Below are 288,358 nucleotides of genomic sequence, written 5' to 3'. Positions count from 1 at the left end.
TTTTAGTCGGGAATGAGTACAGTCTTGAGCCTCATGGAATTGTGCACAATTGGTGCATCGAGGGCTTGTAGCTCTACAATATTCCTGGTATGCCCGTATTGTTGACATTTTCTGCATATAGTTGATTGAGAAACAAAGGGTTCTACCAGGGATCTAACCCTAAACAGTGCAACAGTGAGGCAGGATCTTGATCGTACCTGTAGTAATTTAAGCGACCTTGCCATCGTGCATTGAACGCCTGTTTGTACGCAGAGCTGCCACTATTGCTACTGGAAATTCAGCGTATTTTCCAATTTCAGCCTTTGTCAATTCCCCGTCAGCTCGTCTGGTCACTCCCACTTTATAAATACAAACAGACGAGATAAAAGCTTTGCGTTGCTTTTCCTTTAAAATTGTATTTGACAGGAAAAATTAGCCTTTATTCTGGAATGGAATTCAATTCGTACCCTATTCCTACCCTGTCTGGAAATTTGATTAATCCCCATAAATTTCCTTTCAAAAATAGTTTTCCAAGGGCCATTGGTGAATACTACCCACTTTTCATTTTCGGCACTGGATTCAACGAAGACCATATACGGTCCGGTATGACGTTCATCATATAAATTGGGTTCCCGAGACACAGTCGAAGAAACGTTCTCGTTGTGTGTAATAGGATTAGAAACGGATGGGAAGTTATCATGAATCACCAGTCTCCTCCAGAGGGATATCTCTGCTGTCTACTAAGACGGTCTCCACCTCAACATTAGTTCCCCCACTTGACTCCGCCGTTAGACAGGAGTGTTGATGAAATTCAACAAATATACCAGTGACTATTCTCTCTCACCAAGACACCAAATCCAAAAAGTACAAAGGAAAATACACAACACCAAAATACACTGATTGAACAAAACACACAGAACACGCTAGAACCGCGACAAACTACTACCCGTAGGTCTTGTTATTCTGTTCTTGCGTTCTTGTCTTTCACTTCGAGCAACAATGAGCTAACTTCCAACTGAGCGCGCGAGTCAACACAGTGCCATCTCATAAAAGAGTATGCGTGTGACGTCACATATTTTGTACAAATTTTGCCTTGCTTTAAAGCGCTATTTCATGAAACGACGTTTCATATTTTCCTCTTTTTGTTTGTTGTTGTTGCAAGAGGTAGTTAACACCACTTTTATCTGTTAAATGGGACATTAAACATAGTCATAAATTAAATACTCTCTACAAACGCCCTCTGCAACTACACAGCTTCTTCCTCAACTTGGGAAATCTTAGAGCAAGTTTTGTGACTGTACCCTCTGGTTGTTTCTCATTTTCGTATGTTTCTATGTCCTTTTCATCAAAGTGTTGGACACAAACAGCATGTGGTGGAGTTGGATGCCAGTCCTTTCGTGGAATGGCACGAACCCATGCCTGCCTTCTTATCTGTTCTTTAGGGAAGGAAAACGTGGACACGGTGCAATTTAATTTTGCAGTGCTGTCATAATTTGACTTGCAGCCGGGCACACAGCACTTTCTAGGCATCTGAAATATTTCAAGTAAGTTATATTTGACACATAAATCGGCGAAAGTTGCCTCCAGGCAAAATGTTATGTAACAACAGATGAGAAGTATTTACCTCTACCGGCTTTAAGCAGGTCATTATAACATTAATAATTTCACAAAAGATAAAGGAAGGGACACAATTTGATTTCAGTACGGTACGCGTCTGAATCGAGTACACTACAATAATTTAAAACAAAATATTAGCAAATGGCCTAACCGTGTTTACATTCCATACAGCCAAAGTACACAGTTGCCAATTCTCACAACCTCACGGCTAGTAGTTACAGAGGACGTTGGTTCTACCCAAACACTAAAAGCGTTTTAATTCTTTCTTTCCATATTCCCGTTGTCGAGGAACGTAAGAGTATGTTAAAATGGCTGGAGATCGTGTTCGCCTTTTTGTACGTTCTACAATTAGGCTGAAATGCATCAGGTTTATTAGAAAAATACCCAGAATTTCCAGTCTAATTGAGTAATCGACTTTTTCTACAAAAAGTCTGAAGTTACAATTATCCTGCGACACATACTCTACCAATCTCTACATCGGGTCATTAAAATTGCTCCATAAATTGTAAAAGTTGTTTCAGTAGACCCCTCTATGGCAGTGAAGAAAATACCTAATGTGGAACGTTCTGTCTTTTATAAAAGTGGAGAAACTTTACAATTGGCTTTACGTCGCACCAACATAGGTGGTCCTATGGTGACTATGAAATAGAATGATGATGATGCTTGTTGTTTAAAGGGGCCTAACATCGAAGGTCATCGGCCCCTAATGAAATAGGAAAGGGCTAGGAGTGGGAAGGAATCGGCCGTGGCCTTAATTAAGGCACAGCCCCATCATTTGCCTGATGTGAAAATGGGAAACTACGGAAAACCATTTTCAGGGCTCCGACAGTGGGGTTCGAACCTAATATCTCCCGAATGCAAGCTCACAGATGCGCGCTTCCAACCGCACGGCCAACTCGTTCGGTGTGGAGAAACTTATGCTGAAGTTAAAATAGACAAATTCATGGCAGTAGTATGTGCTATACGGGTTCAGAGCCATGGCGTCAGCATTCTTTTTTGCTGAGTCAGCACCCGAAGTCATTGACCCCGGCCAAGTCCATTGACCTCATGACGTCATGACCACGTGCTATTGCTTGTAAACAAAGCCACGTGCTTAGCCACGTGCTTTTTGACAGCTGTCATCTTGACGGGCCCTAACCTCATTTTTGAGGACAAGTTTACAACGCTAACCTCACTGCTGCCATTTTGACAGGGCCTAACCTCATTGTTGCCACCTTAAGCACGTAGAGGCGCGGAATTTAAAATCCACGTGCTTTTGACAGCTGTTATTTTGACAGGTCCTAACCACGTGGGCGTGGATTTTTAACAAGTGAACGTGGCTAACCTCAGTGCTGCCATCTTAACAGGGCCTAACCTTATTGTTGCCATCTTAACCACTTGGAGGGCGCGGAATTTAAAATCCACGTGCTTTTGACAGCTGTCAACATAACAGGTCCTCACCACGTGGGCGCGGATTTTTGAACAAGTCAACGTCGCTAATCTCACTGCTGCCATCTTGACAGACCCTAAACTCACTGTTGCCATCTTAAGGACGTAGAGGGTGCGGAATTTAAAATCCACGTGCTTTTTGACAGCTGCCATCATGCCAGGTCATAACCACGTGGGCGCCCGAGCCGAGAGAAAGGTTACTTTAGAAAATTGATAACAACTTTATTTCTTGGAAACTAAGAATTCTAAAATTTATAAAATATATTTAAAATATCCCAATGTATATTGTGGTAAAATTGGGATTCGATCAGATAACGGGTTTTGGAAAAACGATGTCTTAAAGTTGACGCTTGGTTGAAACACGCTTGAAAACGGGCACTTTTTGCGTTCCACTTGTGATAAAAATTATTAGAATACAAATTAAAAATTCCAAACCTAAATGACCTAATGTGAAATGAAATGAGAAAAGTGATGGTGTTATTGGATTTTCAGTGGGCCTATTGGTTATTTCATAAACAACCTCCAAACTCGAGTGCACATAATATTTTGGTCGACAGTAGTCTTAAGGCCCTGGTAGATAATAAGTAATGTATAATGTTAAATATTGTTGTCAGATGTGTCTACATCATAGCGGTTGAAACGACAGCAAGATATGACTTTCGTTAACAAACTGCAAAGTTAAAATCATTTGTCATTACCTTTCTTTTAATTTTCCCGAAAAGAGTCTGGTATTCATTTATGAGAACAATTTCGACAATTTAATTTCATTTTAATGGGAATTAGGTTTAATACACTGACTGACAGAGCAAATGCAACACCAAGAAGGAGTGGTCAGAACTTTATGCCAATTGCAGGGTAGACTGACGTCACTGAGTTATGCTCATGATGTGAAATGCGCCGCTGTGCTGCGCACGTAGCGAACGATAAATGGGACACGGCGTTGGCGAATGGCCCACTTCGTACCGTGATTTCTCAGCCGACAGTCATTGTAGAACGTGTTGTCGTGTGCCACAGGACACGTGTATAGCTAAGAATGCCAGGCCGCCGTCAACGGAGGCATTTCCAGCAGACAGACGACTTTACGAGGGGTATGGTGATCGGGCTGAGAAGGGCAGGTTGGTCGCTTCGTCAAATCGCAGCCGATACCCATAGGGATGTGTCCACGGTGCCGCGCCTGTGGCGAAGATGGTTGGCGCAGGGACATGTGGCACGTGCGAGGGGTCCAGGCGCAGCCCGAGTGACGTCAGCACGCGAGGATCGGCGCATCCGCCGCCAAGCGGTGGCAGCCCCGCACGCCACGTCAACCGCCATTCTTGGCTGTTCCAATATCGACCAGAACAATTTCCCCTCGATTGGTTGAAGGAGGCCTGCACTCCCGGCGTCCGCTCAGAAGACTACCATTGACTCCACAGCATAGACGTGCACGCCTGGCATAGTGCCGGGCTAGAGCGACTTGGATGAGGGAATGGCGGAACGTCGTGTTCTACGATGAGTCACGCTTCTGTTCTGTCAGTGATAGTCACCGCAGACGAGTGTGGCGTCGGCGTGGAGAAAGGTCAAATCCGGCAGTAACTGTGGAGCGCCCTACCGCTAGACAACGCGGCATCATGGTTTGGGGCGCTATTGCGTATGATTCCACGTCACCTCTAGTGCGTATTCAAGGCACGTTAAATGCCCACCGCTACGTGCAGCATGTGCTGCGGCCGGTGGCACTCCCGTACCTTCAGGGGCTGCCCAATGCTCTGTTTCAGCAGGATAATGCCCGCCCACACACTGCTCGCATCTCCCAACAGGCTCTACGAGGTGTACAGATGCTTCCGTGGCCAGCGTACTCTCCGGATCTCTCACCAATCGAACACGTGTGGGATCTCATTGGACGCCGTTTGCAAACTCTGCCCCAGCCTCGTACGGACGACCAACTGTGGCAAATGGTTGACAGAGAATGGAGAACCATCCCTCAGGACACCATCCGCACTCTTATTGACTCTGTACCTCGACGTGTTTCTGCGTGCATCGCCGCTCGCGGTGGTCCTACATCCTACTGAGTCGATGCCGTGCGCATTGTGTAACCTGCATATCGGTTTGAAATAAACATCAATTATTCATCCGTGCCGTCTCTGTTTTTTCCCCAACTTTCATCCCTTTCGAACCACTCCTCCTTGGTGTTGCATTGTCACTGTCAGTCTGTGTATATAAGATTAGTTAATGTATTTAACTACATATTTGTTGTAGAAAATCTGGTGCAGCCCATGTAAGAGTGGGCGGCGTCTGCCGTACATAGGAAACTGAGTGTTAGTGTGGCGGTGGAGGATAGTGTAGTGTGTGATATATGCGTTGCAGGAATGTTGGGTACAGCAAAATGACCAATTCCCCGAAACAAGGAAATTAACCTTTACGATTCAAATCCCCTGACCTTGGCAGAAATCGAAGCCGGAGGACCGAAGTCCAGGACGCTGACTATGCAGCCGGACAATTTATTTAATCAAATTTACTAATAAATAAATTTCTCTCCATTTTATACATATATGATTAACTTTATTATCCCTTTTTAGTTTAACAATCTTATGATAATTAGTATGTAGGGTTAGTGTGATGGATAATAGTTTTGTGTATAGTACATCAAATGTAGAAAATTATCGTTATTGACTTTGTAATTATCTTATTTATACACAGGCCTACTGTACATATTTTTTGTTGTGTATGGTATTATGTGGACGTGCACATACTCATATACTGTAAATACTTCTGAATCGTTCACAATGTTATTCTTTTATATAATATATGCCTTTATAAAACTATTTCAGTACTTTTAGCTATATCTTTCATGCGTTTGGGCTAAATAGCCTATAATTTGATACAATACTAGGCTACTTACTGCGATTTAAAAAGTGCTCTGGACTGTGGAGTACATATCATTACTATTAAGATGCTATTCTATTGCGTAAAATTGGTAAAAATAAGACGAAGTAACAAATATAAAATACCTCTAAATGACCTATTCTCATAGGAATAAACTGGCACTGGTGATCTTGCCAATATGTCGATGCGCTCAAAACTCAGCATGAGCGAACGAGCATATTTGCAGTACACATCGCCAGCTCTAGCGTAGTCTGTGCTCGTTGCAACATTCTGAGAAGACAGCACACATCTCAAAAACTTAACGTTATAGGCGTGAAAATTAGTATTTTTAATCTTTTAAAAATAAGGGAACATGTATTTTTTCGTTTCCGGAAAAAACACTTAAGGGGTTAAGAAAGTACTGAAAAGCGGGTTGAATTATTTTTATTAGGATACTGATATCTCAAAAACTGAAGATGTTACAGACGTGAAAATTGGTAATTTGGAGTCCCTTTAAAAAAAAAAAAGACCGGGCGAGTTGGCATCCGGGAAATAGTGGATTCGAACCCCACTGTCGGCAGCCCTGAAGATGGTTTTCCGTGTTTTCCCATTTTCACACCAGGCAAATTCTGTACGGCCACTTCCTTCCCATTCCTAGGCATTTCCTGTCCCATCGTCGCCATAAGACCTGTCTGTGTCGGTGCGACGTAAAGCAAGCAGCAAAAAAAAAAAAAGTACATATTTTTTATTTTCGAAAAATTCACTTAAGCGAGTGAAAGAATTCAAAAATTAATTGAATACTTTGTATGAGGATAGCCTACGTATATCTAAAAATAACTAAGGATGTCCCAGACGTGAAAATTGGTATTTGGAATCTCCTTTTAAACACACGCATTCTGGGGGGAAAATCAATTTGGGAGACGGGAGATGGTGAAAAATGAATTGGATTCCTTTTATGAGGATACATATATCTAAAAAACTGAAGATGTTACAGACGTGGTATTTGGTATTTCGAAGCTCCTTTATAAATAAACACGTATCTTTTGTTTTCGGAAAATATTTAATGGGGGAGGGTGAAAGGAAGTGAAAAAATGAATTCGTTTTATGGGGATACTTTTTAACTCAAAAACTGAAGGTTACAGACGAGAAAATTGGGATCTCCTTTAAAAAACAATTTTCAAAAATCTACTTAAGAGAGGTGAAAATATTGAAAAATTAGTTGAATTATTTGTATGAGGATACTTATATCTAAAAAATCCTAAGGATGTTACAGACGTCAAAATTGGTATTAGGAATTCCTTTAAAAATAAAGAAACACGTCTTTTTTGTTTTCGAAGAGTCCACTTAAATGGGAAGGGGGTGGAAAGAAGTGAAGAAGAAGTTTTTTTATGAGGATACTTTATCTCAAAAACTTAATAAGTTACAGGCATGGAAACTCGTATTTGGAATCTCCTTTAAAAATAAAGAAACACGTATTATTTGTTTTCGGAAAATCCACTTAAGGGGCTGAAAAGAATTGAGAAAGCGGGTGAATTTTTAAAATGAGTACAGGTATATTGCAGTATATGTTAAACTTAACATGTTACAGACATGAAACAGGGTATTCGGAAAGTCTTTTAAAAATACAGGAACGCGTATTTTTTTTGTTTTCGGAAAAGCCACTTAACGGGGATGTAAAGAAGTGAAAAAAAGAGTTTAATTATTTTTATGTATATACTTATAACTCAAAACTGAAGATGTTACCGACGTGAAAATAAGTATTTGGAATCTTTTTTGAAAATAAAGGAACATACTTTTTTTTTTAGGGAAGACTGTTTCTCACAAGTACAGTTCTACTACGTCGCATGGTCCTCTTAGCCCCAAAAGGCAATATTACAAACGTGCTTTTTCAGAGAGTTTCTGGGGTAAATGAAACTCAGTTTTTCGGTGAGTTTTTAGGGACTTTTAGATAATGTCTTAGTACAGTACCGAGGAACGATTACTTTTATCAAATTACGAAATCCACGCGAGCGAAGCCGTGGGTAACTGCCAGTCAGATCATATGAAAACAATACTCCGTAGAAGCTACACTTCTTCTTACTAAGCTAAAACCTAAGTCTGAGATTAACACATTTTCAACCGATCTTTGTAAAGCTTTGGTATGTAGGCCTAGCAATATTCCATTATATTAATTTATACCGGTAATCAAGCTTTACGTTAATTTCTGGAAAAAGACTGTATAAGTCAGACGGTACCAGATGAAGCGACACGTAGGAAAAACTATCTACCGTCACTGTATAACTCAACTAATATTCATTTCGAAGTGACATTGGAGAAATCTACGTATATCTATATATTAGCGGATGAAAGAAATTATACATGTCGTCGAAGCATAGCAAACCTCATAGTTGGTAAACTCTACCTAGACAAACCTGGAAAACCTCATCTTTTAGCATGCAAAGTTCTTACTAATTATAGTACAAAAGCAAGATTCATTAACGATTTCCTGCAACTACTGTAGCCAACCGAGGCCGAGAATAATTAATTGTTCTAAGGTACTTGGGATTGTCATAGATGCAGCTCTATATATGTTGAAAGCAACTAAGGTCCTTCAAGTATTTAATCCTAATTTAATTCATATTAGTTACTTGACCTACGGACTACATCGTATTACAGAAGAAATACGGACACTTTTATGAACTATTATCGGTTTAATTTCAGTGTCAAACAAATGTTCGTGTCCTGTTCTACAAAGATCACCTACTCAAGGTACCTCTGCCACTAGAACCTCTCCTTACTAAGTGGGGGACGTGACTATCTGCAGTTTCCTTCTATAAAAGTAATTTCGAAAAACTAAAACAAGTGGTTACAGATCTAGAAGCTAGTCAGACCGCGTGAGTACATGAAGCAGAGTTGAGATTTGAAAATGATACAGCCTGTTAAGGTATTTATTTCATTCATGTGCATATTTCGACAATATTATTGAAACAATCAAGTGTTTGGAGACTCTAGTGCACCCCTCTATGAGTCACTCGAACTTATTAAGAAAACAACTTCTTCCTTAAATACTGCCTCATGTGAAACTGGTAAAAGGGTTAAAAGTTACTCAGCTAAGACCTAAGTCTGAGATTAACACATTTTCAACCGATCTTTGTAAAGCTTTGGTATGTAGGCCTAGCAATATTCCATTATATACATTTATACCGGTAATCAAGCTTTACGTTCACTCAATAAAGTGCTTACATCAAATCTAGGATTAGGAAAGATCGAGTCTATCAACCAGTATATGACAATATAGGCCTACTTTAATGAATACTAGTGTCAATAATCTTTGGCAGATGGGTGTTCCAAATTGTCTATGCCAACGTGCAAAATATTGTCCGTCAGTTGATGTTGAAATATCATTTTTGATTTAGATGAAGTTTGACACCAGAAAACCTTGTAGTATTGTACCGAAATGAAGATCCACAACCTGTTTCCAGTCATTCAACCGGGTCAGGAATGAAATGAATGAAGCCCCCATCTAACGGCGGGGATAGGAAGTGTGTCGGCTGCCGAAGCCTGTCCCACTCCTCTGGGGCAATGATTAATGAATGACAGATGAAATGAAATGGTAATGGAGAGTGTTGCTGGAATGAAAGATGACATTCTCTGGAGTACCCGGAGAAAAACCTATCCCGCCTCCGCTTTGTCCAGCGCAAATAACACATGGAGTGGCCGGGTGTTTGAACCACGGAACCCAGCGCTGAAAGGCCGGCGCGCAGCCGCCTGAGTCGCGGAGGCTCTGTAGTAATGTACTGCACTCAGTAAACAAATGGATCTGTAATAAATTAGCTTTTCTAACCTTTACCTGCATATTTGCATGTATATTTTCAGTCTTTTTAGTGGATATAATTCCGTGCCCTAGTTATAAGCCTAAAAATTTCTGACAATTATTTGTCTTTAGTTTTTTATACGTAAGTTTTCTGTTCATGTGGATCATATTTCAAATAAATAATAAAAGTCTGAAATAATAAAAAAGAGATTTTTTCCATAGCCTATAGAACGAATTCACACACCTATTCATTTTTTAAATGAAATTTGTAGTCTCCAATATTTCAGAATTTGTCCGGAATAGCTATCGCATTCATGTTTATACTATAAAAGAAAATTAATAATTTTTCAATAATTGATATTATTTCAACATTTTGAATTTTCTTTTCAGTAATTGCCGAGTCAGCCGATCAACAAAAGGCTAAACATGGTCTTAGAAGCACAAAAATACGGCTCGCAAACAGTAGCTCTAGCGAGAGGAAAACTCAATAGACTATGTACGCAATCGGAGGCACAGATAATTTGAGGGAAAACCCAACAGATGAGAAGCAACTTTTTCCTATCATATTAATTTTAGTTCAATTTGTTTACCCTGCCTAAAGTGCAGTGGCGTATGCTGGTATCAAGACGTGGGCTACCACTAGACTTAGGCTACCCCTTTTCGATAGTTGGTTTAGGGAACATCAAGCCTTAAGCATTTTGAGCTGCAGCCAACAGCCAACGGAGTTGCCCGCTGTGTTGTCAAGGCTGCTTCACAAGCTACTGCCCAGGCCTCTGCCACCGTCAATACTCAACACCTGATCAATCGAGTTGGTAGCCTAAGGTTTAGCAACTTGAAGTCCAGCTTTGAGGCTAAATGGAGAGAATGCTTGTCTTTGGTCCGACGGCCCCGGTTCAATTTTCAGAATCGACCCCCTCATAGTGTTAATTCCCCTAACTTGGGAACTGGGTGTTTATGACGTCTTCGCCATTCATTTATCCTTATTAGGTCACCATCAAGCCTATGTAGATGCCATGCATTATTATTATTATTATTATTATTATTATTATTATTATTATTATTATTATTATTATTATTATTATTATTATTATTATTATTATCGTTAAATAACATTGTTGAATTTTACAGCGGTCGTACCCATCGTTCAATGGTTAATTATCTTCCTCGGAAGATCAGTGGTGGTGTCCGACCCATGATCACGGGTTCGATTCCAAACAACAAAAGAGAACACTAAACCTGAAAGATTGCGTTTCTACCAATAAAAAGAAAACTATATTACTCCTATAACAGCAGCCCTGCAGTGTCTTCCTACAAGGGTGTAGAAGTAAACGGGAGTGAAATACCATCACTCCGTTATCTATATATTTAAGGCAGAAGGATGATGTGAGGAAGTATATACGATGAGTAACGCATGGTTGATAGTAGTGGCGATCTGACGGACCGAAGCCTAGCACAGCTATCCTCCGCCGGTCCCCGCGCCTGTAGGCAGACAGCAGCAAGCCGCATGAGGCGAGTCGATGGGAAGGGGCGAGAGTCTGGGTTGCAATAGCAGTCTCCGAAGCCTTGTTCTCAGAAATACGTGCGACGTGTTTTCTCATTGCTTTCAAGTTTTGCAAATGGAACAATGTGTCAGGTGCTTACAATATAATGTGCTTTAGATTTCCATCGCTCGCATTTGAGGTTTGGGCTTCACTGATAGCCTTGGTAGCCCTCAGTATACGCCACTGCTAAAGTGTTATCTTTGTAGTAACTAAATGGAGAAATGAAGCCAAGTTAGTTAGTTGAAAATCATAGGCCTATTCGGTCATCACAAGTCTCACCATAGCATCGTTTCGACTACCAGTTAACAATTATTAGTAGTGTTGATAGTTTGAACGTGATCTTGCGAGTTACTTATTACAACATGACAACATTTCCACAAGTTGTATTTTTAAAAATTTATTTATTTATATGTTTATTTATTAATCAATTAATTTATTTATTTTAGTTAGTTAGTTAGTAGGTGTATGGCTTTTAGTTCCGGGAGTGCCCGATGACATGTTCGGCTAGCCTGGGAGAGGTCTTTCTACTTGACTCATATGGGTGGCCTGCGCGCCTGGGTGTGAGTTGTTGTTGTTGTTGTTGATGATGATTATGATGATGATGATTAGAATGAGGTAGAGGGCGGGGGGTGAAATCCCATGTCGGCACATAGCCTACTCCCGTCTGCTCAAGGATTAACGTCACCATGCGACGAACGAATCAACAGCGTCATATGCCCTCACTCCATATAAAAACCGCGAAGAGGTTTGGAATTGAATCTAGGCTAACTACGTATTGGTCACCTTCAAATATCACCGGACTGAGCCAGGATGTTGTACATATTATGGAGGGATGTATTTGCTATTACATGTTTCTCGGTTGGTTGGTTGGTTGGTTGGTTGGTTGGTTGGTTGGTTGGTTGGTTGGTTGGTTGGTTGGTTGGTTGGTTGGTTGGTTGGTTGGTTGGTTGGTTGGTTGGTTGGTTGGTTGGTTGGTTGGTTGGTTGGTTGGTTGGTTGGTCGGTCGGTTGGTTGGTTGGTTGGTTGGTTGGTTGGTTGGTTGGTTGGTTGGTTGGTTGGTTGGTTGGTTGGTTGGTTGGTTGGTTGGTTGGTTGGTTGGTTGGTTGGTTGGTTGTGAAGAGCAGTGTGTTGGGACGAACACAAAAACCAAGATCCCTCGTCCGTGAATCAACCAGACCTGGCGAAGAATCGAAGCCGGGACTCTATGAACCGAAGAGTTGCGACGCTGACCTTTGAACATAATGACTTATGATGATAATTAATCAGAATCATGCAAGTGCATTTATTTTTACTTTTGTAGTTTGAGATTTACTATGCATAACAAAAATGTAACAATATGAGCAGTACCCTTACATAGTATTTTCTGCTAAGAATTGGGAGCTGAAAACGTTTATTTTCTTCCTTACATCCTCAACCGTAATCTCCTTCAATTTCATTCGCTATCCCGCTGAATGTCCTTAATCGCAAATATTTACAAACGCATAAACATTTATGTTTAATCCAAGTTATTTTATCAAGGATTATCACATTTCTTTGATCGAAGTTATTTGAATCATAGTTCTTTAACAGTGTGATACAGGCCTGTGCCTTGGAGGCAGATACCCCTCCCTAAGCATTAAAAATGATTATCAAACATGAGTGTTTTTGTGTTTCATACTTCATTAATTTTTTAAATACTCGATATATTGTGCTCTATATATATTTAATTTCATCAGTACTTTAGTAATTTACCCTCCCCTTTTTCTCACGAATCTACAAACAACAAAACAGCACATGATAATACAAAATACACGCCGAACGGTTTGCTTACATGTCAGATTGCTGCCCATGAAGTGTTCCAACACGATCACGTTTTTTCCCTGCTTCCCCACTTTTTTTCACGGTTTGCATTTTTTTATTTTTTCAATCGTTCCTAACTTACAAATTACACATCATATTACAAATTTCAAATCAATCAAACAAGGAAAACCAACATGACAGTTTAAAGAAATGTAGTGAGCTGAAAAATATAAGCACATCTGTATAACTGTTTATAAGAGTGTTGAGATTATTATAAAACAAAAACTGCACGTTATAATTTAAAGAAAGAAATACATAGCTTAGAATTATAACATTTAAAAAAATAGAAAATGAAAGCCATCTCAGAGTTGTCGATTCTCATTACATCACCATGTAAAATACATAAATAAATAAGAACATTATTTAAAAATGAAATAAATGTTTCGCAAATTCTTCTATAGGATTGAGTTTTTTTTACCATTTCCCAACGAGCAGTCTTGATTGAGTTTATAAAGTCCAGTAACGTCCATCCACTCCTATAGTATGACGTTAAATTCCAATGCATTGCCGCCACTATCAACCAAGTTACAGCATTCACTCTTGATTTTTCCGCCAGTTGAAATTCTTCAGCCATTAACTTCTCATTCGATAACGAAGATAGACCTCCATGTTTTTTTCCGCACTGTATTAACAGTTCATGTCCATGTTACTCGGTGCACTGTGGTATCGAGCACGCCGCAGTGTCCACCCATATTATCTTCAGACAAGATGTGACGAAAGCGCTTTGTTGCTGTTGGAACGATGTCGTTAATTACTGAGTAGACTGATGATCTCCATTGTGTTGGTAGGCCTACTTGTTTGTTGTTAGCATTTGACCACACCATTTTCTATTTTCTTTGAGGGAATTTTTGTTCACTCGGTATTGGTTTCTGTAATCCTTTGAGCAGGTAAGTGTAGAAATTGTTCGTCGAGTGAAATTCTTTTCTTTCTTTCCGGTCCTGTGGGAGGCTGTCAACTATACCAATGATGGTACGGAAAGCAGGATGTACAGTATATGCCTATGTCGACCACTTCTTACATCAGGCTCAGGAGGTTGAAGAAACGTCACTTCTGTTCGAGTTTGCAAACCTGATAGTGATTTAAGCATCGTCCTTCCCAGTAGAGGCTTACATTTCAGGTCTACACAAAATAGGTTTAGTCCTCCATATGTAGTCGGCAAGTACAGCTGATCACGTCTCACCCTATACATAGAACCTCTCCATGAATAGTGGCCTATACAAACTTCTATGCGCTGTGTTATTTGTTTTGTTTCAGGTAGAACTTGAGCAAAGTACCATATTTTGGATAAAACAAACACATTATTATGCCATACTTTTTGGATGAAATTCAGAAATGCTGCTACATTAAGGATTTTCTAACCTTATTAGTTATCGACGTCTAATTCTCGGTTAGCATATCTTTAAAATTTTGTTTGAAAACAATTCCTAAGATCTTCAATTTAGTTACAATGGGCAGTGACCTATTAGGCTCAGATAATTGATGTCGGCCAAGAAGCAGTAGTCCGGACCTTTTCTTATTTACCTTCGATCTTGAATCTTCCTCAAATTCGTGGGTTATATTAAGAGTTCGCTCTTCATCGGATGGTTCTGTTAGGATAATACACACGTCGTCACCATACGCTCGTACTGTCACTTTTTGTGCATTGAGTGTCAGGCCAGTTATACACTGATTTATTCGGTGAAGAAATGGTTCCAGCGCTACGATGAACAGAAGCATAAAGAGGGGACATCCTTGACGAACTGATTTCCGTATAGGTATTTTCACAGTGATTCACAGTGATTTTCACAATGATTCTTGAGGTGGCTGTTCTATACAGTCCTTTAATGCACTCGATCAATTTAGATGGAAAGGCGAAAGTTTGCATTGTGGACCATAGCTACGGATGTTTTATTCTGTCGAAGGCCTTATGGAAGTCCAAACTTACGAGGGTCGTTGGAGGAAGGTTCGATGAGGCTTTGTCGTGTAAGAGAATTATGTTTCTTAGCACTAACAGACTGGAGATATTTTGACCTGATGTCCCACACGATTGCCGTTGTCCGATGATCTGTTGCAACTGCAGTTGTATTCTAGATGCTATTATTTTAGTGAATATCTTGTAATCTGTATTTAGCAAGGTGATCGGCCTGAAGGCTTCCATTCCTAGAGGTCTTGTGGTTTTGGGAATTACACTTTCAACAGGTCTTCCCTTATTATTTCCCACATTATTTTGTAGAATTCATAAATTATCCTATATGGTCCTGGAGAGCGATGACGCTGTGCTGGGAAAGTGCAGCGAGTATTTCCGCCGAGGTAATATCTGCAATCAAGCTTGGCCCGTCGTCTTTATTCGATGTTGGGAGACCTTTCTGTAGGATGTTATAAAAGTGCTGATTAATGTGCGAGTCATCATTGAAGAGTGTTGTGAAGTAGTCTGCAACAATTTGGAGAACGTCCTTCCTATCCGACTTTATGTGACCATTCTCATACCGGAGTTTAGTAATTGCTTTCCTCTTCCCTTTACGTCTTTCAGTCAAAATGTGAAATAGTGATGGTCGCTCTTCTTCAACTACTGAGGGTACTTTTGCACGGATGAATGCCCCTTTCAGATGATTCTCTTGAATATTAATGATAGTGTGTTTGATTTCTTTCATTTCAGTAGTGACATTCTCTCCGCTGACTTGCTGTCGTTGAAGCTGGTATAACACAATCATAGGTTATAAACTTCATGGTTCTGATCCGTATTGAATTGCAAGTACAATGTAATTATTAAATTAATGTAGTAATGGTCCACCTTTCAATACTATAATATGTAATATTCTAAATTACATTAATTAGGGACTAGTTTCGGCCTGGGCTGGCCATCTTCAGCCTTAATGTAAAACACCTAATAACTAAACAAATGTACATGCACACAATTGACATAAAAACAAATGAAAACAAATATATACAAAGTGACATTAAAAACTGGGATGGAATATGAATAAATTTGAAAATGAACTAGGTTCTAACATCTTGAGTATGTTCATCATTGAGAATAATTTCAAGTATTAAGTATTAATTTATATACACAGAACTGTTAGTTCTAATACTGCTGATCATTTCAATAGGTAAATGTTGATCCTGTAGTTTGTCATCAACTCTATATGTGTGGTGTTAGCTATATGTAATCCATTGGACACTGCTGTAAATAACAACTAGCTGACAGGGAACTGTTAGATGTTGTTTCATCTTCAATCAAAAATAATAAATGAGATGCTCTCATGGTGCTTGTTAAATGTTGTTGGACATTGTCAGGACAGCACATGAAGATGTGGTTAACACAGATCATTGTGTCTGGTATAAAATTTTTGCGATTCATTGCGGTGCCCATGAAGTTAACCTGATAAATTAGATAAAATTAAATTAATGAATTGAATGAGAGAATGTGTTAAATGAGAGAATGAAGAATCCTCTCATTCAATTCATTAATTTAATTTTATCTAATTTATCAGGTTAACTTCATGGGCACCGCAATGAATCGCAAAAATTTTATACCAGACACAATGATCTGTGTTAACCACATCTTCATGTGCTGTCCTGACAATGTCCAACAACATTTAACAAGCACCATGAGAGCATCTCATTTATTATTTTTGATTGAAGATGAAACAACATCTAACAGTTCCCTGTCAGCTAGTTGTTATTTACAGCAGTGTCCAATGGATTACATATAGCTAACACCACACATATAGAGTTGATGACAAACTACAGGATCAACATTTACCTATTGAAATGATCAGCAGTATTAGAACTAACAGTTCTGTGTATATAAATTAATACTTAATACTTGAAATTATTCTCAATGATGAACATACTCAAGATGTTAGAACCTAGTTCATTTTCAAATTTATTCATATTCCATCCCAGTTTTTAATGTCACTTTGTATATATTTGTTTTCATTTGTTTTTATGTCAATTGTGTGCATGTACATTTGTTTAGTTATTAGGTGTTTTACATTAAGGTTGAAGATGGCCAGCCCAGGCCGAAACTAGTCCCTAATTAATGTAATTTAGAATATTACATATTATAGTATTGAAAGGTGGACCATTACTACATTAATTTAATAATTACTGGTATAACACTTCAAAATTTCAAAATAAAAGTTCAGTCTATTTCTCTTTTCCTTTTCCCGTTGTTTGGGAATCTTTTGGAAAAATCGTTTAATTTCTGGTTTAAGAGTATCAGTCCACCGTGTCACGTGGTGATGGTATTTTGATCGTTTAATACGCAATTTCATCCATAGTATTCAAAAATCATTTTGGACATCCTGGTCGTACAAGAGGGACGCATTAAGTTTCCAGTATCCACACCCATGTAGAGGTGGTCGTACTATTGTTGAGTAACGAAAGATGAAATCACGATGGTCACTGAATGACACCGATATAACCTCAGAACTGTGTAGCCTATTTATAATCTCTATAGATGGATATGCCTTATCGATTCTGGAAGCTGACCCGGCCTGGTAGAAAAATTGGACGTCTGTTCCATGTTTAAGTCCCCATACATCATGTAAGTGTAATCCCTCAACAAGGATTTCTAGGCTGCGACAGTTACTGAAATGTCCACTTTGATCACGCGGATTTAATACACATTCCTGATCCTGTAATTGAATTTTCTGAATTTGTAAACTCCGTGACTTCATTGAGCAAAGAAGCAGACTTCGTTTGTTTGTTGTCTGTGATAGGATGGTTTTAAAAATCTGGGTTTGTATTCTGTTTTGTTAACTGAGTGTCTCCTGTTGTTAAACGGGTGTCTTCCTGAATTTCTATTTCCTCAGACCACGTTTTTCGTATCATCGTTGTATTGACTGTTTGTTTCATTCTAACTGGGTTCTCTTCGGTTGCCGCCTGATCTACAGTCTCCTGTAGTGTATGAAAGTTTTCCCCCTTCTCAAAGTTTTCACTGCAAAGTGCCATGATTGCTTCTCCCGTACTACGAGGTATAGATGTGCCCTCTATGCTGTCAGATGGTTTGGAGGTTTCTTCAAAGTCGTGTAGTTATTGCTTATCCGGAGTGTGAGTAATACTCTCTAATACGGTTGGGTATTCAGGTGAGAGAGAGCTCCGACTTCTGCATCTGTTGCGTTACTTAGTGTATTGCTCCCATCAAACTCGGCCACTGCAGAGCTGTATGTTTGTTTTCCACTCAGCGCAGGGCGGGCTTTCCTATTGGGACATCTATTTGGAAGTGTGTTATCTCTTTGCAATAGAAGCATGATTTTGATTGTCCTTCGTATGATAGTAGAATTCTACAATCGTTTACCATGAACTGAGACATGATAGGGTATTTCATTTCTATTTTTACAATTCGTATGCCATTACTTACAGCGACGAATTCGTAGGCGTCATTCCACCGTTCTTCATGGATGGCCTTGACTACTCTATACGAAGAGAGAACACGTGCAAGGCGATCGTTTCTTATTTCTGTAGGGAGGTTGAACGCGCGTACTCTGTTAGTTAAAGCGTCCACTGCCGTAATCGCTAATTTAGTGGTAGCACCATTAGCTAAACGAAAAGGTTTCACTCTTTAGTGACGTGCTGGAAGGTTTTCATAAAGAACCACAGATACTAGTTTTATGTACACAACATTTTCCCCGTTATTTAACTGTATTGCAATCACTTGGTCTAAGTTTGAGTTCGTTACTCATCCAACGATGGATTTCTTAAGGCGAAGGCCTATTATTCCCGTCTTCGAAAATACATTTCATGGTGGTTTTTCTGATACTTGCCGTGATATTACGTACAATTTTCCAAAGACTACACAAATTATATATTAGAAACACACACTCGCATTACGCGACAACCCCACAGTACTACATACCGCTTGCCGTGTTATCTCGGCCGTGATTTCGCACGAACTCGATTCAACTGACCGAGGCCTGCCAAACGTTTGGGACCAGCCGCTTACCGATCCCAAACCGGCGCATGCGCAGAAGGCGATGCATGAATCCGCTCGCAACCGTCAGAAACCCGTACCTGACTGGGCGTGAGTTAGTAATTAGGGTCTCCAGGAAATGCTGCACCCTGACGTTAGGCAGTGGTGGTGAAAGATCTTCGGTCTGTGTACAGGTTTCCTACACCACCCACTGCAACTCACAAAGCTTCATACGCAGAAACCTATCGCAACATAGTCTTGTCTCCAAATGTCCTTAACGAGAATGGGTACACTGCTCTCCGCTAGCAGTTTTGGTTCCGCAAACTCAAAGGACCACTCGCATAATGCAGATATTGCGATTCAGCCAGGAAACATGCTCCTGAGAGGTGACAAAGGCAGTGGAGATAGCGCGTGCGAACTGAAAACATATTTTACAAGATCGGAAAATTGTATTTTCTTGAATATTCTTCACTTTAAAATAAATCCCATCCACGTTAATTCATTCGGGTGTGCACTTGCGAGTATGTGAATAGCCAGGAGCCACCACTGATCGCCAAGCCACGCTCCGAACATGAGAGTCCCCGGGATCCATTTTAAGTCGCCTCTTGCAATAGGCAGGGGATACTGTGGATGTATTCTAGAAAAGTTTTTGTGTGAGAGCGAGCAAGGGAAGACAGACTGACAAGGAACCCTCATGAGTGCGATGTCGCAAAGGGCCAATGGTATTGAATGCATTCGAAGCCCCATCTATCGTTTACCCCACATGCGCAGTATTGATTGCTAATGGCAAGAGGGGGCGGAACTGTATGTATCCAAAAATGAATAGAGCTTGAGGCTATGAGACGCAGTTAAACGGCAAATTCGACACGTATATCACAACACTGCTATACTTGCTAGTAGTATCGATATAAACCAGTGCAATGGCAACCATAAACAAGCAAACATTGCCTTATATCTACACCAACGGTTGCGGACGTTGACATTCCGTCAGAAAGGAACGTAAGACATTTCGCAGAGCGAGAAGGAAGTGGTAGATATCATATTAGCGTTTTTGCAAGATGAGTCAGTGGAATGTGTAGTGTCGTATACTCTCAACTATGTGGACACTGCACTGATGGCCATACGGGTGAAGTGATATAGATGATATAGATGTCCAGTTCATCGTCCATGTCGAAGCCACAACTCCCGGCTCCAGTGAAGCGAGTAAAGAACAATCGTTGTCCAGCAAGCGGATGCCAGACATAATTACGCACACGAATGACCACAACATAGTAAGAAACAATTACTAACAGATTTCGTGAATAAGAAAAACTATGGTACTTCAAGGAAGGACAAGGCGAACGTGTTAAAAAAGATTGTTGTTTGCGCGATTCAAGAACTCTTGAGACAAGTTGCACGATGTACTACTGTGCGTTGTGTGTATCAAATTGCGCAGCACATAGGTTACAGTGCCTTCAGGGGGTGCAGTGGATGGTTACACAACTTCAAACGAAGCGACAGCATTGGACGACACAAAATAAAGAGATTCTAATCAAAGCGGCAACTTGACGAAGCACAGCAAACTGCAGTATCGGCTCGAGAATTTGTAGATGAGGTAAACAACCTTATAGCATCGTTTAGTGCAGAATTCGTTTTCAACACCGACCAATCGGGATTTGACGAGGAAATGCATACGAAAGGCACCCTTTCAGCTAGAGGTACCAACAGAGTTATAGTACGAGCAACGAACATCAATGTCCTACTGTAATGCATTCGTATAAAATTATGCCTACTGTTTAGTCTGGGTGGCAAATTAGCTGGGAAGTAATTTATTATGCTGCGAAAAGTTGGTGCAAGCAAGCAAGAGTGGAAAAGTCTGCGGCTTACCAGAAATACAGCTAGGGTATGAACACTGCTTTCGGCGCATAGCTTGTGAAATAGCTTGCTGTTGCTTGACTCCTGGTCAGCCTATACAAATCATACTGTATTAGAACATCCCTCCTGGAAAATGTGTGACATTGCTATTAATACCACCTGAAACGACGGGACAAATTCATTCTCTGGATGTCTGTTTTATTTGTGTCTACAAAACATAATAACGCACCATCTGCAGCTATGCCATAAAGCATAGCCAGTTTCACAATAAACTTCACGACAGACTAGTTCGCATTCGGTTGTATGCCATCACTTTCCATCAGTTCTCGTCACCTCGTTATATCAATAGAATTATCTATGCATTCTGTAAGAGTGACCTAGCTGATTGTCCTGAACAATTTATAACCCCCAAGGCGTTCGCCTTTGATCTGCCTGGCGTTAACGATTGTGATCACTGTGATGTGTCATTTTTCATCTAGTGCTCATGGTGCAAGTCAAATGTTTGTTTAGGAAATTTTGTGAAAGTCGATGAAATCCATTTTTTGAAGCGTAACACATAAATTCCATAGAAGTTCATCTCTGCCCCTCCCGGACACTCTTTTGCTGTCGCCCTCACTGGTCGCCCTCCTATGCACACGGTGCGTCATTAGCAACTAATGTTGTTTCCTGTCTCAGTTGTTAATACAGCACTTTCAAATGCCCCTTACTAGACATCGCATCTACGACCTCGCACTCGTGAGGGTTCCTTGTGAGAGAGAAGTGATGTGGAGAGGTGGTGGTGGTAATTATTGTTCTAAGGAGAAATACAAGGTAACCATTCCCTCTTAACACTAATCAGGGAAAAAAGATGGAAGAATTCCGAACCTTCTGAAATCGAGGGTATCGGCAAGAGAAAAGGAAGGGCCACGAAAGACGTGAAAATGAGACATGGTGATGTTGGTAGTGGTGGCAATGATTGTTTAGAGGAGAAGTGGTGGTGGTGACTGTTAACAACTAGAAATCATCCCTTCTTAACTGTGTTCAGAAGAGAAGAAAAGGAAAATTTCACCACTTCAAAGAATGAAGGTATCGGCAAAAGAAATCAAACGGAAGTGGAAGCAAGGGGAATAGTGATCGCTACCTCACACTCTCAAGATGTGGGCCCCCTGGGGATCTCTAGCCCCTGCAAACCCAATACCGTCAGAGCTATAAATTAATAGAGTTGAGTTTCTTCTTCTTTTTCTTCTCCTCATCCTCTTTCTCCTTAGCTTTTATCCATCTATTGCTGAATGTAGGGAAGGCCTCTTCCATTGTTTTCCTCTCTCTTCGATCTTGAGCCGTCTGGTTCCACTGGGCTTAATCCACATTAGTTACGACCCCATAAGATTAGGAAAAGTCTGGTAAGGAAAGAAAGGAAAAAGTATCAGGGTTTCATGATAGCGAAGAACTAAACAGTTATTGTGATTTCTTGTATTTGATTTGGTACCGTATTATTAAATACAGGCAAAATGTAATCTATAAAGGCTTATTTTGTAAATAAATGATGTAAACTTGCTCCAAGAGGTCCAAGGAAGAATATATTTTATTAATAAAGCGTGTATTTCGAATTATGAATTTCCATATTTCCATATTTGTGAAAAAAGTCGTCATAATGTGCCTGCCATTAAATCAGTTTAACAAACAATACAATCAAGGTTACAGGCCTACGAAGGAAGAAAAAGAATTCCATCTCCACTAAGAAAGAAGATACCGGGTAAGGACAGGAAAGGCTTTGAAAGAGGAAGTTTCAAGGGCGTATCTAACAGAGTACTATCGAGATTGTAAAAGAAAACGTGATCAATGTAGTGGTGGTGATTATTGTTTTAAGCAAGCAAGCTTGTAATTTTATGTGACTGTTGATACCGGGATCATAGCCAGAGGCCTCCAGTTTTGCGAGTAATCCGAACCATAGGGGCCTAACGTTTCATTACAAAAAATCACACCTGCATTGGCCAGGATTCGAACAGTGACCACCTTGTTGAGAAGATAGTGACTGGCACTAGGCTATCACTCTTTTTGAGTAGTGCTTTAAGGTCATATGAAGGTTTTAGGAGTAGAAAGGAAAAGGCCACGAAGGCGTGAAAACGAAGAACTGTCTTGACGTTGCAAAACTAATACCGTTGGTGTCAGATAAAAACAACAGATGTTCACGAAAGAGCGCGATAGCTGAGTGGCATGTACTGTAGTAACTGGCTTCTCACCAAGACGGCTACGGTTTGAATCCTAACCAACACATGTGGTATTTTGAAATGGAAAATCGCGTCCCTGCGAATCGAATTCCACTTAAAACTAGAGATCCCCAGTCTAAAATGTGGATATCAACATTCATGTAAAAGTACAATCTTGCTATTTCTTTTTTAGGTCGGGTAGGAAATACGGAATTCAGTAGACTTGTGTACATGGCAGTAAATAAGTCTGCTGAATCCCTTGTATCATATCATTCTATCGAAAATTTCACACACTTTTATTCCTATCAAATCTAAATTAGCAGTGAAAAACATGACTATAAGATACGTTCATTTTATTGCATTCTATCGCAATGAAATATGACTCATTCAATAGAATTATCCCTATCAATCAATACAGTTATTCGCTATGCTTTGTTCATTGATAATATCGGTCACATGTAATATATGTATATGCAGTATATATAGCATGAATATTTCACTACATTTTTGAAGACAGGTCACCATGGTCATGTACACCACTTATTCCAATCAGTATTATTATCAGCAGTTTGGTAGAAAGAATGAACATGTATATCGTGATCTACATCAATTTTGGCTTTTTAGGGTCATCACGGTGTTTCACCTATCTCTAATCACCTCTCATGGTCGTCTTCTGAACTACTGGAATCGCTTGCGATTGAGCACTTTCTATTGCCTTTCCTTGTCGATTTCTTAACGTATTGTCTTCTTCTTCGATATTTGATATGGCCTTTTCTTCCAGAAGATGGTACTCCTCTTTTTGCATTCCTTCTCATTGTCACGCTTGAGTCTTTCTTCCTAGTAGAGGATTTTCGAGTATTGAGCACCTTCCTTTTATCTATGTTAGCTGTCTGAACTGATTGCTTAGGATCATTTGTCGAAGTAGAACTCCTACTACTATCTGATGAATTCACCTGTACATCCTCATCAGTTTCTCCTCCTTCAGCAATCATTTTCCATATTCGCGGGAGAACGATTCTTGGTCCTATTTTGGGAAGAATATGATGACAACTAAAGTTACGCTCTTCTCCCTCGGTTTCATTATCATCTTTTTCTTGACAAAAAATACAGGATGGAAGTACTGTTTCACTTTCTCCTATGCTATCAGCTATGGCTTTTCTGTGAGGGCAGGCTCGAGCGAATGTTTCATTTTCTTCTAACGAATAGGCCATGGTATTTCATTGGTGGACAGCAAGCATCGGCAATATGTTAAGTAGTTTAATATTGTTTGGGTTCATAATAACTATGTTCGGTTAATTAGGTTTCCCCTCTTAAAATGTTCCTCAAAGTACAGTGTTATTGTGTTTATTATCAGATGTATTAATTTAAATGTGCCAGTTTCTTCAACTTCACCACACTTTATTTGAACATGTTTCAGGTTATTAACGTTACAGCTGTGAATTTTCATCATATGATCATTGCATTTGCTTGCGTGTAACATATATAAATACCATTCTCGACACCTTTACAAGTACTCACTACGTAACCCATTTCCTAAATTATTGTCCTTACTTGAAACATCAACGTTCTTTTTCTTCTCCTCCTCCGCATCGACATTATCAGGAAGATTTGGTACCGGGACGTAACAACAATAGAATGATAAAATTCATTGATAGATTTTGTAAATCATACCGATAAAAATATTGACCTCAGATGGAGCACTCGAGAAAAGATTTTGGTCGCGAGCGGGAAATTACATCGAAACAATGAAGTACTTCCAGATCATCAATGAACATAAATATGACAGCAAATGTAAATTTCATATTGAAGTTTACGCAATATCATCAGAAAAACGCGAAGCACTCATCAATAAATTTGGAAAGAAAGCCCATTGTATGCAACAAAAAATAAACTACCAAAAACCGGTCGGTTCACTTAACAGTTCACTAATATCCAATGTAACATGAATGTTCTAAACAAGAGTAATTTAATTCTACCTATATTATATACAAAGTGCAAGATGTGAACGTGTGAATAATCCTCTGTGTTACTCGGCTGAATAAATTCAATTGCTTTGTTAAAATTACTTCAAGTGAAAGTTAATATTTACGTAGTTATCGACACATGTAACAGAAATTTTAGCTAAAAGGGAAGGATTTCGTTCTAAATTTAGCCGCAAGAGGGGTTGGTTGGCTTACCTACTTCCGGTTGCTAATGCTGTGACGTCCCATATTGCTGGAGGCTGCTCATTAGGGCTCTTGTAAGGTAACATTTTGCCGCTAGGTGCGCGTTTCTACGACATAACATTCAAGGTCTGTCTAGGGAGGTCAAGTCACGAATGCTACTTATAGAGACGCCACATTGGGTCTTTAAGCGAGCGTAACCAAAGGCAAGTGCATTCGAATTTAGAGGATTTCGGTGCCGTACATTGAAATAAAAACAAAATACCAACTATTTTTCATAAATAATTTAATTGGGCATCTACTGTTCATGTATATATAACTGTATAACACTTAAATGATATTAATACATTCACAGCTATTTGAATAGGAAGATAATTAACGGAGCCTGATTTTTTTTTTTTTGAGAAACAAGAATCAACAGAAAAGCTCATGTCCTACTCATTTACTTCCTTACAACTTTGTCTTACTGTGTTTCTTATTAATATAATCTGTCAAATACGTAATCTTATTGACAGAAACATAGAAATCTGTGCAGTACCTGTGTCATATTGATTACCGGTACATGAAATACTGAACTTGAAGTACTGCACTTAAAGTACTAAAATACAGTTGTAATAAACTACCTTTAGCGTTTTCTTTATTAAGAAAGTAATTACCGATACTGCGTTTCTAAAAGGTTATCCCAGTATGTTGACAAACACTGAATGCCTCTTGAGTTGAGTGCATTAAATTATGTATGGTAACTGTTGTTATACATTCATGTGATATTTCTTTGGGTTCGAAGGCAAAAATACTCTGCACATGTGCAACAAGAGTGATGTTCTTAGCTACCCTTAACTAGTTTATTGATAACCTTTGATAAGCTTTATAGTACCAAGTGTTGATGGTGATTATTGTTTTAAGAGGAAGTACAACTGGGCAACCATCCTCTATAAACACTAATCAGAAGAAAACAAATGGAAGGGGTCCAACACTTCGAAAAATGAAGGTATCGGCAAAATAAAGATGAAGGCCACAAAGTGCGTGGAAATGAAAAACTTCATAGGCCTTGAATACACTAATGCCGTCGCGGTCGGAAAAGAACAAGTGTTTACCAGGAGAGGTCGGATGGGTTAGAATAGGTGAGAGCCTAACACAAGTAAGTGAAAGCAATGTAAAGACTCAGCTAAGGGCCTCGTAGTCACAACCCAAATTGATTTCCCCCTGTGGGTGGGGGCAATAGAATAACACCCACGGTATCCCCTGCCTGTCATAAGAGGTGACTGAAAGGGGCGTCAGGAGCTCCTAACTAGGGAGCGTGGGTTGGCGACCACGGGGCTCTTAACTGAGTCCTAACATCCATGCATATAATAATAATAATAATAATAATAATAATAATAATAATAATGGTTAAGAAATTAAAAGCCATTGGTAGACACGATTCCTTAAGAAATAGAAATTCAATCACTATTAAGTTGAGTTAACCTAGGTTAGGATATGGCTACGGTACGTTAAATTACAGTAGTTGGTTAGTGCGAGTGTTGTGATTTAAGTATTTGTCCAGCCATATAATGTATTCTATAGAGCATTTAAGATGAAATGAGGCTATTGGTATCAAAAAGAGCAATCTCCACCTTCCCGCACTTTACAGGGGGAGTGATTTTTTATCTAATGCATTTCTATTCACTCTGTCTGGGTGATTTTTGTCTTATATACATAACAAACAGGCTGTATGCGGGTAATCAAAGAAAACCTACCATATAATTAATGGGTAATTAGGTATTTTAAATTGTATTTCGGAAATTGTCCCTTTTGATACTAACTTTCAGATTTTCGTGGATATTGCTCTTTTTGATACCAACATGTAAGGAGATTGCTCTTTTTGCTAATAACTTACAGAATTCTGATACCTACACTATTTTTCTTTACACTAGATTGAAACGTCAAGAATGTCACTATAATGTACTGTACCGGTACATTCATTTAAGAGTTACAAAAGTGATGAATAATATTACCTAGACTAAAAAACGGAAGACCACCAGCAAGAAAAGGCTAGGAAAACAATAGATAGGGAATCTGCCACCTGGGCGACTGCCCTAAATGCAGATCATTATTGATTGATTGATTGAGAAACACATCAGTTTAGATTTGCCAGTTTCGATTGCAAACAATCTTATTACCATAGATTAGATTAGATTAGATTTAGATTTATTATTTTTCTTTGGATCTACAGTAATAATACCCATTTGATCCGTTATAAAGAAAAATAACAATGTCCAGCCTAAGCCAAATTACATACTACTAACTTGGTGGACCCTACACAGGCGGAATACCGGACAACCATGCAAGGTTCCACCCCTAGCTAAATCTGTTAAGCTGCCTCTAACATGGACGGATGACCGGCTCACATGCTAGGGCACCCCCTATCTCTAAATTAAGCCTATAACTAATTACAACATTAAATCTATACTAATCTATCTTAAGCTGCCTCTAACATGGACGGATGACCAGCTCACATGCTAGGGCACCCCCTACGTCTAAATTGAGCCTATAACTAATTACAACATTAAATCTATACTAGTTCTAAATCTATACTAATCTATCCTAAGCTGCCTCTAACATGGACGGATGACCAGCTCACATGCTAGGGCACCCCCTACATCTGAATTAAGCCTATAACTAATTACAACATTAAATCTATACTAATTCTATCCTAGTACCTCTTATCATTAACTAATAAATCAAAACCAATACTGTCTCAATACACATAAATACACCTTCACTTGAATAAATACCCTCTAAACTTCGCTATCTTTCCTAATATCCATAAATACACCTTCACTTGAAAAAATACCCTCTAAACTTCGCTATCTCTCTTAATATCCATCCATCGAACTCAACAATCATTCACTTCATTTCCATGCCACATATCATTACATATCTACCTCTTATCATAAAGACACCTTTACTAGAATAAATACCCACTAAACTTCGCTATCTTTCTTATCATCCATTCGCCACCATGCCCCTGCTGAACATACACACAAACCTTTGCACATTCCATTCCTCCTACATTTCCTCTACTTGTCTCTCTCAGGGTTGCTGATTCCATGCTTCAGCGGTATTATGAATGTCACAGACCCCATACACGCTAACCTTAGCACATTCCATTCCTACTACATTTCCTCTACTTGACTCCCTCGTGGTTGCTGATTCCATACTTCCGTTGTACTCACATTCTGCTAATACGTATTCTACTCATGTTGTAACTTTATCACTGCACTACCTATCTATTCCTGCTCATCTTATTCAACCATGCTTAATCTAATTAAATAATCATCTAAAACCAACTTTGCTTGCCGATTTACCATTAACTAATAAATCACTTACCAATACCATTCAAACTTCGCTACCTCTCTTAACCTTCATCCATCATCGTCATACTTAACACTTCAATTCCAGTCCTCATTCACTTTACGATTATAATACACATTAAGACATCTTTACTTGAATAAATACCATCTAGACTTCGCTACCCCTCTTCTCATCCATCCATCGAATTCAACAATCTATCCATCTTATATCTCAAGTCTCATTACTTGAATAAGTACCATACAATTACAGTACACTTAAAAACACCTTATCACCTCGCTACCTCTCTTATCATTCATCCATCATACCATACACATGCAGATACCATCACTTCTTTACTTTAACCATTACAATGCCCTTCGAACTCAACAATCTATCCATCTTATATCTCAAGACACCATTATATGAATAAGTGCCATACAATTACAGTACACTTAAAAACACCTTATCACCTCGCTACCTCTCTTATCGTTAATCCATCATATATCTATTATCATCACCTTTCATATTTAACACTTCAATTCCAGTAGTTACCATCCAACCTCCTTTATATCTCCAAACTCGTAACAATTACACTACACATATAGACATCATTACTTGAGAAAGTACCATCTAAACTTCGCTACCTCTCTTATCATCCATCCATCTAAACTCTGATCCAACTTCTAAACATCAATACATATCTACCTCTTATCATTCTTCACTTGAATAAATACCCTCTAAGCTTCACTACCTCTCTTATCATCCATCCATCATCACTTCAATTACAATTATACTACACATACAGGCACCATTACTTGAGTAAATACACACATACAAACACCACCATAACTACGCTTCTGTCCTCCATCATAGGCAAACTATGCTACTTACTACTGTTACTTGACTTTTTACTTCTCGTAATTATTCCTTCCATTTTTCCTTTTTTGTCCCATAGGTCCTTCAAACTCAAGCTTCTCCCTTTGATCACGGCACTTCTTACTTCTGCTTCCTCCCTCAAACCATTATTCTCGCTCCGATTCTGTCCGCTTGTCTTCCCCTGTGGTTCTTTTTCTTCCCTCGCGCAGACTTCCGACACTAATTCGTCCATTAAATTCCTGACTACTTCCATCCTTCTTGCATTTACTTTTTCTTCAGCTCTTTTCATGATCTCTTCCCAGGAACCCCATCTACTCAGTGTTCCTTCATTTACAGTATGTACATCAGCCCTGGTAGTTTCTTCTTGCCTCAAACTCTCATCCATTAATTTCAGTTTTGATATTGTCCACTTTCGGGTCCAATTCCTGTCGCTCACCACGAGTATCTGACCACTAATATACGCTTTCAATCCCTGTATTTTTGCTTTCACAAGATGTTTCTTAAGAATTTTAAAATTTCTACTCTCTTCTCTTCCGAAATCTCTCTTAATTCTAATGTTCTCACACTGTAGATTACCAGCGTTCCTTATCACTATGTCTGCCATCAATGAAGATAGCAGCGACACTTTTATGGGCCTGTGCCCTCCCACCTTGCCAACTCTCTCCACATTGTCTATATCTACCTCACTGAAATTTATTTTCATTTTTTTTTGTATAACATCTACCACTTTGTAAATAATGTCCACTTTAGATTCTGCCTTGTCTTCCTCCACCCCATAAATAAATATGGATTTCTTCTTGCGCTCCTGTCTGCAGAATTCGATTTCTTTCTTCAGGTTTACCATCTCTTCATCCATATTTTTTATTTTCTCTCTTAGTGACACCAGTTCTTTCTCGCTGCCTTCTATCATCGCCTTCGTATTCTTCATATAATCCTGGATCCACTGTCTCGTCTTTTCTTGCTCCTGGCCTTGTTCTTGAAGCATTTTCTTTAATTGTTCAAACGGGCATACCTCCTGTATTACTTCTCTTACTACTTTCCTCATAAACTCTACGTCTACCCAATTCATCGTATCTATCTCCTTGCCGACCGCTTGACCTTACCGCTTCCTCACTCTTAATCCACTCCACTCAGCAGGCGCACGCCACACGACACATCCGTCCTCCTCACTGGCTTAAGCTAGACTGTTATTACCATAAATTCAATATAGGGTACAATAAAATTTAAAAATTAACATTATCCTTCAGATAGTCAGTAAAAAGAAGGAAGAGAAGTCTGTAAAGTAAGGATAGCTGTTATATTTTTTGCTAGTTGCTTTACGTCGCACTGACACAGATAGCTATTATGGCGACGGTGGGACAGGGAAGGGCTAGGAGTGGGAAGGAAGTGGCCATGGCCTTAATTAAGGTACAGCCCCAGCATTTGCCTGGTGTGAAAATGGGACACCACGGAAAACCATCTTCAGGACTGCCGACAGTTGGGTTCGAATCTACTGTCTCCCGAATACTGGATACTGGCCACACTTAAGCGACAGCGGCGGATAGCTGTTATAATAAAGCGCCCTGAGGTTATGATCAGTTCATATGGATATTGACTTACAAGAGTATATAAGTCCATTTCCCAATTGAATTTCTACCTGGTAAGAAAATATTTACTGACTGAATCTTATTGCCACTTTTTGGCAACAACTGATTTCCATTTCCTATGATCGTGAGTCTATTCCCTCACTTTTGTGGGTGACACAGGTGACACGTTTTGGGGTAGCATGTCCATCACAGAACACACTGAAGAAAGCTACAGTTTATTTTGGTAATATAATATGTTCGTGCACGGTCATATACCTTCAAAACTCCGAAAATACCTCCAGTATTACTCTAAAACTGAAAAATAGGCATGCATAAGCAAGACAGTCTCAATTTATAACTCAGTTGAACCAATATGGCGGCACTCACATGGCGTGAGCAGAAAGAGCTGATTGGTAGTTCTGGAGATTGTCCCTTTTGATACCAACCGTTGGCGGAGATTGTTCTGTTTGAAAGTCACACTGTACTTTCGTGCTTTGAAACGATGGTATTTTGTTCTTTTTGAAAAAGACAAACAACATAGTTTTATAGACAGCTATTTATACAATATAACGGTATCAGTAACTCATTTTCAACGAAAAGTGGAGATTGCTCCTTTTGATACCAATAGCCTCAAATATAGCTGTAAATAATAACTACAGTACCGTATAAGCCAGGGGCTTTACGTCGCACCGACACAGATAGGTCTTATAGCGACGATGGGATAGGAAAGGCCTAGGAGTTGGACGGAAGCGGCCGTGGCCTTAATTAAGGTACAGCCCCAACATTTGCCTGGTGTGAAAATGGGTAACCACGGAAAACCATCTTCAGGGCTGCCGATAGTCGGACTCGAACCTACTATCTCCCGGATGCAAGCTCACAGCCGCACGCCTCTACGCGCACGGTCAACTCGCCCGGTGTACCGTATAAGACTGCTATTAACAATTATTGTTGTAATGATGGCAAGCTGGACACAAATTGTTGGTTTGAAGAGATAGGCCAGCGAAATTAACCACTTACGGTTAAAATTCCTGACCTTGCTGGGAATCAAACCCGGGACCCCTATGACCAAAGGCCAGCACGCTAACTATTTAGTCATGGAGCCGGACACATGAAAAGGAATTTTTCATAAACATCAATACTACTGTTACTTTTCTTGTTTGTTTTGAAAGACAATTCCCTTTCTTTAGGGAGGTTTCCTATCATATGTCAAAGACTTGGGTGGATTAGGGACATTGAAAATTGTTGGGATGGAATTCCACATGAGTAGTTTCCGTCCATCTGCCCGCTTTAGTTTAAATTGCGATTCTTCAAAATTATGCAAGAAGAAAATACATAATAAGACCTATAGATATAAAACATCGTTCATATAAACATGTTATTATTCAGGAATAATACGAGTGTATAACTTCACTAACCGCGCACAATACGGAATTATCTGTAGATTGCCATTTGTCACGCCTACAGTTTTGTACCCACTGCGCTCTCCTTTGCTTATCGCTCGGGAAGCGAAACACTCTAATTCCGTCAGGTGTCTTATTTTGACAATTTGGCACGGCACAGTATCCCATTTTCCTTCAAAATACAAGCAATAACTCACATCATTACATCGAGCACGCCCACATAACAACGATATTTAAGACCCAATATGGCCGCCACCGCAAATGATTGTGGTAGCGTGACCAGACCTCACTAGACAGACCTTGATAACATTGTGCGGGCGGAGTAGTCAGTATATACCATCTGGATTGTATAAAGAAGTATTTTTGTGATTTACGAGCTAGTACAGGTGATTAGTAAGTCTGTGAATCAACTGAATGATCGAAATTTGGCCCTACGTATTGTGAAAATTAAAAGTGGTTTATTGTTATGCTCCTTTTAGCAAATAAAACGCCACGAAGGGATGCTGAGTCTCATTTCATAAATTTAAGAAAGATGATGACGCCTCTGTGGTGTAGTGGTTAGCGTGATTAGCTGCCACCCTCGGAGGCCCGGGTTCGATTCCCGGCTCTGCCACGAAATTTGAAACGTGGTACGAGGGCTGGAACGGGGTCCACTCAGCCTCGGGAGGTCAACTGAGTAGAGGTGGGTTCGATTCCCACCTCAGCCATCCTGGAAGTGGTTTTCCGTGGTTTCCCACTTCTCCTCCAGGCGAATGCCGGGATGGTACCTAACATAAGGCCACGGCCGCTTCCTTCCCTCTTCCTTGCCTATCTCTTCCAATCTTCCCATCCCTCCACAAGGCCCCTGTTCAGCATAGCAGGTGAGGCCGCCTGGGCGAGGTACTGGTCATACTCCCCAGTTGTATCCCCCGACCAAGAGTCTGAAGCTCCAGGACACTGCCCTTGAGGCGGTAGAGGTGGAATCCCTCGCTAAGTCCGAGGGAAAAACCGAACCTGGAGGGTAAACAGATGATGATGATGATGATGATGATGATGATGATGATGATGATGATGAACTTAAAAAAATTAATGTAGTTTAGAAATTGTTCGATAATGTGGTATCTATTTAACCTCAGGTGTAAGTTTTGAAACGATTTGTCATTGTTGCAGGTGATTTAACGTCGTACTAACCCAGATAGAAATTCGGTGACGATGGGATAGGAAGGAAGGAAGGAAGGAAGGAAGGAAGGAAGGAAGGAAGGAAGGAAGGAAGGAAGGAAGGAAGGAAGGAACGAACGAACGAACGAACGAAGGTTGTCACTGTGGCTTTAATTAAGGCACAGTCCCAGCATTTGTGATAAAAGAGTAAACAAATCTTACAACGGATATTATGCTAGACACGATGATAAAGGAGAGTTTCACTCTAATAAATAATCCTAACCTAAAAACTTGCATAGCAACAAATAGTTTCAGTTTCATAGACTTCACCATTTTTAGAGAGGAAGGAATGATAAACCAAACAACAACAACAACAACAACAACAACAACAAAAAAGACTTTAACATCAGAGATAACATCTATACGAAAGCATATTCCAATTGCAACGATAATAGGACCTACAAGACTCTACAAAATGCCGGCCTGAGTGGCTTAGACGGTTGAGGCGCTGGCCTTCTGACCCCAACTTGGCACGTTCAATCCTGGCTCAGTCCGGTGGTATTTGAAGATGCTCAAATACGTCAGCCTCGTGTCGGTAGATTTACTGGCACGTAAAAGAACTCCTGAGGGACAAAATTCCGGCACCTCGGCGTCTTCAAAAACCGTAAAAGTAGTTAGTGGGACGTAAAACAAATAATATTAATTATTAACACTCTACAACACCGACACTGACAGATCTCCAGGTAACTAGTTGTTGGCAAACTTAGTGAAAACCAAGGAAAAATTAAGAAGCGAATCTACTTCTCCGGCAAAATGAACTAGGGAAAGCATTTGAACTCTGTACAGAAATTCTACAGTCATGCAGTATGAATATGAAGAAAAGAAGTGCACAACCCCGGTTCGACATAGAATACTACAGTAGACAAAATGAAATACTCGCATCTTTAAATTGAACCAGAATCAGTATTCAGTCAGCAGTTGGTAACAAGGAAAATGTCCAGATAGAAGACGTGGCTAATATCAACGAAGAACTGAAATTTACCAACGATAACAAAGACATTTATAATAAGATACAAAAGTTGAAAACTAGATTTCTGGGGATATACTAAGTCGAAACTGAAATAACATGGCTTCCATTATAACAAAATGATGCTTGTTGTTTAAAGGGGCCTAACATCGAAGGTCATCGGCCCTTATAACAAAATAATATCTAATTTATCATGTATACGGTCTCATCAGACGGCATCTTGTCGGATATTGGATTTTATTGGTGGAAACCCTTCCCATACACACTAAAGTATATACATAAATTCATAAAATCATCTTCAAGCATTAGTCAGTATCAAATGGTTATCCAAAAGGGAAGTCCATTGCACTACGGATGACCAAGCTCGATCTCACGTGTCCTTGGTCAGAGGTCGTATATGACATCATAAGCCTCCACTTGGTTCTCGTAATCCATACGACCTCGATTAGGATATTTTATCTAACAGAACACTCCGTCATGAGGCGATAATGTTAAACGTTCGCAGGCAACCGAGACGCCTCATACTTTACAAGAGTTCGTATCTTTAGTATTTGTCTATACATAGCTCGCTACATCAAATTTCGGGACAAGAAATTAATTTTGCTGACAGAAAGTAAACCTTCGATGTCAGTGTGACGTTAAACCACTAGCAAGAAAAAAAGGTACACAAAAAGTCCCGAAGTGGCTTCGAATGCAAAGGGAAACGAAAAGGATGAATGCCACCTCGCCTTCCTGACAACACACTTAGAGGAATTTGGGGAAAATGAGGAATATAGGGAAACAGCGGATTTTATTACACTTTCTCTCACTTGGAAGCTTGGAAGGTAATATATACACACTTGAAAATGGTCCAGCTGTCAAAGACATTTAAGAGAAATTGGATGGTTCAGAGATTCTTAAAGATGAGTTGGAGAAAATCTTCGGCCAAGTAAAATCTGTCAAAGAAATAAAATGTTGGAATATTTCGCGTTACGTAAGGAATTCCTACAGTTTTCTTTGACACGGCAAAAACCCAAGAAAATATCATTTCTAAAATTAATTCCAGGTGAATCAGCTGCCCCTACCAAAATTATTTTCTGTAAACCGCAGTTTACGTCCTGAAATCATTTGTCCGTCCGGTAAGCACAGTAAACACCGTAAAGCAGACATCTTTGTATTTACGACCTACACTAAAATAGGAAGGTGTTATGCCATAATATTATTAAATAATAGAAGTAATAGAATGATAGAATAATATAAAGCCTGTTTCTACATGAACTGACATGTAAATTAAACGTGTATGAAACATGAAATGGACATTGTGACCGCGTTAAAACCATGACGTGAGTTGCAACCAACCGGCGAGTTGGCCGTTAGGGGCGCAGCTTGCATCCGGGAGATAGTGGGTTCGAGCCACCACCCTCCATTTTTCAAACATACGAGAGTGTAATGAACTCTCAATTTGTTAATATTGTCCGTGTTTTTAATTGTGATTTAATATATATTGTAGTGAGTAAGTTAATATACGAATATAGATGCTTATAAAATGCATTACGTGACTTTTTTTCCTATTCCACAAAACAACGATGACAAAAAAGTTAAACTGTCCGATACCTCCCGATATTCCCCTACACAACTACCCCGAGACCACGCCGATTGCTTGTTTTCAGCACTACAGAGTAGCAGATTATTGTTATTGGTTATGTTAGTACCCAGAGTAGAATGATACAGTAACTTATATTATGTTTGTGCAAATATGGAGCTACGAAACGTAATTTTGTCTACCCATAGGTTAACAGTCGTAACTGATTATAATCACTTTCTATGTTCTGCGTATGTCAGATTCTGTACGTACCAATCAGTCATGCGTAAAAAGTAGACTACATTTCTATATATAGTAATAGCTTGATGATGTTGCTTTGACCGGGCGAGTTGGCCGTGTGGTTAAGAGCGCACAGCTGTGAGCTCACATCCGAGAAATAGTGGGTTCGAACCCCACTGTGGGAAGCCCTGAAGATGGTTTTCAGTGGTTTCCCATTTTCACACCAGGCAAATCCTGGGGCTGTACCTTAATTAAGGCCACGGCTACTTCCTTCCTACTCGTAGGCCTTTCCTATCCTATCGTCGCCATAAGACCTATCTGTGTCGGTGCGACGTAAAGCCAACTGTAAAAAAAAATTGTAATCTACAGAAAAGACGCTGTGGTGCAGTATAGTGCAGATAACAAGACCTAGCCGAACGCTACAGTACGCCAGGCTGAATGTGATAGGTTCGAATCCGAATTCGAATATTTTAGTTAGTTTTCCTTTCTTTCTTAATCTGTTTACCCTCCATGGTCGGTTTTTCCCTCGGACTCAGCGAGAGATCCCACCTCTACCGCCTCAATGGCAGTGTCCTGGAGCTTCAGATTTTGGGTCGGGGATACAACTGGGGAGAAAGGCCAGTACCTCGCCCAGGCGGCCTCACCTGCTATGCTGAACAGGCGCCTTGTGAGGGGATGGGAAGACTGGAAGGGATAGACAAGGAAGAGGGAAGGAAGCGGCCGTGGCCTTAAGTTAGGTACCATCCCGGCATTTGCCTGGAGGAGAAGTGGGAAACCACGCAAAACCACTTCCAGGATGGCTGAGGTGGGAATCGAACCCACCTCTACTCAGTTGACCTCCCGAGGCTGAGTGGACCCCGTTCCAGACCTCGTACCACTTTTCAAATTTCGTGGCAGAGCCGGGAATTGAACCCGGGCCCCTGGGGGTGGCAGCTAATCACGCTAACCACTACACCACAGAGGCGGACTAGTTAGTTTTTACCTTCTCTTAATGTACGTGAAATATCCTCTTTTATACATATTTTCAATGAAAGAAAATGTATGTTTCCCTAAGAAGTGCCGATATGTCATCAGGGTCGGATGAGGACGGGATAGGTAGTGGGGGAAACCAAACTGCACTCTACAGTAGATTGCGTGCCAAAAGCCTGGATTAAATTACAAACCTCTCCACAGTTTTCATGTGTAGGGAGGGCATATGACGCTATTGATGGCGATTCGTCCGTCGGATGGAGACGCTAAGCCTTCGGCAGTTCTCTTGGTGTTATTCGACAGCAGTAGGCTATTTGCCGGCAAAGGATTTTACCCTCTCCCTTCCTACTATCATATATCAAGTCATTTATTTCATCTCATTAACTCCTCCGGTGAAGTTGACGTCAGGGCATTCAGTCGTAAAACCTCGCTACGAAGATTAATCTTACTTCATACCCGACCCCGTATAGACTCGGGACAAGGGTTGGAGACACACACGTGACATAAAGGACTATACTCATTATCTTGAATAACGTATGTGACAAGTGTAAAGTTAGCCTACATTTAAACAAAAACTTTTCAACACTACCATATTCTTGGTTACATGGTTTTACTAATCAGAATAAACAAAGCAATATATATACTTTTTGCTAGTTGCTTTACGTCGCACCAACACAGATAGGTTTTATGCGACGGTAAGATAGGAAAGGCCTAGGAATGGGAAGGAAGCGGCCGTGGCCTTAATTAAAGTACAGCCCCAGTATTTGCCTGGTGCGAAAATGGGAAACCACTGAAAACCATCTTCAGGGCTGCAGACAGTGGGGTTCGAACCCACTATTTTCCGGATGTGAGCTCACAGCCGTGCGCTCCTAACCACACGGCCAACTCGCCCGGTCAAAGCAATATCATCAAGTTATTACAATATATAGAAATGTAGTCTACTTTTTACGTATGACTGATTGGTACGTACAGAATCTGACATACGGAAAACATAGAAAGTGATTATAATCAGTTACGACTATTAACCTATGGGTAGACAAAATTACGTTTCGTAGCTCCATATTTGCATAAACATAATATAAGTTACTGTATCATTCTACTCTGGGTACTAGCATAACCAATAACAATAACCTGCTACTCTGTAGTGGTGAAAACAAGCAATTGGCGTGGTCTCGGGGTAGTTGTGTAGGAGAATATCGGGAGGTATCGAACAGTTTAACTTTTTTGTCATCGTTGTTTTATGGAATAGGAAAAAAGTCATGTAATGCATTTTATAAACATCTATATTCTTATATTAACTTACTCTCTACAATATATATTAAATCACAATTAAAAACACGGGCAATATTAATAAACGGAGAGTTCATTACACTCTCGTATGTTTGAAAAATGGAGGGTGGTATCGGACAGTCTTTATCTTTTTAACAAAAAGTTATTTTTCACATTGAAAACACAAACAAATTAACTTTTAGCCATTCTGCAAATATCACACTCATTAGCGTTGAAGATTCTTGATGGACTAAACAAATATTTTGTCATAAGGCATTTAATGTATCAAAACATTTGTCCACTTGCTCCTTGTTGAAGCCTACTGCTCGCTGCAAGCTAGTAGACTGAGCCGTCCTCAAACGGAGGTCCAGGTGCCTCTTCATAAAATCATAATAAAAGTCCTTTCGTGCCATCATTTTAGTTTTATTAAACTTATGTTCAACTCTCAATTCCTCAGTAAACTGATACACACATTTTGAAAATTCTGTTTTGTTGAGTGGCATGAGCTGGTTGTCTGGGATCTTGATATACATGCACAGGTCATTCTCTTCCTCATCTGAAAATGTTCTCTTGATAAGTCCCACTGTTAAGGAATCTCTTTACCAGCTCCAAGAGCTTTAATTCTATCACCTATCGCAGTTTTTGGAACAGAGTAACCTTGGCTGATCTTTCTAATACTCATTTTATTGTCCCTGACACTATTCACGGCTAATATCACATTGCCTTCTTGCCATTGTCCTCGTATCTTCCCCATGTTTAGGCCTACCTAAAACAAAGCATAGTACCCTGACGGAACTGCAACCTATGATGTCCGATACCACACGCCAGTTTCGTGTCCGATACCGCCCGAATGATTCCCTTAAGAAACAACAGGAACCGAACGAGAACGTTGGAAAAGAAACTGATTCTAAACCCACGATATTACAGAGTAAGGAATTCTGTTTTTGCTAATGTACTTAAAATTCAATACAACTTATCCTTGTTCCTGCTACATCTTGTTAAAAATAAATCCGTGCCGGCCTAAAATCACACAAAGGACAAAAGTACACCACAACTCGTAAACGACCCTGCCTCTCGATTGAATAGGATGTACCCACCCTTCAAACATGCAGGCGGACCTGTGAGTAACTAAACAGGTTCTATTCCACCTGCTGCTAACAAAGACATCTGTGATTGTCCGACATCAGCCGCCGTCCGATACCTCCCGATCCTGCATTAATGACGGCTACGGTTCGATCCCCGCGATTAGCAATTTATTATTGGTATCACTATACAGTATAGTTTGAGAAAATACTACTGTACTTGTTTCGAGGCGAAAACAAGGCATTCAATCACTACTGATCTGCGTTTAGGGCAGTCGTCCTGGTGGCAGATACCCTATCTGTTGTTTTCCTAGCTTTTTCTTAAATGATCGCAAAGAAATTGGAAATTTATTGAACATCTCCCTTGGTAAGTTATTACAGTCCCTAACTCCCCTGCCTATAAACGAATATTTTCCCCAATTCGTCCTCTTGAATTCCAGCTTTATCTTCATATTGCGATATTTCCTACTTTTAAAGACATCACTCAAACATATTCGTATACTGATGTCATTCCACGCCATCTCTCCACTGACAGCTCGGAACATACCACTTATCGTTAGTCGAGCAGCTCGTCTCCTTTCTCCAAAGTCTTCCCAGCCCAAACATTCCAACATTTTTGTAACGCTACTCTTTTGTCGGAAATCACCCAGAATAAATCGAGCTGCTTTTCTTTGGATTTTTTCCAGTTCTTGAATCAAGTAATCCTGGTGAGGGTCCCATACACTGGAACCATACTCTAGTTGGGATCTTATCAGAGACTTATATGCCTTCTCCTTTACATCCTTACTAAAACCCCTAAATACCCTCATAACCATGTGCAGAGATCTGTACCCTTTATTAACAATCATATTTATGTGATCGCCCCAATGAAGATCTTTCCTTATATTAACACCTATGTACTTACAATGATCCCCAAAAGGAACTTTCACCCCATCAACGCAGTAATTAAAACTGAGAGGACTTTTCCTATTTGTGAAACTCACAACCTGACTTTTAACCCCGTTTATCATCATACCATTGCCCACCGTCCATCTCACAACACTATCGAGGTCACCCTGCAGCCGCTCACAATCTTGTAACTTATTTATTACTCTGTACAGAATAACATCATCTGCAAACAGCCTTATCTCTGATTCCACTTCTTTACACATATCATTGATATAAGGTATATAATAAAACATAAAGGTCCAATAATATTGCCTTGAGGAATTCCCCTCTTAATTTACAGGGTCAGATAAAGCTTCGCTAACTCTAATTCTCTAAGATCTATTTTCTAGAAATATAGCCACCCATTCAGTCACCCTTTTTTTCTAGTCCAATAGCACTCATTTTTGCCAGTAGTCTCCCATGATCTATCCTATCAACTGGTCCCGAGGTACATGTGTCCAGAACTCAATTACCCATCACCCATGGTTCGATCCCTGCGATGTGCGAATTCTCTCGGCCGTTATTCTTGGCTTCTAGATTGGGGCTCCTGTCTCACCATCAGATAGCTCCTCAATTGTTCTAAGGTTGAGCGGACCTCGATGCAGCCCTCAGATCCAAGTAAAAATCCCTGACCTAGCAGCAGATAGCTCCTCAATTGTTCCAAGGTTGAGCGGACCTCGATGCAGCCCTCAGATCCAAGTAAAAATCCCTGACCTAGCAGAGAATCCCAATAAGAGGCAGGCGTGTTACCTCTAGACCGTGGAGCCGGCATACGTATCATCAAATCACCAGTACTGTGTTGAAATGTGACTAAATGTTGGTAAATGAAATTTTGTTAACTAGGTCCATTTGAACTCCTCTATTGTTGAGTGATAAAAAGTATACAGTAATTTTTACATAATGACATTTTATAAACATTTTAGTACGAACTACTAAACAAGTAGACTTAACATTCTTAGTTTATTCTTCCAGATTATCTCTGTCGTAAATAACGTATTATATTTCGTATAATTGTTTGTACTAGCAAAAAAAAAAAAAAAAAAAGAAAACAAAACAGTAATTGCGAAATCTCTACAGGAGAATGTAACAAAAATGAAATGTTTCTATGCGCGTCTTCTCTGAAATGGCTCGAATCCAAAACTGAATTATGCATTATGTTGATTATCATGTCTCTCCTGTATTAAATTATTCATTTCATACGTAATTGTAGAAGCTTGAAAGTTATACTTAGTACATATCTATATACATAAAATGTCCTAACTGATTGTCAGTCAACACCCAGGCAAAACTACTCGACATAAAGAAATTAAATTTTAGGGTTACATCTATATATATAAAATAAGAGTTTACCGGGCGAGTTGGCCGTGCCACTGCCTCGGGGCTCGCGACTGTGAGCTTGCATCCGGGAGATAGTGGGTTCGAATCCCACTGTCGGCAGCCCTGAATATGGTTTTCCGTGGTTTTCCATTTTCACACCAGGGAAATACTGGGGTTGTGCCACAATTAAGGTCACGGTCACTTCCCTCCAACTCCCAGGCCTTTCCTATCCCATCGTCGCCATAAGACCTATCTGTGTCGGTGCGACGTAAAGCAACTAGCAAAAAAAAAAAAAAAAAAAAAGTTTTGTCTGTACGTTGTAGAAGCTTGAAAGTTATACTTCATCCTGAGTAAAATGGTAGTTTAGGGGAAGGCCTAAAATGGAATTCACCGAGCTCGATAGCTGCAGTCGCTTAAGTGCGGCCAGTATTCGGGAGATAGTAGGTTCGAACCCCACTGTCGGCAGCCCTGAAGATGGTTTTCCGTGGTTTCCCATTTTCACACCAGGCAAATGCTGGGGCTGTACCTTAAGTAAGGCCACGGCCGCTTCCTTCCCACTCCTAGCCCTTCCCTGTCCCATCGTTGCCATAAGATCTATCTGTGTCGGTGCGACGTAAAGCAACTAGCAAAAAAAAAAAAAAAAAAAAAAAAAAATGGAATTCTCAAATATTTATGTTATTAACTAGTGGTCCTATCGATAAATACTACATAACTAAAGATATATACAATTACATTTTCTACCATTTATGTCCTTATACATTTTTAACGTGATAAAAAGATATTCATGAATTTGGATTTTTGTAGCTAAGTCCATATCAACACCGAACCATGAAAAAACGGGTAAACAGAATTTAATAAAAATCGGCATGTAAAGTCGGGAAATAAGGAACTACAGTCTACGCTACGAATAATTTCATGTACCCTGTTTGAAATAATAGTTTAGGGGAAGGAGACTAAAATTTTAATTTTTAATTACCTATGTTATTGGTCCTGTCGAAAAGTACTACATAAGTCATACAGAATATAATTTCCGATCATTTAGGTCTTATTCTGTTTTACCGTACCGACTATAATAAGATTGGTGGTGGTGGTGATTGTTTTAAGAGGAAGTACAACCAGGCAACCATCCTTTATATAACACTAATCAGAGAGGGGAAATGGAAGGGGTCCGACAATTTGAAAGAAGGGACTCACTTTACATTTGATGTCCTAATATCACAGAGTCGGAAGAAAACTAAATGTGAAAACCTACAACATAGAAAGCTCATACAATTGATCAATAATAACATACATTGACCATTGTTTGTCGTGATGTGCTTTGTGTCTTCTGCTGCTTTTCATCTCCGATAGATGGGATTATTGCTGCGTACCGAGTATAACATCCTGCTTGAATACCGGCGGGAAGTAGCTGGGGAGTTAGATAACTCTCTTCTTTGGCATGACACTCGTCTGGTTCATAAATTTGCTGATAACTACTGGTACGTAACACAATGTTTCAACATAGTTTCCAGCTATTCGATCCGTGCTCGGAGGCAGTGATTGGAATGAGTAGTGTGCACACTTAAGGGAATAATGACAGACTGCGGTCTGGTAATTCAAGCTCTGGAGCTTTGGACTGTTAGATCGGTAGTGTAGTACTGTTCGTTAAAAGTGAGAAAATGTGCAGTTTTTCATTTGATGGAGTGTATCATATGATAGCATTGTCTTTAATAGCGACCTCCCTACTGACGTCATTGTAATGATCTTTGTAGACTTCAGTTGGGAAAACCACAAAGACATTCTTTCTCAGGATGTAAAAAAGGCAGGTGGAGGGTCAGTGTCTGCCATTATAATGAATACCGGTACTGCCCAACTTGATTCTGACTGGCAGTAGGCAAGTGGGCCTACCATCATAATAAAAACTCCCCAACTTGATTGTGACTGATAGTAGGCAAGAGGGCCTGTCATTACACTGAAAATTCCCTAACCCAGACTTCATATAAGAAAAGACGTATGGTGACTCCCCGTCGCGTTTTTGTGGCAACGTTAAGAGCTATGCAATTTACGAGAATTCAGTGTACAGTGTAGAATTCCGTAGCGAACCATGGGTACATTAGCTAGTTTATATTACAATGCAGGTGCCCACCAAGGGAGTATGTATGGATATTCCGTCGATAAGGGGGGAAAGAGAGGATGAGTTGTTTAAATGAGAATACCTGCAGTATACATCTCAAAACCTTAACAATTTACAGGCGTAAAGTTTGGCATTTGGAATCCTCTTTAAAAATAAAGAAGTATTTTGTTTTCGGAAAATCCTCTTAAGAAGGGGGAGGAGGGTTGAATTATTTTTATTGGGATACTTAAATCTCAAAAACTGAAGATGTTACGGACATGAAAATTGCTATTTGGAATCCCCTTTAAAAAATAAAGATACATGTTTCCTTTGTTTTCGGAAAATCTACTTCGGAGGAGGGGAAAGAAGTGAAAAATTGGTTAATTTTTAAATGAGTATCTATAGCAACTTCTGGCTCAGTGAGGAAAGCAACGGGAAAATGCCTCACTCCGCATTTCTCTAGTATGCTTCTTCAGTGACACCTAGGCTATCTATGACAGCTCTATAACAGCTGTTGGTAGAACTGTAGAGGATCAAAACAGCCTTCGGCCTGAATACCCAACAAAACATACATACATACATACATACATACATACATACATACATACATACATACATACATACATACATACATACATACATACATACATACAGTATATGTAGAAACTTAGTATATTAGGTGAAAATTGGCATTTGGAATCTAATTTAAAAATGAAGAAACAAGTATTTTTTTAGTTATCAGAAAATCCACGTAAGGAGAAGGTGAAAAGACTGAAAAAGGGGTTGAATTATTTTTACGAGGATACGTGAAAATTAGTATTTAAATGTTCCTTAAAAATAAACTCGTATTATTTTGTTTTCGGGAAATTCACTTAAAGGGGAAGGGGGAAGGACTGTAAAAAAGGTTGAAAGTTGGGTGGGTAGGTGGGTGGGGGGGAAGGACTGGAAAAGTTGAATTCTTTTTAGGAGGACACGTCTCAAAACCTTAACCGTTTACAGACGTAAAAGTTGGTATTTGGAATCTCCTTCAAAAATAAAGAAATACGTACTTTTTGTTTTCGGAAAATCCTCTTAAGGACGGAGGGATGTTAAGAGAGGGTAAAAAGGGGTTGAATTCCTTTATCTCAAAAACTGAAGATGTTGCAGACGTAAAAATTGGCATTTGGAATCTCCTTTAAAAATAAAGAAGCACGTATTATTTTGCTTTTGGAAAATCCACTTAAGAGGGTGGGTGAAAAGAAGTGAAAAAGGAGTTGAAAATTATTTATATGAGGATACATACATCTCAAAAACTGAAGTTGTTAAAGACATTAAAATTGGTATTTGGAATCTCTTTTGAATATAACTTACTTAATTCCTGTTGTTCCTCGTGGAACATGGGGCATCAACAAATATCTTTATCTGCTCCTGTTGACGACCAGCCTCCTTACCTCACTTTCATGTGAACAGATCTTCGCTAAGTTTGCTTGGGCCTCCCTCTCTTCCTTTTTATCCTGCGGGTTCCAGTACAGTGCCTCTCTCTCATGCTTCGTTCCACTTCCTCAGTCTATGCCCAATCCATTTCCATTTCCGTCGCTTTATCTCTATGGTCATCTAATTCTTTCCCATCCTACTCCAGAGTTCATGGTTGGAGATTACTTCCGGCCAATAGATGTTAAGAATCCTTCGCAAACAGACGGTTAATAAAGGTCTGCAATTTGGATGCAATTACTCCAGTCACTTTCCAAGTATTGGATCCATATAATAGAACAGACTTGACATTACTTCGGAAGATGCGGAGTTTGGTCCTGATAGATATACTGTTGTTCTTCCACACCGAATAGAGCCAAACAAAGGCACCATTTGCTCTTTGTGTGCAGCTCCCCCACCTTTGGCAACTACACTGCCCAAGTAAGTGAAGCTATCCACATCCTCGATAGATTCACCATTGAAGACAAATGGGTCTGATTTGTTAATGTTAATCCGTAGGGCATTGGTCTTCTTTGAGTTGATCATTAGTCTCACCGTTCTCATTTCCTCTACAAAATCTACGAGCTTTGCTTGCATTTCCCCACGTGCCTCAGGCAGGAGAGACAAATCGTCAGCAAATTCCAGATCTTCAAGCCTATTGACTGATCCCCATTGGATACCACGTTTCACATTTGAAGTCACGTTCCACACGACTGCGTCAATCACAACCAAAGAACATAGTTGGTTATAGGATACATCCTTGACGAACTCCTGAACGTACAGATATAGGCTCAGATATATGGCCCCCATGAATGACTCTACATGTGTATTCACGGTGCGTTTCTTGAATGAGATCGACAATTTGTGCTGGCACTCAGTAACGCTTCACTTCCTTCCACATGACTTCTCTGTTGATCGAGTTTTCTCAAAGTCAACGAACACTGCTTAGAAGCCAGATGACCATTCGGCACACTGCTCCAGAATTATCCTCAAGATGTTTATTTGGTCGATGCATGAGCGATTCGGACGAAAGTCTGTCTGTTCTCGTCGGAGCCTCAACTTTAATTCTGTTCAGCAGAATCCTGGTGAAGACTTTGCAAGAGATTGAGAGAAACGTAATGCCACTCTAGGTCTTACAATTTGACGTATCCCCCTTTTCTAGCAACTTCACCAACAACCCACATTTCCACTCTGCCCATACCTTCTCGAACAGAGGCTGCAATATATTGGCAGTGGTGTCCATATCAATCTTCATGACTTCTGATTGAGTGTTGTCAACTCCTGCTGCCTTACCAGTATGCAACTTTCTCAATGCCTTCATGATTTTTCTACTGTTGGAATGCAGATTTTATCCTTGGGTCAAACTGAATTCCTTCTTCTTCTTCTTCTTCTTCTTCTTCTCCCATATCGTATTGATCTTCCATGGAGCGGTTTAGAACCGCAGAAAAATGTTCCTGCCATCGTTTCAGTTGGTCCTCAGGGTTAGTTAAGAGGGTTTCATCTTTGTTCCTGACTGGACGGTTTTTCTTCATCTGCTTCCTTGCCAGAATTCTGGTGATGGTATAGAGTTCTTTGATATTTCCCATTTTGGCTGCCTTTCCTGCCTGTTGGGATAGATCATCAGTCCAATTCTTTTGATCCCTCCTCACACTTCTCTTTACTTCCTTATCCTTCGCAGCATATTTTGATTGTAATTCTACCTTTCTTGCTCGTGTTTTACATGCGTTCATTGCCTCATTTATCTCTCTCCTCCCTCTAATGATTTTCCATGTCTGTTCGGTCATCCAGTCTTTTTTCCTCCTATCATCAAAACCCAGGATATTTTCACTTACTTCCGTAAAGACAGATTTAATCTTCACCATTTTCCTCAACAGTTTCATCCTCCACCTCAGTGCGAGCTGGAAATCGATTCTTTAGTTCTATCCTGAAGACTTCCTTCACCTTTCTGTTATCCTTTAGCTGTCCAAAATCATACCGCATCCTTATCTGTTCTGTCCTCCTTTCTTGTGTCTGTATCTTCATCCTAAAGGTAGCCAGAACAAGATGATGATCACCACCGATGTCTGCACCTCTCGTATTCCTCACATTCAACAGTGAACGCCTCCACCTTCGTCCAATCGCCACATGATCTATCCTATTCTCTGTCCTATGATTCGGTGATACACAGGCCACTTTATGGCAATCCTTATGTAGAAATACCGTACTAACAATATCCAGATCGTGGCTGGCACAGAAATCCACAAATACCTGTCCATTCTCATTTCGTATTCCTAAGTCATGCCTTCCCATGGTGTGCTCAAGTCTTTCATTATCCTGGCCCACTTTTGCATTCAAATCTCCTCCAACTATAGTAATATCCTTTCTCTTCTGTTTCTTAATCGTGCTATTTATATGTATATAAACTGTCTCTTTGTCTTCTTCCTTTGCTGTCTCAGTGGGTGCATAGCACACTATTATCACCACATTTATGCTATTGGTCATGAAACGTACGGTACCACAATTATCCTTGCCGACACTGGATACCACTCCATAAGGCTCCTCATAGCCTCCTTGTACATCAGTATACCCACACTTTCACAGCTCACTCCACCGCCCTCAGGTCTTCCAGAATATATAAATGTAGCTCCATCATGAGTGGTCAATTCCCCAAACTCGCTCCATCTCACCTCACTTAATCCTAATATGTTCAGGCCAAAACTCTTCATACATGCCACTGCCTGTCGTAGTCTTCCAATTTCCCGCAGAGTTCTCACATTCCGTAATCAAATTTTTGTTACATTTTTCAAGCCGAAAGTCGTCATTTTCGGATAAATCTGGTTTCTCTGTAATGGTTGTGCGGGTTATTGGCACCAGCATCTGAGCCTGGTGGTGGGGCCGCCACCTGAAGTCTCCAGGCATGCTGTTTTCTGTTGGGGTTGTCTCCCTTACACAAGGCAGTGGTTTCCCTCTTCATTGAACCCCAAGAGGGAGGGCCGCCTCCTCCGTCAACTTTGCCGTACCGAAGGTCTCCTTCTCCGCCTCAGTTGCCGTTAAGGACTTCACCTGAGCCTCGATAACCGTTACTTTTCTGGGTTCCTGTAAGGCCTTCACAGGTACCGTAGCGGTCCTGGGGCACACAAGGTCCCCACTGTACTTCGCCCTTACAGGCTATCCCTTACTTCATACCGTTGCCCGTCCCCCACGACAAGGACGAGGTGTTGGACTTTGAAAATAAACACGTATATTTTTGTTTTCGGAAATTCCACTTGAGTTGGAGGTAGGCGGCGGGGGTGAAAAGTAATGAAAAAGGAGTTGAAATCTTTGTATGAGGATATTTATGCTATATTACCTGTTACCCGCGGCTTCGCTCGCGTGGATTTCATAACTTGATAAAAGTAATCGTTCCTCGGTACTGCACTAAGACATTACCTGAAAACCCCTAAAGTACAAAAAACTCACCGTACCGGGCGAGTTGGCCGTGCGCGTAGAGGCGCGCGGCTGTGAGCTTGCATCCGGGAGATAGTAGGTTCGAATCCCACTATCGGCAGCCCTGAAGATGGTTTTCCATGGTTTCCCATTTTCACACCAGGCAAATGCTGGGGCTGTACCTTAATTAAGGCCACGGCCGTTTCCTTCCAACTCCTAGGCCTTTCCTATCCCATCGTCGCCATAAGACCTATCTGTGTCGGTGCGACGTAAAGCCCCTAGCAAAAAACAAAAACTCACCGAAAAATTGAGTTTCATTTACCCCAGAACCACTCTGTAAATCATGTCTGTGGTATTGCCTTTTGGGTCTAAGATAGGCAAGCTACTGGCAGAAATAACTCTGGAATGTGCAACATGGAACTCTACACGTGAGAATCAGTCCTCTCAAGTCAACAACAAAATAACACCAACGTGTTACTTTATCATTAAAGGAGATTCCAAATATCTATTTCCACGTCTGTAACATATTCAGTTTTTGAGATATAAGTATCCTCATAAAAAGAATTGAACTCCTTTACTTCTTTCCCAACCCACACCCTCCCTCCCTAAGTGAACTTTCCAAAAACAAAAACAAAATACTTGCTTCTTTACTTTTAAACAAGATTCCAAATACCTATTCTCTCGTCTCTAACATCTTCAGTTTATTAGATATAAGTACCCACATAAATAGAATTCAACTCCTTGTTCACTTATTTTCACCACCATCTTAAGTCAATTTTCCGCTAAAAATACGTGTTTCTTTAATATTAAAAAAATCCAAATACCAGTTTTCACATCTGTAACATGTTAAGTTTATGTGATTAACTCATTTTTTAAAATTTACACGCTTTTAAAATTCGTTTCACCACTTAAGTGGATTTTTCGAAAACAAAAAAGTATGTGTTTATTTTTAAAGGTGATTCCAAGAATAGCACCAGTTTTCACGTCTGTAACCTATTCAGTTTCTGAGCTCATGAAAAGAATTCAACTCCTTCACGTCTTTTCACCCCCTCCCAATTAAGTGGACTTTCCGAAAACAAAAATACGTGCTTTTTATTTTTAAAGGAGATTCCAGATGCCAATTTTCACGCCTGTAATATTTTCCGTATTTGAGATCGTCATAAAAAGAATTCAACACTTTCCTCATCTATCCCCCCACTTATGTGGATTTTCCGAAAACCAAATATATATATAATTATTTCCCTCCAGATCTACCGTATTTCCTACCTTAGTGATCCTTAATGGAGAGAAATAACATTGCCCAACCTAGACGAACATCTTCAACTACCGATCTCGATAGCCGCAGTCGCTTAAGTGCGGCTAGTATCCAGTATTCGGGAGATAGTGGGTTCGAACCCCACTGTCGGCAGTCCTGAAGATGGTTTTCCGCGGTTTCCCATTTTCACAGCAGGCAAATGCTGGGGTTGTACCTTAATTAAGGCCACGGCCGCTTCCTTCCCACTCCTAGCCCTTTCATGTCCCATCGCCGCCATAAGACCTATCTGTGTCGGTGCAACGTAAAGCCAATAGCAAAAAAACATCTTCAACTATACTCTATATAAAAATAATAATGGAATAGTGGGCTCTCCCCACAGTGATCACTGCGCAAGGGGTCGTGGTATTCACCCGCTATTCGACTATTATTAGAAATTCACGAGGCTGCTCGCGAATAAGGTAGGGGATTGGTATAGAGAGGTAATTACTCCCCTGCAGTGCAAACTGCTGGCTGGAGCCTGAAGAATTGCCAAAAATTCGCGAGGTTACTCACGAACGTGGTAGAAAATTTGGTATGAAGGGCTAATTGTTCCCCCCGGCAGTGCTGACTGCTGGCTGGGGCCTGAAGACTGACAAAAGGATAGCTGTAGAATGGTTAGTAGGACCTCCCCGCCGTGATTACTGTGTGGTGGAGACTGATGAATATCATATAATTGTCGGTTGCCATAAGTCGCGGGGCTGCCCGCGGTAATAAAAATGGCAACTCAGCACAAGGAGGTTTAGCGACCTCCTCCTCTCTTCTAGCTGAATCATGCAAACCTGCACATTCCGTAGATACTACCTCACACACTCGCTGACCTACTACCACTTCGCTGAATCAGTCAAAGCATTACATAAACATGCTGCAATAGGGTGCCGTACATTATAAATGCAATAAATAACAATATTTAATTTACTTTTCCCAGTTTTAACCACTATAACTATCCATCATCAGCCGAAATAACTTAATCTCATCACTACCTCTCTTAACAATCAAACGTTTCACATATTTACAGACCAAAACAGGCTCCACCTTTCAATTCATCACTCCACCTTTCAATCATCCAAATTCTCAACTAGTTTCTCTTCCATTCAGAGTCCTCTTAGCCAAATTCCACACTTAAATTCCAATCACATATCCATCATACCATCTCTATAAAACAATCTATCTTTTCACCACCATACCACCGAGTCATCCGCTTACAAGTAACAAATCCTCAACGGCCAACCACATCCTCACTACCTCTATTATCACTCAAACATCTTTGGCCTATATATACACAACTCTAGACAAAACGAATACAAATACCTCTTGTCGAACATATTTCGTTCATAATCACGTTCATCATCTCTTTGAACATAACTATCCAACATCAGTCAAAATAACTCCACCTCATCACTACCTCTCTTGTCAATCAAACGTCCTTAAATTCCAAACACATATCCATCAATTATTACCGTACCATCTCTATAAAACAGCCACTCTTTTCTCCACCATACCACCAAGCCTACATCTTACAAATAACAAATCCTCAGCGGCCAATCACATCCGCACTACCTCGTTCATCAATCAAACATCTTTGGTCTATATATACAAAACATTAAACAGTTCAAATACAATTACCTCTTACCTTATCAATCAAACATCTTTGGTGTATATATACAGAACACAAGACAATTCAAATACAGTTACCTAATACCATCACTCTTTTCTCCACCATACCACCAAGTCTACCCAATACCATCACTCTCTTTTTAAAATTACAATGACTACCTCCCTCTTAGCTCACATACAATTAATACACTTACCATCAACACTTTTATGTCAAATACAAATATCACTCAACAACTTTCAACCTACATCATTAACTATCTTTCTCCACTCTCTGTCATTTTCTGACTCTCTTTAATTAGCTTTCTACTTCTCGTTAATACACCCTCCTCCATATTGTCTTTCTTCCCCAAAAGTTATTTTAGACTCATGCTTCTTCCCTTCCTCAAAGCCTCCACTTCGCTAGGTGTCTTGTTTATCTCATTCTGTCTTGCGAGGCGCTGCGTCGATTCTCTCACAAAATTTATTGTCTCTTCCGTTGACTACTCGAGTCTCTCCAACAGAGTTCGGACCGGAGATGCCACAGAGCTTGATTATATACTAAAACCACTCGTCACACCACCTACTATTGCCCTCTTTTCCAAGCCAACCCAATCTTCTCCGGGACTGCTCCCTGATGCCCGTCATTTTCCCACGTGCACTTCCTCATCTGCACTCGTTTCGTCCTTATTTAAATCCTCCATAGACAAAAGTTTCGCCACTCCCCACTTTCGGGTCCATTTTCCATTGGATACCACCAGTACTTGGCCCTAATATGAGCTCTCAACCCTTGCACTCTTGGTCTAATCATATGTTTCTTCAAAACTTTGAAATTTATATTCCCATCTCTACCCCAGTCTTTCTTAACCCACATTTTTTCTTCCCGTAGGTTTCCGATATTTCTGATTACTATATCTGCCATCAGTGAGCATAGCAACGTGACCTTTATAGGTCTGCACCCCCTCAGCCTTCCCATCCGCTTCACGTCATCTATATCGACCTCACTGAAGTTGATTTCCATTTTTGTTGTTATCACATCTACCACCTTGTATATTATGTATGTCCACTTTAGACTCTATCTTCTATTCTGGTACTCCATAAATAAAAATGGCTTTCTTCATGCTTTCATGTCTGTGGGTTTCAACTTTCTTCTGTCCAACTCGTTGGCTGAATGGTCAGCGTACTGGCCTTCGGTTCAGAGGGTCCCGGGTTCGATTCCCGGCCAGGTCGGGGATTTTAACCTTCATTGGTTAATTCCAGTGGCCCGGGGACTGGGTGTTTGTGCTGTCCCCAACATCCCTGCAACTAATGCACCACACATAACACTATCCTCCACCACAATAACACGCAGTTACCTACACATGGCAGATGCCGCCCATCCTCATCGGAGGGTCTGCCTTGCAAGGGCTGCAATCGGCTAGAAATAGCCACACGAAATTTAAAAAACTTTCTTCAAATTCTCCACCTCCTCTTCCATGCTTTTTTAATTTTCTCCTTTAGAAAAACTACCTCTCCCTCACTGCTTTCCATTTTGCCTTTGACTTCATTAGTGTTTTCCTGGATCCACCGTCTCGCCCTTTCATGCTACTTGACTTGCTCTTGTATCATCCGTTTTAACTGCTCAAACGGATAGAGTTCCTCTATAACCTCTTTAACCACTGTCCTTATTACTTCAACGTCCTCGCAATTCATGTTGCCACTGCTCTGCGGGCTTGGATTTACTTCCACTCCGATATCCAGCAGGACAGTGACCACCGCTACCACGATCAGCATCTCGCCTTTTAATCTCATCCCTAATCTAGCTTCCTTACTTTTGGCTGTTTCGTTCGTCTTGCTTCCCTACCATCTACCTATAATGGCTAGTGTCGTGCATTGTTCGAACTTCAGATGGGTGACCAAGACAGAACATCGTGTGCCTAGCTGCATATGCAACCAGTATCACGCATGAGTGGAGCGTGTAAGCTAAAATGCCCGAGTTTGCTCCAATTCGTTCGACAGGTCATGTTCGGAGCGAAGCTTGCTGACTAGGAAGGATGACCTTGCTTGCTTTACTGACGTTGTAAGCAATGTGTATTTTCCAGATATAGGGAATCCCTTGTTTACATACAGCGAAGCCCGGGAATTCGGAGCTATAAAAGGAGCTATAAAGGGAATGGTTGAGTTACCCTTTTGTTTTGAGCTGAAGTTCACCATGGCACGTGAATCGACGGACTGCGTTATGACTAAAATTCAAAGCAGTGAATATAAACTAATCAAGAGAGATGGGCTCAGTTCTGATGTTTGGAAGAAGTTCCTGCTTGTGGTCACTGCAGACAGTCAGCAGACAGGGTATGTTTCCTGTGAAATGTGCAATGCAGTGTTAACATAATAAACCCGGTACAACTCATTTAAAAAGAAACACGTTTGCTAATTTAATGATGGCTTTTCTCGCCAAGTATTGCCCGACATTACAAAGCAAACCGTAAGTAGCGCGTGTGATTTCATGTGTGCCAAAGATTTCCGACCGTTTAACACTGTTGCCGGAGAAGGTTTTAAAGAATTAGGGCAAGAACTGATTAATATCGGTGATAATTTTGCAAAAGTAGATATTGTTGATCTGTTACCGCATCCTTCAACCATCAGTAGAAACGTCCAAGCAAAGGCAGATGAACTACGAAGCGAAATAATGCCGCTGATTATTTCTGCTATGCACGGCAAATGTTGCTCGGCTACTGTTGATATGTGGACTGACCAATACAACCAAACCCATTATCTCACGCTGACTACGCAATAAATAGACAGAGAGTGGAAGCTGATCAGTAACGTAGTTTTTACTACAAAATTTCCAACTACAAAGAAAACGAGTGCAAGTATAATTGAGGAAGTTCACGAAAGAATGCCCGAGTTAAACATTCCTCAGTGTGATTATGAAGACATGTTTTTTGTAACAGATCAGGGTTCAAACATAAAGACAGCTTTCGAAGAACATAGATTGTGCCTTGTGCTGCTCACTGCATAAATACAGCACTTGCGCACGTATCCGATGACACGAGATTTCTTATGAAAGATGCTTCAGTATCTGCAAACACAATAAACGCCACAAAGGCAGTAGTGAAGTACCTGGAAAAAAGCGGTCTTGCTGCCCAGCTTCAAACAACGGTACAGCAAGAAGTAATGACGACGTGGAATAGTATTTATACGATGTTACAGTCTGCTTTTAAGCAGGAGGAATACACGTGGCAGCACGTGAAATTCATTAACCATTTCTCCGACATGAGCGATATTTACTACATTATTTTCCAGTATTGCTTACCTATATATATACGAGGCCGCCCGAGTTCAGTATTGTAGAATCACAGTCTAAAAATACGAGTTCAACTATTGACAGGTACATGCCCAGTCGTAAGTCCACCAACGAGGCAAAAGCGAATGTTTCGATAGATAAAGGTGCGCGAGACAAACAACAGAGTACGGCTAAACAAGAACGAGGGGAAGCGAGCACGTCCACCTGTGCCAGAGACAGGCGTGAAGAAGCGAGTATGAAGGGGCAAGTTCGAACGAACGTAGCTCGCCTCGCCTATGAGAAGCGAGGCTCGGTCATAGCCATACTCGCCAAATATGAACCGAGCATAGAACGTGTTTTGCACGACACTAATAATGGCCCTCTATTGTTCAACGCTGATCATCTTCTTTGTAACAATCGGTTCGATCTGACCGCTCCTCACACCTACTGCGCTCACCCGGCACACTCCGCACAACACGTCTGTTCTCTCCGCTCGCCTTTGTTAGACTGGAGAAAACATGTTTATTTATTTTGAAAGGAGATACCAAATAACGATTTTCACGTCTGTAATATCTTCAGTTTTTTATATATATGTATCCACATAAGAGGGTTTCAACCCCTTTATCTCTTACTAGCAGATCCCCGCGGCTTCGCTCGCGTGGATTTCTTAATATAATAAAAGTAATCGTTAATCGGTACTGTACTAAGACATTATCTGAAAACCCCTAAAGTATAAACGTTCACCGGCAAATTGAGTTTCATTTACCCCGGAAACTCCTTGTAAACCACGTTTTTGTTATTGCCTTTTGGGGCTAAAATGGTCATGCAACATAGAACTGTACATATGAGAAACAGTCTTCTGTCAAATTGAAAAAAAAATGTCTATTTTTAAAGGAGATTCCAAATATTTACATCCACATCGTAACATTTTCAGTTTTTGAGATAGGCTATAAGAATCACCAGAAAAAATGTAACCCCTTTATCAGTCCTTCCCATTTTCCGAAAACAAAAAGAAATGCATGTTCCTTTACTTTTAAAGGAGATTCCAAATACTAATTTTCGCGTCTGTAACATCATTTTGTGAGATATAATCATCCTCGTTAAAATTATTCACTTCTTTTTTCACTTCTTCCCCCCCCCCCCCCCGTTAAGTGCCTTTTCCGAAAACAAAAAGTACATGCTCCTGTATTTTTAAAGGACTTTCCAAATACCAAGTTTCATGTATGTAAAATGTTAAGTTTTTGAGATATACTGCAGATATACCGGTACTGATTTTCAAAATTCACCCACTTTTTCAATTCTTTTCAACCCCTTAATTGGATTTCCCGAAAACAAGGAAGTTTCTTTATTTTTAAAGGAGATTCAAAATACAATACCATCTTTCACGTCTGTAACATCTTCAGTTTTTTAGATATAAGCATCCTCATAAAATGAATTAAACTTTTTTCCCTTTTTCCACCCCCTCTCCCTTAAATATACTTTCAGAAAAAAAATGTGTTTCTTTATTTCTAAAGGAGATAAAAAATACCAACTTTCACATCTGTAACATCTTCTGAGATACAAGTATCCTCTTAAACAGAATTCAACTCCTTCTTTACTTATTTTCACCCCTCCCCACCAAGTCGATTTTCCTAAAACAACAAAAAATACGTGTATATTTTATACGAGATTCCAGATACCAACTTCCACGTCTGTAACATCTTTTAGAGATATAAGTATCCTCATACAAATAATTCAACGAATATTTCAATTCTTTCTCCCCGTAAGTGGATTTCCGAAAACAAAAGAAGGTGTGTTTCTTTATTTTTAAAGGAGATTCCAAATACCAATTTTCACGTCTGTAACATCTTTTCTTTTGAGATATAAGTACCCTCACATAAAGATATTAACTCCTTTTTTACCCCACCCCCGTTAAGTTGATTCACCCCAAAAATGCGTGTTTATTTTTAAAGTAGTTTCCAAACACCAATTTTCACGTCTATACCCATCAGTTTTTGTCACATAAGTATCCATATAAAATAATTCAATTTTTCACTTCCTTTCACCCTCCCTCCTTAAGTGAATTTTCCTGGAACAAAAATACGTGTTTATTTATAAAGGAGCTTCTAAATACCAATTATCACGGCTGAAACATCTTCAGTTTTCGAGATATGTGACCTCATAAGAGGAATTCAATTCCTTTTCACCCCCTGCGCCAAGTGTATTTTCCCCCTAATATGCGCTTTTCTTTATTTTAAAGGAGATTCTGAATACCAGTTTTCACGTCTGCAACGTCTTTAGTTTTTGAGATATAAGTAGACTCACACAAATAATTTACCTAATTTTTCAATTTTTTCACCCCTGCTTAGGTGGATTTTCCGAAAACAAAAAAATATGCATTTCTTTATGAGATAATCACCAATTTTTACGTCTGTAACGTCTTCAGTTTTTGAGATATCAGCATCCAAATACAGAGAATTCAACCCACTTTTCAGTCCTTTCTATTCGCCCCTCCCCCCTCCCCAAGTGTTTTTTCCGAAAACAAAAAATACGCGTTTCCTATATTTGAAAGGGATTAAAAATACCAATTTTCACTTCTGTAACATGATACGTTTTTGAGATATAGTGTAGATATGCTCATTCTAAAAATTCACCCCCGTTTTTGTTCCCCTTAAGTGAATTTTCCGAAACAATTATCTATGTCTCTTTACTTTTACAGGGATTCCAAGTACCAGATTTCAAGTCTGTAACATGTCAAGTGTCTGAGATATATTGTAGGCCTAGATATATTTTTAAAATTTCCACCCCGTTTGTCACTCCCGTTCACCTCATATTCATTTGATTTTTCAAAAACAAAAGAATACGCGTTTCTTTATTTTTAAAGGAGATTCCAAATACCAATTTTCATGTGTGTAACATCTTCAATTTTTGAAATATAAGTATCCTCACAAAAGGTATTCAACCAATTTTCCCCCTTTTTTCAACCCCCTTAATAAGATTTTGCGAAAACAAAAAACACATGTTTCTTTTTTTTAAAGTAGTTTTCAAACACCAATTTTCACGTCTGTACCCACCCCCATTTAAGTGTATTTCCGAAAACAATTATACCAAATTTCACGTCTGTAAACTTTTAAGTTTTTGACATATAAATATCCTCATTTAAAATGTAAGCCCCCTTTTCACCCAACTTAGCAACAAAAAAATTACGTGTTTCTTTATTTTTAAAGGAGATTCTTAATGCCAAATTTTACATCTGGTAAACTTTTAAAGTTTTGAGATATAGATACACTAATTTTAAAAATTTCTAAAAATTCACTTCCAATTGTCACTCTTGTTTAACCCCCATTAACTGGATTTTCCAAAAAAAAACCATACGTGTTTCTTTATTTTTAAAGGAGATTCAAAATACCAATTTTCAGGTCTGTAATATCTTCAGTTTCTGAGATATAAGTGTACCGGGAGGTACACCTCTACGCCGCACTTTTAAATCTTGCGCCAATAAAACCTCCTCTACAGGAGAAACTCGGAACTTAAAACTGGACCAATTAATAAATTTTCTCAGAAGATGTCACTACCGTAAAAAAGTTTCCTGAACTGTGTGAACTACTTGTTTTGTTTTCCATTCAGCAAGAAGTTTGGACATTTTCTCATAGAGGTCACTACAAAACTATGATCATCCACCCTGGCGCGAAATGAAAGAACCTTTCAGAAGAAATTTTGTTTTCATAAGTTTTTCCTTTACTAAATTTAGTTCATTCATTTTTGGGTTGGCAATATTTATCCTGTTTTTCTGCCTGTTTCGATTTTAACCAATCAAGAATTTCTGTAATTAATTTCCTACCAATCACAGGTTTCTTCTTCGATTTAATGTGTAACTTTAAGCAACCCAATAACATTTAGTGGGTGTGGCTGTTTTATTCATGAAAGGTCTCGAACTTTCCCCGAGGGTATATAAACTGCTGATTTTCAAGTCTCCTGTCCATTTGATCAACGTCTATCTAAGTGTGTGGATGTGAAGCAGGATTCGGGAGGTGCCTCTTTCATCAGGCAGCAGGTCTTCAGTAAGGTAATGGCCGTTTAACATATTTATTTCTTGCTAGCTCAGCAGTTTAACCCGCGGGAAAGGTCCGAAACCTTTACAATGTAACCTATCTTTCCAACATGTAATTTTTTGCCGTTTTATGTAAAAACTTCATAAAATCTGTAAGTGTAATTCGGGGATAGAGAGTGATTTACCCTCTCGAGCTCCCCTTCATTTTGGTTTGAGGTGACTACGTTTTGGTAACTGGTTCTCTTCCTTAATGTTTTACATCTCTTTCTTATACAGGTCACCTCCATAGTTTGGGAATAGCCCCTGTGTCATCGGCCTAGTGCCTTTTTAGGTTTTAAGAATGGATGTGTAGGAGCGCAAATACACGCCTCCATTCCTTTTGGTATTTTGGGCCATTTACTTAACCTGTCCTTTTTCTGCTAAGGCCCAGTAGGTTGGGTACAAGATACCCCCGTTTCATTTTTGTAAGTGGTGCCTTAATGGCAAGTAATTGTAAAGTCTACTATTGCCTTGAAGAGGCTTGAAAAACGGAGAGCATGTCAGCTCTTTTCTTGTATTGTAAAAGTGCCTCTGGGAGGCCTGATATTGTAATTGGGAGCAAGCGCTCCATGTATCAGGGGTTTTCTGCCCTTTTGAACAAGTTGTTCCTTGGTTAAAGTTGAACTAGGAGCTCAAAAGTTGTAAAGCTAGGGGCTGGTAGCCCAAGGGTGTCTAGAATTTGAAATCTTGGATTTTTCTAAGCCTTGTTTTTTAATTGCTATATCGTGGTTATACCACCTAGTGACAACTTGTTAAATTTTGTTATTCATGCTTGTTAAAACTCAGAAAATATAACCTTTGTTAAAGTTTTAATTTAACTTTGATTTGGTAGTTAGACCCATTCACCCCGGCACCTTCTTTCACCTCTGCTGATCCACCAAACCACAGTAACAATAAGTATCCTCATTAAAGGCATTCAACCCATTTACACCCTTTTCACCCCTCCTAGTGAGATTTTACGAAAACAAAAAAATACGAGTTTCTTTATTTTTATAGGAGAATCTAAATACCAATGTTTACATCTGTAAACTTTTAAAGTTTCGTTGTATAGTGCGCCCTGGTGGGGGTGTGATAAGCGTCATGCAATTATAATTAGTTATGGAGGAATATATATTTCATTTTCAGAAGCGAGAAGATCGTACTGTACATACAGTAAGATCAGGCCAGGCCGAGATGGTGTGGTGAAACATGCACAGAATATTGTCTCCACTGAGATTAACCAACACAATGAACGGCAGAATTAGAATTCTCAGAAATTGTGACGAGGGGGAAAGAGAGAGGCACGAGTTGTTGACTAGTTGCGGAAGGTTTTCATAGCCCCGGGCAGTCTAGGTAGTGGCAATAGCGCAGAGAGCCGTGTGCAAATTTCTGAGAAATGATGGCGGGGTATCTCCATGTACTAGCGGGAGTTGAACGCGGGGTTGGCACTGGAAGAAAAAAATATGAGCCTTCCCGGTCACGTGATTTAGGTGGGCCAATGGAAAAATTCACTTGACCAAAGCAAGGCGACAACTTCGTATTGTAAGAAGCACTAGCGAGACTAACTCCGTGGATTAAACTGATAGGAGGAAGTGCGTTATCTATTCAGAATAAGGTGGAATTTAGGAGCCTTACTATATTATAAAACTTATAAAAAGTTAATAATTGCGGGAGATTGCATGGTGTAATTCTGAGAATTCATGGACGCTATTCGTTGATTGGCTGGAGGCAAAGGACGCCACAAAAGAGCGCGAAATTCCGAGCCGGGATACGGCAGCTAAATTCGCGAATATATCCATTACCAGCGAACGATAATAGTTGAGAATTGGTATAGAGCATTTGAGAACATAATTACATCATTGGATCACATATTTAAGCCACGGGCCGAACCGCAAATTGTCGTATGAGGGTATCGGAACTGTGCGTCCCAAGATGACCTCCGTTGAACTCGGAAGAGAAGGGATACGAGTATAAATATGAGGTCGTGGACAAGGACTGGCAACTACTTTTGACAAAACGTTCGAGCGGATACCACGCCTGGGGTGCGTGACAACTTCTGATATTTTGTTCGAGCCGTGATTACGCCAGGTGTGCGTGTGTGTACTTACTCGTGGAGTAGGGTTCGAAGTATTATATTGTTACATAGTACAGTGATTCGTAACGTGATGTAGCTCATATTACAGTCTTGAGCAGTATACTAGTATGAAGTGTGTCACATAGACAGGACTCGGTAAAGCATAACTTACGGAGTGTGAGATTCTACCAACAGATTAGGAAGTGCGTTACGTGAGAACGGTCACGAGTGTTTATGTCACATAGTAAACAGTCGATTCTAAACTGATACCTGGTCAGCTACACGAACGTGAGACGGGGAATTCAAGTGCGCGCACGGGCCGTTGTATAGGGGATCCCGAGATATCCCATGTTCCTAGTGTCCGGGAAAGGAATGAAGAATGTATATCTACATTAAGTGGGCTAGATACAAGGCCGAGAGTGTAAAATTTGTGAGTAGAATTTAGGGTGGAAATTATTCCAAAGTGCAACAGTTAAATTATTTGTTTTTATTCAAAATGTGTAAAGTTGAAAAGGGTCAAGGATTAATTCTTCAAGCTGGCATGAATATCAGTGGAATGCAGGGCTAAAGACTGGACGGGGCCTGTGCTTCTCGTCCGGTTTTAGCAGACTACAATGGCAGAGATGAGTAACCTTTTAAAATATTTGTAGATTGCTATCGTTAGGGGGAGGAAATCATATTAATTTATCATGGTGACTTGATTGTGAAACGAGCCGTTTCCGGCTCGTATAAATTCAAAGATAGATAGACAAAGGGACAAATTAATATGTACATGATTAGATCGAGCACTCATCATAATTTTGATTATTAAGTAGAGTATAGTAGGGTTGAGTTGTTCATTCAAGTGCTTGAGTTGTTTGATATGATATGGAGCACGTTTCACGTAAAGATAATGTTAATATTCATTTAGAAGTGCTTCCAAAGTGTTTTTCGGTTATTGGAACTTTTATAGATATTAAGGCATGTTGTTAAGATAATTCAGAGGTAGGATTGCCAAGTGATTTAAATTGTTGTGGGACGGAATGAAGTCCATTGATTTGTTTGTAAATATCGCGAAGTTCGCCAGTGGACAAAATAATAATAATCAGTACAAGTGTTGAAGTAGTACTTTAACATTTGGTAATGTGAAAAGGCGTGTTTAATAATAATCTTTGAGAATAAAGGCACGGGCCTAGTTGGATAGAATGATTGCAAATTAAAGTAATTTAAATGTGGAGATCACATGTGCCGTGAATAATTATAATTGGTGCAGTGAATCCGGTTTTAACACTAATTTTTGATTTAACGTTTTGGACTCCATAATAATCATAAATAAATTGTGGTAGAAACGAGATAGGCACTTTTATAATATGGTCACGCTATGTTTGAGATCCAGAGGGATTTGAGCCAAAAGTTGAGATTTGGAGTTTTGTGGGACAGAAATCCGGCCCGAAATGAAAGTGAATTGTACTGATGTTGATGAAGAAATAGATGGATCTTAAGGCCCACATAGAGGTTGTATTTATATACCGGTGTATTGAGTGGCAGAATAGAGTCCACACACCGAGGGTTAATTAGTGAAAATGTTTTGAAGAGTTCCAATGGATAAATGGACTTCAAAATGGAAAAGGAAGGAATAATTTAACACTTGCAGAGACTGGAGGTATTTGCCCAATTGCGAGGTGTTATGGGATTTGAGAATTGTCTTAGGAGCATATGGTCTCCATGAATTAACGGCAGTACGAAAATAAGGTTGCGGGTTCGAACACTATTATGTCCCGACCGATGTGAATTCGGATCTTGGTGATTTCTGTTTGGGAGAGAACGTATGTGACTAAATTATAAAGATGGGGAATAAAAATAAAGATTCTCGAAAGAATAATAATAATAATAATAATAATAATAATAATAATAATAATAATAATAATAATAATAATTGTTACCGAGTTTTTGTGGTAGTTATGCGTGAAAGAAGGTGCGGGGTGGTGAACAGGTCTCAAGCTACTAAAGTAAAATTAATTTAAAATTTAACAAGGTTATATTTTCTTTTTTAAAACCAAGAAATAACAAGCATGGCAGGTACAAAGTAGCAAGTCCAAAGGGTAGTTACAATATTTACAAGATTTGGGCTTCGAGCCCTGAAAACACAATGCTTGGGCAATCAGCCCAATTTTACCCCAACACAAGTTTCAACAGAGGGGCAGAAAACCCCATTCATGCCTAGGAGCCCTTGCCCCAAATTACACTGAAAAGCCTCCACGAGGCATACAACACTCAATTTTCAAAAGAGCCACTCGCTCTCAAATTTAAGCCTCTCCCAGGCCACACCAAACTCCACCTTCAAGTTGTCCTCAACGGACATAAACACAGGGGTAAAATACCCAATCTACTGAGGTCTATTAAATGAAAAGAAGGTTACTTAAATGACCTCTAAAATAACAATTTGAGAGGAGGCGAACTTGCACTCCTAATACACTTTGATAAAGACCTACTTGGCACTAGGCCGTTAATACAAGGGCTAATCCCATACTAAAGAGGTGACTTAAGAAGAGAACAATTTGTTTTACGTTAACGAAGAATAGGTTGAGAAAAATAAGTTCACCTCAAAACAATATGAGTGGGAGCTCGAGAGGGTTAGCACTCTCTATCCCAGTATGTAGCTTTAAAAGAGAATATATAAAAGAGTAGTTACATTTAGGAAAAGGTTACATGGTGGAACGCTTAGAACCCGCCCCGAGAGTTAAACTGCTGAGCAAGCAAAGAAAGAAGTTATTAATCGGCCATTACCTTGTTGTTGACCGCTGCCGAGGAAAGAGGCGCTTCCCGCCTCCTGCTATGTACTTAATACACTGAAAGATGGAACTGAAGTGGCCCGGAGACCCTAAAATCAGCAGTTTAAATACTCTCGCGGAAGTTTCTAGGCGTTAGGGGAATGAGAACACCCTCCCACGAGGATTTTATTGGTTTATCCATAAACCCCCTACACAATACTAAGAAGAAACACATAATTGGTGGAAAATTAATTTAAGAAATTCGGGATAGGCTAGATTTAAAACAAGGGGAAAGAAGGGGTTAATATTGCCAACTTAACCAATGACTGAAAGAAATTTAGCGAAGAGCAAACATTTGAAATAAAAATTTCTCCAACAAAATAGTTCTTTGACTTCGCACTAGGGTGCACTATTGTTGATCTTCAGTAGTGTCCTCTAGAAGAGAAAGTTCACACTTCTTACTTCAAGCAAAACAAAAACACATCAAAAATGACACAGTTCAAAAACTCAAAATTTTCCACGTGGTGACATCTTTTGAGAAGGTAGCGAATTAATAGCGTATATAAAGTTCAGACTTCCTCCAGCAGAGGAGTTTCAACTGGCGCAAATTTTAAATTAGCGGCGTGGAGGTGTACCGCCCGGTACAATAATAATAATAATAATAATAATAATAATAATAATAATAATAATAATAATAATAATAATAATAATAATAATAATAATAATAATAATAATAATAATAATAATAATAATATTCCAAGTAAATCATATCTGGATTGATTAGTGCCAAAATAAATCGGAATTGTAAAAGGGGTTATGTGTTAAACATATCAAGAGTGGACTACCGTGTAACAGGCGAAATTAATTTTCTTTAAATTAATAATAATAATAATAAATATATTTTAAAAAACTACTTTTTTGAAGAAGAATTTACTTTGTTTTATATTTTGGACATAATAATGATGTTGGGAGTTGAAATGAAAAATTTGAGATTTTTTAATTAAAAATAATAATAATAATAATGAGAATATTTGAAGAAGGAGAAGAAGAATAATCAAAGAAGCTACTTTTATTTATTTCAGATGAAAATAAAAATCGCGAAAAGTTGAAATATTATTCCGAGGATGATTACGGGTTACGATAATCATGATCTCCACAAATAATAATAATAATAATAATAATAATAATAATAATAATAATAATAATAATAATAATAATAATAATAATAATATTTAATAAAATATTTTTTATTTTATTTATTTTTCTTATTATTTCGGATGCTGATGATGGACGATACTAGGGAAGTCAGCTGGCGAATTAACGTAATAATGTCAATTGGTTGTAAATAATAAGTTAAGTTAATATGTGTAAAATGAAGGCAAATCCCTACATCTGGACCATTAGGTTAGAGTCCCTTTGTCGTATTCCTTCAACTAACGATTAGCATATCTTGGTTAGGAACCCGGGGAGAGTTTGTAGTTTCCTGGGTTGGTCTCATCTCAATCAAAGTGGAGGCGGTAACATGGTCCATGTGATCGCGCCTACTTAACCAACAGGTAACTGGTCCATGATCAAATATGGTCATGGTGTTAACGAAGGTAAATCTGATACCTTCAGATATCAACGGTTCTACCACCCAAATGGAAGGGTGGTCAAAAGTGACAAATATTATGTAATCATTTTTCAGGAATAATTTGCCAAATTACCGGCAAATCAAGGGTCAACAGATTTTGATTGTGTGTAAAAATTAATTTGTTTACTTAAATAAAATGCTCCTTTAGCATTTGCAAGGAAACAGTTCCAGGTTCTTGTTCTTGTAGAATAATAAACCCTTGGTGACCGTTTAAATATCCGTCCCCATCCCTAGGATGGAGCCTTCATAATTTCCCTTTGATCTGAATATATATAATTTGTGTGTTTTATGATGAACCTTAAAGTTAAAGATTAGAGTGTCCCGTTCAACCCTGTAGTACTGATTGGATGGCGCCCTTACATTTAGTTTGAGATCTTATATCTCAAAATATTTTTTTATTGTCTATGAGTTGCGATAGATTCGGACCGTAACACTCCCTGAGATAAATGCTGGTTGGGACTCAGGCTTTGAGCGTGTACAATAGATATACTCATTTTAAAAATTCACCCCCATTTTCACCCCCTTAGCGACAGAATATCCAAAAATCCTCCCTTAGCGTGCACCTACATTGTAATATAAGTGTATCCTCAAAATGTCATTCCTTTATGTCCAGTAGTTTTGGCTCGGCGATGATGAATCAGTCAGTCAGTCAGTCAGTCAGTCAGTCAGTCAGTCAGTCAGGACAAGTTAGTTTATGTATATAAACGAGCAATTACCCGCGGCTTCGCTCGCGTGGATTTCGTAATGTGATCAAAGTAATCGTTCCTCGGCACTGTACTAAGACATTATCTGAAAATTCCTAAAGTATAAAAACTCACCCAAAAATGAGTTTCATTTACCCCAGAAATTCATTGTAAACCATGTTTGTGGTATAACCTTTTGGGGCTAAGGCGACTATGCGACGTAGAACTGTACATGTGAGAAACAGTCTTCTCTCAAGTTGAAGAAGTAAATACATAAATACACACCCCTATTCCCACATTTGTAACATTTTCAGTTTTTGAGATATACATAAGTATCTCCATAAAAACAATTCAACCCCTTGATCAGTCCTTCACTTACCCCCACCCCCATTTAAGTGTATACATTAAGCTGTTGTTGAGCCTTACCCCTTTACCTGGTGTTTTGACATTGACAACAGCCCACCAATCTATTATTATTTTGATATATGAGGCTGTTTCTTTATAATATGGTAGCTTGCACTTTTCACCTAACACTTTCAGCCCTTCTTTAACATTGTCATTGAAAACTTGCAGAGCTAATTTTACATTCTTCCTTTCAAATGATGAAGGACTTAATGCTTTGAGAGACAGACCATAACCATATTTTATGAACTTTTCATGCTCAAGATCATATAATTTCTTAATTGTAAGAAAAGAAGCACACTGCACTGCCCTGTTATCTTCAAAATCAGGGAAGTTCATGCACATATTCTCATCCTTTCGATTTAACCAGTTATTGCGAATACATTTGAGCAAGTGAACACTATCAAACACAAAGAAAAGTGTCTGCTCTCATCAGCAGGATGCGGATAAACACATTTCAATTCATTTTCAGGTGAAAATATTTGCATGCATTTTCTGTTTACAGAACTATTATCATCAACAACACAAACAAATTTAAAGCCTGTTTGCTCTAATCCTACAATAACAGCACACCATGCAAATATTCTCCAGTAATTGATTTTACAGGTAGGTACGGTAATATGTGAGCTACTTCCTTAAAATTAGATAACAAACTTGAAACCATAAAACAATAAGCACCTGTTGCTAACTGCTCATCATTGAATGCTTTGTCAACAACATTACCACCTTTATAGTCCATTAATGGTTTAACATGAATTTCATCCATCATAAGCACAATGAACTTATCACCATCATTGCCAGAAAATTTATCCCTTATATACTTCAGAAAATTGTTATCATGCTGTTCTATTCTAGGATCTACTTTTAAAGAAGAAGAAAGCCTCCTGATGGTACATGGATGAGGGAGATACAATAAATTGAGATGTCTGAGGTATGCATAGCAATGGGGTGAAATGGACTGCAATATTGAAGATAAAATCAGAAAGGAAGGACTATAACTCCTCCTCTCGTGTGACCAAAGTGCACTGAATTTAAGTGGTCCTTTTAGTCTCGGTTCTAACATGCTGACTTGTTTTAAAAGGTATGCTGCTAAACCTAAAATGTCATTAGTGCTGTTTGCACTGTGAACCTCAGAACTTAACGTGTCAACTTTTTCAAGAAGCACTGAAATTTCATCCAGGTCCTTTACAGACTGTGGGAAATGAAAGTTACCGATACTGTCTAATTTGATGTTCTTATAGTATACACTTAACTCCAAAGTTTCATTGATAACTATAGAACTAATTATTTCAGGTTCAGGGTTCAACACAATTTTAACTATTACTATATTTACACCTTTGTGAAGTATGTCCCATGATTCACCTACATTCAGATTATTTAACTTGTCTTTCAGGTCAGTGAAATTAGAAAATGTTATTCTATTCTTGTGTAAATTATATTCTACTTCACTCTCCTCGATTGCTGCCTGGATATTTTCATTTTCTCTTCTTCTCTTCTCTTCAGGACCTTCTCGATACGTTTTTGAACTACTCAAATACGCTGGGCAATTTGGCAAGAGTGAAGGAACAGCACTGGGGATAAGTCATGGAACCTTCAGTGGTAGAGTTATAAGCTGTCCATCCTCAAAGTGAAACTCAGTATGTTTCCTTATTTCGGACGGATTAAAATGTAATTCACAAACCTGCAATTACAGACAATCAGTTAACCTAACTTGAACGAATTTCACCATGCATGTTAGAGGTTAGATCCCGTCTAACCTAATAGCCATTTTTTCAGATATCTTATACTACTATCTCTTGATTATATGAATATATGAACACAATATGAAATAAAACATTTGCGAATAAAAAATGCATAACCTAGTATCTAGTTACTTACCACTGAATACTTCGTTGGAACGAAATTCTCGCGCTTTATTGCTCATATCCATTTCTTTTTTAGATCTTAATCTTTCGGAAATCTCAAAATCTGTACTTTGCTATTGGCACTGTAGTTTCCCCTACAAATTAGGCACACAACATTTGTAGACCATTATTGTATTTTGTATGACAAAATTACGAATCACTTTCACAAGGCATTGCCTCAACAGTCCGCCATTTTCCTTTTAATCTCGACACCATGCACAGGCCTTATATGTAGGTGGTGTTGGGTCAGCCGTTCTGGTTATTACGTTAAATGTTTGATTTGTAATACATATACATAATGACTTGCGTAGCTATTGCTGGTAAACAGTCTAGTTGATAACGTATTTATTGTAGATATTGTAGTTTCTACGCTGAAGAAGAAGGATACTCTCATGCGACTAAGCATATCGCCTGAAGAACGCTTGATTGCGACACTACGACGCCTCATGTTTTAATTGCCAGAGACACGGCCGCTCTTTGTGCATTTCAATAAATTTGTCTAGCAGTGCCTTTGTCCACTCCATGCTTTCCTTACAAGAGGCTTGATCTGTGAGGCGAGGTCTTTCCGTTGAGGTGCTGACAACAGGTATCGCCTGTAGCAGATAACGCCTCACTGATCTCGCTCACTAAAGAGCAGACCTTGCCTGTTGGAACGCGTCACATAAAGGCGCGTCCAGACTTGCAACAGAACATCGTAACGCAACCGCGTCGCGCTCCTGTCTGGACGGTACTGCGTAACTTCGTCGCGCAACCTTAGCCCGCAACGTGAACGATTCGGAACGAGGTTCGCTGCGTTCCTCTGCTTGTCGGTTTTCCCGCGTGACATCAAAGAGCTGCGCGCGCGGATGTTACAGCAAGCTTGGACGTACACAGGACCTCGGCGCGTAACACGCATTTGCCTCTGTCTGCTTGATCAATAAACATGGAGTGGATCGAGCAGAACACACTGCATTTTATTGAAAAAAATGAAATGGCGTATGGCTTTTAGTGCCGGGAGTGTCCGAGGACAAGTTCGGCTCGCCAGGTGCAGGTCTTTTGATTTGACTCCCATAGGCGAACTGCGCGTCGTGATGAGGTTGAAATGATGATGAAGACGACACATACACCCAGTCCCCGTGCCAGGGGAATTAACCAATGATGGTTATAATTCCCGACCTTGCCGGGAATCGAACCCGTGACCCATGTGACCAAAAGCCAGCACGCTAACCATTGAGCCATGGAGCTGGACACTGCATTTTATTGAAATGTACAGAGCTAAGGAAATTTTGTGGCTAGCTGGCCATCCCAGTCATTTCAACAATAAGGAATGATGCATGGGAGGAACTGGCGACGGAACTGAACACAACGGCCTAGGAATGCCGGAAGAAAATGACGTCCTTGCTTTCTTGTTTCCGAAGGGAGAAAGGCAAAATAAAGAAGAGCATGGGAACAGGGTCAGGTGTGTATAAATAAAACTATGTAATATTACTTGTAAAATATGGCATCAACGGGCGAGTTGGCCGTGCGGTTTGGGGCCGCGCAGCTGTGAACTCGCATCCGGGAGATAGTGGTTTCGAACCCCACTGTCGGCAGCCCAGAAGATGGTTTTCTTTGGTTCCTCATTTTCACACCAGGCAAATGCTGGGGCTGTACCTTAATTAAGGCCACGGCCGCTTCCTTTCTATTCCTAGCCCTTTCCTAACCCATCGTCGCCATAAGACCTATCTGTGTCGGTGCAACGTAAAACAATTAGCAAATAATAATAATAATAATAATAATAATAATAATAATAATAATAATAATAATAATAATAATAATAATAATAATAATAATTGTTACGGGGTTACCCGTGGAATGCAGAGGTGAAAGAAGGTTCGGGCTGGAATGGGTCTATCCACAAAGCTGAGATATGAATTAAAATTGCATTAAAGGTTATAATTTCGAAAATATCAAAACTTAACAATTTTCACCAAAAATTTCGACAAATAACAACAAGTCAAATCAGGTACAAGACCAGGAAAGCCAAGATTTAGAGACAATTTAACAATCTGGGCCTCAAGCCCTAATTTTTACAATGTCTGAGCTCTCAGCTCACAACCACATATTTACCAAAGGGCAGAAAACCCGTAATAACATGGAGCACTTGCTCGAACCTTTGAATATCAAGCCTCTCTGAGGCACTTTTACCACAAATAAAAGAGCTGACCCGCTCTCAATGTCCTGAGCCTATCAAAGGCCACAACAGACTTTACCATTAACTGCCCTCAAGGCACACTTACAAAGAAACAGGGGTATCTTGTACCCAACCTACTGGGCCTTAGTAGAAAAATAACAGGTTAAGTTAATGGCCCAAAATGCAAAATGAATGGAGGCGAGAATTTGCACTCCTACATGAAACTTCTTAAAACCTACGAGGCACTAGGCCGATAAAACAGGGGCTATTCCCAAACAATGGAGGTGACTCGTATACAGAATAAATTTAACACATTAAGGAAGAGTAGAAAAACGGTTACGAAAACGTAGTCACCTCAAATCCAAAATGAAGGGGAGCTCGAGAGGGCAAAGCACTCTCTATCCCCGATTTACAGTTAAAGATATATGAAGTTTTTACAGAATTCTACATGTTTAAGAGATAGGTTACATGGTAAAGGTTTCTGACCTTCCCCGCGGGTTAAACTGCTGAGCTAGCAAGAAATAAAGATGTTAAGCGGCCATTACCTTATTGAAGACTGCTGCCTGAAGAAAGAGGCGCTTTCCGCCTCCTGCTACACGTCCAGACACTAAGTTAACTGTTGATGATGTAGCCGAGAGACAAGAAAATCAGCAGTTTTTATACCCTCGAGGAAAATTCGAGACCTTTCATAAATAAAACAGCCACACCCACAGGCTTTTATTGGCTGGCTAAAAGTTACACATCAAAATTGAAGAAGAAAGACACGATTGGTCAAAAAATAATTACAGAAATAATTGATTGGCTAACTTTAAAACTGGCGGAAAGAAAATATTAATATTGCCAACCCACAAATGAAAGAACGAAATTTTGTTATAGGAAAACTTATGAGTACAAAATATCTTCAAGAAAAGTTCCTTCACTTCGCACCAGGGTGCATAATTATAGTTTTTTAGTAGAGACATCTATAAGAGAATGTCCACATTTCTTGATCAATGGAAAACAAAACAAGTATTAACAGTATTAACTTCGTAATCACAAAATTTACTGTAGTGACATCTTCTGAGACACTAATGAGTTAATCCAGTTTTTAAAGTTCAGAGTTTCTCCTGTAGAGGAGTACTTCAAGGCGGAAAATTCAAATGTGCGGCGTAGAGGTGTACCAGCCGGTACAATAATAATAATAATAATAATAATAATAATAATAATAATAATAATAATAATAATAATAATAATAATAATAATAATAATAATAATAATAATAATATGGCATCAGACTTTAAATGCGACGACGCATTCTTAAGCTTTCCGCTTTAAACAGTGTGTACGGTACTATATTGCTATATTTGATATATGCTGCTGCAGCTATGTCCATCTTTCAAAACTGCACTGTCTCAACTGACTGAACGCCGGTAGGTTGGTTACGCGTTACGACCTGCGGCGCGGGGTAGAAAATTTACCTCGCAACCGCGGTGCGTAACATAGACCCGGTTAACCTTGGCGCGCGAGGTGGTTACGTTCAGAGTTGGCGCCCTTGTCTGCACCGGCCTTAAGGCTCGTCTTTCGTCTGTCTCACTTCCTTTCCGTGTATGGCTAGCTAGTCACAGTCAACTATTGGATATTTCCGATAATACGCTGATTGATGCCATCCTACTTCCCGGGCATGAATAAGCTTCAATGACCTTGTGAGCAACCTTCACACGAAAGCTGATCAAGATAAAACACGAATATCTACTTTGGGAATTTTGAGATAACATTATTTAAAATAATCTCATTATATGTCAAAGTAGCACATTTTATCGCATTTGTCTCAGTATATTACGCTTATTATGCGGGTTCTTATTTTTATCATAATAACAGCTGGTAGCTTAATAAGTGACTTTACCGAGCTCAATAGCTGCAGTCGCTTAAGTGCGGCCAGTATCCAGTATTCGGGAGATAGTGGGTTCGAACCTCACTATCGGCAGCCCTGAAGATGGTTTTCCGTGGTTTCCCATTTTCACACCAGGCAAATACTTGGGCTGTACCTTAATTAAGGCTACGGCCGCTTCCTTCCTCTTCCTCGGCCTTTCCTATCCCATCGTCGCCGTAAGACCTATCTGTGTCGGTGCGACGTAAAACAAATAGCAAAAAAAAAAAAAAAATTAGTGACATAATTGCTACGACGTTGGTGGTGATCATTGTTCTAAGCAGAAGTACAATTATATGACTAGAACCTCTTACTTCTACCCCCTGTGGGTGGAGGTGGTAGAATACATCCTCAGTATCTATTGCTTATCGTAGGAGGCGGCTAAAATGGGACCCTAGTGCCTCTCAACTTGAGTACGTGATTTGGGGACCATGGGACTCCTCAGTTGAGTCTGACATTACTTCCACTTGCTTGTGCATGTCCGCCTGTAGTTATTTCTTGATGGATGCAATAGCCTACCTTTACGAACATTTAATTTAATGTTTAGCATGATCTCTCATGCAGCATATCAATTACCTTCAGGCGATTTGAGGACTGGACAAGAGATCTACCAGATCATGATGAAATTGATCGACAAATAAATGCATGTCTGCAGGTTGACGACATAATTTACTTCATTGGTGGAGAAACAGCAGAAATCCATTTCCTCATTAAGCAAAGCAAGTGCTATGTATGCCAGCTATATTTGTCTCAAGTGTGAGCTTTCAGTTGTTCGGGGCTATTAGTAGGAGATATAGGGTCTAACCTAGGTCAAGAGAGGGTTAGTGACCTTGTTCTTATCCATAATAATAATAATAATTTAGTGTGGCTATTTCTAGCAGGGTGCAGACCTTGTAAGGCAGACCCTCCGATGATGGTGGGCGGTATCTGCCATGTGAAGGTAACTGCGTGTTATTGGGGTGGAGGATAGTGTTATGTGTGGTGTGTGAGTTGCAGGGATGTTGGGGACAGCACAAACACCCAGTCCCCGGGCCATTGGAATTAACCAATGAAGGTTAAAATCCCCGACCGGACCGGGAATCGAACCCGCGACCCTCTGAACTGAAGGCCAGTACGCTGACCATTCAGCCAGCGAGTCGGACGTTCTTATCTATAAAAAACATGTAAATAATTTGAAAATTGGCATTGTTTATATTTTGTTATTTATTATTAAATTCGTGTGATTATTTTTATGCATTATTTATGTATTTATTTCTTTAATTTATTTAAATGAGCAGTATAATTTATTGTTACTTCTCCTATGTAGGCCTATTATTTTTTGTTCACTGATATATTATTATGTTATGGAGATGTACTATTTTCTACATAAAGAACAACATTATGTTTTGTTATACTAATTTAAAACATTGGTATACAAATATAAATAGAGTTCCGTTTATCCGACATAAACGGGCCGGCGAAACGTTGGATTAGCGGCAATGTCGGTAGAGAAAGAGATAAAAACAATATCGTGAATGTTTGCATATGATGATACAATAACATTTTTAAAAAATGAACATAAAAGATGTTGATACAGGTTTGTATTTAAACGTATTCAAGCTCTTAGGCTTATTTAAACGTGACATTACCAACGTTTTGTCCTAGTGTGGCAGTGCGCTCGTCAGTTGGATTGCCACACCTAGACGCCTACGGCTACTGCACCGTTGAGACACCCCTAGCAACCCCCTAAGTAGGACAGCGCAGTGACGGTGCACTAGAGGAAGTGTGCATCTCCACTTGTATAAATGCCCGCCTTTGGCTTTTATATAAAAAATGAAGTTTCCAGAAGTAAAGCATAATTTAAATATTTGCAATCGATGGAATTAAATTGTGGTTGCCTTCTTGGTAAGTTACTACATTTTTGAGTTTTCTTTTAAAAACTGCTGCTCGTATGCCGACTATTTTTTCTCACCGCCATGTCACGCATTCTTTACAGAAGTAACATAGGTCCTATATGGCTGGATGTCGTCTTATTGCTCTACGTATTGCCGTTTCAAGGGATCTGAATCGCCGGACTGAGTACCTTGAACGGTAGAGAGCTCTCCTTCTGAGCCCAACTTGGCATTTTCGATCACGGCTTAGTCCGGTGGTATTTGAAGGTGCTCAAACACGTCAGCCTCGTGTCGGTAGATTTACTGGCACGTGAAAGAACTCCTGTTAAACAAAATGTCAGCATTTTGGCGTCTCCAAAAATCGTAAAAGTAGTTAGTGGGACGTAAAAACCAATAACATTATTATTACAAAGGGATCTGAATCCTTCATTGTTTGTTATTTTGGCACCATCTTGATCAAATACGTGTTCTTCCTCTTCTGCTTCTCTTTTACCGTTGATCTCAACGCCGACGCCTTCATCAATCCCTTCAACTGGTCATCAAGGGCAAACCTCTCACTGTCGCATCGCCAGCAAAGGCGCGCTGAGTACAATCTGGGCTAGGTACAGTATGAGTGTTGTGGGGAAGGAATGTACATATTGTGCCAATTCTTGTGTGTCATTTTCACCACTTTTTACGAACGTGTCGGTTAAGCGGGACTCTACGTGTTGTCAGATCTCTTCATTTACTTTATATAGAAATAGATATACTTGCATCGCCATCACTTTACAATGTATTTTAATATATATGTCTTGCAATATAATAAATGGTTTATTTATTTATTTATTTATTTATTTATTTATTTATTTATTTATTTATTTATTTATTTATTTATTTATTTATTTGACGCCTTAAAGAATCATGGCCTTCAGACGGGCTATAACGTTAAATATGATATCCGATATCCTCATACATCAGCTACCGGTTCTAGGTCTGCGTTCATGTCCTAAACGCGTCTCAAAGAAGTGGAATTTGACAGAAGTATTTGAATGATATCGGTCCCGCGGTTTAGGGGTAGTAAGCGAGTCAGCTTCCTACCTGGAGGCTGCAGGTTCGATTCCCAGCTAGGAGGGATTTTACCTGGGTCTGAAGTTCACTCAGCCTGTGTAAGACTAATATAAGCTACCTGACGGTGAGAAGCGACCTCGGTCTAGAGAACAAATAGCTATAGAGCTGGACTTATTAGTAGCCAAAGAACTTCAACAAACAGATGTCCATTTTATCTCATTCTATAGAATGTTGGAGGAACCGTACGAGGAACTAGTACAAATGACTGCTCATTCCTTTTCACAGAACACCACTAAGCGACAATACGAGTGCGGAGGAAAGAATATTAATCACTCCAGGGTAAGGGTTATTTTATATTTAATCACCCATTAAAGTTAAAGAGAAGTTGTAAAAAGTAAAGAACGTATTTTTAAAAACAAAACTTCTAGTTCGACGGTCAGAAAACTGGTTTGACAGTCAGTTCGAGGAAATTAGTTTTACATCACTTGGTAATTGTACCTTTAAATATTAATCTATAACTCTTCGCATTAGATACACCATATTTTTCAGGAATGCCTGAATTCAGAGTCTGAAAAACGTAGTTTTCTTTTCGAAGATACAGTATATAAACAATTGTTTTTAACGCGAATTCAACCCTTATTTAGTCTTGATTCGGAGAGCTACGTGGTCACTTCCCATCCGTGTAGCCGGTGTTGAACTTGTTTGTGTTGGGCGTATGACTAACTGTCTCGTAAAATTGACCTGACCTGTGAGGTTACAGTACTTCGAAACATTGCAAGAGATGCAGATCACGAAGACATTGTAGAAGGTTGTCGGGACATCAGTAAAATCGTAGATGCAGGAGAAAACGTACAAGGGGGAGTTGAAGTGTTACCAGTCTGATTCGATGCTATGTCATCAATAAGACTGAGAGTTCTTCGTTTGAATAACTTCAGTTGATGATCATTAAACTCTTCCAACTCCGGCATCAGACTCAGTAAAAACATTTTAAGGGCCTCTCTTCTGTTAATTTTGTCGCTACGTTGTACTGCAGTAGCATCAAGTCTGGCCCTTTTAGCTTTAAAATAATCGATAAAAGACTGAAGTGCGTCTGTTTCAGGTCTTTGCTTCGGAGTCACCTTTCTCTTTTGTTGAGGAAGAGGCGAGGACTTGACTGTCTTTCCAGCAATATTGTCAGCTTGTAGAGGTGCAGCAAAACTTTCTGGTAGTGGTGGCGGCGATAATGGTGGGGACTGCGTCAATAAATATCTGGTTTCTTGAAAACTACTTTGTTTATTTTCAGGATTGTTGAACGCCTCTGTTTCGTCTTGAAATACATCTTGGTACATCTCTTGATGCATCTGTGGCACATTACCAGTTGCAGGTGGATTTAAGGTCTTGATGAACGGTAGAGCAAATTGCATCGCCTCTGCTAAATAATATGCCCTTTTCTTCTTCGATCCAGTTCCAGTCGGAGAAGGCTTCATATGACGGATGAAAACAGTACGCAGATTCCTCCATTTTTCTTTGCACTCAGTCACTGAAAAAAACGTAAGACCTGTTAGTTGCTACTATCACCATTTCAGTAGGTTTTTAGAATAAACAAGATAGCACATATATATACATACAGAGTACTGCTTTACAAGGAATGACACATCATTTTTGGCTCACAAAAAATACGTAATGAACTAAACTGAGGACATTTATGCATTAACAATCTTGTTTTAGACAGCCTAAATAGACATTAAAAGGATATTTCCTGTTGGATGTTTATTTGATGGTTGGTGCTGTGATGTGTTGTGTGTGTAAAAAGGGGACTGTGTTGGGATAAACACAAACAGCCAGTCCCTGAGTCAGAGACATTGAAAAATGAAATGGCGTATGGCTTTTAGTGCCGGCAGTGTCCGAGGACTTGCTCGGCTCGCCAGGTGCAGGTTTTTGATTTGACGCCCATAGGCGGCCTGCGCATCGTGATGGGGATGAAATTATGATGGAGACGACATACATACACTCAGCCCCCCTCCCAGTGAAATTAACCAATGATGATTAAAATTTTCGACCCTGCCGGGAATCAAACACGGGACCCCTGTGACCAAAGGCCAGCACGCTAACCATTTAGTCATGGAGCCGGACAGAGGCAATTAACAAACGCGGTTAAAATCCCCTACCCGGGAAGGAATCAAACCCAGGGTCTTCTACACCGAAGGCCTCGACGCTGACCATTCAGCCAAGGAGCGGGACTTTGTATCAACTTCTACTTAAGTAAAGACACAGATTTCTTTGGTTTCCTTAGTATGGCTACGCCACGGTATACCAATAGACTAATATACAGTCCAGCGCACAACCCAGCTATACCTGAAATAGGGACTGACTGGGTTTCGATCAGTTCTGTTAAGCCGTTTTCCCGTAACGTAATGGACACAGATTTAACTGAACCTACTTTCGACTTTTGTATATGTAATCAAAGATTAAAAACTAAGTATTAGGCAAAAATCTGAAGTGTACACACAAAATTATGTATTTCAATATGTGCCTATAACTCTCTGTTGGCACGACATGAACTCTACGGGGCAAGGAACGCGGAGCGTACGCTTCAAATGTACAGGAGACAGACAGCGTTAGCTACCCAATACTGATACTGACAGCTACACAATAATATAAGCTATAAGGGGGGTATTATCACTTCAACATCAAGCTCGCCTGGTGGCCATAATCGTTAAAGGGTAAAGTCTATATGGTCTGATATCACTATTGACCTATCCAAGGCTTTTCACAGGGTAGGTCATGGGAGATTACAGACGAAAATGAGGACTATTCTTCTTCTTCTTCTACTACCGCTTTTTCCCACACCTTTGGGGTCGCGGGTGCGAACTGCGTCGCACATGTGGATTTGGCCTTGTTTTACGGTCGGATGCCCTTCCTGACGCCAACACTATATGGAGGGATGTAATCACTATTGCGTGTTTCTGTGGTGGTTGGTAGTGTGGTATGTTGTCAATATGAAGAGGAGAGTGTTGGGACGGACATATACACCCAGTCCGCGAGCCAAAAGAATTAATTAGAAGCGATTAAAATCCCTGATCAGCCCGGGAATCGAACCCGGGACCCTCTGAACGCTGACCATTCAGCCAACGAGTCGGACGAAAATGAGGACTATTGAATTAGACAAAGAGTGGTTGAATGGGTGGCTACATTTCTAGAAAAGAGAACTCAAAAAATTAGAGTAGTGAAGTGTTGTCTGATCCTGTAATGATCAAGACAGGGCAATATAACTGGACCTGTATGTTTTCTTATATGTGTGTGTGTGTGTGTGTGTGTGTGTGTGTGTGTGTGTGTGTGTGTGTGTGTGTGTGTGTGTGTGTGTGTGTGTGTGTGTGTGTGTGTGTGTGTGTGATATGAGTAAAGGTCTGCCTCCGTGGTGCCGGCCTCTCACCGCTGGGTTCCATGTTTCAAACCCCGGTTACTCCATATGAGGTTTGTGCTGGACAAAGCGGAGGCGGGCCAGGTTTTTCTCCGGGTACTCCGGTTTTTCCTGTCATCTTTCATTCCAGCAACACTCTCCAATATCATTTCATTTCATCTGTCAGTCACTAATCATTGCCCCAGAGGAGTGCGACAGGCTTCGGCAGCCGGCAGAATTCCTATTCTCGCAGCTAGATGGGGGATTCATTCATTACATTCCTGAGCCGGTCGAATGACTGGAAACAGGCTGTGGATTTTCATTTTCATTAGTAAAGAATTAGAATCACAGATAAGGCTTTTTGCAGATGATGTTATACTGTACAGCGTAGTAAATAAGTTACAGGATTTTGAGAGATTACAAAAAAGAGATGGACAGCGGACAATGGTATGATGGTGAAAGGCATGAAAAGTCAGGTGGTAATATTCACCAAAAGGAAAAATCCTCTCGGTTTTAATTACTGGGTTGATGGGGTGATAGTAGCCTATACCATGGGGATCACTGTAAGTACTTAGGTGTTAATATAAGGAATGATCTTCATTGGGATTAACGAAGTTGTAAAGAAAGGTCACAGATCTCTTCACATGGTTATGAGGGTACTTAGGGGTTGTAGTAAGGATGCAAAAGAGAGGGAGTACATGTCTTTGGTAAGGTCCCAGTTAAAGTATGGTTCCAGTGTATGGGACTCACCTCGAATACTTGATATGAGAACCGGAAAGGATCCGAAGAAAAGCAACGCGATTTGTTCTGGGTGCTTTTCGACAAAGGAGTAGTGTTACAAAAATGTTGCAAACTTTGGGCTGGGAAGACTTGGAAGTAAGGAAACGAGATGCTCGACTAAGAGGTATGTTCCGAGCTGTCAAGGGACAGATGGCGTGAAATGACATTAGTAGATGAATAAGCTTGAGCGGAACTTTTAAAAGTAGGAAAGATCATAATATGAAAATAAATTTGGAATTCAAGAGGACTAATTATGATAAATATTCATTTATAGGACGAGGAGTAGGAGATTGGAATAACTTATCAAGAGAAATGTTCGATGAATTTCCAAGAAAAGTCTAGTTAAAATCTGACAGGGAATCTGACACCTGGACGGCAGCCCTAAACGCAGATTGATTGATTGATTGATTGATTGATTGATCGTGGCCAGCTGATTTGAGTCCCATTGGTGGAAAACAGTTTCACTATCAGAATGTTGGCCGGCAGGGTAGGAGATCTGGTGGCATGCAATTTTCAATCACTAGATCGCGTGCCAGAAGCCTGGATTCAATTCCAAACCTTTCTACAGTGTTCGTATGGAGTGAAGGCATATGAGGCTGTTGATGGTAATTCATCCGTTGGATGGAGACGTTAATACTTGAGGAGACCCCTTGGTGTTATATGACGGGAGTAGGCTATGTACCGACACCGGGTTTCATCCTTCACTTACCTCATTATCATCATCCCATATACAAACGCGCAGGTCCCCCAAGGGAGTCAAATAGACCTGCGCCAAGCGAGCTGAGCATGTCCTCGGACACTCCCGGCACTAAAAGCCATACAATAAAATAATAGTGGATTCGAACCCCACTGTGGACAGCTCTGAAAATGGTTTACCGTGGTTTCCCATTTTCACACCAGGCAAATGCTGGAACTGTACCTAATTAAGGCCACGGTGTTTCCTTCCCACTCTTTGCCCTTCCCTATCCCTTCGCGCCATAATACCTATCTGTGTCGGTGAGACGTAAAGCAAGTTGTAAATAATAATAATAATAATAATAATAATAATAATAATAATAATAATAATAATAATAATAATAATAATAATAATAATAATAATCCGACAGAGGTATGTCTGCAAATCCAGTAGCTCAAGCATTATGTAATGATAAATATACAAACAATAATGTAGCATTTAGGTTGTAAACGCACTACTCTCTGCATATAGGCCTATTTGCTCATCAGTTTTCAGTGATTCCAAAAGCAACCTGGGCTTCTCAGTCTAATATACAGAAGGTTGTTGTGGCCAGCTGATAGTTGCCTCGCCACCGCCAGTAATGGGCACGTAAATGAAAAAAAGCTAAAAGTAAAAAATAGCATCATACAAAGTTATTCTAATCTTTACTATTATGATTCTAGCCGATGCACCGGCATGTTTTGCATGATGTTGCTTGAAAAGTCATTTAAATAATTATTTTACTTTAGTTTCATTCTGTTCCATTATTCAATAATAATAGCCTATTATTGAAAAATAAAAATAATAATATAATAATAATAATAATAATAATAATAATAAATATAATAATAATAATAACAATAATAATGGCGATAATGATGATGTATTTGTAATACCATAATTATTAAAATAAAGAAATACATACCTGTCATTTTGACTTCTTTTGCCACTTCACTCCAAGCCTTTTCTGTTCTATCTTTTATTGAGTAGCCTGACAACTGATAGTTGTACAGCTCAGGATGTTTTTCAACTTCTTCCACGAATTTGATGTTCGCGATTTGTTCATTCATATTGCGGCACCAACCACGAAACAGCCACTAACACGCAACTGTGGTTGCTTTGCAATCTGAATACGAAGTTCCAGGCTACCGTTCCCTGATTGATCACTAACGGCTGAAGTTTGGGACAGGTCGTATGCAATGGCCCTGTCAACTGCATGTGAACACGCTTGCGCGCAACTCTCACGCAACCTATTGCCAACTCTAGTTACTACCCAGTCAAGCCGTGTTTCATTACCAGGGCATGATAGTGAAGCATTATTGATCTGGTTATTGTTGTGAGGAGTGCGGAAAGTTTCTCAGCGAGGTGACGGACAAGAGGCTGTTTTTAAATACCGGTACATTAAGCTAAGCAAAAGCAAACTGGTCATCGTTACTCATGGGCTCATTTGCAGAGGGGTGCAGTTCCAGGTGGTCTGGGGGATCGGGGAGTTGGCGGACAGGGATTCCGAGTAAATATTTAAAATGTGAAGTCAGAAAAATGTTTTTAAGCTACTGTATTTCTTTAGTTAGAGTAAAATATGCCCACTTTACTTCACTTAATTGCAAATTATGTCGGTAATAGATTATATACTTATTTATTTACTTTTTTGTTAATCTGGTGTAAAAACGGATATATCTAGGAATAGAACGGTTCGCGAAATAATAGAGGCTATTTTCTGTTAGGTTATGATTAAGGATACCGGTACCATGGCCACAGTTTGGGAGTAGGCCTAATTGAGTAAAAGTAAGTAATCGGATTACTTGTAACGGTAACGATTACACTTTCAGTAATTTTTACTTGTAATCCTGGTCTAGAAAGCCAAGAATAACGGCCGAGAGGATTCGCCGTGCTGACCACACGACACCTCGTAAACTGCAGGCCTTCGGGCTGAGCAGCGGTCGCTTGGTAGGCCAAGGCCCTTCAAGGGTTGTAGTGTCATGGGGTTTGGTTTGGTTTTACTTGTAATCATTACTGTTTACAAAATATAATTATTATTTGTAATTTACTTCTTGAAATAAAATTGTATGGTTACATTCTAGTAAATGATAGTCCGGCTCCATGGCTAAATGGTTAGCGTGATGGCCTTTGGTCACAGGGATCCTGGGTTTGATTCCGGCAGGGTCGGAAATTTTAACCATAATTGGTTAATTCCTCTGACACTGGGTGTATGTATCGTGTTCATAATCATTTCATACTCATCACGATGCGCAGGTCGCCTACGGACTTCAAACCAAAAGACCTGCATCTGGCGAGCCGAACTTGTCCTCGGGCACTCCCGGCACTAAAAGCCATACGCCATTTCATTTCATTTCAGTAATTGATATACATCGCAAAGAAGCAGAAGCAGGGAAAACATAAATGATAAAGATAATGTTTTAAGTTCTACTGCAGCAGAACTAGTAGCTTCACAAGTTCTGGAACAGGTAGTTTCTTACCTCTCCAGTACTACAAAATATATCATATTCATCTCACCGATGTTTTTAAAATTAAACACAGGTATTCATTCAAAGCACTCCTCTAGGACATCTTTTCATAAAATGCAAGTACTCATTCTCTCAAACAACTCGAGGCTTAGCGATGAGAATGTTGAGAACAAATTGTTTTAGTTGTCAAGTAAATGGCAAATTATTTGAAACTCTACAAATCATTAACTAAAACAACAATGATGGGCAAAGATCATTTCAAAAGTTACAAGCTATCATGGTTGCATTGCATTGTTGGATGCGCTTGAGAACGGTTGGCTGTTGAGAGAGCTCTTGCATTATTGTAGTGATAAAGTAGTGAAAACCTATTGAAATAGCTAAATTTTGTGTATATCTGATTCATTTAGTGCTGTTTATATAGTGGTGTTTAGTGCTTGTTGGTAGAAATTGGGAGTAGTGGTATTCATTTAAATTTTGTAACAAGTAATTCAGTTGGTCTTCAGTAAATTACGTTTTCTAGGTTAAGTAAGCTAGCTAGGTGTACCTTGTTTCGAATTTAGGTTTAGGAAATACTCTAGGTAATAATATTAACTTTAAAAATATTTGTAAATATCTGTAGGTTCGTTGATTATACTTACAAAGGCAGATTATCATAAGGAATAGTACCGTAACTTCTGCAGAAACTTCTCCGGTATTTCGTATAGATATCTGTTCAAACTATCGCGAAGGTAATAATTTACTACATTAAAAAAAACACGATAGGCCTGTAAACTTCCATTTAAAAAGAAGTTAAAGAGATTACACGGTAATAGTTAGCAGTCGTATTGTTATTGATTATTGTCGCTCCTCATATTCAAATATTGCATTGTTGGCTACAGTCGTGAACAAAGGGTGTAGTGTAGTCAAGTAAATAAAAATCAGCTGACCTTGTATTCCATTCATTTGTACTTCTGAGTAGGTAGTTAAAGTATCCGTAATCTATATTTCGCTCCCTCGATTATATTTATGAGCATTGAGTATTTATGAGCGGTTGGCTAATAATAAATAAAGTTCATATATCCAAGAAATTGCAGTTCAAGTCCCTGGAGTAGTAGTAGTAGTTTTGATAGAAATATTTGAGAAATTACTGTAGACAACCTCGTGTTCTTCAGTAGGCCTAATTAAGGACACTTTCATTCTCCGTCCCGTGGAGTAGGGAAAATAATAGTAATCCACCAGCTGTAATAATCACATAACCACATTTCAGTAGAATTGTAGTGAAGATAAGGTATAATATATTAGATAGTATCTTGCCAGTTATATTCGTGTTTTTCTTCGTGTACGGCAATCCTTTCGATACTTAAGCATTTAACCAAACGCAGTGTAGTGCAGTGTAGATACATTGTAGTATAGATACAGTACATTTAGATAGTGCCGTATCTTGCCTGCTATATTCGTGTGTTATTTTTCGTGTGTATCTATTAGACCGTAATACTAATAATAATTTGTCTAAGCATTTAGCTTCGTTGTTAATCTTTGAGTACAGTAGTTCTTGCAAATTTCATTAACTTGTATATGTTGAATTTCTTTTTTATTGAATAAATTATATTTATACAACCTATTTTTCTTGCGGATATCTCCAGTCCAACCCACCTTTCTCATGAGCTAGGTGATAGCAAGTGCAACCCATACTCCTTCCCCCATTATGGTGCCTATGTTCGTCAAGGTCGTTTACTTAGACAGCCAACCAGTGGAAGAAGCAGCGTGCGATTTTAAGAGGGAGATGGACGAGGATTTCTTCCCTTCTGTCTCGAACTATTCCACCCTCCGGTTATAAACGAGCCATCCTAACCGGGGATATTTTTTTAAAATGTAGAATTCTTACTATTAAAAGCTGAAAACAGTGCCATGCATTCAAATGTCTCGGACCAAATATTCATTCTCTCATTGTTGGCTGAGTCTGATCCGATTGTTGTACGGGAGAAGTAGCAACTGAGTGCGAATTAACTGGGGGAGAGAGTATTTTCTGGCTGGTAAAATTATTTTCTTTCCTACAGATTGTATTTACTATTTATTATTACCAGGGATTGTGAATTAAAGATCAGTGATAAATATCAAGATGATTCTGCAAACACAGAAACTATTAAAGAAAAAACAGGAATACCGTACTTAGGTATATAATTAATTAAAGAAGTTATTCAACATAATTCAAATAGTGCTTGTGTCTGAGGGAGAGTATGAAAAATGATTGTAAGTATAATGAATGGCACGATACACTGACCAAGCAAAGGGACAAAATGTATATTCAGACACTATCGACTCTGATATTTGTATCAGAAATGGGACTTAAGAAGACACTCCAGTAAAATGGTTTGCAACTGACTGGATAAAAGAAGAAATCAAAACTGTGCTATGTCTCATAGAAAGGGCAATTCAAGGGCATCATCTTTCATGCATACATACATACATACGCATTTTTATTTACAAAACAGTTGAAGGTTGCCACAATATCCAACGAAACAAATGAAATTACAATTTTGGTTTACAATTATTTTGTTGATAACATTATTCTCATAAATGCCTTTAAATTAAAAGAGTTATGACGCGTACGGTACCAATGATTTCTCAGTAATGAAATGGAACCTCGTAAAGCTAACATAGACATACATACATACTGCAGCTGTCCAGGGGTCCAGAGCAGAGTTTAATTATCGTAGTTCACAAATTCGATGAATGAATGGAATATGTTAGGTGAGATCTTCGAAAACTACCCCCGGCATCGAAATCCATCCTCCCTACTTTCACATTTACCGCGGCTGAGCTCGAGAGCAAATGGATCAATGGTCTGTTCGCTATGAAATGGGCACTAAATTAATTACGGTATCTAGAAAGTAGGGGAATCCAATATGAAAGGAATACGACTTTCACTACTAAATAAGAAGAATGGTGTTCCATACTTTAAAAACACAACCTTTAATAAACTCAGAAAAACACATACGGATATGATCTTACATAAAAGAAATCGTGACTTAAATGTCTCTTCAGTCTCTATCTGAACTGCATCTTTGCACTTCCTACTAATAACGTTATCGAAGAGGCGTCCCCCTTCGCTAACACTTATTACACTAGTGTCCAAAAGTTAAGCATAAGTTACTAGTAAGCAGAGCACATCGCAAATCGCACGACATATGCACATACCAGCCTTACGTGTTCGCTCTTTATAGGAAAGGAATGTTCCCTGCTTTGACAGCGACGTAACCGCATGGTAAACACAGCCAGTGCCTGCGCCCCATATTCCCACAGTTTTGTTTGCCCTGTTATAGTGTGCAGAATGTAGCCTCGTGGTGAATGTAACAACATAATGGCACAATGACGCGATTTGGACCCCGTTTTGCAGGGTAGAATACTCGGCCGCCTGGAAGCAGGCCAGGCACAGACCGAAGTCACAGTATACTTGAATGGGCCACAAAAAGTGATTTCCAGGCTTTGAAGACGATTTAGAGACACATGAGATGCTAGTCGTAGGCCAGTACCAGGTCGACCAAGGGTAACCACCCCACAGCAGGACCAATATCTGGGCTTAACTGCCCGACGAAATCGGAGTGCACCTGCAAGACAATATTGTAATAACTAAATTTAGTATTTCCCTTTCATTCAATAATTTTTCGACTATGTTCGATTCATAGCCAGGTCAGAGATGTTTCATGGTATCCACTGCCTGTCTATCCCCCGTAGTGACTAAAAGGGTAAAATCATTTTATTTTATAAGCAAGATGAGTTATCAAGACAACATATGAAAACACTTCCGGTCCCTCTTCGCTCCCTCTACCCACACACAGCTAAAAAGAGGAGTTAACCAGTTCCTTTTGCAACGAGGTCAGCGCTGTCCGAGCCATTCAGCGTAACAGACTAAGTATACACTGACTTAGCAAATCTCATGGGATAGTCGCCTAACAGCGTGTGGGGCCTCCTCCTCTGTCCCTGCGAACTGCAGTGAGACGCAGTGGAAGTGAGGCGACAAGTCCCTGATAGTCCTCTGGACGCAGCTGACACTAAATCGTTTGCAGAGCGGCCGCCAATGCTGGTATGTTCGTGGGTGCAGGATCCATGGCACGGAGCCTGCGTTCCAGGATATCACAGATATGCTCCATAGGGTTCATATTGCGGCTCCTGGGTGACCATGGCAGTCGTTGGACCTCCGCTGCATGTTCCTGGAACAATTCCCGGGCGACGTGGGAGCAATGTGGCAGCGCGTTATCATATTGAAACACCGCAGAACCGTCTGGGCGCTGAAAGGCCATAAATGGGTGGAGATGGCCTCCGAGCAGCTCAACATACCGCGTACCCATTCAAAGTGTCTTCCAGAACAACTACGGGGCCCATTCCATACCAGGAAAATGCACCCCAGACCATAACAGAGACACCAGCGCCCTGGACCACACCTTCGAGGCAGGCGGGATCCATCGCTTCATGTGGTCTGCGCCATACACGGTGCCTCCCATCAGCATGGTGCAGTTGAAATCGTGATTCGTCCGACCATATCACGTTACGCCATTGTTCCAGTGTCCATCCCTGGTGACTGGCGACAAATGCGCGTCGTTGTGCCCGATGACGGTGGGTTAACAGTGGCACTCGTGTGCGGCGCCGGCTCCCATACCCCATAGAACCCATGTTCCTACGGATTGTCCACTGGGAGACGTGTCTAACACGGCCTGTGTTGAATTTAGCCGTGATTTGTTGCACGGTTGCCCGTCTGTCACTATTGACAATCCGTCTCAGATGTCGCCGGTCACGGTCATCGAGGGTGGCTGGACGGCCGGTCGTTCGTCTGTTGTTGATGGTGACACCCGCATTCAACCATTCACAATACACCCAGGACACGTTGATCGTGTGAAGCCGAATTCCCGCACCACTTCCGAAATCGCACTTCCCATCCGTCGGGCACCGACCACCATACCCTTCGAACAGTGTCAGCTCACGATGACGTTCCATGTTACACCTGTCACATGCACAGCCACTGCTCACAAGGTCTCTTATACAACTGCCGCTGGCACAGGGGGCGTGTGGTGCGCAGACAACACACCTGCGCATCAGTGCTCCGCTATCCCATGACATTTGATCAGTCAGTGTATACCATTGTGTGTGTTATGATTAAATGTTAAAAATCCTCTCTGCAGCGAAGGGGGCGCTGTTTATAGTTATTTGTACGCCGAATGGGGACGTAAAGGCTTGGGTCGACCTCACGATGATATTCACCAGGAGAAGGGGTATGTGTAACTACCCTCTCCCTATGTACTATCATATAACATGTTATTCATTTTACCTATCCGTAAAACTAGGGCTAGACGATGAGGAGAGTGGACATCTATCTGTCGGGATGGTAACCTAAAAGCCTTAAGCAGATGCAAAACTTAGTATAGAGACGCATTTTTGAGAAGGAGAAGTGTTTATAGTTATTTCGTCCGTCGGATGGAGACGTAAAGCCTCTATGAGGAGGAGGAGAAGGGAATCTATCCGTCAAACTGGGCCAGACGATGAGGAGAAGGATAAGGAGGCTATCTATCCGTAAAATTGCACCGGACGATCAGAAGAAGGAAGAGGTGAAAAGCATCTATCTGTAAAAACAAGGACAGGCTATCAGAAGGAGGAGGGCATCTATCCGTAAAACTATGCGCCAGACGATGAGGCGCAGTGCATCTCTCTGTCGGATGGATACATAAAGCCTTCAGTAGATAGCACAGATGCACAACTAAGTAAAGATGCGTTTTAGGAGTGTTCATAGTTATTTATCCGTCGGATGGAGACGTAAAAGTCTTAAGCTAAATGCTCGATAACATAGGAGCACAACAAAGTAGTCCGTCGGGATAGTAACGTAAAGCCTTGACATTTGTCATACTGTGATGTCGCAGCTCTAAAGGCCCGCGTCAGTCTGCATTAAGATCATGTCGCCATGTTTTGACTTGATGGATGGAGACGTAAAGCCTTGAGCTGACCTCTCAGCAGCTGGGGCTTCAGATGGCGACTGTATAATTAGGCCCCTCCAAAATGGCACCGGGAACGGTATCTGATCGTAAAACTAGGTCCAAGATAACGACTCTCCAAAATGGTGGCGGGAGGAACATCTATCGGTAAAACTGGACACAAGATAGCGACTGTGTAGTTAGGTCCCTCCAAAATGGCGTCGGGAAGGGTATCTTACCGTAAAACTGAACACAAGATAGTGATTGTGTAGTTAGGCCCCTCCAAAATGGCGCCTATGAGGAGGAAGGGACATCTATCCGTAAAACTGTGTAGTTAGGCCCCTCCAAAATGGCGTCGGGAAGGATATCTGACCGTAAAGGCCCCTCCAAAATCGCGCCTGTGAGGAGGGAGGCTCATTTAACCGTACTACTGCGCCCAAGATAGCAACTGTGTAGTTAGGCCCCTCCAGGATGGCGTCGGGTAGGACATATTGCGAGATGGCGTCGGAAAGTGCACCTGCCCGTATGAACTAAGTCCTGTAATGTTAGGCCCCTCCAATATGGTGTCGGGAAGGCGATCTGGCAATATGACGTCGGGAAGGGAATCTCTCCGTAAAACTACGGCCCTATGAGATTAGGCCCCCTCAACGATAGCGTCGGGAAGGGCATCTGGCCGTAAAACTAGGCCATGTGTAGTTAGGCCTTCCAAGGTAGCGTCTGTGAGCTTAGCCTTGCACACTTATTCAAATTATGCGCCTCACACCTGTCAAAACAAGAGCACGTGGTCAAACAGAAAGCACGTGGAGTGAGGTTAGGTCCCTCAAGATGACGTCTGTAAAGTTAGCCTTGCACACTTATTAAAATTCCGTGCCACACACCTGTCAAAACAAGAGCACGTGGTCTTAAAAAGCACATGCAATAAGGTTAGGTCCCTTCAAGATGACAACTGTTAGGTTAGGGTCGTTCTCTTATTCAAATTCCGCGCCTAACACTGCTTATGTTTGTAAACGAAACAACGTGGTCTTGTTTGTAAACAATAGCACGTGGCCGTGATGTCATGGGATCAATGACCTTGCCAGGGGCAATGACCTCGTGGGAAAATGCTGATTCAGCACCCATTGTTTCTGAACCGCTGTTGTTCACTACTGTGTGAGTGTAATATTTTTTATTCTTCGGAGTTTATTTCTCCCATATTTTTCCAAAAGTTTTTGCTATATTTTCGTAAGGGATTAAGCTCATCTGACGTGCGAATGCTACGGTAGAGATACGGATAGATTTATTTTAAAACAGATTTCTGTATTTTAAGGGGAGACATTGTTTGATTATTGCACTTGTGTATGGTTCAAGTCATTAATGTAGTTTTTGCCGTAAAATGTTTGTCGGATGTTGCGAATTGTATTATGATATTTTCCTCGCACATTATGCCATGTGGAGAGATGTTGTATAGGATTATGATATTTTTATGTGCTATTTTGGGGACGAATCTTCGCGTCATTATGATCGTAAGTACATGTGAAGTATTTTACACGACGTCGAATATAATGATGAATATTTAAGGATTATTCGTAGTCATTTCACATATCTGCGATTGGTTGTTTTCCATGAGGGGAAACATAGGCGGGAGCATTTTCACAAAGTATTATTGAACCACGAGGTAAACCGCATGTCTTCTTATGAAATAAAATTGGGCATATGAGATTATTATAGCCTTTTGTCAAATCTGATGAGCATAATCATAATGATATCAGAGCCTAGCTGGATGATAATGATCAATTCCTTAATATTCGACAGATTTCCGTAACGACTTTAGTTCGATGTATGTAGTGACAACCTTATCAGTCACAATCACCCAGACTATAACAACCGGGTTAATTAATATTGTTTTTCAGTTATCATTTATGGGATTATTTCATCTCCATTAAACTCGATGAAACACGTGAGGACACGTGCTGTGCATTTATAAGATAGTGTTTTCGAAGTATAATCTAACCTAGTGGTAGTTTGCTGCATTTTTTCTTTGGTAGATGACGGTAACGGGAGATTTCTTACTTGTATTTTATTTCCACAGGTTGAGTGATTTTATTTTGTGCAATTTATTTATTTATTTATTTATTGATGTGTGTGTCACCATCGTTGTGCTAAGTTTCGGCGTTGTGTTAAGGACGTTGGACATGGTTAAAGATTTATTTCGAATAGTTTACTTTTCTTCTTTTATCGCGTGGAGTTACGTGTATTTTGAAGTTGCGCTGAACATATAGTAATCAAAACGTCGAATTAACTATGATTCGCAGAGAACCAAGCATAATTAAGTAATGTTCTGACCAGTTTATGTTCGAATTTAAATTGTAAATTTTGTATTCGTTGTTTTGACAAGTAATGTAACTGTAATACTTTAAAAATATATTTCCAGATTTCCTACATAATTTAATATGCGCACGAGCACCACTCCATTATCGAATTAAATTTACATTTATTCAAATTCGAAATTAATTTAAAATGTCGGAATTATTAGGAATTTATTAACATGTACCATCCCATTTATTTTATTTCTGGATGTACATCAAGAGTTGAACTTAAATTTAAAATTTAGTGCTCATGTTTCATTATCATAGTTCTCAGGATGATTTAATTTCTTTTTTAATATATCATCTACCATTGGTTTTATTTTGAGAGTCGTTATTTGCCGATATCTGTCCATTTTCTTTGATCCGCACCATTTTTGGAACATGTCAAATCCCTTACTGAGCACCCCTGAGAGTGTCTCATGTTTTTCAAGTAGTTAGTCGTGGCGTAAACGGACAGAGTATGTATGTATGTATGTATGTATGTATGTATGTATGTATGTATGTATGTATGTATGTATGTATGTATGTATGTATGTATGTATGTATGTATGTATGCGCATCACGAGAAAATTGCTGAAGTAAATTTAATGAAAATCGGTATATAAAGTTGGGGAATGTCGCATTACAATCTAGGCAACAAATAATTTTATTCACGCTGTGTGAAATGGTAGTTTTGGGGAAGGCCTAAAATGTCATTCTCAAATATTTATGTTATGAGTCGTTCTATCGATAAATACTACATAACTGAAGTTCTATGGAATTGAATTTCCGATCATTTATGTCTTACAAATTTCCCGCACCGGCTATGATAACAGAGATATTCGTGAATTTCAATTTTTGTTGCTAAGTCCAACTACGAGAAAATGGCTGATCAGAATATAATGAAAACCGGTATTTAAAATCTGGGAATAAGGTGCTACAGTCTAGGAGATACATATTTTTTATCCACGCTGCATGAAATGGTAGTTAAGGGGAAGGGGCCTAAAATTTAATTTAAAAAAATACATATGTTATTGGTCCTATCGAAAAGTATTATATACCCTAACAAAAGTTATAGAGAATACAAGTTCCAATCATTTGTCTTGTACAGTTTTACTGCACCGATTATGATAACAGAACAGTGACTTTTGTTAGTTAGTCCATATCAACGCCAAGCATTGTTAATATGGAATTTGTTTAATGGTGGTAACTGGCGATGGTCTTTTGTCATGATTGTCTTAAGGTGTGAACCCGCGTGAATCGGTCAATATCAACAAGGAAAATGTGAAGATTTTAAAAACTGAGAAATTTTTTAAAGGAACGATCACTCGAAGAATACGACCAGAGGGAGTCATTAAAGAAGGAAGGACTGCCTTTACATTACATGCTTTAATATCCGAAAGTCGAAAGAAAACTAAATGTAAAGGTCTACAATATCGAGAGCTTATAAAACTGATCAACAATAACATTACATTGACCATTGTTGTGATGTGATTTTTCACTTCTGTTGCCACTCGTCTCCGATAGATGGGATTACTGCTGCGTTCCGAGTAAAACAGCATGCCTATATTGGCGGAAAGTAACCAGGGAGTTAAATTTTGCACGTTCTCTGTGATTGCCCAGTCAACGACGGGTATTGCAGTATGAGCAGCTAGTATGAAAACAAATTTGGAATTCAAGAGGACACGTTTGGGCAAATATTTGATTACGGGACGAGGGGTTAGAGACAGGAATATTTTACCAAGGGAGATGTTCAAACATTTCCAAATTCTTTGCAATTATTTAAGTAAAGTCCAGGGAAACAACAGGCAGGGAATCTTCCACCTGGGCGACTGCTTACTGTAAATGCAGATCAGTGGTGATTGATTGGCATACTCCGGTATTCGATCTAATACTTCTTCCTTTTTTCCTCTAATTAATGTGATGATTGACAAGGTGTAGTTCCTCTTAAAACAATAACCACCACCACCAGCAGCAGCACAATTCCCTGAAATATTAATGTTTGTCCCTCATATTACAAAATGTGTCAGTAACTTTGAGATGTTTAAGTACCCTTCCACACAATACTTACTTACCTGGACCAGCTTCCATGGTGCGGGAGAATTTTACTCTGTGCAAAGAGTGAACAGAATGTAATAAACTTCAAGATTACTGATATCTCCACTGATAAGTGCATAAGCTACACGACGAAAGAACGAATGATTTGTTGGCTTCCTTAAGGATTAAGCACTTGTTATAAGATTTAAATGATAGTAAATGTTCAAATCCCATAATCCGACTAAGAAGAAAAAACACCTTTCTCATTCCAAAACCACATAATTGTCTTTTCAGCAACGTTCCTTAGATGTGGAAGATAACAGCACAAAATTAATTTTATTACAGCCAAATTCGTGCCAAAACTAAATTAAAAACAATCATAGGCCTACAATAGTCAATGTATCAACAATCAAAACCAGCTTCTAACACAATCCCTAAGACCCATGTACTATAGGTGGACCGGCACAAGGTTGCACTTGACAGTTATAGTTCATGTTAGCACTAAAAAAAAAATTAAGAAAGTAACCCATCAATCAGAATGACCAATCCACTACTTTTTATGTCAGATTCAGTTATGCATTTTATACATATTAGTTCTTGTTTAATTTCGTATAGTGCGCATAACCTTTTATTTACTTACAAAAACACGAGCATTTAAATGTTTAAGCGGGCTGCAAAATAAAGGTGAAGTCTTTTCATTCAATTGTTGTTGGCAATATGGCCAGTATGGTGGTGCCATCTATAACTACCTTGACTTCCGTGTTGCCGCTTTTCTGTCGTCGCTAGCACGTGGTCAGGTGCATTCCCAGGTGTGATTCGCGCGTTGATGAAAGTGGTGTTTTTTGTGAGATAACTGTGAAGTTTTTGTAACTAGTGCAGTGCGATGTGGCAGAAACGACAACATAGTGGTGATGAATCGCGAAGTGATAATCCTTTGCGCCGAGGAGTGCCCCTTGTCAGGTATGTGAATTAGTGCGGAGAACTCGCGAGTTTTACGAGAGGGAGAGGGAATTCGTACGCTTGCATGGTCGTCCCTCTGTTCCTGCAGATCAAGTTGTGGAACGTACAAGTCAAACATTAGGGCTTTCAAAGCGCACTGTCATTCAGAAAGGTGTTCTCTTCCAGGAACTGAAGGAACCGAAGGAAAAAGGGACTCGGGAACCTAGCAGTAGCGGACAAGGGGCTTATGGTGGGGACTTGTTTCTTAGCACTCCAGGAAAGAAACAATTTAAGCGATCTCCTGTAACAAGAATTGATTATTTCCAGGCTGATGCAATACGAAGAGAAGTGTACGATTATTACAGCAGGGAGGAATACCCTATCGTAGCAAAATTACTAGTCTCCCTTAGACAGGAAAATATTTTCTCCGAGGGTAAAACTTTCTCAAAATCGGTACTGCGAGCCACAGGTTTCAGATATTAAAAAAAAATGAACGGAAGAAAAATGCTGCTGGAAAAGTCGCACATTGTGATGGCTTGGAGTATTTTTCTGAATAAACTTGTCGGTAAGAATCTCCACGAGGTAATATGGTTGGATGAGACGTGGGTGAATGCTGGGGAGTGCCTTGCTAAATCTTGGACTGATGACCGTCCTAAAAGCTCCGGTACTGGGAAGGGCGCATCCCGTAGTTTTATAGAAGGTGGTTTTCTAATGTTCCGATCGAAAAAAATCGGTGATTATCACGAAGATATGGACCATGTTCGCTATTTAGATTGGTTTAATAAGCTCCTACAGCTCAAAGGTCTGTCTGTCATTATTATGGGGAAACGGACCTTCCTATACCGCCAATGTCAAATGTAAGGAACATTTCCTTCTAAACTATTAACACCAGAATGATGAAACTTTTACAGCAGCACAATACACTTATTTAACATCATGTATCATAGGGATTTTAATTTATTTCTATTTTCTGGAAAGATACTAATTATTTTGTTACTGAAAATAATCGGCACATTTTTGACATAGTTTCTTTGACATAAAATGCATAATCAATTAAGTAGAACAATAAGGCTATGATAAAAGGTGTATATTGTTATTGTTTATAATCCCTGAAAATTTGAGGTTTGTATCTCCAATAGTTTAGGAGAAAATGTTCCTTATGTGGCAAAAAAGTAAACTTGTGGGAAACGAGGTTCAAAGTTTCATTTAGATTTTTAGTGGAGTCCAGCACCATAAGAGGGGTTTTCACTGTCACTAGACATTTCGTCATCTAGCCTTCTTTTAACAGCTTTCATTGTTTGTCTGGCTTGCCTCTCACACTCCTTTTCTTTCCTTTCAGCATTCCGTTTCCTTTCATTGTCCATCGACATCATAGCACGGACCATGTACTTCCCGGGCGTCACTCCCAACTTCTGCAGTACATCACACTTTACAATGTTACCTTTGTTATATGTAGCAATAGCATCATATGCACCAAAATGAAGAGTAAATATTTCCACAAACACATTTTTGGGGATTCTGGTCCAAATGACATTATTCACACTTTCATTTTGATTTTGCGTACGTCCATGGAGACATTTCTTCAAGAGTTCAGTTGTCGAAAGATCGCGGAAAATAGGCTTTATAGTCTTCATGACAGCTTCTGGTAGACTGTGATGATGCGTGTATACACGTTCAGATCCCTGATATTTGTTGTACTTGCACCAGGAATTGGGTCCCTTTGGGCATAGTCCATGTAGTGGTTTCTCGTCAGTCGATAGGGTGTGGTAGAACAATGCCATTACAGCTTTCTTCATTGCCTCAACACAGTGGGTATTTTGCCTTATCGCCAGTCCATAGTCTCTCTGCAGTCTGTTGATTGTCTCATCTGTCAATCTTTTGGTTGCCGGACAATTGCTGTCACGGACATTTGCGGTCACTGAGATAAACCTGTGCCCACTCACAGAAATTCCCCAGTTGTCATAGGACATTTGCGGTCACTGCATCAGGGGTTGGGCCTCTCATCTCGGGGTATCCCCGCCGCTAACCTGCCTGAGTTCCTGCTCGCTCCTTGCAGATCAACATTTTTCTTTCGCGGGCATTATTTAGATATTGGTGCCTTCAGCCACAAACACCATTCTATACCGAAACTTCCTGGTAGCTCAATCTTGACGGTAAGAAGAGGGAGACGAAATATGTGAAGAAAGATGACAGAATTGAAAGAACCCTTAAGAAATATGAAGAAACCAATGACATCAGGTCCTGTTTAAGGGCAATTTCTTACACACAAACAACTAGCGCAATCTTCCTGCTGCTTCCAGTAATCCTAATGTAAATAGGTATGTACACAGAAACAACATTATAACGACGCTTACAATCCCATTTTCTCCGAAAAAATGTGTTAGCGTGACGTTCGACTACCAGAAATTAATCAATTAACGATGGATTAACTTTTGTTTTTCTAAAAATGAAGGACTCATTTGGTATAAAACAGTGTATTTTACCTTGACCTACCTTTAATTATTCCACGATAAATAAATAGGAAACTTATTTTTTTGGATTAGCCTCTGATGTTTGTATATAAAAATTCACTTTGTGGTGTATTAGAGTTTAAATATCAAATATACGAGCTTGTGCATCTGAGTCACTGTTTATATCGCGGTAGCCACGGGACCTTTTCGTGATGGTGGTGATTACTGTTTTTGTGACAAAGTAGAACGGTGCCACCATCCCCCTTCAAAACTAACCAGAAAACAGTTCGAATAGGTCCGACTCTCTTTTAGGGAAAATGAAGGGAAAGGCCACGGAGGACGTGAAAATGTAAGACTGCCTGGGCTTGGCAAACATCGTACCGTAGGGGTCGGAAGAGAACAAGAGTTGACCAAGAGAGGCCGGATAGGAAATAGAATGGAATATATTTATTTATCATCTACAGCATTGTATGACATGACTTGTTCTTCTCCTTCAGACACACCCAGGTGACGATTTCATGTTGACTTTCCCTTTACTTTCTGTGGATATAACCATTTGCCTTATCAATAACTGCCAAATCCATTACAGCACACAGCAGTAAATACTTACACCGGGAAGTTTCGATATAGAATTGTGTTTGTGTCTGAAGGTATCGGTCTCTAAATAATGCCTGTGAGAGAAAAATGTTGATCTGCAAGGAGCAAGGAGAAGTTCAGGCAGGTTAGCGGGGATACCCGAGATTAAGCTAATGAGGCCCACCCCGTGCTGCAGTGACCGCAAATGTCCTCTGACAACTGGGAAATTTCTGTGAGTGGGCACAAGTTTGTCTCAGTGACCGCAAATGTCCGTGATTTTGTGATGACCGCAAATGTCCGTGACCGCAAATGTCCGGACACCAATCTTTTAGCTCCACCCAAAGGTTTTCCATCACTTAATATCTGGCCCTTCATTGTGGTCTTCAGTCGACGCAATCTTGCTCCCATACGTTTCCGAACGTGCCCTATGCACTCCTGTTTAGTAATGGTGACATCATTTCCATAAGGTTTCAACGCAGATACAGCAGCAAATGACTTGGAATCACCATCACCCAGGAACTGTACGTATCTGACATTGTACCACTGGAGAGGGCGACTGAAAATATCTTTCACACCAGCAACTTCCATGCCTCCACTAGATCCACTGTAATTCTTTCGACACATGTCTTCATGCTCATCCTTTAGTCTTTTAGGACACCTACAGTGCTTAGATTTAATTACAACATCTATAACCTTTCCAGTATCAACACTTGTCGCCATAATCACCCCATTTTGTGAAGTGTGACCGCGTTTCTGCCAAGTACCGTCTAGTGCGACAGTCAGGTCCCGAGGATTCTGAGCATCAGGGTTTTCTTTATTTAGTTCCACAGCCTCTTCCACTGCTTCTTTCATGGATTCTTGGGCAATATATTCAACACAGGATCCAACAACAAAGTTATATTTTGAGAATTTCCTTGGTGGTGGTAGATTCATTACACCGCAAAACATTTGACCTGCAGTTGAGCCCTTACCGATTGACCTCAGACCATAAACACATCTAATATTTACATCATAGTACGTGCTTTTCTCACTACCAGTTTCATCTTGGCCTATTTGTACATGTTCTGAACTCCAAAATGAAACACTGTGATGACAGTCAGTACAATGGAGACAGATTTCTGCAGCAAGTCCTTTGTGACGCTTGACAGTCACATTTTGAAACATTCCTTACATAGTACTGAATTCTCTATCGCCTTTGAGAGTAATGAAATGTTTATTATTTCATTCACATTATCCTCACTGCACTGTTCCAATAAACTGGAATATTTTTCAGTTGATCCATATAACTTCTTGCTTGTGCTAGGCACCGGAGTCGATAACACTTCATGTATAACCTCAATATTTTCAGAATTATTACCTACGGTATGAGAAATTGTCACAGTTACACTAGTGTACCTCCCAGGAGGCTTCTTTTTCTTATAAACTCTATTACTAAATCGAGGCATGTTTGATAAATTCCAGTTACACAACAGAAAAGTAGCACAATACTTGCAATAACCACCAAATTACTCAATGTAAACAAGAATATCCAAGAAAAAAAAAGCTATAAAACAATTGCCTATCAAATCATGTAGCCAACACAAGAAACATGTCCTACATACATAATACAATCACTTTGGAAAGACAGAGGTATGAATAAGAATCTTTTCACTGAATACGTATCCATGGAAATTATGTGTGGTGACACGCCCACTACAACACATTATTAAAAAAAATTTTTTTAATACTTGGAATTGAGCTACTGGGAAGATTGATATGTCATTTTAAAGAGGAAAAGCTGTAGTATTTTTGTCCACAATAAACTGAAAATCGAAAATTTCATCATTTTTAGGGTCCGGGTCCCCTTAAGGCCAATGCACCTTACCTGTCCGTAATGATGGATAAGACCCCTACTTCGAGCGCCCGTAAAGAACTGTTAACGGAATGGTTGCAGGCCAAAAATATCCCAGCGCATATGGGTGTGACTAAATTCGCCTTATATGCACTGTTGAAACAAACCAAACCGGTTTCACCGACGTATGTAGTCGATGAGGTAGCGAAGGAACAAGGACACGAGGATGTTAGTTGCCGCCGTACCACTGTCACTTCAGCCTTATTGAGTTGGTATGGAGTGAAGCGAATGAAACATTACGTACGCACAAATAAGTCCTTCGCAATTACTGAAGTGGGAAGACTGTTCCGGGAGGGCATTGCTCTAGTGCAGGCCTTTCCAACTCGAGCACTTAGTGCCGGGGCGCACCAGCGCTACACTCAGCAGCACCACCTTTCCCCTCCTTCCCCACCTACCCCGCGCAGTGGTCTGTGCATGTGTACGTAAGAGACAGTACATTCATTCTCATTCTGTGTGTGTGTGTGTCATTCTCAGTAGAATCTATTCAATAGAACAGACAGTGGAGCAGTTGGTTTCACCTTCGTTAAAATGTCGTTTAATCCTTCATGGGTGGATTCATATTTTGTTCTCAATACCGAAGGGAAAGCTCAGTGTTTAATTTGTCATGTCATTTTAAGCGTAAAGTCTTCAACCGTTCGACGACACTACCACAATAAACATGTTTCCACCTATGATGACATCGTTGGCGCAGCAAGAACCGAACAAATTGCTAAGTTAAAATCGGAATTGCCAAGTTCTTCAGAGTTACGTAGTAACTTACTCATTAGGAATTGTTTTACATGCATTTTTTTTGGTTTTGTATTATTAAGAACTGTTTAGAATTATACAGATGTGCTGCTAAGGAAAAACCCCAGTGGAGTTGGCGGTGCGGTTAGGGGCACTCAGCTGTGAGCTTGCATCCGGGAGATAGTGGGTTCGAACCCCACTGTCGGCAGCGCTGAAGATGGTTTTCCGCGGTTTCCCATTTTCAAACCAAGAAAATACTGGGGCTCTTCCTTAATTAAGCCCACGGCCGCTTCCTTCCCATTCATAGCCTTTTCCTATCCCATCATCGCCGTAAGACCTATTGCAAAAATGAACCCACAAAGATAATTATTTTAATTATTTTATCTCCCTGTCCCACATATACTTGAACCCAATACTTTAGAAGGCGCAGTTCGAGCACGTTATGGGCTATTGTTGCTCTGAAAATTACAAAAAAAAAAAAAAAAAAGAACTACACAGAAGTTTTCAATCCTGAATTTAAATAAATGGAGAACTACGACTTCTCTGTTTGATGCGGACTTAGAGGCTGAACTTACAATTTCTACTGCCAAATCGATTGTACCCATTATTGGTAAATTAGTTGCCGCAAAACGATGTCAGCAATCGACTTAAACCAACCAATCAATCAATCAATCAATCAATCAATCAATCAATGAAACAATTCTGATCTGCATTTAGGGCAGTCACCCAGGTGGCAGATTCCCTATTTGTTGTTTTCCTAGCCTTTTCCTAAATGATTTCAAAGAAATTGGAAATTTATTGAACATCTCTCTTGGCAAGTTATTCCAATCCCTAACTCCCCTTCCTATAAATGAATATTTGCCCCAGTTTGTCCTCTTGAATTCCAACTTTATCTTCATATTGTGATCTTTCCTACTTTTATAAACGCCATTCAAACTTATTCGTCTACTAATGTCATTCCACGCCATTTCTCCGCTGACAGCCCGGAACATACCACTTAGTCGAGCAGCTCTTCTTCTTTCTCTCAATTCTTCCCAACCCAAACATTGCAACATTTTTGTAACGCTACTCTTTTGTCGGAAATCGCCCAGAACAAATCGAGCTGCTTTTCTTTGGATTTTTCCAGTTCTTGAATCAGGTAATCCTGGTGAGGGTCCCATACACTGGAACCATACTCTAGTTGGGGTTTTACCAGAGACTTATATGCCCTCTCCTTTACATCCTTACTACAACCCCTAAACACCCTCATAACCATGTGCAGAGATCTGTACCCTTTATTTACAATCCCATTTATGTGATTACCCCAATGAAGATCTTTCCTTATATTAACACCTAGATACTTACAATGATCCCCAAAAGGAACTTTCACCCCATCAACGCAGTAATTAAAACTGAGAGGACTTTTCCTACTTGTAAAACTCACAACCTGACTTTTAGCCCCGTTTATCAACATACCATTGCCTGCTGTCCATCTCACAACATTTTCGAGGTCACGTTGCATTTGCTCACAATCTTGTAACTTATTTATTACTCTGTACAGAATAACATCATCCGCAAAAAGCCTTACCTCCGATTCCACTCCTTTACTCATATCATTTATATATATAAGAAAACATAAAGGTCCGATAATACTGCCTTGAGGAATTCCCCTCTTAATTATTACAGGGTCAGATAAAGCTTCACCTACTCTAATTCTCTGAGATCTATTTTCTAGAAATATAGCAACCCATTCAGTCACTCTTTTGTCTAGTCCAATTGCACTCATTTTTGCCAGTAGTCTCCCATGATCCACCCTATCAAATGCTTTAGACAGGTCAATCGCGATACAGTCCATTTGACCTCCAGAATCCAAGATATCTGCTATATCTTGCTGGAATCCTACAAGTTGAGCTTCAGTGGAATAACCTTTCCTAAAACCGAATTGCCTTCTATCGAACCAGTTATTAATTTCACAAACATGTCTAATATAATCAGAAAGAATGCCTTCCCAAAGCTTACATACAATGCATGTCAAACTTACTGGCCTGTAATTTTCAGCTTTATGTCTATCACCCTTTCCTTTATACACAGGGGCAACTATAGCAACTCTCCATTCATCTGGTATAGCTCCTCCGACCAAACAATAATCAAATAAGTACTTCAGATATGGTACTATATCCCAACCCATTGTCTTTAGTATATCCCCAGAAATCTGATCAATTCCAGTCGCTTTTCTAGTTTTTAACTTTTGTATCTTATTGTAAATGTCATTGTTATCATATGTAAATTTTATTACTTCTTTGGCCTTAGTCTCCTCCTCTATCTCGACATTATCCTTGTAACCAACAATCTTTACATACTGCTGACTGAATACTTCTGCCTTTTGAAGATCCTCACATACACACTCCCCTTGTTCATTAATGATTCCTGGAATGTCCTTCTTGGAACCTGTTTCTGCCTTAAAATACCTATACATACCCTTCCAATTTTCACTAAAATTCGTATGACTGCCAATTATGCTTGCCATCATATTATCCTTAGCTGCCTTCTTTGCTAGATTCAATTTTCTAGTAAGTTCCTTCAATTTCTCCTTACTTCCACAGCCATTTCTAACTCTATTTCTTTCCAGTCTGCACCTCCTTCTTAGTCTCTTTATTTCTCTATTATAATAAGGTGGGTCTTTACGATTCCTTACCACCCTTAAAGGTACAAACCTGTTTTCGCATTCCTCAACAATTTCTTTAAACCCATCCCAGAGTCTGTTTACATTTATATTTACCGTTTTCCACCGATCATAGCTACTTTTTAGAAACTGTCTCATGCCTGCTTTATCAGCCATGTGGTACTGCCTAACAGTCCTACTTTTAAGACCTTCCTTTCTATCACATTTATTTTTAACTACCACAAAAACAGCTTCATGATCACTAATACCATCTATTACTTCAGTTTCCCTATAGAGCTCATCTGGTTTTATCAGCACCACATCCAGGATATTTTTCCCTCTGGTTGGTTCCGTCACTTTCTGAATCAGCTGTCCTTCCCATATTAACTTATTTGCCATTTGTTGGTCATGCTTTCTGTCGTTCGCATTTCCTTCCCAATTGACATCTGGCAAATTCAGATCTCCCACTACAATCACATTTCTTTCCATGTCGTTTCCCACATAGCTGACTATCTTATCAAATAATTCTGAATCCGCGTCAGTGCTACCATTTCCCGATCTGTACACTCCAAACGCTAAATGTACTATCTGCGCACTTTTTAGTGATAGATTTACACCCTAGTGCTGAAGTGGTCGACTTCGGTTATCTTCGAGATTCGTATTGGCAACCTTTGAAACACAAACTAAGAATCGCTTATCATCGCTGTGCGACATCTGGCGTACACTTTAAGTACTCGTACTGTTGTTATTTACACACCAAAGCCAAACTATAGAATTCATGCTAGGAACACGTTTCGCAACGGGAAATGTTATATAGTATTATATATTGTGTGTGTGACACAGTTGTTTGCTTAAAATAATAAAGGTTTTTAAAATTCATATCGATCGATCATATTATCGATTCAATTCAGATTTCATTTCCATTCAGTTGGCAGTATTAACGGAACCCTTCTTACTTCTCCAACGAGTACAAACATATATAACTAAAAAGTGCGCATACTATACATTAAGGCAAACGCAAAGTATGTACAGAATAAATTGTGTGTTTATATGTTCACAGAACTGTCATAAATAATATTGTTTTCATAAGCTGCGCGCTGACTTGACGACCTGTGGTTCTACCTCTGTCACTTCCCCTCCTTCCCCCACCACCTCAACGGTGCTATAGTACAGCACCGGGGCTTCTGCCGGGGCCGGCCGGGGCCGTGGAAGCACCTCAGTTGGAATCGCTTGCTCTAGTGCAGTGATGGCGAACCTATGCCACGCGTGTCATTAGGTGACACGCGAACACGATTTCGGTGGCACACCGCCTGCACATATTAAAATATTTATGTATGTTTTGTGCTATAGACTATACATATCTTGTGCATCGTATAGTCATAGTGTTATAGGTTTAAGAAATAAATTCCGAAAATCTAAATTCTAGTTCCATTCGAACGTGCATTATGGCAACACTACAACACTGATAGATCCGGAAGTCGCCGACGAGCCATTCGCTCACGCACATCAGTGAATTAGTGAAGTTTGGCTTGTGTGTGGTTGCCAGCGTCGCGTAATTATTCTTAGCGAGTAACTGTTTAGTGTTGTGAACTTTGTAAGACAAATAGTTGCCAAGAAATTGTCCCAATTTCGAGATTTGGAGAAGCTGTCGCATTTAATTTCAAAACTTCATATTGCAGAAATGAGTTTTTCTTTTTTGAGTCGTTAGATATTGATAGTTTAGAAATGGAGTTGACTAAATTTTAAGAAAGCACATATGGGTGAAAAAATTCGTACAACTTGATGAAGCATTAGTGAAAATCGAGTGTGCTGTTGATGGTGAATACTCTCTCCAGAAACCGGAGAACTTAATACTTGAACAGTGGAACAGCCTCCCACAAAAGTTTTCGGCCATGAAGAAACTTGTTACACCGCTACTTACTTTGTTTGGGTCATCATACGCCTACAAGCAGCTATTTTCTACAAAAAAAAAAAAAAAAAAAAAAAAAACGTTGTGAAGACAAGTTATGAACCTAACATAAATGACATAGCTAGTAAGTATTTTTGAGGTATTGGCAAAATACGACCATGAAACATGTAATCACATGTATTTGGTATTTTACAATGTAACATATTGTGAAACATAATTTGGAATTAGGGATGGAAGACGGTAGTGGTGGTGCTGAGTGGGGGCGGGGGTTGTATCCATTACAAACGAAAATAAATGACACAGTAGACAGTTGAGAATCATAATCCAGACCTAAAATGGCACACTAGTTGGAAAAGGTTCGCCATCCCTGCGAGTCTAGTGGATGTGGCTTCGGGGAGGAAGAAAGTTAGCCATGTCGCAACATTAATCAACTCGGCAATGGCAATAGCTGGCATCATCAGTGACTGTCAGAAGTTGATGATCTGCCTGGACGACGATGACGACAACGAAGACGACGGTAGTGCTGGTAGTGATCTGGAGGGTACAGAGCCTCTAGAAATGTGAATAAGGTAAGAAGTATAAAGTTTCTGAATATTCGTAAATTTAATAGATTTTACTCGAAACCCTTTGTGTTAGCGCCGATGTACCATACATTACTGTAACAATTATTGGTGTATTTAAAGTGAGATTCTTGTCTGCCGATTTCTTCCGTATTTTCTAACATCGCGATAATAAGAACTTCGTAGTAGATTTATCTCGTATCATTTTGTATGATGATATATTTTATTGTAAAGTTAATCGGTGTGTTGAAAGTGCGATTGTTGTCGGCCGATTTTTTCATTTTTATCGTGTATCATCGCGACGACATTAAAACATTTCTCTCATGTTTCTAAAATCTCACGTGTCGTGCAATCAGCTGTTGTTATGGCGGCAACATCGCTTCGTGTGTCACTGCAGTGTGAACAACATTTTGCGCAGCTGTCATGTGCAACTTTTCGCTGGCCCACATATACCGTGTCTATGATATCTTACGGTAGAGCTCTGTTGAGATACAGCCAGCTTTCGGGCAGAGTTATACATACATACATACATACATACATACATACATACATACATACATACATACATACATACATACATACATACATACATACATACATACATACATACATACATACATACATACATACATACATACATACATACATACATACATACATACATACATACATACATACATACATACATACATACATACATACATACATACATACATACATACATACATACATACATACATACATACATACATACATACATACATACATACATACATACATACATACATACATACATACATACATACATACATACATACATACATACATACATACATACATACATACATACATACATACATACATACATACATACATACATACATACATACATACATACATACATACATACATACATACATACATACATACATACATACATACATACATACATACATACATACATACATACATACATACATACATACATACATACATACATACATACATACATACATACATACATACATACATACATACATACATACATACATACATACATACATACATACATACATACATACATACATACATACATACATACATACATACATACATACATACATACATACATACATACATACATACATACATACATACATACATACATACATACATACATACATACATACATACATACATACATACATACATACATACATACATACATACATACATACATACATACATACATACATACATACATACATACATACATACATACATACATACATACATACATACATACATACATACATACATACATACATACATACATACATACATACATACATACATACATACATACATACATACATACATACATACATACATACATACATACATACATACATACATACATACATACATACATACATACATACATACATACATACATACATACATACATACATACATACATACATACATACATACATACATACATACATACATACATACATACATACATACATACATACATACATACATACATACATACATACATACATACATACATACATACATACATACATACATACATACATACATACATACATACATACATACATACATACATACATACATACATACATACATACATACATACATACATACATACATACATACATACATACATACATACATACATACATACATACATACATACATACATACATACATACATACATACATACATACATACATACATACATACATACATACATACATACATACATACATACATACATACATACATACATACATACATACATACATACATACATACATACATACATACATACATACATACATACATACATACATACATACATACATACATACATACATACATACATACATACATACATACATACATACATACATACATACATACATACATACATACATACATACATACATACATACATACATACATACATACATACATACATACATACATACATACATACATACATACATACATACATACATACATACATACATACATACATACATACATACATACATACATACATACATACATACATACATACATACATACATACATACATACATACATACATACATACATACATACATACATACATACATACATACATACATACATACATACATACATACATACATACATACATACATACATACATACATACATACATACATACATACATACATACATACATACATACATACATACATACATACATACATACATACATACATACATACATACATACATACATACATACATACATACATACATACATACATACATACATACATACATACATACATACATACATACATACATACATACATACATACATACATACATACATACATACATACATACATACATACAGAGATCTGTCCCCGATAGGACATGTGTGCGGCCAGCTCGGACGTCAACTCCGTCCCAGTGCCATTATCCATGATATTACGGACCAGTTACAAAAGTTGTGGGCCAACTTGCCTCAGGAGAGGTTACAACGGCTTTATGATACCATTCCCAACCGTATCAGTGCATAAATCTAGGCGAGAGGCAGTGCACCGTCATACTGATAAGTGGGTTTGTACTGCCAGTTTTTGTAAATTACACCCGATTTTGTAATCACGGAAATAACATCACATACCCTATCAACACGCCAGGTTCCATTTCGCCTCCTCCTCTTCCGGTTGCTTCAAATTTTTGTCAGCCCGTGTTTTATGTATAAGGCCCTTCCGTAAAATTTTAAGACGTCGGAATGACGGTTACTATGAGGAGCGAATCTCCAATTTGCAGTAAATCTACCGACGTAGGTATCTTACATTTGTGCTGGTATATGATCAGTATATTGTTATGATTCCACACCTTTGAGCAAAGAATAAAATAAAGTGTGTTTTGTCTACCCTAACACATTTTTAAGAAATGCTGCATCAAATTGGCCACTAACCCCAGATGCAGAAAATTCGACAGTACTTGCGTTTGCAGATGATCCGACAGTTCTATACAAAAACAAAGCTTCTGTCGAGTACCATGCAGATCTGACTAAGACTTCTCTATCAAAACTACATCTCCAAATAAATAATGATAAGAGTAAAGCTGGGATTTTTCTGCTTGTAAAGATCAGCTGAGTCCTACTGTTCTCACTATTATAGACGAGACTAAAAATTACTGTAACGAGTTGTCAGGGAAGTAGAAAAATAAATATTCGACTGATAGTTCCAGCAGTAAGATGCATTTATTCTAATATTAACCACTTACACAATTGCACAGTTACTCGTTAGCGCTCTCTCTTATTCTCTCTGTTCACTCGCTCTAGCACTACAGACTAATACTTACAAGCTAAACAGTTACGTCACACTGTTCACGTACACACGCACCATACACAATCACTTGTACCCTAGGACAGTTCCCTATTAACTCACTGTACAATAATTGCAGCCGCAAACGCGTGCGCAAATATTCTCGCAAGTCTATACGCGGTACTAAGTATAACTCTTCTAACAATGTCCCACATCGCCCTTCAGCTGCGTTCTTCCTCGCCACTCAGCTGCACTACCCTATCCGCAGTCAGTTCACCCACAAGTCACACACAGGACTGAACCTTATCGCTCTCAGACTGAGCTCTAACTGAACCGGCTCGCGTTCGTCAGCCACTTTTATATAAGGAGAACAAATGGTCCAGAAGTCCGGAATAGTCCGGCAGCTGGATACTTCCAGAAACCTCGCGTCGTAGACGAAGCCAGACTAACCGTCTCGTAATTTCCATATGATGGCCGTGCCGCCAAGAGCGAATGGAGAGGGGGCCGGCCTTGCACGAGACTTGTCCATGAGTGGTGAAGCTGAAGAATAAGCGGGTGGGGCATATGGATGATGTCACAAGCCCACCCAAAGTCGCACTTTGGAATGGCCGATGCTATATCCACTGCTCTGTCCCCTCCTCAAGGCTGCGCGTCCGGAGCTGCTCCACGGTACGGCGCCAGGCGATCCAAGTGAGCGATCGTCATCCTCCATTGGAGAGACCGCCGGATCCTGTAAACGAGGTCGTTGATCCTGGTGAAGATTTTATATTGGCCTTTCAACTGTGACTGAAGTATCGGTGACTTCCCTTTTGTCCGCACCGGACGATACTGCCAAACTCAGCCGCCGGGCTTTAATCCCATCGCTGGCTACACTTAGATGATATCGGGCATAATCGTGGTAGTCGTTGAGCCGATCCACCAACTCCCACACATAGTTCGTCGCTGGCTGCTCTTATTCCGGTGCCGACCCGCATATTAGATCGTATGAGAGGCGAGGACCATTTTGGCAGGTGTCATACACGTCGTCTGGACGGTCGATAGGTCATCAAGAATAAGGGGACCTTCACATCCAGTACCTGTGGTAAGCCGAAACCACCTTCCTGAGATGCTCGTCGGCGGTTTTCAGTAAACGCTCTACCACGCCATCCGACTGATGGTGGAGAGCTGTCGTACGGATCTTCCGCACTCCTTGGCGCTGCAGAACCACTTGCATCAGCCTCGACTCAAAGTTCCTACTTTGGTCACTGTACAGTGCCCTCGGTACACCGGAACGGCAGAAGAAGTACTTGCCCAAGACATCGGCCACTGTCGAAGCCTCTTGGTTAGGGAAGGCGTAGCCTCGGGCCACTTTGTAAAATAGTCCATGGCCTGGAATAAATAACGGTTCCCAGCGTCGGATTAGGGAAATGGTCCAGCTATATCAATAGCGATACTTTCGGAAGTTGCTCCAATGTTATACTGCAACATCTGGCCCCTACTTCTGTTACGTGGGCTCCGGCTCGCCACACAGTTGTTACACGACTAACAAGATTTCTCGACGTCGTTCTTCATGAGCACTCAGCAGTAACACTGTAGGGCACGGTCTAGGGTCTTATTCACGCCCAAGTGGCCGGCAGTGGTGCCCGCATTCGAATCGGTCAGCACTTATTTTCTCATGCTTCTGGGAATTGCCTGATGGGCAATCTGCTTCTTTCCGTCGGTAGATTCCGAAATGCGGGTAAGTACCCCACCACTAACCTTGAGAGACGACTACTGGGCCCAGTACGCTCTGTATGCTGGACTGCGTTTGGCGCTGTCCTACCATTCTGGATGATGCCCAGACTCGAATTCCCGTAGGATCTGTCCGATGTCATCCTTCAGCTGCTCCCTCCTCAGGGTGACTGGATCCCATTCTCCAGGGACGGCGACCCTCATGGCCCGGACGTCAACGGCATCCGCATGTCTCCACTTTCTGGTACTGTGCACAGCTCTCAGGGTCTTCTGGATAGAGCGTAGGCGTTGCAGTGTTTCCGTCCTTGTCGGTGTTCGGTGGTGAAGTCGTACTCCTGAAGACGTTGCATCCAGCGAGCTTTCTGCCTTTCCAGTTTCGGAAGCTTAGGAAGCAGAGCAGTTCGGAGTGGTCGGTACGCAGATGGAAGGGCTGTCCATACGGATAATTGTGCAAGTGCTCCAAGGTTTTCACGATTGTCAGCAATTCCCGACACCTCACGCAAGAATTTCGCTCAGCTTTTGACATCTTGCTGAAGTAGGCGATCACCTTCTCCACGCCGTCTTGCACGTACGACAGCACCCGACGCTAGTGTCGGTGTCTACGATGAACTTCTCTCCAGGATTGGATTATCCCAGGATCGGTGTCGTACACATGGATTCCGTCAGCATCCGGAAGGCAGGTGCTCTGCAGGACTCCCCTATTAATCATTACAGGATAAGATAACGCTTCACCTGCTCTAAGTTACCTTCTTGTTTATTCCAATAGCCTTAATTTTTGTCAGTAATGTTCCATGATCTACCCTGTCAAACGCCGTAGATAGGTCAACAGAGATATCTAAAATATCAGCTCTATCTTGCCGAAATCCTACAAGTTTAGCCTCACAGGAATAACCTTTCCTAAACCCGAACTATCTTCTATCAAAACAATTAATCATTTTGTAAACATGTCTAACAAGAAAGAATGCTTATCCAAAGTTTAAAAGTAACACATGTCAAGCCGACTGGCCTGTAATTATCCACTTCATGTCTATCACCCTTTCCTTTGTGCACTGGAGTACAATTGCAACTCTCCATTCATTTGGTATAGCTCGTTCATGCAAACAGTAATCAAATAAATACTTCAGATATGGCACTATATCCCAACCCATTGTATTTAATATATTCCCTAAAATCTTAGCAATCCTACCTTGCTTTTCTAGCGACTACCAATAACGCTTGCCATCATGTTACTCTTAGCTGGCTTCTTCGCTAAATTCAATTTCCTGGTAATTTCCTTCAATTCTCCTTACTTCCACAACCTTTCCTAACTATATCTTTCCAACCTGCACTTCCTCCTTACTCTCTTTATTTCTCTGTTGTAATATACTGGATCTTTGCCATTCCTTACCACTTTTAAAGGTACAGGCCTGTTTTCGTACACCTCCCAACAGTTTTAAACCCCTCCTATAAGCTGTTTATACTGTTACTAGCTAATGTACCCGTGCTTCGCTACGGAATTCTACAATGTGAGTAAGATTGTATTAATTTGCATAGCTCTTAACATTATCCTAGAAACGCGACGGGGAAGTCACCAAACATCTTTTCTTATGTGAAGACTGGTTAGGAAATTTTCACTGTAATGGTAGGCCCTCTTGCCTAACATCAGTTACGATCAAGTTTGGAATTTTTCATTATAATGGCAGACACTCATTCTCCACCTGCCCTTTTTGCATCCTCAGAAAGACTGTCTTAGTGGTTTTCCCAACTGAAATCGACATAGGTCATTACAATGACACCAACAGGAATGTCGCAATTAAAAGCAATGCTATAATATGAAATACTTGATCAAATGAAAAATCGCACATTTTCTCACGTTTAACGAACAGTACTACGCGGATGATCTAACAGGTCAAAGTTTCAGAACGGGAAAGACTAGGCTGCAAACAGTCGTGAACACTCCTCTGCTATTATTCCGTTAAGTGTGGACGCTGTTCATTCCTATCAGCACCTCAGAGTATGGATTGAATAACAGGAATACTATGATGAACCAGAGTGTTACGTACCAGCACAGAAAATGTATGAACCAGAGGAATGGCTTGCTAAAGAAGAAAGTTATGTAACTACCCAGCTATTTCCCGCCAATATTCAGGCAGGCTGTTATACTCGGTACACAGCAGGTCTCTTCCAGGAACACACTATTTAGAAAACTTGTTGGATCTACTTGGGGCACACACCCACAAACTGTTAGAACTACTGCACTAGCCTTATATGTTACTCCGCCGGTGAATATGCCTGCCCAGCATGGTACAAATCTGCCCACGCAGAACAGATTGATGTGGCACTCAATGAAAGCTGTAGAATAATTACTGGTGTCCTGAAGCCAACTCCTCTCAAGAAAATCAATTACCTTGCCGGTATTGCTCCTTGTGATGTCAGGAGAGAGGCTGCTGCTAATAACGAAAGGCTTAAAACAAATTTAATGCCTTCACATCCACTCTTTAGATACCAACCTGCCCAACGAAGACTGAAGTCCAGGAAAACCTTTTTAACATCATCAGAACACCTGGAAGGACCATCGGACAAAGTCAGGATTACCAAATGGAAACAAAAGACCCCTGGCCTTTTGAAATGGATGGAACCACAGGAAGTGTTGTCTCCCGGTCACACTGAGGACTGGTTGACATGGAGGTCCTTAAACAGGCTTAGATCTGGAGTGGGTAGAACCAGAGCGAATCTACAAAAATGGAACTTCCCCATCGATACGGCCTGTTGTGACCAAAGACTTTAATATTACTTATCTAGACTCACAGAGCGCGCTGATGCTAAGCGGAATATTGAACACTTTCGCGCATCGCCATGTTGCGGGCGCTTCAGCTTCGAATGCATGACTAGCACGTGGTAATGTTTACAGACCCTTGCATATTTTCGATTTGAATCATGCCTGTTAGTGGATCTGGTTTGGTATTATATGTGACGGAGTGATAATATATTGTCAAATATTTTCAAGGAATGTGAGAGCTGATACTTTACGTTAGTTAAATTGATCGGCTATATTAGGTCTAAAGTTAGGCATTACCTATGGAATGGAAAGATATTCACGAGGGTGAATTCGTGTGCAGCCTTCATTTGTACAGACTGCTATCAGAAGGGATCTGGTATTTCTTTTCACATGTGAGTAGAAACTGAACTGTTAAAAAATAACTTTCATTTACCATAATCGAGAACTAAGCAGATTATAGGGTGGTTGATTCAGAGAACGCATGGACATGAAAGTTAGCATATTTAGGCTTCTTTTTCTTGTTTGCCTTTTTTCCAATTCAACGGGGATAATTCTTCAGAACTAAAAAGCTGTTCTGAAAAAGACTACATATTTTTCATACAAACTGTGTAGCGGTATTACAAATTTGATAAACCTGGGCATAGAATCTGTAAGATATGGTTGATACAACTTGATAAACCGAGCTCGATAGCTGCAGTCGCTTAAGTGCGGCCAGTATCCAGTATTCGGGAGATAGTAGGTTCGAACCCCACTGTCGGTAGTCCTGAAGATGGTTTTCCGTGGTTTCCCATTTTCACACCAGGCAAATGCCGGGGCTGTACCTTAATTAAGGCCACGGCCGCTTCCTTCCTACCCCTAGCCCTTTCCTGTCCCATCGTCGCCATAAGACCTATCTGTGTCGGTGCGACGTAAAGCAAATAGCAAAAAAAAAAATAACAACTTGATAAAACCTTCTAATATTAGGTAGGGTAAGGTATTGCTTCAAATTATCAATTACTTGAAAATGATTTATTAGTATCATATGTCTTATTTTCTCCAGTTCTTCCCCACTTGCTTTATTATAAAAGAATACAATTGTTAATACGCTATTCCAGAAAAATCTGACAATATAAAGTCTAAACAAAGCTCATTACAATCTTGTCAATCCTAGTCTGCATTAGAAAACGCTAATCAAATTAACTTTTCACTATGATATTAATCTTTTTTGTTTGCAAGTGCTTCACTTTCAATTTTATTTTATTTTTGGTGTAAACCATGGTGCTCATATTAGAGAAAAATTAGAACGCACTTTCAACTTGTATGTGCTCAGATTATGTTAATTCAGAATGAGTTTGTAAAAGCAGTAATATTTAAGAAGATAATATTATGAGGAGGATTTTACTCATAAATGATAACATTCTTACTTAAGCCTAACCGGGCGAGTTGGCCGTGCGGTAAGGAGCGCACACCTTTGAGCTTGCATCCGGGATATAGTGGGTTCGAAGCCCACTGTCGGCATCCCTGAAGATGGTTTTCCATTTTCACACCAGGCAAATGCTGGGGCTGTACTTTTAATTAAGGCCACGGGCTCTTCCTTCCCATTCCTAGGCCTTTGCTATCCCATCGTCGCCATAAGACCTATCTGTGCGGGTGCGACGTAAAGCAAATTGTAAAAAATAGAACTTAAGCCTAAACCTCGCAGAGAAACTCAAACTAACCCTAGACATTAATTTCACTTTAAGAAATACACAACAGAAGACTAGCACCAGTGTAACGAATGTCAGGCAGCATTTACCTAAATCCAAATCACACAAACATGATAATTTAACTTCTACTCATCCAATTACGTTATTTCATATCCAAACAAACCGCATGGCACAACAGGCCCGAAAAGCCATAGCCTACAAAGCGACCGCTGCTCACCTTGAAGGCCTGCAGATTACGAGGTGTCATGTGGTCAGCACGGCGAATCCTCTCGGCCGTTATGTCACCGTCAGATAGCTCCACAATTGTAATCACGTATGCTAAGTGGACCTCGAACCAGCACTCAGATCCAGGTATAAATCTCTGACCTGGCTGGGGATTGAACCCGGAGACTTCGGGTAAGAAGTAGACTCGCTACCCCTACACCGCAGAGCCGGTATTTCATATTCAGAAAATGATAAAACATGTATCTGATTGTTTTAGAAATATTTCTGCAGTCATGTACTTTTTAAACAATCTGTTCAGATAATTGAGTAAAATTTGCTGTTTGGCTGAGCGGTTAGGGGCGCGTGGCTGTGAGCTTGCATCCGGGAGATCGTGGGTTCGAATCCCACTGTCGGCAGCCCTGAAGATGGTTTTCCGTGGTTTCGCATTTTCACACCAGGCAAATGCTGGAGCTGTACCTTAATTAAGGCCACGGCCGCTTCCTTCTAACTCCTAGGCCTTTCCTATCCCATCGTCGCCGTAAGACCTATCTGTGCCGGTGCGACGTAAATCCACTAGCAAAAACTTATCTGAGAGGAATCATAAGCTATTTACCTTTCATAGAAAGATTTTATTTCACAGGTTTCCTTTTTTTTTTTTTTTTTTTTTTTGTAGATATTGAAGATTATTATTATTATCGGTACCGGTACAGGAGTTTGTCAATATTTAATTTATGTGTTCGCCAGTCTGCTGAGGGACAGGTAATTTTTATCTCACGATATGTACTCATACTTAAGTTGTAGACCGCTTTTTGAACATGTCTTCATATATTCAATAAAGCTAAATAATTGTTGATCCTAGGTTTCTCAAGAGACAGATTGCCACGTGATTCTCGTCCTTTGAGTCTGGCCTTCTAGCCACACGTACAATGTTCAAGCACATCAGTTACAAACATGAACCTTATATTAAAGTGAGCGACATGATCATTTTCGAGGTACCGCAAGTGTACTTTTGTAGTAGCGTATTTTTCAGTCTTCTTATTCAGTCTGCTAAAGGTTTCTTATTTTAGGTGCGCTATGCAAAGGATTTGTGTAGATTGTTCAGTTTTTTATACAGAAGTATATTTTAATATTACCACAGTCTTGATATTATGTACATTTATTGCGTGTGTACACGGTAGTCGGTGTAGGCTGTCATTAATTTTATAAGGCGAATGTTTTCATGTGTGCAAAATGCAAGTTAAAGCATGAATTCCATACGATTCCTGCGTCAAGCTGAGGAGCGCCCGCAACATGGCGGTACGCGCATGGCCATGTCTTCCCCAGTCACAGGCTTCTGCGCAGCCAGCGGTGTAGGGCCTTGGTTGTGACTGTGGTGAACTTCAGACAACCAAACACCTGTTGCCCCCCGTGTCCATCAAACTGCACAATGGAAGACTTGGTGCTGGCCAATCCAAATGCCCTTGAAGTAGCCAAATTTGGGCCGAATTGGTGTGACATCTGTATGACATATATTGTTGTAGACCTTTTACTTGTATATATTTGTGTATATAGTTTGTTTCTTTTAAATGTAGTATTATTCTATTGTATCTCTGATTCGAATAAAGAAAGACAGGGAGGTTTAAATAATATATGGATTTATTTGCAGTGTTCAAAAGGTAGTCAAAATATAATTCCAAAGTAACTAGCTAGGCTATTAGGTTCTTCTATTTATTAGTTTAATGAATCAGTATTATAACTTAGTTGACATTCGACAATAAATTCAACTCAACTCTCTAGTCTACCTTACGGCTGTAAGTCATGCTCGTGACCACTCACAATTGTTTGTTCTATACTGGGAAGAACCGCTCAGTATTCTGTCAGTTCGTATGTCACATCATTGCACAAGACTTCAATAATAGAATCACGAGATCACCGGTGTTTGTGGACAGTGGGTAAGTGAGCCGACTGATGCAATAACTTAAATAAAAAGATGTTGAACCAGAAAACCACAGGGCTACTCTGCATCTCGGGTAGCCTATACAAAAAAATGACGATTTAAAAAATCCTCTACTGATAGAAAGAGACATATTTTCAAAGATCACCGAGCAAGTTGGCCATGCGGTTAGGGTCGCGTAGCTATGAGCTTGCATTCAGGGGATGGTGGGTTTGAACAGTCGGCAGCTGTTAAGATGGTTTTCCGTGGTTTCCTATTTTCACACCAGGAAAATGCTGGTGTTGTACAGACGTGCACATTAATGGTGTCCCGACATAAACAATCAACACTGCCCCACTCCAGTACTGAAAAGAAGGGGAGAGAGTGAAGGGGTAGTGTTGAAGGTCAATCAAGTACAAAACATGGGGGAAGGGAGTGAAGGGGTAGTGTCGAAGGCACAATGACTCACCTTCTCGCTTAACGCATTGCTGCATGGACTGCATGCAGACAGCCCGCTACAAGACTTCGTTGTGATCGAAATGGGCACAGTGGCGGATGTATTGAAGTACAGCATTAGGTTACCTACTCGTCTGACCCTGCGGTGTGCGGGGCAACGCGTCCGGCCGCCCCGGGTTCGATTCCCGGCCGGGTCACGGGGTTTTAATTGTAAATGATTATATCCCTGGCCTGGGGACTGCGTGTTTGTGTCGTCCTTAACGTTTCTCACATTCAACACTCAACCAGTGGCGAAACTACTTGGAGTCATTTGAGGCAATGTCTACCCTATGAAATACGATTAAACATAAATATCGTAACAAATTTATCTGCTGTTATTATTGTGTTAAATCAACAATAATCTCTTTTATATGTGCTACATGATGACAGCAGATGATGTGCTTCGCTGATCGCCCCGCTAGATGGCGACAGCAGACCACTTGTTCTGACTGGGAGGCAGTCTGTAAGTTGTCTCATCCAGGATTTTTTGTTTTGTTTCCCTTCAGTCAGCTTGACGACAGGCGCGGGGTGGTGGAGGGAAGATAGGTTCACCGCCCGCACTCCTCTCACCGCAAAGTCTAGACCCCAGAGAGGCAAGCCTCATGTGTTGAGAGCGTAGTAATTCCCAGCGCGAAGGTGACAATGAAGTAGCGGTACCCTATTGTTAAGTGTGTGTTTTTCTTTGAAATTAGTGGGAAATCCGTGCATTAGGTTATTGGCTTTATTTGTAACAATTCAGACATGGACTGTTAGTTGCGTAAAACGAGACTGACATCATCCGGTTGAAAATCGCGTTGAAATCATATGTGATGTAGGCCCCTTCGGGAACTTAACGAGTCTTTTGAACTCTTTAAAACGTAAACCGTTCTCATCTTGGACTTACGAAGAGAAGTGCGAATCCAAATACAAAAGATGTATGCCTAATCTGGTTATTAAGTTATTAATTATTTTGACGGTAAAGTAGCGAGAAAATTTCAATTTTCTTGGTATACACGATATTCGTGGTTAACAGCCTGTTCCGAAACCAAGAACCTTTTTTGTTATGCGTGTGTTTTGTTTGGTGGTGACACCTTAATTATGCAAATGGAAATACGGTTTGGCGATTTTGATAGCATCCAGTTTGTTGAGTTGTTAGATCCAAATCAGTTCATAGTTTACAAAGAGAGCTTCCCTGCTATTAAACTGAGCAGTCTTATGAACATTTATCCCTTTTTAATAAGGAAAGATTGGAAAATGAATTGATTAACATTTAAGCCTATTCCGATATAGAAAAACATTTGTCCCCTCAAAAAAATTACATTATATTGTCCTCAATGACCTTGAATCAGTGTATGAGGAAGTGTCAGATTGATTCATTTAATATTAACATTTCCTGTACCGGGCAAGTTGGCCGTGCGGTTAGGCGCGCGCGGCTGTGAGCTTGCACCCGGGAGATAGTAGGTTCGAATCCCAATGTTGGCAGCCCTGAAGATGGTTTTCCGTGGTTTCCCATTTTCACACCAGGCAAATGCTGGGGCTGTACCTAAATTAAGGCCACGGCCGCTTCCTTCCAACTCCTAGGCCTTTCTTATCCCATCGTCGCCATAAGACCTATCTGTGTCGGTAAAGCTGCTAGCAAAAAAACATTTCCTGTGGCCACGGCTTCCTCTGTAAGGAGTATGATCACTCTGAAGAGGATAAAAACATTTCTGCGTAATTCAGTGAACATTGAAAGACTCGGCAGTCTTAGTACCAATTCTAACGAGAAAATCCTTGTGAAGGAATTGATGAGTGATCAAGTATTGAAGGACCGTGTGATTGACCATTTTACAACCAAGAAAACTCGACTTATGGAACTCCTCGACAAGAAACTTTAAGGTAAGATTTCCTGCCTACCCATTAATTAACTAATAGCTTCGCCACTGCACTCAACACTTTCGCAATTCCAATTACATGCAAGTTCATATATTGTGCAAGTAAGGGCAAAATAACTCTATAGGTCGACGCCCCGAACAAATAGCATTTTAACATTTAAAAATTGAAAAGTAACCTACTCTGATAATTACAGTATTAAGAGGTAAAGGAGGTTTTTAACTGAAAAGTATTTTATACTAGTTAGGAATATTTTGTAGCTGCGTTATATCGGGTCTACCAATCCTTCTTCACCTCGTTTTTGCCATATTTCTATCCATCTCCAAACTGTCTTAAGACTGCATGGTATTGCTTGTGCTATTGCTTGGGGGACCATGTGAGCCTCCCATATGCCAATAATACGCCCTCAATTCACCTGTGATAGGATAGGAGCCATCTTATTACAATGTTACAGTATAATGCCGGAATACACACACTGTGTATTCAGCACTATCTGTTCACTCCCTTACCCTCCTTTTCTGTACTGGAGTGGCCTTCAACACTATCCCTTTACTCTCTCCCCTCCTTTTCAGTACTGGAGTGGGGGAGTGTTGATTTTTTATGTCGGGACACCATTAATGTGCGTGCGTGTACCTTAATTAAGGCCACGGCCACTTCCTTTCCACTCCAAGCCCATTGTCATCATAAGGCCTGTCTGTGTCAGTGTGAGGTAAAGCAACTTATTTGATTAATATTTAATATGCAGGCTACTTATTGCGAGCACAGGTATTTTTACAACTAATTCTGTATGTATAATAGAGTTGTGACTTTCAGAGAACTGAAGGAAAACTATAAGTTAGTGTATAAAATGTGAGTTATGTCACTTCTTCTTCTTATTATTATTAACTACGTAAGTTTTGTACTGTAATATAACGAGCATGTATAGTACCGTACAAGTGCCTATTTCTTCCTACATGTCATTTTTATCTTATTTGTTTTGTATTGTGTACTTACTGTGAATACAATGAAATTTCCATGTTCTTTGAAATCATTTAAGAAGAGACTAGGCAAACAATTGATAGGGAATCTTCCACCTGGGCGACAGCTCTAAATGCAGATCACTGATGATTGTGTGTACAGATATTTTTTCATTTAATTCTATATACTTATTTAATGGGTTTGTCACTGTAGGGAAAAGGCTTTGTAACATCAAAATTTGAAACCTGACTCTGAAAGCTAGATGACACGTAGGAAAGCAGTTCATAGAATGAAGACCAGATGGCAGCAGCAAGCTTTGAATGTTGTTGCTGCTGTCTTATCAGTAGACACTACACAGATGTAATAGGAACGGTGACTAATGTTCAGTGCATCGGATCACTGTATTGATTCAGTGTCTTGAACGTAATCAAATGAATCGATTCAGTAAAATGAATCGAATATCCCATCACTAAAAGGAAGAGCCTGAGGCTATTGAGGGCACAGTTTCATCACTATTAATACAGAACTGAAATTTTTAAAGTAATCAATGCAACTCATAACAAATTAAGTAATGATTAAGGATATTATTAAATACAAGATGCTTACTGAATTCTCAATGTATGAACGTGCTTTTTCAATCACATTTCTGTTAATATGGTAAAATTTAAGCCTGTGAATTCCAACCTTAGTAACATTAATAGGAATTAGAATTCATGGAAATTATTTTAGAAGAGAGATGTGTTCATCATTGCGATGTCCTGGAACCCACCATTCCACCCTAGAAACACATTTACTTACATGACCAAATAAAGAGAAACAGTCGCCATTATGTATTGCTGAAGTACGAATTTGCATTCCTATTGGCCAATATAAAGTTGCACGTGGCATCTTCATTGTCAATCGTAATATCCAGATTGTATTACCAACCGGCGCAGAATAAAAGCACATAAAATGCTGAATACAGGATTCCATTCATATTGGCCTGGAAAAAATCTGTGTTTTAAAAAAGTACTTAAACGAGTTAAAAACCATACCCTAACCAGCTGTTATCGGCCTGGAGCAATCTTTATTTGGAAAAAGTACTGAAAACAGTTATAATTAGCTTTCCCCCACTGACCCTATAAAATGTGTCCTAATTGCCCCTCGTCAATCTGAAGTATAAAAAAATTTGTAATCCAACTTTCTGACACCAGCCCACATGGAATGCGCTATTGCCCAAACTGTAACCTAACCAGTGCAGAGTAATGGTGTTTGTACAGGAAAAACTGGAGGCCTAAGACCGCTTCGCAGCTCTGACTAGGGGGCCTATACCCCCAGATCCCCATTGCTCGTCCCCACCCCTATCCTAAACAATCCAGACTAATGGTCTTGTCCAAACCTACCCTAAGCAGCACAGACCAATGGTGTTTGCACAGAGGAAACTAGAGGCCTAAGGCCGCTTCGCAGCTCTAATCTGGGGGCTCACGCACCCAGACCCCTTTGCTTCTCCCCACTCCTACCCTAACCAATTCAGACCAATGGTCTTCTCAACCCCTACCCTAACCAATTCGGACCAATGGTCTTCTCAACCCCTACCCTAACCAGTCCAGACCAATGGTCTTCTCAACCCCTACCCTAACCAATCCAGACCAATGGTGTTTGCACAGGGGAAATTAGAGGCCTAAGGCCGCTTAGTGGCTCTAACCTGGGGGCTTGTCTCATCTTAGTACTTAAGTAGAGAGGTTGCTGGCAGCCTTGTCCACTGCTCCAAACACATCCTCCGCAAGGAGGCTGCAAGAAGAAAAGAAAAGACAGTCACTCGGCATGGGCTAATATTGGAAGTCATGGGCTTAAGTTTTAATGTTAATATTTCACAGGAAGAAATTTAAAGAATTAATTACATTCTTTGGGATAAAATTTCAAACATACCTCCTCCTCTGCATACTGAGATTATACTCAGTTTATGTTTCAGAGTAAAATTCTAATAAAATCTATGTTAGTCAAAGAAAAGCAAGGAAGGAACTATTTCTCAGCATAATTAAAAGAACAGTTTCATATATTTTGCTGTGATTTAACTTTTAATCTATTAAAAACTAAAATAGCATATGCTTGGTCCTTGTTAATACACTTTTATCATTCAAATCATTTACTCAAAGATGTTTTAGGAACATAATACATTCCCTTCATCAGTGATTATTAAAGTCCAATTTATTTACAAATATACTTTTAAAAAACAATATAACACCTTTTTTTTTTAGAGTTTGTTTTACGTCGCACCGACACAGATAAGTCTTATGGTGATGATGGGATAGGAAAGGCCTAGGGGTGGGAAGGAAACAGCCGTGGCCTTAATTAAGGTACAGCCCCAGCATTATTTTATGTAATAATAATTTTCCTAATGAACCACTGTTTGTTTATTCATTGATATAATAGTTCTTTAAATTTTGGGATAAACAAAAGGAAGTGTTCCCTACTGTCGACAACCCTGAAGATGGTTTTCCATGGTTTCCCATTTTCACACCAGGAAAATGCTGGGGCTGTACCTTAATCAAGGCCAAGGTCGCTTCCTTCTCACTCCTAACCATTTCCTATCCCATCATCACAGCAAGATCTATCAGCGTTGTTGCGACGTTAAAAAAAGAGCCACGTAACTGTAATCACTAAAACTCTTTCTCAATTCAGGTTACTATGAATGATTTAAATGTATTCTTACACCTTAGATTTTTTTATGCGGCTGAATATTTATCTTCTATCTTTCATTTTAGATGATGGACACAAGCTTCTATAGTAACAAGGATACCTTCTTGCAAGTGTATGGTCTCTTGAACATCCATACATTGGAAAGAGCATGAAGGATTTGCAGCAAGACAACAAAAATTATAATACTGCAATGGGAACAGAAGCTCTTCAGAACCAAACTGATTTTGGATAAGAAAATGGCAGGATGGCCATAGATATAACAAGACACATGTGCGGCTGTGACAGAATGTATAGACAGATCATCTACAAAGTAACTGCAGAAACATCATCCAAAGTTTGAGTCCCCAAAACTACTACACTAACTCATATGAAAGAGAATTTGCAATTAACATTGTTTTGTCCAACACCCATCAGTGAGCCAAGTGATGAGGAGATAAGGAAAAGACATGCAGGTTGCTTAAGGTTACTCGAGTTTGAGACATTCTTACAGCGTGGAAAGGTCAAGTTTTCTTCTTCTATTTTTGCCATTTGCTTTTCATCGCACCAACACAGATAGGTCTTATGGCGACAACAGGACAGAAAAAGCCTAGGAGTGGGAAGGAAGCGGCCGTGGCCTTAATTAAGGAACAGCCCCAGCATTTGCCTGGTGTGAAAATGGGAAACCACAGAAAACCATCTTCAGGGCTGCCGACAGTGGGATGGGATTCAAACTCACTATCTCCCTGATGCAAGCTTACAACTGCGCGCTCCTAACCACAGAGCCAACTCGACTGGTAGATTTCTTCTCAGACAAAAGTGCAATTTATCAAAGTGATCAGAAAAGGTATTTGTATTTTTGAAATGAAGCAGTTAGTAGCTTTACATGACTGTTGATATCATGACCACAGCCATATCAATTATTATCAAACTAAAATTTTTAGACTAAGAGGTCCGCAACCTCACCATTAGCACATATTGTTTCGTTTCCATCTGTATCATTTATGTTCTTTTCTTCTTGGTTTTAGCACACTTTTTGGATTCAATTATGTTTTATATTAACCTTTTTTCACTGAATTTGTCTCAGCGAGTAATTTATTGCTCCATCTAGCGATGTAAATATTGTATATTATTGTTTTTATTTCAGTCATGTCTCTTTTGTTTTTTCTTTTGTACCTTCATTATGTGTTTAGCACATTTTTAGCTTATATTATGTAGATTACTTTCACCCCCCTTATTTCACTGAAGATGGCTCAAGCGAGTCAAAACATGTTTGAATTTTATTGCTCCATCTAATGATGGAATTATGTTTTGTATTGAATTAGGAGGATACATTTACTTTTTCCTTTGTAAAGTGAAAACCGTCAATACGGAATGATTCTCGTCAGGCGGTAGGCTGCTTTCTTCTCACACAACCACTCAATTAAATATAAATCAATATAAAATCAACAATTGCATGCAGGCAAAAAGCTGTTTTAATTTTAGCCTGACATTCTCATGAGCTTCATAACAAGCCAATTTTTTTTATTGCTATGATCACCCAGTATGACAAAATGTTATGTCACAAAATTTACAACTACCTTTTCACAAAAATCAGATTATGTAAAAACTTGGTATACCGATCAACAATAAGTTACTTTAACACTATTACAGTTTGGTAACAATCAGATCAATACTTGTAAAGTTGTGAATTTTCAAAGTGAGTGCTCTGTTGGATATGGAAAAAAATACCGGCACTTTCTTGTTCAACCTGCGTTAAAATTTTAACTGGTTATGATAAAAAATTCTACTCCACATAATTAAAGTAGAATAAAATAAGCTAAATTTTGGTGTAGCTTGTTTTTATGTGCGACAAAGGATAAACTTTTTATTAACAAATTAACTCGGGTGTCTATACTTTTTACCACGACAGTAGATTTCTTTATGGACTTTGTTAGAAACTCTGACCAATGAAAAGCACCTTGCCATCCCAGATTCTGAGAAAGGATTAGCACTGTTGTATGCAGTTAAGGCACTCTGACCTATTGCATTTCACAGACAAAGGGTTCAAAATCCAAATTTTAAAGGAATTTTAAAGCCAACTTCAGCAATTGAAATATATTCCAGACAAGAAGAAATTTGCCATTTATTTTACTCTATCATCATCTTCATTTCCCGTTTCCAGCTTCCCGGGTCAGGTTGTGAATCAAGAACCTCCATTGCTGCCTGTCTCTCCACCACTCTTCTCATTTTTTAAGTACATCTTCTGGTTCCATTTACTTTACTATAATATGAAAATTAAAAGAACTGACAGAATCAGTAGTGTAGCCAGGATGAGCCAATGGGGAGGGTTTTATAGTTACAAAATGATGGTACAACACAATGAAGGAGCATGCATGACTTGTCATTACAAGGGCACTGATGCAAGTGAATTACAGACCTGTTGGTTCTACAATCATGTCTGAATGTTAATTAGTTTACTGTTAGTTTCTGTTTATTTTCTATTTGTAAAAATTCCATGGAGGGGGGTCTAAACCCCAGTTACCCCCCACCCCCAGCTACACCCCTGGATAGAATTTTAAATATTTTAAAAAGAATTACCTACATATGTACAGAAAAGTTACTTTCTTCACATATGTAAAAATATGTAATATTACTAAGAACATGTAAAAAAGAAACAACAGAACCACAATTCGCGGACATGTTTCATTTTCAGTTGTCTACAAGTAAAGGAATGGATAGTATGTAATAACATAAGAATCCGGGCTGTAATTATGAGAATGATCAATTACTTATATTATTCAATCACCAATGATATGCATTTATGGCAGTTACCCAGGTGGCAGATTAACAATCTGTTCTTCACCTAGTCTTTTCTTAACACATTGACTGCCAAGACACATAGCTAGAAATGTCCCAGTGGCCAAAGCTTTCTTTCTACTGTGCATGTAGTAAATCAAGTAAAATAACATTCAAAGTAATATTTCACTTAAGTGTTTAATACATGTACTAAATACAAAAAAACAAAAAAAATCCTAGCATCCCGAGGTACTGCCATGGTCCATCAGAAAAGTTCACTGTATGGTTTTGGCTAGACGGCCAGAGCGGTACAAGAAGCTTGTGTTGCTCATTGTAGCCAACAGACTGTGCAAAGATTTGCTTGCTAATGCTTAACTCTACAATGCCAAGGTACTCACTGTTCTAGAGAAGGTTGTGAAGTGATTGTGCCATGTTTCATCTAACCTGCAGCAAACATTCTCAAGGCAAATGTATAAACAATAAACAAGCATTGTAGATATTGTAAGAAGTGTGATTTATTATTTCCTATGCAGAGATTTTGAGAATAAACGTGTTCCTATAAATTATTTCCTAATTACTCCTTGCCAAATTATCATCAGTAATTTTGTTATATTCTCAATTCAGAAAATGCAAATATGCCATGTTTATGATAAATTTATTGGATCAGTGGTAGAGTGTCGGCCTCCGGATCCCAAGATAGTGGGTTCAAACCCGGGAGAGGTAGTCGGATTTTTGAAGGGCCGAAAAAAGTACATTCAACACTCCACGTCGTACGATGTCGGCATGTAAAAGATCTCTGGTGACACATTACCCGACAAAATTCATTAAATCTCAGCCATAGACACCCAAGAGAGTTTCGGTTTACTCTGTCTGCCATCTACTGGGCCTAGAGTAAAACGGAACGTCAAAATTGATGAGCAGACAGCCAGATGGCGTCAAATTGAAATGTCTGCACACGGTAGCTGAGGCCATACGATTATTATTATTATTATTGTGTTAAGCATCGGGTATCAGCTCGGAGATATACGTATGGGTGCAAGGATTTGGAAGGAATCAGTGTGGTCTATTGATAAGGTAAGCATAAGCATGGAGTGAAAATGGAAAACCACAGAAAACCATTAACGGGTTCCCCGACAGTAGGACTCAAACTCACTAGGATCTCTCGAATCCCGAGTTTGCAAGTTGGCTAACGTGGCACACCAAAGAACATGGCTAAACTAGTTGGACAAATAATCATGTACTGTTAATAAGAGGAAGTAGGACTAATAAAATATTAGAGCTATAATTTGGAAACCAAGCACGGCAGGATATGTTGCCAGGCCACAGCTCAGTGGTTCGCCAGCCCGGCACGGACAGTCATATAACAACACCTGTCAGCAGTACTTTGTACCCTCTATGATCTTACAAGAAACTCGTTCAGCGGTACAATGGAACGCTCGTGCAGCCAACATGTTAAATAATTTCAAAGAATTTGGAAATTTATGAAACGTTTCCCTTCATAAATTATTCCAATGCCTAACTCCTCTTTCTATAAATGAGTATTTGCCACAATATGTCCTCTTGAATTCCAACTTTATCTTCATATTGTGATCTTTCCTCCTTTTAAAACACCACTCAAACTTATTCCTCTACTAATGTCATTCCATGCAATCTTTCCACTGACAGCTCAGAACATACCGTGTGTGTGTAATGGAGTTATATAAACCAATATGGATCAAAACATGAAATTCATATCATATGACAAGCGACATAGTTAAGCAGCTTGTCTCCTTTCTCTCAAGTCTTCCCAACCCAAAACTTTGCAACATTTTTGTAACACTATTCTTTTGTTGGAAATCACCCAGTCCAAATAGAACTGCTTTTTTTTTTTTTTTTTTTTTTAATAGTTCTAGAATGAAGTAATCCTGGTGTGGGTCCCATACACTGAAACCATACTCTTAATTTTTGTCTTACCAGATACTTATATGTACTTACTACAACCACTAAATACCCTTACAGCCATATGAAGCGATTTGTAACCTTTATTTACAATTCCGTTTATGTTATTTCTCCAATGAACATCTTTGCTTATATTAACACCCAAGTACTTGCAGTGATCCCCATGAGGAACTTCCATTCCATCAACACAGTAATTAAAACTGAGAGGACTTTGTGACTCTTTGTGAAACTCACAGCGTAACTTTTTACCCCATTTATCATCATATGACATACGGTACCACATAGTCAAGCAGCTTGTCTCCTTTCTCCCAAGTCTTCCCAACCCAAAACTGCTGTCCATGTTGGAACACTGTCACAGTCTTTTTTTTTTTTCAATTGCTCACTGTAACATTTATTACTCTACATCATCTGCAAAAAGATTGATCTCTGATTCCAGTTCTTTACTCATATCATTTATATACATACTAGCTGATGTACCCGTGCTTCGCTACGGAATTCTCAGAAAGACTGATTTTGTGGCTTTCCTAACTGAATTGAACATAGGTCATTACAAAAACGTCAGCAAGAATGTAGCGATTGAAAACAATGTTATCATATAAAATACTCGATCAAATGAAAAACCTCACACTTTCTCACTTTCAACGAACAGTACTACGGTGCCGATCTAGGAGTCCAAAGTTCCAGAGCTGGAATAACCAGGTCGCAGACTGCCGTGAACACTCCTCTGTCATTATTCCGTTAAATATGCACACTACTCATTCCAATCAGTGCCTCAGAGTAGGGATTGAATAGCTCGAATACTATGATGAACCAGTGTGTTACGTACCAGATATATCAGAAAATGTATGAACCAGAGGAATGGCATGCTAAAGAAGAAAGTTATCTTACTCCCTAGCTACTTCCCGCCATTATACAGGCAGGCTGTTACAGTCGGTACGACCAGGCGAGTTGCCCGTGTGGTTAGGGGCGCGCAGCTGTGAGCTTGCATCCGGGAGATAGTGAATTCGAACCCCACTGCCGGGAACCCTGTAGATGGTATTCTGTCGTTTCCCATTTTCACACCAGTCACACCAGGCTGTACCTAGCCAAGGCCGCTTCCTTCACACCACTATTCATTTCCTATCCTATCGTCGCCATAAGACCTACCTGTGTCGGTGCGATGTCAAGCAAATTAAAAAAACCTTGGTACGCTGCAGTAATCCTATCTATCGGGGATGAGAGGAAACAGAAGACAAAAAGCACATCACAACAAACAATGGTCAATGTAATGTTATTGTTGATAAAGTTTATGAGCTTTCTATATTGCAGGCCTTCACATTAGTTTTCTTTTGACTGTGTGATATTAGGGTGTCTTACAAAATTATTGATATCATAGACTGTAGTTCCTTATTCTCAGACTTTACATACCGATTTTCACTAAATTCTGTGTACCCAATTTTCTCGTGACTCAGCGCTGATATGGACCTAGTAACAAAAATCCAAATTCATGAATATCTCTGATTATATGAGGTACGCTAACAATGTATAAGACATAAGTGATCAGAAATTTAATAACTTCTTACATAACTACTACTAACTTACGACATAACTAAAGTTATGTTAGTTATGTAGTATTTATCTATACGACCACTAATAACATTGGTAGGTAAGGGTTATTCTGCCCGAAGGCAGGTCCGAACCTTCGCAGAGGTGTTCCTGAGCCGGAGTTTACGTGCGGTAGGGTGGCCAGTTCCTTTCGGCTCCTCCATTCCCTTACCGCCCACCAACAGCGCGTGGCAACCCATCCAACTCCTGACCACGCCCAATGTTGCTTAAATTCAGAGATCTAACGGGATCCGGTGTTTCAACACGGCTACGGCCGTTGCCACTAATAACATAAATAACTTATTTATTGAGAATTACATTTCAGGCCTTCCCCTAAACTACCATTTCACTCAGTGCGAATAACATTATTGATATCCTAGATTATAGCGACCTATTCCCTGACTTTGCATACCAATTTTCGTGAAGATACGACCACTAATAAAATAAATATTTGAAAATTAAATTTTAGGCCTTCCCCTAAACTACCATTTTTCTCAGCGTGTATAGCCTATATTGTAGCGACTTATTTCCCATCTTTGTCAAGCGATTTTCATTAAGACACGACCACTAATAACATAAATATTTGAGAATTAAATTTCAGGCCTTCCCCTAAACTACCATTTCACTCAGCGTGATTAAAATAATTTATAGCCTAGATTGTAGCGGTTCATCAGCCGACTTTACATTCCGATTTTCATTAAGTTCTCTTGAGCCGTTTTCTCGTGATGCGTGTACATACATACATACATACATACAGACAGACAGACAGACAGACAGACAGAAATTACGGAAAAGTAAAAAATGCATTTTCTTGTTACTGTGGACATGACCGATACAGAAATACCATTCTTTTCAAATTCTGAGCAATGTACAGACAAAACTCTTATTTTATATATATAGATAAGAAAACATGAAGGTCCAATAATACTGTCCTGACGAATTCTCCTCCTAAAGCTTACAAGATTAGATAATGCTCCACCTACTCTAATTCTCCAAGTTCTATTTTCTAGAATGATTATAACCACCCATTCATCACTCTTGTCTAGTCTAACTGCACTCATTTTTGTCAGTATTCTCCCATGATATACCTTCTTAAACACTTTAAATAAATCAATTGCAATACAGTCCATTTGACTTAATAAATCTAAAATATTTGCTATATCTTGCTGGAATCCTGTTAAGTTGAGCTTAATGGAATAGCTTTTCTTAAACCCAAACTTTCTTCTATCAAACTAGTTCGTAATTTTGCAGACATATCTAATATAATTAGAAAGAATGCTTTTCCAAAGCTTACTTGCAACATGTCAAGCTGATTGGCCTGTAGTTATCAGCTTTATGTTTAACGCCCTTCCCATTACTCACAGAGGCTACTAGAGCGACTCTCCAGTCATTTGATATAGCTCCTCAAACAGACAACAATCATATAATGGTAAGTATTTCAGATATGGTACCTTATCTCCAGAAATACTATTAATTCCAACTGCTTTTCTAGTTTTCAACTTTTGTATCTTATTGTAAATATCTTTTTTATTGTATGTAAATTTGAATACGGCACTTCGTATTAGTCACTTCATCTATCTGGACATTATCCTTGTAACGAAGAATATTTACATACTGCAGACTGAATACATCTGCCTTCTGTAAATCCTCACGCATACACTCCCCTTGTACATTACTGATTCCTGGAATGCCCTTCCTGGAACCATGATTTTAACAATAATTGAAATATATTACCTTGAAGCAGCAGCTTATATACAGCCTTGTAATATCACAGATACAATTTGTACTTATTCAAACATATTCAAACTGACTAAAAACACTACAATTCAACTTCCATATATCTACAGTACAAAGTCATCTGATCAAGTTTTCTGTTTATCGTGACTGGTGACAGCAAGAAGTCGTGCAGTGAAACAAAAAGGTAGAATAAACATGTTAAGTTACAAGAAAGCAAAAACACTTCAGAGATATAGCACAAGATATTCAGCAATCATGCTGTAAAGGTTTAATGTACCAAGCTTAATAATTGACATCATCATCATCATCACCTTTGTTATAAATATACTAGTAAGTGAATGTCACCTGTATAGATATCATGCCAATTTCAGCAATCTGTCCTCATCAAGAGATATTGTACTCCCACAGTTAATAATGATCAGCATTCCTGGTAGCACAATCAAGAACTCTAAGTAGAAAAAGTATTGTGCAGAGACATGTCTGTCGAATAAACAGCTAATGTGCTCATCGCAGTTATATTCCACTCTGACATAAAGAACGATAGCCAAGATGCAACCTGCAATCATGGGGGGAGAAAAAAAAAGAGCAAGCAAGCAAGCAAGCATATGTCTAGGGTACCAGTTTACAGTACCAGTATGTTATTGTTTACAATGAATTGAAGGAATTCAATATCAAGAAATTCAACAGAGGAATTCAAGGAAAGCACATATCAAATTTATAGAATACTGTACTTACACAAACTACAAAATTTATTCCATTAAAAGAGAATATATATTAAAATCAGCCTCTGTAAACATAATTCAGGAAACAATATAATACCGGTACACAAAGCATGTACAATGGGTAATAAATAAGTTAAACTTCTCTGGCTAAAAACACTACAATTCAACTTCCACATTAACTTATGATCTGTACAGTAATGTAACTCCTAACATAACAACTACTGCTAATCTATTCTCCAGAAGTCATACTTATTATACACTCTTGGCTCAAGAGATCTGAGAAAATATACTTTTTGGAACAGATGGTCTCTGTTTTGTTTTATTATTGCTCATAATGTATGCAACTTTCTCTCTAGTTTCAGAACGTGAAATATCACCGCGGAGACTAAGAAGATGAATCAAGTGATCTTGAGTCACATCAGGATATTTATCAACCAAACCATGAAGATCAAGTGATAAAATTTCTGGATCTTCAACCTTCAACACTTCAGCCAAAGTGATTATTATTTCAAATGGAGAATCAAAACTAGCTACTTTTGGAGCAATTCGGACAAAAAAGGTTTTCATTTTCTTAGCCTCCTCTATGATTTTTACTGCAGCATCACGTCTTTCTTCATAGCCCTTAAACGACAATTTCCTTTGTAACATTGCAGATATATAACGTCTAGCCACTAAGTTCTGAGCCTCTGTGATTACAAAGTCAAAGTTTCGAGCTCGAAGATGAATGTAATCCTGAAAATAATCTTCCAATGTTACACATATTGTGTCCACAGGTATACTACTAGACACCCATTTGCTGGTGATAAGATCTTGGAAGTGAAGTTCCAAATCCAAAAATGCTTCCTCAAGCAGAAACTTCACAGCTTCATCTCTCAGGTGCTGAAATGTATTAAGCAGGGCTTCAAATTTAACTCCCATTTCATTATCGTGAACACCAGGCCGCCAATAATGCTGCTTCATTTGTTGTGCAAGTTCTGTGAAACGCAGACAGTTATTTATAATAGTAATCATGTAATGAGTGAAGTATGGGCACTGACTTCGATCTTCAAAGTGTCTTATTTTGAACTCCAAAATGGCTTCTCGATATAACTTCCCATACTGAGTTACTTGATCCATACTCAATAAAAGAGCCTTAAAAGTTAAATCTTGGCAGATAGTCTTTGTAACATGTAGATTTTGATCAATCATTTGAAATATGATAACTGGAGCTGATGTATGGAAGTACCCTTCCTGATCATCACCCTCTGGAGGGACACCTTTGCTCCAGTCAATTTTCTCTGTTTCCAATGTTTTCTGCATCCATTCTCCGTAATTATTCTCCATATTCTTGAGATATTGATTTTGCAATTCCTGAACAACATCATTGCTAAGTAAAGGGCCGATCGAAGAGGTATCTACATTTAATTCAGGATGCTGCATAAGTTCTGGACCAGAGTACGTATTCATTATCCAAGACAACATAGAAACATATTCATTTCCCTCCAATCCATTCTGGATGACATAGAACAAATGACGTGAAAGGCAAGTATGATACATGTTCACAAATTTATTCACAATATCATAATGAGGGGGAAAACAAGGAATACACAGAGTTTTTACAACTCGCAGATCTTCCAAAATAAGCTGTCTAGTTAGTTCAAGGTATCTCACCAACCACATCTTGTCATCTGACCTCTCTTCTACTTGAGTACCTTCTATCCGCTGCGCAACCGCTTTTTCTAACACTTCCATTGCCATCTCACGCCACTTTTTAGGACGGCCAGGAGGCAAAAACCCACTCTGCTTCTGTCTCTGCAAGGCAAAGGCATCCGCCTTTTCTTCCCTTTCAATAATTCTTAAAGCAGTAACGATAACAGTGGGTTCTTTCCTGACGGTATTCAAGGTGCGACTAAGAACCAAACGCAGCTGTTTCTCCAACAAGTGGGAAAGAACTTCCACATCTTCAAAATATGTTTTTAGCATAATTTTATCAGCTGGAGCCTGATTTGGTAATTTATGAAGCTCATAAAGAAGATCATCTCTCGAATTTTCAAGATCAGTTAAACTCTGATGAGTATGAAGTAATTTGCCGTCGTTAATCCATTGTTTAGTTTTTTCCACACTTTCAGGGACTGTGAATATATGTTTTAAGTTTTCCATAGCAGTGACATATTGTGAATGTCTCATATTTTCTTCCCGAACATCTTGTAATTTAGAATACAACTCTGGCACAACTGAAAACGAATCTTCTATCCACTTCAAGTTCTCTTTGATGTCCTGGATATCCTGTAAAGCAGTCTGTAATTGATTAAGTCCTACACGAACACCATCCAATTGACTCTGCATTGCTGTCTTCAACATTGCCTCCACTGAAGCTTTCTTCCTACCAACACGCCTCTTATATTGTTCTACCTTCTCCAGTTGACCAGGTCTTTGCAGCATATTTATTACATGTTTGGCTGCTGTAGCTTTGGCTTCTGCTTCCAATTGCTCGACCTCCATTTCCGGAAGAATGAAATGCACTGAAAATGGAAATGTCTTTCCTATTGAAAATGACACGCACTGGTATTCACTGGGCAAAAGAAAGAAACGATCATGTTGATGAAATTAGCTATGACAAATTTCTCGTGGCAACGAAATGCAAGTAAGTCACAACACCGAACAACATAACCACAACTTTACAACACTTCTCTCTGATAACAACAGCTGATCAGTTGCTGACAACTACCGAATCGACAGCTTCAAGGTTTCAAGGATCGATATAACAAAATTTGTTGCGATATACTGCCAACTGTCAGTGTCAAAGGTGTCAAACCTGTCCAAACCACGTGAAACAACTGCAGCCTAACCACTGAACTATAGGTATTACCTATAGTTCAATGAGCCTAACCAAATACAGTAGGGTAGAGTAGTCCTCTTTCTAGCTCGTTGGGTAGAGTAGAGTCTATATGCTGTATTTGGCCCGTTGCCTACGCCAAAGAGAGGCCTACGCTATAATACAAGGCCTTGAAATGCACTCGTTGAAACGGGTTGCTTCCGAGTTCACCATTCAGCCGCTAGGATCGCGGACTTGCCCCCTTGTATTCGCATGGCCGTATATGTCAATAAGTAAAGTATATCTTAAATAAAAAGAACTGAATGTTTTTGCGAGTATTGACAGTACTTTATTTAAAGAGCGGTGCTTTATTGGCTTGGATATGTCATTGAAGTTTCAAAACTTTCCTTCTGAGGGGCTTCTTATCAAGTTTCAAAACTTTCTCCCTTCTACTTGAGTGGCTTAAAGCAATGTTGTCTAACAGAGGTCTCGGAAATTTTCATAGTAGAAAAAGAGGTGGTTTGTCGCCTTTACACTTTCCACACTTAATTTCACTGTTGAACATGTCTTTCGAAAAAATAAACGTACACCTTTTAGTAACTCTCTTCGGGACAAGTACTGCGTAGCGGAAGTGACAAATTCCGTCGTTCACTGCAGAAGTGCCACAGACGATTTTCGGTATCTGAGGGCTCCTCGATCTTGAAAACGAATAAGACACAATGTTGGACTTTGAGTAGCTGGAGAACAGATATGCTCTAAACAGCCTTTACAGTGTGTTTTTTCTTTTGCCAAATGAACCATAATGTCATTGTATTCCGCTTAGCGTCTTAGGTAGTTGAAGAAGAGCTCGATGTCATAGCTCGTTAGGTTCCTCAACAATGCATAATGCAAATGTATACTTATGAGGTATTTTACGCAGGCCACAGTGGACTGGGTAGTCAAGATCTATGCCTGACACATTTCTCTCAGGATTCTCTTTTACTTTCTCTGAATGCATTTTAAGTTTCTTAATATATGACAGGAAATCATTAATTAACCAACTGAGGAGTTCATCTTCAGTACTAAAAGTTGCTTTTTTTTTTCTTTTTTTTTTTTTTTGTTAGTGACTTTACATCCCACCGACACAGATAGGTATTATGGCGACGATGGGATAGGAAAGGCCTAGGAGTTGGAAGGAAGCGGCCGTGGCCTTAATTAAGGTACAGCCCCAGCATTTGCCTGGTGTCAAAATGGGAAACCACAGAAAACCATCTTCAGGGCTGCCGACAGTGGGATTCGAACCCACTATCTCCCGGATGCAAGCTCACAGCCGCGCGCCCCTAACCGTACGACCAACTCGCCCGGTTAAAAGATGCTCGTTTGTTCTCGTTCCTGAATATGTCCCATGTGAGGTGTTGCAGACGTTATGCGCATTGAACAATTTAAAATAAGCCATTTGATTTATGGAGCATTTTATTAAACTGGATTTTATGCTCTCGGGACAAAACCACCTCCATACTTTACAAACCAGAGATTGTTTCAGGGGAAAATACAATATTTTTAGCTCTTGTTATATTCATTTTCGTGAAATTTGTTGGGCAAATTATTTTCCTCGTTGGTTTCCTAATTTAAAATTTCTGAGTTTGAAGATGCCTCTCAAATGATTGCCGGTCACGGTAGCATAGTTTAAAAAAAGTCCAGTGACAAATTCTGGGATCGCCCGATTCTTATGACGTAACTCGGCTCAAAACTTAGGAATACTCACTGGAAACTTGTGAAACGAAATTCCACTACCTTTAATTTCTCGTGAATAAACTATGACTGGAACTGCGAATGCTTAACATCAGACAAATACATAATACATTCACAACCAACTCAGTTAATAAACACGTTAAAAGGCGCGAGCCTGGTCGACAGGGGGCAAGATAGCGATCCTATCGGCCCGGCACTGAACTTCAGTGTAACCACTTCCATAGCGTTTTACGGGCTCTATTTCCTTGTATTATAACGTAGGCAACGATTTGGCCTAACCAAGTTCTGTGAGGTCGATCAAGACCAGCTGCGAGTAGACTGTAGAATTTCGACCACCAAAGTCTTACGTCGATCGAGAAAAGTCTCAAAGTGTTTTGTGGTCGTGGTCGAACTTAATCTACAGTGTATCCAATTGTTGAGTGCAATTCTTTTTATGATTTTGTTGTTGTTAGGAAGCATGGCATTTAGCTGAGCGACAAGTAGGAAAAGTAACACAACGGAGGAGGTGGTAAACTGGCGAGAGTTTCGAGTCGCTGCTCTACGATGGAACGATGGAACAGTTTCGACAGCAGAGCACAGTACTATACATGATCCTTGGTACAGCCAGCGGGTACAGCTGAGCATGACCTTCATGTGCTTATAGGGGACATACATTTCTTGGCAGGAGATTAACGTGTGTGAGAGGTGGCTGGTTGTATTGTAATCTGCCCTGTTGTCGGTAAGTATAAATACAGTAGAGTACTCTGCTGGTGTTAACATAACGTGGGGGCGAGACGTAAAATACTGGGCAGCTATTTGAAAATCACTGTTCAAATTTTCCCCGGCCTTCTCACTTCATCTCGCAGTACACCTGTGAGCATCTACAGTATTCACGAAAACTTATTTTTAAATAACGTAACATAGTGTATCTTTGGCCTTTCGTAATTTTATGGACGCGGACTCGTTTTCTTCATAAAATACATGCATATAGCATGTATACGTACGGTGTTGTTTTGGTTACACTGCACTACAAACTCTCAGTTGACAGGTAAAAAAAAGTACGCTATGTTTGAATGCACATAGACTGATTTCCACATTTTTTGAGGACAAACGAAAAAAATGTTTTTGATGAATATGGCATCATCAGAAACTTAACAAGGAATGTTTCATAACTATGTTCCTCTCCTCTAGTAAAACCAGACCAGAAAATTTCAATCATGAACTAATGTATCTGGCCCAGCATTATCCTCTTCAATGTATGCCATTAACAAAAGATCAAACAATAGATTTTTAGAGGACATTGATAAGATTGTGAAAGGATTAGCTAAGGAACTCGGACCTCCTCATGATTGTCCTGATGGAATGTTATATGCTCCCAAAATGTATCGAGGTTTGGCGCTAAGAGGGCCACCTGGGAAGCATCAATTCAGCATATTAATCTATGTAATACCATGCTACACGTTAATGACACCCATTTGCACTTCCTCAGAAATCTTCCATCGGTAAAGACTTCAGCCCTATCTAACCTAAACAACTTGCCAACCGAAGCCATTGATTGGACTGGTAGATGCGTATGGAAGCAACTTCGGAATTATGCCTTTAAGACCTGGACAAGGCATAGTACCATGAGAGGCAAGGGAGTCGTTCTGTACTTGTATGTCCTTCAAACTAATTCATGGGTGAGCAATAGTAAGGGGATTTCATGCTCCAAACGGACAAATGCTCTGAAGATGTCATGCAACATTACAGCATTCATGCAGTACTAGGTCGATGTTCCAGCACAACCTGCTGCCGTTTTCCAGACTTCAGTGAGATTTAAATTCTTGGACATGTGCTGGGCTCATGTCCCAAAGGTGAATTGCTGGTGAACGCAAGATATCATAAAGTGCAATTTGGACTATCTGTCATACTATATGAAGGTCTGTTTGCAAAGTATTTGGTGGTAAATATTATCAAACTCTGGTAATGAAAAGCCAAACACAGCATGTCTTCTTTGAGATGTCTGTTGTATATTCACTTATCTTGAAAAGTTTGCTTTGCAACTTCTGAGTTGCTAAGCATTTTTTTTTTTTTTTCATTTTTTTTTTTTCATTTTTTTTTTTTTTTTCAGGGCATGCTAAGTATTTATGTTGGGCAATATGCTCTAAGTGCAATTCTAAGTGAGATAATATGGTTCATTGTCAACCACTTAACAGCTGGCTCTTCACAGTATCTACATTTTTATACAAATAGATCGGTTAAGGAATGAATGACTGTTCTTTATACCTATAGGGCCTATCTGTTATTCTTTTTTTGGTTAAGAGATAGGCCTACTGGTAATAATAATATTAGTTTTACACTCCACTAACTACTTTTACGGTTTTTGGAGATGCTAAGGAGCCAGAATTTTATACCACAGGAGAACTTTTGTGTGCTAATTCATCTACTGACACAAGGCTGGTGTATATGAGCACTTTCAAATACCAACTGAGGTAGGAATTAACCCACCATGTTGTGATTAGAAGGCCAGCACTCTGCTGCCCGAGTTACTTAGCCAGGCAGGACCAAAATTGAAGTTGAAAATCAGCACAATAGGGAAGACATTCAACTGCAGTCAACTCTGATAAAACTAGTCCAGAAGGATAGTGTGCACGTTCTACAAATGAGCCAACATGACTGGTGCAAGTTTCTACATATACAGGAAAATTTATAGAATACTTTTAATAACCTAAATAGATACAATTTTTTACAATCACCCCTCTGATATAGCTCTTGCAATAGCCTGCAAAAAAAACTTTTTTTGTACGTTAACAGACTAAAATAGATGAGTTTTATTAATTTTGTAATGCTGAATTCAAAAATGAATTTTGTTTTGCCTTATCACGTCTGGTTAAATTGCAATTGTACACTGTGTTATTTTGTCGTTACGAAAATATTTCAATGCTTAGTGTTGATTGAATAACACCTGCAGAGTAGAGAGAGAAAACATAGAAACTAAACAAGTTAGCAAGCAACGTAAATGATACATAAATTGTAATCTTACTCGCATTTACTCGGTCGCATTTTGCCATTTCCCATAGAATTTGTGTATTTTTGAAGTTCGAGTGCTCTCTGGAAGGTTTGTCACGTGCAATCAACCAACAGTAATCAGCCGTCATATTTACATCCCAACATCTCTGGTAGCACCATTATGCATCTTTGAAATCCTGGTGGAACCTTTCACCTTGCTTTCACTTACGGGTCCTAAATTTGGAGGGAGGTAGTCGCAGATGTGACGTTAAGAAATGAAGTTTTAGGCTCATATTACAACCGAGTTGGTTAAACTTGTCTAGTTTACAATTTTTTTGTATAGAGGGTCCTTGATGTTGCCAAGGAATTTTGTCACTACTTCATTGAATGTTGAATTGAATTTTGGTCTTCATTTCTGTGAAATATTTGTCCATCAGTTTACGAATCTGTGGTCCATCAAATACTCCTTTGATTTTTGGATGTGGTTGTTGTGGTTCTACAACAGATAAGTCACCTTAATGTGGTTCTACAACAGATAACAGTCACCGTAATGTAACAAAGTCCACAAGGTTTCATAGTAGCAGTCAAAGGGACGCACCATCATTCAAATATTATGAAAGAAACAAATCAACTCCTCAAGATTTTGGATCGACGTCCCTTTTGACTAAATACCTTATAAATACAAACTACTACCAACGGAAAATCTCATCGTAAAAACAAGACTAGTTCGATGAAACTAACTAATGCAATATTTTACTGCCCAAAACTATTAAATTACAGTAGCAAGCCTCAAAATTAAAACAAGAAGCTGAATTCCAAACGGATCAAGATTTAAATCTTAAGACACCAATAAGTTTTAACTATAATTATGACTCAAGTTTTAACATAGAAGTCAAATTACAATTGTTTTTAATGAACTAGAACTTTGAGAAAACAATTTTAGCCAAATTTTCAACATTTGAAGACACTGTGTTTTGGATGTCAATATCTTTAGAATTAATGGTTATTCCAATTTTAGTATAGTCATTCATATTGTTAAACTGTTAATAAATACATACATACATACATTATCATTATAGACTGTTATGCCTTTCAGCGTTCAGTCTGCAAGCCTCTGAGAATTTACTAAACGTCGCCACAATGTTCGATTTGCAACTAGTGTTGTGGCCTCATTTAGTTCTATACCTCTTATCTTTAAATCGTTAGAAACTGAGTCTAACCATCATCGTCTTGGTCTCCCTCTACTTCTCTTACCCTCCATAACAGAGTCCATTATTCTCCTGGGTAACCTATCCTCCTCCATTCGCCTCACATGACCCCACCACCGAAGCCGGTTTATGCGTACAGCTTCATCCATCGAGTTCATTCCTAAATTAGCCTTTATCTCCTCATTCCGAGTACCCTCCTGCCATTGTTCCCACCTGTTAGTACCAGCAATCATTCTCGCTACTTTCATGTCTGTTACTTCTAACTTATGAATAAGATATCCTGAGTCCACCCAGCTTTCGCTCCCGTAAAGCAGAGTTGGTCTGAAAACAGACCGATGTAAAGATAGTTTCGTCTGGGAGCTGACTTCCTTCTTACAGAATACTGCTGATCGCAACTGCAAACTCACTGCATTAGCTTTACTACACCTTGATTCAATCTCACTTACTATATTACCATCCTGGGAGAACACACAACCTAAATACTTGAAATTATCGACCTGTTCTAGCTTTGTATCACCAATCTGACATTCAATTCTATTGAATTTCTTACCTACTGACATCAATTTAGTCTTCGAGAGGCTAATTTTCATACCATACTCATTGCACCTATTTTCAAGTTCCAAGATATTAGACTGCAGGCTTTCGGCACAGTCTGCCATTAAGACCAAGTCGTCAGCATAGGTCAAACTGCTTACTACATTTCCACCTAACTGAATCCCTCCCTGCCATTTTATACCTTTCAGCAGATGATCCATGAAAACTACAAACAGCAAAGGTGAAAGATTACAGCCTTGTCTAACTCCTGTAAGTACCCTGAACCAAGAACTCATTCTACCATCAATTCTCACTGAACCCCAATTGTCAACATAAATGCCTTTGATTGATTTTAATAATCTACCTTTAATTCCATAGTCCCCCAGTATGGCGAACATCTTTTCCCTCGGTACCCTGTCATGCTTTCTCTAGATCTACGAAACATAAACACAACTGCCTATTCCTCTCGTAGCATTTTTCAATTACCTGGCGCATACTGAAAATCTGATCCTGACAGCCTCTCTGTGGTCTGAAACCACACTGGTTTTCATCCAACTTCCTCTCAACGACTGATCGCACCCTCCCTTCCAGGATGCCAGTGAATACTTTGCCTGGTATACTTATCAATGAGATACCTCGATAGTTGTTGCAATCCTTCCTGTTCCCTTGCTTATAGATAGGTGCAGTTACTGCTTTCGTCCAATCTGAAGGTACCTTACCAAAACTCCACGCTAATTTTACTACTCTATGTAGCCATTTCATCCCTGCCTTCCCACTGTACTTCACCATTTCAGGTCTAATTTCATCTATTCCTGCTGCCTTATGACAATGGAGTTTACTTACTATCCTTTCCACTTCCTCAAGCATAATTTCACCAACATCCTTTTCCTCCTCCCCATGAGCTTGGCTGTTTGCAACACCACCATGATGATTTCCTTTTACATTAAGAAGATGTTCAAAATATTCCCTCCACCTCTCCACTGATTCCCTGGGATCTATTATGAGTTCACCTGAATTACTCAAAACACTGTTCATTTCCTTTTTCCCTCCCTTCCTAAGATTCTTTATTACTGTCCAGAAAGGTTTCCCTGCTGCTTGACCTAGCCTTTCCAGGTTATTACCAAAATCTTCCCATGACTTCTTTTTGGATTCAACAAATATTTGTTTCGCTCTGTTTCTTTCATCTACGTACCAATCCCTGTCTGCCTTGGCCCTTGTTTGGAGCCATTTCTGATAAGCCTTCTTGTTACGTTTACAGGCTGCTCTCACTTCATCATTCCACCAAGATGTTCGCCTTTTCCCATCTTTACACACATTTGTTCCTAGGCATTCCCTTGCTGTTTCTACTACAGCATCCCTGTATGCCACCCATTCACTTTCTATATCCTGAACTTGCTTACTGTCTACTGTTCGAAACTTCTCACTAATCATATCCATGTACTTCTGTCTAATTTCCTCGTCCTGGAGACTTTCTACCCTTATTCGTTTGCAGACAGATTTCACTTTCTCTACCCTAGGCCTAGAGCTACTTAGTTCACTACAGATCAGATAGTGGTCTGTATCATCGAAAAATCCGCGAAAAACTCGTACATTCCTAACAGATTTCCTGAATTCAAATTCTGTTAAGATATAGTCTATTATGGATCTGGTACCCCTAGCCTCCCATGTGTAGCGGTGAATAGCCTTATGCTTGAAGAATGTATTCGTAACAGCTAAACCCATACTAGCACAGAAGTCCAGCAAACACTTCCCATTTCCATTAGCTTCCATATCTTCCCCACATTTACCAATCACCCTTTCGTATCCTTCAGTTCTGTTCCCAACTCTCGCATTGAAATCGCCCATTAGCACTATTCTATCCTTGTTGTTGACCCTGACCACGATGTCACTCAATGCTTCATAAAACTTGTCAACTTCATCCTCATCTGCACCCTCACATGGTGAATACACGGACACAATTTTTGTCCTAATTCCTCCCACTGACAAATCTACCCACATCATTCGCTCATTTACGCGCCTAACAGAAACTATGTTGCGTGCAATGGTATTCCTGATAAGGAGCCCTACCCCAGCCTCTACCCTTCCCTTTCTAACACCCGTCAAGTACACTTTATAATCTCCTATCTCTTCCTCATTATCTCCCCTTACCCGAATATCACTTACTCCTAGCACATCCAGATGCATCCTCTTTGCTGACTCAGCCAGTTCTACCTTTTTTCTTCCATAAGCCCCATTAATATTGATAGCTCCCCATCGAATTCCATTTCGTTCGCCAAGTTGTTTCCAAGGAGTCCCTCGCCTGTCAAATGGGAGTGGGACTCCATTACTCCCATAGGTCCGAGGCTTGCTTAAAGTGTTCTAAGCTCGGTAAATTCACGAAGCAGGATGCTGCCCTACTTGCACATAGTCCAAGTGAGGATCTCTCCTCTAACGGGTTATGGACCACCGGTGAGTTGTATAGTCCTAGCCGCCTGAGCACAAGGAGGGCCAGGACTCAGAATATGTCCGAGATGCCCACTCCCATTCCATAGCAACTGGTATCCCGACTCTCAGGACCACTTACTAGACCACTCAGCCGTTGCCCATGGTTCACGAACTAGGACGTGACTACAGTAACCCATAAACATGAACCATAAATTCCTATGTTTATATATTTATATTTATATTATTATATTTATATTATATTTATATATTTTATTACTTTATTGTTAGAATTATAATTAAGCACAAATTTGTCAAAACTAATCAAATACGACAGGTCTTAACCTTGAGATGATTATATAGGCTGAGGATGCTTGAAATTCAAGCGAAACATGTCCCTATAAAACAGTGTTGTAGCATTATGATCTAACAACATAAAACCAATTGTATTGAAAAGGTGGGATATAAAAAATCAGTATATTATATCAGCATATTATTACTCTGCCACATGCCGTCCCTAGATATATGAACCATGAACATAACTGTCTATTCCTCGAAACATTTTCAATTACCTGGTGCATATTGAAAATTGGATTCTGACAGCCTCTCTGGGGGTCTGAAACCACACTGGTTTTCATCCATCTTACTCGTAACCACTGATTGCAACCTCCCTTCTAGAATGCCAGTGAATACCTCGCCTGGTGTACTGGTCAGTAAAATACCTCGATAGTTGTTGCAATCTTTTCTGTTCCTTCCTTATATATAGGTGCAATTACTGCTGTCGTCCAATCAGAAGGTACCTTACTAGCATTTCATGCTAATCTTATTACTCTATGAAGCCATTTTATCCCTGCCTTCCCACTATATTTCACCATTTCAGGATTAATTTCATCTATTCCTGCTGCTTTGTGACTATGGAGTTTATTCAATTAAAAATAGGAAAGAATTTCCACCAATCAATACTTGTTTATTGCTTATATTAAGCTACAGGACCGGTTTCGACCCCACATACAAGGTCATCTTCAGCTGAACCATGAATACATATTTATATGATGAAGCTTTGATTAAATTGCATTGTCAAGGGAATGTCATATGATGATGTGCATTTAGTCACGTACAAATGGGGCATGTCTTAACGTGAATTGGCATATGTCAGTATGTACAATAATGCAACTGTATGTCTAAAATATTATGTTGAGGTCCTAAAATTAGTGTATAAAACATATTTTCACTTAAACTAACTTATATATATATGTACAGGATAAAATACAATATATAAAAAAAAAATTTTCGTGCACATGAACAATCGTATCTTGCTTGTTGGTCAATTCATCAACTCTCGTATTTAAGTCCAATTTTCAGTTGTACACTCAGCTGCTGTTCTTGGAGTTTAAAAGATATGGTTGTAAAATTGTAAAGATTATAGATTACGATATGGAGTTTATTTACCAACCTATCCACTTCATCGAGTGTAATTTCAGCATCATCATTGTCTTCCTCCCCATGTGTTCGGTTGTTCGCCACTTCACCAGGAAGATTTCCTTTTACGTTGAGAAGTATTTAAAAATATTCCTTCCACCTGTCCATTCATTCCTTAGCATCTATTATGCGTTCACCTGATTTAGCCTAAACTCTAATCATCGTCTTTTTCACTCCCGTTCTAAGATTCTTTATTACTATCCAGAAAGGTTTCCCTGCTGCTTGACCTAGCCTTTTTTGAGGTTCTTACCAAAATCTTTCCATGATTTCTTCTTGGATTTAACAACTATTCGTTTTGCTCTGTTTCTTTCATCTCGGGCAATTCCTTGTCTGAATTGGTCCCTGTTTGGAGCCATTTTTTTATATGCCTTTTTGTTTTTTTTAACAACCTGCTCTTACTTAATCATTCTAGAGAGATATTCGCTTTTTGTCATCTTTACACACAGATTGAACTGTGTAAAAAAAACTATAAAATATATTTCTCTATTTCTTAACTGTATACCAGTGATAAGATAATTTTCTTTTTCCCTTTTCTATTAGGTAGTGTAAAAAAAAAAAAACATGTCGAGGGAACGAGCATCTCGCAGATTTTATCGCTCTGGAAGTTCAAGTGAGTTACTCTCATTTATGGATAAGGGGCAGCTTGCTCAGTGTGAAAACAGATGGACCTTTGAGACAGCCTGGGAAGTAGCCAATAAAGGTACGTACTTATTTGTTTTCTTACTAAATTTGCCTTGAAAAAAATTAATTAAATAAATGACTTACCTATTACCTGATCAAAATATACTATTAATCTATTTCTTTCTACCATCTGGTCTACAAAAGGAGTACAAATATACCTTCATTAGCTTATTGCAGTGCTGAACTTCAATTTGATATTTAAGGATGGTTGTTCAGCAAATACCACATCCTTCTGTTGATCTCAGCATTTACTGCATCCTCTTAAGAAGTCTCATGCAATGTCTGATTTACATTTATTCTTCTGCTTCCTGTTGTGTATAGGTTATGTATCTAATGGAATCCTTCTGGACATAACATTTCAACTTAATATTTTTCCAGTGATGAAGTGCTTGCATTCTTGTTTATGATTACATACAAATTCTAGTGCAATATCTCCTTTCAGAATGATGTTTCAATCAATCACCATTGATCTGCATTCAGGGCTGCCACCCAGGTGGTAGATTCACTATCAGTTGTTTACCTAGTCTTTTCTTGTTGTTTTTTTTTTTTTGCTAGGGGCTTTACGTCGCGCTGACACAGATAGGTCTTATGGCGACGATGGGATAGGAAAGACCTAGGAGTTGGAAGGAAGCGGCCATGGCCTTAATTAAGGTACAGCCTCAGCATTTGCCTGGTGTGAAAATGGGAAACCACGGAAAACCATTTTCAGGGCTGCCGATAGTGGGATTCGAACCTACTATCTCCTGGATGCAAGCTCACAGCCGCGCGCCTCTACGCGCATGGCCAACTTGCCCGGTCTAGTCTTTTCTTAAATTATTTTGAAGTAGTTGGAATGCTTCACACATCTTGCTTGATAAATTATTCCATTCCCTAATTCGTCTTTCTGCAATTGAATATTTGCCCAATTTCTCATCTTGAATTTCAACTTTATCTTCATTTTATGGTTTTCCAACTATTAAAAACTCCACCAAAGTTTATTTATCTACTAACTTCATTCCAAACCATCTCTCCACTGACAGCTCAATACATTCTGCTTACATTAAATCGGTGGAATTTACTTTTATTGATTTAATATATACAATACTATACAATTGTGTGTTGGAAAAAATCATGCGGGAATGGAATAAGATGTGTCAACCTAACATCAAGATTGGTAGAAAAATAAGACTCAATTGTTCAGCATTCGCTGATGATCTTGCACTACTTGCTAATGATATGGAAGAAGCTAAATTGCAAATAGAAGAACTTGATAACATAACAAGGAAAGTTGGATTGCAAATTTCATATAAAAAAACAGAAATAATGCCAACCTTCCCTGTTACAGCACCAACCATTACCTTAGCCAATACCAAACAAATTAAAATTGTGAATAAGTTTAAATATCTTTATTGAAATTATAACTTGGAACACCAATGAAAAATCATCAATAGAAAGCAGAACATTTAAGTTTAAAAAAAGCACAACTAATTACATGGCCAACGTACAAGAAAAAATCTCTTTCAATAAATGCTAAACTTCAACATTACTGTTCCATCATTAAACCTGAAGCGACTTATGCTGTGAAACACTATTTAAATTGAACACCAAAGCAACAACTGATACACTGCAAAAGGTTGACAGAAGGATACTCAGAACAATCATTAATAAAAAACATCAGGTGGAGGGACAATGGAGATTATTGCCTAATGCAGTGGTTTATAGGGAAAGTGAATCTATAGTAGATACGATGAGAAAAAGAAGAATTGCCTTTCTGTCATCTTTCTAGATTAAATGATAATAGGATAATAAAACAACTATTTAATTACTTTTGGAAAAGTAAAACAAAAAATAATTGGTTTAAAGAAGTTCAGAATGATTTAGAAGAGCTGAATATTACAATGAAGCAAATTGAAAACAGAGAAGAAAAAAGGATTCTCAAGAACAAACAAATAAGATTGTCATTAAAAACTGTACAACACAAACAATATGTCATATCTGATGAAGAAAGGTCAGCCAGAATGAAGAGGTTTTGGGAAAGGAAGAAGATGATGCAAGCTAAATCTTCGGTTAATTCTTTGTTAACGTAAATGTATTTGGGTTTGATTTAAGAGCTCCAATGTGGGCGTAAACTATGTAAATAAATAATAATACTATACTATTGTGATGCTATATACAGTATAGTGTCAAAGAGGTTGAAGTTTACTTCTATTGATTTAATGTAAAGAAGATTTTATATGGGAAATGAAGCTGATATCTTGTGAACATTCTGCTTAGTCAAGCTGTTTATCTCCTTACTTCCAAGTCATCCCAGCCTAAAGTTTGTAATATTTTTGTAACACTACTCCTTTTTTTCATCCCAATGGTTCATGGTGTGGATTACTGTAGTCACGTCCTAGTTCGTGAACCATGGGCAATGGCTGAGTGGTCTAGTAAGTGGTCCTGAAAGTCGGTATACCAGTTGCTGTGGAATGGGAGTGGGCATCTTGGACATATTCTGAATCATAGCCCTCCTTGTGCTCAAGCGGCTAGGACTATGCAATCCACTGGTGGTCCCTAACCCGAGAGGAGAGATCCTCACTTGGACTATGTGCAAGGGTAGCATCCTGCTTTATAGAATTTTTCATCGAGCACGCTCAGAACATTTGAAGTGAGCCTTGGACGTATGGGAGTAACAGAGTCCCACTTCCATTTGACAGGAGAGGGTCTCCATGGAAACAACATGGCGAATGAAATGGAATTTGATAGGGAGCTATCAATATTAATGGGGCATGTGGAAGAAAGAAAGTAGAACTGGCTGAGTCATCAAAGAGGATACATCTAGATGTGTTAGGAGTTAATGATATTTGGGTAAGGGAAGATAACGAGGAAGGGATAGGAGATTATAAAGTGTACTTCATGGGTGTTAAAAAAGGGAAGGGCAGAGTGTGGGGTAGAACTGCTCATCAGGAATAATATTGCATGCAAGATAGTTTCTGTTAGGCACGCAAATGAGCGAATAATGTTGGTAGATTTGGCAGTTGGAAGAATTAGAATGAGAATTGCCTCGGTGTATTCACCATGTGAGGGTGCAGATGAGGATGAAGTTGACAAGTTTTATGAAGTATTGAGTGACATCATAGTCAGGGTCCACAACAAGGATAGAATAGTGCAATTGGGCGATTTCAATGCGAGAGTTGGAAATCAAACTTAAGGAAAGATATGGAAGCTAATACGAATGGGAACCATTTGCTGGATTTCTGTGCTAGTATGGAATTATCATTTAAAAATGCATTCTTCAAGCATAACGCTATTCACTGCTACACATGGAAGAGTAGGAGCACCAGATCCATAATAGACTACAGTAGAGTCTCGATTATCTAAACAGGACCTGGAGCACGTCGGATGACCGAAAATTTCGGATAATACAGAATAACTTCGAAAACAAACTAAAACAAACATGAAGTCTATACTGTGTTACTAAATCAATGACACTTTTTACGGCACTCTGTTTATTGAATTGTCAATTCAATTGTACAGTACATGCAGTATTGAACGAAAACATTCCAAATGTCTTACGAAAAGGAACTTGTCAACAATGTCTGCTTGCCTGCTGATTCACGTTTTCTTGCTGCGAGATCCCACCATCGACGGAAAGTCAACACCTCCGTTGTGCTTGCTTCCAGCTGTTGCTCAACGTAGGTTAATGCCATTTCCAATTCACTTAATCCTTCACTGTTAGACATCGTTTTCTCCTTTTGTTCTGTATGCCTCGCTCTTCTTCTTCATCATCCTCATTTTCTTTAGCATTCACAAACTCAGTAATATCAGGGTCAGTTAGTTCAAACAGCTGATCTTGTGCACACCACTTACTCACATCTTGAGTCGTACCATCCTCACAGCCAGGACGCAATTCAGACCGCGCTATCCAGTATGCGATGTCTTTCATGTTGATTCGTTTTGATTTTTCTATCATGTTGTTGTCATTGTCCATTTCCTCTATCAGGGATGAAAGGAGTTTCCGTCGATATTTCCTCTTCAATATTTCCAGCACGTATTGGTCTATTGGCTGGCATAATGACATCACGTTAGTAGAGAGGAACATGACTTTGATGTCACCACTTCTAAGTTGCTCTTCATTTGGGTGTGATGGAGCATTGTCTAGTAGAAGAAAAGCTTTTCTAGGGAGATTATTTGAAGATAGAAATTGTTCTACATCTGGAACAAACTGCACAAAAAACCAGTCTTTAATGATGTCAGCAGACATCCAGGCAGCCTTCTGATTTGTGTAATGGACTGGAACAGCATTAACAGAAATGTTTTTAAATGCCCTAAGCTTCTTTGCTTTACCGATCATAAGCAATTTAGCTTTTAAGTTCCCAGTAACATTACTACAGGCAAGAAGAATAACTCTTTCCTTACTACGCTTGTAGCCAGGTGCAGACGTCTCGGGTTGGGCTGCGAGAGCTTATGATGGCAGCATATTGAAATTTAGCCCAGTCTCATCACAATTAAAAATCTGATCACTGGTTAATCCTTTAGCAAGAATTATTTCTTGAAATTCCTTTTTAAATTTCACACCCTCATCAGATTTAGCTGACAGTTTTTCTCCACAGATATTAAGCTGCATAATGCCGTACCGTTTTTTCCACCGATCAAGCCACCCGACACTGGTAGTAACATTAGGGTCCCCTTCATTAAACTCCTCCTGAAAATACACTGCCTTTTCTTCCAGAATGGGGCCAGATATTGGCAGGCCCGTTTCCCAGTCTTGAGTGAACCAAAGAAATAGTGTTTCGCTTACTTTTTCGTACTCACATTTTTTCATTGTTTTTCTGATTTTCAGTGCATCACTTGTTGCTCTGGTATATCACCACTTTTCAATTTCTTCCCTCGTTTTCTTTAGTCTCATACTGTAACACGTCCAACAACATAATTTATGCCACTTTTCGAAGAGTTTCCCCATTGTCCAGTCTTTTTAACACACACAACTTGTCTTCCATAGAAACAATCACTTTCTTCGGTTTACTCACCATACTCAGAGGATATGAAAACTATAACATCCGCACCCAACCAATACTACACTGAACAATGACTGAAGACTCGTTGCACCTGTCCTTGAGAAAATACCGGTCCTACCGCCAGCTGTCAGGCCAGTGGTGTTCCCACGGTCACACCCTCCACACCAGGTGTGCCAGAATTTAGTCTTACCAGAAGTTCAAAATTATGTCTACCAGTGTCGGATAACACAGAATGTCGGATAAGCGAAGGTCGGTTGAGCAAGACTTACTGTATATCATAACCAACTTTCAATTCAGGAAATCTGTGAGGGTATTCCAGGGATTTATTTGATGATACAGACCATTATCTGATATGTAGTGAACTATCTCTAGGCCTAGGATAGAGAAAGTGAAATATGTCTGTAGACTGATAAGGGTAGAAAATCTCCAGAACAAGAAAATAAGGCAGAAGTACGTGGATATGATTTGTGAAAAGTTACAAACAGTGGACAGTAAGCAGCTTCAGGATCTAGGAAGAGAATAGGTGGCATACAGTGATGATGTAGTATTAACAGCAAGGGAATGTCTAGGAACAACTGTGTGAAAGGATGGGAAAAAGCAAACATCTCGGTGGAATGATAAAAGTGAGAGCAGCTTGTAAATGTGAAAAGAAGGCTCATCAGAAATGGCTTCAAACATGGACTAACGCAGAAAAGGAATTGTATATAGAAGAAATGTTAAGAGAAAAACACATGCTGTAATTGTGGAATCCAAGAAGATGATGTTGGTAATAACTTGGAGAGGTTAGGTCAAGCAGCAGGGAAACCTTTCTGGGCAGCAATAAGGAAACTTAGGAAGGGAGGGTAAAAGGAAATGAATACTGTTTTGGGTAAATCATAAACTCATAATAGGTCCCAAGGAATCAGTGGACAGGAGGAACGAATATTTTGAATATCTTCTCAATGCAAAAAGGTATCTTCCTTGTAATGTCGCAAACAGCCAAGCTTATGGGGAGGAGGACAATGATGTTAGTGAAATTACACTTGATGAAGTGGAAAGTATGGTAAATAAACTCCCTTGTCATAATGCACCATGAATAGATGAAATTAGGCCTAAAATGGTGAATTATAGTGGGAAAGCAGGGAAAAAATGGCTTCATAGAGTAATAAGATTAGCATGGAGTGTTAGTAAGATACCTTCATATTGGACAAAAGCAGTAATGGCACCTATCTATAAGCAAGGGAGCAGGAAGGATTGCAGGTATTGAGGTATCTCATTAATCGGTATACCAGGCAAAGTGTTCACTGGCATCTTGGAAGCGAGGGTGCAATCAGTGGTTGAGAGGAAGTTGGATGAAAATCAGTGTGGTTTCAGATCACAGATGGGCTGTCAGGATCAGATTTTCAGTATGTGGCAGGTAGTTGAAAAATGCTTCGGGAGGAATAGATATTTATGTTTATTTTTCATAGATCTAGAGAAGGCAAATGACAGATTACCGAGGGAAAAATGTTCGCCATACTGGGAGACTGTTGGATTAAGGATAGATTATTAAAAATCAATCAAAGGTATTTATGTTGACAATTGGGCTGCAGTGAGAATTGACAGTAGAATAAGTTCTTGCTTCAAGGTAATTAATTACTGGTGTTGGACAAGGCTGTAATCTTTCACCTTTGTTGTTCATAGTTTACTGGATCATCTGCTGAAAGTTATTAAGTGGCAGGGAGGGATTCAGTTAGGTGAAAATGTAGTAAGCAGTCTAACTTATGCTGACAACCTAGTCTTAATGGCAAATTGTGCCAAAAGCCTGCAGTCTAATATCTTGGAACATGAAAATAGGTGCAATGAGTATGGTATTAAAATTAGTCTCTCTAAGACTAAATTGATGTCAGTAGGTAAGAAATTGAAGAGAATTGAATGTCACATTTGGAATACAAAGCTGGAACAGGTAGGTAATTTCAAGTATTTAGGATGTATTTTCTCCCAAGGTGGTAGTATAGTAAGTGAGATTGAGTCCAGGTGCAGTGAAGCTAATGCAGTGAGCTCGCAGGTGCGATCAACAGTATTCTATAAGAAGGAAGTCAGCTCCCGCACGAAACTATCTTTACGTCAGTCTGTTTTCAGATCAACTTTGCTTTATGGGAGTGAAATCGTGGTGGACTCAGGATATTTTATTCATAAGCTAGAAGTAGCAGACATGAAAGTAGTGAGAATGATTGCTGGTACACGCATGTGGGAACAATGGCAGAGGGGTACTGCTAGGAATGTGGAAATAAAGGCTAAGTTAGGAATGAACTCGATGGATGATGCTGTATGCATAAACCGGCTTCGGTGGTGGGTCATGTCAGGCGAATGGAGGAGGATAGGTTATCTACGAAAATAATGGACTCTGTTATGGAGGGTAAGAGGTGTAGAGGGAGACCAAGACGATGTTGGTTAGACTCATTTTCCAACAGTTTAAAGATAAGAGGTATAGTACTAAACGAGGTCACAGAACTAGTTACAAATAGATGATTGTGGTGGTGATTAGTAAATTCAGAGGCTTGCAGACTGAATGCTTAACAGCATAATAGTCTATAATGAAGATGTATATACTCTTTTGTCAGAAATCAGCCAGAATAACTCATGCTGCTTTCCTTTCATCTCTTCCACTTCTTGTATCAAGTAATCTTGGTGAGGGTCCCATACACTAGAACCATACCCTAATTGTAATGCCCTCCAGGAAGCCATAGTCGGAAAATCACATTTCTTAATTTTATATCCGGATAGTAGATAAATTTGTGATAATTTCTGTGAAAACCAAAAGTCTCCAGCTTAAAAACTGATTTCTTTATGTAACTTCAAGTTGCAAGACAGAGTTTATTGAATTTCAAGAAAATGGACTGGAAAATGGGGTATAGTAATCCGATTTTATATATATATATATATATATAAGAAAATCTGACTGTTTCACTGGATAAAGGAATATCAGCTTGGCGTATTAAAATGTTTTTCATAACCATTTAGGAGTTTTATTCTCCAGAAATTAAATGTGTAAACTTGTTCAAAATTTGAAAAAAATTAAAAAGGAAGTTTTAGTCTTGCGGCACTCATATACGCAGTAGTTCTCTCTGAAGATGTAATAATAATAATAATAATAACAACAATGTTGGATTTTTAAAAAGATTGTTCTGAAACTACACACAGTCAGTACCGTATTAATTAATGATTTACATTATTAATCTGTCTTGTATCTTGTAGTTACAAAACTGAATTGTTGCTCATTTTTCTGGAAAGTTCTTAATTAGTCTACATATTTCTTTTTGTTTTGTGCACACAATCCATCTTGCTACTTGGCCCAGGTTCAGTGGCCTTAATGTTGCCTGGCCTTTGATACAATGAATCCCTTGTTTCTACTGTACAGTACTTTCAAATAGATATTTTGTCCTTTTTGCGAACATGCCTTTTACTTCCAACTTCTTGGGTAGGTTATAAGGAAGATTTATCTGGCTCTCAATTAGAGTTGACTGTCTAATTTTTGTTGACACATAATGACCCCGGGCATATTCCTTTTCACAGTAAAATGACAAAGATGTGATATAAGGAACTTTTTTCCAACCATGTTGCCAGTCCTGCATATTTATTAACAGCTCGCTGGTTTCTTTTCCGATGATGATAGCTTTGTTAAGTTTTGACTCGGGTGCTATCTTAAATGACTGAAACAGTATCTGTCAGAGAAGAAGTATGTGTCATGCGGCACTTTATTTTTATGAGACCAAAAGTCCCGTCACAAAAGAATTTCGTATGACCCACTGGCAGAAAAGAAATTGTTATTTCTTCATGTTGTCGTTGTCGGCAGTTACTCGTTTCAGAGTTTACAGATTTCCTGCCTAATAGCTCCCTTCAATTCACAACAGTTTGTGTTTAAACTTCTGGTGACTGTACAAACCAATTTGTGCATAGAACATACGTCCACACATCGCACAGCTAAGGGACGGGAGAGATCTTGGTTGGGTTTGAAGTTTGTTTTCCTGTCGCTTAATATCTTCATGTCTGCAGCGTTCTTGTTCGAAGTGTTGAACTGAGGCACAGACACTTTGCTGTCAAAGTAAACGGTCCTTGGCAAGTTTTCCCAGGTTTGTAGGTTTCTTTCCGCCATCTTTAAGGTTTGTTTCAGTTGGTCTTTGAAACGTCTCAGAGGGGCACCCCGTGGTCTTCAACTGGAGCTAAGTTCACCATAGAGGATCTGGCGCGGTAGTCTGGTGTCATTCATACGGCGCACATGTCCTGCCCATCTGAGGCGATGGGAAACAATCAATGCTTCTACACTCTTAGGACATGCTTTCTCGAGAACTTCAACATTAGAGACAGTTTTCTCACTTGATGTTTATGATTTTCTTCATGTAAACCTGACATAACTCTCCACATGGTAATATTATTTTGATTTTGTGCGATGCACTTGTCAGCATGAAGAAACAAATCACAGCACCTTAGTTAAAATTACCAGTTATAAAATATGCAACCCAGTAAATGTCTGTACTATACATTATCTTGATTCACAAGCTGGTTATTTCATATTTTAGTACATACAAGAAGACAATGCAGGAACTTCATTTAAGAAAGCATACCTAAGGTTGCCAATGTTAAATTCCCATTGTGATTTAAGGTATGGTTTTGTTAGACTGCACAGTATCTTTCCAAGGTTATTTTGAAGCCTTTTCCATATGGTCACATCACTATCATTCCTTTCATCACGTAATTCAAGGATCAGACTAATAGATGACACTTTTTTCCTTCAAAGCATGAATTTTTGTCGTGCGACTTACGGTATGGTTTCCTGGAGAGTGTGACAGGCACTTATACCCCTTCCCCGTTACCTCCATACTATAACCACTAATACACTTATAACCATATGAAGATATTTGTAACCTTTATTTACAGTCCTGTTTATGTTATTAACCCATTGAAGATTAAATGTGTGCTTTAGTTATGCTTGGATTCAAATTCTTAATTTTCTGTGCTCTTAAATCTACCAGTATTATCTTATTGGTAATCAGTGCTTCCTTATTCTTATATTAATCATGATCATTTTCAACCTGTTCTTTAAAATATATTTATATATCCTCTTCTCTTATCTTCCTCATTATCTTAATGCTATCTAAAGTTACATGAATATTGAGCAGAATTGGTGCAGCTGGTTAGTCATACATTATTTAGATGGTTTGTGTCAGACTTTTACTGTCCTAAAATACTGCGCATATTAAGTAACAGTGTTTCACTCCCAGAACATTTTGGCAGTGATCCTCGTGATGCTCTTGCCTAGTGACCTTGCCATGATGTTTGTGTGGCTAGGCAGTGTGCCAAGGACACATTTACTGATAGACTGCTGCTTCACAAACATATTTTTTTTGCATTATTCATAAGACTGAAACCTACATATAGATCATTGTTTGGTAATTATAAATGGTTAATGAATCTTGAAGCCCAGACTCGTCTGAGATGTAAAGTTTACAGTGCACTGCATATAGTATAGTCCGCACACTTTATGTTGGTGCATTTGTGTACGGGGGTGAGGAGTAAGGAGGGAGGTGTCCCGGTATCGATACTGCTGCCAACCGAAGGAAAATGAAATCTGAATTGAATCGAGAATATGATTGATCGATACGAAGTTTCTAAACCGTTATCATCTTAAGCCAACAACTATGTCACATACACATTATATAACATTATAAAACATTTCTCGATGCGAATCTTGTTCCTAGCATGAATTCTATACTTTGGATTTGTTGTGTAAACAACAACAGTACTAGTACGTAAAGTGTACGCCAGATGTCGCACAACGATGCTTAAGCGATTCATAGTTTGTGTTTCAAAGGTTGCCAGTACGAATCTCGAAGATCGCCGAGGTCGACCGATTCAGCACTAAGGTGTAAATGCACCAACATAAAGTGTGCGGATAATATAGGCTAGAATAAGTTTGTCTCTTTCATCAACCTGTCTGTATGATCCTTGGCTTTGATATTATGAAAGGAACTGAAGAACAATATATGCCAGTAAGACCATTTCTTATGCAGCCTATCTTTATGATGAATGGTATGTCGTTTGGCTTGGGCTTGGAGGACTGCTCTGTGATAACACCTCCTGTGTTGAGGAAAGCAACATGAAATTACACTGACTGGCAAAAATAAGTGGATCATTTCCATTTTTTAAAATTGTATTTATTTATTTACCTGAAACCCTGTTTTGCTTTTATTGATAATAGAACACATTGCAAAGAGTTTCCCCTATGTGCAATATTCTCAACATAAAAGTTCCCTGTGATATTTTTGAAAATATTATTTTATGGTATTGTTAAAAATTTTGCACATTTTTGCAGTTTTACTGAATAGGATTACAGTGATGCTGGCGTATCTTAATACACTACCTTCCACCTGAATATTTTGCCTATGACCACTTTTCTCACACTAGTACACCCCCTGTGGGTGGGGGCGGTAGAATAACACCCACGGTATCTCCTGTCTGTCGTAAGAGGCGACTAAAAGGGGCCTCAGGGGCTCTGAACTTTGGAGCGTGGGTTGGCGACTACGGGGCCCTTAGCTGTATCCTCGCATTGTTTCCACTTACTTGTGCCAGGCTCCTCACTTTCATCTCTACTATCCGACCTCTCTTGGTCAGCTCTTGTTCTTTTCCGACCCCGACGCTATTAGGTTTGCGAGGGCTAGGGAGTCTTTCATTTTCACGCCCTTCGTGGCCCTTGTCTTTCTTTGGCCGATATCTTCATTTTTCGAAGTGTCGGACCCCTTCCATATTTTCTCTCTGATTAGTGTTATGTAGAGGATGGTTGCCTAGTTGTACTTCCTCTTAAAACAATAATCACCACCACCACCTCACACTAGTACTGTGTGTTTCCTCCCCTGGGGACAAGGACAAGATTCCTTGCAGCACGGCATGCTACCCACAGGGTCCTGGATCATTTCATGGGAGCTGCACTTCCTCTCCTCCATTAGCACTGGTATCATTTCATTCAGGGTGTCAGAATTTTAAGATTGGTAATTTTCCCCAAGTGTTTCCCATGGGTGCTCAGTGTGATTGAGATCTGGGCTATGTGCTGGTCGACATTGCAAAGAAATCCCGACAGACAGTGAGTGGCATGGAAGCGGACTTTGTGCATCGGTCTGAAAATTTCACTAACAAATGGAGCAAAGGGGTTTACATGCTCTGTTAACACTTCCTCCATGTATCGTTGTGCATCCAAACGCCTCCAACAATCATTGATGACAGTCTTTGTTCACGCATGGAAGCTGATACCATCCTAAACCATGATGGAACCACCTTGAAATGGGGTCTTCTTAGAAATATTGCAAGGTGAATATCACTTCCCATTCCTCCCTCAACAGGAGACAATATTGTGAAAATGTGATTCATCTGTGAAGAGCAACACTGACCACTGGTCCACAGTGCAATTCCAGTATTGACATGCAAATTGTAATAGGGATGCTCAATGCTAAGGAGTAAGCTGCACACTAATGTTATATCTTCTTGACCTCAAATTGGCTTCCAAAAGTCCTGATCTAACAGTTCTTTCACTTAGAGCGAGGTTTCTTTCTGCCTTGAGACAGTTTTTGCCTGGACTGCTGTAGTGTGGTGATTTTGCAAATCCTGAAGGACTGGGAACCTGTCACCCTATTAATTGTACACCTCCAGCAACCTGATCCATGTCGTCTCTGATAGGTACCGAGTTCATGGAGTCATCTCAGTGGCATTATCAACAGCGAATCCTCCTCAAACTCATTGTACTAGATCAATCCCTGAATAGGGGATGGCTGTTAGAGATTTGTGATTACTGTTGCTCCTCAGAAAGACATTAGTCCCCAAGGTAGGACATATCCTATAATAGAGAAATATCTATAAGATCCTCTTTTTCTCTCTCAAGTATATTTGTTATTAACATTATCGGGGGTTTGTTCTTGAAACTCAAAGAATTTGGTGGTGTTTTAGTCTTTTCAGAGGAATCTGTCCTATAATCGATAATACACGTTATATTTGACTTGGTATTGTTATCAGTTTGTATACCGCCGTCGTAAGATTATTTTTTTAGAGTGATAATTTTCTATAACTCTTATGTCTCTGGATCTATGATTTTGGCAGGCGTGTTGTGTTGAAGTTGGGGGGTATGGATTGTTACGTGTTTATTCAATAATGATTTCATTAGGGCTAAAGTATAATTATATTTGAGTTGCAATTAGTTTGGTTGGAGGTGTATTAGTTAGTTTGGTATCTTTATTGGACACTTGAAGGGTCTAATAGCAAACCTGGCAATCTCCACCCTTGGAGGAAATTGAGCTGACAGTGGATAATAATAGTTCAAAGCATTATCTTCCATGTCCTGAAACTTCTGTAGCATACTTGAATCTCTTCCTATTTTATGAAAACAGGAACTTATGGATTAATAGCAAACATGGCAGTCTCACTGTTACACTGCAAAGACAGCATTCTCCATCACATGACACAGTCAGCTTCTGTACTCGCAGAGAGTGGGAGAACACATGTTGATGTTCCTGTGTCTTTTTTTTTTCTTTTCATTTGAGCTTAATTAGTGATTGCGCTACAATTCTCGCATGTTAATGTGAACACCAGAGCATTCGAGAATGTAATTACCATTGTCTCCAGTATCACCAAGGAAGGCAAGGAGAACACCATTACAACCAAAGACATAGAAAAGAAATGCAGCCAAGAGTTTGAGGTTTGTTCCATTTTCTATTTTGCATTATATTCTCCACTAAGTATTGCAAGGTATGTGTGTGATTTTATAATTTTGGTTAATAATATTACATTATTTCACTTCTTTGTAGGTATTCCTCTAAATTGCTGCCAGAATATCCTAAGTGTGGCCATAACACAAAAGCATTCCAGTGCTGTAAATTAACAATGAAAGACATCCAAACATTTAATGAAGTATTATTCTGCGATTCCAATTTCTAGGCATCACCCTAAGAATGGACAACATGGAACAAAGCAATTCCAAACAAAATTCCATGTTAAACGGGGTCCTGAAATTATACCTGTGGGGCCTTTGCCAGAAAGCTTTCTTAGGTATTCTTGGAATCACCAAACACAGGCTAAGCTACATAATGAAGACTTTTGTATTGATTGATCGAGCTCCAGAGGAAAGAATTATCTGTAATGACGTTCATCAGTAGGTTTAAATGTGGGGAAATGCATTATTGCCGGAGTGAAACATCAGTAAGAAAATATTTACCTGCAACGTTAAATGTTGACACAATTTGAAGAACCTATAACGAAGCTGCTGATATACAACTTTGGGTTTGTTCTGGATATTCTAGAAAAGTAGACATTATAATCTTGGATTTGGAACTCCTACAACTGATGCATGTTCTAAATGTATAGAACGGGGGGAACAGATTAAGAGAGAACGTGATGCTACCAAAAAAAGTACTTTTTTTTTTGCCTAGAAGAGGGCTCACAAATTGAAAGCCTGTGCCTTCTATCAAATGCTGCGAGAGAACAGAGACAATGTGGTCACTTTGAGTTTCGATTGCTAGAAGAGCCTTTGTCTACCCGAAATGCCTGACCAGAGTTCATATTACAGCAGGCCGTTCTACCTCTATAATCTTACCATTATTGAAGGTCTATCCAAATCTAAGTTAGGCAGAGATACTGTTTTTTCATGTAGTTGGACAGATCATTTTGGCAATGGTGCAAATGAAGTAGCTTCAGCTCTCTGTAATGAAGTAAAATAGACTTCTCAAGAGCTGATAAAGTGCGATTGTTCGCAGACGGATGCAGCGGACAAAATAAGAATAGCATAATACTTCCATGTGCACCAGTTGGTTTCAATGCCATGCTCCAAAGAACTTGAAGATGATGGAAGTAATTTTTCCTGTAATGGAATGTAGCTTCATTCCGCCCGACAGAGTTTTCAGAAATATTGAAAAAAAGACATCCGCAAGAATGAAGTAATTGCAAATCTTGATGACTACCTAGACATTATTGGAGAGAATGCTACTCTTGTAAAACTAGGAAAACAATGTGCAGTGTAGAACTGTATCATGACACTTCCAAATTTCCAAATGCAAGAGATTCTACATAAAGAGGACTAGAACAGGAATTAGTGGCATCATAAGAGGAGAACCTCACTACAAATTGGATATAGGTACTTATAGCTCCGTTAATAACAAGTACAAAGGTGTGAACGCGATTGTACCTCAGGTAATTCAGGAAGGGAATCGTGTTAAGGAAACAAAAAAGAATGACGTCCGAAATTTACTGGTTAGGCATGACGGAGAAGACTGGTACAACGTCAACGGCCTACGATACTGCAGTGGTCTGTTTGCAAGGGATGAAGGGAATGAAGCTAGGCCTTGTAATGAAGAACCATTGTGCGACAGAATTGAAGAATTAGATGACTTAGTGGTGTGAGATTTAAATGCTATTAGTGGCTGAAAAGTGTTAAAGCATTTAAGAATTAATGAAACTATTGAGACTGAGCTCGATAGCTGCAGTCGCTTAAGTGCAGCTAGTATCCAGTATTCGGGAGATAGTAGGTTCAAACCCCACTGTCGGCAGCCCTGAAAATGGTTTTCTGTGGTTTCCCATTTTCACACCAGGCAAATGCTGGGGCTGTACCTTAATTAAGGCCACAGCTGCTTCCTTCCCACTCCTAGCCAATTCCTATTCCATTGTCGCCATAAGACCTATCCCTGTCGGTGCGACATAAAGCAACTAGAAAAAAAAAAAAAAAAAAAAAAACTATTGAGACCAAATCAAAGAATTAAAGGACTAAGTAGTGTGAGAGAAAATATTTCAATTATAGAAGTGTGTAAAATATAATAATAGATAACCAGTGCATAACTGTGAACCATTTATGTTTTCTTTACCACAGCAAACATGGCAATCTCTATTTACCAGCATACCCAGCAATCTCCAAATTTTTATTGCAGTTTTCCAGTCCACTGAGCAATACATTAGCCTCTACTTATCTCCTGAGTCTTAGAATATATATCCAGATACAGGTACATAGTATTCGATGAAAATGAGCATGTACTATACTTGAAATAGTTTTTGGCTTATCTCAAAAGGTATAAAAGTGGAGATTGCCAGGTTTGCTATTAGACCCCTCACTTCTGAATGATGCACCGCTTACATTAGCAGTAAAACTGGTGTTTAATCCATCTTTGACTGAAATGATAGCTGTCACTGCATCTTCTCAGCCAAGAGACATCTTTATTAAATGATTATGGAGGAAAAAATGAAATTTTGGTGCTTGTGATTATAATTTATGCTACATATTGATAATCCATCAATAGCTTCCACTCCAGCATCGTAAAAGCAATAGAAATAAAACCAGTGCTTAGTCTTTAGGGCTGAAAAGTAGTTCATGGAATGGCTTTTAAGATCTCTTATCTCTAAAAATGTTGAATGTATGTTTCTTAGCTCTAAACCTCTAAATGGAAGCCACATCAGTATGTTGGTGTTAATTTGTTTCAGATTCAGTTTTTTCAATGTGGTCCACTTTTTTTTACCAGCCAATGTATCTCACTCTTCATAAGTACATCTCTCCTATGCCCTCCACGCTTTTTGTGTCAGATAATGGTGGAATGTTTTGAGATCTTGTACTTATGTTGTCCGCCTCCGTAGCATAATGGTTTTAGTGTTATTAGTTGTCGACTTTGGGGACCCGGGTTGGATTCCCTGTACTGCCAGAAATTTAAGAATGACAGGAAGGCTGGTATGAGGTTGAAATGGTACATGCAGCTCACCTCCAATGGGGGTGTGCCTTAAAAGGAGCTGCACTACCTCGGGATGAGAACATGAGTTCACTAACTTACTTACATACTGTATTGCTCAGCGACATGTTGTTTTAGTTATTCATTATGTTGCCTTCTATTAAACTGGGGACTGAAATATAATGACATTCTTCAAAACGAGAGAGTTTCTGAATGGGCACTGATTTTCATAAAAATTATCATTCTTTCGCATAAGATGTGATTGCTTGTCTGTCGCATCTCCTCTATTTTCCAGTAGGCCCTAATGTGAAAAGTACACAGTTCTAATAAGCTTAAAAGAGAACATTGAGGTGATATATTTTGCTTCAGTTTCTGTAGGTAAATTGGCTAATTTCTTTTCCCACCATGTAGATAGAGATTTACTGTGTGACCTTTAGTAATAACTAGCTGTAGTATCCATCATTGACTGGTCAGTCACTTAGCGTGTGAACGATTACATTTTTGGCCATGATTCATATTGTTCCTACCCACATTCTGAAGCACATAGGTGGGGATACCTCTTCCTGGCAGTAACTTACCGTGATGTACTTGCTTCTTTGCTCTCCGTTGCTCTTTGCAATTTTTTGTTTGTTTGTTTGTTTGTTTGTTTGTTTGTTTGTTTGTTTGTTTGTTTGTTTGTTTGTGAGATTACTGCTGATCTTGATGTAATCCCTTCTTTCTGGTATAAAAGAAAATCAACTATTGGGTTAATATTAAAACAATACTGACAGATGAACAAAGTCTTTTAAAACATTGTCAGAACGATCTGTGAAGACGAATCAAATATAAACGGGAATTATTTGAAATTTTTTTTATCAACAAAGAAAAACATATAGAGATCACTTTTCTACATAGTGCCCTGCCTTCAGTGCACATTTTCTCCATTGGATTGGTAAGTTTTTTATGCTGTCCTGATAGAAAGAAGAGGGACGTGTGCGGAGCCAGTTGCCCATGAAGTCTTCTACACTCGGTTCATCATCGAACCGCTGTTCTCCTAGGTCTTGTTTGAGGGGTCCAAACAAATGGTAGTCACAGGGCAATAAATCCGGACTGTATGGAGGGTGTTCCAGAGCTGTCTAGTGAATTTCTTCCAGTTTTTCCTCCGTTAAAGCAGCAGTGTGTGACCTTGCATTGTCATGGAGAAGAATGACGTTTTGGATTGGTTGGCGATGTCACTTGTTGCGATACGCAGCTTTTGCTTCATCCAAAAGGTGACAGTAATAGGATGCATTAATTGCCCTTTGTTCGTGAAGAAAATCCAACTGCAAAATGCCTGTGGAGTCCCAGAAAACGGTTGCAAGCACCTTTCAAGCAGATGGGCGTGTTTTGGCCTTGACCAGACCTGCTTCGTTTCTTCGCCACCGCTCCAAGCTTGCTTGCTTTGACTCTGGGGTGTAATGATGCACCCAAGTTTCATCACAAGTCACAATATAATGCAAGGAATCCTCTCCTTCTTCCTAGTAGCGATGCATGTGTGTCTGACTAACTTCCTGGTGTGAAGTTTTGTTCCTGGTTTAGGAGACGAGGAACCCATCTTGCAGAGAATTTTCTGAAATGGAGTTTATCTCTGATGATGGTTTCAACAATTTCGTAACTTATTCCTATGGCGAAAACAATTTGCTAACTGTTTATTCGCTGATCTTCACTAATAATGTCACGAATGGTAACTGTGTTGTCTGCAGTGATGTTTGTCCGCAGTCTCCTTTCATGAGGTTCCTTTTTCCACGGCTTCTCTTCCTGCCACAAATATTTTAGCCCACTCATACACTCGAGTCTGTGAAAGTGTTTCTTCCCCCAACTGTGTGTGGAGCCGTTTCAAAATTTTGGAAGGTTTGGTGCCTTCTTTTGCGAGAAATTTGATAATGATGCATTGCACTATAAATTGAGGATAGTTATGTCCACCTTTTCAATACAAAAACAATGTGACGTCATTAACACATCACAAATTTATTACCTTTCAAACATTGGGACCGGTTTCGGCACTATTTGTATGCCATCATCAGCCATAGGAAACTTAGTGACAAGGCCTAAGTACAATATTAACATAACTTACAACAAAACATATATATATATAAAATGAACATATTCTTACAATGACTATTAAAATTTTTGGTGTACACCATAAAACCTTAGATTAAAATTGGTAGCATATTTTATGCGACATATTATGACTTTGTACAATTGTTTAATTAAAGTTAAAGCTTTTGTCAGTTTTTATAAATATTACAAAATGTTAATAGAGCATCCAGATAACAATTTTCAATCTTTAAAAAACTTTTATATCTACTAGGCGTTAAAGATAATAGTGCATTTGTTTGGTCGATAATACTAAATTGACATGCATTAAAATGAAATCGCCTACTGTCAGATTGGAAAACAGTGACCTATTTGTACTAGGTATGGGGATAAGTTACATTATAAGTCTGTAGTAATTCTATAACTTGCGTTAATATAGTTTGGTTATTTAATAACAAGTCGAATAAAATGATAAATTTGGCTGATATTTTAAACATTTAAAACATTAATTGTCCATTGTAGAGGTCCCTTTTTTCAGTGAAGATATATAGTGAGCAAAACAGTTCCTCTTAGAATTGATTGCAGGTTCACTCTATATTTTAGGTGGATTTCGGACTGAATAAATTTCTTATTTCGTAATGTAATGTCGTTGAGCAATGTTCGTAATGTAATAATCCGTCTTTTATGCTAATGTTCATAAAACGTAGATCGACTTGATAGAAGTGGACTGGTGAACCAAAATTTCTTGGACCATTACATTCAAAGTCTTTGAGGTTCTAGAAATATCTCGATCCAAGACGGACCTAAGAAGAAAGATATATGTACTGTGTATTAGCGTAAGAATAACTAAGTTTAATAGGCATTATTTTCGTTTAAGTAGAAACTCACTCTAAGCACTATGTTGTCGAGAATGAAGCTGATGAGGAACTGTCTACCGAAAAGGCAGAAAGCAGACTACGAGTATTGGAAGAGGGGCGGAGCATGTTATGTAGGGGAAGGGGGATCGCGATAATGCGAGGTTATTGGTCGGGAGGACGTGGATTACGGAGGGGATGGTAGATGAGCATATTGCGCACCATTTTGTGTACTGGTTGATTTATTGGTCTTTTTAGATTGTTGATCACTGAAATGAGCGTGTCAAACAATATCGTGGGTTTTTCGGATACCTCATTCAAATTATAATTCGGGTTAAAATACCGATCTAATGATATGAAACATTGTTCCGTTATGTCAAGTAAGGGCCCTTTTTCCATTATTTCTACGACGTCAATATCATGGTTGATGTCATGAATACTGTGTTTATAGTCATTGATGTGTTGTCCTATAGCTGAAAATCTCCTGTATTTAATGGCGTTGACGTGCTCATTGTACCTAACCATAAAGGATCTCCCTGTTTGTCCAATGTATGTACTATTACAGCTGTTACAGTGAAATCTGTATACGCCCGATTTATCATATGGGTTTGGTACGTTGACTAGTTTAGCGTTATGAAATATGTCAAGATTACTGTTGTTGGTTTTAAAAGAGATGTTGATCTTATTCTTCAAAATGTTTGTGATTCTATAGACATTAGGGTTAAATGTGAATGTTGAGTAGACTTTTGGTCTAATTTTTTCTTTTTGTAAGTTTGATTTCGGTCTGTGCTTAAACTTATAAATTATTCGTTCTATGAAACTACGATTATAGCCGTTATGGGCTGCAATACTACGTATTGTTTTTAGTTCTCTATTTAAGTCTGATTTTGACATGGGAATGCTAAAAGCCCGGTGTATCATACTATTATAGGTTGCTCGCTTTTGGCTGGGTGGGTGTATGGAGTCCTTATGAATGGTTGTAGCGGTGTGTGTTTGTTTTCTATAGATCTTATATTTAAAGGAATGCGGGAACCGAGTGATTGTTAGATCTAAGAAGTTAAGGGCTCTGTTGTCCTCGGATTCTATTGTAAACTTAATATTTGGATCAATATTATTAAGGTGTGCCAGGGTGGTAGGTGCGTCTGAAATGTGCTGGTCCATAACTATAAGCGTATCATCAACAAATCTGGTCCACAAGAGAATGTTATTAAATTTCTTATCATTTTCTATTCTAGTATGTTCAAGGAAATCAAGATATATATCGGCCAAAATACCAGACGCTGGTGACCCCATGGCCAGTCCATCTTGTTTGTATATCACTTTGTCGAATGTAAAGTAATTGCTATTAACCAACAGTTTAAGGATGGTCATAAAATCTGCTATTTCTAATTGACTGAGTTTGCTGTGAGTACGTAAGTTTTTTGAGATTATTGGTAGTACTTTTTCTGGTTTTATGTTTGCATACATGTTGATGATATCAAATGAATGCATCGTATAATGGGGTTGCATTTTAAAGTTGTCTAGTTTTTTAACTAATTCTAGAGTGTTCATCACGGATTTGTTTGCTTGAAAAGTATAATGTTTTCTTAGGAACTGTTGTATAAATCGCGCTGTCTTGTAAAGAGGGCTCGGTCTAAAATTTACTATGGGACGTATAGGTACTCCTTCCTTATAGATTTTTGGTTGGGCTTTGACCGTGGGGAGATCAGGGTTCATGTTGATCAGCTTGTTTTTTTCGCTATCAGTCAACAGGAAGGTTATGTTTTTTAGTGTCTGTTTTAACTGTTTTTGAATAGACTTGGTTGGATCTTTTTCTATTATTGTAAATGAACTGTCAGTAAAAAAGTTTTTTGTTTTGGTTATATAATCAGTTTTGTCCATTATAACAGTGGTGTTTCCTTTGTCCGCTTTGGTGATGATGGTTTTTGTATCTTTAATCTTATTCTTAAGCTGTTATTCTTACGCTAATACATAGTACATATATCTTTCTTCTTAGGTCCGTCTTGGATCGAGATATTTCTAGAACCTCAAAGACTTTGAATGTAATGGTCCAAGAAATTTTGGTTCACCAGTCCACTTCTATCAAGTCGATCTACGTTTTATGAACATTAGCATAAAAGACGGATTATTACATTACGAACATTGCTCAACGACATTACATTACGAAATAATAAATTTATTCAATCCGAAATCCACCTAAAATAGAGTGAACCTGCAATCAGTTCTAAGAGGAACTGTTTTGCTCACTATATATCTTCACTGAAAAAAGGGACCTCTACAATGGACAATTAATGTTTTAAATGTTTAAAATATCAGCCAAATTTATCATTTTATTCGACTTGTTATTAAATAACCAAACTATATTAACGCAAGTTATAGAATTACTACAGACTTATAATGTAACTTATCCCCATACCTAGTACAAATAGGTCACTGTTTTCCAATCTGACAGTAGGCGATTTCATTTTAATGCATGTCAATTTAGTATTATCGACCAAACAAATGCACTATTATCTTTAACGCCTAGTAGATATAAAAGTTTTTTAAAGATTGAAAATTGTTATCTGGATGCTCTATTAACATTTTGTAATATTTATAAAAACTGACAAAAGCTTTAACTTTAATTAAACAATTGTACAAAGTCATAATATGTCGCATAAAATATGCTACCAATTTTAATCTAAGGTTTTATGGTGTACACCAAAAATTTTAATAGTCATTGTAAGAATATGTTCATTTTATATATATGTTTTGTTGTAAGTTATGTTAATATTGTACTTAGGCCTTGTCACTAAGTTTCCTATGGCTGATGATGGCATACAAATAGTGCCGAAACCGGTCCCAATGTTTGAAAGGTAATAAATTTGTGATGTGTTAATGACGTCACATTGTTTTTGTATTGAAAAGGTGGACATAACTATCCTCAATTTATAGTGTAAATCTAGATTCAATACGGACCAAAATGAAGTTCTTAACTTTAAATGATGCATTGCGCAACAGGCTTGTGCACCTCTTGCTCACTCATGGTGTACTGAAGTAGTCCAGCTCTCCACCATCGTCCGCACATGCAAATCCCTTCTCCAGACACCCCCACCAATATTCTGGCAAAGCCCCGCCTCAGAATTATTATTAACAGCAGTGGTACATTGAAAGTCCCATTTATATTCGATCTGCCCTCATACATGGCAACTCTCTTTACAGTCTGTAAAGTTTGTTACCGGCTCTTGGACTTAAACTTCCATATGACTGCCACTGTTATTTCCCTTACCTTTCACTATCAGAAAAGGTATACAACAAAAATTCTAAATAAATGTTGCCATGAGCTATTTTCACTTAAAACCAACCGTTAGAGAGATTTGGAGAGCTTAATGCTTTAAGCCCATTCTGAAGGACCCCTTCCTGCTGAAAATTTTGAACAACTTATAGCTAATATCCTACTCAACCTTATTCTAAACTGAAATACCAAGTTTCATTAAAATCCACCCATCCATTTTCCCGCGATGCTGTAACCAACATAAAACAGTATTAAACTGAACTCAATGTAGGTCATTACAGTGATGTCAGTACTGTTGTCGGAGTATAATATTAACCGATGAGATACGAAATTGGCAACTAATATCAAAAGGATTCCATATGATAGCATTGTATCAAGGGAAAGAAGTAGATGATAAGGTTCTGGAACAAGAGGAGGTTGTTGAGACTGATGAAATGAGAGACCCAATTTTCAGGTCAAAATTTAACAGAGCTTTGAGAGACCTAAATAGGAACAATGCACCTGGAATTGATGACATACCCTCAGAATTACTGACTGCCTTAGGAGAAACCAGCTTGGGGTGGTTATTCCATTTAGTGTATAAGATGTATGATACAGGAGAAGTTTTTAGGCAGAATGTTGTTATACCTTTTCTTAAGAAATCAGTTGCTGACATGTAAAAATTATCTCACCTTTAGTTTAGTATATCGTGCCTGCAAAATTTAAACACGTGTTGTTTACAAAAAAATGGAAAGACAAGTTGAAGCTGAGGTGGAAGAAGATCAATTTGGCTTCAGAGAAATGTAGGAACACATGAAGCAATCCTGACTTTACATCTGATCTCGAATTAAGAAAGACAAGCCCACGTACATGGCATTCGTAGATTTAAAAAAGGCATTCGATAATGTTGATTGGGCCAAGCTATTCAAGATTCTCTAGGTGATCAGGATCAGATACCAAGAAAGAGGAATTATCTACAATCTGTAGACAAATAAGTCTACTGTGTTAATCAAAGGCTGTAAAAAAGAAGCAGTGATCCAGAAAGAAGTGAGGCAAGGCTGCAGTTTGTCCTGTCTTCTTTTCAATGTTTATATAGAACAGGCAGTAAAGGAAATCAAAGAGGAATCACAAACCCAAGGAGAGGAAATCAAAACTCTGAGATTTGCCAATGTTATTTTATCTGAGTCTGCAGAAGATCTGGAGAAATTGCTGAATGGCATGGACAGAGTCTTGGAGAAGGAGTACAAGATGAAAATAAATTAAGTTCAAAACAAAAGTAATGGAGTGCAGTCAAAGAAAGTCAGGTGATACAGGAAATATTAGATTAGGAAATTAAATCTTAAGGTGACGCTCTGGAGATAAAAATCGTTATTTTGGTCATTTTAGTGAATTTTTTTTTTTTTTAATACTGAAATTGAAAGGATTGAGTTTCTTTTTTCTTGTCACAAATTTATTCCATTGAATTCAAACAATTTTTCACTGTTATAATGCTTTGTTTGCCAATTGTAATTTACATTTAAATCTTATTTTTCTTCCATAATATTCTGCCAAATGTTACAAAATGTGTATGGTTTATGTATCACAGCTGCGTATGGAATTTTTTATTGCAGAATTTTTTCATGTAGGGATTTTTAAGTCCAAAATTTTAGAACGTAAAGATTACACAAACTTTAGTAAGATATATTTCCTTATATAAATTATGTACAGTATAATCTATATGTAGTGCTTTTAGAAGAAATATTATCTACCTAATTATGAATTTACATTAACGTGTTAATTAAATTTCATGAAAAAAAATGGAATTAAAAATTTAAAAAAATTATTTGGATAAACTATTGTATATGAAAGAAATGTTTGTGATATCTCTACTTTTATGTAGGGGACATTCCCACAAAGTTTCATGGAAGTCCATGCATTAGGTAAAAATATATTTTTATCTCCAGAGTGTGCCTTAAGGGAAGTAGATGAGTATTTGTACTTGGGCAGTACATAGAATATCTAATGATGTGCAGAAGTAAGGACATAAAATGTAGCTAGCACAAGCAAGGAATGCTTTTCATAAAAAAAGAAATTTACTCATTTCAAACATTGATATAGGAATTAGAAAGACACTTTTGAAGACTTATGTCTGTAGTGCATTGTTCGGAAATGAAACATGGACGATAACTAGCTCAGAAAGAAAGAGAATAGAAGCTTCTGAAATATAATGTTGCAAAAGAATGCTGAAGACGAGATGGTAGATCGAATAATGAATGAAGAGATAATCGAATTGTTAAGAGGATAACAATTAGGTGAAATTTGATGAGAAGAGGGGTAGAATGATAGGACACATCATAAGACACCTAGGACTTCTTCCGTTAACGTAGGTGGTAAAAACAGCAGGGGTAGACAATTTTTTTTAATATGACAAACAGATTAGAGTATTGTAGTATGTAGTAGTTACATAGAATTGAAAAGGTTAGCACATGATAGGGTGACATGGAGGGCTGCATCAAACCAGTCTATGGACTGATGACAGAAACGACAACTTGATGGCATTGTTCCCCAACACCCCTTTCTTGTGTTCAATATTCAAGTAAACAAGGCTAACAGAATCAGGATGTTTTGCATGTTCTTGTCTTGCCATGGCAGAACTAAAGTTAGGTTGAATGGAGAATCCTGCCTTCCAGTACTTATTTGTTTTTTATTGCAGATCCTGCTTAAAATCTAATTACAATATTAAAAAAGATTTTAAGCTGGATTAGCAATTAAAAACAAATAAGTATTGGAAGTTGGGATTCTCCATTCAACCTAACCTTAGTTGAGTTGATGCCATTACGGGACAAAAATGAGATTTATAAGTTGTTGCTATGGCAGATACGTGTGTCTTCTGGCTCAAAATTGATTACACACACACTTGTCTACTTATATATAGTAAATGACAATGTTGAGTAACTCTCAAGACCCCTTCAGTTATTATTCATGCACCAGGGTCTGATATTATACATATTATATATTTACGTACAAGAAAATTTATTTATTATGCATATTTTACATTTAGATACAAGAAAATTCAGTTCCTTAATTTGCAGCTTACTCGTCATTCACTCCCCCTTCATTCATTCATTCATTCATTCATTCTCTATTGTTCAACGCTGTATAGCAATTAACACATTAATTAGTACCCCAAGGAGGAATGTAGGAAATTTTCACGAGGAAGCACTAAATGTTCAAAGTGATACACAGGTGACAGTTTCAGTTTCATTACTGCTGTTACTGTTCAGTTAAAAAACTTTCTCACCCTACTCCCGTGGTTGCGTGACAATGTGCAAACTGAAGAGAAAAGGAGCAGTTCAATGTTCTTGTGCAACTTGTTTGAACTTGTAATCCAGAATTATCATGTAACATATATGCTTATCTGACATGTCTCTACTCCACCCTTCCCTCATTTTTTGCATCCTACAGTATTTGGCACATGCTTGGCTTCTGCCAGAGTTCAACCGAACACAAGTTTCGTGATTGGCCACAGCAGACACCAGTGTCCTCCTTACTGTATTTTCAAATAAATTCTTGGTGGGATATTGCTACTGAAATACCAGAGAATCTGTCTGTTAGGTCATCAGACCAGAAGCTGGTTGAATCCTCAAGTAGCACCACCAAAGGTTATGCGGTTATAGGGAAACTACAAAAACCAATGGCACCACCAAAGTGAGGTAATGAGGTGTACTAGGCAAGGTGGGGAGTGAGGTAGTTTGTCATTGCTTTCCTCACCGGGCCAGAAAGTGCTCTTGTAGCATGACTGACCCTACGAGCTACACCTTTCATAACACTCAGATGCACTAGCTGTGCTCTGAATAACATTACTCAATATCACTCGTACTCCAGCAGCTTCCATATTGTCACAGCCGTGGATGAGATTGGACTTTGATGGAAGCTACATTTTACTCTGGCCTATACCAAGAGACAGATGCAAAAGTTCTCCATCCATCAAGAAATAGCAACAGGCAGATGGCAGAGAGGAAAAATGCAGTTTTGAGCCACAAAGGGAAATTTCAGTTGTTTTGCTTGGCTTTCAGCATGTTAATATTTAAAAGGAGTTTTGTGAGTAAGAGAGAGAGAGAGAGAGAGAGAGAGAGAGAGAGAGAGAGAGTTTATAAAACTGCTTATGTTCTGCCATTATCTTCATGGTGTAAAATTTGTATACTGAGTTTTCAATTCCACTTATGAAGTATAGAAAGAACAATAGATAAATGATTAACAGACTACTTCATTTGTCAAGTTACCCATTGTTTTCTATTGCTCAGTTTCCCATTGTTATCTGTTGCTCAAATATTCACTGTATCGTTATGGTTTTGATATATCTATTATCTTGACCCCATATATTTGTCACCATTGGTCTTTAAATTGTTATATACATTGAGGAAAAGAATATGTAAGTTGTTTGAAAGTTAAATTATTTTTCTTTTCTTTTCTCAGTTGGTGGTATCTATACTGTAATCCGTTCAAAGGCATATGTTTCGACGGAGGAACTGGGTGACCAGTATTGCTTATTGGGTCCATATAAGGAACACTGTGCACGCACAGAAATGGAGGAGGCTGACTTTCCTATTGGTAATCCTCTGAATATTGCAGTCAGCAAAATGCGAGAGCAAGGATTCAAGGTAATGGTTGTCAGTTTCTATTTTAATACAGGAAGATCTTGTTTTTGGAAGCAAATTATGTTCGAAATATGAGTCACAGTGTAGCTATTATATGCTGTAGTGGTACCTGTATAAACTTGGACTTGATTTACTTTCATATCTGTTCATTCCTGCTTTTCTTTCCATCCAATATGTAAATGAATTTCATCATTTTGTTAAATAAAGAAAGTTAATTATGCTTAACATAGGAGGGTATACTAAAGTTGCTCTATTTCAAGCCCTATTTCATCAGCTTTTAGTCATCTGTTACTGTGAAAAAAATGAGTGGTATGAGACATTTCCAACACTGTTTGTTTCTAAAACTAATTTCTAATCGCAAGTACTCTCACTGCATTTATGTATCATTTGGCGAGACATGATTACTATTTGCAAATAATGAAACCACGTTGACACAGTGCTGCATATATTTACAATATGTAAGACAATTAAGTTGCCTACTGCATGTAAAATCTGCAGGCTAAATGGCAACTTAGTGAGGTATGTTGAAAATATCAGTGATTTAGTGGTATGGATATGGATGACATTAATGTTCTGTAGAACATGAAACTGTACATGGTGATCTGTGTTGTGGTCAGCCATAGCTCGTTAATGAACTTTTAATGCCCTGAAGGGAGCTCATGTTTTTGCTATTGCGTGATGAAGAGGAGAATGAGGGAGGGGGGGGGATGCTTTTCTCTCCATACACAGCTTTGCTGCCATTACCATAGCAACCTCTTTACTAGTAGATAGTTATTTTCTTAGCAGCTTTCTTGGTGTTAATCATTTTGTATCTGCACTCTTATTAAGTCATTATTATCACTCACTGTTGGGCTATTCTTTCCTCTCTCTCTCTCTCTCTCTCTCTCTCTCTCTTGTGACTTCCAGGAAACTTTCTTTGAGGGTGCATGAATTTTTATGATTTGGCAGATACATTTTCTGCCTTCATTATGTCTACTGTTCACAAGAAGCAGAAAATAGTTTTGAGCGAGAACTAGACAAATAATAGGAAACATTATTAGGCAGCATGATCAGGAAGCTAGTGAAAGTAAATTCTGGTACTTACTGAAGCAAATTAACCTGCGTAGTACAGATTACACTGGTGTATCTGTTCGAAGTGATGCTACTATTCAAAATGAGGGAATTTCTCTGGTGAATCTTCACCAAAATCTGAAGAACTTAACTTCCATTGTGATGATTTTGACAGATGAGTGATAAGAGACATTATAAGGGACTTCTTACTGTCATTCATGAAAATATTAATTGTTCGTCTCAATACTGTTAATGGGCAAACCAAGTATTTAAGGACCATCAGAACATTCGGTGGTCAAAATAGGAATATTGTTTAAATGGATGAGAGCTGGCTGGATAATAATCTTACGTGTGGTAAATGTTGGCAGAGTGAAAACATTCTCGGAATTGGAACCAACATAAGCTCCTCAAATTGGCTGATTCTCATCTATGCTGGGTCCAAAAGTAGAGCACCGGTATGGCCATGGATGATTACCATGAGCAAATGAATGCTGGCAATTTTGAGAAATTGACTGAAAGATTGCTTCCTAATTTATCCAAAGAAAGGGTTGTAATGATGGAAAATGTTCTTCATAACAGAATTCAAGAAAATAAACCACCTACATGAAAGAATGGCTACAGAAAAACCAATGTTCCATTTTTTGAACATAGAAAAAATTTGAGCTTTTTGAACTTATACAAAAGTTCAAAAAACAGGGGAAAGTATATAATTTTGATGAGGGGTTGAGGCTTCATGTACATACTGTTCTATGGCTCTGCCATCATACATATGTGAACTTAATGCAATTGAGTTAGCTTGGGCAAAAATCAAGGGAGAACATCGGCGGCGGCGGCCGCCGCTACTCGTTTCCGAGAATACGTTTTTCTCCTGCAGTTCCTCTTAATGTCTGTTGGCTCTGTGGAGATGTCGTTGATGACTGATCAAGCCAATCTTTACATGAAACATGCGGCCACACAAGTCGCATCTAAAGGTGTGTGGAGGACGTGGTTGAATCTGACGTAGTTTCCGCTTTTCATGTGTTTCAATTTCTTGTCTGCAACATGCCTGCTCAAACAGTGAGACACCTTCTGCAGTAGCTTTGCGCCAGAGAACACAGTTTTGTGCAGTTGTTGCCCGGGTGTTAGCATTTATGTTGGTGCTATTCATAGTCTTCTTAAGCTGGTCTTTATAACGTTTCAAAGGAGCACCTTGGGGCCTTTTGCCATGACCAGTCTCACTGTAGAGAAGTTGTTTAGGCAGTCAGCTATCATTCATATGCTGGATGTAACCAACCCATGTAAGCTGATGAGTGATGATGAAGGCTTCTGTGCTGTTCATATGCGCCTTGTCAAGAACTGCTGCATTGCGTATGTAGTCATATCCCATCTGATCATGATGGATCTAAGTTTCTGCTGATGGAAGCGTTCCAGTTTCTTTATGTTGCGACAATAGTGTACAGGTTTTACATCCATATAGTAATGTTGTTATGACTGCAGCTTGGTACACCATTAGTTTGGTATATATTTTGAGATCCTTATTCAAGAAAACTCAGTGGGAGAGGCAGCCGTAAGCTGCATGGGCAGAGCGTATTCTATTTTCCACATCCTTTTCTGAGTTGCAGTGTGTAGTTAGAATACTACCAAGGTAGGTGAATTGGTCTACTTGTTCAGGAGGTGTTCGTGCTAAGGTGAAATTTAGTTCAGAGACAGTACCACCTGGTGCCAGTTGCGCAAGTACTTTAGTCTCATGAGTGTTGATGGTCAGACCAAATCGTTCATAAGCTTCCTTAAAACAGTTGATGGATGTTTGAAGCACCTTAACCGTATGGGCAGGTGTTGCATTGTCATCAGTATATTGAAGCTCCATTATCCAAGTATTATGAGTCAACCTCTGAGAACGGAGCCTGGTTTGCTTTTCTTTTCTTTTTTTTTTTTTTTACGTCACACCGACACAGACAAGTCTTATGGCGATGATGGGATAGGAAAGGCCTAGGAATTGGAAGGAAGCGGCAATGGCCTTAATTAAGGTACAGCCCCAGCATTTGCCTGGTGTGAAAATGGGAAGCCACGGAAAACCATCTTCAGGGCTGCCGACAGTGGGTCTTGAACGCACGATCTCCCGATTACTGGATACTCGCCGCACTTAAGCGACTGCAGTTATCGAGCTCGGTGAGCCTGGTTTGGTTGAACAGTCCACCATCATACCGAAACTTAATTTCCACACTTACCTGGTTGATAGTAGAAGTCTCATGAAGCATGGCTGTCAAGTACAGGGCGAAAAGTGTGGGGGCAAGCACGCAGCCTTGCTTAAGCCTATTTGTGATAGGAAATTCTTTTGATAGCTCATTCTGGTGAAGAACTCGTCAAACTATTCCAACATGAAGAGCCTGGATTAAGCCTACAAAACAGTCAGGACGGCCAAAGCGCCGTAATACCATCCACATAGCTTCTCTAGAAACAGAATCAAAGGCCTTTTCCAGATCGTGAAATATGAAAAGAGGCGGGATCCCTGGGAACTGGTCACTGAAAAAGTTACAGGAAGTGATGAGGGATACTGTTCCATCGGCAACACCAGCTAACTGGGGAGGATTCAATTGGCATGTCATGAAATTGGAAAATGAGTTCTGGGAGAAGGATGGTCCATAGGTAGACTAAACTGAAACTAAGCCAAATGGACCAGTTACAAGTTGAATAAATTCTTCTTGCAGTCTTTTATGTGAATGCTGAAATACAGAACATATTAGACCGGGAGGATATAGTTAGATTTATTAAGGCACAGAGATTGCGATGGCTTGGTCATGTGGAAAGAATGGAGGAAGATCGAATGCCAAGGAAAGTATTTAAATCCAGAGTAGATAAAAGACGGCAACAAGGAAGGCCCCGTAATAGATGGAGCGATGAAGTTGAAGCTGACGTGAGGGCAATGAACATCCGCCCATGGAGAGCAGCCGCTCAGGATCGAAGTAGATGGCGGACTATCGTAGAAGAGACCAAGGCTCACACAGGGCTGTAGTGCTGGATAAGTAAGTAAGTAAGTCTTTTATGTATTGTTTTTAGAATTATTTTCAGTGGAACTGTTTTATTTATATAATCTGACCCAAGACATTCTAGGTTTGCCAAATGGCACAGAATAATACACAGTAACAATTTTGGTGAAAGATGATGAATCAGATTAAATCTTAAAAAATAATATAGGTTATAATTAACCATGTTAATTGACATGAACTCCATATAAATTATATTGAAGAATCAAGACGGAGTATTTGACTACTGAGACGACTATCTCATCTTGCAGATTTCTTGTCGGTTGATATTTTTATCAACATGTTGCAACTTTTGATGATAATAATAAATAAATAAATAAATGAATAAAAATATAAATAAAATTACTCACAAACTTAATAAAATTAATAAGCATAATTAACCGAAATGTCCGTAGTATGGGCGCCAGAGTTCACCAGAATGGCTCCCTCGAATTTAGATAAGAGCATGATAAACTTTATATCCCAGGGCGTGTACATAATGCTGCGTACTGGTACATCTGCTGCAGGCCTTACCTAACCTCCTGAAAACGACTAATTAGGTAGGAACTGCACCTAGGTTCATCAATAACACTGATTCTAAAATAGCTAACTATATTCTGAACAAATTCCGTGCATGAGCACCTCATCAACATACAACATTATACATATAATACACACATAAAATATTGCTGGAAGACTCCATATTTACAACAACAATAATGAAAACCGTGGGAAAACAAACGTGAGAACTAAGCTATCATTTGTAGATGGTCCGATGAACAATGTACATGTATGAAGATAAATACCCTTCACTGTCTCTTTATCAATTCGACATACCGATTCTCATAATCAGCAGTTATCACATCACACAGATACTGTACCTTGTACTACTGTGTTCACATATTTTAACACTTGTAAAGATATATACACACGTCTGTCGATCCTCAACATAAATTATGGAAAGTCTGAGATAGCTTTCACCAACATATAATGCTAGGCCGCCACAAGTGCTACAATACTTAATGCGCAAGCACTCTCCACAATCAGCCACTTTCCACAAACATAACAAGACTACGCTCCACGAACGTTTGAAGTCCAGTCCATTGAAGCCGTGTCACTCCAGTACCGTGTATCAGCACCACTTCCTTCCCGTACAGTGTCTCAGTTGTAGTTGTAGTTATCTTCCTTCTCATTCCTTTACAATCACCTCTATAATCACCCTTACAATGTTCCTTACAATTCTCATACAATCATCCTGGTTGCTGCCGTATGATCAACCTTTATAGACATCAACATCCCCCTCCTCTCAGATGATACGTCTGGATTGGTGCTTGCCAGCCAATCATGAGTGATCTCAAATCAAGACCAAGCCCTGAACTACTTCTTCCTCCCAAGACAATAACAAACTCTGGGGAGTTTTACATGAATCACCAAACTTCCCTGGTACAACAACAAGCTCATCCCATCAGGCTGGGATATATACATGACTAATGGAATTTCCTGACACAAGTACATCACAACACACACTGGGGCAGCCATATGACTCATTCAAATTACCAGAGTTATTAAAGCAGTGTTTTCCCACTCGTGCAAAACAAATTACTCATACCTACATATGTGGATATCTTCCAGCTTATAAATATAAATGACAAAACATACAAATGAAATACCGATAATAATAATAATAATAATAATGATAATAAATCGAATACTGACAATAATATCTCTACCTTCTACATATAATTCGGGGGTGTGATATATGTACTATCACAATGTCACGAAAGATTTGGGAATTGTTCCCTTCGCTCCAAAGAAAAGTCCAGTAGCAGTAATTTTTTTAAGGTTATAAGACTCGAGAAAGAAAGGGATTGTTGGATTATAAATATTTTTCTCTTTGTCCATGTCAGTCAGCTGAGAAGCTGAAGATTTAGAGCGTACAGTTAGATCAATAATTTCTGCTTCTTTCCTCCGTCTGTCAGTCGCTATAATATCAGTCCTGCGATTGTTGCCTCCATTGGTGATGGAGTGGACTTCTTCGTACACTTCCAAATTTTGTAGAAGTGCATTAGCAATCAGGTTTCTGATGATATTATGATGATTGATTCTATGAAGTTCTCCGTGAGGGCAACTCCCCAACACATGTGGTAAGGTTTCATACTCACTGCATTGTCTGCAGTGGCCTGTGCTGATAGAACTTTCCAGCAGAGTGTGCACTAGTGCAACCATCGCAGTCATCTTCAACATCTCCCTCCATTCCGAACAAGTTAAACCATCCCTTCTGGTAACCCAAGAATTAGCAGAAGGAACTTGTGAAAATAACTCATCACCGCTTCCTTTCTGTGGATATGTGCACCAAGCTTTATAGTCGCATTTTCCGAGTATGTCTCGCAGTTATCTAACGGATTTTGTTGCTGTCTCTGCATTTTGTTGAAGTTCAGAGAGGCAGCAAGTTTTTATTACTGCAAAATTTCAAAACAGCGTTTATGTGCGAGTTATGATTTATTCGAGCCACAAATATAAAGACAGCATTAATGCATGCTACTTGGGAAGCATGCCTTCAACAGTTAAACAACCTGAAGCTAGAAGCTGTGAATCAATCGATCATTAATGATCTGCATTTAGGGCTGTCGTCCAGGTGGCAGATTTCCTATCAGTTGTTTACCTAGCTTTTTCTTTGAAAATGTTTAAGAAGTTATTGAGTTGAGCATGAAAATACTTTAAAAAAACTATGTTCAGAGGTCATGATAAGAACATAATACACTTCACTCAAGATGTTTTAATGAATGTACCAATTAATTTCAAACTAACCTTTACTGTAAAACAGCTAACATACCTACAGTGGTCCTGAGTTTTTGCTGAATTTAGATATTGAACGTCATTGCTCGATAATGTTTGGAAACTGTAACAGCTTCAGTAACTAATTCATCCTGTTTGGTTTTTACATCATCATAATTAAATTAATAATAATCATCTATGACTCAGATGACGAAAACACCAAGGATCTCGCGAGATTCTTCGAGTCACTACTCAACTGCCTAGAACCAACAGAAAGGTTTCTACATAAACCCCACCCGAACCCAAACCCAGACTCATCCCCACCTGTACAAGAGGAAATACACCGACACATGCGACTGAAAAACAACAAGGCATCCGGAGACAACGGCATCGTAACAGAGCTTCTTAAACATCTAGGAAAGAACTCACTCCAAGAACTTACACAAATCATACAATAAATTTGGACAACGGAAAAACTATGAGAAGATTGGACAAACGCCCTCCTCGTTCCACTTCACGAAAAAGGTGACCAAACAGATGTGAACAATTACAGGGATATTTCCCTGGTGCAAGTCGCATACAAAATCCTCTCTGCAGCCCTCCTCCAAAGAACACAGGAACAACTAGAACCACTCGTAGGCGAATACCAAGCGGGCTTCAGGCCCCACAGATCCTGTACAGAACAGATACTGAGTCTGAAAACCATCTTGAAACTATGACACACCAGAAGACAGCCCACAATCTGCACCTTCGTGGACTTTCAGAAAGCATACGACTCCATTGACCAGCAATCCCTCTTCCTAACACTGAGTGAATATGGACTGGTCAACAAGACTCAAAAAATCATCAGACTAACTCTCACCAACACAATCTCCCAAGTAAAATTCATGGGGAATATATCTGAAAAATTTCAGATAAAAACTGGTTTCTGACAAGGAGATAGACTTTCCCGTCTGCTTTTTAACATAATCCTGGACAAAATCATGAGTGAATGGGAACAAGCTCTAAAAGCTCAAGGAAATTGGCAACCATTAAGTATAACAAGAAAACATGTAAAAATCTCCTGTCTCGCTTTTGCAGATGATCTCTCGATCCTCGCAACAAACAAACAGCAGGCAATCAGCCAAATCGAAACCCTCAAGAAATGCTCAGAAAAATTCGGCCTACAAATCTCCTTCTCAAAAACCAAGGTCATGTGCAACCACTGCAGCCTCCAGAATTTGAACACGAAATTTGGCACACTTGTAAAAGTAACTGAGTTCCGATATCTCGGAGAAATGTAGTACCAACAGAAAAAGAACAGAAGGCCCTCGAGGTCCGCATCCAGAAAATGAAGAGAGTCCTCGGCCGAACGCAAACTTTTACAACAAAAAATGCCTCTCAATCTTCACCAAAACTCGACATTACTACACTGTGATCAAACCTGAAATACTATACACGAGTGAAACATTGGATCTCCACAGGAAAACAGTACTTGAAAACATCCTGAAAGAGGAACGTAAAATCATCAGAAAAATTCTCGGCCCAAAACTGACTGGCAAAGGATACCAACTGCAATCTCGTACAAAAACTAAGGAGCTCTCAAACCTTGCAGCCAACATCAGAAAAAGATGCCTAAAATTTTATGGGTACATCAAACGCCTTCCAGAAAACAGACAGATAAGAATCTTACTAGAGACAACAGAAAACATCGAAACAAATAGTTTGACATCGGAAATCCACCAAGACCTGGAAAAATCAGGAATCAAAGTGGCAGACATCGCAGACCGAACCTGCTACAGAACGAAAATCAGCAAGTGGGAAGTAGAGTCAGAGAGAAGCCACAAAAAGAAGACAGGAGCTAAGTGGACAGAAGAACGAAGAACCACGATGAGACAAAAAATGAAATCTGTCTGGCAAAGAAGGAAATGCATAACTTCTAACTGAGCTTTGCATCATCAGTTTTCTGGTCTTTTTCACATCTAATAATAATAATAATCTATGGCCTCAGCTACATGGTGTTGACCTTTCAATTTGGCACCCTTTAGGCAACCATCCTTGATAATTGTCCTTTAATTGAAAAATACACAGACTTAGCTCCAGTTCTCGAATTAGCGTTCATCCACCGATGGAAAAACCCAGGTCCAGTGTGTAGACTCTGGAGCTCATGATTAATTCTAAGAATTTAAGGTGTTGCACCTTATTTATTTATTTCTAATAAAAAGCCCAAATTAAATTGTCTTGCAAAGAAAACATTAAATGAACACCCCTAACTGTGTTTTGGTTGCACCCTTTTGCACTTTTTCTCAATGCAAGCACTTTTTGTTCACCTTTTCTTAATGTCAGTCTCTTTTTTCCACTTTTATAATACTTTTTTTTTTTTGCTCCTTTGGTGCATTTTATTCCTAAAAAAAATTAAACAAAATGAAATGTTGCTGTAAAGGCTGGTAAATGGAGAGCTTTTCATCTGTAAAGCTTTATTCTACATAGTTCCTCAGTTCGCTGCTAGGATCGTAGGCTCCTTTTACTGCACTTATCAGGAGCTTAAGTACGAACCTGTTGAGTGATTGTTGAACAGTTGGCTTGCCGTTCTCAGTCAGCTGCTTATTTGCCAGCCTTGTTAGTATTATGCTTTAACTGTGGTGTGTGCCAATTTCCTGTGTTGCCAGTATCAGTATCAAGTATGTCGAAACATAGTTAACGCTGGGAAAATGTGATGTTACTAAACAGTTTAGTGCAATTAATATTCAGAGGGTTGGGTCTATTCTGAAGAGCATTGTTTGTGTTATATTAATAACAGTTGATGAAAAAAATCAATGTTATGCTGCATTTAGCTAGCGCAAATTGCTTAAAGAATAAGGTACTACAACAGTGTTCTCCCCAGACATTTTCGTCAACCGGGTGGCAGGAATGAGTAGCCAGGTGGGGAATACTACATAAAAATGGACATAACATTTCAATTTATTCCCCTCAGGTCATTAACAGTAATATCAGACAGATAAACATTAAATGCAAAACTGAACTATTTTAGTGCTATCACGAACAAGACATAAGAGTATTTTGAACTTCTAGTGTTTTACTGCTCGTTCATAATCGAGTAACATTGGGGCTTCCCACTTGATTTCTGTAGACTGCCATTCTGTTTTGTGACATTCCACAGAAACGAGTGCTCGCATGCCATTCCATGCTAATCCAAACACCATTCTCGCACGGCACTATGTGACAGTCAAGGTAAACATTTAAACTTCTATGTAATTCATGCACTTATGCTGGCAATAATTATGTATCATTTAACTAAACAGTTTTACAGTATTTACATTTACATCCAGTGACTCAAATATGTAGGTAAATAGTTATGTCTAAATGAGACATATAAACTTGCAATTTAAGATTCTTATAACAAACTAATGTTCTTTTCAAGACATTAATAATCCTTCTTGATAAAACATAGTCGCAACTCTTCCTGTCATTTCATAAATCTTCTCCCTCCCACGATTTCCTTCTTCCCTCCCTTGCAGCAATCAACAGCTGGATGGACTACTGAAATTACATATTTTTCTTTACATATAAACTTAACATTTTTTATGATCGTTATGGATCATATATTTGATATTTAACAAAAATAAAGTGGCAATTCATTAACATTCTCTGTCTGATAACTGTGAATGTTCTTGAATGTAGTATTTATTAAAACCTGTATTGATTTGATCGTGCAATTAATAGGTGCATACTGGAACTTGGCTGGTGGATGGTAACCCTCAGGTGATTCTGTTTGATATTGGTTCAGGGGCATGGAAACTGGATGAATATAAGCAAGAGCTATGGGAAAAAACTAGCATTGGAATACCACATCTCGATGTTGAAGCCAATGATGCTGTGATTCTGGGCTACTTGGTCGCGCAGTTTATTGCTGAGGTAGGTGGTACTCTATTTTTTAAAATATTTTCCTGATATATTTGAATAATAGATGCCATGTATCATTTGAAATATATATTGGTGTTGTACATATTTTTCAAATTTTACATTTGCGTCATCGTCTGCCCTTATTCATAAGCAGCAACCAAGCGAGTTGGCCATGTGGTTAGGGTCCCGCTATGGTGAGCTTGCATTTGGGAGATAGTGGGTACGAATCCTACTGTCAGCAGCCCTGAAGAATTTCTGGCATGTAAAAGAACTCCTGCGGGACTACATTGCGGAACCTTGGTGTCTCCGAAAACCGTAAAGGTAGTTAGTGGGATGTAAAGCCAATCACATTATTTTTATTATAATAGTTGTAAGGCTTGGCACAGGAGGCTCAACATCTTGATGGGAAAACCTCACCCTTATTTATACCATGTTGTAGAACTTTTGCAGACTGAGGAGGCAAGAGTCCAAAGACTTGAAGCTGGACACACACAAAAAAAGGTATGAGGAATTTAAAGAACGCCATAATGTTCCAGACTACCTTCGAGCAATAGTCCACAACCTGGCAGGGACTTACATTTAGAATTTCTGACATTTAGCAGCCAGTATGTATATTTATAGGCAATATTTAATTAAATATTTCTAATATTACATTCACAATAGTTCTTTAGTAACAGTGTCTGAAATTACTGCATGTTACGAGTCATCCATATGACCGTGTGACAAGTGAGTGTGTGTTAAAAGTTAGGAACTGTGGCTAAATATACCGTGAGACCAGTCATACCATGTGACAGGTTAACTGTGACGAGTTGTACCAGTGACAACCTGCTTTGTGGCAAAAGGCACTAAACCCGATATATGGGTATACAGTATATCTGGTTGGAAGAAAAAATACCAGAAGACTGGAAATGAAACACGATGCCCATCTAGAAGCCTCTGAAATGTGAAAATTATGGAGGAATCATGCTGATGGAATCCCTTATGAAAGTGGTTGAAAGAATATTAGGTGAGAGACTGAGGAATCAGGTGACAGTAAATGAAATGCAGGGCACAGTGGACACAGTATTTGTTATGAGACAGTTACAAGAGAAGTGATGGGAATGAAACAGGGAATTATGCTATGTATATGCCTGCATAGTTCTGCAGAAGACATATGACACAGTACCAAGAGAGTTAATATATTTGTACTGGTGCCTAAGAAAAAGGGAGTAAATGAACAAATGGTAAGGTTAGTGAGAGAAATACACTAAGGTTCAAGAACAGGTACTCATGTTGGGAAGACAGATCAATTTAAGGTGAAAATGGGGATACATCAAGGATTGGCACTTACCCCCATTCTCTTTATCATAATCCTAGATGTGCTGTGTGAACCAGCAAGACACTTGGGATGCTAGGAGCTCTTGTTTGCAGATGATATAGTAATTGTGGCAGATACAGAAGTACTGCAGGTGAGATTTGTCATTTGGTGAGCAACCTTGGTGAAATGTGGCTTAAAAATGAGCAAAATCCCCACTGTTGTCAGCCCTGAAGATGGTTTTCTGTGGTTTCCCATTTTTCACACCAAGTAAATGCTGGGGCTGTACCTTAATTAAGGCCATGGCCGCTTCCTTCCAATTCCTAGGCCTTTCTTATCCCGTCATCTCCATAAGACCTATCTGTGTCGCTGCGACGTAAAGCCACTAGCAAAAAAAAAAAATGTAGGCTGATGGTGAGCAGCAAGAGAGGAGAAGATGACATCAAGATTGTAGACAGGAAGGAGGGTCACCTGAAGCAAGGGAAATACTCTAACCACTTGGCAGTAATGATTAATCAGATAGAATGATATGAACATGAAGTCCATGAAAGAGTTAAGACTGGTTTGAGTTAAGTGGAGTGAAATGGCAGTAATAGTCTGCAACATGATGACCCAGTGGAATTAAAGTTAAAGATTTACAGGACAGTAATTTGTCCAGTAGTAATATATGGGGCAGAGACATGGGCTTTGAGGTAAAATGAAGAGTATTAGGGTAGGGCGGAAGTGAGAATGTTACGGTAGGCAATAGGTATGTCTTTGAAGGAAAGAAGAAATGACTATCAGAATGTGGTTGGACTGAATTAAATAAGAGATTAAAATAGCATGGATGATGGTGGTATGGCCATGTTATGCCGTCTGAGAAGAATGCATAGATGTTGATTCCCACAGGGAATCTGAGATATTTGTCCTGAATGAGTAAATTTACAATACCAATATAAATGGTCCGTTATTGGACATTATAAATTTTCCAGCTAACTCATTCTTGGTTGCCAGCGTTTCGCCTTCGTGTGCTAGGGTGGGCTCATCAGCTGGTACCTAGCACACTTACCAATACGCTGGCTAGTGCATACCGTGGAGGCCACTGCGTAGGCTGACTGGAGCCACCGGCAGTGCCAATGCACTAAGAGACTTTGTCTCATTATCAAAAATTGATGCCTGCTTGGCCATCAGATGACATAGATGTTGATTCCCACAGGGAATCTGAAATATTTGTCCTGAATGAGTAAATTTACTCATGAGCCCACCCTAGCACACGAGGGCGAAACGCTGGCAACCAAGAATGAGTTAGCTGGAAAATTTATAATGTCCAATAACGGACCATTTATATTGGTATTGAGAAGAACGCACCAATCAAGAGGTCATGGTTTGAAAGATTTCAGAGTACCAGATCTAAAGGAAGGCAAAGGATCAGATGGTGAGACATTGTACAGAATGACATGCTGGCTGTAGGATTAACAAAAGAAGGTACAACAGATAGGACAAAATGGAAGAGAATGGCCATGGCACCCAACCCCTAATCGGGATAATAAAGAAAAAAATTATGATTTGGGCATTTTGTGTATTCGATTTTTATATGTTCTATCTGGTGAGATACAGTGTGCATATTGTATTGTCTCTCCTGGTATGGGCTAGATCAGTCTTGCTCATGCTGGGCTTTTCGTACAAGCTATGGCTTGTGGTTCCTTGAGTTTGAATGATGTGATAAACTCATCAACAGTCTGATTATGTTTACTGGGAATAACATTATAGAGCGTTCCAATCTTAAATTGCAGTACAGCGTAGATGGAGCGCGCTGTTGCGAAATCGACTCGTGAAGATCACGCTCAAGTGTGACTTAAACAGGGGATCACAGTTCCACATTTTTCGTTTGTAGTTTTGTAATTTTAAGTTCATTCATTAAAAAAAAAAAAATATTTGTAGGAAGTTAAAATAAATACAACATACTTTAATCACTGTCGTTGCTCTCAAACATTGGACATACACCTTCTATCATTTCTGCAAGGCCTGATGTTCCCGCTTTGGATGAACCGGGTTCGGAAGATGAACTTGATAATGATCCGGACGATGAAGAAAGTCTTATTAAAAACTCTTCATCGTCGACATTGTCCTGTAATTCGTCTGCTTTCCACAAATCTTTTTCATTTTTCTTTACTTCGTTCACGTAATTTGCCCAATTGTCCACCGGTTATTAAATTTTCCATATAATTTTTCTTGAATGATACGTTACGTTACCGGATGTAGTTTTTCACCTGGGACCCCACCATCTCAATAGGGTTTAACTCGCAGCGATAAGGCATGAGACGAAGAATCTGCCAACCCGCAGCTTTTACCATTTCATCTATTCTCTGCTTATCATACAGGGCCCTATACTGAGAAGTGATGTGCAACAATTCTCGCTTGAGCATCCCGTACTCAAAATATATATATATTTTACGTAACCACTGTACGATGTCATCTTTCGCCAAGAAACCAGCGGCAAAGATTCCAACTTACGGGAATGATAAGCCGCATTATCCAGCATGATCATGGCACCTTCGGAAGAGTTCGGCAGTAGTTGTTCCGAAAACCACTTCTCATAAATTTCACCAGTCATTTCCTCGTGGGCGTCCGCCGTGTTTTTATGGCATGAAAATGTTATTTCAGAATTTGGAACAATACCATGTTCATTACCCGCATAGACTAAGGCGAATCGCGGTCCTTGGCTTTTCGGTGGCCTAAGTCCCGAACTCACCCCTTCAATGGCGGCCTGCCGTGCACTTTTCACTGTCGTATCCTTCCATTCTTTTGTCACTGTCTGCCCAATATCTATCCACAATTCATCTGTGTAAATTATAGCTTTATTCTGTGCCCTCAAATGTTTTATCTCCCAGAGATATCTGTGCCTCCAATTAATAATTTCATCAGTTTCAATGAAAGCTGCTTTATTACCCCATCTTAAATAAGGGAAACATATATCATGTAAGAAGCGATACAACGTAGTTTTGGAAAATCGTGGCAAAGAATCTTCTCCATTTACCTGTCCTCTTTTTTCTTTTTGGCGGGAGTTCGCAAAGGACCATGTGTGTGTTCCTTCCTTATAGCATAGATTGTTCTTTTGGAACAACCTGTAGCTTAAGCTGTTTCACTGACTGCGCTACTCACATTCATAGTCTTTAAAAAATAATCCAGGACACTCAATATAATATTGCGTTATTTTCCCCTGAGTTTACCCACGGATCGTTTCTTTTTAATTTAACGATGCATTGTACATCCTTCTGCACTTTTGTTCGAACTAAGAACCACGAGCACGAGTACGAACTTACAACTACACAAACACAACAAACACTATCCACTTGCCCTCAAGAACTATACATTTATCACTGATCTTTATTTAATCAATCTTATAATACTGATAAAATGAAGACCAGTGCACACGACTGTCTGTATATTTAAATGCTCACTGTTTGGGAGATTCCTGCTGGCCAGCCAGCCGAGTCGCTCATGAAACGTAAACGTACGAGACGTTCTCCCTGTCATAAATTAAGAGATAAGCGAGATAAGGACTTGAGGTATGATTTAAAAATAACTTCCATATCCGAAGACCGTTTGCTTCGCTTTAACCACGCCGTGCCAAGTCAATAGCAAAGACGGTGGGCCAGGGACTGACTTCTTCGTGTAAACATTTCTGCCTTTGTTCTTTGAACTATGGAACGTTTCTTTTTAATTTGACGATCCATTGTTCATCCTTCTGCACTTTCTCTTCGAACTAAGATCCATAGGCACGAGCACAAACTCACGAACCACACAAACGAAATACACTTGCCCTCAAGAATTGTGCATATGTCACTGATATGTATTTAATCACTATTATACATACTACTGACAAAATAAGCACTGCACTGCAATGTTAAAAGCCCATGTTTGGGAGATCACTACCGGTATTTCAGCCAGACAGCCAGCCAGTGGAGTCACGCGCGAAACCAAAATTCAAGGAGACATTCTTCCTGTCACAAATTAAGAACTAAGCAAGATAAGAACTTTGGGATTGTTTTAAAAATAACTTCCATGTCTGAAGTCCATTTGCCTCACTTTGGCCCCCATGCAAATTAAATAGGAAAGACGCTGGCCACCGACTGACTTTTACGTGCCTGCACATAAAAATCCCTGAACATGACTGAAAATAAACGCATATACTGCATTTTGTTATCATTTAAATTTAAAAGTAAACTTATCTACATCGAGCTGAAATGTTTCTTTACCAGCAGTGAAAAAAATTAGCAAAATAACGAATATAAAATAGGAGTTATGACATAAGTTCTATGCAATGAAGATTTTGCATTTGGCGTAACTTTCTAGTATATTACCATTTTCACACTAATTTTTTTTTTTTTTACAATTTTTTTTGTTAACGGCATCAAATGCGCCTTGAAATTCTGTACATAACACGATATTCACCCATTTTAATCGATAACATTGTGATTTACGGATATTTGGCAAACCCGCTGTATTAGAGTAGGACAGCGCTACCCGCAAAACATGGGAGAAGGAAAGAGACGGAATTATCCCATTACTGCTGTACTGCAATTTAAGGTTGGAACGCTCTATAGGTAGGTTATTTATTTTAAGACATGTTGTATATTTACTTAGTACTGCATTTACAGTGTTGTTGTACTTTAATCTTGGATAGTAAGTATCTGTCTGTTCACTCGTGATGAAACTCGCTGGCCATTTAGAGCCTAGCTATTATCATCAGACATCTGATAAGTTTTAGATACTATTTACAAAAACTCAATAAATAGGGGAAAGTCACATATCAGTACAATACTGCCCAAAATCAAGCATTAAACTTGATGAATTATGTAAATCTATTATGTTTTACTGAATGATTAGTAGGAATTTTATTTTCTTAGTGGAAATTCTGCAATTTCCGTCCAAGAAATTTTAAATCATTGCTCGCACGTTTAAACTCCGTATCTTTGTTCATTTTAACTTGTCAGTTTTCTTTAAATGTGATAATATAAGAAAATGAAACCATGTCTGTTAATATTATTGAGTGCAGTATAAATCAAACACCAATATTTAAAGAAGATGGATTTTCTTGTGATTATAGTGTCTCTTTTAACACTATTCCAGTTAACATTTCATTGGAAATGGTGTGAGGAAAGCTTTGTAGTTTCAGTTGAATATCATTGCTCCTGTGTCATGCCCAGTTTTAACTCTCTCGCTTGGCATGTAGAGTCAGGCCAACCCTGCTGCACTGGACTGGTCTTAATGGGTGCCAAGCTGTGGAACTGTGGGCTAGATCTAGTTTTACCGGGCGAGTTGGCCGTGCGCGTAGAGGCGCGCGGCTGTGAGCTTGCATCCGGGAGATAGTAGGTTCGAATCCCACTATCGGCAGCCCTGAAGATGGTTTTCCGTGGTTTCCCATTTTCACACCAGGCAAATGCTGGGGCTGTACCTTATTTAAGGCCACGGCTGCTTCCTTCCAACTCCTAGGCCTTTCCTATCCCATCGTCGCCATAAGACCTATCTGTGTCGGTGCGACGTAAAGCCCCTAGCAAAAAAAAAAAAAAAAGATCTAGTTTTTACAGTCTTTTCATTTTTCTGCCTCATCCTTGACTTTGTTGGTGTGCAAGTGGCTTAAGTATGAGTGATACTAGTGATGCCATTTCTTATGCAGTCAGTTCCTGTGATGAATGGTATGAAAGTGTTGCTCATAGCTTTGGATGGTGTATGAATTTCAGTGGGCTTGGCACCTTCTGACGTGGTGACAAAGGAAATGGTAAACTACCTCGCTACTTATATCTCAGGTACACTTGTTCAGTGATAACTAGGCTATGCATGACAGCTGATGATGGATTTGTTGAAGTTTCAGTCAGCCTAGGACTGAGGACTCAACATACATGTCATCGATGCGACTACAATACTGTACATGTGACTTTTTCCACATTGTACAAGAGCAACAAAAAAAAATCTCCATTAGAAAGCAATACTGGTACATAATTAAGAAAAATCTTTCATTTAATGGTTGTTTTCAGAATGCTTTGTGCTAGCACAAATAACTGTAACAAAAGTACTTTGAGGGTTAGAGCACATTTGCAGTAATGGCTTTGGGTAAAAGGTATTGTGATTGTGGTTATATGGTATTGCTTAAAATGAAAATTTTAAAAAAATTATTCTACTTTTATCACTGAACATGTGACAACACCATGACAACAAAATGAAGCACAATATTTACATCTCAAGAAAACAAATAATGTACATGAACATTTTATTAAAGTTCATTTTTCTTTCATCACATCATATTACTTCGTGAAATGCAGGTCATCATAGAATCGCTGACATTCCTTAGACAACTGCATTTTCAGCTGCTGAAGGTGCTGATATTTTGTCAGCAGTATTTTGAGGGGCTTCGCAAACAACTAAAGTGCCTTAAATCTAACACTGACAGGGCATGATCTTCACAGAAGTGGCCAAATATCCTCCTCGAATGAAAGTTTGTACTCAATATGCCCATCAGTTGTATTTCAGAGCTCATAAATCAGCAACTGTAGGGTCATTTAGTGATTTGCCTAGTCGAATTGAGTCGTACACCTGTAGGTTTTTATTACTGTAGTCCTTAAAAGATTCATGCTGAACTTCCTTAACTGACTAACAGAAAGGTTTGATCCAAGCAGTGCGCATAAAATAATATGCCATTGCATATTACTTGGAAGACACATGAACCTGTTGTAAATTTTTCGATGATAGCATGAACAGTCGCACCCTATCTGTGTGTGACCTGTCACAAGAAACTTTTGCATAATTTCTGTTTTACTCTCTGCTGCTAATTTTAGCAGTGCTTTGGACAGAATGGTGTTCCAATTTTGGTAGAAATGTCCATCAGAATAAATAATTATAGGGCAGTTTCCATTGTCCTTTTGGAGCACTTTGGTCACATAATCGGCAATAAATGATGCGAACACTGAAGCCTTCAAGTTCGCTGCAATTTTATCAAACCAATAGCAAGTAGCGTGGTGAGTGGCTAAGTCATGAACAGTAAAATTATGAACCGTCAATTTGGTTTCGAAATATACAGCACAGACATTTAGACATGGACACACCTTTACAGACTGTAAGTCCATTACAAGAAAAAATTTCATTATTAGGCCCGTATTGTTAACCTTAACAGTGTACTTCACAGTACAATTCTCTTATTCTTTTACAGAATTCCATTATCTTAATGGAATGGTACTCATTTCATCCTCATGCAGACATGTTCAGCCATAGTTAAAAGAGAAAAATGGAACAAAGATACATAAATAGAGCAAGACAGTGGGTGATCCTAATGACTTACTCTGTCCATATGTTGATTAAAAAACATTAAACAACAGACTATACAAATCCATTTTGGATTGTATGATGGGCTCCATGTACAATTTAGATGTTGACTTCCTACAGTAGTGTAAAGTAAGTTTCAGTAGAAAGCGAAAAGCGGTTAGGTGTTCATGTCTCTTGGACAGTAGTTTCTTAGCTGTTTCCATACTTTTGTTCATCATACCATGCATGTCACTTTTGTCTGTCTAGTAGCTAACAGTTATTTCTGCAAGTCCCAGTGTGTGTGGAGGAACATCTTGGCACACACCCGTTTCTTTTCATTATTCTGGTGCACTGTCGTTGAGACATTTCAGAAGTGGTGCATCTTTTAGGAGGCATTGAATCCACCATGTCTAGAACAAAAACTTCCTTTTTATCCCAAGTCATCTAAATCTAAAAATTTTCAAAAATAGCCTTACTGTCTTCTTTGAAATTTTCTTAATGTACCTAAATTTAGAATTCTCACACTGTTTTGATGAATATTTGACTTCCAGTTTTCATTTCACTGTCTTAAGCTTGAACAGTTCAAGTCCCTTGTTTTGTAAAACTCAACTATCTCTTTCCCTGCTCCCTTCGTCTTTTGTTCTTATGATGCTTCCATGACCCAGGATCACAAGTTTAAACGACATTTCTTTCCTGTTGCATTATTTGGTATCCCTTCGAAAGCATTAGAAGCATAACTGTTTTCTTCAGCAGTAGTCAGCTCGATAGTATCACACGTCAGATTTTGTGTCAGCTGTGATTAACGTAACTCGTAGGGCAAATCACGGATGTTGGTATTTTCACCAGCAGTGGCAGGCAGCTCCAAAGAAGTGCAACAAATAGCAGAGTTTGCGACAACATGGAAAAGCAACTGTTTGGATAAGTCACAGGTGTCTGTCTTCGCACCAGCAGTGACAAACAGTTCTCCAGAATTTCAGTGTTTTCGCCGTTCTTATCCTCTAATGACACGTAAAGCCTTGGAAGTACCTTCATAGGTTCCATCCTTGTCTTTAATTGACTCGTTAAATTCATTGTCCATTAGTAATTATATTATTTCATGTGCACTGCTTGGATGCTTTGCATCTTCATCAACATCAAAAATAATGTAAAATTTACAGATTAATAAAAACAACTCGGTGTTGTGGCAAAGCTGCTTTGAGGTCATTTACGAGATAAAGTTATCTGATACATCTTCCATTCTATCAGAATCTGATTCTTTCTTATGTTTCATCATTACTTCAAAACGAAGCAGCATTAAACAGCATAAAACATAGTACAAATACCAAATGTAAGTCACTCAGTAACAGTCGTACTTCACGATCACTGTTGCATTTATTGTGTTAGCCACTGGTGTTGCTTGGACTGACATTGCTGAGCGAATCCAATAATTATTCAGATTAACTATATACAATAATAAGGATTTATTCCATTATCTTTTATCATTGTGCAGTCAGATAGGAATGAAGTTACGCGGTATTGCTTCCCATTTTTCAACGTGAAGTGCAGTTACACAGAGTTAAATTGTGCAGATATGCAATATTGCTCTTAAATTTAAAAGCTCTTCAGTTCTGCAGTATTGCAGATGTTGATATTTCTGGTTGTTATTGGTCTACAAAAAATTCCACTCTTCCCACTCCTGATTGTCTGTTTGGTAGTACCAGTGGTTAAAGAAAAACTAAAATTGTGACTTTTTCTCTGATATGCAATATTGCAGTCGCAACGGCAATATGCTCTTTGCTAAAAGGATTCATTTCTGAGCAGTTGGTATAGAAAAGTGAATTTTCTAGAATTCTTGGGCGCACCCATTTATTGTTATTGCTGGTTCACAAATACCCTGCAGTACCTTGTTTCATCATCATCACTACTAAGAAGAATTTTTATATTTTCTTTTCAAGCTTATCTTCATCATCATCATCAATGTCCCAGTCCAGTCGCCCAGGTGTGGTTAACAAGCCTCCTCCACTCCTTTCTGTCCTTCCACTTTTCCCACTCCATTACTTCCGCCACATCCAATCCAGCTTCTCTTAATGTCCTTCCAAATCTCATCCATCCACCTTCTTCTCGGTCTTCCAACTGGTCTCTTTCCCTTACCTTCTCTTTCCAATTCCCTTCTTGCTACCCGTTCCTTTCTCATTCTTTTTACATGTCCGAACCATCTCAGTCTTGCTTTCTGTATCTTCTGTATTAATGGTTCTATATTTAGCTCTTCTCTATTTTTAATATTCTGAATTCTGTCTCTTCTTGTCTTTTTAACCGATGTTCTTAAAAATTTCATTTCTACTGCTTGGATCTTACTATCTTCTCTCTTATTAGTTACCAGCGTTTCTAGTCCGTATGTTACAGTTGGTACGAAATACTGTTTATATAATGTTAATTTCGTTCTCTTGTGTACTTTGTCATCCCATAAAAGCTTCAAACTTAAATGCACATAATTATACACAAGATAAAATCAAGGAGGCTCACATTCCCCATGAAACTTGCAGAAAGTCTTGTAATAGTCGGTCATACTGTAGGAAATGCAGATAGTAATGTTAATGATTATAATAGGCATTCAGTGTATTGATTCATCACAGGATTCTTTCTGATCCAGTTCATTGAATACTGTTTATAAAAGTTGTTTAATGAACTAGTCTATAAGCATACATATATGCATCTTCATGATAGAATGTTAATGCCTTGTAAAAAGTAATTTTGGTAAACAAATTTGTAAGCTGCATACATATTTCATTATAGACTGTTATAATTTAGTCTGCTAGCCTCTATGAATACACTATAAACTTCCACAATCCTCTGTTATAACAGACTCTGTGACATCTTTTATTTCCACGCGCCTTCTCAATAAAAACAGAGTTTAAACATTGTTGCCTTGGTATCCCTCTGCTTCTCTTACCAGCCATGGTTAAGTCCATTATTCTCCTAGGTAAGTTGGCAAGCCGTTAGAGTGAATTTTGAATTTACCTCTTCACTTTTAAACTGATGCAGCTCTTCTCTTCATATACAGACAATACACCACTCTACTAAACGCCACAGAAACACATAATAGTGGTTACATCAGGAAGAGCATCTGGGCATAAAAACTGGGCCAGATCCACATGTGCAACACAGTTTGCACCTGCAAAAGCAGTAGAAGACGATGATGATTTTTACACTAATGCAGAAATGGTAATACAGTAGTTCTTTATATTCATCTAAGTTTCTGTTGTCGTCTCAAATGGATGTGATTTATGTGCTATATTCTTGGTTGTTTAGCTGAATTTCAGAATTTTTTTTTTTTTTTTTTTGTGGAGGAGTGTACAGTTCATCCGTTCATGGTCTTGTTTTAATGAGACCGTCTGGTTGTTTGGTTGTACTTAACTTTTGGATTTTACATTTAGCGTATGGAATATGTTGTATGTACAGTGACAAAGGTGGAATCTTAATACAGTGTATTCAGAGCTTTTTTCTTTTTGTTATATTTTCAGTGGTAATTATGTAAAATATGTCATATTTTAGTTCCAGAAGGCTGCTGAAGAGTATACTGATACGCCTCCTCGTATTGTGACTCACTTCCATGAGTGGCAGGCTGGTGTTGGACTTATAGCACTGCGAATGCGACATATCAACGTAGCAACAGTATTCACCACCCATGCGACACTCCTTGGCCGTTATCTCTGTGCTGGCAATACTGACTTCTATAACAACTTAGAGACTGTGAGTACTGTGGTTTGACTCAGACTTCAATCCTGGATAATATACTGGTGAATCACATAAAACTTGTTCCACAAATATTTCTGAAATGGACGGTGCCATTGATGTCCTGTTTTCATAGAACTGAGTGTAACAAAGGGCTCATAATTGTAGCCCATACACATATTTTAATAATTATTAGAATGTGTATTTATTTTAGAAAAATCGAGCAAATTGGCCATGCAGTAAAGGGCGTACATCTGTAAGCTTGCATTCAGGAGAGAGTGAGTTCGAACTTCACTGTCGTCAGCCCCGAAGATGGTTTTCCATAGTTTCCCATTTAAACCTGCCAAATGCTGGAGCTGCACGTTAATTAAGGCCATGGCCGCTTCCTTTCCACTTCCAGCCCTTTTCTATCCCATTGTTGCCACGAGACTTACCTGTTGCACCATCCCTGTCCCTGGGTGGCCTAGAGACACAAATTCATCACCACTCCTCGTCAGGCGCGCCTGCCCAGCGGACAAAACATGGCACTCTGGCCTTCAAAAATAATCATTTGTCTCGTAACATGGGCTAGGGTACACACTCGCATAGCCCAGGTAAATCTTCTCCTGAAAGCCTTTCTGCTTCCTTTAATCCTCAGGCATCCCGTAGTAATCTTTCGTTTGTATCAGAGTATAGTAGGATAAAATAGCACTAATAATAATCTGTCTATGCATTTAGCTTTGTTGATAGTCTGAGTAGTTCTTGCGAATTTTAAACTTGCAATTTTTATTTCTGTTTGTGCTTAGTAATAACATATTGTAATTAGGATACGTCTGAACGTAGTTTAAAATTATTGTAGTGTATTGTAGTACCAATTTATTACTATAAATTAGCGTGCTTATTCTGTTATCTTAAAATATTTGTGTAGTATAGTAGAAGTATCTGTAGAAACCCTCTTACTAGAATTCTGTTGTAGTAATTAGGATAGGATTAACTGCAGTTTAGAATTGTGTAATTCTTGTGTATTCCTTTCGGTATTCAGTAATTAATGCCAGTTTTTATCCTGTTAGGGTGTTGTAGGATAAAAAATATAGTACGACTAAGTTTAGTAGTATTGTAGTGTAGCAGTTTATTAATTACCTTATTGTCATGTGATCCTTGTGTACTATCCTAGATAATATTTCTTTCCTTACATTTTTTTTTTTTTTTTTTTTTTGCAGAAGGTACGTTACTTTATTTTTCCTTTTCTTTTCATTTTTCTGTAAAGAATGGCTAAGGAGTGCCAGTGTAGGAACTGTGGGTAGGGCCAGGCATTAAGGAGTATGAGGGATGACTTGGAGAGTTTGAGGGAGTTAATTAGGATTCTCTCAGAAGACAAGGTAGGCCTCCCTCAAACAACGTACAGGATACAGTAGGTGTAAAAGAGGAATGGGAAGGAAAGGGGAGAAATGTAGAAGACAGTTGGTCTAATGTGTTAAGGGGAAGGAGATTGCAGGCTAAGGGCTCTATTCAGGAGCAGAATCAGGACAGGTGTCTGTGAGAAATCGGTACGAGTCACTGCCGGCAGAACAATAGAGGGAATATGAGGAACAGGGAACTGTTGCTGAGAAGTGTGGAAGTAGGAGAACGGGAAAAGGTGGGAAAGGGAAATGTAGAGTACAGGATAGGAAAAGACAGGTGGAACAAAGTTGTGGGAGGAGAAAAGGGAGGAGGAAGTAGCTTCTGCAGCTGTCAGGAAGGATAGGGCTGACCAGGAGGGCAGAAATTCAAATGAGATGGGTAGGGTTGAGGCTCTGGTCATGAGGGATTCCATTGTTAGACATTTGGGCAAAGTGTGTGAAGGAAAGGGAACCAGGGTAGAGTGTTATCCAGGAATTAGGTTGAGGCAGATGTTGAGGAAAGTAGAAGAGGAGGAGGAGGAGGAGGGAAAGGAGAAGGTGGTAGTGATTCACGTTTGTATCAATAATAGAAGGCAAACACGTGTAAGTACCAACATAGTTGGGGATGTGTGGGATCTGGTAAATGCAGCACAGGTGAAATTTAAGGAAGTGGAGATTATCAGTGGAATACTGTGTAGGAGGGATACTGACTGAAAGGTGATTGGTAATTTTAATGAGACTATGGAGTGGGTATGTGGGGAAACTGGGAGTGAGATTTCTAGTTCCTAATGGGTGGGTGGGTGGGTAGGAGATGGGGATCTGCGCTCAGGTGGCCTTCGCTTAAACCGCAGTGGTACGTATAAATTGGGAAATTTGTTTAGAAGTGTTATAGGGAGATACATTCAGGGAAACGGGGTCATCTAGGGAACGGTGATAAGGGTACAGAGATATGGAAGTCAAGTAGGGATGACATAAAAATGTTACTGTTGAACTGTAGAAGTATCGTAAAGAAAGCAATAGAATTAAGTAATTTAGTAGATATATACTTACCAGATATTGTAATCATGGCTGAGAAATGAGTATCTTAGAGATAGAATAGGAATGGGGGGAGGGGGAGTATTCATTGTGGTGAAAGAAGAATTCGTAAGCTACAAAAAAATTAGAGATGAGAAACATGAAATTCTAGGTGTAAGGCTCATTTCTAAAGATAACAGGCAACATGATGTTTTGGAGTGTACAGACCGGAAAAGGGTAGCGCTGACGCTGATTCAGAATTATTTGATAAGATAATCAGCTATGTGGGGAAACGATATGAAAGAAAGGGCTGATAGTTCACTGTTTCACACCAGATGAATGCTTATGTTTCACCTGACAAAGCCAACGGCGATTGTTTTTGGACCAGTAGTACATGTTTCAGAGGTTTACTTGGCCATGATTGGTAAACGTTGCTTCATCACTAGGGATCGGCATTTCATGCCCTAAAAACTGTATGAATATGTATGCATTTATGCCCTAAAAGGTACCTAAATATGCAACAAAATATGCATCATCAATTTGAGCTTATTTCCATAAAATGAAATTACCTGTAATTTACGTTGTTAATCCATGGATTTTGAAGTACTAGCCTCATCATCAGTGAATTCTTCACTATTAGAGTAGACAACTAGGGAGTGACGGATGCTTTCCATGGTCAATCTTCGTCTGTTGTCCCTCAGCAAAGCTTTGTAGCATAAGAAACTCTCTTCCACATTGCACAAAGTGACAGGCATTAACAAATGCTGCTAACTGTTCTGTAGATAGTGATTGTTCTGTTGATGTTGTGGGTTCTTTGCCTTCTAGAATATCTACAATTTTAAGCAGTAAATTATACCCAGGATTTTTGGAGAGAACATTTGTTACTTTCTGTTTCACTGTTTCTGCTGCAACCCATGGAACTGTTTTTAAAGTGAACAGGGTTTGATTATATTTTGCTAATGACTGGTGTAAAGGAATTCCAACTGCTTCCACTGACATAATACTTTAGGAATACAATGAAAATCAGCTGTTATAAACACAAGGTTACTTTCTAATTCTTTGCTTGACAATGTTTGCTTAGCCAGCTCAGTAAATGGTTCTTCATTAGGATCTAATGTTTTTACAACTTCTCAAATTTTTGGTAAGTATTCAGAATGATAGAGTGCAGCCTCAAGCCATGATCCCCAGCTGCATTAAAATAGGTTGTAGTGATAAGGGAGTATCAGGTGGTATTGTTCTGAATATCTGAACCCGTGATGGAGCGTTTGCAAATATTTTCTCAACAGACAACATTAACTTGTCTACTAATGGATACATGAACGAATAGTTTCTGCTATGTGATAGTCCATGTGCGAGACATGTTAAGTGAAGTAAAATGGAGAACATATCTTTTAACGTTGTCCCCGATTTAATAATGTTGCTAGCTGCGTCCGTTACCATGAGGAGTACAATGTTGTACCTAATACAATCAGGCCACAACAATTTCATTGAATCAATGACAAACTGAGTTACTGTTCTGTTGTGAGTGACCTCTAGCATTCCTCGTCGTCGTCAGAGTTGTCGGCTGTAACTCGATCCGAGTATATATAACTTCTTCCTGCATACATTGACAAGTTAAGCTCAGTGTCATCGGCATACTGAAGTTCTGTCACCTGGGTAACCAGAGTACGTCTTTGTGAGCGAAGTCTTGCCAGATTGAAAAGGCCTCCATCGAAACGAAATTTAATCTCCATGCCTAAGTTGTTTACAGATGATTCATGCAGCATGGCAGCCATGTACAGTGCAAAGAATCAAGAATCTTTATTTGCCATTGACACTTTCCCATCACCATCATTCTTTTTTTTTTCCTTTTTTATGCACAATAAAAGTAGTCATATTATGCTCAGATTTTAGTGATTTGCATAAATTTTACCAGCATAACTTATTCATACAATGGTGGGAAAAATATATACAAATGCATGAACTTCCGATCCCTATCATCACTAAACAGGATACATGATAAATCTGGTGTATATTGTCGTAATACTCATGTACAAAAGTTACCACGATTTTCAAAATAGTTTCCATGCAGCTCTTAATGGAGAGAGAGAGAGAGATATATGATACGGATGGAACTTGCCTGACTCATGCCACTTCCTTGTGCGATTGCTCGGGAAGTAACATGTGGATCTACAGCAACAGCATTTAGAACATTAATTTCACCATTTTCTTCATTCACTTGTTTGTTTCTGTTATGTTTTCTAGGTATTACACTTCCAGTTTCACGTAATTGAAGAGGTTGTAAGGATAGAAGACTTCTTTGGGATATTGTTCTGCATACAGAGTACGAACGAACACCATTCTTCCTATATTCTCCATTTACCATTAACATGTTAGCTTTTTCAGCATTGGTAAATTCCATTTCCACCATGCCTTACTTTTTGAACTATCACTAAGTAACTGACAAGGAAGTCGCAATGCAGTTGGGGTACTGTAGAGGAAAAGGCATAAGAACATCATAGCCTCATAACTAAGCAGTTGAATGCAGCACACAACTGTCTGCATTTACAATTTTCAAACTATAATAGCTCATAAACTACTTGTACTAGAATCCTGAAAAGAAATACCGTTGGCATTCTAATTTACTCTAGTTTTAGTGTCAAGAAGCATTGTTCCATTTTAAAAGTGTAGCTTACTAAAATAATACACATTATAATACTTCCTAAAATCTGTGTATGGACTACAATTATGAGCTCTTGGTTACACTTCATTTCTGTGAATACAGCACAGCAATGATGCCTTCCATTTCAGAAATATTTGTGGAGTAAGTTTTAAGCGATTCACCTTGTATATTCAACAATTATGTTTCAGGTTTTCTTTGAGAACTTTGATCTAATCATAAAGGATTCTGTGAACTTTGTGGTTTTGATTTTTTTTTTTCATTTTCAGGGTAGAATTATAAGTATAGGTTTTGAAGGATTCAAACTGAGTGAGAGAAATGATAATAGTAATTTTATTGACTTGCTGTGGATTTTTTTCATGCATTTCATTGTGTTCATATCCAAAATTTCATCTTCATAGAACAAAGTCAAAAGAAGAAGAAATAATACCCAGTAAACAATACAGTCTAAGTTGCTAAATATGTAATTTAGACAGAGTTGGGAAGTAATTGAATTACTTGTAACGATTATTAACTTTTTTCGTTATTTTTACTCATAATCAGTACTGTTCATCATTTTTGCTCATAATTGAGGTGATGGGTGCAATAACAACTAAGTCTGAAAACACTGTTTTGAGAAAATCACATCCAAATTTTTGAAACACTGTAAATAACCTTTTTTTTTTTTTTTTTTTTCATTTGTGGACGTCTTAATTTATACATATTATTTAACAACAGTCCTTAACAATATTTCTATTTCACTGTGAATTTAAATTTCACTAGTTCTTAAATATTTTTATCCACGAACCTGCTACGCAGGCGTAGCAGGGGAAGAGGTGATACTCCCACATGGCGCGTCCCAGGTGGCGGATAGGGGAGTCTTAACCGGCTTGTTGGCGGACTTGAGGGAAATAAAATACCTCTCGCGGACCAAACACACTACCCCCTGCGGGTGGGGGACGCACATGTAGAATACACCCGCGGTATCCCTTGCCTGTCGTAAGAGGCGACTTACAGGGGGCGACCAAGGGATGATTGAATTAGAACCATGAAACTACTCTTGATTCGTACCATCATGCGAGGAACACCATGGGTTGCATGTACTTGCGAGTAGTATCACTAAATTGGTACGAAATAGGTTTGTGATTAGTTGCAGTAAAAAGCCTGGCCTGGTGGATTCCAGTACCAGTGCGTTGTACCCATGTGGGCAACACCGCGGGTCTGGGCATAGCCTGTGAGTTGTACCGCTATATGAGCAGCACCGTGGGTCAGCGTTGCCTGTGATTGGTACCCACTATGTGAGGAACACCACGGGAATACCGGCGCCCGTGACTAGTACACCTAGGTGAGGAACCTTACCGGTTTGCGTTGGCTATGAGTGGTGCCATTGTGTGAGAAACACCATAGGTCTGCGTTCCCTGTACGAATTGCAATACTTGTGAGTAGTACCATCTTGTGTGGACCACCGTGAGATTTTGCTACTTTTGATCAGTACCCCAAAATGACATATACCATGGTTCTACTTTACTCGCGACATGTACCATTCTGTGGGGCCTTAGACGTGAATTTAGCACCCCTTCAGACATCAAGCATCATTGTGCTTTATAAATGGTCCCTTGCTCAGTAATACTCTCATTAACTACCTTCTTTTTGAGTCTGATCCACTGTGTTTGTTTGTTTGTTTGTTTGTTTGTTTGTTTGTTTGTTTGTTTGTTTGGTTTGGTTTTTTTAGGGTTCATGTCCATCAATTCATTCTTCATGACAGTTTTTATTTTATTTTGGTCAGTGAATGAATTTGAATTTTTTGTTATTTCATTTCGTACCATTAGGGGCCGATGACCTCGATGTTAGGCCCCTTTAAACAACAAGCATCATCATCATCATCAAATATTTTAATTTAAATGTGAGCATACCGGTACTTAAGTTATTGCATAGACTGATAACCAGCACTTTAAATTGGCATTTATGGTCAATAGCTTTGTTCAGAATAATGTAATACGAAAAAACAGCTACCCTGCACTGATTGATAAGTATACTTTTATAATAACATTATATACAGTATATGTAGAATTTACAAAAGAAATTTAACTATTTTCTGAATAATGCACTTTTGCAAGAAATTTCAATCAGAGAATAATGATTAAATGATTTCTTACACACTGGCATTGCCTTGATAAGGTAGACTAAGTTAAGTAAAATTAAGTAAAATGTATTTATGTAATAATAATAATAATAATAATAATAATAATAATAATAATAATAATAATGTTGTTGTTGTTTGAGCCATCAGTCCATAGACTGGTTTGGTGCAGCCCTCCATGCCACCCTATCCTGTGCTAACCTTTTCATTTCTACGTAACTACTGCATCCTACATCTGCTCTAATCTGCTTGTCATATTCACACCTTGGTCTACCCCTACTGTTCTTACCACCTACACTTCCTTCAAAAACCAACTGAACAAGTCCTGGGTGTCTTAAGATGTGTCATATCATTCTATCTTCTTCTCGTCAGATTTAGCCAAATCGATCTCCTCTCACCAATTCAATTCAGTATCTCTTCATTTGTGATTCGATCTATCCATCTCACCTTCAGCATTCTTCTGTAACACCACATTTCAAAAGCTTCTATTCTCTTTCTTTCTGAGCTAGTTATCGTCCATGTATCACTTCCATACAATGCCACGCTCCACACAAAAGTCTTCAAAAACATATTTCTAATTCCTATATCAATGTTTGAAGTAAGCAAATTTCTTTTCTTAAGAAAGCTCTTCCTTGCTTGAGCTAATCTGCATTTTATGTCCTCCTTACTCCTGCCATCGTTAGTTATTTTACTACCCAAGTAACAATATTCATCTACTTCCTTTAAGACTTCATTTCCTAATTTAATATTTCCTGCATCACCTGCCTTCGTTCGACTGCACTCCATTACTTTTGTTTTGGACTTATTTATTTTCATCTTGTACTCCTTACCCAAGACTTTGTCCATACCATTCAGCAGCTTCTCTAGATCTTCTGCACACTCAGATAAAATAACAATATCATCGGCAAATCTCAAGGTTTTGATTTCCTCTCCTTGGATTGTGATTCCCTTTCCAATTTCCTCTTTGATTTCCTTACTGCCTGTTCTATATAAACATTGAAAAGGAGGGGGGACAAACTGCAGCCTTGCCTCACTCCTTTCTGGATTGCTGCTTTTTTCAAAGCCCTCGATTCTTATCACTGCAGACTGATTTTTATACAGATTGTAGATCATTCTTCGTTCTCGGTATCTGATCCCAATCACCTTCAGAATCTTAAATAGCTTGGTCCAATCAACATTATCGAATGCCTTTTCTAGATCTATGAATGCCATGTACGTGGGCATTGATTCAATCCTCTAAGATCAGACGTAAAGTCGGGATTGCTTCACGTGTTCCTACGTTTCTTCTGAAGCCAAACTGATCTTCTCCCAACTCTGCTTCCAATTGTTTTTCCATTCTTCTGCAAACAATACATGTTAAAATTTTGCAGGCATGAGATACTAAACTAATGGTGCGATAGTTTTCACACCTGTCAGCACCGGCTTTCTTGGGAATAGGTATAACAACATTCTGCCGAAAATCGTCGGATGGGACTTCTCCTGTGTCATACATCTTACACACTATATGGAATAACCTTGCCATGCTGGTTTCTCCTAAGGCAGTCAGTAATTCAGAGGGAATGTCATCAATTCCAGCTGCCTTGTTTCTACTTAGGTCACTCACAGCTCTGTCAAACTCTGACCTCAAAATTAGGTCTCCCATTTCATCAGCATCAACAGCCTCTTGTTCCAGAACCAAATTCTTTACATCTTCACCTTGATACAGTTGCTGGATATGTTCCTGCCATCTTTCTGCTTTGTCTTCTTTCCCTAGAAGTGGCTTTCTTTCTGAGCTCTTAATATTCATACACCTAGATTTCCTTTCTCCAAAGGTTTCTTTGATTTTCCTGTATGCAGCATCTGCCTTTCCTAGGACCATACAACCTTAGACATCCTTGCACTTCTCCTTCAGCCAGTCTTCCTTAGCTACCTTGCACTTTCTATCCACTTCATTCTTTAATCGCCTGCATTCTTTTCTGCCCTCTTCATTTCTAGCATTCTTGTATTTTCGTCGTTCATCAATCAGATCTAGTATCTGCTGAGTTATCCACTGATTCTTAGTTGATCTTTTCTTCCTTCCTACCATTTCTTCAGCAGCCCTGCGGACTTCATTTTTCATGACTATCCACTCTTCCTCTATTGTGTTTCCTTCAGCCTTTTCATTTAGTCCTTTTGCAACATTTTCCTTGAAACAATCCCTCACACTCTTTTCTTTCAACTTTTCTAGATCCCATCTTTTTGCATTCTTTCCTTTCTTCAATTTCTTCAGCTTCAGATGGCATTTCATCACCAGCAAGTTGTGGTCCACGTCTGCTCCTGGGAAAGTTTTGCAATCCAACACCTGGTTTCTGAATCTCTGTCTAATCATAATGAAGTCTATTTGATACCTTCCAGTGTCTCCAGGTCTCATCCACGTATAAAGCCGTCATTTGTGGTGTTTGAATCAAGTATTGGCAAGGACTAAATTATGATCAGTGCAGAATTCAACCAGCCGACTTCCTCTTTCGTTCTTTTGTCCCAATCCAAATTCTCCTACTGTATTACCTTCTCTTCCTTGGCCTACGACTGCATTCCATTCTCCCATCACAATTAGATTCTCGTCACCTTTTACATATTGTATTAAATCTTCTACCTCTTCATATATTCTTTCGATTTCCTCATCATCCGCTGAGCTAGTAGGCATATAGACCTGCACTATTGTGGTGGGCATTGGTTTGGTGTCTATCTTGACGACAGTAATTCTTTCACTATGCTGGTCGTAGTAGCTTACCCGCTGCCCTATTTTCTTATTCATTATTAAACCAACTCCTGCATTTCCTCTGTTTGATTTTGTGTTGATAATTCGGTAGTCGCCTGACCAAAAATCCTGTTCTTCCTGCCAACGTACTTCACTTATACCAACTACATTTAACTTTAGTCTATCCATCTCCCTTTTCAGATTCTCTAATCTACCACAACGATTCAAACTTCTCACATTCCACGCTCCGACTCTCAGAATGTCAGTATGCATCTTCCTGATGATCGCCCCCTGTCATGTAGTCTCCACCCGGAGATCCGAATGGAGGACTAGTTTACCTCCGGAATATTTTACCTGGGAGGAAGCCATCATCAGTACAGCATTCATACAGAGAGAGCTGCATGTCCTCGGGAGTTAGTTACGGCTGTAGTTTCCCTTTGCTTTCAGCCGTGTAGCAGTATCAGCGCAGCTAAGCCATGTTGAATATTATTACAAGGCCATATCGGTCAATCATCCAGACTGTCGCCCTTGCAACTTCCAAAAGGCTGCTAACCCCCTAATAATAATAATAATAATAATAATAATAATAATAATAACAAAAGAGAAGTTTATGAACATTCATTCTTGAATGTTTTCCTCAGTTTCACTGATTTCACTCTGCAGTTCACTTTCCTCCACAACAGTCTCTTTCTGTAATATGTGCTTAAGTGCATCTGCATTCTTTGGTTTGAAAAACTTGAGTAAAGAAAGATGATCATTTTTCTTTGTTAACTTCAAGCCAGGCCAAGGCAGTTCTTTGAAATTATTCAAGGTTATAAATTTCATTACTGGTTCCGTATTGAATTAAGATTACATATAATTTACAAAGTTTATTCCACCTACTCAATATGTTATTAACGGACTAGTTTCGACCCTATGTGGGTCATCATCAGCCTAACTGAGATATACTTATGGATTTGCCGAAGTCCTAAAACAAAATTACATTGTGGAAATAAAATTTAAAAGAATGAACTGTGTATGTGATGCGGTGATTTACATATAAAATGGTGGAGTGATGAAATGTTATAGATAAAATAATGTTGTACTGATGAGTGACAAATAAAATTTTCAGGATTTACGTCAATTACAATTAGACTATAAGAATAGTATCGCACAATTTTTACAATGATGATTAAAATAAAATTGCACTTTAAAAGTGTAATATGCCAGTTGAATGCAAAGTCCAGATACTTCTATTGAGTTCTAATTTCAAGTGCATCTTCAGGTAGAGAATTGAAAGTTGAACATTGGCACAGAGGGTGTCTGTCTTGCTTGAGATCCAATATTTCTGATACAGAAATTAAATGTAGATGAAACCATACGACTTTCTTATAATATAATGGATTCTTGCTGTGGTGTGAGAAAAATTCCCAATCCAAGTTGGAACCAATAGAACTTTGCACGCAATGTGAACAACCTGACCGATAGAGTGCAACCAAGGGCTGTTTTTTTTTTTCAGTGCTAAAATCACATTGCAAAGAAGAACGAAATGGTTGGTAGACAGCATTATAGGTAGCCAATACCGCAAGTGACCCTGAAGTTTGAAACATAAGCACCATATATTTCTGAATAGAGAATTTAGTGCTATTTGACTTAGGAACTTTGAGAAAAAAGAGGTTCTGAAGTTGAGCACCAGTCTTGTATAAGATGAACTGCCATCACAACCTCAAAAGGGGAAGGATTTTTTTGTGCTGTCTTCAGTATTGACAGATAAGCTTCAGTAGATTCAATATTTTTTTACTCTTTAGAGTACATTACCATAAAGCCCAACATTTCTGTCACATTGGCAATAGGAGTGACTATGGGGCAGAAACAAGTGTGTTATTCTAATCTTTCTGATATTTGTGGAACGTGTTCTGTTATTTGTGTAACCGAACACCACAAAACCTGATTAACTTTGTTACTTTATTTTACTTTGATTTCTGCCTCAATACTATCACAATACAGAGTGGGATACTATCTTTTACTGATTTGATACTTGAATAATAAAAATACAAGTGATTTTTATTCAGATATTCATTTTTTAATTTCAGTTTTGGTACATCAAAATTTTTAGTTCAGATTAAGCAGGTTTCTGGATTTTTGAGGTTTGAATTAGTGGAAATCTACTCTATTTTTAGAATTATTTCAGCTTTCTGTCATTGATTCTTTCAGTGTTAACTTCTTCATTGGGAAAAGTAGGGTGAGCAAAATACGAATTTGCCGTTTTAAATTATTCATTCTTGTGATACTATTAGCCAATGACCCTAGTATTGAAGTTGCAGCTTGGTAAAGCATGGATTAGTGTTGCTGCCTGGCCATGAGCGTAGGCTGTGTGGCCTGTACAACCCCCTGGGCACACAGGATCTCTTAATCTGCTCGCTCTGTACTTTTGTTTATATATGTATTACACATGCATTTTCTCCTTTAAGCATTTTTATTTGTTGTCTTTGTTTACTATAGTTCAGTGTGGATGAAGAGGCAGGCAAGCGGCAGATATATCACCGTTACTGCATGGAACGTGCTGCCTCTCACCTTTGCCACATCTTTACTACAGTATCGGAGATTACAGGTCTTGAAGCAGAACACTTACTGAGACGCAAACCAGACATTATTACACCCAATGGTCTTAATGTAAAAAAGTTTTCAGCGCTGCATGAATTTCAGAATCTTCATGCTGTTTCAAAGGAAAAAATCCATGAATTTGTACGAGGGCACTTCTATGGGTAAGTTTCATTTGTTTCTCTATTGTAAATTTAATGCACGGGTATTATCATAGTGCTTTGGGTGGTGTAAGTGACTGGTGAAATGAGAATTTCCTGTAACCTTTATTGAATAGGTTTTCTGTTTAACATGTCCCTGTTATCAAAGATAGCATTTTATTGCTCCAGTATTTGCTTTGAGTGTGCTACTATAGTGGTCATCAAACCTAAAACCTTTTGTCCTTGATACTCCTCCAAGCATTCAATGTCAGGAAGGTCATCAGGTAGAAAAGAACTCTCTACGAAGATTCATCTCGCTTCATACCAGACCCCGTAGAGAAACAGGCAAGATTTGGACACACTCTCTCTCTCTCTCTCTCTCTCTCTCTCTCTCTTTCTCCAGTATTAATGAATCAGAAGTTAACTGTGTTGTTGATTAATGGTATGGATTAAATATAAACAGAAATTATTTTTAAAAATTTATTGCATCAACCAAAAATTTCACCTATAGAGATCACTTTTCTACATAATGTCCTGCCTTCAATACACATTTTTTCCACCGGATTGGTAAGTTTTTGATGCTGTCCTGATAGGAAGAAGAGGGACATGTGCGGAGCCAGTTGCGCACGAAATCTTCTACATTTACATCATCACCGAACTGCTGTCCTCCTAGGTCTTGTTTGAGTGGTCCAAACAAATGGTAGTCATAGGGCGATAAATCTGGTCTGTTTGGAGGGTGTTCCAGAGGTGTGCAGGGAATTTCCTCCAGTTTTTCCTGCGTTAAAGCAGCATTATGTGGCCTTGCATTTTCATGGAGAAGAATGACGTTTTGGATCGTTTGCTGGTGTCTCTTGTTGCGATACGCATCTTTTGCTTCATCCAAAAGGTGATGGTAATGGGCTACATTAATTGTCCTTTGTTCATGAAGAAAATCCACCAGCAAAACGCCCGCAGAGTCCCAGAAAACGGTTGCAAGCACCTTCGCAGCAGATGGGCGGTTTGGCCTTGACCATACCTGCTTCTTCTCTTCGCTGCCACTCCATGCTTGCTTAATTTGACTCTGGGGTGTAATGATGCACCCAAGTTTCATCACAAGTCACAATACAACTCAAGAAATCGTCTCCTTCCTCCTCGTAGCGACGCAGGTGTCCCTGAAAATCTTCCTGTCGGAAAGTTTTTTTCCCCTGGAGATGAGGAACCCACCTGGCAGACAATTTTCTGAAATGAAGTTCACCTCGGATGATGGTTTGAACACTTCCATAACTTATTTCTGTGGCTAAAAGAACTTGCAAAATTTATTCACTGATCTTCACCAATAATGTCACGAATGGCAACAATGTTGTCTGCAGTAATGCTTGTCCGTGGTCTCCTTTCATAAGGTTCATTTTCCACAGCTTCTCTTCCTGCCATAAATTTTTTTAGCCCGCTCATACACTCAACTCTGTGAAAGTGTTTCTTCCCCAAACTGTGCGCAGAGCCGTCTCAAAATTTCGGAAAGTTTGGTGCCCTCTTTTGCGAGAAATTTGATATGATGCGATGCACAACAGACGTGTACACCTCTTGCTCATTCATGGCATACTGAAGCAGCCCAGCTCTCCACCATCATTCGCGCGCGCAAACCCCTTCTCCAGACACCCCGACCAACATCCTTGCAAAGTCCCGCCTCAGAATTATTACTGACAGCAGCGGTACATTCAAATTCCCGTTTATATTTAATCCGGCTGCGTATAAGGAGAATGGAAAACTACCAATATAGAGAACAGTTCTACGAGGGGTCTGGTAAAATCCCCATTTTTTTTAAAATCTTCAGTAGTTTATTTCTTGCAATCTCTTAAATATTAAGAGAAAGCTAAGACATGAGGATCAAATGTCCTCATAACACGTGTTATGTTTCTCCAGTCAGCATTACAGGATTTGTAAATGAGCAACTAGTGTTTCTCATTGTATATCCTTCCTTATCTTGTGACAAAATTATCAGTTATCTCTGTTTATGGCAAAGTACAGAACAGTGGCCCACCATGCAACACTCGGAGTATTACGCAACCCAGTCCGTCCATGTCCAACGTTGCCTTGACATGGCCACTTCCTAGCTTTGGAGCCAACTGCACTGACACCAGCATTCCAGTTGGTTGCATTCTAACATTTATCTGCTTGCATACAAAACATACAAAATAATTGGATGCCGTTATGCATCAGTAGACTAAGCGCCATTTGACTAAAATTGAGATTTTAGCGCCATCTTGTAGAGGAAGGCTTGGACTATTTATAAAAAATTCCCCACTGCATTACAAGAGGCCGTTAGTTGTTAGTAAACAGAAAACCTAAGCGACAAAGCGGGAATCAGTAAAAATGTATATTGCATCAGTAGACTATGCGACGTTCCAGTTTGCATCATTGGACCAAGCGCCATATTCCTCACATTGCGTGCGGATGACAGCGAGTGAGCCCGTGTTTTCGATAGTGCTGACATTTTTACGTGGTGATACATTGAGTGGTTTATCAAGTGACAAAGTTCAGCGATGTATCAAGTACTTCCAAAAGTAAGGAGAAGGACAATACTACTAATGCAGCTTGCTAAGAAGGTTGCGTGTGAGAATCATTCTCTAGAAGTTGATGGTGAATCTCAGGAAGTAAATCTAAATAAGTCAAGACAGGGACGACCACGGGAAAGTAGAGTTCCCTTTCACCAGGCATTAATACCTTTTTGGCCAAAAGGAAAACGTATTATCTCTGAAGCCAAACTAAGAGACTTTGGTTCGCTGATGCACCTAATACCTGCAGATGCCAAACAATGTTACCAGAATCTTCAAGCAGATTCTGACATCGTGGATGACGTAGATAGGTTTAATGGAGATCCTGATTTCGAGATTGAATGAACTGAGAGCAACAGTCTTATTACCTGTCCAGTGATTTGTGTGTATTTATGGGAGAAAATATCTTTAATCACATTTTCTGTCTCAAGCAAAACAAAACAAGGCTCAAAAATATCACGTCAATACTGTACTCTCAGAATATAATAGGCCTATCGTGAATAAAATCCATTGAAAAATTGTACAGGCTACAATGGCTCATGTCTTACCAATGTATTTGACTCGGATAAGTTGAAATTCCTCAAATCAGTAAGTCGTTATAGTAACGACTTTAGAGAATAGCTTCCCTTCTAGAATTTCTCCATCTAAAACTTGAATAATGTACCGGAGTTGTGGCGCAGCTCGTGGTGGATCAAGCACTTAGCGGGCCTTTTCAGACAGTAGGAGATTCAGATTTTAATCATGGCTGCCGGCACGTTATATTTTTTGAAGTTTTACTCAGTAGATACTCGACAGTTGGGGGTTATTGGTGTAGCATCATGATACATTATTCGCACTTGAGAAAAACCTTAAATTGCATCAGTAGACTAAGTGCCATTTCTTGAAGAAAATCTATGTAGTGCGAGTATAAAAATATTGAAATTTGGTGAGAAGGTACAATCTATTATCCTACAACACCAGTAATACCATATTTAGCAAAATTATGTTCGCTCGAATTTACACATAGAACCAAATTTAAACGCGAATTTCTCGCAACCAACTTTTGGCGCTTGGTCTAGTGATGCATAACGGCATCCAATTTATTGATGACTGATCTGGGCGTTTAAGTCTTTGAATTTGTACACTCACTTCATTACTTTTTTTAATAAATTGTTAGCAAAATCTTCATCATCGTCCTCTTTCTGGTTCACACGAATAACACATGACGTTAGTCATAAACTGAAATTAAGATAAACAGTAAGAATGAATTTCTTGTCCAGAATTTATTAAATCAATAAGGATAATCTCCCTAACCTGACACTCAAATTAACACCGTAAACAGTGTCTAAATTACTGTATTTTACACATCCCTTTTATGGCTTAATCCTGCTCATTAGAGTTCAGTGTGTGTTCATAATGCTTAATCAAAACATTGCCTTAATCTGCAATAAGCTTGCCATAGTTATACTCATTTGACAACTGAGCGAGTGGCTGCATGGGTTGGGTCACGTAGCTGTCAGGTTGCATTCGGGAAACAATGGGTTCAAACCCCACTGTTAGCAGCTTTGAAGATCGTTTTCTGTGGTTTTCCATTTTCACACCAGGCAAATGCTGGGTTGTACATTAATTAAGGCCACAGTACCTTCCTTCCCGATCCTAGCTCTTTCCTATACCAACGTCGCCAGAAGACCTATCTGTGTCAGTGCGACATACAGGAAATTAAAAGTGATTAATTTCATTTTGACTGTATTGAAATTCATTGTTAAATGTTAAACAATTAATTTATTGGAGCTACCTATTCAATACTAGATAAGTCTTTAGGACTATAACACTGTCATTATACTGTATTAAGTTTGAGTATGGTACATGTTTCGCCTGTCATTGCCATCATCAGCCATGGAATCTATCTCCAAGTCAGAGCTCTGAGTGGGTGCTATACTAGGATTATTCATAAATCAGTATTTTTTATATAACAGTTTGCACTGAAGTACAAGACATTAGGTCATATTGGAGTGAAAAAGCTGTTCATCTCTTAAAGTTCTAATGTGACATCCAACTCATGTTCACATCCATGGAAATAATGTTAACTGTCAACTCTCATAATGCCGGTAATGAGAACGGCATGACACAAATGGGTTTAAAACATCTGTACATTTTTACAACCTATTAGGAGATTAACATGTACTAGAACTATTCTGAAAAATTATATTTTACACAATTTACACTAATATGTATAACATATGGTACAATTTGGAAATGAATTGGTCGATCTTGTCTTGAAAGTTCAATGGGACGTCCTACTCATTTCCACATCGAATGGAGATAATGCCGATACTGAGATGGCAATTGTAGTTTATTGGAATCATAACATTTAAACATCTTTTAACATTTGCAGGAGATCAAATACATTCAGCTTATAACTTATGGTTTTTGGGATGGCCTAAATATTCTATAGTTTATACGGAGATGTGATAATCCGTTATTTAATGAAACTCGATCAAGCTCTCTATCAGCATTCTTGCCATCCAACTGGTACTCCACTTTAATATTGATTCTCATTCTTCAAGGAAGTGATGTTGATCTGTAGAATATTTAGGCCATCCCAAAAACCATATAAGCTGAATGTGTTTGATCTCCTACAAATGTAAAAAGAAATGTTTAAATGTTATTATTCCAATAGACTACAATTGCCATCTCAGTATTGGCATTATCTCCATTCAACGTGGACATGAGTAGGATGTCCCATTGGAACTTCAAGACAAGATCGACCAATTCATTTCCAAATTGTACCATATGTTATATATATATTAGCGTAAATTGTGTAAAAAATAGTTTTTCACAATAGTTCTAGTACATGTTAATCTCCTAATAGGTTGTAAAAATGTACAGATGTTTTAAACCCACTTGTGTCATGCCGTTCTCATTACCGGCATTATGAGAGTTGACAGTTAATATTATTTCCATGGATGTGAACATGAGTTGGACGTCACATTTAAACTTTAAGACATGAACGGCTTTTTCATTCCAATGTGACCTAATGTCTTGTACTTCAGTGCAAATTGTTATATTAAAAATATTGATTTATGAATAATTCTAGTATAGCATCCACTCAGAGCTCTGACTGGGAGATAGATTTCATGGTTGATGATGCCTGCAATGACAGGCGAAACATGTACCATACTCAAACTTAATAATATAATGACAGTGTTATAGTCCTAAAGAATTATCTAGTATTGAATAGGTGGTTCCAATAAATTAATTGTTTAACATTTAATAGTAAAGAAAATTGTAAAAAATTAAAATTAAAAAAAAAAAAAGAAAAGAAAAAAAAAAAAGAAGACGCCTCATTGACACAAACTAAGATTGATTCAAACATGTGTCACTTTAATCCTCAAATTCAATAATTTAATCCTCCATAGTCATGATTCCGATGTAGATCCTTCTCCTACATGATCTCTAAATTAATTTCAAGCTGATACACAAGTATTTACAACTTAATTATTTATACAACTTTCTCTTACCATTCTTCTTTGAAACTCATTCTTGAGCCTGCACTGAAATTGACTTAATCATCATTCGTTACATTTAGATGTTAGGCCCCTTTAAACAACAAGAATCATCTTTAATTATTTTTGATACTCTATCGTCATTTATTTGGTTTATAATGTCATTATTTTTTTCTTTTTTACAACGTTGTCACCAAATAAGGAGTGCAATTTAACTTATTTAACAGATGAAATTTCTTTCTTCTCTTCCCAGAATCTCTTCATCCTCTCACTGTGTTTTTCCTTCCGTTCTTGCATCCATGCAGTTGTGGTTCTTATCTTGGGTTTTTCAGCAAAATAATGTTTGTTCACCAACGTTCTAAAGCTAGGCCTGTTCCATATAATTTCAGCTGTTATGCTGATTTCTTGAAGGTCTTTTTAATTTCAGTTACTCAATTATTCTAGACTTTTTGTGAGGCCTAATTATCTTTTTAGTAAGTCTTTCATTATCCATTCTTTGAATATGACCATAAAATTTCAGTCATCTTTTTCTAATAGAGTAATATTTTCTCAGAATGCTGTTATAATTTAGGAGACCTTTTCATCCACACTCCTTCCTAAGGATTTTACTTTCTTATTTTTCTTGATTACCGGTATTAAAATCAATCAAAGGCATTTATGTTGACAATTGGGCTTCAGTGAGAATTGATGGTAGAATGAGTTCTTGGTTCAGGGTACTTACAGGAGTTAGACAAGGCTGTGATCTTTCACCTTTGCTGTTTGTAGTTTTCATGGATCATCTGCTGAAAGGTATAAAATGGCAGGGAAGGATTCAGTTAGGTGGAAATGTAGTAAGCAGTTTGACCTATGCTGACGACTTGGTCTTAATGGCAGACTGTGCCGAAAGCCTGCAGTCTAATATCTTGGAACTTGAAAATAGGTGCAATGAGTATGGTATGAAAATTAGCCTCTCGAAGACTAAATTGATGTCAGTAGGTAAGAAATTCAACAGAATTGAATGTCAGATTGGTGATACAAAGCTAGAACAGGTCGATAATTTCAAGTATTTAGGTTGTGTGTTCTCCCAGGATGGTAATATAGTAAGTGAGATGGAATCAAGGTGTAGTAAAGCTAATGCAGTGAGCTCGCAGTTGTGATCAGCAGTATTCTGTAAGAAGGAAGTCAGCTCCCAGACGAAACTATCTTTACATTGGTCTGTTTTCAGACCAACTTTGCTTTACGGGAGCGAAAGCTGGGTGGACTCAGGATATCTTATTCATAAGTTAGAAGTAACAGACATGAAAGTAGCAAGAATGATTGCTGGTACAAACATGTGGGAACAATGGCAGGAGGGTACTCGGAATGAGGAGATAAAGGCTAATTTAGGAATGAACTCGATGGATGAAGCTGTACGCATAAACCGGCTTCGGTGGTGGGGTCATGTGTGACGAATGGAGGAGGATAGGTTACCTAGGAGACTCTGTTATGGAGGGTAAGAGAAGTAGAGGGAGACCAAGACGATGATGGTTAGACTCGGTTTCTAACGATTTAAAGATAAGAGGTATAGAACTAAATGAGGCCACAACACTAGTTGCAAATCGAGGATTGTGGCGACGTTTAGTAAATTCTCAGAGGCTTGCAGACTGAACGCTGAAAGGCATAAGAGTATAATGATTATGTATGTATGTATGTATGTATTTTTCTGAAGTTTTAGTTAGTAATCTGCCTCCAATAATCAAGGTTTCTGATCCGTATAATGCTTCAGGCTTGATTATGTTATAATGTTTCAATTTAGTTTTCCAGGAGATTGATTTCTTGTTCTACCTGTACCATGTGATTCTATAAGCTTTTTTGTAATTTAGGAATTTTCTCTCTGTTTGCTTTGTGATTTAATCCAGATGGTTGGATGATTTCCCCATAGTATTTGAAATTACAGTAGAAGTCTGCAATAGCGAGTACGGCATATAACGAGAACTCCGTTATAGCGACAACGTCTTTCTGTCCCTTCAAAGTTCCTATATTAAACTGTGTGTCATCCTTCGGTTACAGCGAGAGACCTATCACTGACTCATCCTTTATTACGAGTGATTAAGCGCGCACGATTTTTTTCCGTACCCGATATTTATGCACCCCACAATTATATTGCATGCGATCGATTACCTTCAGTATCCTTTCCTCCCTACGTCCACTAGGGAGTTTTCTCGTCGATATTCGAAGGCGTTGTCAGAGTCGATTACTAATACCCGTCGACTACTGTTCCGTAAAGAAAATTCGAAATGAAAGAGGACAATTTCGTAATAAATGCGTAAGTAACGTGTCCGATAACGGTTGTTAACTCGTTAAAAGTAAAGGCTGACTAAATGACCACTTAATTTTAAGGCCAAATACTGCAATTTAGTAAGAATGGGATACACCTCGAGATATGGTAGAGTGCATAATTTATTTGAGAAGTTAGTTTATATTTTCTTGTGTCTGGATAAATTACGGAAAAGCTATTATGAACATTTATAGGAAGAAGGTTATTTCTCTACTGGCGCTTGAACTGTGTTTTCATCATACGTATAATACGAATAAGTTAGGATAGGTGACGCTGTTTGAATAAGGAAACTGAAACGTTTGCTACAAAAAGCGATCGATCATCTTTGGTACGGTATAGTTTTCTCACCATGTGCATTTGCGAGCTCTCTCATCGACATTCGAAGGCAATGTTGGAGTAGATTAGTAATTCCCGTCGACTGCTATTCTCTAAAAAAAAGAAAATTCAAAATGAAAGAGGATAACGCGTTTTCATAATAAATGCGTAAATAACGTGGCCGATAGCAGATGTTAACTCATTAAAAATAAAGACTGGGGTAAACGATCTCTTAATTTTAATGTTACATACGGAAATTAAGTAAGAATGTGATACACCTCAAGATATGGCAGAGTACATCACTCATTTCAGATGATAGTTCATATCTTCTCGCGTCTAGTTAAATTTTGGAAAGGCTATTTACATATAAATTTTTTTTTTTTTTTTTTTGCTATGGGCTTTACGTCGCACCGACACAGAAAGGTCTTATGGCGACAATGGGATAGGAAAGGCCTAGGAGTTGGAAGGAAGCGGCCGTGGCCTTAATTAAGGTACAGCCCCAGCATTTGCCTGGTGTGAAAATGGGAAACCATGGAAAACCATTTTCATGGCTGCCGATAGTGGGATTCGAACCTACTATCTCCCGGATGCAAGCTCACAGCCGCGCGCCTCTACGCGCACGGCCAACTCGCCCGGTATTTTTAGCGAGGAGGTTATCATTTCTCTACATGTGTTCCAAATATGTTTTCATTATACATATACGGTCAGGTTAGGTGACGCCGTTTGAAGAAGAAATCTGAAGTGTTTGCCACAGAAACCTCTGGAGTGATACCGTATTTCTCCAAACCCAAGACGACGTTTTTTCTCTCAGAATCTCGTGCGAAAACTCAAGGGTTGTCTTGTATTCGAGGCCTAACAGTAAGTTAATGGATACCACTGGCAACTACCATGGTAACTGCACTGCTTCTTTTCACCCCCACACACGCACGCACACACACACAAAACTCATTGACAATTAACCACCGCCTTTTTATTATACATCGCTAGCCCCGACAACTGGTTGTACAGTGCCTGTGTGTAACGTCACTGGATCTCGGGAAATAGTGAAGAGAGAATGACGTTCTATTAGCCTCTACAAAAACGTTTCTCAAATCTGCAGAATGGCATCAAAACATGGGAGCCTTCGAATTCTTAGACAGGCCGGCTACTCAGTGGCAGAGTTATAATGAGTCTATTGTACTTGATGCTTAGTAAAATTAAGTTTTATAGACAGCAGGAATATTTTCGTGATGAATAGTCGTATTGTAAAGATACGTGGAAAAGGTATTGCCGGCAAATTTTCAACGGGTTCTCGTCGATATTATGATACCAATTTTAAGTTAATGGTTATTAAACACTCAGAAATGTAAAGTAATTGTGCAGCCGCAAGAAAATATGGCATAGGCCTAACTAAAGCCAATATTTGGCGTTAGCGTGAAGACAAGGAGCTTAAAAAAATGCGTACCGTACTGTACAAAAAATGTATTCAGTGGTCCGCAACAAGGACGCTTTAAAGAAGTCGAAGTTGAAATTGTGAGGTATGTGCACAAAAATCGTAAGGGCGGAATGTGGCGCAAAAACTCGTTCGTTGAGTTTCATCGTCCGCGATTAGGCCTATACATCGCTAGGCGGCAAGCGAGACATGCGTGCAGCGGTAGCCGGTTATATCTGACGCTGAGTAAAAGTAACGGTTTTATAAACAGCAAGAATAATTTCCTGATGGATCGTTGTATTGTAGAGCCGCATGGAATGGGTATTGCCGGCAAATTTTCAACTGGTTCTCTTCGGTATTATTATGCCAGTTATAAGTTAGTTGTCGTTAAACCCGCGGAAATAAAGAATAATTGTGCAGCCACAAAAAAAAAATTACGGCATGACGATAGCCAATGTTCGGCGTCTAAAGATAGTCTGAAATGCGTAGGCCTACTGTACAACAAAGGCATTCATATGATTTTACAAAATACTTTTTGAGCCTGATTTTAATATTTTGAAGGAAAAATTGGGTTCGTCTTGGACTCTTAGAAATACAGTACTATATTTTTTCAGAATGAAATTAAACATACACTTCCACATAGTATCGGATTTCGAAAAATAACAAGTAAGCCGTAGTGTGTATCATCTGCGCAAATGCAAGTTTTGAACAAACTGATTGCCGTTTCATACCGAATTTTAATGTGTATGGGTTTTTCCGATGATATAGATGTTGATTCCCATACGGAATCTGAAATATTTGTTCCGAATGAGTAAATTTATAATACCAATATAAATGGTCCGTTATTGGACATTATAAATTTTCCAGCTAACTCATTCCTGGTTGCCAGCGTTTCGCCCCCATGTGCTAGGCTGGGCTCATCAGTTGGTACCTAGCACACCTACCAAGACGCTGGCTAGTGCATACCGGGGAGGCCACTGCGTAGGCTAATTGCAGCCACCAGCAGTGCCAATGCACTATGAGACATTTTGTCTCATTATCAAAAATTGATGCCTGCTTGGCCATCAGATGATATAGATGTTGATTCCCATAGGGAATCTGAAATATTTGTTCTGAATGAGTAAATTTATAATACCATCATAGTGCATTGGCACTGCCGGTGGCTGCAATTAGCCTACGCAGTGGCCTCCCCGGTATGCACTAGCCAGCGTCTTGGTAGGTGTGCTAGGTACCAACTGATGAGCCCAGCCTAGCACATGAGGGTGAAACGCTGGCAACCAGGAATGAGTTAGCGAGAAAATTTATAATGTCCAATAACGGACTATTTATATTGGGTTTTTCTGACTTTTGTACAAAAATTGGATATAACGATAATCCGCTATAGCGAGTAAATTTTTCGCTGTTATAAATTCTCACTATTACGAACTTCTACTGTATTTACCTGAGGGATTTTGCCACACTGAGTTACCAGAGGTTGTTTGTGTAAGTATCATCATTTATTATTAGGATACATTTATTTTCCTCATTTATTCCTATTTTATTTCAATCTGTTTATTTTCATAACATTTGGTCGAGTTTTGATGCATTATGTTAGTGTACTTCTCCCCTGAGAATATATGGCGATCACTGCACAAATGTCCCATCTTTAACTCATCGAAAGATTATTTTACTTTAAATTCATAATCAAAAATTCAAAAAGTATTCCTTTCCACGTCATTAGAAATCCTAACTTTCAATGATGACATAATTCTTCCACTGTGACAAACACTTGAAGATCAGAATAAACATTACATAGCAAGTATTACATCGTGCAACAAGACAGAAATGCACATCAGCCCATCCGGACGGACGGACGGACGTCCATAACCCACACAAAGCACACACAAGGCACGTTATAACGTTATAATCTGGTTTATACACTTCCTAACCTTATTTTTTAAATGCTGATATTTATTTAATCACGACCTTAGTTTATCTTACACCTTGTAATAGGTGGATATTAAAAAAATAACACTTGTAACATATCTGGTTTATCTGCCGAAAACCTTATCGCAATCGATACCTCTTGAATATTAGCCTTGTGATCGATTGGGTTAGGAATCACTTCATAGCACTAACAAGTAATGTCAACGTCGCCTCTCATAAATGTGAAATTACTTTGCAGAAAATCAACTGGAAATTCACTCCTACAAATCTCTCAAATGTTAATCTGGATTTACACATCCCTTAAAATTACTTAAATGCATGTTGAGTGTACTGTAGAATGATTATTATATTTCTTTATCACAGGTTACATTCATATCGTAACACGTGCTCATTAACTCGTGGGAGAGCACGTAGAATGTTTGGACGTCAGGGGTCACTCACAAAGTTTTCCTCCACGATAATGTATTTTGGCAGTTATTGGTTTGTTACTCGCTCAGTGGAATGTTGGTGATGGCACTCGGTTAGTTCCTTGTTTGGCCTTGAATCACTTGGTCACATGGTAAGGTTCTCCTCATTGTCAGCAAATCAAATATGCACTTGCTAGCATGTCACCTGGTTGAGGTTTCACTCCTGACCTTCGTATCAGCTGATACTCTCCACCTGACAGAATTAAATTTGTCTCATACACGGAACTCATATCCACAAAATTATGCCCTTATATTGACGGAGACAATACTTATGACCGGCCTGTCTCAACAAACACCAGGAGATTTATTTACATACATGATATACCTAGCTATAGCTACTCAAGGTCAAAGCTTCACAGAGGTTGAATCTATTTTAACAATGGCTGTTGACCTGTTTCACTGCTATGAAACCAACTGCCTCAAGCCTGACTTGACCATAACAAATGTGTGTGCATTACATCTGTGCAATATAGAAGCGAAGAGAAAGCTCAATGTTATATAGAAAGGGGAAAGACTGTGACAATGCTCATCTCCCAGATACCTCAGTATCATCTTGAATCCTTTGTCCTTCAGGCAAGACTGCCTTAATACAAAGGGCAGGGATTTGTGGTAGAAACAACATCCTATGCACACTGACAAGCTGTACCTGTGGAGTCCAGCCAGGTACTCTGCAGACAACTGCTCTGGGTCTGAGCATTATAGCTACAGAATATGCAGCTCTGTTATGAGAGACTTTAGCTCATACAGAACACGTTGTTGTGCATGTTAATGAAACGACACACATATCTCTGGGTGGCTTAAACCAACACCTACTCGCAAACTGTTTCTGCTGTGTGAAAATGCTCCACTTGAGATAAAAAGGCAAGTGAACACAGAGGCTGAAAGCAAGAAGGCCCTTGCCAACCATTACACGGCCACCACCCATCAGATTACTTGTCTAAGATCAAGGAGGAGTTTCCTTTGAAGATCATGAGCCCTCCAGTGCCCCAAGAAACTAGCTGCACCATTAACTGGAAGGCTGTAACTACAAACGTGCAGTTAGACATCAAAGAAAAACTTGTCTCTGCGAAAGACCTCCCTTATCGAGTACACTGCTGAGTTTTTGACAAATTTGATTTGACCTGGACATAGAAAGTAAGGAAGGCTGATTTACTAACATTAAGTGTGTGTTATTTTTATAACCAAGTTGGATGAAAATAAAACAGTCATAGCTTCGATGAAATGTGGCAATATATATATATAACATTACATATAACAAAGTTAGCAAAAGTCTTACTTCGTATTTTAATAGTTTAGTTGTAAATCATCCTTGAAAAAGTGATAAGTTTTTAATGTTATCTTCGTATTTACATTGCCCTTGAAGAAGGAATATAAGTTCACTTTTTTTTTTTTTTTAACATAACTTTAAATCTGTGGATTACACGTTACAGTATATTGCCATTTTTGACTAATTATTGTGTTTATATTCCTCCTTGCAAATAATCATAATTTCATTAGCTATCATAATATACTCAACATATGTATAATCATTAATCACTTCTTCGAGATATATCGGTCTTATCAGAACTTAACGTCGTAAGGTATAATTCAAAACATTGCACTTCATTGAGTCACTTGCTCTCTTATACTTCACACTTATCATAAATTTTACGAGATTATAACATCTACCTTAATTAAGAACCAATATTTAGCAAACTTAGCTCGTCATTCAGCAGGTATGGCAATTTTTTCGTAGCTCCCCGTGCTAAATCTCTGCTTCTCGGCTGGCTGGATCTATGGGTCAGCTGGAGTACTCTCCTTCATTAGGTCTGGTCAGCTGGCTGGCTACATATTCATCTCCAGGTCGGTCCACCTCGAAATTAGCAAGTCATGATTGTCATCTTCCTTGAACTAGTATTCACAGAAAATAATTCCAGTGAGTAAGAGTTCATTTTTGAGCTTCTTAAAATCAAAATATCTCGTCAGTACTCACGTATTTTGCTTGTTAATCTGATTTATGCCACATATTTTAACACTGTGTTCAGTGTATCTTTGATTTTATCTTTGCCTTATTTTTTAAAATAATTTTATACGATAATTCTGTTCTTGATGGCTTATGAATTTCTTAGTTTCGCTTCTCGGAACTGATTCTTGATTATTTTTCCGTCCTCCAAGCTCTATTTTTAATAAGTTTCGACGTGTCGTATTGTTCCTTGTCAGCCCAACTGGTGAACGTATTTAATTCAAATTTTGCTTATTTCACGCCGCGATTCCTCTCTTCTACGTTGTATGACGTGTATTATGCCGTGTCTTCTTTTTTAGAACGGGTAATATTTGTGTATTTCGTTTATCTCGGCAACTGTTCTTCCTTTCAGACGCAGCAGAAATGTTGTGTGTCCGCTCTATATCTCATCAAGTTAGTAACTGTAGTAATAATATATTATATTTTACTTGTTTCATTTCAAACAATTCACTTGATACTGTTCCGTTCTCTCCTCACAGCCTTTTAAAATTTGTGCATTCTTTACTAGGTACTGGCCTCCTGCAAACTTTAAACTTATGGTTCATTTCATAAAATTCTGGACTGTGTGGTCCATACCTCCACTTTGATGCCATTTTGGAACACGTCAGAAAATGCAATGGGCATACTAGAGACGAGGCAAAGATCAGAAACCTCGAACGATTATACCGAAACAAGAAACTAAATGTTAAAAGAACAGATACAGAAGAAAAGACCAAGGCATGGAATATATTCAGTCAGAAACTGGAGGAAGACAGCAGAGGCAAGAAGAAACTACTGTATAGTGTTATCAGAGGTAAAAGGAAACCAATGAATACCATAAAGGCACTTGAAGATGAAAATGGAAATCTGGTTAGGACAGAAAGTGACATGAGAGAAGTCCTGAAGAACCATTTCGACCACCTACTGAATAGACCCGTTCAGGAACAAAATACAGAAGCGGAAATCGAAGCCTACAATGAGGAACCTCCCATCACCTGGACAGAAACAGACAGCCTTAAAATGTATGCCTAAAGGAAAATATTAAGGTGCAGATGAAGTGAATGCAGACATGATAAAGGCAGCAGGTATCCAGGGTATACAATGGCTTCACAGAGTATTAAATGCCGTATGGACAGACAACAAAATACCTTCAGATTGGAGCAAGGGTGTTATAATTCCCTTGTTTAAGAAAGGCAGCAGGTGGAAATCCACCAACTGTAGAGGAATAACACTGCTGTCTCATGGGCTAAAAATTCTAGAGAAGGTCATAGAAAGAAGATTGAGAACCATCATTGAACCACAGTTAGAGGAGTAGCAATATGGATTCAGAAGTAACAGATCAACAGTGGATCTAATTTTTAGCACCCGCATGCTGATGGAGAAGTATTGGGAGAAAGGCAAGAACCTGGTCATTGTATTCCTGGATATAGAAAAGGCATATGATAATGTTATAAGAGACATGATCTGGGAGTGCTTGAGGAAAAGAAATGTGCCTGAAGGACTGGTAAGGAAACTTAAGATGTTGTACAGAGACTTTACTAGCTGTGTACAAATTGGGGAAGGTCGATCATCATGGTTTGAGACCAAGAGTGGAGTTCTGCAACGAAGTGCACTGTCCCCACTACTGTTCATCACTGTTATCCACAATATAATGAAGAACGTCAAGGAAAAGTTAAGTGAACTGAATGCAGTAGCCTTTGCTGATGATATCATGATTTGGGATGAAACAGAATAGGAAGTACAGATCAAACTCAATGTATGAAAATCCCAGTTGCAGGAATATAATCTCAACATTAACAAGACCGAGACAGTGGGGATGGCAGTCAACAGTGAAGAGCGTCCAGCAAGTTTAAAACTAGGAGACCACCAGCTAGAGTGTGTGGATAGTTTTCCTTGCCTTGGAAGTGCAATCTCCAGTGATAATTTGGTCAGAAAAGAAATTACAAACAGAGTGCAAAAGGGATCAGAAATTCTACTAACAAGTAAGAACACTTGTATGGGATGACATGATTCCAAAACCAGCCAAACTGATAGTGTTTAACAGCTATTTCATACCAATATTGACCTATGGTATTGAAGCGTGCACCCGCACAAAAGAGATTCATCAAGACTGCAAGCATCAGAGATGAAATTTCTTAGATCCACCATCCAGAAGACCAGGATAGACAAGTTAAGAAATGAGGAGGTGAGGAAAGAAGCTGGAATAAAGACATCCGTATTAGACTGAATTGGCACATCCAGACTATGGTGGTACGGGCATGTGATGAAGATGGAGACTACAAGAACAGCCAGAATAAATTTGGAAAGACAGCTGGGGGGGAGAAGACCTGCAGGAAGAACTAAAACCTGATGGATGGACATGATCAAGGTTGATCTAGTTATCGAAGGATGGACAGTGGATGATGACCTCCATGAAAAGTTCTATATAGACAAGAAAAAGTGGAAGATGCTCATTAACAGTACCCGGGAAACTGGAACTGTATAATGATGATGATGATGATATGCAACAGCCACGGAAAACAGTGTTTTACCTTAAGACCAAGATGTTTACGCCGAGCTGCAGTTGAGGACAGAACTTCGAAATGAGTAAGGTAAACTTATCACTTGAGTGGCTGTTGCATACAATATTTTATTCCATACTGTGGTGAATTTACTTATTTTAAATAAAATATTTTATTATTATTATGATTTTGACATGCTACCACTCTAATAATTCATGTTTAACGTGTCGCCACTCAAATCATGCATGAGCATGGAATCTGCGACCAACAGTCAATACAACAGTACGTGAACAAATTATAAGAATGGGAGAGCAAGTTCCGAAAATCGATACTTGGGAGGAAATTTGAACCAATAAGAGAAGCTGTTGGTAAGCGAACCGGCATTTAACCAATCAGATGCTTTTCAAATAAAAGTGTATGGAAAGTAGTTGCTGAGGTGTACAGAGGAATTTTCCATGTGCTTTTGAGTTTGGATAGAAGTCAAATTCATCATAGTATGGAATAAAGCGATTTATTCCACTCCTGTTTCAAAAATGTTTCTTCCACTTTTTGCACAGACCTTTTAGATGTACGTGTTCCTTCAGTCACTTTCCTTTTGGACAGCATTAATATAACAAAGAGGAATGCTGCTTTGTTTTTCATGAGTTTGACGATGTAATGTTTAGGCACTCTTAATTCAGACATTCTGCAACACCTTGCTCTCCGTGACACCTGATAATAGATCTCGTCTGAATCCACACAGCCTGCAAGCCGAGGACTCAGTGTACATAATTTACTCATATATAAGGATATTGTTAAGTATACAGTTGGCGATGCATACCGATCAAGACCATGTTATTAGCTGAGTCCTGATATCAGGGTTAGGCCACATGGAGCAACCCTTTAATGGGTCATGAAAACCCTATTTTATCTGTACTTGTTAGTGAAATTGGCAAGCTCTTCTTACTCTGCCTTTGGTTGCCAGGTGTGAATTTTCAATGTCTCTTTATGGTACAGCTGTAAAAGCTGCAAGCATTTCCATTTTTGTTATTAATTGCATAAACATCATGGATTTGCTAGCTAGGAGTATATACAATTATTCTTTCATTGGGGATTTTATCTGCTTTCTGCAATGTGGAAAAATATTGCAGGTTTTTCCTTTTTTGAAGTGACAGTTTGTATTCTGAATTTTAATATGTTGCCTTTCTGAATTTCTGTTTCAATTTCAGCCATTATGATTTTGACCTCGATAAGACTTTGTACTTTTTCATTGCTGGTCGATATGAGTTCGGAAATAAAGGAGCAGATATCTTCATTGAAGCCTTAGCAAGACTGAATCATTTTTTAAAAGTAAGTCACCTTATGCACAGATTTTAATGACTATCTAAGCACATTAGTCTCTGGAGGAATATACAGATGAATTTGGAACACTTTGTAAATCACTGCTATTGGGAAGAGTAATGTGTATGCCTATTTGAAAGGCATTTTTTAGAGAGTTAAGAACCAATGGTTTTCTCTTTATATAATTGATTACAAGAAGAAAGAAATATTTGCCTAAATGCTTTTTATGAATCTATGCATAAATGTAGAAATGATCAAATTTACCTGCCATTCCTTCCGTGAATGCTCTTTCAGCTGGGAATAATCTTCGCAAAAAATATTTTATTGCTTTAAGTTGACAAATTTCTACATCATCATTTAACCATCTCCAGTTTCCCAGGTGCAGTGCACGAGTGCTCTCCACTTATGTCCATGCAAGTACACTTCTTCATCTGCTTCTTTTTCTTCAACTTTACACAATTCCACTCCTCTTCCTTGCAGATCATCTTTTATTTGGGAGATCCATCATGTCCTTGGTCTGCCCCTAGGTTGCTTTCCATCCAGATCTTTGTCAAACCATTTTCCTGCTACCCTCTTCAGATCCATCCTCTTCAAGTGACCAAACCATCTCAATCTCGATGTCGCTAGAATTTCGTTGAGTGGTTTCACTTGGATGTCTTAATGGACCTGCTCATTCTGGATCTTATCTCATCTTGTTTTCTGCAGCATTGACTCAGGAATTTTCCGTTGATGGTGCAAGTTTCCAGACTGTATGTTGTTATTGGTACAAAGTAGGCCTGTTACAAGGTTTTCTTAGATATTAAAGGAATTAGTTTGTCCCAGAGGAGATTTTTGGCTTGATGGTACAAATCAGCTCCTTTCTGAATCCTGTTGGTAATTTTATCTGAGCAACAGCCATCTCGAGTTACAATGCTGCCAAGGTATTGGAACTGATCAACTTCTGCTACCTTCTTTCCATCCAAAATAATATTCATACTTCTTCTTTGCCTGCCAACCTTCATGGCTACCATCTTCATAGGGCTCATTTTTAGGCCAAATTCCTTAAATTGGTTTTTCCAGGCATTCATTTTCTATAGTATTTCATCCTCTGCGCAATCCTAAATCACCGCATCGTCTGTGGAAGTCAGTGCCTTGAAATCAGTACTGACACACTTTTGTTTCACCCTCTTTATGATTTTGTCCATTACAGAGATGACTAGCAGTTGCACCCCCTTAGAAGTAACAAACCAATCTGAATATCCACTCCCTATTTGGACACACTCTGACAGTGGGTATACAGCATTTTTACTTTTTTGATAAGAGAGTCTGGAATGTTTCTTCTTGATAGACAATCTCACATCTTGTCCCCAGGCACGCTGTCATAAGTCTTTCGAAATCCAAAAGGACAAAGATGTCTCTTCCTTTCTCCCAGTATTTCTCTATAATCATCCTAACATCAAAGATGAGGTCAGTGGTTGTTCCGAAAAGAAAATCCACAGCCAGTTTCCAGTCATTTGACCGGGTCAGGAATGGAATTAATGTAGCCCCCATCTAGCAGCGAGGATAGGAATTGTGCCGGCTGCCGAAGCCTGTTGCACTCCTCTGGGGCAGTGGTTAATGAATGACAAATGAAATGAAATGATATTGGAGAATGTTGCTGGAATGAAATATGACAAGGGAAAATCAGAGTACCCAGAGAAAAACCTGTCCTGCTTCCGCTTTGTCCAGCACAAATCTCTCATGGTGTGACCGGGATTTGAACCACGGAACCCGGCGGTGAGAGCCCGGTGCACTACCGTCTGAGCCACGGAGGCTCTAGTGGTTGTTCTGTCACCTGTAAATCCACATCATTCTTCTTCTAGCTGAGGTTCATTGATGTTCCTGAGCTGTTTATCAATAATTTTTACCATAATCCATGAGACAGGAAAGGGTTAGGATTGGGAAGGAAATGGCCATGGCCTTATTCAAGGTACAGTCCCAGCATTTGCCTGGTGTGGAAATGGGGAAACCACGGAAAACCCTGTTCAAGGCTGCCGATGGTTTCGAAGCCACCATTTCCCAAATGCAAGCTCACAGCCACGCAGCTCCAGCTCGATTGGTAAATGTAACTTTCTTCCAAGTTATAGTTCATTTTAATTACACATATACTACTACAGATACCATAGCAATAGGAGTTCTTAGACAGCAGTAACAGGAAAGCACCCTTTAGAAAATAATTACATTATCAATATTACATTATACTGCAATTGATGAATATCGTATTTGTTCCATATTGACTTTATCAAACAAAATAATCATTCCTTTGATTGGAATGTTTTATATTAATATTATTATTAATACTATTTCATTGAAAATGAAAATCACAGCCTGTTTCCAGTCATACGACCAGGTCAGGAAATGGAATGAATGAAACCCCCATCTGGCGGCGAGGATTGGAATTGTGCCGGCTGCCGAAGCCTGTTGCACTCCTCTGGGGCAATGATTAATGACTGACAGATGAAATGAAATGATATTGGAGAGTGTTGCTGGAATGAATGATGACAGGGAAAACCAGAGTACCCGGAGAAAAACCTGTCCCGCCTTTGCTTGTCCAGCACAAATCTCGCGTGGAGTGACCAGGATTTGAACCAGGGAAGCCAGTGGTGAGAGGCCGGCGCGCTGCCACCCGAGCCACAGAGGCACTATTGTTTCATTATTATTTCATATTATTTCATTAGCAGAAGGTGGTCTGAAACGTGTTCTAATATATGTACTTATATCTTACTAGGTATTGAATGGTGGAATTATAAAACATTCCAGTTAAAGGGATAATTATTTTATTTATACGTGAAAGGCATAGATTACTTGCCTAGTGTACACAAAACGTTGATGTGGATGTGACATGTTTGTCAGTATCAAAATTAAGATAGAACTTTTCATTGAAGTGTTCGATGCACAGTGCATTGAAAGAGTGAGCACATTTGACAATAGCCACGTTACTGCATATTCCATCTTCAACATTGTGGCTAAACGTCGTAGCATAATGTAATTAACCACCACTACTTAAAATTACTTGTTAGATCAAATGCAAAATCTTACACAGAAAAGAACACTACAGCCATTTTCAAGGACCATATTTATGCTTTTCTACCAATTTTCATGGATTTTAGAGCATTCAGACACAAATTCTTCCCTCATGAGAATATAGGATTGCTGAATAACATGTCCCAAGTTCCTTACATGAAAATGCTGCAGGAAGGAAGTATTTTTTAAAACTTATTTGACTGTAATACTGTGAAGACTACACATCTGTGTTAGAAGTGAGTAACACTTTTAATATATAGGCCTATTCTCTTTTTAATCTTCTGACTCCAGTTTGGTATAGTTTTGGTAATTATTTGAATAATTTTTTGTGTTATGACTACAGTGTATAATTTGTGTTGGTGCTATCCCAGCAATCGCTCCCTGATGTGACAGTCGTAGCTTTCCTCATCTTTCCAACAAAAACAAACAACTTTAATGTGGAGAGTCTGCGAGGACATGCTGTAACGAAGAGTTTGAGAGATACCATCAGTGACATTCAGCAAAAAATTGGGAAGAGAATGTATGAAATTTGTCTCAGGTGAGTAATTTCACACCATCTTCTGATCACAGTCTTCTTATTACATGTCAAAATTGTGCATTTGTAGACTAAAATTGTCACCTGGTAATATACTGTATATATGGAATCTTCATTTCTTTAAATGTATGGGCTTGGCATTCATCTCTCATTGATTTTTGTGATAGTTGTTTTACCAGATGATTTCAATAATATGAGCTCTCTTGTATCCCATATTCATTCCTCTTGATAAAAGTTGAAATTCTAGTTGAAAGACACTGAGAATTGTGATGACAGTTGTCTAAAACAGACATCAGTTTGGTTCTATATTTATAAAAAGCAGAAGTGTGGTTTACCGAGGGTTCATTTTTAATTTGTATGCAGTGAGCGAAGTGCTATGACATCATAAGGTTCAGTAATTTTTCATCATTTGTGCGCCTTCAGTATTTCAGAACATCTGCTTCTTTTGAAGTAAATTTATCTGGATTGAAAACATTGTGTCGAAACTGACAATAATTGGGTGAATCATATAATGTTTCATGAGTGTACCAAAGAATCAGGAAGTAGTTACTCCTTTCAAATTGAAAATTGTCCCATAAAAAATTTTGTTCTCTATGCTATTGTGCACGTATTTAAAAACATTCACTAAGAAATAATTCTTAAACTAGAGTAAAGATGAAAGGAAATTACAGATAGTGTCATTGTCATAAGGTCATCAGAACTAATGTGGTACAGTATAAATAAAGAAGTGTTTAATGACATCGTGTGTATATTTGTTTTGTTGATTGACTTCTTAAATATGAAGTTTAAGCTTTCAAGACGATGTTGACAGTGATTTAGGTCAACAATCATTCATCATTGTTAAGAAATACAGGTAATTTCATCTTGAGATTTTATTCCCAACTGTGTGTAGTTAAAGGACGGCGACCACCTCACTTTGCGATGTTGCTACTTAGTGTGGTCTGGTCCATGACAAGAGGCAGCTATGCCTTTAACCAAAAAATTTTAGGTAACTAACTCCCTCAGCTGATAAGGTTATACTTACAGTCTTTTGAGATTCTTAAAGGGTTCTGCAGCCCATTTCCAGAAGCACGGAGAGACTGTAAAAATTGCATTATACTGTGATATTAATTTTGTGCTTCAGGCTGCATTTCAAATAAAACTTCCAATTCTCTTGATTTAAGTATTTTTTCATCATGACTTCTGACATCATCGATTCAGCTCAGGAGAATTAGGGTACTAACTTCTTGAACATCTGCCTTACAGCCTTAACTCAGCCCCTAATAATTTTGACCTTCAGGTCACTAAAATTTCACTTTTGTATAGCTGCCCTTTTACTATATAGGCAACTTGCTGAGTTCTTGCTCCTTGGGGTATGTGACTGTCTTAATTTCAGATGTTCTGCTTTTGCATGCACGCTTAAGTATTGTTCAACCATTACATACATAGAATATTTTGAAACGCTAGGATACCCTGTAAACTATGTACTCGTCAACCAAATTTGTAAGTGACACACGTGCAAGTTAGTGTTCATTGCAGCAAAACTCTTTGGCTAATCTCAGAGACAATAAATTCAAATGTGATAAATTGATAAATATCCTACATATGCATTAAGTTTCAAGAACATGCTGGACTATTGGCTTTAAAATACTGTGTATGAAGAAAAAAAAGTTAATGGTTATTTATCATTAATAACTTATATTTCGCTTGTTTCAGTGGACGTTTACCTTCTCCAGGTGAACTGTTATTAAAGGAGGATACAGTAAAAATCAAACGATGTATTTATGCTCTTCAGAGAAATGGCTTGCCACCTGTGACAACTCACAATGTTGTTGACGATTGGAATGACCCTGTGTTGAATTCTGTCAGGCGATGCCAATTATTCAACACTGTGCATGATCGTGTAAAGGTATGTTGAAAGTACTGTGTATGTGAATACTTATTGTTAAGTATGGATCAGATGAATACCATTTGTACTTTGTTTCTAAAGTGGTCCTTATGTATAATACAGATTTTTTTAAAAAGAAAATTATGTGCTGGAATACAACTGCCTCCTTGTTCGCACAGTTATTTGACAAATGCTTCAGAATTCATAAAAATACTGTATTTACTTGCGTATTAGACCCCGCCTTCCCCCCCCCCCCCCCGCAATTTTACAGCCAAAAAACTGTAAACGGGGGGGAGGGGTGTGCAGTATGCGATAACCTAAAAAATTTTGCAGTGAACACATGACTTCTAGGCTATAAAGAGTTATAAATTGTACATGTAAAAATTCTACACTGTTCTTTAACAAACTTAAAAATGTATTTGAGTTATGCTGGCTGTTTTCATTGGAAGGGAGTATTTCTAAATGTAAATAGACAAATGGTGAACATGACTTTTAGGCCTACATATGATGTAAATATGTAATCACTTTTAGTACTCATATCACGTCATTTGTTTCATCTCATTAATTCCTCTGAGATTGATGCCAAGATGGGCATACGGTCGTAAAAACTTGCTACGAAGATTCGCCTCACTTCAGACTCGAGCCCATAGAAAAAGGGATAAGGCGTAGCTGCCAACTTTCCCGATTTATTACAAGATATTAAAATCATTCCGTATTGACGGTTTTCACTTTACAAAGGAAATTTAACTTGTCCTCCTTTTACATACATACATACATACATACATACATACATACATACATACATACATACATACATACATACATAGATACATATCTCTCCATAATACATGTGTCAACTTGTTTGAGCCATCTTCAGTGAAAAAAGTTAATTTTTTTTACATAATTGATGTTAAAAGAATATGTTAAAACACAATGAGGAAGAGAGTGAAAACAAATGAGACATGATGGAATTAAAACAATAAGTAATTATGGCGAGCTTGTCTAGACGTGCAGTGTGTTACAATTAAAAAATGAAGACTAATTCACTATGCTAAAATTTAAAATGACAGTCTGTCTTCATTTAGTCACCATCTCAAATAGTCAAGAGGGCAGCAAAAATTGAGAAACCATATTTGAGAAAAAAACAAATGCCAGGTAAAATGTATGTGACTCATAGTGGAAACCATCAATAAAGATCAAATCTGTAATAGAAAAAGTGTGTATGAGAAACTTGGGCTATAAAAAAAGCTTTAAACTTACTTATTAAATAGTTGCCCTCTCAAATGGCTTAGCCTTCTCAATTTAGCAGTTCCGCTTTCACTGATCGTGCTGTTGCTGGCTCAGCTGTGTTTGTGAGGATAGGAGGAGAGAAGGGAAGGGAGGTGCTGAGCTGGTGGGGAGAGGGGGATTGAGGAGTGGAGTTGAGTTGGAGAGATGGAGGCGGGATTTGTTTTTATTATAGAATTTCTGACAAATGTATGGAATGAACGTTTCAAGTAGAATGTTCTTTTTTTTTTTTTTGTTGATTTTATTTAAATTATAAGAGGGGTTCCTAAACTAATCTATATCGATGTGCATGCTCTTGAGAATGTTAAGCAAGGAGCCTTTTTGCTCAAAATGCAAAATCATAAGATCCTTATCTATTGCTGTATATTTGTGACCAGATTCTTTATGATCCTCACTCATAGCTGAAAAAGATTATATTTGAGAGTGTTGCGATGTTCAGCTTATTGTTGTTGTTGTTGTTGTTGTTGATTGTATGTGGATTTAAGATAAGGCTGTAGTTGGTGTGGGACGTTCTGAACGCTATTTTAATGTTATGTTTTTTAAAGACATTAGAAATTTGGTAAGTGCTACTACTATTAAATGTGAAGGTAGAAAACTTCTCTTTTGGGAGTGGAATCTTTTTCTAGAGTAGTCTTATGTCTGTTTTTATATCTATTGATTCTGTTGGCAAAGGTTCTACTGAAGGTGTTAAGCTGCTTTCTTATGTATGTCTGGTGCAGAGTAGTTTGTTGGATGGTATTGATGGTATGGGTGGGTTTTCTGTATATATTAAAGGATAAAGTGTGGTTGTAGTTGCACAGAATGGTTAAATCCAGATTAAGGGCATTATTGTATTCTGACTCTGGTGAATTTTATATGTGGATAAAAGAAGTTGAGAAGTTCAGGTACTGTGTTGCTGTTAGTAATACAAGAGTCGAAAATGGCAAATGGCAAACTCATAAGGAACACAGCAAAAACTTGTGCAACTCAACTTAAAACCAGTAAAATTTGGATTAAAGGCGAAATCAAATTTCTTCTGAACCACAAACTATATGAAACTCATTTAGAAGTTTCCTCCCTTCTTTGTCCCCTCTAATGGACATTACATGTCACTAATAAACGTAATATTTTGTTAAAGAAAAAAAACCACACTTGACCACAAATGGAATGCTCTTTCAAAAACAACTCATAGCAAACGTAATATCCCAAACAGCATAAAACCAAATTATTCTCACCAACCTGTTGTGAACATAAGTAAAATCTATCTCTGTGTCAATTATCTTGAAGTTCTGAGCAAGGGACCTAAACATAATTGGGGTAATCCTTCTCACCGTGATAATTTTATTTCCACCATAGGTGAATTAGAATTAGCTATTAATAAATTACCCATAAACATACAAGAAGAAGTCCGATATGAAGTCAGACGTAAACTATCTTTTATCTTTGATCAACAACAATTAAACCCAACACTGAATACATGCCTAACGTCCGTAAAGTAAAGAAAAAAGCCAAGACAGTGACTTAATAATAACAAAAGCTGACAAAGGGAATGCTAATATAAGTGGTCCATTATTGGACATTATAAATTTTCCAGCTAACTCATTCCTGGTTGCGAACGTTTCGCCCCAGTGTGCTAAGTTGGGCTTATCAGTTGGTAAATAGCACACCCACCAAGACGCATGGGTAGTGCATTCCCTATGGGAATCAACATCTATTTCAAAGGGAATGCTACTGTAATCATGAATAAAAGTGACTACATCAACAAAGCACAAATATTTTTTACGGAAATCAACTTCATAACACCTACAAAAGATCCTGCAAATAAAATACACACACACACCTGAAAACCATTATTAAGAATGTGTCATTTTTGTTTAATGACCTTAAAAAATCCAAAACGATTATCATAAATCCGAAGCTTCCCACAGTGAAAGCGCTACGCAAGATCCATAAAGTAGACATCCCCATAAGATCCTTTATCAATTTCAGAAATAGTCCAACCTACAAAGTATCTCAGTTCATTCACAAATTCCGTAAGTCACACTACCATTTTCAAGCTAATACGTCAGTGAAAAATCCCATAGAATTTTGCAATAAAATTAATTTATCCAAACAGTACACACTTCATTCATTTGATATTATTAACATGTATGCTAATGTGCCTGTTAACATCACCATTCAATTAATTAAGAACACTCTTTCCAAATTCAGTATTAAGTATACAGTAGGTGAAATATTTATTCAGATTCTGAAATTCACATTGATAACAATTTCTTCACTTTCAGTAATGCCATTTACCAACAGATGGGTCTTCCCACGGGGTCACCGGCTTCAGGGATCCTTCTGTATATTTACATTAATCATTTAAAATATTCTCACATCATTGGTAAGATTAACGGCATTCAACATTGGGCACGCTATGTGGATGATGCATTTGCTATTTTAGACTCCTATTACTAGCAGCAAAACAGTACTTGAACTTCTTGGCTCCATTGATCCACATAAAAAATTCACCATAGAGTCAAAAAACAATGTCCTTAATTACCTGGATTTAACCATTATGCGCAACTACAACAGCACTTTATCTCTTAATATATACAGAAAACCCACCCATACCATCAATACCATCCAACAAACTTCTATGCACAGACATACATAAGAAAGCAGCTTACAATACAGTAGTATGGTACTCAGAGCAATAACTGTTCCTTTATCTTGCAAAAATGACAAAAATTGCAGAACACAACGGCTTCAGTAGAATCTTCGTCAACAGAATCATCAATAGATATAAGAGCAGACCTAAGACTACCCTAGAAAAAAAAAAAAAACGCTCTTAAAGAGAAGTTTTCTACTTTCACATTCAATAGTAGTAGCATTTGCCAAATTTCTAATGTCTTTAAAAAATATAAGATTAAAATAGCGTTTAGAACCTCCCACACCAACTCCAGACTTATTTTCAATCCGCACACTATCAACAACAATAATAATAATAATAATAATAATAATAATAATAATAATAGATATTTGAACTCAGGAGTTGACAAATTAAAATGCCAATCCTGTAATTCCAGCTATGCCAGTCTAACAGGCTGCAATTTTATTATAAGATACGCTGAATATCGCAATACGCTCATATATAATCTTTTTTCAGCTATGAGTGAGCATCATAAAGAATCCAGTCACGAATATGGAACAATAAATAAGAATCTTAAGATTTTGCATTTTTAGCAAAAACGCACCTTCCTCACCATTCTTGAGAGCATCCACATCGATATAGATCAGTTTAGGAAACCCTCTCATAATTTAAATGAATTCAACAAGAAATAAAAGAACATTCTAATTGAAACATTCATTCCATACATTTGTCAGAAATTCTATAATAAAAACAAACAAATATCCTATCAAAAGCTAGTAAAACAGAGAAAAGAAACTACCCAAGTCTTAAGAAGAATAAAAAGACAACATCATAAGGACACCCTGCAGTTAATTGAAGAACAGTTCAGTAAAACTAAATCAAGGGACTACTACAAAACCTTCAGAAAGCAGCTCCAAAAATATGAACACCCGACCCTACTGATGAAGGATGAAGATGGTAAGCTGGCCCATAACAATAAAGACAATGCAGAAATTCTGGCTAAACATTTCAACAAGCTTTTAAATTGTGAGGAACCTACAGAACTCCTTCATTTGGACACCAACACCCCGATAAAAACATCACCAGAAAACATCAATCCCCCCACAATAAAGGAAGTCTACCAAGCTCTGAATAAATTTTTAAAACTACAAAGCGCCAGGAGAAGATCAGACCTTTGCGGAAATCTGGAAATATGCAGGAACCTCAGCAAAAGTTGCCCTCCATCAACAACTTGTCTCTATCTGGATTAAAGAAGAACTACCAGAACACTGGACAACAGCCCTCATTCATCCTCTGCACAAAAAAGGGGACAAAACCGACCCTAATAACTACAGGGGAATCTCGCTCCTAGACATAACATACAAAATATTTTCAATAATCATCCTTAATAGGATAAGTTTACAACTTGAGAAAGAACTAGGAGAATATCAAGGAGGTTTCAGACCCTGGAGGAGCTGTCCTGATCAGATCATGAGTCTTAAGTTGATAATGGACTATAACAGGAGAAGAAACAGAGATATGGTGATAACATTTGTAGATTTCAAGAAAGCTTATGATTGCATCCATAGAGAATCTCTGTTTAAAATTTTAAGACACCTTGGACTACACCCCAAATTAATAAACATGATAAAATTGACTCTTAACACCAAATCAAAAGTGTAGTTTAGGGGTGAAACATCAGACACATTTGAAATTAAAACTTGACTACGGCAGGGAGATGGGCTCTCACTACTATTATTTAATTGTGCTCTAGAAATGGTAATGAGGGAATGGTTTAGGAAATGTCCCCCAAAAATAAAGATTGGCTGAAAAATCAAAACAAATTGCCTGGGTTTTGCTGACGATTTAGCATTACTAGCAGTGGACATAAAAGAAGTAAAAACCCAGATATCAGAACTTCAAAACATTGCAAATAAAATTGGCCTCAAAATATCATTTGAAAAAACAGAAATTATGCCCCAAAAACCAACACAGCTAAAAGAAGTCACCATAAATGGTAATAAAATCAAAATAGTAACTCAGTTTAAATATCTTGGAGAAGTAATAACACATAACTTAAATGAAAAAATCTCAATCCAAGTAAGAACAAATAGATTAGCTAAAGCTCAAAAATTAACATGGGATATCTACAAAAAGAAATGTCTTTCAATAAATACAAAAATAAAACACTACAACACAGTTATAAAACCGGAAGCTACATATGCAGCAGAAACACTCTTTTACCTGAATAAACAATCAAAGACTGACAGACTTCAGAAAATTGAAAGGAGGATTGGAAGAACCTGCATCAACAAAAAATACCAGAAAGATGGACACTGGCGGTTAATACCTAACAAAGTCGTGTACAAAGAGCTAGAACCCATTACAGATACTATGCGTAAGAGGAGACTGGGATTCTTTGGACATATCATGAGGATGCAGGACTCGAGACTTCTGAAACAACTAGTACAACACAATCTCGTCTCAAAAAATACCACAACAGGATGTAAATGGATCAGAGAAGTAAGAGAGGATCTGAAGGAAATAGGCCTTACAACAGAAGACACCACAAATAAGATAAAATTGAATACAAAACTCAAGAATACAAACCTCCGCTTTACCCTTACACAAAACAAACCAACAACACGCACATTTTCAACTGAGGAAAGGGCACGAAGATCGGAGCGTCTGAAGAAGTACTGGGAGGACCGCAGAGCCCGAACAATCCCTTCAAAGGGACCTGAACGACGGACTAACTGAAGTGATCCTATGTGGTCATGAAGAAGAAGAAGAAGAAGAAGAAGAAGAAGAAAAGCAAACCCCACCTCCATCTCTCCAACTCAACTTCACTCCTCTTTTCCCCTCTCCCCACCAGCTCAGCACCTCCCTCCTCTTCTCCCTTCACTCCTCCCATCCTTGCAAACACAGCTGAGCCAGCAACAGACACAATCAGTAAAAGCGGGACCGCTAAATTGAGGTCAGGGCGTTCAAGAGGGCAACTGTTTAATAAGTAAGTTTATAGCTTTTTTCACACTTACTTTTTACTTGTTACTCCCAGTTTCTCATACACACTTTTTCCATTACAGATTTGATCTTCATTGATGGTTTCCGCTATGAGTCACATTTTACCTGGCATTTGTTTTTTTCTCATAAGTGGTTTCTCAATTTTTGCTGCCCTCTTGACTATTTGAGATGGTGACTCAATGAAGATAGACTGTCATTTTAAATTTTAGCACAGTGAATTCGTCCTCATTTTTTAATTGTAACACACTGCACGTCTAGACTAAGAGCTCCATAACCTCGCCATAATTACTTATTGTTTTAATTCCATCTTGTCTCATTTGTTTTCACTCTCTTCCTCATTGAGTTTTAACACATTCTTTTAACATCAATTATGTAAACAATTAAACTTTTTTCACTGAAGTTGGCTCATGCGAGTTGAAACATGCATGATTAATATTACTCCATCTAAAGATGGAAATATGTATGTATTGAATAGGAGGACAAATCAAATTTCCTTTGTAAAGTTTCCCGAATTAGGCGTGAGTCTCCCCCGATTTTCGACAGTTTTCCCCACCTCCCTATTAGGCCGTTATTTCTCCTGAATTTAGCTCATTTTTTTGGTGAACTTCAAACATTTGTTTTAAAATCCTGCCATTTCAGCTTTGTACGGCACTGGCCAGAAGTTCTTTGCTCATAGGCCGCTTTCAAATGAAATATCGACGTTTATTAATGTGAGAAATGTGTGCAAATGTGCGATGTTTATTGAAACCTGTATATCGCGACACATATATCGATAGTCATTCTCTCGTTCTCTTGTGCTATGTTCATGTTTGATAACATCAGTCTTGTCAATTCTCGAGACTAGTCGCTAGATTTGGAGTGTTTTATTAGTAATTTAGTGGTAGAAATTCAAAGATAGCGACTAGTGACTTTAATCTATGCATTTGCTAAGTAATGGCACTTAAAGTGCATGACTGATTCACGTGTGGAGCACGAGTTCATACTATTTTCGGAAGGCTTCTCAGAAACCGATCATCTCACTCTCACACTTCCTGTGAGTGAATAGCGATGTGTAATTTTTAGCCTTGTAGCCTTTTATAGCAACAGTCGGGTTTTGAGACAATAAATGTTAAACATACCACAGTACTCCTGTATTGTTTGTAGTTGTGGCAGTGTTCTTAATTGTTATTGGTTTTAATGTGTGATTACGGGGAAACCATCAAATGTACAAGGCTAAGGAATCGGACCGAGTGAGTTGGTGTCGTGTGGTTAGGGGTGCGCTGCTGTCAGCTTGCATTCGGGAGATAGTGGTGGCAGCCCTGAATATGGTTTTCCGTTGTTGGCGGTAAAATCAAGGCTACAGGGCAACTGCTTTCAATAAACCTTTGACAGGGGGTTTCTCAGACAGCCAAAATCTGTGCCACTGCTGCTGCTGCTGCTGCTGCTTTTAATCAACATCAGTTTTCTACTGATAGAGAATCTTCTTTGAATCAGTAGGATGGAAGTTTTTTTTTATAAATTTTCCGATGTATATTTAGGTTTCACTGAATACCTATGAGAGTAAAATATTTGTGGATTTAGATTCCACTCAGTTTCCCTGGAAATGTGTGTTAATTTCAATGTGGACTTGACATGATAAAGTATGTATTGCCCAAAACATGTAGAATAAGCAGTTTTGACCAATTTTATCTCCTGATTTCTCCTGATTTCTCCTGATTTTCATATCATAATTCCTGATTTTTGGTTTTGTCAAGTTGGCAGGTATGGATAAGGGTATCGTATTATCATATTATGCAATATTGATACTTACTGGCCAGTCATTTGTCTCTGTCAGTTGAGCATTAAGGCCTACCACATAGTAAACCTGAGTAAACGTCCTTGCTGCCGGCATGTCATCATTCCAAATGGCGTCATCTTCACAAATTTGTGTGATTCATCAGATTTGCAGTAAGGCTTGTAGCCGCTTCAGAGCAGAATCTTTGTTCTTCTGATGTACTACGTTGTATGCAATATAATTTTTTTTTTTTTTTTTCATTTTCTTCTCAAAACGCCAGGGGGAGTCTAATACACGAGTAAATATTATATATTCTTTAACACCACTTCCTGTCCATTTTTTGAGAAATATTTTGTATTTATGATCATTAAAATCAAATTAAACTGTGATTTAAATAACAGAATTCCTTACGTCTTTGCTACACAGACTCTTGTTTTCATCAGTCAAGACTTGCACAGAAAGTCTCAAGAATTATGCATGTTATCATACTTAACTGCATGCTAACTGCATGCCTCTGCCAGTGGCACAGAGGAATAATATAGTCTCTTTTATTCTACCATAAAAGAAATTCTCAAGGGCATTTCAATACCTTGGTGAGTTAATGCTTTCACTTGAAATACCTGAGGCCATACAGCTTCAGATAATTGTAAGGATTATAATCCTTTGTGCCCTTCCTAGGCACATTTAACCCCTCAGCGCCGACCTCTATACGTGGTATAGACCCTCTTTTCTTCCGTAGCCGCCGACCTCTACACGTGGTATAAACCCATACATGGTTTCACATTTACGGCTATAGCGCTAAGGGTTTTGGAGTTATTGATATGCAAATTGTTTTGTTTCCAAGAAGACATTTTCGGGTTTATCAGCGTTGTAAATAAGAATTGAAAAATCATTATAATGTAGTTGTTTTTGCAAAGATAATTATTTGTTAAATAAGTATGAGCACTAATCTTCATTCTTTCCCACAGAATAAAATAAAGAAATGATGATCTGAGAAGTTTGTCTTTTTGTGTGATGTTCTTTGCTCTATTTGTACATTGGGAGTGCGGTTTATTTATTATATTTGTCTTTATTTCTCAGCTTGTAATATTTTCGTAACTCTCCACGAGCGCTCTGTGTAGGCATCAGTTAGTGCTGCTTTCCGTCATACGATACGAGAACCAGTTGTTCATGGTATATATCTCGTTTGAAAGACGATGTCTCGACCTTTTATCTGAAATATGTATCGAGTTGGTTTGTTTCGTCATAAATGTTATTCCCCTCATTCAGTTTCGTCCTGTTGCTTTTGGTCTCGCTGCAGCTTCATCAGTCCGTGTGACGCGCCACGTAAAGTGGCTAGCGCCAGCCGTGGTTTGACTGACAGTAACGTGCTTGAAATATTGTATAATTCAGATGAAATTTTAGTCGGAAGTAGTAGTGACAGTATAAGCAGCAGTGATAATGAAATAGATGATGTAGTAGTGGTAAATGATGAGAGTGACGATGAAGAGGAAACAGTACTTGGAAATTTCGTGTAAGAGACTATAGATAATTATACAGGTCAAAGAGAAGTTTTCAACGGTGAATTCTGATTGCTAAATTCTCTAATAATACTCACACAGGTCACAGAGACAAATATTGAGCAGTTACCTTATCGGGTTCAGCTGGTGAAAGGTTTGTTTACAAAATACGCTCGCTCGGGAGGGGAATGAAATATTCAAGGCCGGCGCGCATCAGATAATACAGTTCCAAGGTTGCAGGAAAGACATTTTATCAGGAAATTAGCACCCAAGAGTTGGAAATCCAAACCTGAGACACATTGTATCCTGTGTTCAAAACACGGCGAAAAGAAGACGTCAGTGTACTGCTTCCAGGAGTGTGACTTGAGTCCCTGTCTCAAAGAGTGCTTCACACGGAACTAAATTACTAAGGAAATATGAAACAATTATGTAATTATCTGCATGTACATAGTTCTGTCATAAGGAATTCCAAATTTCGTGAAAATCGGGCTACTCTTATACTTGTAGTAACGCTTTAAGTAAATCAATGTATTTCAGTCGCGCGTAGTTGAAATCTCATCCGGCCACGGGGTAGGAAGCTATTTAAATGGCTGCGACGCTGAGGGGTTAAGCATTGCAGGGAAATCGGAGAGAATAAACTTAGAGAGGGAATCATTTTCATGTTTTAAAAGTAAATTAAAGTAATTCTTCTCTCTTAATCTCACATGTTCACTAATTTTACTCTTTTAGAAAGTGTGATTTCAACATTTCTAATTTAGGAGGTATGACTTCTAGGTAGAAGAGAAGTAGTCTAAACATCCTCAGAAGAGTGTGTGTCATACCACTGGAATTCGTTACCGTACCTTAGTATCCTATAGAGTAGAAAGATACCACTCCTTCAATGTAATGATATTCTGAGTGTGCACAGAAGAATATCAGAGATTTAAGTTGTTTGTATGGCTATGCCAACAATTGTGAAAATTTTTATTATATATGCAATTACGAACATTAGACAAAGCATTGTAGGTTTTGATTTTCAGGGTTTTACTGTGTATTGAAAGACAAATACAATTCAAGTAAAGAAAAGATACACTTTTAATTGAAAATGTAAATACTTAAAACATTGTGGTACTAGTTTCAACCTCCATTGAGGTTATCTTCAGCCATGAAATCCAAGAAACTGACTAGTCAAAGACATGAATATATACAATAAATGAGTGTTAAAAATTGAGTTCTGTTACAAAAACTTGAAGATTAAAATTCACAATCTTGATTATGACACATCATCAAGTTGAAAAGTTTTGTCAAAGTTCCGTTCTAGAAATATGAAATGAAGTTTTCACAATCTTGACTTGTGGTTGAAAATAGTGATCACAGTGAGCAATTGAAGAATTAACTCTTAACAACATCATGTGTGGTATTTGACTATTTTGTATTTGATTAAAGTGAAACAACATGATAAAATATCCTCTAGGACATCTTGTTATAGTTCCTTTTAGTACATGAGAAGATGGGCTGGAGTTGTTTTCAATGCGGATCAAATTAAGGAAATTGTCTGAAAGAGATGAACGGAAAACAAACTTAGCCACGTTTTAAAAAAATTAAAGTTTGACATAATGTTTATATGTCATAAACTTACTGTGTTCCATATTTACAGACACCTTTTTACAACAGTCTACTGCCACTTACATTGTTATACTGCATTTCCAAATCACTGGCTGTAATGTTGATTTAACCTTCAGCTAACATATTTAAATATTTTCTATGTCTTTTGTAGATTGTATTCCACCCTGAGTTTCTGAATTCTACGAATCCTCTATTTGGACTTGACTATGAGGAATTCGTACGTGGTTGTCACTTGGGAGTGTTTCCCAGCTACTATGAACCCTGGGGTTATACACCTGCAGAATGCACTGTCATGGGTATTCCATCTATTACTACCAATCTATCAGGTATGTGTAATTTCATAGGCTTATCGGCCAAATATATTTTTTTACTGCTAATATTTTTTAACTATACTATATTATTAGTTATGCTCTCAATTTCTTATACGTCATAATTATTGGGTAACTTGTTACTGCTCTTTTCTTTAACTGACCTTTGAGTAAAGTTATACATTCGAAGATCTCTTCTGCAGACTCTGTTGGTTCCGGGGAAAATATCCGTTACAAGAGGTGTCCGCTGAAATAAGTTTATAAAAAATAATTGGACATTTTAGAGGCAAAGAACATCCACCTTAAACATAAGGTTTAAAAAGCAGTGACTGGAGAAATGCCTTATAACTTACAGCAAATGTAGTTCCAGTTTGTGCATTACCTGGCAAGTCCCAAGACAATAATCACTGGCGGCGTTGCCACAGTGAGATTGAAACACTTGGTCACGTCTTGGGTTCCTGTCCATTTATTGACACACTACAGAATTCACAACATCATCGTATAAGATCTATGATTGCTGAAGCCATAAGAGAAAATCATTATACAGTCTACGAGGAGGTACATGGATTGTCTCAGGCTGGGTCAAGCTGCCGGATTGACATGATGGCTATACCACTCGAGTAAAGGGTTCATAATAGACCCCACAGTTAGAACCGAGGCTTCATCCACTCAACCACATAATGTACACAAGGAGAAATGTGATGTGTATGAACCTACAATTCCATATTACGCTGAGAAATATCATCAGTTTTAGGATTGATGATAGGAGCAAGAGGCACCATTACTCACACATTTCACAACTTTTGTAAGAAATTTAATTTGGATAACCAATTCATTAAGGACATTGGGTTAGCATCGCTGAAAGGCTCCTTAACAGTAGTAAGAAATCATATATACTCTCAGCTGTATCTTTGTCCTATAAGGAATTCCTCATAGATTTACAAATTATTGACTGATACGATTTATTAAAAGTAATAAGTAGGCCATATTATGGTATACCAATCATTTATAGACATATTTTATACGACCCTTGTAGTTGTCAATCAACTTTTTATGTAAGCTTTGTCTTTTTGGCAGCCTCCAGTTGGGCAGAAATAAAGGCGTTTCTCTCTCTTCCTTGATTATTCTAAATCTTTTTTGTTTAAATATTTCAATGGGAGATAAAATTCTCAACTTTCAGATTATTTGCAATTACTCGCGCCCTTTTTCTCGTAACATTGGCCTACTCAAAGTTAGTTTCTTCACTCGAGCGCACTGCAACGTTCACTTCTGCAAAAACTGACTCCCACTTTCTTTTCACTCTTTGATTCCTATTTTCCTCCCACTCCTTTAAAATTTCATTTCTGTTCTTCACAATAGTGTTTATTTGAGTTTTCTCACAATTTATTTTTTCACCAAACTTTCATACTGAAAGTCCCTTGTCACTTTCTGTAATCACATTTCTTCTTGTCTCGAGATCTAAGCGTTCGTCCCTTGTTACTCTCGTTTACTGGACGACTGAAATTCTACGGTATTTCTGTCTCCCTAATATGCACATATAGTATAAACAAAGCATGGAAAACATCTAAGACTGAAGAAAGTGGAAGAAAATATGTGGAGGCAAGGAATTTGACCAAGGAAGTAGTGGAGGAATTAAAAAGGAAGAGCTGGGCCTTATTCACACAGAAATTGAGAGATGATATGCAGGGCGGCAAGAAATTACTGTATGGTATTTTAAGAAACAAAACGAGAAATCAAGTGAACACCAGATGTGTGAAGGATGAAGGCGGCATAATATTAACAAAGCCAGAAGAAATAAGAAATAGATGGAGAGAGTATGTTCAGAAGTTGCTGAACATGAGAACTAATGACAGTCATTCAATGGATGACCAGGAAGGATAATTAGTTGATGAAGAAATGGATAAAGAAATTACAATGAATGAAATTGAAATGGCAGTAAGAAAGATGAAGAATGGAAAAACTGCTGGAATAGATGAAATTTCAGTGAAGATGATAAAGGCAGCTGTAGCTGTAGGCGTGCAGTGGACATATTGAGTTCTCTGGATTGTCTGGGAGAATGAGGAGGTCCCCGGAGATTGGCAAAAAGGAATAATCATCCCAATTTTCAAGAAAGGTGATAAGAAGTTATTGAAGAACTGCAGGGGAATTACTCTGATATCCCATGTTGCTAAGATAATGGAGAGGATACTGGAAAATAGGGTAAGGTTGAGGGTTGAAAATCAGATACAGGAAAATCGGTTCAGTTTCAGTAGTGGAAGGTCAACAATAGAGCCCATTTTCATTATGATACAACTAATGGAAAAGCAATGGGAGTAAGGGAATGATATGGTGATGACAGTCATTGATGTAGAAAAGGCATATGGCAGTGTCCCCAGGACTAAAGTTTGGGACAGTCTGGTGCAAAAAGGAATTGGACAGGGATTAATAAAAATGATCATGGCAGTGTACAAGGAATGTTGTAGTTGCATGCAAACACAAGTTGGCAGGGCAAGTTGGTTCAAAATTACTAGTGTGCTGAGACAGGGAAGTGTCCTATCACCAATCCTGTTTACAATAGTAATGGATGACATCATGAGAAAAGCAAAAGCAACATATGGAGGAAGAGAAATGAACATCATGTTATTTCCAGATGATATTGTGATTTGGGGAGAAGAGGACATGAAGGTTCAAGAACAGTTGGATGTAGTGAATGAGAAGGTCGAAGTATGTGGATTGAAAATAAGTGTAGAAAAGAGTAAAACTCTTGTTATGACTAGAGGGAAAAAAAAAAGGGAAAGGTCAGATTAGACTTGCAGACGAGCCCCTGGAAGTAGTGGAGACGTTCAAATACCTGGGGAGTGAATTAATGGAGAATGCTCGACTGGATCCTGAGATTAGTAAGAGGATTCAAGTTGGAAGCTGTTTCTATCATAATGTAAGAAACATGTTATGGGACAAAAATGTGCCAATGGAAGCAAAGGAAACTATGTACAAGATGTATTGTATACCCATAACAAGTTATTGAGCAGAAACTTGGACATTGACAAAGAAGGATGAGAGTTGAATACAGGCAGCGAGTAGAAGAGACAAAATAAGAAATGAGAAAATCCGGGAAGAAATTGGAGTGGAAAAAATTAATGATAGAATACAATAATTGTATTGATTAGGTGGTCAAATTGATAAATTAAAGTATTGTTGTTGCCATTAATGCTTTCACAGCCCGTACTTAGAGACATGATAGTGTATAAGCTTTTGGGCTTATGCCATGTCAAGAAAATAAAGTGAAATTCTTAACGTTTCGCAAAAAACTGTGCTCTGCGTCCTCAGAAGAAATCTCAACTGTCCACAAGAAAGGCTTCTTAAACAATGACGCTTTGAATTTCGGAACGTTATAATAGAAGTGGAAATGGTACGTTCATTCGCCACCGCTTAGTCTGATTGTGATGGTTCAGTCGGCTTCCGCTTCGAACGCTAGCGTTGCGCCACGTCCTGGGGGCCATCTGGTGGCGAATGAATGTACCATTTCCACTTCTATTATAATGTTCCAAAATTCAAAGTGTCATTGTTTAAGAAGCCTTTCTCGTGGAGAGTCGGGATTTCTTCTGAGGACGCAGAGCACAGTTTTCTGTGAAACGTTAAGAATTTCACCTTATTTTCTTGACACGGCATAAGCCCAAAAGCCTATACACTATCATGTCTAAAGTATTGTTATTATTTGAATCAAAAAGGCTCTGTGCCGACACAGAGTTTTACCCTCTCCCTACCTCGATGCTGTTGTTTGTTGTTGATGATGATGATTATGATGATGTTGATGTTGTTGATGATGTTTGTTCATGTCTCTCCTGTCTGTTCCTGCTCCTTACACTGACCTGTCATTTTATGTCTGTGTATATGCTCATATTCCCAGTCTAGAACTTTTTTTTCCTGCAGTGTGATAACTGTAGAAAGGAGAATTATAGACAGAACTTGACTGATACCTAGCCCTCTTGGTGGCCATGATCATTAAGATGTCAAGTCTTTATGATCTGACACAGTGGTTAGCTGAAAAATAATTCCAACATCAGAACGTTAGCAGGCAGATATCTCTAGATAGCATGCCAAAAGCCTCAGTTTAATTCCAGACCTCTCCACAATACTCACATGGAGTGAGGGCGTATGACATGCCCTTCAGATGGGAACATTAAGCCTCAAGAGGACACTTTGATGTTGTTTCAACAGCCTTAGACCCTGCACTTTCCTTGTTATCATCATAACATCGTCACGCACTATACAAAACGTAACATGCAATCATCTCACTGGACACAGTCATTGTCTTCATCATCATCATCATCATCATCATCATCATCATTTCCCAACTCCAGTTTCCCGGGTGTGGTGTACAAACGCTTACCTTCTCCTTCTGTCTTCATACATCAAATCAAATCGAAATCTCTTTATTTGCAAATGAGGTGTCTACCTCGGTGGCAAATGGTACACTAAAATACATTATTGTCAAGCACTAAATATTAAATTGACAAGAGAAGAAAATTTTCCTATAATACAATATTATACAATTTATGCTAACAATTTTTTCTATTAAACACACAGCTCATCCTTAATAAATTTATATTGTTTACAAAATTCTACTTATAATATCTCCTGTATTACTTACAAATATAGTCAACTGATGTACAGTATGTGGAATTACTTCAAATGATACTATACAACTGGTATAAGATTAAAATTTACATTGCATTTATTTACTGTTTTTTTACCCATTCTGGAACCTAAGTAGCATAACGACATGCTTCGTCTTAACCAGAGCCCCTTTTGCCACCACTTTTCAGAGTTCCTGAAGGGCCTTCACAGCTACCATTTGGTCCCACGGCCCTCAAAGTCCCCACTGTACTTCACACCTACAGGCAGTCCCCTACTTTGGCTGTCCAAACTCCGTAGACCAGGAGATGGAATTAATTTATTCACACTCATTTTTTTATTTACAATAACCTGCACTGGTCGAATGCCCTCTAACATTTCATTTATTTTCTATGTTGCTGTTTATTCTCTTTTTGAATATCTATACAGATTTTGGAAAAGGATCAAACGCTACCCCTGGTAAACTGTTCCACTCCTTCACACCCTTCCCAATGAATGAAAATTTACCCCAATCGCTTCTGCTAAAATTCCTTCTAATTTTATATTTGTGGTACATCTTCTGTTCCCGTACATCTTCCCATTTGTATCCTCTCTCCTCCACATCTGATCTTACAGTCTCTATCCAGTGTTTTCTTGGTCTTCCCTGTGGTCTTCTTCCTGTTGGATTAAAATCACAATATTCCCTGTTCATTCTCATTATGTGCCCATACCACTGAAGTGTGCATTTCTTCTTTAGGACACTGGTAATAGAAAACACGATACCAGCTACTTTCCTATTCGCTTCATTTCTGATTTTGTCTTTTCTGGTAGTTTGGTTCATGATTCTAATGAATCTCATATCAGTTGCTTGGATTCTACTGAAGTCTTTGTTTAGTAGCATACATGTCTCTAAACCGTAATGTGAGGATTAGTGTGAAGTAAGTATGGTACATGATTGTTTTCGCTTTTTGTGGTATTTTGCAGTCCCAGAGAAGATTTCTGACTTGACTGTAGAAGTTTGATGCTTTCTGTGTCATGCTGAGTATTTCCTGCCTTACAGTGTTGTAACCCATATAATCACATAATGTTCTTTGCCTAACTCCTTGACCAAAGATAGTGTCCCATTTCTCTGCAGGATCAGGTATGAAGTGGACTAATCTTCATAGTCAGTTTTTCCGACTGGATGCCCTTCCTTATTATTATTTATAAGTTTCATTTCCGTATTGATTGGATGCACGTATACAGACAAGAAATATGTTCCGCGTATCAATAATTTATTTATTATAAAGAGATTCCCATCAGTACCGGTTTCAGCCTTCCATGCCCATCATCAGCTGGTATATTACAATATTGTAGCCATTAGACATATGTCACAAAGATGTTATTATGATTAGAGCATCCAGATGTCTAATGGGGTTAAAAATAAATTATATTGTAAGGTTTTGTCTCTGTGGGATTAAAATAGTATCTATGATCAATGTGGCAGTAAAGGCTACAGTAAACTAAAACTTATTGCGTGTTCATTAAACATATTGAGCACATTAAACATATTAAAATACATAAAACATAGTATAAAACACTTGATCAGTTTAAACACACTAAAATATAAGGTACTTATATGTTAAAACACTTGTTAAAATTTGAGAGTTTGTGTTGTGTGGAGTTCCTTCTTCAAGCTTCCTTATAGTTCTTGCATTTCTATGTCTATGTTAATTTAGTTGCATAAAGTAGTCTTCGAGAATATTCTATTTGGCTAATATATGTCATGGTAATTTGTGGTAAAAACCCTTGTTGTAAAATTTTTTTTCAAGTACTGTTGTGATTCAACCGTTGATATACTTCAGTAAGTTTTATGGTAGACTTCAAAGTCTTGAGTTTTAAAAATTTGATTAAAGGAGTTATTGGTAGCGACCTCTCTCTCGTCTGTATTCGTATTGTGAATATTGCTGTTATCCTGTAAAGATAAGCTAGTATAAGTACAGTGTGCATATGAAGGAATGCTTGAGGTTGTGTGTGGAGGTGAAATGGGTACTTACTGCTGTTGTTGTGGAGGTCGTGCAGCGTTGTGTTTGAGAGCTTGCTGTGTACTACTGCGAGTGCGTCTGGGACTTACGTTAGCTATGGAGAGGGGTGTGGGTGGAGGGGTAGGAGTGGTCCTTGTAGGGGTAGGGGCGGGGTTAGGCTTGTGATTCGTCGTTCTGTTTGTTTACTATTTTGAGATATTTTGGTAACTTAAAGGGTCCACCTTTTCAATACAAATAAATGTTATAATGTTTATTTAAAACATATTTTTACTTGGAACTAGTTTTGACGCTGTTTAGCGTTATCTTCAGCCAAAATGTGAGAAATAGGCATAGGCGTATACATGTAGACGTGTACATTACACAAAATGTTATCAGCATTATGGTTAAATAAGAGTAAATGAGACATAAAATAGTGAATTACAAAGTCAGAAATTGTCAGTCATCAAAATGGTCATGAAGGGTGAATCAGAACTGTACAAACATGAATTAGGACTCACAAACAATCCCCCCCCCAAAAAACACAACACAACAAAACCACATGGAAGTTCGAGATGAACTTGGCATTGAAGATTCAAATTTTTTCAGACACACTTCCGTTAAATGTTGCCTTACACATAAGTTAGGATTCAACAAACACATTCGTCTCAAAAATGCACATAACATTTTTAAAAAAATTTTTAGGATTGAGATGAACTTGGTAGTTAAGGATTCAAATTTGTAGTCACTTTTTCACTAAGTGTCAATTCAAAACAGGCACCGAAGGGTGAAATAAAATGGTACAAGCACGAGTTAGGACTCGATAAATGCAATCTTTTGAAATACATGTAACACATTTGAACATTGCGGTGAAAGTGCGTGGCGTGAGAAAGTATTATGCATAATGTGAAAGACAGATTTGTTATTCGGAATATTAATATTTTTGAAAACACTAAACACTAACTTCTAAATACATATAACGCATTCAAATTTTTTGCGTAAGTTCGAGATGAACTTGGCAGTTAAAGATTCAAAATTTTTTGTAGTCACTTTTTCATTAAAGGTCACATAGGACGAGCGTAGTATATACATGAGTTAGGGTTCAGCATACCCAAACATTTTAAAGAAGCACATAACAATTCAAAACATAACATAACATTTAACTTGGCAGTTAAAGATTCACATTTTCATTTTCATTTGACAAGAATACAAACTTCGATTAATGTAAAACGTTCCTCCGAGAGTTTTGAAGTTGACTGTGCTATTATCTGTGGTCTATTCTTGCAACGTAACGTGTAAGGTGGAGACAGTTCGCAGTTCAATGTGGGACCTGAGGCGGTAAAGCCGTGGCGCAAGATGAAGAGGAACTGAGCGTGGTGGACAGCTTAGGTCAGGGGAACAGCTATTGTTGGGGTAGGAGGGGGGAGGGAAGAGGGGAAGGAGGGGGAGCGGTAGGGGAGGTGTGAGGAGTGGAGGGAGGGGGAATTAGGGAGGGTAATGCGGTGAAAATGCATGGCATAAGAAAGTATTATGCATAATGTGAAAGACAGATCTGTTATTCGGAATATTAATATTTTTGAAAAATGCAATGAGAAAGTTGAACAGGATCTTTGGTTTCTGGGAGGTATCGTTTAAGTTTAGGTTCGGATTGAAATATTGATATTGACAAGAATACAAACTTCGATTTATGTAAAACGTTCCTCTGAGAGTTTTGAAGTTGACTGTGCTATTATCTGTGGTCTATTGTTGCAACGTAACGTGTAAGGTGGAGACAGTTCGCAGTTCAATCTTTAAATCGAATATTGATATATTGATACTGAGGTGACCGAGCTCGATAGCTGCAGTCGCTTAAGTGCGGCCAGTATCCAGTATTCGGGAGATAGTAGGTTCGAACCCCACTGTCGGCAGCCCTGAAAATGGTTTTCCGTGGTTTCCCATTTTCACACCAGGCAAATGCTGGGGCTGTACCTTAATTAAGGCCATGGCTGCTTCCTTCCGACTCCTAGCCCTTCCCTGTCCCATCGTCGCCATATGACCTATCTGTGTCGGTGCGACATAAAGCAAAAAAAAAAAAAGATATTGAGGTAAAACTCTGTGCCAACACATAATCTACTCATGTCGAATAGCAACCAAGGGGTCTCCTCAAGGCAAAGGACTTGTATCCAAATGTGTGAATATTAGAACACACACATTACTGACACCATAGAATGCACACTGAACAGACACAAGAGAACATAGTTATATCAGTGCCATGCCGGGCTGCCATGTGTAGGACATAAGCAACACCTATGTGTTAACCTTACAACCATTAGATTTACAATAATGGCAATAGTATCAGACAACTCATGAAAATCAGGAATGAACTGAAGAATTATTTCCTTTGTGTTCAGAGAGCTGCATGTAGCTCATACGAGATGTGCTGCTTAATAAAGATTACATTGGTCAATGAATTTTTGCCGAAAGAAGTAAATGCACTTCGAGGTAGAGATTGATGTGCTGATTTCAGACCTGGTTTCACTTTTCTGCTATCATACATTTTTTCTGTTTATTCATAATTTCTGCGGCTATATTGCGCCCTCCGCCCCTTCCGCGGCATTGCCCCGTAGATTAGCATTGGGGGCACTCTACACCCAGGGTCTTGACGGGTTCTTTTATTGTTGTGGGGCTATTTCATAGGGTCACAGGACTTTGTATGTGCCTCAGCTAGCTAATATGTTCCGGCGAATAAAAATCGCATCAACGGGGGAAAATTGGATTCGGAATCCTATCTTGTGACTTATTATCAAATTTCTGTATTAAGGTTTTTAAGCCAATCGCTGTTATGGTTGCATCACCTATTTTCATAATTTATGACATGCTTGTAACAATCGAGACCTTGTCTTGAATTAAAATTGATTATACCAAATATGATCTTGAAATTTGAATTAATTTCATAAGTAAGGCCATGTATATCTATTTTATAATGAAAAGATGGAGATATTCTGGATCGGATTATATTTGTTAATTTAAATGATCCTACTAGTTAAGACGAAACCAAAGTATAACCCAGATTTTAAATATTACTGAAAAACAAATTGGTAATGACATAAAACGGCTGTCGTAATTTAATTAATTTATACCCGATTCAACATAATGCAGTGATTTCAAATTGATCACTCCTCATTTTAAAAAGCAATTTGAAATTCCGAACCTAAATCTATATTTATTCATTAACGTGCCTAAACCTGGAAAATTACCATTATGACCGTACGCTTTCTTTTATTCCACAAGTTTTAGGTACTCTTATTCCTTCAGTTTTGATTTGATGTCTGATTTTCAATAGGAGAATCTCGTTCGTGTCAAATTCAGCTGATAATAATGTCTTTTTATATGTGATGCCTAACCTAATTGAAATAAATAGTCATCACCACATTAACTAACTCATACGTCCTGATGAGGTTCGCCTTAACGCGACAATAATTACACGTCCATCCTCGCGCATACCTTCGAGGACCATATTACTTTAATGCTACTGCATAAAATAAATAATCAAAGATAATATACATAAGGACAAGAATATATACACTCAAATGTTAATAAAACCACATACGACATCTCTACTACATCTACTAAACTACCATGTCCATGAAGTAAACATCTAACTTATTAATATCATGTCATATATCCTCGAAGCTGTACGCGTGGTAAGCCATATGCACGCCCCAAACACGTCGCCGTCATACCGACTAAAAACCCTAATGATTGACACAAATTTTGAATATGACATCCGAAACGTAACGATAATCGATAGGACAGTTGTGGCCGACATCTCATCACAATTAATAATTATCTGCCTTACCATCTTAGCCTACACTTACATATCAACATTACGATCCCACCATTCAATCATGTAAGAGTATTATAACCTTAACATCATCTTATACTTGGGCATTACAATTTCAGCATTAGCTTATATACGAGTGTTACACCTCCTTTTGCTTTATCTAACTTCATACTGGCATAACGCAATTAAATAATACGTTCTATGTAGCGACATCAAGATAAATCTTCATTGTCACCTCCCATCTTATTAAATAATCCACACAGCACAGCACTTTTCATTATTTCAATCACTAAATTTTATGTAAGCTAACCCACACATCAGTGGCATATCACGATATCATCCCCATGTTTTATTATTCATCATCACAATAACTATTACCATCACAAGCACTTAATACACTTGAATTATTCATCAACACAATGACCACCATCATCGCAGGTACTTAATATATTTGACACACCATCATCATTATTATTATTATTATCTCACGTTGATTCACACTAGTGTCATTACTCACAACATTACTACATTTGTATCACTTACCTGCATTATCAAGGTTAGCTTCGCGATAAATATGCTGATTCTATATTAATGTATGTTACATATGTATACGTAGGCTCGTGTCTTCCAGTAATTACGGCACTACAACATAATATAAGCAATGTCGAAGTCATCCACTAACATAACCATTCATTCACTCGCATGGTATCGTAGCATTTCGAATGCCGAGTCGCCAAACGCGTATGTGAATTCCTATGTACCAAATAACATAATGTCATGCCACTCGATGTGTAATTACTATTATGTTTTGGCGAACTACTTCAGGACATGTACTACATATACATTACTACCTGCATTAAAGAAACTAGTAACTAAAATAAAATACAGATGTATGTTGCATCAAATAGAGTGCTCACAATAAAAAGACATCATTATAATGGAAAGCAGTTACTGACTTGAATGGCCAGGGTTATGGGAATCACTAGCCTAGGTTATCCATTCCGGTAACCACTCCATCATCTCAGCTGGACCTGCTCGTACATGATTTAGCACTCCATATTCTCCTGTGAATTAGTGCTTCTTGAATACATTTCTGACAACATCATTTTAGACTCATGTAGATCACACCTGAAAAAGGTTAATATTAGTTCATTGACAACACACAGAGCCACTAGTAAATCAATTACGCATACACCTCTGATTATATGAAGTTATTTACGATACAGACAATCTCTATTATATATCTTGCTGCTCCTTCTATAATGGCTTGGCCTTTATACAATCATAAGCATATCACTGTTATTTTAGGCTATTTGCATTCGCTTAACTGCATATACATATCCCCTAATAACTTCCTTTTGCATACAATTTCTAATTTTTACATATCATTTCCATACTACCATCACATTGACATTAACAATGAACAAGAAAACTTTTAACGTTTTACACAAGTCATAGAATAACAAAATTAGATACTAGATGTGGAAATCTATCTTAGGTGTTTACTTACATCTACTGACACCTAGATGTCGCTACCGTTCTTATTAACAAATATCGATATTTTATACTCCATAACATTATCCTATGTGTTCAATCTTTGGTTTTGTCTTGTTTTCATACATTCTACATTTTACATTTGATTTAATTCTAACAATATTTACACATATATACAAGTTTTCTCCGCTTAGAGATGAAAGTAAAGTCCTTTCTTCACAATCACTTCATTGCGTATTCGACATTTATAAACCAGTCCTCGCCTAAACTGCTCCGACGCCATGTTTCCGGACCTCGTGCTAGTTGGTTTTGTTCGCGCTGTAGCATGTTGCATATGAAAACGGCACAATATGGCACTCGTTTCTTTCCTATCTTCTGTTGGCGCACAACTTCCCATCATAGATGAGATATCTCATCCTTTTCATTCAAATGGAATCCTCTCCTCCAGTCACAGTTTGTGTATTTCATGCAATACATTCGTCTGATTTTTTTTTTTTTTTTTTTTTTTTTTTTTTTTTTCTTATTGAAAGCAACTGTACTCAATACTCTCCTGCTGACTTGCTAGGCCTAACGCATAAGAGGATTTTCTTTCAGGGTTTACTCCCTTAGCCTTTGAGGATGCCTTCCTCGTCCTACAAGGCAGTAGGTTCCATCTGTACACCGCAGAAGGATGGGTTGCCTCTTCCGCCATCTCCGCCGTACCGAAATCCATCTTCTCCGCCGTAGATGCCGTTGAGGTCTTCACCCTTAACCCAGGGCAAGGGCCCTCCATATTTATGACCCCTAGAGAGAGGGTGTCCCAGTATTTTAAAACCCCCAGGAATTGGGCTATCTGTTGGTCCGCGGGTTGTATTGGTTATTTCAACCAGCCCTACATACTGTAGGGGCCCCCTATCCACCACCTGGGGACGCGCTCTGTAGGGGTCAGGTTCCCCTGGTTACTTATTGGAAGTTAACCCCACCCACAAGGAGTAAGGTTGTTTGCAGGAAAGAACATGGAGATATCAAAGCCTTCACATTTGCAGATGATGTTGCGATCTGGAGTGACTCAGAAGAGGAATTGGGAGAGAGAATACAAAGCTGGAATGAGGAGTTTAAGAAATATGGTTTAAACATCAGCAAGACCAAGACTGTGGTGATGAAAGTGTATGGGGAAGGAGCAGAACCAATAGTCATGTTAAGTGAAGCTCAACTGGACAGCGTTCCAGTTTTCAAATACTTGGATAGCGTTATATCAAATGACAACCTAGCAAAACATGAGGTGAACAATCGAATCAATAAGGCAACACAATTTTACCACCAGGTAAGACACCTGCTGTGGGATGAGCAAATACCCATGAAAACAAAAATGACATTGTACAAGTCCTATTATACACCAATTCTTACATACAGTCTCGAAACCACAACACTGACCAATAGAGATAATTCCAAACTTCAGGCAGCTGAAATGAAATTCCTATGCACTATGATCCAGAAAACCAGGAAAGACAAGATTAGGAATGAGAAAATTAGAGAAGTAGGAATAGATGATTCTCTCCTCAATAAGATTCAGATATCAAGACTGAAGTGGTTTGGTCACATGAAGAGGATGCCAGTAAACAGAACTGCAAGGAAGGAATTTGACAGAAAGGTAGAAGGAAGACGACCTGTGGGAAGGCCACGAAGGAAATGGATAGATTTAGTTAAGAGCGATGTACTGCTGAGAGGTCATGATTGGGACAAGTTGGTGGAGGAAGAATGGTACAAGGACAGGATGAGATGGAGGAGGCTCATATACCACACCCGGGAAACTGGAGATGGTTTAGGATGATGATGATGGTGATGACATTCGTCTGACTAGTAAAAGTGAATCTTGTGTGATAGTGATATAAAAATTTTGTGGTGCTGTGTAATTTACATCAATAATAAGGTGAATGGCTCTGTATCTTATACTGATGCATGTACATTAGTTTTTTTCTATATCTCTTGGTTAATTTGAACATACTGTATGCCTACAGATTCTAAACAATGTAATTTATTTGGATAAAATCTGTGGAAGTAGGTACTGGTACTAAATGGGTTTATTCTGTTGCAAATTAAATCACTTAACATGCCCTAAAAATGTCTAAATCATCCCAACATCTGCTACTTACGGAGTTCCTTCACTCCTAAATCACAGCGGCATACAATCACTCCACAGCTTCAGAAATTGTACCAGTTGTACTTTGGTAATCATTTTGGTGATCATGATAAAGGGTGGGTGTCACATATTTAAACCTAGTTTGATGGGCTTAGGGGACGGGATACAAAAATAAGAAAATGTCAACGCCACTGCCATCCCAGTGATGTGGCAGGAACCATAAAACCATGTTTTTTCTAAATATTAAGGATTTCTCAGCAAAAAATGAACATTAAATTATATACCCAAATATGAAATCAGCAAGGAGTCTGGTTGCACGTAAGAACAGTTTGCCAGTTCTGAAACCTCCAGATAACAAAATTGAAATTTTCCAGGAAGTGTAATGTGATTTCAATGTTAGCAGTGAAATTAGAATGTGCTTCATATCCTGAATACAGCCCTGAGATGTGTAGTTCCGAATGACAGCAGTTTACCCAACGTCAGCTGAACGATCTCGTCAGAGATCTTTCACTTCCAAAACATAAATCAGAACTTCTAGCTTCTTGGCTTAAGGAGAAATGTCTTGTTGAAGATGTCAGGGTCTTCCATTACAGAAAATGAACAAAGCTTTATTAGCGGGCGATTTGGCCGTGCGGTTAGGAGTGCGCAGCTGTGAGCTCGCATCCGGGATATAGTAGTTCGGACCCCATTGTTGGCAGCCCTGAAGATGGTTTTCCGTGGTTTCCCATTTTCACACCAGGCAAATGCTGGGGCTATACCTTAATGAAGGCCACTGCTGCTTCCTTCCCATTCCTAGGCCTTTCCTGTCCCATCGTCGCCATAAGACCTATCTGTGTCGGTGCGACATGTATGTATGTATGTTTAGTCATCAGCCCGAAGGCTGGTTGGATCCTCAACAGTTCCGCCATGAGCTGTCATAGATGGCCTAGGCATCACTGAAGAGGCGTACTAGGGAAATGAGGAGTGAGGTAGTTTCCCGTTGCTTTCCTCACTGAGCTAGAAGTTGCTATTACATATCAGTCTGCCAAGCCCACTGAAATGCATGCACCACCTGACCCTATGAGCAATATTTTCACACCATTCATAGCAGGGACTGGCTGCATAAGGAATGGCATTACTAGCATTGCTCATACCTCAGTCACTTTCATTTTGTCAAAGCGAAGGATAAGACAGAGACAGATCAATGAAAGTAACAAATTGCTCTAGCCCATACCAGAAGACTTAGTGCACTGTAAACACTAGGTCCCGCCAGCAAATGCGACATAAAGAAAAAAAAAGAAAAAAGATAGCTTTAGAAAAATTGTTTTTTGTTTGATGGTCCAGTGGTCTTCTGCAACAATATGCCTGGTCTCTTTGATGAACTAAAACAATATATTGCAGCAGACTGGAGGCTATTTATTGACTCTTCCCAGTGAAGTTTGAAGGTTGTTCTTCTGCATAATGGCAATGTAAAGCCTTCTGTACCTTCCCTGTTCTGTTCGTTTAAAAGAAAATTATGAAAAAATGAATGTAGTCCTGGAATCAATTCAATACAATCTCCACCAGTGGCATATCTGTCGACGTTGGAAGTCATTGCCATGTTGATGGGTATGCAAGGTGATTTTACAAAATTCTTGCTGCTTCTTTTGTCTATGGGACAGTCAAAATAAAACTGAAATATTACTGTGCATCAAACAATAGTGGAAATCTGGGGGCTTATACAGTCCAGGAGAAGAAAATGTCCAGCACATCCCTCTAATTGACCCAAGATAGGAGGTATTGCTTCCACCTCTCCATATAAAGCTTGGCTTAGGAAAAACATTTGTAAAGACATTTGGAAAAAGAAATTCAGAAGGATCCCTGTATCTGAGTAAAACGTTTAACTATTGCAGGATTTGAAGAAAATTTGGATGAAACAAATGAAAGCATGGAAAAGGTTCGAGTGGCTGTGTATGAATTTCTTAGGGAAGACTTAATTCTCCTAACTGCAGCCAAGGAGTTCAGGAATTACTGGACATGTATAAAGAAATGGGTTGCCATATGTCACTTTAATTTTCCTACATTTGCATTTAGATTTTTTCCCAGTCAAAGTGATGTCAGTGATGGGTGAAAGGTTTCACCATGATATTAATTCGATGGAGAAACGCTACCAGGGTGGCTTCTAAAATGAATCCATGGTGTGAGATTACTGTTCGATGCTATGTCGCAGAACTCAGAAAAAGAGCATTAAAACAATTCTAGCCTTCATTCTGTTCACTAGTCTATATTCCTGTTTTCAGTAATCATTATTGTAAGTCTTTATCCTTGAACTTGTGCACTATGAGTATGTATCTTTTTGTCGTATGGCTGTCTATTTACTTTGATGCTCCTATTCCTTTTGTTACCATTGCTCTACTTTGTTCATAAAAATTGTTTTTTAAATGAAATCTGAATGTAGTAGTCCAAGGTTTACATCTTAGTTGAATGGATTTTCATTGTTTCAGGGTTTGGCTGTTTTATGCAGGAGCACATTGCAGATCCTATGAGTTATGGTATTTACATTGTGGATAGACGATATATATCACTTGAAGGCTCTGTACAGCAGCTAGCTCAATATATGTTTGACTTTTCTCGTCTTAATCGACGCCAGCGTATTATCCAGAGAAATCGTACTGAACGACTAAGTGATCTTCTGGATTGGAGAAATTTGGGCATCGTAAGTTGTAGAAACTTTGAAACATGATGCATATGTGAATTACACTTGAAAAAGTAACAACTTAATTAAAATAGAATTACATGTTTCATTCTTAAAAGGACATCTACAGATTCTATCAAATCACACTCAAGTTTAATACTGTTACCATATGTTTTCTTTTTTCAGGTACTTTATCAATTTATTACTCAAAATTAGTTTTGGTAGACTGAAGAACCTAACAGTTCTTCTTCTTCTGCTTCTTTTATGACCACATAGGATCACTTTAGTCAGTCTATCGTTCAGGTCTCTTTGAAGGGATTGTTCAGGCTTTGCGGTCCTCCCAGTACTTCTTCAGACGCTCCGATCTTCGTGCCCTTTTCTCAGTTGAAAATATGCGTGTTGTTGGTTTGTTTCATGTAAGGGTAAAGCGGAGGTTTGTGTTCTTGAGTTTTGTATTCAGTTTTATCTTATTTGTGGTGTCTTCTGTTGTAAGGCCTATTTCCTGCAGATCGTCTCTTTCTTCTCTGATCCATTTATATCCTGTTGTAGTATTTTTTGAGACGAGATTGTGTTGTACTAGTTGTTTCAGAGGTCTCGAATCCTGTATCCTCATGATACGTCCAAAAAATCCCAGTCTCCTCTTGTGCATAGCAGTCAATACTGATCTGCATTTAGGGTTGTCGCCCAGGTGGCAGATTCCCTATCTGTTGTTTTCCTAGACTTTCCTTAAATGATTTCAAAGAAATTGGAAATTTATTGAACATCTCCTTTGGTAAGTTATTCCAATCCCTAACTCCCCTTCCTATAAATGAATATTTGCCCCAATTTGTCCTCTTGAATTCCAACTTTATCTTCATATTGTGATCTTTCCTACTTTTAAAAATGCCACTCAAACTTATTCGTCTACTAATGTCATTCCACGCTTCTCTCCGTTGACATCTCGGAACATACCACTTATGACATAGATGTTGATGTGGTATTACATACCACTTAGTCGAGCAGCTCGTCTTCTTTCTCCCAATTCTCCCACCCCAAACTTTGCAACATTTTTGTAATGCTACTCTTTTGTCGGAAATCACTCAGAACAAATCGAGCTGCTTTCTTTGGATTTTCTCCAGTTCTTGAATCAGGTAATCCTGGTGAGGGTCCCATACACTGGAACCATACTCTAGTTGGGGTCTTACCAGAGACATATATGCCCTCTCCTTTACATCCTTACTACAACCCCTAAACATCCTCATAACCATGTGCAGAGATCTGTACCCTTTATTTACAGTCCTATTTATGTGATTACCCCAATGAAGATCTTTCCTTATATTAAGACCTAGATACTTACAATGATTCAATTTCCTAGTAAGTTCCTTCAATTTCTCCTTACTTCTACAGCCATGTCTAACTGTATTTCTTTCCAGTCTGCACATCCTTCTTGGTCTCTTTATTTCTCTGTTATAATAAGATGGGTCTTTACCATTCCTTACCACCTTTAAATGTACAAATCTGTTTTCACATTCCTCAACAATTGCTTTAAACCCATCCCAGAGTCTGTTTACATTTTTATTTACCATTTTCCACCGATCATAGTTACTTTTTTAAAACTGCCTTATGCCTGTCACTAATGCCATCTATTACTTCGGTTTCTCTATAGAGCTCATCTGGTTTTACCAGCAGCACATCCAGGATCTTTTTCCCTCTAGTTGGTTCCATCACTTTCTGAATCAGCTGTCCTTCCCGTATTAGCTTATTTGCCATTTGTTGGTCATGCTTCCTCTCGTTCGCATTTCCTTCCCAATTGACATTTGATAAATTCAGATCCCCCGCTACAATCACATTCCTTTCCATGCCATTTCCCACATAGCTGACTATCTTATCAAATAATTCTGAATCCGTGTCAGCGCTATCCTTTCCCGGTCTGTACACTCCAGAGACATCAAGTTGCCTATTATCTTTAGAAATGAGCCTTACACCTAGAATTTCATGTTTCTCATCTTTAACTTTTTTGTAGCTTACAAATTCTTCTTTCACCAGAATGAATACTTCCCCTCCCACCATACCTATCCTATCTCTACGATACACTTTCCAGTTCCGTGAGAAAATGTCTGCATCCATTATATCATTTCTCAGCCATGATTCCACAATATCTGGTAAATATATATCTATTAAATTACTTAATTCTATTCCTTTCGTTACAATACTTCTACAGTTCAACACTAACATTTTTATGTCATTCCTACTTGACTTCCAGATCTCTGTACCCTTATCACCACTCCCTAGACAACCCCGTTTCCCTGAATGTACCTCCCTATTACCCTTCCAAACAAATTTCCTAACGTATATGTACCACTGCGGTTTAAGTGAAGGCCATCTGAGTGCAGATCCCTATCTCCTACCCACCCATTAGGATCTAGAAATTTCACTCCCAGTTTCACATATACCCACTCCATAGTCTCATTTAAATCCCCAATCACCCTCCAGTCAGTATCCCTCCTACACAGAATTCCACTGATAACAATCTCCGCTTCCGTAAACTTTGCCCGTGCTGCATTTACCAGATCTCACACATCCCCAACTATGTTGGTACTTACATCAGCTTGCATTATGTTGTTGGTACCAACATGAAACACTATCCCCTTCTCCTTCCCCTCCTCCCTATCTTCTACTTTCCTCAACATCTGCCTCAAACTAATTGCTGGATAATACTCTGCCCTGGTTCCCTTTCCTCCACACACTTTCCCCACATGTCTAACGATGGAATCCCCCATGACCAGAGCTTCAACCCTAACCACCTCATTCGATCCCCTCCCCTCCTATCAGGAAAGATTCCTGCAGAAGCTACTTCCTCCTCCCTTTTCTCCTTCCCATGACCCTGTTCCACCTGTCTTTTCCTATCCTCTACTTTACAGTTCCCTTTCCTACCTTTTCCCTTCCTCCTACTTCCACACATCTCAGCAACAGTTGCCTGTTCCTCATCTTCCCTCTGTTGTTCTACCTGGAGTGGATCGTACCAATTTCTCACAGACACCTCTTCTAAATTCTGATCCTGAATAGAGCCCTTAGCCTGCAATCTCCTTCTCGTTAGAACATTAGACCACCTGTTTTCTATAACTCCCCCTTTCCTTCCTCTCCCTCTTGTACACCTACTGTAACCTGTACATTGTTTGAGGGAGTCCTTCTTTCCTGTCTTCTGTGAGAATCCTAATTATCTCCCTCAAACTCTCCAACTCCTCCCTCAAACCCATCAATGCCTCACCACACCCACAGTCCCTACACTTGCACTCTTTAGCCATTCTTTACGGGGAAAAATCAAAATAAAAGGAAAAATAAAATGACGTAGTGCAAAAAAATAAATGAACGGAGGGTTATATTGTTTGGGATAGTAATCAAAGAGCACACGACAATAGGGTAATTAATATAAGACTACACTACAATACTACGTAGTCAAACTCTATTTTTATCCTACAACACCCTAACAGGATAAAGACTGCTGTTAATTACTGAATACCGAAAGGAATACACAAGAATTACACAAATCTAAATTGCAGTTAAGCCTATCCTAATTATAACAACAGAATTTTAGTAAGAGAGTTTCTACGGATACCTCTACTATGTCTCGAATATTATTACAATATTTTTAAGTCCACCTGTTCAGTACAATACAATATAAACCACTACTTCATATGGTTAAAATTTTATACATAATACATGCAGTAGTGGTTTATATTGTATTGTATTGAGCAGGTGGACTTAAAAATATTGTAATAATATCCGAGACATACGTCATCTTCAATATGGAACCAAAATGAGAATAGTTACTTGTACCTCTACTATACCGGTACTACACAAATATTTTACAATAATAAAATAAGCACGCTAAAGTCTAGTAAGATATTACTCGTATACTACTGTACAGTATACTACAGTAAGTTTAAACTACGTTCAGACGTATCCTAATTACAATACCACCGGGCGAGTTGGCCATGCGCATAGAGGCGCGCGGCTGTGAGCTTGCATCCGGGAGATAGTAGGTTCGAATCCCACTATCGGCAGCCCTGAAAATGGTTTCCGTGGTTTCCCATTTTCACACCAGGCAAATGCTGAGGCTGTACCTTAATTAAGGCCATGGCCGCTTCCTTCCCACTCCTAGGCCTTTCCTATCCCATCGTTGCCATAAGACCTATCTGTGTCGGTGCACGTAAAGCCCATAGCAAAAAAAATTACAATACCGGTACCATATGTCACTACTAAGCACAAACAGAAATGAAAATTGCAAGCTTGAAATTTGCAAGAACTACTGTATTCAAAGATTACAAACAAAGCTAAATGCTTAGACAGGCTATTAATAGTACTATGCTCTAATAGATTCACACGAAAGATACACACGTATATAACAGGCAAGATAGGTACTTTTTAAATATACTGTATCTGCACTACAATTCTCAGCTGAAATATGGTTATATGAATTTTTACCGCTGATGGATTACTATTATTTTCCTTACTACGCGGGACAGAGAATAAAAGTGTCCTTAAATGCTGAAAAATAAGATGTTGTCTACAATAATTTCTGTCAAAACTACGCCAGGGACTTGAGCTGCAAAATTATTGGGATATAGGAATTTGATTATTAACTTTTACTCGATGAATAAACGAAGGTGGAAAGTACAAAGTATGCAGGGAACTAAGACTACAAATTATCGGAATATAGTAATCAGCTGATTTTCTATTTAGCGAGCTCGATAGCTGCAGTCGCTTAAGTGCGGGCAGTATCCAGTATTCGGGAGATAGTAGGTTCGAACCCCACTGTCGGCAGCCCTGAAAATGGTGTTCCGTGGTTTCCCATTTTCACACCAGGCAAATGCCGGGGCTGTACCTTAATTAAGGCTCCTTCCAACTCCTAGCCCTTTCCCGTCCCATCGTCGCCATAAGACCTATCTGTGTCGGTGCGACGTAAGGCAACTAGCGATTTTCTATTTATTTGCACAACTACCATGTGCATGCAGCAACAATCGTCAACAATTCTAATAGAATCCAATCCAAAAACTGTTAAGTACCGTAATTATCCAGCGAAATTACCATGTATTCTCTTTAACTTCTTTTTAAATCAAAGTTTACAGGTGAATCATGTTACTTAATTTAATAAATTATTACTTTTGTGATAGTTTGAACAGATATCTATACGAAATATCAGAAAAGTTGCGGCGAAAGTTACAGTGAGTTACAACTCATGATAATCTGCCTTTGTAAGTATTATACCAACGAACCTACAGATATTTAAAAATATTGTTTTAAAAATTAATATTATTACCTAAAGTATTTCCTAAACCTAAAATTCGAACAAGGTACACCTAGCTAGCCTACTTAACCTAGAAACTGTAATTTACTGAACACCAGATGAATTACTTGTTATAAAATTGAAGTAAATATCACTACTCCCAATTTCCACCAACAAGCACTAAACACCAATATATAAAAAGCACTAAATGGAAAAAAAAAAAAAAAAAAACACACACACACACACACACACATTATTTAAACAATTTCAATAAGTTTTAACTACTTTATCACTACAATAATGCAAGAGCTCTCTCAACAGCCAACCATTCACAAGCGCATCCAACAATGCTATCCAAACACTCTTCTTGAATTATGGCCATATTTTCTAAAAGATGACTGACAGTTCTTTTGTTTGCTCTCTTTTCATTGGGAGTACCTAAAGGCATAGCAGTCTGTTTAATTTTTCACACATCCTTCATACACGAACAGCACTCCACTTAACAGTTAACCATATATGACACTTAGGCTATATAACACACAATAAAACAACTGGTATGCTACTCTGAAACTAGAAGAAATTTCAGACTGATTTCAATCACAAAACCCGACTGTCAATATTAACACACGATTCGTCAACCGGACTTGAGGCCGTCAGCAGGTCTTGCAAATACGTCGTCAAGGATGGAAGCCGCATGCATGCGGATCGTATAACCAGTTATAGTTGCTAGTCTTGTGTTTCAACATGGTACTACTGTTTCTTGTCTATGCTCCAGCTGTGAAGGCTTCTGTTGAAAATTTTGAATTTATATGACATGTTGTTCCTGTTAAGCATGCATTCTTATTTTAATGATCGTTTTTATCCTGGAATTTTATACTACCATTATCTTTTGCTTGCAGTACTATCGACAGGCGCGAACAAAAGCACTCCTCAAAGTGTACCCAGAAATGGCTGGACTTGATGATGAAGACAGTATTGGCAAATTCAGTTATCCTCGACCCATCTCAGAGCCCCCATCACCTTCTAGCTCACGCCCAACAACACCAGCAGCTTCAGTCCATGGAAGCGATGATGAGGATGAAGTTGATGATGAGAAGGAGGTATTTTTACTTTTTTTTTTTCTTTTTTTTTAAATGTCAGTGTAGTATTGCAATATTATCCATGCAGTCTGTTATATGTAACTCGATACTTAAGACATTTTGGAAGTGGGCTCAGCTTTCATTCACTAAGCAGCTTGTGATTTAAGGACGCCTTGTTGAGAGGGTGAGGAGCAGATGGTTTCCATAAATATTGTTTAGAAATATGAATGTTCAGAAGATATGAGGAAATGTATGATACAAAATTAACATTTTCTGGAATAAAGTTATTTCAGTTGGGAAGAAACTTAGGAATGAATATCAGATAGGCAATATGAAACTAGATCATGTGAACTATTTCATTTGCTTAGAATGTGTATTCTTCCAAGACAGTAGTTTAGTGGTATTAACCAAATTAAGTAGCAACGCTAATTCAGTGCATTTACGCAGAGAAATCCTTTCATTACTATGTTTCCAAGAATGACCAGATTGTATTGGCTTTCATACTTACTTGTGAGAATGCATAAGCAGGGTGCAACTACAGTAGAAGACCACTATAGCGAGAATTCATAACGGCGACAAATTTACTCGCTATAGCGAACTGTCGTTATATTCGTTATATCCTTATATCCGATAAGCATCCGATTTCTGATAACCATACACATTAAAATCGGTATGAAACGGCAATCATTTTGTTCAAAACTTGCGTTTTCGCAGATTATATCCACACTTTGGCTTACTTGTTTTTTTTTCAAAATCCGATACTACTTGAAAGTGTGTGTTTAATTTCATCCAAGACAACCCTGAATGCATACCACCCCCACTTTTAATCAGGTTTAAAAGGTACTTCATAAAATCATATGAATGCCTTTCTTATACAGTACGCATTTTAGACTACATTTGTCTTCACGCCAACGCTGAACACTGGCTTCAGTTATGCCGTATTTATTTGCGGCTGCATAATTTTTCTTTATTTGCGCGAGTTTAATAACCATGAAGTTAAAATTGGCATCATATTATCAAAGAGAACCCATTGAAAATTTCCCCTTCAATATCTATTTCACGTGTCTATTGCAATACGGCAATCCATCAGGAAAATATTCTTGCTTACTATAAAACCGTTACTTTTACTCAGCGTCAGCTACAACTGGCCACTACACGCACGTCTCACTTGCCGGGTTCGGCCAACTTCAGCGGCTAGCAATGTATAGGCCATTGCGGGCGTTGAAGGTCAACGAACGAGTTTACTGCTCCATGGTATGGCTATTCTACCCTTGCGTTTTTCGAGCACATGCCCCGCAATTGAATCTTCCAACTTCTCTAAAGTGTCCTTTTTGCGGCCCACTGAATGCATTTTTTTTACAGTACCGCCAACTCGAAATTCAGAAATGCCAACCCTTGCTTCATCACAAAATATTCTAACATCCTTTAATGCATACAATCACCTTGGTTCACAGTTAAACCTTTCAAATGCCACGGAAAAAAACGTATTTCCGAAATGTATCCAAGAAGGTGCCTTTATTGAAATAATGCTCTTGGATAACACCATACACTGTCAAATGTAACCTCACACCCGGGAATAATAAAACATGATTCAAAGACAAAGAGTAATCTACTGTATACGCATGATGCAATTTAAGTACAGTATAAAGCTCTTGCACAGGTGAGCCAACGAGACTGTCCAAATTGGAAACACATGACGCCAACAAAACAAACTTTTAAAACGTAGACATACATTTAACACAAATATCAAGAATAATAAATAACTTCGAACAGTTCCTGAAAAGTTTGCAAATGCTTAATGGTTCAGTAGGGGTTTTTTTTTGTCACACATTAGGCTTATTGCCTTTAAAGAAAGAATGTATGAGAGGTTGTTTCATTTTTTTAAATTTATTAACTACCTACGAACTGCTCCATATGGGCCGTAGACTTAATTGTAGCATCATCAGCATCACTTGCACTTTTCACAGAATCCAACATGGCTAGAGCAGCAGGTGCATCATTTTTTGACGGAATAGTTGCCGCCTGTGCCGTAACTTCGTCGTGTTCAACATCAGCTGTAGCTGCATCTCTCTCTGGCGTTGCGTGTTCACACCTGATCATCATGGCGAGATCCCGCTCTTCTGAAGTAGTCTCCGCATGGTCTATGGCGATGTATTCGGCGAAAGTTATACCGACATTTGACTTTTGCCATAACTCCTCCCATTTATCTTCATTGTCTTCTTCTTCTCCTCCTCTTTCTACTTCATTTAATGAACCACAACCACACTTGATGAAGCAGTTCTTGATTGTCGATGAAGGAATAGCGTCCCAGGCAACTGTCACACTCTGCGTTGCAACAATCACGTTTCACTTGACTATTTCTCCTGCCGGAATATTTCTAGCAGTTTCACGGAGAAAGTAACGCTCCAGTTTCTTTCTGTAGGCTCATTTCAAAGATGAAAGTATACCTTGATCTAGGGGCTGCAAGTAACTTGTAGTGTTGGCCAGCTACTGAGCTCAATAGCTGTAGTCGCTTAAGTGCGGCCAGTATCCAGTATTTGGGAGATAGTAGGTTCGAACTCCACTGTCGGCAGCCCTGAAAATGGTTTTCCGTGGTTTCCCATTTTCACACCAGGCAAATGCTGGGGCTGTACCTTAATTAAGGCCACGGCCGCTTCCTTCCCACTCCTAGCCCTTCCCGGTCCCATCGTCGCCATAAGACCTATCTGTGTCGGTGCAACGTAAAGCAACTAACAAAAAAAAAAAGTGTTGGCCAGCAGAAAAAGAAGACATCCATGTTTTAAAATTAAATTATGTTTGTGTGCAGCACACTGACCCAATAACAGAAGTACTTTTCTGTCCTGGGGTGCCATTTTGCACTCAAGGCATACCAGCCACTCCTCAAAAGTTTTGCCTGTCATCCAGTAATTTTTAGACGACTTGTATTTGCATGGAAAGTGCCTGATGCCCTTAAAACATCGTGTCTTCTCGAACTTGCCTATGATGAGGGGAGGAAGTCTCCCACTTCCGTCTGCATTGCAACGCTGGACTGTGACCCTATCCTTGTAAGACTTCCCACCATGACACTTCTCTTCTTTAACTCTTAGAGTGCCGGGGAGCGTGATCGCACTCCTCTGTAGGCTAGCGAAAAGTGCCAGGAACACCATCGCGCTCCGTGTTGCAGCTGTCTATGTAAGTCGTAATAGTTTGCACATATCTGACAGATGGCAGCTCCAGTTGGCATCACTCTGTAGTAGATACTACATAGTTTCTAAATCTACCACCAGAATCTCTGTGTGACATGTTGTGTTGATGTTATGATTTTTTCCTATTTCAGCTGTTTGGCACGTACCTGTAGACCCTGTGTTTGTAATGATGGCGACTAGTTCTCATATTGTGTTTGAAACTGATGACGATTTGATAGAGTATGTTAATTAATTGATCATCCTAATTATATTGAGACAGGCGATGATTCAGATGATAATGAGAGTGATAATAATGCCGGTAACATTTCAAACAATGATGATAGTTGTGATGTTATCCGACTTACTCGTGTGACAGTGATTCATGAAATTTCTGATTCAGACGGTAATGATAGTGTCAGGAATAATGATGGGAGTTGACAGAGACAGTAATGACGATTATGACCAGATTCCCGATTTCCATGAAATTCAGTCCGATCACGACGTACAATTTCAACCCTCTCCTGCATTCCTTGAGACGCCTGGCCCTAAATGTGCATCTCCTCCTGATTCTAGACCAAGTCAGTATTTTTATCTATTTTTAGAAAAACTAAAACATTGATATTTTACAAACTAGTAAACGATGCATCAATGTGCACAGAAATGCCGTATTTAGGTGAGTAAATCAAAGTACTAGGATGTACTGAGATCCAAATTTTAATTTTAATTTTTTTCAAAAATTGCATGAAGAAATTTAATTTTTTTTACTGGGCAGTATGAATTATTTTCGTGATGTTAATATAATGTGTGAAGAGAGGGATCACTCATCTACAAGAAAATGTAAACTACAATGAGATATCTTGAAAAGTAAGTATAGGATATGCTTTTATCTTCGGTGCTGCATAATAGGCATTTTCTCTCTGGCAATCTTAGCAACCACGCCAGTAAGGGAGCCGGCACTAAGAGGGTTAAAACCACAAGTCTGCTTGGGCTCGGCATTAAAAAACAATGCAGACTCATCGGCATTGAAGATGTTGTTCGGTGCATATGAATTGATTATGTGAGCCATGCTTTCTTGCCAACTGTGCATCACTTGTGTTCACTGATTCTGCTTCTGCGTACACTGCCTGCTACAAGATGTTGTCCCATTCCTTAAAATGCTGAAGGCACCCGTTTGAACACTGAAACTCAAGCCCCATCTTTACCGCCAGTTCATTCGCCTTCCTCTTAATAAACTTGCCATCAACAGGGATATTGTTCGCTGGAACATGCCGAAACCACTCGATCAATTCCACTTCCAAATAGAATGTGTAGCTCCTCGAATGCACATTCACTTTGCTGTATTTACACCCTGCATTTCTTGAGCAAGTGTTGACAGCATGGACACAGGAATTCCAAAGTATTCAGCTTTTTCAGTCGTTTTTTGTCCTTTGTCGACCTCCCTTATAATTTTCATCTTCTCGCTCAGTGTCTTGGAAGAATACTTACGCTTAACCACGTCGCAACACAAAAAAAAGAACACATGTGCCCTAAACTAAAATACCGTAGCAATAAACTAAAACACAGTTCTTCTTCTATGACCGCATAGGATTACTTTAGTCAGTTCAGGTCTCTTTGAAGGGATTGTTCCGGCTTTGCGGTCCCCCCCCCCAGTACTTCTTCAGACGCTCCGATGTTCGTGCACTTTCCTCAGTAGAAAATATGCATGTTGTTGGTTTGTTTCGTGTAAGGGTAAAGCGGAGGTTTGTATTCTTGAGTTTTGTACTCTATTTTATCTTATTTGTGGTGTCTTCTGTTGTAAGGCCTATTTCCTTCAGATCGTCTCTTACTCTGATCCATTTACATGCTGTTGTGGTATTTTTTGAGACAAGATTGTGCTTCACTAGTTGTTTCAGAAGTCTCAAATCGTGCATCCTCATGATATGTCCAAAGAATCCCAGTCTCCTGCGTTCTAGCTCTTTGTACACGACTTTGTTAGGTATTATCCGCCACTGTCCATCTTTCTGGTATTTTTTGTTGATGCAGGTTCTTCCAATCCTCCTTTCAATTTCTGAAGTCTGTCAGTCTTTGATTGTTTATTCAGGTGAAAAAATGTTTCTGCTGCATATGTAGCTTCTGGTTTTATAACTGTGTTATAGCATTTTATTTTTGTATTTATTGATAGACATTTCTTTTCGTAGATATCCCATGTTAATTTTTGTGCTTTACCGGGCGAGTTGGCCATGCGCGTAGAGGCGCGCAGCTGTGAACTTGCATCCGGGAGATAGGGGGTTCGAATCCCACTGTCGGCAGCCCTGAAGATGGTTTTCCGTGGTTTCCCATTTTCACACCAGGCAAATGCTGGGGCTGTACCTTAATTAAGGCCACGGCTGCTTCCTTGCAACTCCTAGGCCTTTCCTATCCCATCGTCGCCGTAAGATCCACCTGTGTCGGTGCGACGTAAAGCCCCTAGCAAAAAAAAAAATTTGTGCTTTAGCTAATCTATTTGCTCTTGTTTGGATTGAGATTTTTTTCATTTAGGTTATGTGTTATTACTTCTCCAAGATATTTAAATTGAGTTATTATTTTGATTTTATTACCATTTATGGTAACTTCTTTTAGTTGTGTTGGTTTTTGGGGCATAATTTCTGTTTTCTCAAATGATATTTTGAGGCCAATTTTATTTGCAATGTTTTGAAGTTCTGATATCTGGGTTTTTACTTCTTTTATGTCCACTGCTAGTAATGCTAAATCGTCAGCAAAACCCAGGCAATTTGTTTTGATTTTTCGGCCAATCTTTATTTTCCTAAACCATTCCCTCATTACCATTTCTAGAGCACAATTAAATAATAGTAGTGAGAGCCCATCTCCCTGCCGTAGTCCAGTTTTAATTTCAAATGTCTCTGATGTTTCACCCCTAAACTACACTTCTGATTTGGTGTTAAGAGTCAATTTTATCATGTTTATTAATTTGGGGTGTAGTCCAAGGTATCTTAAAATTTTAAACAAAGATTCTCTATGGATGCAATCATAAGCTTTCTTGAAATCCACAAATGTTACCACCATATCTCTGTTTCTTCTCGTGTTATAGTCCATTATCAACTTAAGACTCATGATCTGAGCAGGACAGCTTCTCCAGGGTCTGAAACCTCCTTGATATTCTCCTAGTTCTTTCTCAAGTTGTTAACTTATCCTATTAAGGGTGATTATTGAAAAATATTTTGTATGTCATGTCTAGGAGCAAGATTCCCCTGTAGTTATTAGGGTCGGTTTTTTCTCCATTTTTGTGCAGTGGGTGAATGAGGGCTATTGTCCAGTGTTCGGGTAGTTCTTCTTTAATCCAGATAGTTATTGGTGGATGGCAACTTTTGCCGATTTTCCTGCATATTTCCAGATTACCGCAAAGGTCTGATCTTCTCCTGGTGCTTCGTAGTTTTTTAATTTATTCAGTGCTTGGTAGACTTCCTTTATTGTGGGGGGGATTGATGTTCTCTGGTGATGCTTTTATCAGGGTGTTGGTGTCCAAACGAAGGAGTTCTGTAGGTTCCTCACAACTTAAAAGCTTGTTGCAATATTTAGTCATATTTTCTGCATTGTCTTTATTGTTATGAGCCAGCTTACCATTTTCATCCTCATCAGTAGGGTAGAATACAAAGGAACTATGATTTTACTAGAACTTGGCAACTCTAAAGCATGCTGTAGACCCACCAAGATACCCCTGCATGTTCCGGAAGACACATTCTATCGTGACGCAGAGAATTTTTAATTCAAATTGCACCGTATTTTAACAAAATGAAAGACAGTTTTGAATTAAAAATCTGAATTGCAATACTGGGACGGACGTTGTTCTTCGAATTACGAATTATCTGTATTTTGAATTAAACAATTTAAATAACATGTAAAACCATACCTCGTGTTTTCGGGAACGAGAGATACTTTGAATTAGGCGGCATTTTAAATTAACCGATTTTGATTTATCAAGGTTCTACTGTATTTGCTTTTCAAATGTTCATGATAGACCGTAGCAATATGAGTATTTTTCAGTTGAGGATTGTGGGGGAGGAGGTAATAAATGATTGAATAAATAAATAAATAACTTGGTATTTCTATTCTAAATTGTGAAATATTGAACTCAACATTTAAAATCTAATTATTGAATTATTACAGTAGAAGTCTGCTATACCAAGTATGGCTTATACCGAGAAACCCGTTATTACGACAGTTTTTGTCTGCACCTTCAAAATTCCTATATTAAACTGTGTATTATCCTTCGGTTGCAGCGAAAGCCCTTTCACTGACACATTCGTTATTACGAGCGATTAAGTGTGAAGGTCTTTTTCTGTTTCCGATATTAGCGCTTCCGGCGATTATATTGCATGGGATCGATCGTCTTCATTATCGTTTTCTCGCTATGTCCACTAGCGAGCTCTCTCGTCAACATTAAAAGGCAATGTTGGAGTCAATTAGATATACCCGTCGACTGCTGTTATCTAAAAGAAAATTCAAAATGGAAAAGGATAGCATGTTTTCGTAATAAATGCATTAATAATGTGGCCGATAGCGGTTGTTAAGTCGTTAAAAATAAAGGCTGAAGTAAACGATCGCTTAATTTTAATGTTAAATACTGCAATTAAGTAAGAATGGGATACACCTCTAGATATGGCAGAGTGGATCATTGATTACAGAGGTTAGTTTTATTTTTTCCCACGTCTGGTTAAATTTCAGGAAGGCCATTATCAGGCAAATTTATAATTAAAATAAAAAATATATTGTGGTTCCACCTATTCAAATACAAAAACTTATTAATGCAAGGTTACATCATAAGTCAGTCACAATTGGGACCGGTTTTGACTTCTAATCAGGTTCATCTTCAGCCTGTCGTTCAAAAGGTGCAAGGTAGAAATTCACTGGTAAATAACAAGAGTGTGTAGTAATAAACTTTTTTTCAACTGACGAAAGCTCAAAATCATGCAACTAAGATGCACTAGGTATTCAAAGGTTTTTTAAATTTTTCAAATGGTGCAAGGTAAAAATTCACTAGCAAATAAAAAGACGTAGAAAATATAAACTTTTTCACAAGATGAAAGTTCAACATCACATAAAATAATTATCCAACATCAAGGTAATTATTTATCTCCACATCAAGTTTTATAAGATCTTTGAATACCCAGTGCATTGAGCTAACATACTACTATACAATACATAGTTTGGATATCAAAGATATGTACTCCAACATTCCTATCATAGATACTATAAAAATAGTAAGAAAGAATTTAATGCAACACAACAAATTAAGCAAGGTGGAAATTGAAGAATTTTTAACATTACTAGAATTTACTTTGGAAAATAACGATTTTGTTTTTTGACAACAAAATGGCAATGGGTTCGCTGGCTTCAGGTATTTTAGCAAACATATTCATGGATTACATGGAATATAATAAAGTAGTGGATAAAATAGATGGATTGATTACATTGTTGAGATACGTCGATGATATATTTGTTATTGTCAATGAACAAAATGTTAAACCTGATGGTATATTAGAGTATTTAAATACTTTGGATAAAGAAGTGCATTTTACAATGGAATCTGAAAATGATAGAACTTTAAATTATTTAGATTTAACAATTACTAGAAATTCTGGTCATTTCGATTTTCAAATTTTCAGAAAAGCTACTCAAACAGATACTATTATCAGAAAAGACTCCAATCATCCAGATCAACATAAAATGGCAATATTTTACAGTTTAATTAATAGAGCTATGAACATACCTATGCCTAAGAAGAATTATAATAGAGAGATAAATATAATCCATCAAATTGCTCGTAGTAGCGGATATTCCAGAAAATTTATTAATAGAATGATAAATAAAGTGAAAAATGAACCAAAAACAACTTCAATTAAAGAGCGAAAGGAGAAAAAGAAATCTGCAATTCTAACTTTTCAAAATAAGCACTCTTATCATCTGACTGAAATTTTCAGGTAAAAGAACATCAGTGTCGCATACAAAACGGATAATAATACTAATAAGATAAGTTTCAATTCAGACAAGATAGAGAATAAATGTATATTTAATAAACCAGGAATTTACAAATTAACATGTCAAACATGTAAACAACGATACATAGGACAGTCTGGAAGAAGTTTGGCTATAAGGTACTGTACCGGTTACGACCTGTACATGCATATTTTTTTGAGAGTTGATCGTATTTTATCATCACACGTATTACTCCGTGCAAGCCTGGTTTGTTTACATTCAGCAGGATGAGCAAGCAAGCTGAGACCAGCTGTATGCGTGACGTAGCCACAGGGGCTAGTTAGATCACCCGCCTGTCATGCCACGTGCAGCTAGCCTGAACTCGTATGTTCCAGATTCAAGCGTCACACCTTCCGGAACATTCGAAGGAGAAAAAAATTACAACTCTCATAATAATTGTGGTAGCGACTTGATCAACATGTCATCTTAAAGGGAATTACATAAACGTCGCAATGCTTGAATTTCAAGAAAATCCGTCGAGGGATTCAGGAGATAACCAGCTTCACGGCATATGTGACGTAGATGTCCCAAACCAAATATAAGGAGGGCTCAATATAGCCTGATATCTCAGTCAGTGACAGTCGAGTAGTCAACGTTGCCCTACTCGCTGCCATTATCGTCGGAAACTATCTTCGTGTGGTTATAGTATCGTTGAGGAACTCTGAATTTTTTCTAAGTCTTTATAAATAAGACTTGTAATCTTTACCAGTGATGGACTTTAACTTTTCGCGAAGTGATTACCGAAAGACTTGTAATCTTTACCAGTATTGGACTTTAACTTTTCGCCAGTGATTATTCAAAGACTTGTCATATTTAGCAGTGATGGACTCTAACTTTTCGCCAGTGATTATTCAAAGACTTGTAATATTCACGAGTGATGAACTCTAAATTTATTCGAAGGTTCCATGAGCATAGACTTGTGATCTTTGCCAGTGATCACTTAAAGACTTGTAATTATTTTTCATTGATGAACTATAACATTATTGAAAGTCTTCATGACCACGGACTCATCATTTCCATGAGTGTTAAAGACTGGATTCTTCATGAACTTTGATTTATTCTGCGAGTGACGAAGAGCACATTTACGGAGTTTGCATTGATTCTATCAACCTCATTGTACTTGGTTAATGTGACTACCCTCAACATCGTCAGGAACCAGCGGAGGTCATCACGAGCATCGGGAACTTGAGGCGTATTCCGTGCAGCCAACCTGGATGGTCCGTCCGCATCTTGATGGAGTACTTGGACATCTTCTGGAACGTGTTCCAGCCGGTGCGGCCTGGTGAGCGGGAGACCCGGGCCATTTAAAGGACAATGTGGAAGACAACCCCTATCTAACATGAGGTGATGTGCAATTTATCATGCATTACATGAATAAACTCTTATCAAATCAGATTCAAATTTTTCTTGTAGATAGGACCCTGTCCCCTGTACCAAGCCCTAGCTATTATTTATCCAGTTTAGCCCTGAGAACTATTCCATGCTTGCGTTAAAAATAAATCGTAAAGTCGGGCTCTTTTACTGGTACAGTACAAAGAACATGTTAATGCAGTCAAACATAAAAGATATTCGGCAATGGGAGAACATACGGTTGAAAAGAATAATAAATTTACAGACATTTCTAATGACATAGAATTAATACATTTGGCCCAAAAGGGAAAATTAATGACTGTTTTGGAAAGTTTAGAGATTTATCTTGCACAAAAAAATAATTTTGAATCAAGTTTAAATGAGAGAAGTGCAGAAGATAACCCACTCTATAGACTAGCATATGATCATTTAAGGAACAAAAAGAAGAGAAAAAGAAGAAAAACTTGAAGATCTTGAATTTATATAAGTATTCTCATTCAGTTCAACAAAATTTTATGTATTGATCATTTTCATAATATTTCATAAGTTTTCTTTATTCATTGATATGGTGAATTAGGACACAATACTTCTTTGAATTGTAAAAACAAAAGATAGTGTTATACTGTTTTATCCTTTGAACTGACCACTGATGAAGGGAATGGATGACTTCCTGAAACATGTATGGTTAAATAATAATAGTTTTCTTTCATTATAAGGTGTATTGACAAGGCAGATTCAAGTAAAACTATTTTAAATACACCTAGTTCTGTAATAGATTCAGGCTAGTCAGTACGGATCAGACAACCATATTAACCTATCGTGGTTAAGTTTATCGACAGACAGTTCAGGTCATTGGTGTCCAATGGAACTCTGGAAGCCATTTCCATTTTGAAGACCAGAAGTTCTGAAGCATGTTACACAAACACGGTATTCTATTGACTTTCTGAAGAAAGCAAAACAAGCCAAAACTTTACCTGTTAAATCAGAATGATCGTGTGTATGACGGTGTAAATAATGTAAATTACTTGGGTGCATATAATTATGTGCAGCAACATATTCTTTACTTCAAAGTTTTAATTAGTCATGTGCATAAACAAATTACATTGTGTAAGTAGATTTAATTTTTGCATTTTAAAGATATTTGTGTTAGTTTAACTGAGGTGAAATATTTTGCTCCTTATAATGGCATTGGTTGCATGTAGTGTTTTATATTAATGCTGTTGAACTTGTAAGTATCTGAAGTGAAGAAAATACAAGAATTTTGACATGTTTTACCGTATTTTGGTGCATCGGGTTCTTGCGTATTTTGACGTACGGAGATTTTACTGATGGGTCATTTGGAAAGTTGGTAGGTATGTTAATGTCGATTGGTCTGATATACTTCACACTATGCATTTTTCCAGGAACTCCTGGAAACACAAGTTGTTTAACTTGTAGAGTGGTATATCTGCGCCGATAAAGACTCTACAAAGGTCATTACTAAATTCACTCTTCAAATTCAGTTACATATCCAATAAAAATATGTTTTTCTTGTTTTTTAATTTATTGTTGACCTTGTTTTTTTCTCTTGAAATGTTTTGTGGTGCTAGAAATCACTGAGAACTAGACTCTTGTTTTCTGGCAGGCAGTACAAAAAAATGACTTTACCATCTATTGGTAGTCCTTCATTTATAAGCTATAAATTTCATTTTTGTTCCGTATTGAAGTGCAATTATAAGAAATAAATCGACAAGAGGATCCACCTTTTCAATACAATATATCTAGTAAATAATATTATACAAGTCTTGGGGCTAGTTTCAGCCACTTAGTGACCATCTTCAGCAAAAATTAAACAGATCAGGACTGTAATATTTTTACTTGATATATTGTATTGAAAAGGTCAAATTTGTCAATTTATTTCTTATAGTCCTTCATTTGGAAAATCACTTCCATGCAAGCTTAATTTTAGACATGAGGACTTAAGATTTGGTGACATTTTAAATATTTAATATACCAAAAGAACAACTATATAAACCATGGTGAAAATGTACTCAAATCTCACGACTGTTGATGGTTCATGAAGTGCTGAATAGAACAGGTTAACCTAATTGGCACTAATGCTCTGCTAATTGCCTCGACCAGACCTGCTCTGGTAAGGTATAAGGAATTCAATTGTCACAGGGCCCGACTGAGAAAACCAAAGCCTAAGACGAGTAATAAACAAAAGAATCTGCATACCATACAATTGTTTTCAGTATTCCATAGAAATTTAAGAATCCAGCTTTGAATTACAGAGGCTAATAAAATCAGTCTAAACAATTCTGCCAAGAATAATTTTGAAACCTGAAAATACGGAAATTTAAAATAAAACATTCAGTTATGTAAAGATCTGAGATTTTTCCAAAATACGTAAAAATATATACTGTACTATAACCTGAAATGCAGACAAATATAGAAATTCAAATGTCTTAAATACTTCCAAATATCCTAATTCGTAAATACACAATGAAAATTTAACTTTAACTAATGTAAAAACGAACTCTTATTGACATAGAAATTCTAGCCCTCTTAATGACTATTTAGCTCACGGCTCCAGTGACTAGTCCAGTATAACATTATCAACAACGTAACCAATCAACAACTGCTTATCGCCAAAATTTTATAATTTTCATGTTATCACTTTAATTTTATCACACCTATGCTCACTTCTTTTTATGTAAATTCATTAGAATATCCCACTGAAATATCTTCAGTAATACCACAGACTGCACAATCAACAGGACATAACTATTTTGTTCTGATGAAGCCAACATATCGGGAGATTGCTGCCCAAAGAGTTTAATTGCAAAAATGAAACTGTATATTTCTGTACTGAAAATTTTGTTCTCTGTGTAGGTTATAAATACCTATGCATTTGAATTTTTTTATTTATGTTGTTTTCTTATTATTTATATAATTTGTTTTTATTTGCTAAATAATCTAAAATAAATAAAACCTGAGCTCCAGATTCTCTCTTGATAAATTCTGGAGCCCTCATTATATTGCTGCTTGTCAGTTGAATACATACCATAGGAAGAAAATTTATTAACTAAAAAATACTGAACTGTTGCCTGTATGGATTAAATAGAATTTTGGTTGTTGTAAAATTGCAGCATATAATTTTAATTCATAAGTTTATAAACAAAAACTAGTAAAAAGTATTTTTATGAAAATAAACATTGCACACACACACAGCAAGGAGTACAACTGATATTCCAGTTATTTTTTCCCTTTAAAACAAAAATCACCATCAGAGTAAGTCATGTCATTGCACCTCTTACATGCTTCCATCTGGAATGCAAGTCAGTTCCAGTAACAAGTATGCTTAACACGTTCAGTACCTGCTTCTGAGCGGGACACTTGAATGCCTGGACCAGCCATTTTCATGCCCGGCCCTCTTGATGTGCATCACTTAATACAATTTACAATTACTCCTAAACTATAAATGTTGGAAAAATGATACTTTGTGCTTACCTCTAGTAAATATTTAGGGTGTGATATCTGGTGTCACAGGTTTCAAAATACGTCTAATTTTATACAGCCAATCTGTATTTTCGGCATAATGATTACTATCACCAAAGTGGAGAAATGAAAGAATATGAAGGAAGCGTGTTCGGAACATTGTATTAGAAAATATTGGAGTATGAAAAACAGGGTCTTCGGTCCAGTACATTTTTATATCAGGATTTTGGACTGTTTCCACGATTGCATGATCGATTTCTTTGTGAAAGGCCGGGGCACCGCACTTATCACTTGACTCGCATATAGATTGGTCAGCTCACACACATACTGATAAAATTCGTCATTCATGAAAATACTCACGTAAGTCACAATATCCTGCTTATTTTCTATTTGAACGTTTATAGCTGAATTCTCTGTAAATGGTGGAACGGGTGGACAATAACTAGGATGATATGCATCAGGCACTTCACTTTCTCTATAGGCCTATCGGATTCGGGAATTGGAATTTCCTCGTCACTCTCACTTTCACTATCTGAGTATTTCAGGAATAAGTTCATCACCAGAATCATTGTGAACAATATCTAATAATTAATCTTCCGTAAGAAATTTTGTTTTATAAGCCATTATACTACACTCGGCAAGAACAACACGCAATGCATTGGAACCTCAAGTACCGTCTTGACGCGCGAGGAAGTGCTGAGATATGCCCGCTAAAACAGCTAAGATAAACATGAGCCCACTCAACGCGAGGGTTATCTCAAAAAGGTCAACCAACTTCCTGCTACAACCAGTAACGCTGACTAAGGTGTAAGAATGCATAGATGACGAATATAAACAGCATTGCTTCGCGCGGAACATTAAACGTCTTACGCCGTCCACGGCCCGCAGCATAGGAGCAAGCTTAAACGTCTTACGCCGTCCATGGTCCACAATGAGTTGAAGTATTTCATCTTGAATGCCAATTTCTTTCCCTCTCTTTAAGCATCTTTGGTTAATTTCTATATCCATAGGCATTTGACCAATCTACTCCTATAGGGACCTATTAACTGCAATATATATTTATTTTATTTTTTCAGCTTGAGGAGTTGGGTGTCAATAGTGTCGATCATGCTAGCAGGTAGTCGGCTTGGCTGAAGCCTAGCATCTACCATACCTGCATCGGTCTTCAGGATGCCAAGAAAGTCATCATTTTACTGTACAAAAGAACTAATTTGCTACAGTATGCAATTAGCTTTGCCATAGTCTTCCAACCTCTGCCCTTGGAGTGGTGGTTTGTTATGTACTGAGTTCCTGATCATCGTCTTTGTTGAATTTATTTTAGGTAGATGTAAGTTGTTACTTTTATACTTTAGATGTTTTATACATTTTAGAATTTTCTGTATGATTTAGTATAAATGTTTCATTCTGTAATTTTTGGATCTATGTTGTAATGTCTAATTGTGCAATTCTAGGAGATGATTCATGTAACCTGGTCATAAGTTTCATTTTATTTATTTTTCAACTTTATTTAAATATTTATTTTTCTGTGAGCAAGTAATAATAACAATAAAAGGTTTTTAAAAGAATCTCTTAAGTCATTATTATTATTATTATTATTATTATTATTATTATTATTATTATTATTATTCCAAACAATAATATCCCTTGTTTCTTAAATTGGCAAGAATGAAATTATGATGTTTTAGCTGTAGCAAAGTATGGCCATTATTACCGTATTTACTCGCATAATCCCCCCCTCCCTTACTTTTTTCGACCTCAAAAGCAGGGAGGGAAAATTATGTGAATCTAAATTTAAAATGGAAATGAAAAAAATCAAACGTAATTACCTTACTTAAGTTACAAAATTTACTTAGGCTTAAAATAGTACAAAATAGTCAAAAATATGCATATCACATTTTTAATAAAAAACTGACGGCAATAATACGTTCCCTAGTGATAATTATATGGAAACAATGTCACTCGAGCTGAAGATAGGAGCCAGATACCTGACATAAATTAGAATACTGTATTAAGGTAAAATCTGTAAAAATTGCCTACACTAATACATATTTCATTTCAAAGAAATAAACTTACCATGTCATTCATTGGTGCATTCTTCCGAAGTCATCTGTGATGAATCACTCCCATTCTCTTCCATCTCCCAGGTACAATCATCGTCAGTTCTATCTAGTTCATTGGAAATGCCAGTTTTCTTATAACTTTTCACTTTTCTTATGAAATCAGTTCCCATGCACAAACAATCCGTTCACATATTAATTCTAGTGAAGGCATCTTGGTCTTCCCACTGTGCGTCAAGAGTATGAGAACCTCCTGCCATCCAGTCAGGATATACCCGCCGCACGTTGTTTTTGAATGGCTTGTTGACGCTTACATCAAAAGGGTGCAAGGCTGACGTCAGGCCACCAGGAATTATTGCAGCATCAGTCTTCTGGTTGACCATTTCTTGGCAAACTTCATCAACAAGATGGCCACAGAAACTGTTCAAACCGGGCGAGTTGGCCGTGCTAGTAGAGGCGCGCGGCTGTGAGCTTGCATCCGGGAGATAGTAGGTTCGAATCCCACTATCGGCAGCCCTGAAAATGGTTTTCCGTGGTTTCCCATTTTCACACCAGGCAAATGCTGGGGCTGTACCTTAATTAAGGCCACGGCCGCTTCCTTCCAACTCCTAGGCCTTTCCTATCCCATCGTCGCCATAAGACCTATCTGTGTCGGCGCGACGTAAAGCCCCTAGCAAAGAAAAAAGAAACTGTTCAAAACCAGGAGAGACCTGTGGTGTAAGATATGGCCAGGAGGCCGTCTTCTCCATGCAACCAATCCTTCATGAGATCCGCCACTATCCATCCTTTCCTGGACACCATTGTGCAGACTGAAAGGAAATTACCCTTTAGGAATTGTTTTTCACTTAAAAATTACATAGGGAGGAAGTTATCACCCATCGGCAGTTATAGTGTTTCTCAGCATATCAAATAAAATCGGAGTTTGATCTGCATTTCTGATTTGCTATAGCAAGTAATTGTCCTCACGCCGCTTCCTAATTACAAATCTATGAAACAACGCTTTTTCACTATGGTCCTTCGGACGTCAGTGGCACAGAGATGTCCTTCTTTGAAGAGAAAGATTGTTCCTTTTAATGAACCAACAAAGCCATCCTCTGCTTGCTTTTAAATCGGAAATTTTCAAGGTTTTTGCTACTTCTACAGCCTTTAACTGGAGGATCTTGTGGGAAACTGGAAAGCCATGATTTCTCAATTGATGTACATAAGAAACAATTCCTTTTCAATTCCTGGATGCTTCCTGGTTTTTGGTCCCCGAAATGATAAAGTTGTTTTCTTGGTACACTGTAATTCATCTTTCTGCTTCCGCCAGTAACGCACGTGCTACGGAAAATTCACGAGATGCAGCAAATTACATTACAGACAATTTAAATTGTGCGTCTTAACTACTGTTTGTCTTTCCCATCATGTCTCTAACAAACATTTCGCACAACAATTCACACGTAAGAATACTGTTGAAAGCGATTACTGTACGCATGCAAGCCACAGCAGATAATAAGGGCGAATTATAGCTAGCAGTCACAGGTGTGTTCTGACTCAGGGCACTGGAATGGTGAGTAATCAGTCACTTCCTACTCTCCTAGCATGGGAAACATGAACTGGAATTTCCAAACTAGTTCCCGATTTCCGTACATTGGCATGAATCACGAAGACGAGATAAGTCTGTGGATCGCAATTAGGGGAAACTACAGATAAAATAAGGGGAGAAAAATATGCAATTTTTTTCTTTCCAAATCTTCATTCTAAAAATCAGGGAGGGAAAATTACACAAGTAAATACGTATTGAATTTTTTAGAATAACTTTCTGTGTAGAATGAGGAAGTTGGAGGTAATAAATAACTATAACTAATAAATATTTATAATACTAGTAACACAGATGGAAAGGTACAAGATAAATGTTTTAATTTATAGTTATGAGTCAATGGAGTAATCAATTAAAGCACAGTTTTTGAATTGTGTAATGCTGAATATAATGCTCTTTTTTTCTATCTTCTTTTTAACATTTCAGTTTTCTTTTACTTTTATTGCCTCTGGAAGTTTGAATAGGGATCCTTTGTCATATAGAAAGTGGTGCAGATCTACAGTTCAGCTAAAAATTAAAAAATGTTAAACCATCCTGATAAAGAATTCTCACCATTGAATTGGTGTGTTTTTTTTTTTTCCTTGTCAGGTTTATAACAATTGAGAACTGGGCTAGGTGGTAATACCTTTGATGTCCCTGTCACATAAGTAATTTGCATTTTAGGGGATCATTGCATTATAGAAAAATAGGTTCCCTTGTTTGAAAGTGAGTGGTATCTTCAATATAAACATAACATCTCTCAAGGCATAAAATTTCTATATCGTATTCATGTTTCCATTTCATGAATGGTCCAGGCTTAACAGTATTTATATAGTGAACATGTATGGTAACTACCTTTAGAACGTTTGCTTGCTTTATACTTTGGGATTCCTCACCCTGCAGAACTTAGTGTAAGAGTAGGAAAATGATTCTTTGTTTCAAGAATTAACAGATTTACGCTATAACTAGGTTCTTTGTATTGGAGAAATTATAGTCTTAATTTTTTTTTTAATCTTGAGCAAATTGACCTGCTGTTTGTTATTCCCTTGTTTTTTAAAAATAAGTTATTGATATTTTACCTGTGTTCAAATGATAATTAACTGGATAAAAATGCACTTTGCTCTTTTTGAATTTTGTGTTAGTTTCTGAAATACGTGCATCACTTTCAATAAGGATGATTTCTATTACATTGAAGAAGCATATTCATTGAAACTGTTGATATAGACCATTTTAAGTAAGAAGGGGAACAAAATTTTCACACTGCATACAAAATAGTACATTACAGTTGGGTGAAATGGTACTTTGGTGTCATCGCTGAAGATGGATTTATAATACTGGTTTAACTGAAAATTGTTTTCAGGGTTACAAAGGAGCAATAAATCACTTCACCAATGTACTGTGTATACCCTATGCTGTACTGTACTGCAAGAATTGGTCACATGTTTTGATTTTAGTAGTATTAAAATGTGTGAAAGAGTGTATACATTGAGATGAGTAACTTCAGCAATTTTAGTATCTTTTTTCATGATGTAGATTTTGTTCATTGTGTGAATGAGTTTGAACCATCATTTACAGCACTAAAATCTAGTATTTAACTTAGAGTTTGTGGATTGAAATTAACAGTTGAGATCTAGTTACTCATATTTATGGTCTATTCTGTCACCTTTTACAGTCTGCATAATTTTAATTAACTACAATATGTATGACGTTGAAGGAACTGATGTTGGTAACACTGTTACTTGACATAACTGCTCAATCAACTTGTGTGTATTGACTTATTTGATACTGGTATTTTTATCAATTATAATCTATTTTAATATGTAAAATGAGATTGTTATCTATTTTAGTAAAGGAAATTACTCAGTTGAATATTTTTCTTTTCCTATATCTGTTACTGAAGTCAAGACCATTGAACTCTTCATTTTGGAAGAAATGCTTTTCTTTCAAAAATAGGTAAGTGAATTAAAATACAAAATTGTATGGTCAGGAACATTTTAAAGCAATAAGGCTCTTAATTATGTAGAGAAGCAATATGGTAATCTCAGTTTGCTTTTAAAAACATTCACTGCATAACTTTTTGTAAACTGGTATTTTCTGTATTGTAAAGGAATTTTATCTTTTACTGAGGTATAGAAATTATCAGTAACTGAATTATAGATGTTATATTATCATTTTGACAGCTTAGCCTTAGAAAAGGAACTTTTAATATTATTTATACGCGAATAATCCATGCACCCTAGTTTTAGGAGAGGATTTTTAAAAGTTAGCATTAATTTGGGTTTTGTTTGTTTGTTGGCTGTAGCACTTGAATCAGTCCATATACATTTAATTATTGGCTAGAGATTTGGCTTTCAGTTTCCTCTTCTACTTTTTCATTCTTAACAACCTGCCTGCCCTTTGTTCATCAGTATGGTGTATTGTTTTCAGTTTATGTCTTATGTCTCCATTCCTTAGAATCCTCTTCTCTTATCTGCCTTCAATTTGTTGCATTGTTACTCTTCTAAACCATCCTAGACCTTGTTGAACTAATTGTTCTTGGCTTTATTTTTCCAAAAGTAGTTGAATAGTTGTTTCACTAGCCTGGTTTCTGGTAATCAATCAACCAATCACCACTGTTCCTGCATTTAGGGCAATTGCTCAGGTGGCAGATTCCCTATTTGTTGTTTACCAAGTCTTTTCTTAAATAATTGCCTAGAATTTGGAAATTTATTGAACTGTTCCCTTGGTAAATTATTTCAGCCACTAACTCCTCTTCCTATAAACAAATATTTGCCTCAATTTGTCCTCTTGAATTCCAACTTTATCTTCATATTGTGATCTTTTTTACTTTTAAAAACACCGCTCAAAGCTTATTCGTCTACTGATGTCATTCTATGCCATCTCTCCACTGACAGCTCAGAACATAGTGCTTAGTCAAACAGCTTGTCTCTTTTCTCCTAAGTCTTCCCAGCACAAACTTTGCAACATATTGCTGCTCTTTTGTTCGAAATCACGCCGAAAAATTGAGCTGCTTTTCCTTGGACTTTTTTCCGGTTCTGAATCAAGTAATCCTGGTGAGGGTCCCATACACTGGAACCATACTCTAGTTGGGGCCTTGTCAGAGATTGAGATGCCCCCTCCCTTATATCCTTATTACAACCCCCTAAATATCCTCATAACCATGTGCAGAGATCTGTAGTCTTTAGCCACAATCTCTTTTATGTTTTTACTCCAATGAAAATCTTTCCCTTTATTAACACCTAGATACTTCGTGATACCTGATTTTATAACCCCGTTTATCATCATACCATTGCCTGCTGTCCATCTCACAACAGTGCTGAGGTCTTTTTGCAGTTGCTCACAATCTTGTAACGTATTTTTTACACTATACAGTACATCATCATCTGCAAAAAGCCGTACCTCTAATTCCACTTCTTTACTCATATCATGTATATATATTGCGCCCTGGTGGGGGTGTGATAAGCGTCATGCAATTGTAATTATGATGAATTATTGAGGAATATATATTTCATTTCCAGAATAAATAGTATCTTACTGTACATACAGTAAGAACAGGCCAGGCCGAGATCGCAGGTTTCACCATACCACAGACTGTTGTCTCTATTGAGATTAACAAACACAATGAGTGACAGAATTAGATTTCTCAGAAATTGTGACAAAGAGGAAAGAGAGAGGATAACTTGTTGCCAAAGTTTTCATAGCCCCGGGCAGTCTTGGTAGTAGCAACAGCGCAGAGAGCCGAGTGCAAATTTCTGAGAAATGATGGCGAGGTATATTCATGTAACCAGCGGGAGTTGAACGCGGGGTTGGCACTGGAAGAAAAAAATATGAGCCTTCCCGGTCACGTGGTTAAGGTGGACCAATGGAAAAATTCACTTGACCAAAGCAAGGCGACAACTTCGTATTGTAAGAAGCACTAGCGAGGCTAACTCCGTGGATTAAACTGATAGAAGGAAGTGAAGTATCGATTCAGAATAAAGTGGAATTTAGGAGCCTTACTATACCATAAAACTTAT

General features: G+C 38.6%; 4 protein-coding genes across 4 annotated transcripts in view; 1 reads left to right on the top strand and 3 right to left on the bottom strand.

Moving 5' to 3' along the window:
* Positions 1-93,100, bottom strand: part of LOC136866972 (sodium-independent sulfate anion transporter) — a 239,988-nt gene extending 146,888 nt beyond the window's left edge. Inside the window, exon 1 of the mRNA XM_067144074.2 lies at positions 93,073-93,100. Within this exon, the coding sequence (XP_067000175.2) occupies positions 93,073-93,088 (16 nt within the window). The 5' untranslated portion in view covers positions 93,089-93,100. The remainder of the gene's footprint in view (positions 1-93,072) is intronic.
* LOC137497036 (uncharacterized) lies at positions 75,348-81,339 on the bottom strand. Its single transcript, XM_068225550.1, has 2 exons — positions 81,195-81,339; positions 75,348-76,914 (listed from the first exon to the last, which is right to left on the bottom strand). Exons 1-2 carry the CDS (start codon positions 81,337-81,339, stop codon positions 76,184-76,186), a joined length of 876 nt encoding a protein of 291 aa, XP_068081651.1. The 3' UTR covers positions 75,348-76,183.
* Positions 93,101-131,048: 37,948 nt separating the features above from the next.
* Sec6 (Exocyst complex component Sec6) lies at positions 131,049-133,791 on the bottom strand. The gene has a single exon (XM_067144055.2). The coding sequence runs from the start codon at positions 133,557-133,559 to the stop codon at positions 131,346-131,348; it is 2,214 nt and encodes a 737-aa protein (XP_067000156.2). The 5' UTR covers positions 133,560-133,791; the 3' UTR covers positions 131,049-131,345.
* Positions 133,792-136,000: 2,209 nt separating this feature from the next.
* Positions 136,001-282,292, top strand: Glys (glycogen [starch] synthase). The gene is made up of 13 exons (XM_067135130.2): positions 136,001-136,321; positions 144,753-144,912; positions 172,189-172,373; positions 182,900-183,091; positions 195,183-195,380; positions 207,710-207,972; positions 226,070-226,190; positions 229,595-229,761; positions 231,454-231,646; positions 243,538-243,712; positions 260,186-260,397; positions 266,542-266,742; positions 281,804-282,292. Exons 2-13 carry the CDS (start codon positions 144,774-144,776, stop codon positions 281,846-281,848), a joined length of 2,091 nt encoding a protein of 696 aa, XP_066991231.1. The 5' UTR covers positions 136,001-136,321; positions 144,753-144,773; the 3' UTR covers positions 281,849-282,292.
* The last annotated feature ends 6,066 nt before the right edge of the window (positions 282,293-288,358 follow it).

This window comes from Anabrus simplex, chromosome 1 (assembly GCF_040414725.1).
Source record: "Anabrus simplex isolate iqAnaSimp1 chromosome 1, ASM4041472v1, whole genome shotgun sequence".
In the NCBI taxonomy this organism is placed as follows: domain Eukaryota; kingdom Metazoa; phylum Arthropoda; class Insecta; order Orthoptera; family Tettigoniidae; genus Anabrus; species Anabrus simplex.
This window is presented reverse-complemented; position numbering and strand designations above follow the sequence as displayed.

Bases quoted from the DNA above. Each gene is read 5' to 3' on its own strand.
- LOC137497036 (XM_068225550.1), bottom strand. From the start codon at position 81,339: ATGAATGAACAAATCGCGAACATCAAATTCGTGGAAGAAGTTGAAAAA. The intron at 76,915-81,194 runs GTATGTATTTCT...CGTTTTTTTCAG, and splicing joins AAAAGAAGTCAAAATGACAG to TGACTGAGTGCAAAGAAAAA.
- Glys (XM_067135130.2), top strand. From the start codon at position 144,774: ATGTCGAGGGAACGAGCATCTCGCAGATTTTATCGCTCTGGAAGTTCA. The intron at 172,374-182,899 runs GTAATGGTTGTC...TGCAATTAATAG, and splicing joins TGCGAGAGCAAGGATTCAAG to GTGCATACTGGAACTTGGCT. The intron at 231,647-243,537 runs GTATGTTGAAAG...TGTCTTTTGTAG, and splicing joins CTGTGCATGATCGTGTAAAG to ATTGTATTCCACCCTGAGTT.
- Sec6 (XM_067144055.2), bottom strand. From the start codon at position 133,559: ATGGAGGTCGAGCAATTGGAAGCAGAAGCCAAAGCTACAGCAGCCAAA.